At 38.7% G+C, this 266,083-nt stretch overlaps 3 protein-coding genes and 3 long non-coding RNA genes across 15 annotated transcripts; 3 read left to right on the top strand and 3 right to left on the bottom strand.

The window, feature by feature from the left end:
- Positions 1-9,763: 9,763 nt before the first annotated feature.
- Positions 9,764-24,190, bottom strand: DMRT3 (doublesex and mab-3 related transcription factor 3). The gene is made up of 2 exons (XM_034410301.3): positions 23,550-24,190; positions 9,764-11,425 (listed from the first exon to the last, which is right to left on the bottom strand). Exons 1-2 carry the CDS (start codon positions 24,055-24,057, stop codon positions 10,461-10,463), a joined length of 1,473 nt encoding a protein of 490 aa, XP_034266192.2. The 5' UTR covers positions 24,058-24,190; the 3' UTR covers positions 9,764-10,460.
- A 9,980-nt stretch (positions 24,191-34,170) lies between these two features.
- DMRT1 (doublesex and mab-3 related transcription factor 1) lies at positions 34,171-108,755 on the bottom strand. Its single transcript, XM_034410302.3, has 5 exons — positions 107,453-108,755; positions 100,980-101,163; positions 74,435-74,718; positions 67,206-67,368; positions 34,171-35,264 (listed from the first exon to the last, which is right to left on the bottom strand). Exons 1-5 carry the CDS (start codon positions 107,771-107,773, stop codon positions 35,110-35,112), a joined length of 1,107 nt encoding a protein of 368 aa, XP_034266193.1. The 5' UTR covers positions 107,774-108,755; the 3' UTR covers positions 34,171-35,109.
- On the top strand, positions 93,437-99,635 carry LOC117661476 (uncharacterized). The gene is made up of 2 exons (XR_015732250.1): positions 93,437-93,848; positions 98,530-99,635. It is a non-coding gene; the product is annotated as an uncharacterized LOC117661476 (long non-coding RNA).
- Positions 108,684-117,925, top strand: LOC148115146 (uncharacterized). Its single transcript, XR_015732249.1, has 3 exons — positions 108,684-108,785; positions 110,670-110,984; positions 111,673-117,925. It is a non-coding gene; the product is annotated as an uncharacterized LOC148115146 (long non-coding RNA).
- Positions 117,926-121,747: 3,822 nt separating this feature from the next.
- On the bottom strand, positions 121,748-247,697 carry KANK1 (KN motif and ankyrin repeat domains 1). Of its 10 annotated transcripts, none has more exons than XM_034410299.2 (12): positions 246,343-247,697; positions 178,426-178,537; positions 140,458-143,115; positions 136,497-136,655; positions 134,743-134,845; positions 133,404-133,619; positions 130,992-131,079; positions 128,207-128,426; positions 127,005-127,147; positions 125,633-125,833; positions 123,439-123,537; positions 121,748-122,854 (listed from the first exon to the last, which is right to left on the bottom strand). In XM_034410299.2, exons 2-12 carry the CDS (start codon positions 178,460-178,462, stop codon positions 122,789-122,791), a joined length of 3,990 nt encoding a protein of 1,329 aa, XP_034266190.2. In that variant the 5' UTR covers positions 178,463-178,537; positions 246,343-247,697; the 3' UTR covers positions 121,748-122,788. The 10 variants fall into 10 exon arrangements, with proteins under 10 accessions (XP_034266190.2, XP_087742300.1, XP_087742299.1 ...); XM_087886174.1 differs by lacking the exon at positions 246,343-247,697 and adding an exon at positions 193,579-193,627; XM_087886173.1 differs by lacking the exon at positions 246,343-247,697 and adding an exon at positions 190,845-190,932.
- LOC117661472 (uncharacterized) lies at positions 152,317-153,839 on the top strand. Its single transcript, XR_004590020.3, has 2 exons — positions 152,317-152,481; positions 153,211-153,839. It is a non-coding gene; the product is annotated as an uncharacterized LOC117661472 (long non-coding RNA).
- Positions 247,698-266,083: the final 18,386 nt, after the last annotated feature.

The raw sequence follows: 266,083 nt of genomic DNA, 5'->3' as shown, positions 1-266,083 counted from the left end.
TATTCAAAGAGAAAGATTTGGGAAAAATGAATTATTATTATTATTATTATTATTGAGATAAGAGTATCTAATAAATCCAACTGCTATATTTTACTTTCTATCTTATTGTAAACGATATAAGATATTGGACATAAACTCCATTTCCAGTAACTTGCAACTAACTCTGTATAGTTTAGAGTTGTTATTATCTGCATCAACCAGCAAGAATTATAAACAATGTATTGACATACAACTCAGGATAACACACACACACATGATATATAGCAGGAAGTAGTGATAAATGATTGATGATGGTGATGATATGTCAAGTTGGTGTTGACTCTTAGCAACTACATAAATAGGCAGACTTTCTTCATGATAATCTGTCTCTAAGATAGGAAGACCTGTCAGATCTTCCAATGGTGCACCCATCTCAATAATTGAATTCATTGATCTGGCTGCTGGTTGTCCTCTTCTTTTTCTTTCCACCTTTCCTAATAGTAGAGTCTTCTCTAAAGAGCCAGGTCATCACATCATGTGTCTCCAGTATGATGATATAATTTGTGCCTTGAGTAAGAAGTCTGGGTTGATTTTTCTGATGATCTATTTTTGTTCAACACTTTCGTTTTTCTGTCATGTTAAAAATTACAACTCAGCAGCAACTTTTTGAAGGAAGGATTCTGGGACTCACATCCCAAATTTTTAGGATTTGTTTTCACTTTTGAATCATCGGCATGCACATCTGCTTTCCACTGTGTAACCCTTCCTGTAGTATTCAGTGGCATTCACTCTCTATATTAATAACGGTTCTTAACATTGAGCTACCACAAGGTGTCAGAAGTGAAGAAACCCATTTAAATTGAAATAAGTTTATAAATTATATTAACTATTGCAATTTTAAAATTGCTGGGTAGATCTACACTCTTTTTCATAGAAAGCAGAGGGGATTCAGGTTTATCCTGTCTTTGAAAAAGCAACATGGAATTGCTTATGCATCTTCCTAGTTTGTTGCTAAAGTCTTTCCAACTCATCACTCTTGTCCATACCTATTCCAAAAGCTGGAATTAATTTTAGATGCATTTAACATGCATCTGTGATATTTATCTGTGAACAGTATTCATAGATAGATAGATAGATAGATAGATAGATAGATAGATAGATAGAGATATAGATATCTTTTCTTTTCTTTTTTTCTTTTCTTTTCTTTTCTTTTCGTAGGCCATTATGTGTATTTCTCTTTAGCCAGGTTCTTCCTACGTAAACCAAGATTTTTATGCAGCCCTACTTAGTCTCCCAACGGGCAGCAGGGTGCTTGCTGGCTGCCAGAAGAAAAAAAAAAGCCTAGAAACTAGTGGATTGGGATTTCACTGAACTAGGGCTGCATAAAAATCTTGGTTTACGTAGGAAGAACCTAGCTAAAGATATAAGATAGATAGATAGATAGATAGATAGATAGATAGATAGATAGATAGATAGATAGATAAAGTGTTTTTCTATCGAGGCACCTGGTCTACCCCAACATGTGGGAGGGAGCATACTGCATCCCTTTCGCCTTTCAGCTCCAATCCAGGAGCTCTCAAGCAGTCACACTGACGAAAATGTGTGTGTGTGTGTGTGTGTGTGTGTGTGTGTGTGTGTGTGTGTACCTGCTGTCTTAGATGCCACACTAATTCAAAGAGTAAAATTAACTCTGTAGTTGTCTTCATCTCTGATTTATTAGACTGTAGGATTTAGTTTCAGCATTATAAACAGTCTTGGCAAGCCCTGGCACATGTTGCTCCTGTTCCTGCACCACAATTAAAGTGTGTCATTGGGAGGAATTAGCATATTATGGGGGAAAGCAAAACGATGTTCAGTGACTCCATCAACCAACTTACAGGATTTAAATGTAACTCAGTAACTGACCCAGTCAAAGGAAACAGGAGGATTTAGTTTACTGGATTTGAAATGGTATTTCACTGCTTGTTTTTTGGTCTGGATGAAGGAATGAATGTTGCTGAGAAATGAGAGACTTTTACAGATAGAAGACCATGACATGAGGTTTGGATGGCATGGATATCTATAGCATGATAAATATAAACAAAAACAAAGCAAAATATATTTAGAAAAAACACTAAATACAGCCTTTTGAAGTGTGACTGTGCTTAGAGGTCCAGGGATACTGATTGATAATTGGAGGAGAAAAGAATCAGGAAATGGAAAAAGTGAAATGGAATTTTGTAAATAAGAGGGGGACCAGCTAAGCAGCTCAAAATTTGCTCTTTGTCTCCCTTATTAGATGTGCTTGTCTTCAAGCTCAAGCTGAATTCCTATTGGCTGCAAGGCACTAAATTGATGGCTGTTCTAAAACTCTTTGAATTTTTCTAGCTTAAGAAACTCTGAATTTCTCCAGGTATCTTGAACATGAAATTATTTAATATTTTTTTTCTTGATTTTCCAGAGGACTAATACATCATCCAAGTGGAGGAAAGAGAGAAAAGATGCAGTATTCAGAGACCTGAAAAGGAACCTCAAAAACCCAGAAGGAAAGCTAATATAACAATATAGCGATTATTTGAATATAAACCCCCACACACACGCACACACACCTTGCTTGCAGTATCATTTATGTGCAATATACTTTGAGAGAGGAACTGCCCAGTGTGATACAGTTGGCCATTAATTCTGCTCCAAGTTACAGAGATTGGGAGAATCTAATCTTATCAGAGAATTTTTCTGCTAATCAAAACCTCCTTTATATAAAGGCACACAAAGAACAGCAATATGCATTCTTCTGAATTCTAGGCAGGACTGGATGGGGTGGGGGAAACCAGGCCAAGCAGGTTATGTGAGGATTTAGCTGCAAAGGAGCCCAAGGTGATAAGGTAGAGGCTATCAGTCAGTACAGGCTTATTTGGGTTTAAGGTCAGGAAGACCAACAAAACTTCTGGCTTAGTGAGAATGCCTGTGATATTCAAGAATAATAAAGTACAATGGGTTTTTCTGTTAAAATCTTAAACAATCATGAAATAGAACTTGAGTTAAAAGATAAATATACCAGGTCTTCATAATTAGAACAATTTTCCTATCCATTTGGATAGTGGATGGGATCCTCTTGGTAGCAACAGCCTGGATGTTTAAGTCTCCAACTCAGCCTATTCCAACTTTGAGTATATTGGAATTTGCTACATCATGATTAATAGCAGAAAGTTGGGAGACTGGGAACCTTGAAAAGAAATATAAAATATTAAGCAGAACTAATCCGGGATGAAGCTAAAATGAATCTAGGGAGAATAACCTCTGAAGCAAACTACTGCCTAAGGAGCTACTGATACAGTTCTACAGAGTAATTATTGAGTCTGTCATTTGTATTTCTGTAACTGTCTGGTTTGGTACAGCAACCGAACAGGACAGGTGCAAACTTCAGTCGATAGTTAGGACTACAGAAAAAACAATTACAATCAGCCTGCCTTCCGTTGAGGACCTGTATACTTCACAGTTCAGAAAAATGGCTGAGAAAGTATCTACAGACCACTCACATCCTGGATATAAATTGTTTCAACCACTCCTCTCAAGACGCTGCTATAGGACATTGCATGCCAAAACAACTAGACACAAAGACAGGATTTTCCCCCATACCATCACTCTGCTAAACACCTAATTCCCACAGCACTGTCTTATGCCAAAGGATATTTACCCATGTAGTAGACCTGTATTACTATTATCCTTCTCACCTTTCCTATTACCTACTCCTATTGGTATCTTATGACTATCACTTTGTTGGCTGTATCTTATGATTTATGATTGTATCTTATGCTTTATGATTTATCACTTTGTTGCTTGTATGTATACTGAGAGCTTATGCACCAGAGACAAGTTCTTTGTGTGTCCTATCACTTGGCCAATAAATCCTATTGCATTGCATTGCATTGCATTGCATTGCATTGCATTGCATTGCATTGCATTGCATTGCATTGCATTGCATTGCATTGCATTGCATTGCATTCTACTCTACTCTACTCTACTCTACTCTACTCTACTCTACTCCACTCCACTCCACTCCACTCCACTCCACTCCACTCCACTCCACTCCACTCCATTCTATTCTTTCTTATTCCATTCCATTCCACTCTATTCCAGTTTGCAAATGCTTTATGTTAATGAAACAGTGCTTGGAAATTTAGAAGTTGCATCCTAGCTATCTAGAGGGACTACAATTAGGGAAAACTCAGTTGAGGTGAGTTTGGAATGCATTCTCTCTCTTTGTAGTCATTCTCCATCTGCATCTTGAAGGACTTTGGGATGGGAAGTCACAGAAGAATTTTCTTAGACAACACAGACCAGGGTGATTTTTAAAAAAGAGAAATGAAGTCATTTTCAGTGCTTTGGATCAGAGTGCTAATGCATAGAAAGCAAAAAACAGAAGCTTGCTTGGACTAATTTAGGATCTCTGGATTTTACCTGAACTCAGGACAATGAAAACTCAATAAATGTTCGTCTGCAGCTTTCAGGGATAGAATGTAGTAGTAGGATGTATGTAATTTTATGGGTCATAGTGTGAACTACTAACCATACACCACAAACTAACATTTAAAAGATAGAAATAGATGGTATCTGGTTAGAATTCTAATCCAATTGCTTTCTAGATTTTTTTTTTTAAATACAGATAGTCCTCAATTTATGACCACAACTGAGTCCAAGGCAAAGTGAGTTTTGCCCCATTTTTTTTTTTTTTTTTTTTTTTGCCACAGTAAAGCAAACCACCGCAGCTGTTAAATGAATCACGCGATTGTTAAGTAAATCGAGCTTCCCCCATTGACCTTGCTTGTCAGAAACTGGGCAAGAAGGTTACAAATGGTGATAACTTCACCCTAGAAGAGTGTAACTGTCATAAATACATGGTGTTTGACAAGCCCCTGTATTTTGATCACATGACCATGGGGATGCTGCAACAGTCATGTGAAAAATGGTCAAAAGTCACTTTTTTCAGTGCCTCTGTAACTTCAAACGCTCACTAAATGAATGGTTCAGTGAAATGAAGAGTGTGATTTTCTGCATTTTCTTTTCATTCCTGTGCAGTTGTACAATTGCCAAGTGGTTAAGGCTCCAATGCTTAAAGTTGAATGATGAGATCATGACTCAGTACATTATGCAAGGTCTTAGCTGGTGCTTTAAGCCACTTAACTGTTCCCAAATATAGAAAAAAAATGTCATCATTTAATCAGCCTACTAATGTCTTATAATGCTTACCAAAGAATTTCAATAATGTAATGAATGGGATGAATGGAGTTAAGAATGTAGTGCTTCTTATTGAAAAAAATTAACAAAAATTGAAAATTAAGGAAGCCATTCTAATTGATGAATTACGCATGTATGAATATCATAATTTGATCAGTGATCAAAACAGTTTACTCCTGCTACCAGTATCATCGAAGAGAGAAGGCATTTTCTTTTCAAGATTAGAAATAGAAGAATACAAAATAATTGTGAGAATAATGCATATAAATCAGCATACTGAAATGCTGACTTGTAGGATTGCAGATATGAATACCTAGCAATTTCAAAGGCTACCACCAGTTAATCTGGAGAATAAAGCAAAGGAAGAAGGATAGCTAGCAGAAGTAAATATTAAGAATTGCCTTACTACAAGGCTTCTAGAAACTGGAAAGCCAGAGAGAATCACTTGACTTGTTTTAGACTCTTTAATACTCTAGTATTAAGGACTTCCTTGAAGATCTGAATAATCCTTTGATTCTTGAGTGTACCAGGCATGGCAGAAGGTCAAGTCTGCTTTGACATGTCTTGGCTATTGACACAATTTGTTTCCAGTCCAAGTGCTAGCAATACATACTATATCTTCAGAAGTTGCCTAAATGCTTTATGACTGCCAACAATTAATGCCAACCTTCTCCATCCTGCTTTTGTCCATTTGGATTTTGGGGAACTACAACTTACAGAATTCTTTACCTAAAGTATTTGAATGATACCATTACATCAGGTTGGGAATACTGTTTATTGTAATATCAGTTATAATTATCTTGGATTAAGCATCTTACTATTAAGATGTAAGAAAAACAAAGCATTTACCAGTCAAAATCAAATATAAAATCTTCATGGCCAAGTAATAATAACGTTTGTGAACAGAACTTGTAACCATTGTATCTATTATGAAAACAGGTAACAGGCAGATCCATTGTTGGTGGCATCAGTGGTAGCTTGTAATACATGATGGCAGTTACATTGGCAGAGTTCACAATCGTTCAAACAGGTATTAATGTATTTGCTAAACCACAATATATTAAATCTGTTCAAAAAAGATATTAACAAATAACTTATAAGTTGTTTTCTCTATTGACCAAGAATCTTGAGATAGTATTAAAATTTTCCCATCAATGAATTCATTATAAGGAAAGGGCATATGATGTTTAGAATTATGCATCCATTAGAATTGGAATTTGGCATATCAATGCATTCGCAAACAATTTTCTCTCTAATGGCTATCCCCAGCATCCCATTAAAATTGAAGAATTGATCTCATTTTTCAAACCCCAATTGATTGCTTCAATTTAAAAATTAATATATTAATCTAGCATCAATCTTTTTTTTTCTCTTATGTCTGCCAAAGCACATAAAATAGGAATCATTGAAATGATATAATAGGATATAAGAATCAAGCTCATATTTTAGAATACTGAAGCAAATGTGAATCAAACCTGTTAGCTCATCAGATATTCTACAGCAAGGGTGTCCAAATTTTGCAACTTTAAGACTGTGGACTTCACCTTATGGAATTCCCATTACATCTAATTCAGCTTGTCCAGCCAGGTGTGATAGGGCCTGGCTTCTAGTTTCGGCTATAGTGTTTGGGAATTCTGAAGACTGCAGTTCTATATATCTGTCTGGTTGGAGGCCTGATTTATTGTGGCAGGCTAAAAGTCTCCTGAGATGGACAGAGATGTTTCTCCTCATCTGCTACCGTATCCTTTACAGTTGGAGACTTAGAAACTTAGATCTTCTCATATTATTAGTTTGTTTGTTATTCCACCTTTATTATATATATCAATGTCTAGGTGGCAAGCATATCCAACAAACCCTCCTCCTCCTATTTTCCCCACAACCACAGCCCTGTGAAATGGGCAGGACTGAGAAGGAGTGATTGGCCCAGTCCCCCAGCTGGCTTCCATGGCTGAAGTGAGACTTGAATTCACTGTCTCCTGTTTTCTAGCCTGGTGCCTTAATCATTGGGCCACACTGGCTCTCTTACATAGTAAAATGTCTGCAAGCCAGGGAAAAATAGCAACAACTTTTTGTTTCTTCCCCTTAGGGCAGGGGTCGGCAACCCGTGGCTCTGGAGCCACATGTGGCTCTTTCATCCCTCCGCTGCGGCTCCCTGTCGCTCAAAATATGTGTCATAACCACCAATGTGTGACACCTGCCGGCATGTAATTTATTGAGCTTTTCAACCCCCGGTCGGCCAACCATGGATAAATCCAAGAAAAGGTGACGTCTTACAGCCCCTGATGTGCAGACGCTATGCGCTGAGGTTCAGGAGTAAAAATCACATTAACCCGTCAGTACACACGATAAAAGGATGATGGCACACAGAAACAGATGGCATTTTTGGTTTGCTGCAGGTGGGTAATTTAAGTTCGGCTTTTTATTTCATAAATATGAGGAGGACTGAAATAGACAATTATTTTATTTGAGAGTAACCTTCAACCCAGCATCTTTTTTTTCGGAGTTCAAAATGTTTTTGTTGCATGCAGAAATAAAAAATTGTTTTCTTTGTAGCAGTTCATTGATTTCATAAATGCAACACACTATCATTTTTTTATACATAGCATAAAGGTTAAAAATGATATATGCAGTGTTATCTTCATTTTAGATGTCAAAAGGGTTTTGTGGCTTCCGGTGTTTTCTGTGAGAAACAGGCACAAATGGCTCTGAGTGTTTAAGGTTGCCGACCCCTGTCTTAGGATAAAAAGTCAGGACTATCTGTATAGGTCCTGTGAAGCCGGGAACTGGGAGAGAAGAATCAACTGCTAAAGAATAGGATTTGGTCCACTTGCATTTCAGAGATGGGAGAGACCCATTCAACCTGGGAACATTCAATTTGGGACCCTGTATTGTTTTTCTATCAAGAATTACCTTGCTTCCATGGATCACACAGGTGCAGTCTTTGTATCATTTCCACCAGCAGCAGAAAGTTGTGGATTGTAGTTTTAACTGACTTAAAAAAGAGTTTCAAAAATACAAAATAGAAAATCCTTATGGTTCTTCTTCTCTACTGTATTTTAAAAACACAATATGTTTTTATTAAGTTTAGCCTTTTTCCCCTTTGATCTTTATTTTAGTTTCTGCTATTAAATTGCTTTGTCAATAATTTTATTTTGGCTCCCACGAAGGTGAAATGCAACCAATTTTTTCAGAATCCATAGATGATCATTGATGACACAGGTGTTTCACTCTAGCAATTTCTTGCTGTCAGAGACTGTGAAGCAAAATGTGATATATTTGCTTTTTATAGCTTATCTTTCTACTCAATTTGAGCACTTAAAGCAGTGAGTATTCATTCTTTCTCACTGTATGTTGAATTATTATGAAATGGAATACGTTAATGATTCTAACCACGCTCTGTTACTGAAGCAAGAAACAGACCAAATTTTCAGCAATTTCCGTGCAGACATTAACTATGGCTTATGGTACACCGTCATTTATTTATACTCCAATTCCATTTGTAAGGTTAAAACCATGGAAAATAAATTATACTGTTTCAACTTTGTTAGAAGAGGTTATACTTTATAATCTGAATCACAACAATAATACGGCAGATAGCATCAACAGGAATTGCACTTATTTTTATCTGGAAAGTGTAGTCCAGAGATTACAGTGCCCATCACAGAAATATTGATTGATTTCAGGACAACAGTTCCAAATCATAATCATGTAGGGATATTATAAACTTTTAATGTAATAAGCTATCCTTCCCAAATCTGGTGATTTCTGGGTTGTTGAAACTACAAGTCCCAGGATTCTCATATTTTTAGGAGGTTTTTCACTACCTGCCTTTCTCAGCTTAATCCTCTTTCTCTTTTGACCCTGTGTAGTTTAGGTACTCACCATAATGGAAGAGAAAACACTGCAGGCTTTTTAGCAGTAGGTGGGCTTAAATAATTTAGTAATTAAAATTACTAAAATTAATTTTCTTTTGCGCATCACTAGCCTTTATACCTCCTGAAAAAAGTTGTATTCATAATTTCAATGTTTCTTTTTTCCCGAATCCTTTCTTCTCTATAAAGCTATCTGCTTCTCAACAGCTAGATGTGAGGTAGGGTGTCCCTTAGCTGAAAAATAAAAGAAGATAAAAGGCATGTTATAAATGTATGCATTGTTTCATCACACTGCAGCAACTACCTGAGTTTACTTCCTCCCAAACTTACCATTTGGCCATATTCTTTTTACATATTCATAGGAGACTCCAAATAGGAATTGGGATAGTTTCAGACAAATTTTTCCAAGAAAATCCAATGAATTTAGAGAAATGAAAAAGGTAAAAAGTTTTTGGAAAGCCCGAAAACAATAACTATCACCAACATATGTGACTGCATTTGTATAAATGTATTTCTTGTTTTAATGTAAATATACTTCCTCTGCTTATATTAGATTATATGTCTCAAACGTTACTTACCTCCATCAGTTATATTTACAACCTCATGTTCAGGGCAAGAGAACCTAAAATTCCATTCAGGACAACATATCTATAAAGCCAAGCTGACTTTCTCCAGATATAGATGACAGGTAAAAATCAAGATCAGCATAGAGTTTATTTTTCCCCAGAGTCCTTAGCATGCTACATTAATCTGACAATTTTAATTAATGTGTTCATTTTTTTCACAAGACAGTTTCATGCAACTTACAGCTGTATTTACTTTACATTGATGCTATAACATTGTTTCATCAAGCCATGTGAAAAGCATAGGATTTATGGTGCCTCCAAAAAGTATCTCAGCTAGAATCACATGTGGGCAGTTCATTCTTAGTCTTTTTATGACTCATGGGTATAACACCAAGATAGCGATGGCCATAAAGTCAGCAAGGTCACTGCTTAGTCCTCTTGCTATTTAATTATTTGCTTTTTAGTTGCTTATTTATCCTGAGGAGTCCTTTTGTTGAACACTGCATTCAAGACAATATCAACATTCCCAGTGGTGTAAAAGATAAGACATATTTGCTCTTCTTTAAATGTTTTACAATACCCCACAGTTTCTTACATGTGTGTTTAAATTTTTTTTCCAGTAGTAACATTCAGCACTAAAGCCATGTAATAGTAACTATTTGGCATTTTTCAGTGAAGTGCAAGAAATAAAATAAATTATGTCTTTATTGCTTACAATAGTAACAAGCAGAGTCACTTTTTTCCTGTAGATATATGACCCACTGTTTCTTTTGTCTGAAGTCCAGCATTTCTGTTACATTGAAAAATGTCATGGCAAATAAACATATTAGGAAGATGTGTTTAATATTCTAGAATCTGAGGAATCAGATCTTTCATCATAGTCATCTTCTGTATAAATGGGCTGCTTTGCTACAATTGGGCATCCGTCCTCTTGAAGTGAGATTCTGGGATCCTCTGATGGGCGTGTGGGAAGGACAGGAGAACTTCGGAAGACCGTGGCAGAATTAGCAGAGAAGGGGCTGACATACTGAGACCTCAGCTGATACTGCTGCTGAAGTGTCATGGTGTTCCACAAAGTAACATCATTGGGTAGAAATGGACTTGATTGGTTTCTTGCCAAAGTATTCCTCAACATCAGTGGATACCGAGGAGGTTGTGGGAAAGGATGCTGTAACGGAACAGCCAATGGATTTGGTACAACATTACTAGTATCTGCAGAAAACCTCAGTGTGTCTGGGACTCGAAAAGCAGACCCTACTGACCATTTTGAAGAGGAAATAGGATAGGAGCTCAGAGTGTGTTCAAAGAGGTGCCCGTTTGAAGGCAAAACCAGGCCTTCTGATTCTGCAGAAGTTCTGTCTCCTCCCGCTAGGGAGGATCTGCTTGACAGGAGGACCTCAACAGCACTCACCAGGTCACCCCCACAGCCTTTCAAGATTAATTCAAGCACAGCTGGCTTTTGGTTAGGGAATATTTTCTTTAACACTTCAAGGGGTGGCCGGTTGGCTTTTAAGCCAAACGGCAGAGAAACTGTCCCTGATGGACCTTCAATCAAGAAATGGTTCTGTTCCGGTTGATACTTAGGGCTCTCTGGTCTGCTGTCAATGCTCCCACTGTTTTTCTGGACTGCGTAACCACCCTCATCAACGGAAACTATTTCAGGGCTCTCAGGAGTGAAGCTGCTCTTGGTCTTGGTCACCTCTGGGGAACTCCTTTGGTCTGTATCTTTGTCACTGTAGGCCTCAGTACTGTCTCCTCCACTGACGTCACCCAGTCCTTCTTCTGTCATGTCTATAAAACAGAGGGCAGATTTGTTATGCCACTGAGAACAAAGACCTTATCATTTATGTGTACATTTTTTTAGTATTACAAGCACTGAATCGTTGAGATTATAAATAAATTGGCTCCAGCTACCAGCCCTGGACGACATCTTCAAATCTCGCTGTTTGAGGAAGTTGCATAACATTCTCAGAGACTCTTCCCATCCTGCTTACAATCTTTTTGGACTGTTGCCTTCTGGCAGAAGATACAGAACAATTAAAACTCAGACCCCACGTTTTCTGAATAGTTTTTATCCCAGAGCTCAACAATGAACTAAAGAGCCACCATCAGTGAGCTGTTGGACAGCATTACTTGGTCTGATGTGTGGATGTTTGGGTGGTTTAGGGGTGGGGAATTTGTGGTGGGTGGGTGTGGGTGTGGGGGTGTTTGGGGATTGTTATGTGTGTTGGACCTGGTCTTTGGGTGCTAAGTGAATTTCGTTGTATGGGTATACTGTGTATATACGTACAATGACAATAAAGTTATTATTATTATTATTGTTGTTGTTGTTGTTGTTATTATTATTATTATTATTATTATTATTATTATTATTATTCTAGATTACCAGCATTAAAAAGGCATTGATTTATAACAGAGACAGGATATTGGCTTATTTAATCCATTTATAATTACTTTGGCCCTTTTATTTATTTTCTAGCTATCACGCTTTGCTTGTACCACAGACCACAGTCACAAATGAATTGGAATTGAAAATAATGAAATCATGTCCCCATTTGCTACTTCCCATAACTCTTGTTGTAGATCACTTACCTATTACACCACTACAATATTGTATGTTCATACAATTATATAACTAAGAATAAACCAACTGTATCAGTGAACCATTTTTAGTTCATTTATGAAAAAGCACTGAGGCAGACTAGAATCTGTAATTCATAAACACCAAATGGCTTTCACAGGAATTATAGTTTTTCTTTTAGTCAAAGTCAACTGAGAAAAAAGTATTATTTATTTGTGGGTCCATGGCATCGCTGTGATAAAGTACTCTATTAATCAGCCATCACTAAATCCTGAAGAGAATCTTAAAACTTTGGTCACTGTTGTCAAAACATAGGTCAAAGGCCACCTTGAAGCATCCTGTCTGGAAAACATGTATGCTCTCATCTTTATTAATTTCCAAAATAATTGTTTCACATTTCTGAAACCTCATCATGGTTCACCAAAGGTGAAGGAAGGAGAAAAAGACAGCTAAAGTAAGATTTTTCCTTCCAGAAAGCTTGTCTGATGAAGAACTCTTAAATATTCAAAAGTTTCTGTATTGTTTAATACCAAATTGGTATTAGTAAGGGCTAGAGTTCTGTTGATTTATGATTGCCTTTTCTTGTCTGCTAGGATTAATTTTGAAATAGTGTTTTTTAAAAAACAATCTCCTTGACTATTTTGCAATTTCTTTTATCCTCAATTACATGACTTGGTGGTATAATAAATAATAAATAATAAAATAAAATAAAATAAAACCACAAAGCAAAACAAAAATCAGCCAGATAAATTAAGATTACACACTAATCCTGAACTTTGCCTGTATTTGATTTCTCTGTGCAGTTCACCAAGCCACACCTCTTTGTGAGAAAACCACAAACAACATGAATGGGTTCTGTTGAATGAAATGTCCTGTAGCATGTTTTCCTAGACACTCCTTCGTATTAGCCTATATTCTTGGACTCTTTTCTAAAATAAAGTAAGCAAGAAATAGCACAAAAGAAGTACGAGCTACCTGAAATACACCTGTTTTTACACACTAGACTGGGGTAGGCAACCCTTTTTGATCTGAATATTCAGTCTCATGTAGTTTGCTGAGGCTCCACTCACTTGTGGCAGGCACAAAAACTATCAGAACCCAGAAACTAATAAGCAAGGAAAAATACCTTGCTTATTAGGTATAATAAGAAAATACCCACCAGGATACAAATCTATTACATGAATGAATATAAATTATACACTTTATATCATAATCTTAACTACATGTAAATCCTGAAAGCGTTAATATATCAATTCCCCTTTCCCTCACCTGTAATCCCTTCAGGCAACTTATTCTAAACATTCTAGAGACTGCTTCTAAGTAGTTTACGATTTAAAATTTAATTTTATATAAAAATGATCTGGAGATTCAGTACATCTATCATTTTTACAAATAGATATCTTTTTAATTTATTTATTTAAAGTAAGTGGGAGGAGAAAGATAAGTAGAGAAGGTTGTAACCAAAATAGTTTTTGAAAAGTAAATAGGCATGCTTGTTCTAGCACATTTGTAACCAAGACAAAATAAATATTTCATCTGAATTGCCAATTTTTTTACAGCAGAGTGTATTAATGCTCATGTTTCAGTAGATAGAACCAAACCTAAATGGAATTCAAGAAGAAATATTTTATTACAGTTTTAAAATGCCAAATCTTTCAGGTGAAGATTTTGTGTGTCAGGATTCAATTAACATTGCTTTGAAAATATTCACATTTGTACATTATTTTGCTATCTGAACAACAGAATTTAACAAGAATTCCAGATCTGCTTATCAAATTGTATCCTATGTTGTTAAGCCTACATTACAATTAAAGTCATCCTAAGTGTTGGTTCAAATCTCAGATATGATCTCTTTTTTTCCTTCAAGAATCCATCTCGCCTGCTGGATCCACACATGCCTTTAATTCACATGTGAACTAGTTTAATTTTACATTGCTAAAACTGAGCAAGTGGATTCATATCAAGTTTCTTGAAATCCCCAAAAGTAGCTTGAAGCTTAGTCCATGTCCCCAGCAGTCTCCCACAGAGAACCAGATCATCCCTTTTCATTCAAACAGACTACCTGAAAAGATGTATACAATAAGTCACTCAAACATGGGCATTTGAATAATGCTAAATATTTACATCAATTTAAATTAATGAGGACTTTATCTGCTGTTTTAGGTAACTTAACTCAACAATTATTTTCCTTCTGAGAATGATTATTTATGTAGAATATATGCACAGATGATGTAACCAGGGTGTCCAATCTTGGCATCTTTAACACCCGTGGACTTTAATTCCTAGAATTCTATGGATTCTATTAATTCCCCAGCCAGCCAAATCCACAGGTTTTAAAAGTTTCCAAGCTTGGACAACCCTGATATAAACATATCTGTTGTTTATTTGATTTTGGCTTTATGTGTCATGTGAACCCAGCCATTGTGATTTATAATCCATGTTTCCAGTTTAATTTATTCTGTAAATCCAGCCTATTGTAGTTTATTCAATAATCCACATTTAGGCCTGCCATGGTTTAGCATGGTGTCTGAACCCGGTCAGAAATTCTTGCAAAACATGTAAAAGAACTTGGAGAAGCTGGATCTCTAGTTGGAGCCTGGCCAAAAGGACCATCCATCATCCCACAGCAGCAGCAGCAGTCTAGCCCCCTGGAGCATGCAGAGATCTTTGACGGATGGAGATGTCCTCCTCCCTTCTCCTAAGCCATTAAGCAGAAAAGTGCTGACTAGCTGGCAGGGAAGAATTTCTCATCAATGCGCTTTGATTGTATTTGGTAAAGAAAATGCCTGTTGCCTGGTAACATTTCACTTGAGCCTGACCTACTCCAAAAGTTATTGCTACCCGATTCGATTTACACTGTCCTCTGGTGATTACTGTAATCTTTTAAACTGGGAGGTTCATACATCAGTGGGGCAAAAATTGTGTGCTTCTTCCCCTCAGATTTATAAGCTTTGAAGAAGAGTCAGACAAGGCAGCCTGTTTCCTCAAGCAATAGAGAAATCAATGCAGCCCTCAAACCTCTCATGACCAGGAATGTTGCCCATACACATGTTAAGACCACAACCTCACACGATGTTTAGGTATCCACTAACAGAAACCATGGGAACCATCCAATGTATCAAGGAACACGGCCCTAGAGACAATCTTGCAAAGACAACAACCTAAGTGGAGGATGAGTACAGACAGAGATAACTTGGCAGGGAACTGAAAACTAACACGTCATACATATGTACCCATCAAAGCTATGAGCATTTAAATCTCATTGATTTCAACATGTGCTTACATTTCTCCCAGGGCAACAGGCTGGCCTCCAGCTGGCTATTAGCCAGAATGATTACAGTGGTAATCGACTTCCTTGGAACTGAGAAAGGAGAACTCTTAACTATTCCTAGGATTATGGAATTAATTTTCACCACTGCAATTGTAATAAATGTTCCATAGTATCATGGTACAGCTAGTAAAGCTTTGATCAAAGCAAATATTTTTATGTCATCTCACTAATTACTTTCTATTCATTCTAATTCTCTACAGATTCTGCTCTTTCAGATTCTCTGTCCTTAAGGATTGTGTCAGGGAATCTTCACCCATTCAATGAAATAAATTAAATCAATGAAATAAAAATAACCCATCCAAACGCTAAGGGAATTGTGTTACATACTTTTCTTTTTGAGTAAGGTTTGGTTCGAACTGAAGTATTTTGTGTAATCCGTCTTGTGTATGGCACGTATCATGGACGATGATAAGGTGATAAGATAAATATGGTCACTGATATCTATCAAACAAGAGCAGGAATAAACTAGGTTTTTAAACTGCCAATTTGTTCCAAATTATCCTCTTCCCATTTATATCTACTGGGAAAAGTAGAGACCTATTTCAAGAGAAATGCAGCTAAGAATTACATTATTACCTGGTTCTGAAGCAACAGTATAACAATATACCATCACCTGGAAAGTTTCCTAATATATTATTTCTCTTGATTTTAGCTAGGGAAAACCAGAAGAGAAATGCTAGCTACATTTGCTTTCTGGAAAAGGATGTCACTTCTAAGACTACAGAACTACTTTAATAGCTCCCTTCTTAACCTCCAGCAGTAGGACAGGATCTTCTTCACTACCCAGGTTACAACCTCTCCCTTAATGATGAGGGAAATCACTACATACACATAGCTGCCCAAACACTGTTTGCCATTAATTAAAATTCCTCCTTCCATTAAATTCAGTAAAAAGAAATCCCTCAGCAAATGCAAAAAGAAATATAAAGAAAGACCAGGTCTCCTCACCCAGAAAGTAAAAATAACAAGAATGGCAAATATTAAAAACCTTAGTGAAGGGTTTGGAGCTAAGAACGGAGAAACTATTTCTAGTAGGAAAAGATGATGTTTTAGAAGACGCTTCAATATGAAGCTGAAAATACAATGCCCAGAATTCTATCCACACTATTGCCCCAAAGAGCAAGGAAACATTTGATGGGAAAAGGTTGACATCCAGAAGAGTCTGATGCTGGCAAGGAGCAAGTCTTGCCCATTTGTGTGCAAACAGATATTGTGCAATTGTAAAATCCAAGTTCTTCCATTTTAATGAAAAAACCACCACCAAAGTCTATTGAAGTAAATATGCACCTTCAAATTATGGACATTTGCAACAGAATTTAAACTCCTAAAAATGTGCAGTGGGGTTGTTTGCTTGCTCAGGAAGTAGCCTAATCAAAATAAAGGAAACTGCAACAATTCTGTGCAGTTGGATTCAGTCTGTTGAATCCCATGAGACTGTTCCCAGGTAAAGCCCACAGCACTGCAATCTCTTTTCCCCCCATTGGTGTGCCCAGAATGGAGTTTTAGCTTACCATACACTTTTTATAAAATATTAAATGGAGACTCCAAACCAACTATGGCAACTTTACCACCTGTGGACTTCAACTCCCAGGAGTCTGGCTTAGGAATTCTGGGGGTTGAAGTCCTCAGGTCATAAAGGGGCCACAGTTGCTCATCCCTTTTCCAAATTCTTCTTTGGAAATGATGTGGGGGGAGAGAAAGGGAAAGGGGGGGAGGGAGAGAATCCCCCGAATATGTCACCTCTGAACTCCATATATTTTTTTCCCCAAAATGTCCTATTTTCTGCAATCAAAATGTTACACTGGCTAATTCGAAGGCCGCCCACAGTACCTAAATCCGTTTTTACTGGGGAGGTGGAGGAGGCAGAATATCAGAAAGGCATAAATGAAAGAATCAGATGTAGATACAGATTTTGGGTTAACAATTTGAGTTCTCGTATGCTCCAGTATTTACTTCAAATTTTGCACAGAAGTTCAAGTTACAGGAGTCTTCAAAAGACAACCGTTTTGCCTAGATTCCATAGTTTATTAAAGGGCGGGAGTGGGAATTACAATTGCTGGGATCTGTTCAGAGTTGGGGAGAAAAGAAACCTGGCAGGAATCATCATTCCCCAGAGTCTATATGGTGACTATTTAGAGATAAGGTGCAGTTTCTTTGGCTTGTCTGTCTAACGGACAGAGACGCGCGGCAGACCGATCCACAGCCCGGAACTGAAGATCAGGCTGGGCAGGATCGGAAAGCGGGAAAAGGAGGCGTTGGTCCAAATCTCCCTAATCCGGACAATTAGTTTACGCAGAAGCCCAACCTCGAACCGGACTGACTCGGAACAAATATTCTGGGGTAAAATAGAATTTGCACACACACAAATTATGGGGAAAATCGCCTTTTGGAGTTTTGATTTTCAAGGATGAAAACGACCGATCCGCAGCTCAATTTTTGGAAAAGGGACAGCAACATTTCCGAGGTCTCCCGGGACTGGTTCGGGGCGCGGGGGGAGCTCCTGCTTCGGACTTCTCCTCTCTACAGGAGGAGGAGGACAGGAGGAAGAGACGCTGGGAACACATTTAGGCTGCCACAGACAGCCTAAATGTGCTAAACTACCATGTGAAGAAGTGCCTTTCCGCGTTTTGTCCCCTACGAGAGCGAAAAAGAGAGCGAGTCTAGCGAGAGAGAGAGAGAATGAAAGAGAGTGGGGGGGGGGAGTCCAGCTACTCTTGCTTCCACCTTCCCTACCTTAATCTTTGTACAAAATTAAACACAGTAACGGCTTGCAAAGAGGTTTGCGGCAGAGAAAAGATTTCGAAATGGACTGCGAGGGAGAGGCGGCGTGTGGCTCGGGGTCCCAAATTTAAACTCCAGAAATCCGCAGCCCTCCAAACGCACCCACGAGTAAGGAAAGAGTACATGATGATGTTTAACCTGGTCAGTTAATCAATCTATTCTTTGAAATCATAAACTCACCAAAAGAGCTCCGTCAGCGCGCTAAGAAACCTTTCCCTGCCGCCCACCTCTGAACAAATGTAGCATTTTGTGTAAATGTAATAACTCGGTCTGCAAGTCACCGAGGCCAGAGCGCGGCGTAGATCCACCTGTATAAAATCGGAACGGGTCGCCAGCGACTTGGCAACGAGCCTGTAGCCTTCCATCTAAGTAGAACCATTAACTTGGTTCACTCATGAGCCCTACTTTCCTTAACCCTGGTTTACCGCGTTCCAAAATCGAGGGTGTTCATTCATATATTGCCCAAGCCAACGCTAGGCAACCACACGACGCCTGACTTTAAATACCACACCAAGACCAACTTAAGAGCGGTTCACTATTTCGCAGGTTGTGGGAACACGGACCAACATACTTCCGATTCCAGGAGAGGCGTGAATCTGGCCACCTACGGATTACCTTCTCCTTGCGCAGAAAGGGCCGCAATCAGAGGACTTTGGGGACGCTGCTGGGCAAAAGGGTGCCCCAGCTCCGAGTCTTCACCAGAAGCCAACAAACACCTTGAGGAAGGTCGCTTACACTCGGCAACGTGTGACTCCCGCCCAGTCCCATCGCCTCTTTCAGCTGCGACTCCAAACCCAACATTCCCAGCCCCGCTTTGTCTGAGGAACCTGGGAACGGAATCCTTGCCTCGACAAGTTCCACTCAGCGGCGGGAACGCTTCTCTTCAATGATGGGCTTTAGCCAAACGAAGAAGGTTGAGATCCCTGCCGGCTCCTCCTAAGGCTTGGGAGTCGGTTGGGATCGCTGGGGTCGGGTCTCGCCAAACCAGGCCGGGCAGGACTCGGTTGCACCGGCGGCTCAGACACAGGCTTTGCGCGCTCCCACTTTGCAGACGGTCATCTCGGGGTTAGCGCCGACTGAAACCACCGTCGTTCATCCACCAGACCCTGGTTAATAGATTAGGGCCTTGTGTAAATCCAGTCGGGGTCTCCTTCATCGCTTGATTGTCTCCCCAGAACGCGGACGAAAATATCCGGAAAGAATCTCAGGTCTTTGACATAGGCCCAGAATAATGGAAGTGGGATTTTTAAAAAGCACCTTCTGATAGCAGTCTCGACCTACTGCTTTCTTGAAAAACCTACCATAGTTTAACTGGTATGATTTAAAATTTGGGGTTTGGGAGGGGGTATTCCTTCCTCCGCAGTCCCAGTCCGACCTAGCAGTGGCATTAATCATATTCATAATCATAAGTTTATTTGTCAAGCATATATAACAGGTAAAAGTATAAACATAATTTGAATACATGAAAAGAGTAAGTAAAAAGGAATATTAGGACAGGGACGGTAGGCACCCTGGTGCACTTATGCACGCCCCTTACAGACCTCTTAGGAATGGGGTGAGGTCAACAGTAGACAGTTTAAGGCTTGGCACTTTTACAGCCCACTCTCTCCCTGTTACTTTCCCTCCAAAAAAACAAACAAACAAACAAACAAACCCAGATACAAAAGTGTGTTTCTGGACTAAGGGTGGGTTTCTCAAGTCAGCAAAAGAAGTTGCTGTGGAGTCCGAAAAAAATCCTTCCAGGTGGACACAGAGTTTGGGATGGTGGCACTAAATGAAGCGGGGGGGGGGACCTTCTTGTGGACCTGGTAGGACCTACTCTATGGCTACCGCTGGAAAAGCTTTTGAGGATCTAATACTTTCTCACTGCAATTATCTAGAGAAAAGGATGGTTTCAATCCTCACTTCTGAGTTGGCTATATTTCTCTATTATCTCTTGTTATTTAATCTTTTTTTTTCAAACTTTAGTCCTTGTTTATATTGATAAATAGAGCCTGAGCTCAATTTCATTTTTCTTTATTTAAATACATAAAATGAGGGATTAAACAGTAAATGCAATAATTAATTCAGATGTGTAATAATGAGAGGCTACCCTCAAAATTGCAATTAACTATTACAGCCTTATCCTGCTTCTTCTTTTCATCTATTTTCTCTTTCTTTTCTTGCCTACTTAATGTCAGCCAGCTCCACAGTGTCTACTCAAAAGATCCACTGAGATTAACAAACATTACTCCCAAGAAAGCATGAGAATAAAGTTGCAACTTAGATTCTTTTATATGCCTTCTATGCTTTCCTGAAAACATGGATGAGCCAGGATCAACGTTAGAAAGACAATAGGAAAAAGAACTAGAGTTGCTTTGCAATTAAAAGTTAGCATCAGGGTGACTTCATTGAAATATTCATTTTGGTTCATATATTCTTATAACACTCTAATCAGCAGAAAAAGATATTTATTTTCATGATTTTTTTCAAAAAAGAGAGAAATAAGAAGAGATTAGATGAAGCTAATGCTCAAAATTCCCGCTGTAGAAAACCTCTGTTGTCTATTCAAGTAATTATAGTGTATTTAATAGATAAGCAAATCATGTTTACATAAACCGTGGCTTACTGTATATGATATCAGAAGGAGCTGTTAAGGTAGGAAACAAGTTTACTAACCCATTGCAGGACCAAATGTAAAATATTTGGATTTTTCCAGGCTCATGAATATCAACTAACCGACTTTCCCACAGGATTTAGTAGGACTTGGCACATATCCGTTTCTTTTAGACTTTAATTTCTATATATCTTTTTTTAATTGTCCACGGACTGATTTTCTGTTTTCACCAAGTTTCTGCAATAGGAGAAGAAACTTTCTATTTTTTTTTTAAAGCTTTCTATAAATGCTATCTGTGAAGTGGATCCATTCTGATTTTTCCAGATATATGATGCAGCTAAATGGGACTGATTATTGTTGTCTGATAGTTTTAAGGGAACTTTCAAGTTCGAGGTTGATGAAAGAGGAAATGCCGTCATGAATATTGTTCTCAAGCAGATTTTCAAAGCACGACTTGCTTGGGAGTAAAGCTGTCTTTAAACCTACAGAGTAACTCCCCAAAGGGTCCAGGGGCTTCCACTCTATGTTTCCTTTCAGAGGTGACCTCAAAGATCACTCCAGTAAAAAAAAAACCACAGATCTGTGGAAAACCTGGTGTCTTCCTCAGAATCTTTTTAAAGATGGTTTTCATAGCTATTTAGGAGCCCAGGTTCAGAAAGAGAAGTCAAGAACCGCTCTTAATATTTAATACAAAGCAGGACATTGCAAAGCCTTTTTAAGAAGGGCTTATGGTCTGCCATGACAAAGTCACACTCCTATTTCTGAATCCCTCAACCTTTGACAGTGGAAAGTACTTCCGAAGGTTGAATGTCATCCCAAAATCCGATGGAAGTGAAAATAAAATAGAATATCTCTACATTGGTTGTTGACCAGAGTAATAAACAGCTTTATAGTAGGATTTACTGGACAGGGCTCAAGTGGAAATACATACTTTTTTTTATTATTAAACCCTGAATTACTCTCCTTAACTTAAAACAGGCTGCTGGCTGAGAGAAGCCAAGTGACATAAAGAGCATCCAAAAGGAGTCTGGATGACAGAGACCCAACAAACGAAGAGCTTCTGAGATGGCAAGGCTAATTTTTTTTTTCTCCATGCCCACTAGAAGCACTGAGGTTAGGTTCACACATTACACCAAGCCCCAAATTGTTTTAATGTACCTTGTGGAACCACCACAGTAATTCCACAGCTCGAACAACTCGGCCAAGTCACAAGCTGTCTTAAATTGGTTGGTGTCACAAGCCAGTCTAAGTCAAAACTAAGCAATAGAAATCAGGGCTTTGCCTGTTAGGTGAACCAGGCCAAAACCATCCAGTATACAAAAGGGGAGCTTTAATTCTTCCTTTTCAGACCCCTCTCAAGTTGCTTCTCACCTAGAAACCCCCGTGGGCTGATAATCTCCCGGTTTTACAAGAATAGCGTCAGGTAAAAGCTTTTTGGAAGCCAACTCAGAAGTAAACTTTTCCGATTCCATCTTCCGAGAGCGCTGTCCTTAACCTGCGATCTTGCCTTTAAGCCTGTAGCAATCGACAGGCTTCATCACACCCTGCTACACGGATCTGTTCCCTTTCTACCGTGGAAAGCGCCGCGGCTCTGAAGAAACGCTGAAGGGGCTTAAAATCTCCCAAGAGAAAGCCGAGAAGCTCCCCTGCAGAGCATGCCTTAAGTCTTGCAAACGATCCCGGCGTGTACAGAGCTAATCGCTGCTCTTCGGGGATGGATAGAGGCGCTGCCTAGTTCCTTTCCCCAGACAGGGGAGAAGACGGGGCCTCGCTCATTAGGCTTATTAGGCTGCCTCCAAGAGACCCTTTCTGGCCCAAGTCAAAGGGGAGATGCTCGTTCCCCGCTCAACCTTCCACCTGCTCTGCCTTCGTGGAGCTGGAATCGTCGACGGGACAAAAGCACGCATCGCCGGGCTGCCTGCCTCCGCGCGTGGAACCGGCTCTGGGCTCGGGCTGCTTTCATCCGCAAGGAAGCGAAGAGCAGAGGAGAAGACCGGGGCGCCCGCGGGAGACGAGCTTCCTAGGCTTCCCGATTTAGAAGGCTGCGCTCCAAGTCAGTTCGGAGGCGAAGGAAAACTCGGGCCCAGCCGCCCAGCCCGCGAACGAGCGAGAGCAGAAGATCGCCTCCCTGCCCTCCAAGCTCGGAGTCCTAAAAGACGCAGGGCTAATTCCCCTACACCTCGCTGGGGCCTCTTCGAGACCAAACATTTGTTCCTGTGTCCGCCCCCCCCCCCGCCCCCGTATCTTCCCGGACCGGAGAAAGGAGGAGCATCGGGGTAGCTCTTTGCCGGAGCCCTAATTGCGGAGTCCTCCGGGACTTCTCCCATCGTGCAGGGCCAGGCGCTCCACTGTCAAGCCTGACGTCGATTGATGAGTTGGGGGCGCCGATCCTTTCATTGCCCTGCCTCGTGGTCGGTTTCCTGGCTCCTTCCTTGGGCCCGCAGCAGTAGCACCCACTGGCCGCGCTCTGGGCTCCACCCCGGACTGGGGTTCTGCCTTCCGTTCAAGAGACCCCCGAGTTCTTTTAGGACACCCAACCGCCCCCTCGAGAAAACCGCCCGACTCTTGCTCCGCTCGAGGGATCCAATCCAGCGACAGCGATCCCGCCCACCCCATAAGCACCTACCTGGTTTGGGGAGCGGCGGCGGCGGCGGGAGGACGGCGGCGGGCTGCTCGGAAGCCCATCTCAGCGCGGCCGCGGCGGCCAATTCCATGGGGGGACGATGCGAGGCGCCGGCCGGGCCCTCCGCGGGGCCAGGGACGGTGGCGGCAGCGCCGGCGGCGGGCGTTGCTCCGGGGTGCCCGGGCGGCGTAGCAGAGGCGGGCGTAGGAGCGGCGGTGGCGGCGGCGGGCAGGGCGCGCAGCGTGTCGGGCAAGAGGCTCTCCAGGCTCTCGTTGGCCTGCTGGCGGCGCAGCGCCACCTGGGCGGCCATGACGCGCTGCCGCTCGATGATGAGGATGCACTTCTCGCAGGTGCAGTCCTTGAAGCGGCAGTAGCGCTTGTGGCCCTTCAGCCAGGAGAGAACGCCGTGGTTCCGGCAGCGCGCGCACTTGGGCGTCCGCTGCAGGGGCGCCCGGGCCGGCTGAGCCACCGGGCCGCCCATGTACAGGTACGGGGAGCCGTAGCCGTTCATGGCGCCCGGGGGTGGGGGTGGGCGCCTCAGCCCTCCACCGCAGTCGCTAAATCCGCCTCGCTCGCGCCGGGGCCATGCTCGGCCAAACCCGGGTCTGTTGGCGCCGAACCAGGCGCTGAAGTCGCCTCAGCTCAAGTGCAAGTTGGGTCGGCGGCTCCCTCGCCCCGCCAGCCTTCCCCGCCTCTCGGGCGAGGCTCCTCCCCACCACCACCCCCCGGCGAAGCAGCGGCGCTTCTGGCTCTCCCCCTTGCCAGCGCCAATTCCTCGCCCCGCCCCTCCTCGCTCTCACCCTCAAATCCCTCCCCCCCCACTTTTCTGGAGACAGGTGGACTCTCCCACTGCGCCGCTTTCCTCCACGACAGCTCGGGGGGAGGGGGGAAGGGAAAGCGCCTCTTCGAGGGGGGCGAGGTGTGGGGGGGGGAGAGAGAGCGAGTCTCCCAGCGCGTGCGCGCCTGTAGATGAAAGCCACGGATGTTGTACGTTGCTGGCGTTGTCCCTTCTGGAACAGAACAGCAAGTGGCACGAATCATTGGAATTGGACTGCGTACGTCATTCCCCCCCCCTCTCTGTCACACACGCACTCACCCCACAGGGATTTTTATTTTGCAAAAATAAAAAAACCCCGTGCATTCAAGACCGAGGCTGTGCGATCCACGGGCAAATCCCAAATAGGCTGCCGTGTGGCTCCAGCACCGTTTGACCTGCGATGGCTCCACGGCCCGACCAGGATGAGTTTGGCTTTGAGATAAGGAAGCAAAGCAAACGCTGATAAATCTGCCGAGTTCTCCGCTCCTGCTAGGCTTTTGGGGCCTGCAAAGCAACCGGGACCCCCCTTTCTGCAGAAGAGGGGCGGAGCGGTTGCTGAAGGTCCTGTATCCCAGCCCTCTAAAACTTTCAAGCGCCGGGATTGGCTAAAGGGTCCCTGCCAGGCATAACTCTTTCCCTTCCGGCGCGATTTCTTAACCAATCCGCTTGGACACTAAGTCGTTGCCTGACTCGCGGGGTGAATTTATAAGCATCATGTTAGAGGTTGCAGAACGGGAGATCAAAATGCATTCCCCCCCCCCGCCACTCTCAAACCGTCCCTCCCCTCACAATACATACGCAGGCATTGTTCCAGAAATCCTTATAGGTATTCATGGAGATGTAAATATCTGCTAATAGATTTCTCAAAGGAGGGGAGAGTAGAGCTTTGCAAAATATCAGTACAAGGGGCACGATGCGGGCATCCAGTCTAAAACAATAATTTTGGCTTTAGATTTTAAACCTCTTTTAGAAGAGGTCGTGCAGTATAATAAGTTATAGCCCATTTGAACCGTAGTTCTAATTCTGATCAACCGGGCGCCTAATGCAGAACATTTTGCTATATTTAGGGTGAAATAATCAGACTAAATAAAATAAAAAAGATAATGAAAGAAATGAAACCAAATATTCCTGCCTCTTTTGTAGTGTTTGTCCGTTGGATTTTACTATGGGATTGGTGCGAACCTCTGGAATTCCTCCCTGTCCTCCCCAGGCTAAATGTGGACGGTTAGGGAAGGGAATTTATTGTTCAATGAACAACAGCTCTTGTTAAACCTGAACCGGAGTGAGAAAATGGGTGCCCACTCGAAATCCATTTTCCCCAGGTCCTTCGGAATCCAGGTCATCCAAACCATCTGAGGGGAAGGATTTAAATACTGGGGAAGGAGATAAAAGAGGATGGGGAATCGGTCTTGGAAGAGAAATGGACAGAAATGTAAGAAGACGACAGGAAGATTTTTTTTTTCCGAACGAAAGATGCTCTCAATAATTCGTAAGGTGGAGAATATGAACTTTTGGAAGCACAGTTTATATAAATGATTTTAATGAAACCAGTCACTTTAAAAAAAAAAAGCGTGAGCTGCTTATTTTACGAATTAAAATTTAACCTTAACATTTTAAGAAAATGCAACAAAGAGAGCCATTGAACCCCGATGGTACTAAATGATTATATACCGATCAACCACAGGATCAACTCTGTGTTGAGCGGGGGAGGAAGCCGAGGGCAGTGGGGCCGGAGGTCAGGCAGGCGGGCAGGCCTCTTTTGGCCCTGGCAGGACCCAGGTTCTCTTCCAGGCAAACGCAGTCCGGCTTCCCGAAAGGAGCCGGGCCGAGGGAAGCCGCGACGTCGGCTGGCCGGCCTTCCTCGGCAGTCCCTCTTCCTAAGGAAGCGGGGATGGAGGTTTCCCCCCCGCGCGGTCATCGCAAGCCCCGGGCTTTTGAGCCGGGCCGCGGAGCCGCCTTCTCGCCTCTTTTACTGGGAATCGGACAAGCTCTCCGCCTACGCCCCCCCTTCTGCCACCCCCCGTATTTGACAACATCTCCCCACAGGTCCGGGTCGGCCTTTCTGTGAGCGCCACGTCCCCTGCCTAAGAGCCTATTGTAACTCAACACCTGACGAGAACCGGTCCCATTGCTCGGGGCAGAAAAGGTTTAGTCAAGCACATAATGGGATCCCAGCAGAAGGCTTTTCAGAAGCGGGGCCCAGGGTAAACTTCGCCACATGAACTCCGTTTCCAGGGCTGTTAAGCTTTTAATTGGGAAAGGAAAAGCGGCGTAATAAGAGAGGAGGCAATTTCAAGGTGACTCGAACGTGGTCGCCGTTTGCGCCCCGGAGAATAGCTTGAAAAGGGGATGAATGGGCCAAACATATGGTCCCAATCAGGTCGAGCGGCAGGGCGGGGCCCTCTGCCTTTGGGAGCGAGGGGAAACGGGGGTGGGGGAGACCCCAGCTCGTTTTCTACGAAAGCCAGCCGCCCAGGGAAGAACGGCAGGGGCAGCCCAAATCCGCCTTGACGCGAAAGGAGTAATGGAGTCCTTGAAGCTGGGGCTTAGAATCATCAAATCAGCGCCTCTTCATCTGGGTTTGATTCACAGGAAGGAGGGCTTAAATAAAATAGGAAGGCATTCTGAAAAAAGAGGAGCTAAATAGGATCCAGAGTGATGGGTACTTGAGTAGGAGTACTTGGTACTTGGGTAGGAGCTCACCAGAGTGTCTCGGGATTCTAAGGTAGGAAGTAAAAACCATCCCAGAAGAACCGAAGGGCAAACTATGTCGAGAATAGGCGGAGAAATATGTATTATCACCACTCTGGTTATTAAAGGTATGCAGGTGTTCAGGTCTATCAATCTATTCCAGTTAATATTCCATATTTTTATATATTGAAACGCTGGAAGAGGACTGGGGAGGCAGGACTTCATGTCTGAGGATCCCACTCAGCAGTAGGTTTCCGAAATACAGCAAGACTGCCTTGTTGTCCGTCAAAGTTGCTGAATTAAGTCTGATCCAAAGACAGGGACATAAGGACCATACACATCCAGAATGCCACCCCACCCGTTGTAATTTGTTATTGTAGGCCGCCTGAGGATTCTGACAGGACAGGCGGATTCATTTCGAATGAATGAATGAATGCAACGAACTGTCGTCTGCTCTGGATTAACTATCGTCGCTTCTTAATTAAAGCTCCATCGGAAGCGATCAAGGAAATTAAAAAGGTTTCCAGATCAGCAAAAGACTAGAAAGGATTTTTAGAAGAGGCGCCCCAGCGCGACCCTCGGAGCCTCAAAAATACCTCGGAGCAAAGTGGCAGGTGGGGGCCTGAAATTAAGACCAGTGGGATCGATCCAACTGTTTGTTCCTGGCTCACTAAAAACAGTGGGGCTCAAAGCGAACAAAGGTCGCCCTTAAGTAGAAGTGGCGTCTGTCTTTCGGCTAATACTTTACTGACCCGATCGAAAAAAAAAAACACCTGTGCCTTCGAAATGCTCGAGAAGGAAGGAAAGTAGCCATTCTGCCTCCTGTTTAAAAGAAAGTAAAATCCGCCTCTTTCCCCTTCCTCCATCACTGAACAGATTCGAAATCTGTTTCACCCCAAAACTTGCACTGCAGCACAGGTCAAACACTTCTTCTATCCCATCCTCCTCAAAAAGCAGGGCAAAAGTAGGGAAAATCTGAAGGAGTAAAAATGAAGTATAACCCCACTGTATTTAACGGAGCTTTAAATGGACCTCAACACCTCTGAGTTTGAGAGCAAAACACTGGGATCTGAGGATGTCAGAATGAACGAAAACGGGAACTTGGGGGGAAAAAACCCAGCGGGATCTCCTAAGAAAAGGCTTCAGAAGAACGGCGAACTAATATTAGATGGACTGGAAAAACCAATGCTGGAAGCTACCGCCGAACACTTCAAAAGGATCTGGCTTATTTTTCTATTGGTTTGACATTGGTTTTATTCGTTTGGGGAGGACATAAAATCATGGAAATTTTTTTTTTTTAAAAAAATCGACCATTGGTTCTGAAAAAGGCTCAACCGGGAAGGTAACATCCTTCTGATAAAACCTGAAGGCGAAGCCAAGGCAGGTAAGGCTTTCTTCCAGCGGCAACTTCCTATCCAGTTCGGAAAGAAGGGGGAGGGGAATAGACTCCAAAACACCCAGCAGGAGATCCAATCATTCCCGGGGAGAGGCGAAGGGATCAGATTGAAGCCCCCAGCCCCACCCGCGCGCTCTCAAGGAGCCCTTACATTTCAAGGTAAAGGATTTTGCTGGCCGCCGCCTTGTTCAAGCTCCCCTCCGCCTTCCTCCCAACCCCCCCAGCGGAGCTGGCACAATGGGGCGAAAGGACGAAACCCAGCTGCACGAGAAACAGCCGTGGAAACCTCGAGAAAATGAATAGAATTAATAAAGGTCACTGATCACCAGCCATTCATAAATATTTGGTGACACCTTTCTTGTTCAGGTTCTTACCGCTCCGCCCCTTTTGTGAGGGGGCGGAGACTCGGGAGGCTCCCGAGCCTCAAGGCTGGTCGGCATTCGGGGGAGAGAAGCAAAGGCGGGTGGTCTTTTTCCAAAAACCGCCGCGACGCGGTCGCAGATTCTCTTTTAAGCAGGGTGGCCGAAGGAGAGCAATGCAAACACCTCTAGGGCGGCCGTCCTCTTATGTCGGGGGAACCTCTGAATAAAGGCCTCGATTCTGGAGAGGCTCCTGGGGGTAGATGGCAAGAACCCATCTTAAGGGCTTCCGTTCGCCAGAACTCTCAACGGCAGCCCGTAAGATTTGGGACCCAAGGGAGGGCGCTAGCATTTTTCAGCCTGCCGGGAAGAAACGAGCTGAGGATTCGCCTAAATTTGCCTCTTCAAGGCGACCTTTCCCAAAGCCGGAGAGTCGTAAACTCCTCCTCGGCCGTGCTTCGGAGAGGAATCCGGCCCAAAATCTGACTTTTCCGCTCTTAAAAACAGTAGGAGCCGAGGATCCACTCGAGGGATTAGTTTTAGGAACCGAAAGAAACACACGGCCGGATCAGGAGTGAGGCCTTTCGCCGAGCTTCTTCCAACTGCCAAGTTAGGCGCCGGTTGGGGCCCTTGGGCGCAGGCGCAACGGCTACCAGAGTCGGACCGCTTCGTTCGCGCCCTTTCGCTTTCCACAGGCTCGGCTCCTCTAGGCCTGTAAAAGAAGCGCCCCCCACCCAATCCCAACGCGCTAAAGAGACAGCCGGGGAAGCTGCTTTCCTACGGCGGCTGCCTTGGCGAAGGAGACGCTGTTTGGGGCCTGGTCGCTCACCCGAAGCCGTCTGCCCGGAAACGGGGAGCGCGACTCGAGAGGTCTCCAGAGGCCCCGCCGCGGTCATTTCCACACTCAATGAGAGATCAAGGTCGGGAAGCGCCGACCGGCCTGGTAGTGTGAGGAGCCGTCCGGGCAGGCACTTTGGTTGGCGGCCCCAATAGTTCCGGCGGTGGGGAAAAGGAGGCCCCGATTTCCAGCCAGCCGCGATTAGTTGCCTTAGTCCAGCAGCTGCTTGGAGGCCGCCGCCCTGCAGCCTCCCCGGGGTGCAAAGGCCTTCCCGGCGTTGAAGCTTTGTGGCGAGCTGCGACGAAAAGCACAGGCGCTCTCTCGGCCCGGCTTCTCCGGCAAAGGCGAGGAAAAGTCGTTCAGCGGGGCTTCCGCAGCAATGCTGGAGTTGGTGCGGCGAGAAAGAAGCGGGCCCGGCTCGGCTGCCCTTTCACGCCCCGTCAAGCGCCGAGCAGTCCTGACTATGAATGCCTGAGAGTGTAAAACGCAGCTCCGGTCCCTCCAGCCGTCTCGACCTCAAATTTCGTAATTTCCAGAGAATGAGGCCGTTGGGTAGAGGGGGATTTTAATCTGTAGTTAGGAAAGGACGCCGTCGGCTAACCCTAACTCTTAAGAGCATTTTCTCTCGCGTAATTTTCCTCCCGCACATTGTACTTAATGCATTCGGAATAAAAACTAGTAACGCTTTGGGTTTTGTTGCGTGTGTTTGTCCTAGCTTCTCTGCAAGAATGTCATTTCCTTGAATTGGAAACCGACCACACTTGAGTGAATCAATTGGAATAATTTTCATTTTACCTATTGTTAAGTAAATGCAGTTGGTATCAGATCTTAATTCTGAAATTAGGAATGCGAAGTTAAATGAAACCAGCAAGATTTAACTCATCTAAGGAATGGGGGGGGGAGCCCTCTTAAATAGATTTATTTGCAAGGATTTTTTTTTTTTTGCCTGCTAGTTAACAAGAGGCAAGCCTGCTTGAATTGGTTCGGATTTCACATGTTTAAACTTCACTAAACGTAGGTCTTTGGACCTAGTTCCAAGGGTAAATTGTTACCTGTTTTTGGGAGGGAGGGGGAGGGCAGAATAGTTTATTCTCACACTGTGGTAAAGGATTATGCTTTTTCACCATTCCGTATGCTCTTAAAATGCATTGGCATAGATGCTCTTAAAAAGCACCTGCTTATTTCACTAGAATCTCTTGCCAAAATTTGTGCCCATTAATGGAGTAAATAGGCAATGATTAATTTCTGTAATTAACGTGATTGTGTTGACTTAGTTTCAGCTGGATAAGATCATGGTGTCACAAGTACATGAATGAAGAAACAAAAATATAAGGCACTACTTATAAAATAATGTAACACTTTAATATACCTGCTATAAGCATGGAACCTATACACTCTTACATTAAATTACTTATTAGATAGCCCTCATTTCTTCAAGCATTAGATTACACTTTGCATATGACCAAAAGCAATCTTAATACTGCTTAAATGTAAGCAGTGGTGTAAAAAAAGGAATTCAAGTTGTAAATTATTAATGAAATAGTGTGTCCACCAAAATAATTCTATAAAAAGGGTGTACATGGGAATAATGAACTGCAAATAGATTTAAAATCTTGCTATTTTTGGTTTTTAAGGTTTTACTGCCCTTTTGAAACCAGCAAAATGTAAAACAAAACACTCCAATATTTATTCTTAGGTGTTAGGGTTGCTTGTGCTATTGTCAATATTTGTTGTATACAGTACACACATACACACGCGTTAGATAGGAGTCTCAAAATTGTCAGTTTTATGTCTTTGGCTTTGCTCTAAACCTCAATTACGGGTATTAATCAGAAACGGAAGATAATGTTTGATTGAATTGCCTATATAGTACCAATTCTGCATGACACTGACACCATGATCTAAGCTAAGTTACTGCACATTTAATTAATATTGCAACTCGCTCCTAAGATATATATGCCTTTTCAATCAACCCTTGAAAAAAGGTTGAAGGGGAAACAATTATTTAACCGCAAGAAATGCTGATATAAGCTTCAGCAATTTTCTCAAAGGTGCAAATGCAAATGTGTTAGGTACAACATACAAATATGTAAATTTCAATCCTATAAAAATGAATATGGGGATTTTTCTCATTGGCTTCACTGTGGGTAATTTTTTTTTTTTTAATTTTGATTTATATGCCGCCCTTCTCCGAAGACTCAGGGCGGCTTACAATGTGGTCAGCAATAGCCTTCATCCTTTTTGTATATTTTGTTTATTTATACAAAGTCAGCTTATTGCCCCCACAACTGGGTCCTCAATTTACCTACCTTAGAAAGGATGGAAGGCTGAGTCAACCTTGAGCCTTGGCGAGATTCGAACCCTGCAGTAATTGCAGGCAGCTGGTCTTAATAACCAGCTTAATAACAGGGTGCCTTAAACCCCTGTACTACCAAGACTCTTGGTAATTTTACTTAGAATTGCACTGATAATGGCTGTAAACAGATTTTAAGTGTTGTGAATCTGAATTGGAATCTCTTATTTTTTGTTACTTGTTTCTTCTAATTAATACTCATTTCATTTTCCATTTTATTCTGCAGCTTTCCAGCTTTATAGCAAAATAGGTAGCTCTAGATTTTTAAGCTTCCCTGAATAACACAAGACCCTGGAGTTTAGTAGATACTATCTTCTCTTCTGGAATAGGGCAATGATTTTTCCATAGTTTCCTAAAAGATTTTAATAAAAGACAATTTTGTTAAAAACATTCACACATGGTGATAACAGTAAAGTACAACTCTCAAATTCATATATAAAAATGATCTAAGTGACACTTGAGGACACAATATTAAAAGGGTAATGGAATTTGCATCTGCTGTATGCAATTCTAGCTTTTCCCTTTGAGTGTGTAAAAATACCTGGTGTTATTGTGGTGCCTCTGATACATCCAGGAAAACAATTTGCTTTTTTGGCTCATTGTGTTGATACTTATAGATTGGGATAAATTGAAGTCATGACAATTGCCAATTCTTATTTCAAGCAGGTTTTTTCACCCAATAGATTGCATTCCAAACCCCCCCCCCACTTCCCAAAGGCAAGAAGATAGCAAAATCTGAATCTCATATTGAAAGCACCAAAGTACTGTCAGTTCCTATTCCATACCTTCGTTATTTTTGTCCTTCAAGGATATTTCCTGGTTGTTACATGAGGTCACTTATATTTTGGAAAGTGAGCAGCAGTTTGATCTCCAAAGGGAAGTTTAGACCAGGCTTCATTTAATTATTTTCACATATCTAGACTGTATTTGGGAAGCTATTATAATTGATAAAGATGGACAACTTTACCCAAATGGATTAAGAGTGAAATTCTTAATATTTCAACACTCAAGTAAAAAGAAATTACCGGTATATATATTTTGAAGAGCCCAATAGCAAACAAATAAACTTAATCAGATACATGGAGTAGCTAAGTGAGCTGTAGGCACTATCAGACTTATTTCTGATTTTTGGACTAACACAGATCTCCTGGCAAAATATATATTTGGAGGAAAGAGTAGAAGTATTCCATGCCAGCTTTGTTTGCTGATAGTTATCCTGTGAATTTCTTCTGATAATTCCAATTGAATTTGTTTTTAATAGCAAAGTGGTTCTAGATTACTTACATGGTTGGGCAACTTTTGGTAATGTATTCAAGAGCAGACCTAAAAGGGAAACTTGATATAGAATGTAATCTGACCCTTGGGTAGCGCCAGGGAGGTGAGGATGCTTCTAAATTCATCTTATCCTTGCCAGGGTTGGACTAGCACAGTGGCATTCTTTCATACAATCAACATCCACCTCTCCTCCATTGTTGCATGATGTTCTCCTTGGAAGATGGAGAGAGGAAAGAGACAACTGAGCTCAAGAGGGAAACTGAGCTCCACTAGGAAACCCCATATCTCAACAGTTTAGAAGGAAAGGGAACAGGGGGAGGCACTGTCTTGGCTGCAGTTGGCTGTTAGCAGCCCAGCTCAGCCTCCTCGTCCTTAGATTCTTTTCCTTGCCCTCTGCTCCAACTATGTGTCTGTCACAATGGCAACAGCAGCAGGCTGCAGGAGAAGGCACCCAACTGCAGTCGCAGGCTGACAAGTGTGATAAAATGATCTTCCTTAACTAAACTCGTAAAGCACCGGGCAATAAAACTCAATCTTCTGTAAAATCCAATTAAGTCATTATCTGACTGATTGTATCTTTAATTGAAAACAGAAGTGACAGTAAATTTCTGTGATATATCAGGATCAATCGATACCACTATACAATTCAGCCCCAAGAAGTGATTTATAATGTCAAACCCATATAGGTAACTCCACATTATTCTCTCTAAAACCACTGGTGGATGAAATTAAGAGTAAGTGCATTTAATAAAAAACAAGATGGTCAGGTTATTGATTACAACAGATGGGGGCGAAATCAAATAGATGTTTTCAAAGCACAGAGTGAAGAAAATACAAGTAATTTCTTTCCCCTCCCTGTTTAATACAGCTTACCAACTATGCACACACAAGAAAATTTGGTCATCAATAACATTTTTATTTCAGTACTACTGCAACTATAGAGAACAATGAATTCTTTTAAAGAGCAGTTTTATTTCTGGTTGGCTTCTGTAACTAAGAGAAAGTACATGGTAAGGCATTTTTAACAGAATATTGAAAAAAATCTATAATAACTTTAAAAGGCCATTTTTACTTGGAGCTAACATTGTAGCAAATAGCTTAACTTGTACAAACTTTTTTTTTACATTTTAGGCTAGCAATAGAGGCTATATCTGGTCAAAATATAGTGTCTTCCATTAAAACAGAACTAAGAAAAATCCATCACAGGCCTTTTACTAATTAAAAATATCATTCTTGCTTAAACTTTTATCTACTTTTATATATCATGAAAAGAGGAAAAAAGATCCTTGGGTCTGTAAAACATAGAATCTTCCATCTCAATCTTAACTCATGCAGTGCAGCTTAAAAAAGGAAGAACAATTCTGTTTCACAATAGGAAACTATTTCTCAAATTTTCATATTTGAAATATCTTGTTTTTGAACACCATTAAAGAATTAATCAAACTCTTATGTACTGGATACATCGATTATGAGCAAATCTAAGTATCTTTTGCATACACTGAACTTTGATTACATTTTATCTACAAAATAATCTTTAATTTTATTTATATACTGTTTATGTCAAAAAAATTTTTTTAAAAAAATTAGAGAATACCAATACATTTCTTTCAATATACTTAAGGGTAATGCTCTTGCAGCCCTTTACACTATACTATTCTCATTCTTATCTAAGACTGAAAATCACAAAGTGCAGAACAAATATAAAGGGAATAAGTGAACATTTTATCAACAGTTATTTCAGCATCTGTCATCACAAAACAGGCAAATCCAAATTAACACGAAGGCACTTCTTCAAGGGAATCCACCCCAAGACTTTTATTTTTTTCATCCCTGCTTATTCGCCATCTTCCATAACAGAATGAACTGGAAAGGTGTTGGAGTCAGAGGCTGACTCACACTCCAGCACAGCCTTGGTACTTTCATTGCTGATGGGAGAACTGCTGGAAAGGGAAACCAAGCCAGAATCTTGACTACTAGGTGGTGAAAATACTGAAGAAGCAATGGGATAAAGGGGAAGGAGAAAAAAAAAAGGAAATGCCACATTAAATGACATGGAATAATAATATTGCACAGCTAAATTACCTTACATACACACATGGACACATCAATATGCAATGAAGGTCCAGAACTTGTACTTAAGAACAGTCCTAGACATGTATAATATTTCAAGTTCAGAATAGAGCTGGATGGAACCTTGGAGGTCTTCCAGTCCAACCAGCTGCTCAAGTAGGTAACCCTGGCCTATACCATGTCAGTCAAGTGTCTGTCCAAATAAATGAATTGTGCAATATATATATATATATATTAAAAAAAACCCTCCAGTGATGAAACACCCACAACTTCTGAAGGCAAGCTGTTCCACTGGTTAATTGTTCTCACTGTTAGGAAGTTTCTCCTTAATTCCAGGGTGTTTCATTAATCAGTTTCCATCGTTTCTTGTCCTGTCCTTCGAAAATAAGTTGAACCCCTCTAATAAGATCAAAAATAAGTTTTATTTTCTTTGGAAAATATTTTTATTTTCTTTATTTTCTTTGGAAAATATTTTTATTTTCATTATTTTCTTTGGAAAATAAGTTGGCCTCCTCTAATAAAATAGTATTGCTGGAAGAGAAGAACCACAAAGTTGGTCCAAGATTGAAAGTTACAAAAGACTCAGGATATCACACTTGCCTTTTTCTAGGGATACCCAGATTCATTTATCTCACCCATTTTCCCAGGGAAGAGTGGAGAGGGAGAAGACGCTGCCCATGGTGAGTCATAAAGGTACTTCAAGGTACTGGTTCTCATCTTCAAAGCGCTCCATGGCTTAGGGCCCGGTTATTTACGAGACCACCTTCTGCCACCGATAACCTCCCACCGGCCAATATGCTCCCATAGAGAGGGTCTCCTCAGGGTGCCGTCGGTCAGGCAATGTCGACTGGCGACCCCCCCGGGGAAGAGCCTTCTCTATGGGGGCACCCGCCTTCTGGAATGAGCTACCCCCAGGGATACGACTGATCCCGGACCTCCGAACCTTTTGCCGGGCTCTGAAAACGTTCCTATTTCGGCAAGCCGGGCTGGCTTAAAATTTTTTATTGGTGAATTTTATGGGTGAGGGGTTTTAAATTGGGGAAAGCCATTAGGGATTTAATTTTGTTTTAAATGTATTTTAATGTTTATATTTTATGTTTTTTAATCTTGGCTGTTCACTGCCCCGAGTCCTTCAGGAGAGGGGGTGGTATAAAAATTTAAATAAATAAATAAATAAAACATTAACTTGAATCATGGGCTGGTCATTCATGGTACTAGATTGTTTGCACCTCAGATAAAACATACAGGCATAAATAGTCAAGATATATTTGTCCTTTCTAAACCCTTTGCAGGTCAATGCAAAAACTGGACAGCATCTCCTGCTCTCTATAAGATTCTCACAATTTTAAGAGCTGGATGATAGGGGAAATTCAGAAATTTGAAAAAACTTGTGCCACCAAAGCATCTCCAGAATGAAAAATGGCACACCTAGAAACTCTGTGCTTGACAATCTAAGCAGATATTTGTGTATTAACTAACCTCTTCTAATTCCAATGAAACAACTGAATGATGAATTGATTGTATTTTATGCAAAATAAAACAAAGACTCCTCCTTGAAGTTCTGGTAATACTTGAATTAGATTTATAAAGACCATGAGATTGTTTTATTAAAATCAAACAGATATAATCATATCTGCTTAAGGCTTGGAAGAATAGGAGTTTTCCTTAACATTTTAAAAAAAGTGGACTGTAGAAAAAGCACATGATAAAACCAAAATGCAGACATAAAACAATTGCATTACAGAACAGCAGTAGCATCAGTAAACAGAAATACCCACGACAAGACACACTGACTTAAAAATGACACACGCATCATATCATAACACAAATGAAATTATCTGATGTCATAAAGTCTTGCATAGGTACCAAATTTATAATGTTTGACATGACACGTAACATGGGACCTCCTTGCCTCCAGGCAGATGTCAGTGACCGTACGACTTAACCAATCAATACATTTCAGAAACATTAACATCAATTATGAGATGCATTTAGAAGCCAATTAGATGGCAGACGAATATTCCAGGATTATCTATTTTGCATTCAATTTGAGAAAAAGCTACCTAAGTTATCACCAACATACATACTAGCTTTTGCTGGTGGAAGAACTCCAGAGAAGGAAATCCGCATCTAAGATGTTCATACAAAAAGTATGAAAACGTATAGACAGTTCTTGATTTACAACCACAATTGAAAATTTCAATTGTTAAGCAAAGCAGTTAAGTGAGTCACATCCAATTTTATGACCTTTTTTGCCATGGTTGTTAAGCGAATTTCTTGAAGTTAATAACACAAATGAATCTGGCTTCCTCCATTGACTTTGTTGGTGCAGACGGACTGAAGTCACAAATGGCACTCACATGACCCTGGGGCACTGCAACTATCATAAATACATGCCCATTGCCAATCTGATCATGTGATTGTGGTGACGCTGCAACAAAGCAAGTACTGGTTGTACTTTTTCCAGTGCCTTTATAACTTTGAACAGTTGCTAAACAAATGGTTATAATTTGAGGACTACCTGTAATCTTCCCTCAATCAAGCTTAATTTTAGATGTTCAGATGACTATATGGACGCATCCATATTTTCTTGGCAACAATATGGAACTCGATGGAGAGGAATGCCTTTTCAATTTCCCAACAGAGCCTACAGTCCTGAGATTTCCTGATGGTCTTCAACCCATGTATCATCCATATTTAACACATTTGACAATGGGCTGCCTGTTGGTTGAGCAGAAAAGGGGCGTTGGTCCTACTTGACACGCTCCTTCTCGGGGTGCGGGGAAGATCTAATCCATTAGGGTCTTATTAAAAGGTACAGGGAGCTCACCTTGAAAAAAGGTAGCAATGCTGCCTCTTATGCGGCAGGAGTCAACTTGACTTCAGTTCCATTTGAACTGACACTGCTACTTATTTTTTAAAGGGCTCCAATAATAGGCACATCACAAAGAAAACTCAAGCAGTAACTCAGCAGCTGAATTCCTAGTTGCTTTTAAAGGCCCAGAAAAAGGTGGTAACTCAAATGGGAATCAGAGATGAGTTTCTTTTGCATTTTGCTAATATGGACTCTTTATGCAACTGAAGGAACAACTGCGTGCGCACACACACACAAAAAACCAGTTTGGACTACAGGATATAATTCAGGGAGAAGCCATGCTTATTCTACAGACATATGGCCCCCAATTCTAGAAAAGTGTAAGAAAAAGCATTAGCAATTATAACAAGATTGAAACCGGAAGTGTATTTTGCATGTTTGTGTGTGTGTGTGTGTGTGTGTGTGTGTGTGTGTGTGTGTGAGGGGGGGTGTTTGCTACTATGCAAGTACTCCCAGAAGTCCTAAATTCTAGTTGTCAGGGCAACTGTCTCTCCCCCAACTGAGTGACTGCCTCTTTCTTGGAAGCCGAACAGTAGTGCTATGCTTAATTTGCTTTTTAATTTCTCAGGAGTTTTTTTTCCATGCAAGGAACATTCTGGTTTTTTCTATCTTATTCTCAAAGTGCTTGGCAAAGGCTACAACTGCTGATCTTACTTTCTCTTGTCTTCCCACCACACTTCCTTTTCTGAAAAAGCCCATAAGGAGTTCTCTCTTGGTTATCTTCCCTTGAAATATAATGAAGTGTGGATGCCAAGGAGGTTACCAATTCCTTAATAGATGACTGCACTGTGAATGATAGGGGACACACCTGCCTTGGCTACCTTATAGATTCAGTAAAGTGCTCTTCTTTGAAAAGCAACTCAAAATTAAATTATTTTTTTTATCAAATTGAGAATTGTCAGGAAAAAAACCTTCTCTTTTCCTGCTTTTCTTTGTGGGAAGGATATGCCCTTGAATCAGTGCAGGTTGCCCATCTGTGCCCAGAGGAAGGTGTCCTGATTTCAGTGGCCCCATACAGAAGGGATGAAATAAATGTAGAAAGTGACATATACAGCAGGACCCAAATCACCAAAGAACTGATGTTATACCAAAGGAAGCGCCCAGGTTCCAGAACAATAAACAGCAAAAGATCAAAGCAAACTTTTAAACAGTTTAAAAGCTAATATAGTGGAAGAAATATTTGCAACATTTCAATCTCTGCTCGATACAAAACACAAAATGGAAGGGTCTCTGACCTCATTCACCTTTGATGAGTCAAGATTCACCCACAGCACTCCTTTCCCGCCTAGCCTGGATGTAATTAAGGAGAAGCTGCAGTGGTAATTTCTCTCCTCATTAACTTCCTGATTGGTTTGAGCCTCAGATTTCAACCAGGCCTCCCGTTTGTCTTCATCAAATACAAATGGCCAATCGTTAAGACTAATGTTTGTGTAACTAAGTGCCAACATCTGCCATGGCTTCTTGTACAACAATAATAGTGAAAGGGTAACATTGATGCTCCTGTGTTAATTCTGCATATATTCATCAATGGGGAAATCTATGATATAATTAGCAAAATGCTTTGGTAGACAAGTATGCTAGAGTCATTTGCAGAAGAAAATGTGTTGCAGTCATTCTATTTTGAATGGTTATAATTAAGTGGGGAACTATATCCAATGAATTTCTTTCAAGTAGACTATAGAGTCATTCTCCTTTCCTTGACTTCCTTGATTTAAATTTACTACTTTTATTGCTTTCAAGAAACAGAAAAATATACCAATGAAATTGTTTACAAGTAAACAAGCAAAATTATTAACTAATTGAAGGACATGATATTTTTATGATTCTAATTTTTTGAGAGTCAGCTTGATGTAATAATTAAGGTACCAGGCTAAAGACTGGGAGACTTGAAGTTCTAGTCCTGCTTTAGGCAGAAACCTAGCTAAGTGACCTTGGGCCAATCTCTTTCTCACAGCCCTAGGAAAGAGGCCATGGTAAACCACTTGAAATCTTATCAAGAAAAACTGCAGGGACTAGTCCAGGAAGTTGTCAGGAGTTGAAAACTGATTTGAACCGAACCAAACCATAGCAACAACAGAACTTCACACTTTTCTTAATAAATGCAATACTATATTCACCATTAACTTTATTATATTTTTATTGAAAGTAATGGACCCTTGTGCCTAGGCTAAGAATACCAATCCACATTCAAGAATCCACAGAACATCTTTAAGAAGAATTGATTTTTCTACTGTGGATACATGGACTCAACCATACTGAACTTACACAAATAAGGAAGTAACTCATGTCCTTACATGTTATCTAATTTCAACCAAGATCTAAATGAGGGAGAACAAACCGAAATTAAATCCAGAGGAAACAGAGATGATGTTGGGAAACAGAAAAGTAGAATCTGCCCAGAAAGAACAGATTCACAATTTGGCAGTGTTTCCTGACCCGGCTGTCAGTGGATTTGCAGGTGGTAATTGTGGTGAATTGTCAAAAAAGTATGTTTGCTCCCTCTTACCCAGGACTGAGAATAAAGGAAACATTTCTATTGCCAGGCTTTTGCCTCTTAATTATTGTGATGGTTTTATTGATGTTGATTTAATTTGTGATTTTAAATGTACTGATTTCTAAACTTTTAGATTTATAAAAGTTTTGCTACTTTTATAAATTGATGTGGACTACTTTGGTTGTTTTCACAATACTTGGTTAATTTAAGACTAAAATAAATGATCAAATAGATAAGAGTAACCTTACTTCACATAGAAGAAGGACCCACTTGAAAGAGAAGTAAGTGCCTGGAGTGCAGGAAGAGCTTTAGTCAGAGTTTTGATCTAATTTCTCACCAGAGTCCATATAAAAAAGCCTATAAATGTGGAATGGGGAGCTAATTTGAGCTGAGTGCAAAGAATTCATACGAAGGAATATTGTCCTAAAATACAGAGATGTCCTGTTGTCAAAGTCCAGCAAGGGGCTGGACTAGAAGACCTCCAAGGTCCCTTCCAGCTCTATTCTGATTCTGATTTAAGTCCATTGCTAGCCCTAATGTGATGGACAGAAGAAAATCATGTGTCAACTCTGAGCCATTTTCTTTCCAATTCTAGTTACACAAGATGAATAGATAGGAGGATTAGGTTTAAGAAGGTTGCTTAAATTAATCTCTTATGAAGCAGTGAAGAGTATGTTGAATAGCTACTAAGTGAAAGAACAAAATCTGGATTGAGTTCTTCCTGTCAGAAAAAGCAAAAATAGTCCTGTCTCTAAGTTGATCCAACCCAGAAAAAGATGTTCTTTCTTACTGATTACAAATACTGTATGAGGAAAGCCTCTTAATCCCCATTTCAAAAATCCTCTATAGACAAGAAATGTGGAACTTCCTCAGATGCAATTGGATTTTACCTTCCATCAACTTCAGACAGCCCTGCTAGTTGTCAGGGATGCTGTGGACCAAAATTTAACACAGCAATGTTTCAAATCACTCTGGTAGACCTGAGATTTGGCAGAACCAGAATGAAATCAAGAGGTCCCATAGGTTAATTAGGACAAGGCTGGTGAGGCACAATCTCCTCTTCTATAGGTAGTCTTCGATTTAACCACCATTTATTTAGTGACTATTCAAAAGTTATAGCAACACTGAAAAAAGTGACTTATGACCATTTTTCACACCACAGCAGCATCCCCACAGTCACGTGATCAGAATTTGGACACTGAGGAACTGGCATGTATTTATGAAGGCATGTATTTATGAAGTTTGCAACCTTTGGAAAAGCAAAGTCAACGGGAAGCCAGATTCACTTAACCTTGTGACTCACTTAACAGCTGCAGTGAGTCATTTAAACAAGTATGGCAAGAAAGGTTGTAAAATGGGGCAAAACTCATTTAACAAATTTTTGCAGCTTAGCAATGGAAATTGTGGGTTCAACTGTGGTCACAAGTTGAGGTCTACTGTATGTGACTTTCACGGCCTTCTCAATATCTTCCTTTTCCTATTTGTGTTTGGCTTCTGCTATCATTGAAGGTCTTGGTTTTAAGCATGCCATTTTCAACTGGCCTGCTTGAGTAACTTTCTCAGTGCCTACATTTCCCTACCTCCCCTTAACCATCCCACCAATGATGTCCATGGCTTCATGTGTGGCATTTCCACCAAGCTGCCTGCCTGATCTTCCCAATGCCTTACTTTCCCTTTTTCCCCTTAGCTGTTCTCCAAGCCAGCATCATGAGAAAAAAATGCTAGCGGAAAACTAACTTTTAGAATGAAATCATCAACACCATGCAAAGAACAGACTAACTGAGTGAACTGCTGTTAAGTCAATGGCCTGGAAAATATAATATGCTTCCAGAGATGTGAGAAACCACTAAGACAGTCATGCTTGAAAAGCAAAATGTTATTTGTATTTACATTTTAAGATCATTAGACTCTTAATGCGAAGCAATATTTTAAAGATTTAAGCTCCGAAAAGGTATAGTTCATTTGTTAAAGCTTTTTCACATTCTTATGTTTTTTCAGCTGAGAATCTACATTAAGGTTGCAAACTTATTTTCCCTTCCCTGTAAAGCCTTAATAAATCCAACAAAATTTGCTCCTAAATAAACATTTTACAAGCAAAATTGTGCTAAAAAGAAAATCCTTACCAGTCCAAACTAAGTAATATAATAAAGAGCAGTGATGGTAAGGATTTCTTTCCCAGGTAAAACATTTATACCATAGATCATACTTTGAGAGCAACCTTAGTGCAGGCACATACTGTACATGGAAAGGTATGTGAATTTAAAAACAAAAGTTCTTTTTAACTGGAATGCATAAAAGCCAGACAAACAATATTATCCCTCTAATGATTACTTGGGAGAGCTTCTGCATCTTGAGAGAAGAAGCCTAAGTTGATTAAACCAAGTTTTCATGAAAATAAAATAAAAATTAATTCAGTATATCCAGTGGTGGGATTCAAATTTTTTTACTACTGGTTCTGTGGGCGTGGCTTGGTGGGCGAGGCTTGGTGGGCGTGGCAGGGGAAGGATATTGTAAAATCTCCATTCCCTCCCCACTCAAGGAGAAGGATACTGCAAAATCCCCATTTCCTCTCGATCAGCCGGGACTCGGGAGGCAGAGAATAGATTGGGGCGGGGCCAGTCAGAGGTGGTATTTACCGGTTCTCCAAACTACTCAAAATTTCCATACCGATTCTCTAGAACTGGTCAGAACCTGCTGAATAACTCTGGGTATATCCAAAACTAAGTAGATAAAAAAAGAAGTCAGATTGCAGGAGGGCAAATGGGGTTTTTCGTATGGTCCCATGTTGGCAATTGGTCATGTAACAGAACTGATCAAGTGTAATTTCCAGTCCATGGCCAGCCTTAAATGGAAATTCTTGGAGTTCTAATTCTAACACAGAACTGGATTGTGAAGACTAATGGCTAATTTTCAGAATACCAGAAGTTTCTTTTTTTTTTTCCCTGCCGAAGATTAACCTGGCTGCTGGGTTGAAATTATAAGGGCTTTTAATTTTGGAATCTAAATCTCTGGAAAAAAGACTGTCTTTTGTTTAATCTTTTATAAATAATCTCTGTAAACTATCATGTTGTTAAAAAAAAAAAAAGACAAAACAGAAAAAAAAACGTTTTACACTTCTCTCTTCTGAAATTTGCATTAAGACTACCAGGAGCTAATTAAATGGAATCCAATTCCTTACAGAAAGATTGATGCATTTAATACACTAATAAGAAGGAAAATTAGATAAATTAATGAAAGGATATCATACATGCTGTGAGTTAGTACAGATTAACAAAAACAAATGTATTTATTTTTGTTTTTATTTGGATCCAAAAGAAAAGGACAGATATGTATTTAAGGGGACAGCGATGAATTTCAGAAAAGCGTAATAGGTTTGGGAAAGTGCTTCAGGTGTTTCTACATATTATCCTAGTTATTCCAAACCCAAATTTCTACTTTACTAAGATGATCATAGTGAAATAATGACTTCATTCAGTGCCATGTCTGGTTATGCTATTCCAATGTTTCAATGGTCAACATAGTCATATTCTACTTACTAAGATATGTATTATCTGTCAAAAAAGAAGACTTTTTGGAGAGAAAAGGCTGTTTTAATGAAGAGCAGAGAGCTGCTTTTGCTTCCATGTGATCCAAAGTACAACTTTCAAATCATTTTCAAAGTATGTAAATTACACCTGCAAATAGCATCCAGCTGTGAAAATACATAAATATGGATAGTCCTTGACTTAGAGCCCCAAATTTCTGTTGCTAAGTGAGACAAGTTATTAAGTGAACTTTGCCCCATTATACGTGTGGGCAAACAACTATGGCTTCTTGCCACAGTTGTTAAGTGAATCACTGCAGCTGTTAAGTTAGTAACACAGTTGTTAAGTGAATCTGGCTTCCCCATTGACTTGGACGGTCAGAAGATCGCAAAAACATTTCACATGACCCTGGGACACTGCAACCGGTATGAGTTAATTGCCAAGTGTCTGAATTTTGGTCATGTGACCATGGGGATGCTGCAATGGTCATGAATGTGAAAAATGGTCATAAGTGACTTTTTTCCCCAGTGCCATTGTAATTTTGAATGGTTACTAAATGAACTGTTGTAAGTTGAGGACTACCTGTATTGGCTGCTGCTAAAATAGTGGCCTAAGATCCAGTTTACTTCTCCTTCCACAATATGAAGTGTTCCTCTGTCTTGAAACCTCTATCCTTTTTATTCACACGTTACCAATCTCACTATAATTAGTAACTGGACATGGAATAGATATTTTCACTGCCCCTATTTGCCCTAACATGTCATTGTTTCCGTATCTAATACTTCATCGCATAGCTTTTTGATGCTTTTGACCACCAATTCTTTTCATTAACATCTAAACATCTAAAATAAGCACAACATGTCAGATTTCTGGCACAATTTCCAACAGTCCTTCATTCTTGCCGTTCAAAGCAATGTAAGAGATATAAATGGAGTGATTATAACATACATTTGCAGTTCACCCATTTATTTGTAGCTAGGGAGAAGATTAAGTTGTGTCAAAGCAACAAGTATAAATGAAAAGTGTAAACACATTTCATCTGATCTATCTTTTCCCCAAATTTCATTTTTTAAAAATGATTTACCTTTACAAAAAAAAAAAAAAAGGAGCGTGGAAGAAAAGAAGATTGGGTTCTGTATCTCTTCCACGCTCCCCTTTTAATAAGGAAATTGACTCAAAATTCCTATTGTGATTTTAAAAAACCCACCACACTAGAGATGTGAGCACAGGATTCCAACAAATTTGTCTGGAAATAAGTTCCAGTGAACACAGAATGTTTTTGCAGGGGGTGTAAATATAGATGTACTTATTCTATAAGAGCTACACCCAAGTATACATCCTTTCAGAATAAGTCCCTTTGAGCATAATAGATTTTATCTCTGAAAACATTAAATGTACATGTCAGAAACCCCCAGAGCTTTCTTTCCTGACCTCAGGGCTGACCTCAAACCATCAATGTAGTAGTTTAAGGGGCCTCTTAATTATGAGTGGCCTACTGGCTTGTTGGAGAACTTTGAGGCATTCTTAAAACCTAGTTAATGTCTTCCCTAATGAAAGGACTCACAAAGGACAAAATTTGGACTGTCTTTGTTCTCAAATAGGTACCTGAAGAAATGTCATGAAATTGGGCCCAATGAGGCCTACAAAACCATGGGAAAATGGGAATCTATAAACAGGGACATTAAGTCCTCTGAGGGTTTGTTTTTATTTTTGTTCCATGCTGAACACATAATTTTGGATGCTGGGTTTAGAATTCAGGCTCTAAATTTGTTAACCCTATCATGGTGCTTTTATTCAAATAAAATGTTATCTCTTGATTAGCCCAACCTTGGGCTTGTAATCTAGCACCACATATTCCAAAATTGCTTGGGCCTGATGGTGGCGCACAGCCATGGTGGCGCAGTGATTAGAATGCAGTACTGCAGGCTAACTCACTGCTTACTCCAGGAGTTCAATCCTGACTGGCTCAAGCTTGATTCAGCCTTCCATCCTTCCGAGGTTGGTAAAATGATGATTCAGACTGTTGGGCGCAATTTGCTGAACCGCTTAGAGAGGGCTGCAAAGCACTATGAAGCGGCATATACGCCTAAGTGTTATTGCTATTGCCTAGTCACCTCAGTTAAGGGAAAACATCATCAGATACAGATGAAACTACACTTCAGGTGAGTAATGGCATTTCTCCATTCAGATTGTATCTGCAAAGATGGATAAGGAGAGGAGATAGAAGGCTGGAGATCCAAGGCAGTATGTGATTATATGGACAGATCCATGTACATTACATGGTCATTTTCATCTTTTAATGGGATTTTTGTGGGTTCAAACCTTCTACATGGAAATGAATTCACAAATGAATTCTTCACTTTAGGTGACTATATTCAGCACATTGCCTTAAAAGATAAGGTCCTCCTCCTCAATGGTAAAAGGAAACGATATCTAGAAGCTCTCATATACAGTCTACCTTTCCTTAAACTCTCAGACCAGAAAGATGCAGATGTTATAGTGTCCTGCTCTCATGTGTAGCGTTTTCCATAACTTCCATGAGTGTGTGAGTTCAATTCCCAGTAGGGGGTTTGAACCCCATAGAACAGTATCTGACAGTGGTGAAATGTAAAATTTGTTACTACCGGTTCTGTAGGCATGGCTTGGTGGTGGTGGTAGGGTAATATGACTGAGTGGGCGTGGCCAACTTTTTTTAAAAAAAACTTTTAAAATCATTTTTTCTACAACCTCTTCGGCTGAAGAGGTTGTAAAAAAATGCTTTTAAAGCCTCTGACGATCCCAGTTGACTTGCCTGATCGGCAGAGGCTTTCTTTTTTTTTTAAAGCCTCTGATGATCCCAGCTGACTTGCCTGATTGGCAGAAGCTTTTTTTTTTTTAAAGCCTCTGACGATCCCAGCTGACTTGCCTGATTGGCAGAGGCTTTTTTTCCTTTTAAAAGCATTTTTTCTATAATCTCTTCGGCCGAAGAGGTTGTAGAAAAAATGCTTTTAAAAATAAAAAAAAAGCCTCTGATGATTGCGCAGCTCAGCTGGGTAATTGGGGGAGGGGCAGGGAATTTTGCTACCAGGTCTCCGAACCACCCGCCTCCATCGCTACCGGATCGGGCGATCCAGTTCGAACCGGGAGCATTTCACCCCTGGTATCTGGCTGGATGCATCTGAAGGGCTTCAATAAAGGATGAAGTCAGACACATGGTACCCCTCGGTAGTCAGTGTATCTATAAAACATCACACAGGATATAAACTGTGTGTAAGAATAAGGAAAGTTTCCCTCCCTCCCACCTTCAAAATCAATAGAAGTCATGGAAAATCCCATACATTGGAGCAAGACACAATATAATATCTGTATGTTTCTGCTCTGAGAGCTTACGGGAAGGTATATATACCATTCTGAAAGCTTCTTCTAAGAACTCAGAGAGAATGATTGGTCCAAAGTTGCCCAGTTGGGTTTGTGCCTATGGCAGGATTACAATCTCCCAGTTTCAAGCCTGTTGCCTTTAATCACTACACCAAACTTCTAGTTAGGCAGTGGAACAAGTGGAAATTGCTTCAGAAGTGGTTTGAGAATGACAAAGAGCAGTTTCTTCTCCATCACACAATGCTAGGCTAGCTTGAATGGTAGACTTATATTTGGAACAATGTATATTGTGTGCCTCTGGCTTTCCTAGTTTAAGTATCTCCAACCTGGACTGCTTTCAAAGTTTCGAGATTTTAGCAGGGCTATTTAGTGAGTGTCCCAGAAAAGCAAAGGAAGCCGTCTTAAAATCCTGCATTAAATAGAGGAGAAACAAAGATTGTCCATCTTCAATAAAACCAGATTCCAATGTCATTTTAGAACTTAGTAACTTGAGTACGGCTCAAGTAGTTTGTGATTCACAGAACTTTACATAGCAATAAATGTATTAAGTCTTTAAAGTGCCACAAGATTCTTCATGATTTTTGACACAAAACACTAAGGGCCCTCTCTGCAACTATAGGTATGTATACAGGTAATCCTTGACTTACAACAGTTCATTTAGTGATTGTTCAAAGTTACAACTGCACTAAAAAAAAGTGACTTATGACCATTTTTCACACGTGATCATTGCAGCATCCCCATGGTCACGTGACTTACATTTGGATGCTTGACAATGCTTGAGACCTTCTGACAAGCAAAGTCAATGGGGAAGCCAGATTCACTGTGTGACTAATTAAACAATTGCTGTTGTGGCTCCGTTATCTGAGCCTGTGTGATCGGCAGAAGAGGACTCCGAGAGTGAAGGAGAGGAGTTGGCAAGGCCTCCCTCTCCAGGACCCTCCTCTCTGGCAATGCCTTCGGTGTCCGCTGAAGGGCAAGAGATAGGGCCGGGGCCAAGCACGTCCACGCAGCCACAGATGGACAGTGATGAGGGTAATGAGTCTTGGCTGGATCCACGCCAGCGTCGCAGAGATAAGCGCGCGCAACAGAAGAAAAGGCGTGCCCGAGATTAGGCTGAGTCACTGGACCACACCCCACAGGATATAAAAGGGAGCGTGGTGGCCAGTCAAACCTTGTGACGAACAAAGCTGAAAGCTTCCACGCCATTCTGCATTGCCGGACTTTTGGCTATAAGACTTTTACTGGATTATCTCTGGACTTGATTTGACTCCGTAATTATTGAGCTGTTTCTTTTGATGTATCAGAAGTGGGGAGAAGTTATCTCTCCTCTTTGTAAATAATAAACTCTTGGCAGGCAGCCACTAGGTTGTTGCCAAGTTCCGTTATCATAAGGAAAAGGATTTTGCCGGCTGGTTTGGTCTTTAACTCTTGAACGTCTGTTGGTGTGTGTGCGTGGGGTTGGGGACAGAACAAATTGCAGTGGTTCACTTAACAAATGTGGGAAGTCATAAAATGGGGCAAAACTCACTTAACACATTTCTCACTTAGCACCATAAATTCTGGGCTCAATTGTGGTCGTAAGTCAAGGACGACCTCTACTCGAAACTATCTCCTCCATCAAAAATAAACACCATATTAGAGATAGGAAGAAGTACATATTTGGTTCATACTGGTGGAGCAATTTGATATATACATATTTTTAAAATGACACCTCTGCCTCGCAAAAATCAGATAATCTGAAGTAGATAGGCAGGGGGGAAAAAAGAAATACTGGCAAGATTTAGAAAATAGCAGCTTTGGCATTTGCATGCCTGATCTACTTCAACAGGTCTAGAGGGGAAAGAAATATAATTTATTATAGCTCATTTGGCTCAGCAACAATTGCTTTCTCCGAAAGGAAGAGAGAACAATATAATTGAACATAAGTGCCCTCTTGAGTGGTTAAGCCTCCGACCGCCTGAGGCGAGAGCTAGTACTGATGTACTACATGGCATTACAAGAGTGCTGGGTGCTATAGCTAGCAATTATCCTGGTATTTAACCAAATCTATCGCTCATCAGCAAAGCGTTTAGTGCAGTAGTCAGAGCGAGACAAGCTGACATGGAGCACAGTTACTTAACTGTCCCCTGCAGCGATTATGCTGTTCCTTTCCGCAGCTCAAGAGTCATGTCAAATTAAACAACACCACATTGACTTTTCACTTGTAGAAACATTACCAGGTGATTGACAGCTCTGGGATGCTATAAGGGAGGGGTTGTCTCCCATCACATCAAACAGAGGTTCCTTATTTGCCAGGCAGCTTTGCTCTCTTTTCACTCCCCCCACCCTAACTAGCTTATTTTCTCATGCATGGTTTTCACTCCCGCTTCAGTTTGCTTATCTCTGATGGGCTTTTTGTAATCAAGGGCTATTTTCTTGCTGAAGGAGGAACAAAAGTGAAAGTTTGAGTCCCAGAGGTGTCACTTTTCCTCGTCAATCCAAATGTACAATGGCCAAAAAAAATCAGTATTCAAAGCTGCAACCATTAAAGAAACAGAAAACTAGCAAAGTTAAATTATTAAGAGAGATATAACCATTAGTTTATTGTTCTTCGGTGTACTTTCCTACATAGATGTAATACAATGCTATCCACCCTTTGTTGATGGGCATTTTTCTGGTATTTATGTTAGACAACTTTCTACTTCCATGGTCACACAGACTTCAGCTATAGCAACGTTTCTTTACACAAAGTTTCCATAAACGCTAATGGATCACAAACTGTTTCCAAATCTCCAGCAAGTCTGAGAATTGCTGTTGGCAACAGTTGCTGAAGTGCCAAGCAAATAATTCACCTACTTTAATATAAATCTAATTTGTAGTAGCTTACCTGTAATTGCACTCTTAGTTGCTATCTGTTTTGTGAGGGTTGACACAAATTCTCTTCTCCCAATTTGGATTACTGTGGCAAATGGACTCTGACCTATCTAAAATGTACAGATAGTCTTCAACGTACAACCAGTTGCTTAGCGACTCTTCAGTTACAACCACCCCCAAAAAAGGATGACCCAAATTTTAAAGTTCCAATGGCGAACCCCCACCCCACCCCCAATCCCACAACCAGGACCACAATTTCTCTTGCTAATTAAAGTGAATTGCGCCCTGTCTTATGACTTTTTGTGCCACAGTTGTTAAGTGAATCACATAGTGGTTAATTGAAACCAGCTTCCCGCATTGACTTTGCTTGTTCGAATCCTGGTGGGAAAATCGCAAATGGCGATCATATGACCTTGGGATGCTGCAACCGTCATAAATAAATACCCGTTATCAAGTGCCTGATTTTGACCATGTGACCATGGAGATGCTGCAATGGTCCAAAGTGCAAGGCGCAGTAGTAAGTCATTTTTTCAGTGCCGTTGTAATTTTGGTCGTTAAATGTATATTTGTAAGTAAAGGATATAATCATCAATAATGACAATATAGTTATTATTGGCATCCGACTTATTTCTTAGAATACAAAAGCAGGAACCCAGTCAAATGTTCATCATTGGCATTCTCACGGGACCCAGGATTATGTAGGCATGTCAATAGTGCCAACACTTTTTTCTCATTATTTCCATACTTGGCTTAAAGAGAAAGGGGTCACAAATAGAGAGGTCTGGCCATAGCAACAATCATGAGTAGGGAGCGCTCAGAAAGGGAAGCCATTGCAACAATCGTGTGACATGAGTGAATTCGCTCAGCCACAGTGCTCTCATGCATAGGAGGTAATGGAACCGAGTACCTCTTTCCTGTGGCTTAAAATAAATCTGTGTTTGTTGATCTACTTTCTCCCACACTCACGGGTGAAAGCTGGAAATATTAGGAAATCTATCTTCTATATTGCTACTCTCCCTTGTTGTTCTCTTTTCCTTCCTCATACTTGGGTTGAGAAGACAAAGACAAAAAGTAAATTTCCACACGAAGAGCTGAGTTTGGCTTATGTGTCACTAATCTTTGGTTTCCTACCCCCTACTTAAAAAGTGTTCATTTAAAATATCATTGCTTAACAGTCTTACGGACAGTGCCAGGGAAATAAATCAGGTAAATAAGAAATGTATAGTTCTCCTAACGCTGCTGGACTACAACTTCCATTCGTCATCTCTTGTCATACCCCATAGCACACTTGAAGGCAAAGGTTGCTTATTTTTCTATTAGAAATTCAAGACTAAAACATAATTTCCAGTGTTGACAATTTTAGATAAAATTGCATAAATCCTTGCAACTTGCAATCAAGTATATTTTGTTAAAAAAAACAAGCTAGTAGTCTTATCAATGCTTTTAAAAGGATCTAAGAATGCTTCTAGACAGGTGGTTCCCAACATTCACAGTTTTAAAAAAAATGTGTAACTCTTCTGTTTTTCCCTCCATAAACAAGATGAGATAACTAAGTGTATAAATAATAACTGATAAAAGTTATAAACTAAAAGCCTCCATAGTCAAATTTCCCTGATTTTTTTCTTCTATAATGAAGAGGGTAATATGATTAAGCTCAATGCTTTGCTCAGCAAAGTATGACAATTCAACGAGTGAATTCTTTATCTGAACTTTGGTGCATAGACTATAAAGCTGGCATCCTAATGGAATGGCTACAATGATTGGAAAACAATATAAACCCCCATATTTAAAAGTAATATAATTGAAAATTTAAGTTCTGGCAAATGTTGTCACCTAGTTTTGTAATAACAGAGTTATAGCAGAATAGATGTTTTGGGTTGTAGAACATTATATTTTTGTTAATGGATTTTATAAGTTTATTTATGATTGCAGATAACAAGGCTTGCCAGTATTTGTTAAAGTATAATTAAACTAATGAATAATCAGCAATAAATATATAAGCAACAAAAAAAGTAGTGAACAGAATGAAGGAAGTATAGAAATTAATATTACCAACTACATATAAGTAACCGAAGGACTCGTAAATATGTATTTCTACCACTTAATTCATTCAATCATTCCTCCAACCATCCATTTATTTTTCCAGCTTTATGAATGAAAGCAAATTATATAGTATCAAAATACACACACACATATACACGTATACACATACACCTATGTACACTACAGTTTTATATGTATGTATGCATGTATGTGTATATATACATGTTTATTTACATATACATATATAGTATGTATATATAGTATATATGTATTGTGTTTGTGTATGTATGTATGTGTATATATATATATATATATATATATATATATATATAGAAAATAAAACTTTTCAGTCTTGAGAAAACAAAAGCTACCCTCATATAACAGCCAAATTCCTACATAACTCAATTTCGACATCTCATCTGGTGTGAACTGCACTCATTCCTAGTGTAAACCCCACCGCGCTGTGCAATGATATACTGTAATGTCACCTCGCAATCTGGATTTACTATAAAGGGCTTCTGACGAGTTTCAGAGCAGTAAACATTGCAGCGAGGTGTATTTCACACTGAGCTGGTTTTTATGAAGAACACTTCACCGCCCAGCCACAGCACCCAGATGATGAATGGTGAAAGATGCGTGACAAGCTTCATCATTGTTTGTAAATCTTAACTGTTCCCACTCACTAACTCTGCAGGCAATTTTCAAAGACAGCGGCCGACAGAAGGACAGCACAGCTCTCCTGAAGGTTATTCAACTTGTACTTGGCCTAAGCGCTGCCTCTGAGGAGGTCTGCACTGAAAAATAACTTTCTGGTTATCAAAACACCAACCCTGAAGATACATTAATGGGAGCCAACTGACAGATATCCAACTCCCAAACAAGCCTGCCATGGAGCAGTATTTCCAAGGGTAAGATCCAGAGCAAATGTGATTAAAAATTGTCAGCCCTACTAGATAGATCAGATCAAGAAACTGGCTCCACAGGAATATTAGAACTATACTTCATTGAGATAGATTATAACAGAATCTTGCAAGTAAGTCTTCCTGTGTGTTTGCCTTTCTCTCTTTTTTATAACACAGGGAATCAATGGGAATCAGTCTTTTTCTTTCCTTCCTCCTAGGTTTAACAAATGCTCCTTGGGAATGGGACAACTTGCCTCAGCCAACTCGCTAGGGCCAAATTGCCACGGTCAACTCACCATGGCTAACTCATCGTAGGACAACATGGCCAACTCGCCATGAGACAACTCACTGCAAGACAATTCAACAATTCAATTTAATTATTTAAAATATTTTTAAAATTGTTTTAATTTTTGCCATTCACATTTTCTTTTTCCTCTGGCATTCTTTCTTTTATGATTCTATTCCACTATTTATTTGATATTAGTGTAACTCTTATCCCGCAGTGAGTTGTTCTGTAGCAAGTTGGCCATGGCGAGTTATCATAGACCCTGATCCTGCACTTATTATCTTAAGATCTTTTGAATGGCTTCTCCGAACTCAGACTCCTACAAATGTTGAAGAGCGTCTCAGCTTTTTGGGGATCAAGGACAGGGGACAGGATTAAATTCTATGTGTATTTGGAGTAACTCTTATTGGGTTTAATGGCTCTTATTCCCCAGTAAGTGTGCATAGGATTGCCTGCAGCCCTAGAAGTAATCTTGCTCACAAGACTTTCCACAGTTACAGTAGGTAAACATAAGCAGCTGGTTCAAAATTCACAATCACTTTCCCCAATTACAGACTTCCAATTCATCCATCCACTTATGCATTTACAAGATAGACATTGTTCAGCCTTTAGATCAGTGGTTCTCAACCTTCCTAATGCCGCGACCCTTTAATACAGTTCCTCATGTTGTGGTGACCCCCAACCTGGGGTGGGTTCTAAATTTTTTTACTACCGGTTCTGTGGGCGTGGCTTATTTTGTGGGCGTGGCTTGGAGGTCATGTGACTGGGTGGGCGTGGCTAGCTTGTCAAGTGACCGGGTGGCCATGGCTATGTGTATAGGGACTACTCAGAGGGCTGAAAAAATTCATTTCTGACAGGTCCTCGCACTTTTGACTGGTCCTCACACTTATGACCATCCTCACATTTATGCCCGTGCAGCATTCTTAACAACCATGTCACTCATTTCACAACTGCTTCTTTTCACCATGGTGATAAATAGGGCAAAAAACGTAAAATGTGAGGATAGTCGTAAATTTGAGATCTGGTCAAAAGTGCGAGGACCAGTCAAAAATAACTTTTTCAGCCCTCTGAGTAGTCCATGTGCACAAAAGGACTACCCAAAGGGCTGAAAAAAGTGATTTCTGACAGGTCCTCGCACTTTTGATCGGTCTTCGCACTTATGACTGGTCATCATTTATGCCCATTGTAGCATTCTTAACAACCATGTCACTCATTTCACAACTGCTTCTCTTCACCATGGTGACAAGATAGGGCAAAAATGTAAAATGTGAGGACAGTCGTAAGTTCGAGGACTGGTCAAAAGTGCGAGGACCAGTCAGAAATAACTTTTTCAGCCCTCTGAGTAGTCCATATGCATAAAAGGATACAGCAATAGAAAGAGATGAAGGAAGGGAAGGGAAATTAGAGTAGGAGGGAGGGTAAGAGAGGGAGGAAGAGAGGAGGAGAAGGAAAAAGGAAGAGGAAGTAGGGAGGAGAAGAAGAGGGGGAGGAAGAGAAAGTAAGAAGGAAAGAAAAGAGAGAGGTGGTAGGTTTGAGGAGAAAGATTGCTGTACAATAAAAAAGATGAAAGGGAAGAAAGCCAACCCCAAACAAATATAAAGATATTAAGATAAAGAATGAATTGTTAAACTTTAAAGAATAAAAGAGAATAAATATGAATAAATAACAATAATTAGAAACACACATACAAACATACAATGTATTTTCTTTGAACAGAGTATTTGGCTGGTTCACAAATTTAAACAGTGTTTAGTCATTTCAATTAAATTTACAATTTCTATATTTCCTTTTTGCCATATTTATTCCTCATCTATTTTTGTAAAAAACCAATATTACCCTTCATCCTCATCTCTAATCTTAATCAAATTCAATTTTTCCCTTCTATTCTATATTATACCCCTTCCCATTGTCATCTATTTTTATATCCATCCTCACATTGGTTAATTATGTAATATTACAGTTGTTTAATATAAATTCAACATTTTAATATAAATCAATTAGTTATATAACTACCTTTTTTGTATATTAATCAATATGAACATGAATATTCCAATTATTTCCATGCAATCCAATTTCTTACAAATCAATTAATTATATTTACCAATAATAATAAACCAAATAATTTCCCCCATATATTCCTCCAAACCACAACTTAACCATTTCTGCTTTCAACACAATATACAATTAATAGTATCTCAATTATTACAATTCCCTAGTTAAACAGAGCTTTTTTTCTTTTGTGTTATAAAATCTTGAACTCTCCACTTTTTCCCTAAATTTCCCATTGTTTGCACTTACCTTTTTTGGTGAGGAAAAAGAAATCTGCCTGCCTAATTTTCCAACGTTGTAGCAACAGCAAAGCCAACAGCCTGCTTTACTTTCAGTTTCGTTTTTCAGCATAGCTAGGGGGAAAAAAATTGCTCCAGCACTCTTTGCAAACAAGCAGCAGAGCCCTGAGCAAAACAGCTGAGAGCAAATCAGCTGAGAGTCGGGATCTAATCCAGGGCTAATTAGCCTATGCTGAAGCTCCACGGGCCAATAAAATTACAAAAAAACACTGAACCATTTGTTAAAATTGCTGGCTCACCCACCACTATTTATTGGCAATAAATAGTGGTGCGGAGGGGCGGGGCAAGGGGCGGGGCGGAACCAGCAGAATCCCACCACTGGCTATAGGGCGGCCCTTTGAAGCCCCACGGCAAGAATTTAAAGTTTTTTTTCCTCTAGCCATCAGCTGGGACTCAGGAGGCAGCAATAGATTGGGGGTGGGCGGGGTAAGCGAACGGCCGGCGATCCAACAGAACAGAGAGTGAGGGTGAGGGTGAGTGAAGGCGGGGGAGGCGAGAGAGGGCTTTGGCGACCCCTGTGAAATGGCCGTTCGACCCCCAAAGGGGTCACGACCCCCAGGTTGAGAACCGCTGCTTTAGATCATCTAACACCTAACAAAAACAAGGCAGAACATTTAAAATGTGTTGAGAACAACCAAACTGGTTTAAGTAATCTTGAATATTAAGCGTTAAACTCCCAAACAAATAAGCAAAGTTGTCTCAAACGATTTCAGTGATCACTCTGGGCATTAGTTATTCTGGAAGGATCACTTTTAATCTTCTCTTAATGTTATCAGGATTACAAGATTGATTTGACTTTATTACCTTGAATCAACAACCTATTCAAAACATAGTAGAAATCTAGCGAGATTTTTTAGCCTTTCCTCTTTGCTTAGTGTCTTCCTAATAGAAACACTGGGCTTAACTAGCAACATATGACAAGGAAAAAAATAGGTGATTAGAAGAGTCTAACTTCCCACTACAGAACTCCATACTGGGAGAGTCAGCAGCATGCTTGAATTCTCAGATCTGTATTATTGTAGTAAGCAGAGTTCAAAAACCATAGTAAACATGTCATAACCTTGGGATCCTGCCATTGTTTTTACAAATAACTCAAAGTGGTGAACATATCAAACACACCTTCCTCCTCCTGTTTTCCCAACAAACCTGTGAGGTGAGTTGGGCTAAGTACTCTGAGTAGCTGGGTGATTGGTCCAAAGTCATGTAACTGGCTTTCATGGCTAAGCTGGAACTAGAATTCCCTATCTCCCACTTTCTAATCTGATGTTTTAATCACTAGACCAAACTGGCTGGTGGCCCCCATGATTGGGATGAAGGTGTTTGATGCGTATCCCACTACTATTTGAGATGGTAGAGTACATAATAAGCTACTATTGTAGCAGTGCCGTGGATATAGCTTTTCCCAGAAAATCTTCCTGGTTCTGTTATAATTTCTCTTCTGATGCTTACTGAAATCTTATTTTTGATAAACTTTAGATTTTGCCCCTTTTAAACATGGTCTGAACTGCATTTTAAATGCTGCTTCCTTTTTAGATGTATATAGGTACATTTTAGTTACTTTCAGGGTTCTATTTAAAGCTGAGGTAAGATAACCACTTCAATATTACAAGTCATTTGTACTTGTATTATTATTTTTTATCACTTAATAATAATAGAAAATTTAAAAATGAGAAGTCACCATATTAAGGATCAAGGCAGTAACCCTTTAAAAAAATGATCTTATCCACCAGAAAAATGCAGAGATTTTAAGCCAAAAAAATGTTTTGGGGCAGCTGCTTTTTCTGGGACTGCAAACTTCCCTTCCTAGCATAATCCTCAATACAATCCCACAAAAATAAGCACCTGGTTTAACTTGCAGGCAGATGCTTCCATATTGTAAGAGTACAAAATGCTACATAGCTCTAATACCCATGTTTCCTCTTTCAATCCTATTCACAAATTAATTACCAACAATAGTTAAGGATCCAGGAGTTAGCAGAATACAATGCATGGCTTATAAGGAAGTAGTGTAATCAGGAAGTGTCAACTAAATGACTTGCCAGCAAGCAAGACAGAACATGAGAACTCTGTATCACTTCTACACATGGCCTTCTTTCAGGATTGTTTCCATAGTATCAACTAAACAAATCCATAACTATCATTAAGTGTTGTACCTTATGATTCTTGACGAATGTCTCTTTTCTTTTATGTACTGCGAGAACGTATGCACCAAGACAAATTCCTTGTGTGTCCAATCACACTTGGCCAATAAAGAATTCTATTCTATTCTATTCTATTCTATTCTATTCTATTCTATTCTATTCTATTCTATTCTATTCTATTCTATTCTATTCTATTCTATTCTATTCTATTCCATTCCATTCCATTCCACTCCACTCCACTCCACTCCATCCCATCTATTATTACATTTATCTATGCCCCCGTTCAGAAATTGGAGGGAGGCGGGAGTAAAAGAAATAACTTATATCTACTCAAATTTGGAATTTTGCTTCAGTTGGGCCCAAACTGCCCAGAGTTCAGGGTCATAGCACTGAATTAAATTTCCTAACCCTAGTAGATAACCACAATCCCATGGTCCCCAAAGTTCTTGAAACCTCTCTGCAAAGCCTGCTCTTCCCTTGCCATCACACTGCTAGTTATCTGAGAGGAAGAAAGAGGAAGTGAGGGACAATTTCCAACTCTGTGGTTCTCAATCCTCCTAATGTTACAGAGCACAAGCTGAACTTTTCCATGGCCTTAGGAATTAAACAATTCCAGTCAGAAGCAGAGTAGGATAGCAAGGAATCCCTGAAAATAAATTGAGGATGTCTATCTTGTCTGCCAGTTGGGCCTGTTTGTGGATGAGTGGGCTCTTGCTCAAGATCACCAAAACCTTGGGCACCTCTTGTTTGGCCGTCTCCTGACTTGCAATGTGGGTGCTCAGCAGCATTTGCAGCATCCCAGTCATGTGACTGCATTTTGGGACAGTTTTGCTGAAAACCCAGCATTTAATTCCTGTTTCCAGCAAAATCAGCCCAGAGCAAAGGAAGGGTTTGCTTTACAACTGACGTTAAAAACGGTCATAATATTGGGGTTGGTGACCCTCTTTACAACCATCACAACTTTTGACTGTGATGGGCAGTTCCATTAGGGCTGTAAATTGAGGATTACCTGTAGTCAAATTTGACCAGCTGTTGCCATCACTGATGTATTGATAAGATTTTCATCTTGCTTTTACTCCAAGAATTCAAGACAGCATACAAAGCACTCCCTTCAGTTTTTCTCCATAACAACCCTGTGAGGTAGCTTAGGCTGAGGGTAAGTAGCCCAAGTGACCTTCTGTTATGAGAGTGGACTTCAACTTGTGTCTCCCCAGCTACACGTCTTTGATTGAGCTCAAGTTAAGAAGAGATAAACCGGATTAATACATAGCTGGGACACAACATCTTTTTGCTTTTAATGACATGCTGAACTAATCTGAAATTACACTTTAATCTGATTTGTTGCTCTAACGTAAGATATTTTAGAATGACTATCTAAGAGGGAAGCCAGGTGATGGGCAATGACTGAGAACAGAGACAGGATAGGAATCAGCAATAAGGAAAAACTTTCAAGCCATATAATTTTACGCTCCCTCAAGGATAGGGAGGAACAGAAAGGTCCTAAAAGAACTGCATAAAAAGGACCCATTCCCCAATGCTGTCATCCCTGGCTAGCAGTGAACACGCAAGAAAGCCACAAATTGTGTCAAGATTATTGTGCTTACAGACCCACTGGCTGATTTATCTAGGGCACTTCTGTATGATGGTAGATGTGGTGAGCAGAATCCTAGCAAAAGGCTGATACTAATTTTGGGCAGTTGAAATGAGCGTTGGTGGATTCTGGTGAGGATTCAAAACCGCTGCCAGGGGGACAACTGGGGCTATGGTGGATCTGAAGGTTTGGGAGAGGGAGAAATTAACACCCATCTCTATAACTTTAAGGACCAGAAAGCTGATTGAAATATTGAATTCTAGGATGCTATATTTTGTATTCAACACAATACTGCAATCTGTACTATTCAGAAGCAGCAATAAAACTGGCTATCAAGGTTGTGATCTATAGACACTATAAATATATGTTGTTTTCAAAGTTGTTTTCTCCTGCGTGAGCTGCACTGGCTTCCAGTGGTCTTCCGGGTACGCTTCAAAGTGTTGGTTATCACCTTTAAAGAGCTCCATGGCATAGGACCTAGATATCTTCGAGACCGCCTGCTGCTACCGACTGGTGACCCCCAGTGGGAGGGCCTTCTCTGCGGGGGCACCACTCTTTGGAACCAACTGCCCCCAGAGATAAGGAGAATCCAAGACCTCAGTGCCTTCCGCCATGCCCTTAAAACCTTTTCTTTTCAGCAAGCTGGGCTGGTCTAACTCTTTTAAATGTTTTAAATTGGTTTGTTATTGTTTTTAATTACGGGGCCAAATTTATATTTATCCTTTTAATACTATTTTAATGTTTGTAATTTATGTTTTTATTTGGCTGTACACCGCCCTGAGTCCTCAGGGAGAAGGGCGGTATATAAATTGGATATAAAATAAAAATAAAATAAATAAAAAGTGGTAACTACATGGATGTGTCCACCAATACCTTTTGGCAGCAATATGGAAGTGGTTCCTGTTCTACTTCTGTGCCAGACAAGTTTGCCAGGTGCTGCCACCTATTTAGAATAGAATAGAATAGAATAGAATAGAATAGAATAGAATAGAATAGAATAGAATAGAATGGAATGGAATGGAATGGAATGGAATGGAATGGAATGGAATGGAATGGAATAGGAATAGGAATAGGAATAGGAATAGGAATAGGAATAGGAATAGGAATAGGAATAGGAATAGAATATTTACGGGACCGCCTACTACCACAGCCTCCCACCGGCCGGTATGCTCTCATAGAGAGGGGCTCCTCCAGGTGCCGTCAGCCAAACAATGTCGATTGGTGGCCCCCAGAGGGAGGGCCTTCTCTGTGGGGGCACCTACTATCTGGAACGAGCCCCCCCCCCGGACATACGGAGGATCCCGGATCTGCGCACTTTCCGCCGTGCTCTTAAGACCCTCCTATTCCAGCAGGCCGGCCTGACCTAATTTTCTCCCCTTTCTTTTAAATTTTTTAAACTGAAATTTTAATTTGTTTTTAAATTATTGGGAATTTTAATTGTCTCGGGTGAAATTATTTAATATGTTTTTAACTTTTGTATTTATGTGTTTTATTCTGTGCCTGTTCACCGCCCTGAGTCCTTCGGGAGTAGGGCGGTATACAAATCTAATAAATGAATGAATGAATGAAAAATGAATGAATAGAATTCTTTATTGGCCAAGTGTGATTGGACACACAAGGAATTTGTCTTGGTGCATACGCCCTCAGTGTACATTTAATTTAATTTAATTTCCAATTTATATACATAAAAGAAAAGATATATTCGTTAAGAATCAAAAGGTACAACACTTAATGATAGTCATAGGGAACAAATAAGCAATCAAATCATATTAGGAAACAGTCAATATAAATCTTAAGGATACCAGCAACAAGGTTACAGTCATACAGTCAAAAGTGGGAGGAGATGGATGATAGGAACGATGAGAAGATTAATAGTAATGCAGACTTAATAACTAGTTTGACAGTGTTGAGGAAATTATTTGTTTAGCAGAGTAATGGCGTTCAGGAAAAAACTGTTCTTGTGTCTAATTGTTCTGGTATGCAGTGCTCTATAACGTCGTTTTGAGGGTAGGAGTTGAAACAGTTTATGTCCAGGATGTGAGGGGTCTGTAAATATTGAGATCTTTAAACTACAAATGTGTTAAAAGAATTTTAACATTCACATATGGGGCAGCAAATAAAGGGAGAATGAACAAGGGGTATCCTTCAAATCCTTATATTTTGATTTCAAAACATGTATGGTACATGGTTCCACTGTCTATCTTTTTTATTGCAATTACAGAGAAGATGGGAGACTTGGGCCTCGCGAAGACTTCCGGCTGGCTCTGGCGGGGAGAGGAGCGCCCCATGGCCTTGATGAGGGGCGCTAATGTGGCCGAGGACCATCTTTTCGAGCCAGGATAGACGAGGATTGGGTGTGTTATCGAGGGGGGGTCTCCGCTGGGGTGTTTTAGAGTGCCCTCGGGGACTGGGGGGGTTAAAGTGTAACCCCCCCTCTTTCCATCTCTCCCCCCTTGGAACACGCCCCTCTCGGACTTGCGCCCTCTTTTGGCTTCACCTCGCTGACATAAATAGCTCGCTTATTCCACCTGAGCCCTTCCCCTATTTGTTTGGAGGACTAATATCATCTGAACAGGAGCTGGTATATGACTCCATCCCACCAGCTGAGAGGACCAGCCAAGAGCCTAACCACTGTGAGAGAGTGACTTGGGCTCTGAGCCCCACGGGCTGAGCTGGGATGGCATTAGCTATTTGCACTTTGCACTTTGTACCTGCTGGCAGGGGAATGACCATCGGACAAACCGCTGTGAGAGGGCGGATTGGGGACTTATATCCTGGGTGCTGTACTGTCTCTGTTGTACCATCATTCGGCACCTGCACTTTACACTTACACTTTGCTGGCAGAGGGACGGATCATCGAATCCGCTGTGAGAGGGCGGATTTTGGACCTATATTATGGGTGCCAAGTGCGCAAGTTGAACCATTACTTCCATCTCACCAGTAAAGGGGGTAGACCATCGAGCCAAACCGCTGTGAGAGGGCGGTATGATTTATTCTTCCTCCCCCCTTGGACTGTGTCGACCTGGAGACGGACTTGGCCTCTGTTGTGAGAGAACAGTGGACTGGGTCTTGAATCCTTTTGTGGCTCCTGTCTTTTTTATGTTCTCCCTCGGACTTTTCTGTATGGACCCTTTAGGGGACGGTCACCCCATCCCTGTGGCAAGACGTACACAGCAGCGGAGCTTCTTGGTCTGCGAGATTCCCCCCTCTCGCAGGCTTGGCCCCCCACGTTATCGAGGGCCTACCTCGATGACGGATTTTGGAATCCCGAGAGGTGGCATGCCGAGAGGTGGCACGCAAAAAGGGGGCTGAGGGTTTTTTTAAAATTGTCTTTGTGTAAATTTTTAAGGGGTTTGGGGAGGGGGGTGGGGAGGGAGGCCAGTCTGGCTGTTAATGGTGCCATAGGGGGTACGGACTCTGGGGGAAAGGGGACTGTTAGAATGCCCTCTATTGAGGGCTTTTCCATCAATACGCTGAGTGGGAGGGGCAGGTATGGCGGGAGCAGGGGGCCGCATCATGTGGTGGGGGCACGCGCTCGCTATCTCCGAGCGATTGCGTGCCCCGGTCCCCTTAGCTCTTCCCGTTCCTCAGGCTGCTTAGAGTCTCAGGGCCCGAGTTTCCGGCTGATGTTGTGTAATGCCAGGTCCGTAGTAAATAAAGCCCCCCTCATTTGTGATCTTATTCAGGAGGGGGGAGCGGACCTGGCAGGTATTACGGAGACCTGGTTGGGCCATGAGGGGGGGGTTCCCCTCGTGGAGATGTGCCCATCAGGCTTCCGTGCATTTCATCAGCCGAGAGCTCAGGACAGGGGCGGGGGGGTGACGGTCATTATAAGAGAGGGTCTTGATCCGAGGGAGACCACTGTGCCTCAGATAGCCGGATGTGAGTCCCTTTTCGTGAAGTGGGGTCGTGGGGTGCAGATGGGTCTGTTGATCACGTACCTGGCTCCCTGCCACGTGGCGACGACCCTGCCCGAACTCCTCAATGTTATAGCCGAGGTGGCGGCTGATACCCCCAGACTTCTGGTCATGGGGGATTTCAACTTGCCATCCATTGGTGAAACTTCTGAGGTAGCTCGGGAGTTCATGGCTTCCATGACGGCCATGGACCTGACCCAAGTAATTCATGGCCCTACTCACATGGGGGGACACACTCTGGACTTAGTTTTTGCCTCTGGTCAGTGGTTGAGTGGCCTTGATATAGGGGATATAGATACTGAACCCTTGTCATGGTCTGACCACTCGCTCCTTCGACTTGACTTTCTGACCGCCGCACCCCGTCGCAGGGAGGCGGAGCCGACCAGGTGGTTCCGCCCCAGGCGCCTGATGGATCCTGATAGGTTCCAGATGGAGCTTGGGCCATTTCCTGAAACTCTAGCTCACGACTCGGCTGATGACCTGGTGGCCGCCTGGGATAGTGCGGCTGCCGGGGCTTTGGACCGGGTCGTGCCTTTGCGGCCTCTGACCCGGCACCGAACTCACTTAGCTCCTTGGTTCTCCGAGGAGCTGAGAGAGATGAAGCGCCGGAAAAGACGCCTAGAGAGCGGTTGGAGGGCCAGTCGTTCCGAATCCGACTTGACACTGGTAAGGTCTCATATTAAGACCTACCTAGTGGCGATAAAAGCGGCGAAATCTAGCTATTTTGCCGCTCTTATCGCGTCATCAGATAACCGCCCAGCCGCCCTGTTCAGGGTGACCCGCTCCCTTCTCCATCTGGGAGCGCGGGAGGACCCCTTGCAGGGCCGAGCTGAGGATTTTGTACAGTATCTGGATGATAAAATAACTCAGATTCGGGAAAACTTGGCCACTGACTGGGTTAGTTCAGACGAGATGACTGAGGCAGGCCTTGAGAATGTTATCTGGGAGGAGTTCGATCCTGTGGCTCCCGAGGACGTGGACAGGATCTTGGGACGGCTGAACGCCACCACATGTTTATTGGACCCGTGTCCCTCCTGGTTGGTGCTGGCTTCCCGGGAGGTTACACGAGGCTGGCTCCAGGGAATTATCAACGCTTCTTTGAGTGAGGGTGTCCTGCCGGCCGCCTTGAAAGAGGCGGTGGTGAGGCCTCTCCTCAAGAAGCCATCCCTGGATCCGGCTGTTTTGGCTAACTATCGTCCAGTCTCCAACCTTCGCTTTATTGCGAAGGTTGTTGAGAGTGTGGTGGCGCGACAGCTTCCACAGTACCTGGATGAAGCTGTCTATTTGGATCCGCTCCAGTCCGGTTTCAGACCTGGGTACAGCACGGAAACGGCATTGGTCGCGTTGGTGGATGATCTCTGGAGGGCTCGGGATAGGGGTTACTCCTCTATCCTGGTCCTGTTAGACCTCTCAGCGGCTTTTGATACCATCGACCATGGTATCATGTTGCGCCGGCTGGAGGGACTGGGAGTGGGGGGCACCGTTTTGTGGTGGTTCTCCTCCTATCTCTCCGACCGGTCGCAATCCGTGTTGACAGGGGGGCAGCGGTCGACCCCGAGGCGCCTTGTTTGTGGGGTGCCACAAGGGTCGGTCCTCTCGCCCCTCCTGTTCAACATTTATGTGAAGCCGCTGGGTGAGATCATCCGTGGTTTTGGGGTGGAGTTCCATCAGTACGCTGATGATACTCAGCTGTACATCTCCACCCCAGACCATCCCAACGATGCCTTGGAAGTGATGTCCCAGTGCCTGGAGGCCGTGCGGGTCTGGATGGGGAGAAACAGGCTCCGACTCAACCCTTCCAAGACCGAGTGGCTGTGGCTGCCGGCGTCCCGGTATAGCCAGCTGACGCCATCGCTGGTTATTGGGGGTGACTCATTGGCCCCCACGGAAAGGGCCCGCAACTTGGGCGTCCTCCTGGATGCACGGCTGTCCTTAGAAGGGCATCTGACGGCCGTGGCCAGGGGGGCTTTTTATCAGGTTCGCCTGATACGCCAGTTGCGCCCCTTTCTGGATCGGGACTCCCTACGCACAGTCACTCAAGCACTCGTCACTTCTCGTCTGGACTATTGTAACGCTCTCTACATGGGGCTCCCCTTGGGGTGCACCCGGAGGCTCCAACTGGTGCAGAATGCGGCCGCGCGGGGGATTATGGGAGCGACTGGGCGCTCCCATGTGACTCCTCTCCTGCGCGAGCTGCATTGGCTTCCGGTGGACTTCCGGGTGCGCTTCAAGGTGTTGGTGACCACCTTTAAAGCGCTCCATGGCTTAGGGCCGGGGTACTTACGGGACCGCCTTCTGCCACCAATTGCCTCCCACCGGCCAGTTCGCTCCCACAGAGAGGGCCTCCTCAGGGTGCCGTCGGCTAGACAATGCCGGCTGGCGACCCCCAGGAGGAGAGCCTTCTCTGTGGTGGCACCTACCCTTTGGAACAATCTACCCCGAGAGATACGAGTGATCTCCGACCTCCGGACCTTTCGTCGGGCCCTAAAAACTCATCTCTTTCAGTTAGCCGGTCTCTCTTGATTTTATGATTGGTTTTAAATTTTGATATGGATTTTAAATTGATAAATTTTAAACTATGGGCCAAATTTAATTATTTTAAATCTATTTTTAATCGTATTTATGTATAAATGTTTTTATTTTGGCTGTTCACCGCCCTGAGTCCGAAAGGAGAAGGGCGGTATAGAAATTCGAATAATAAATAAATAAATAAATAAATAAATAAAATAGAAACGTGTACCTGAAATGATCATTGTATCAGGAAGACGGAGGAACTATTAGAAGGATCACCCAAAAAGTATGCTGTGTGATTTTGTATTCACACCCTTCCTAAGCGTACCTGGGTTTCTCAGGCTGGCAGGTCACCCTGCTATGGAAAAATACTTTGTCACAGCTGAGAAAAGTCTGCTTGAGCTCAGTAAATTACATCTCCCTGCTTGTCTGTTGCTGATTGATGGATTAATTTAGGGAACAATATCATAATCTGGAATATTGCCTGGACAAGTAGTCAATAGTGATGGAAAACACTGAATTTTTTGCAATTTAAAAATGCACAAGGTATACAATTCTCCTCCTTCAAATTCCTACAAACAACTTTCACCAACTAGACTCCCTCTAGATTGGTTGGAGAACAGTCCCAGATTTGCCAGTCTGCTACATATGGAGGGCAAGGTGTTGAGGAGAAGGAGTAAAATACTGCTCCCCAACAATTTATATATCGCAAACTATTCAAGTTGAAGGATTTAGTGTTATGCCAACAGCTGCAGGCTGCGAAACCACACAGATTTTCAAGAAGTCCCTAAGCACCAACATAAACCAAAACTTGGAAATATTTATTCTCTTAAGGAAGGAATAATGGAGAAAAAAAATGATTACCATAAAGTGGAAGTAAGCAGCCATTTTAAGAGTCATCCAGAAAATTTTAATAAAATGTTATCCATCTCCAATGTTACCAGCCTCTACCCAGTTCAACCACTGGCTTTTCAGTAGACGCCCCGACACCTCCCATGAAGGTTGACAAGATGCTTACCATTTGCTTTTGTGTCAGAATAAGAAGGATTCTCCTCGAAAGTAAAAATTTGGGGAACACAGGCAGGGGCCCCAACACTCTGTCCCAAGTAAGAGCTGGAAGGATAGTAAGAATGCATCCTGTACTGGGAACTCAAACTGTGCCGACCTTCTGGGCTTTTCACCTGTTAAGAGAAACAGCAGAAAGAGCACATCATAGAAGCTTGTAAGGAGAGAAAACCTACATTGGATGGGGAGTTTTCCTCACCCTGTGCTATCCTCCCGTTGAATTTATCCCTGGAACTCTCTGCATGAGAATGTTAGGCCTGAAATGTTTGATTACTTCCATGTGGAAAATTTCAGTGTTATCGTTTCCATCCCTAGAAAGGCATTTTGAAAGCCTAAAGTAGTGCCCAGGTCTTATAAAGGCTACCCTGCCAACACTATTCATGTTTATCTTTATATAGTTTTTATTTTTTTATTATTGTAAGCTGCCCAGAGTTACTCTCTGAGGTAAGATGGGTGGCCAATAAATGTTATAAATAAATAAAATAGCTTGTGTTGCTACTGCTCAAGATTTTGTAGGTTTTGGATACTGCTTCAAATGCCTCCAGCCCTTTGATTAGTAATGATGAGGAGACCAAAGTGGTACGAGGGAAGAGATAAAGCTGGAGTGCTTTCAATTCTCTTCCAAGCAATCCAGTTTCCAACTTTCATATGTGGAGATCACTATAAAGAATTTGTTGTCTTCAGTAAAAAGGAAGTAAGGATATCATGACAGCATATTGCCCCGTACAATATTCAGTTTCTCAACTGATCAACACTTTATTGCAGGGCTGTCAAGCAGGCAAATTATTTATTCTCCGGCAAAGTCGTTTCAGTTCGCGAGAAAATATAAGCTATTTACAAATTTGACATAAGAAGCGTAAAAATGCCAAGCAAAGCTTTAATTTCGAAATGAGACATCTCGTTTCAAACCTCAATCTTCTTTTAGCCAAGAAGACATTCTGGTTGCAGGAAAGCAAAAGATTTGAACATCTCAGATGAATGTGTTACAGATCTTGTCCAAACCAGGAACATTAAAATTTTCATGCGTCAAAACTGCAGAGTGCAACTACAGAATATGAATTGCAGCAAAGTAAAATAGCATAAAATATACACAAAGAAAAAGTGTACATGGGGGAATTGTGTATTTCAATGGACATTCTTTATGTAGTAAGTTTTCAGGCTTCACATATATCCTTTCTGCTGAATTTTGTAAGAAAGACCAGGCAAAAGTCTCTCGCTCTTAGCCTAACCTATCTCACAGGGTCGTTGTTATGGGGAAAGTAGGAGGCAAGAGTATAAGGGTATTAGTCATAAATTGAGGACTACCTGTATAGGAGGTTACCAATTTACTAGAACTCTGAATCATGACCCTGGAAGTTATTTTTCAACCAGGAAGAAAATTGAGAAACACTTCTTAGGGCGACCTTTTTGTACAGGCTGTTTTTTCAAGCCTGCTGTTCACGATCTCCTTTTATTTTGCTGTGAAAAAAAAATCTGTATTTCCTTTTGGTTTTTTGTGCACCCTCTAAAAATAATAACTGCAAAAGGATAATATAATTTCAGAAGCAATAAATTGCACTACTACCCACTGGTGCTTAAAGGATTTCTACGTTGTTTACCTTATGTAGGCAATGACCTGTTTCCTTTTGAGCCTTCTTGTGTTTCTCCCATTTCTTACTCTTTAAAAAAGCCAACTAATTTCCCAGGATCCAATGAATTATTACAACTATTACTAGTAGTATATGCTCCTTGCCTAGAAAGACATGCTTTATAATCTTATTATCTGCACCAAGCCTGTGAACCACAGTACGACCGACAGATAGAGGTGAGCCAAGGCTCTGCAAACAATGTGTTGAATTAACCACTAGGAAAAACTAAAAAGCTTTCATTTTTATTTTATTAAAGTATTTAGAATATATAAAACACAGTAAATCTGAACCACAAGGTTTCCTTTTTATAGAGTTTAGTTACTCTATTTTATAATAACAATAATGAACTAGCCAAACATTAAAATGCTTGACTGTAGCATGATATTCATTAAACGGACTCAGATCATGCTGACAGTGAACTCTTTTAGTCTGACAATAAACACGTATGCTTCAATGTGTCATATATGTTTCAAAAATACATAATTAGGACTGGGGATAAGAGAAGGTGGCAATAAGATTTAAGAGAGAGGTACCTCAATCTTCCAATCTAGGAAATAAACACTTTTAAAGCAACTATACCAAATAAATTATGACTTTTGTAAACTTCCTCTTATCTATTCTTGTTTCAGAATCAAGGCAGATGAGATTCAGAAAAGCTGGCTTGTACATCTTACCAGTAGATATTACCAAATCCATCATTGGACACTTTATGATCGGATGCTATTTTTGCCAACTGTTGTTTGAACAAAGCCTCTCAAAGGAAATCAATCCAGATCTTTGTGCCTTTTGTTGAACTAAATATATTGTTAATAACTGGTCATATATTCCCATATTATCCTCTCCTATGGACTGACCGTAGTAATCACCTATGGAAACATTCTCTAATATGACATCATCCAGATATGTTGGAATGGTAAATACTAGCAAGCAAATTTGCTAGAATTTGGGGAGTTTCAATACATCTTAAATGTTGAGAAAGTTAAGAAAGGTTCCTTCTAGGGTATTCTATCCCAAACCGATGCTCTTGAATTCTGCAGATTTCAATTTCCAGAATCCAAAAACAATATGGCTGTTGGTGAGAGTCAAGAATTTGAAGACAATATATCAGGAGATTGCCCAAACTGCTCTGGAATTCAGAATTATATGGAATCATCATACAATAAGGATTATCATAAGTACTGAGCATCTTCATACCATAATTGCTTTAAAATTTTAATTCTAAAACCCCCAAGTGACTTTTTCCACCATTAAAAGATACACAGTGATGCTGTGCTTGCCTCCCATGGATTCTAAGTGGAAAAGGTAATTTTTATACAAAAGGACCATCTGTATCTGTCCCACCTTGACAGACAAACTCAATTAACCTTTGCTATTCTCTTCCAATCTACTCTTTTAGACAAAAGCAGTGATCCACAAACAATACGTTACCATCGGAATCTCAACCACTGTGACACCAAGAGATATAGTCCTATCAGCAGTATCGGAAAATAAACAACTTAGATTAGTTTCTCTAAGAAATATGGATTATATTCATGTCACACTTGAGCTGTCAGAAACATTAGGTTACTTTTAGCATAAATCTGCGTTGTACAGTGTACAATATGCTGTCTGAATGACAAACCAGAATGGATTCAAGTTGCTGACATAATTCAACTACATGTTAATATTAAATCCAATGTTTAAATTATAATTGGCTATTTTATAGATTAGTCATGACTAATTTAAAAACAATGCTGGCATTCAATTAGTAGAACATCTATGACAACATTCTATAGTTCTCTTTCATATGCGAATAAACAATCTACACAAGGCGTTTCAAGGCAGTTTTGAACCAGTTCAAACAACATTCAGCAGAAATGATCCAGCTGTCATGCCCTGCTTGATCATTCCTAGGTACCTTCTTCTCTCACATGGGAGAGTTAGAGAAATCAAGGACGTTCCTTCAGTGGCTTTTTTACCACTATGGTGAACAAATCAATATGAATCTTGGCTTGCGTTTTTCTCAATAAACCAGAACTATTTTTTTCTTCTTAGCTTATGACTATCATTTATAAGGGAAAACAATCCTGGTTTGGAAATAATGCTAAAGCAAACCATAGTTGGTTTAGCAATGTCAACTGACAAGAAAAACCAAGTAGGAACAACTAATTAGTGTATACCAGCAGATCTGCTCATTGGACCACTGGTTCCATCTATTTCTCTTATTTTGCATGTGATGTTTCTATCCTCTCCTTGACTGTAATCTTGGACCATGGTCTAGCACACTATTTTTATGAAATATTCTGTGTAAGCATTAGGTAAAGGACAAAGGCAGTGGGATAATTTTAATTTGATTGGAGGGATTTAGTACAAATTGTTCAAGGATCTGAACAACTGCTGCTTTTCAGGTTTACACTGAGATATGGAGCGAACTGTGGCTTTTAAGTTCCTTTGCTGAAATCCTTGGAACCCACCCCCAAAACACGATTGCTGAAAATGTAGTCACACACTGGTGTTAGTGCTACTTTCAAACAACATTCTTTGCTTCAGTGACTACAGTAAAGGTAGTCCTCAACTTACAACAGTTCATTTAATGACCAAAGTTACAAAGGCATTTTAAAAAGCGACTTATGACCGTTTTTCACACTTATGACCACTGCAGCATCCCTTGGTCACATGATCAAAATTCAGATGTTTGGCACCTGACTCATATTTGACAGTTGCATTGTCCCAGGGTCATACAACCACCTTTTGCAACCTTCTGACAAGCAAAATCAGAAAGCTGGATTCACTTAACAACCGTGTTACTAACTTAACAACTTCAGTGATTCACTTAACAATGGTGGCAAGAAAGGTTGTTAAGTGAATCACTGCAGTTGTTAAGATAGTAACATGGTTGTTAAGTGAATCTGGCCTTCCCCTTGACTTTGCTTGTCAGATGGTCGCAAAAGGTGATCATGTGACCCCGGGACACTGCAACTGCCAAAAATATGGGTCAGTTGCCAAGCGTCTGAAGTTTGATCACGTGACCATGGGGATGCTGTGTAATGGTTAAGTGTGAAAATGTCACTTTTCAGTGCTGTTGTAACGTCAAACGGTCATTAAATGAACTGTTGTAAATTGAGGACTACCTGTATTAATAACAGCAACTATGATACTTTGTTCAACAAACCGTGGTTTAAAATCTTGACTTTATATTTCTATATACACCTCTTAAGACTAGCCTTTCCCTATGTTGGGTCTGCAATTTTCAGAATTCACAAGATGATGGAAGACCCTGCTGAGGGAACAAGGGCTTCTAATCACTGGCCATTACATGGATTCTGTAGATTTTATAAAAGAGCTTTGGAACCAGCATCATCAGCCACTAGGAATGTGGGGCCCTGAAATAGGGCCTCTCGTGCAGTCAACTCCTTCAATGCGTTACTACCCTCATGTCTAGCACAGGCACCTCAATCATTTTAGGTGACTCCCACCTGAGGTGAGCTTTGAGGGTAGAGGTGATGGGAGTAACACCTTCTTAGCTGAGGTAGCAACTGCCTTCAGTTATCACATTCTAAAGAGCTTAAATGATGCCTGAGTTTTCTTAAATCCTTCACACACAAGTTGTTTAGGTCAACAAGCTCAACGCCTCTTGCAATTAATAATGTAATATACCGGTACCTGTTGGTACACCCAATTAATTTTTCCTTTTAGCTTTCCATGGCAATTACTTCATATTGCCTTCCCAATCACTGCCATGGGAAGGAAATAAGAACAGAGGCCCTCGAAAAGGAAACTGGTAATTTGGGACATTTTTTTTAAAAAAAATATAAAGTTTTAAAGACGTGCATAATTCATATACAGGCAGTATCATTGTCTGAAGCCTCCGAACAGCCTTTTCTTTTATCACTATCCTTGTCAAAGAAGGGGAAATGCTTACGGTATCTCCAACCTTTAAAAGGTCATCTGCCTAAGACTTGACTCTTGTTCCTGAGAATCAGGGGTGAAATGCTCCCGGTTCGGACCGGCTCGGGCGAGTAGGTAGCGATGGCAGCGGGCAGTTCGGAGAACCGGTAGCAAAAATCCCTGCCCCCGCCCCCCATGCCCAGCTGAGCCACGTGATCATCAGAGCCTTTTTTTTTTCTTTTAAATGGCTCTGACGATCCCAGCTCTGACGATTCCAGCTGAGTTGCCTGCCAATCAGGCAACTCAGCTTGGATCGCCAGAGCCATTTAAAAGAAAAAAAGTTTTGCTTTTAAATGGCTCTGACGATCCCAGCTGAGTTGGCTGCCAATCAGGCAACTCAGCTAGGATTGTCAGAGCCTTTTGAAAGCATTTTTTAACATGGTTTTACATGTAAAAAATGGTTTTAAAAGAAAAAAAAAATTGGCCACGCCCACCCACATTACCCCCACCCCCACCACCAAGCCACGCCCACAGAACCAGTAGTAACAAATTTTAGATTTCACCCCTGCTGAGAATCATCTTTTTGTAAAAAGTGTTACAATTTCTTTTTGGGTAGTTTTGAAAAATACCTCTTCCTAGTTGGATAGGTCTCTAACTGCATAAAGTGTAATCACTCCAAGGTTGCAGGCAAGTGATAGAACAGAGGATCTGCGGCCTGAAAGCCCAGGTTGTATCTCCAGGAAAAATTTCAGCCTGGAACGTTAAAGAGCCATTGCCGCTCATACTAGACAGAAGCATGATCTGCATCAGTATATCGTATTTTTTTTTATGCTTTTCAGGCTATTATCTTTTATTCAGTGGGGTTTTTATCAGTGCTGAGTTGCTACCAGTTCGCAGCGGATCAGGCAAACTGGTAGTGACGGCAGTGGGAGGCTCTGCCCACCCGCCCGGACCCTTCTGTGCATGCACAGAAGTGCCGCGCGTGCACGCACGAGCAAACCGGTAGCAATGGGATTTGGAACCCGCCCCTGGTTTATATCCAAGTACAGTTCCCACTGATGCAAGATAATGAAGTAATGTGGTAAGTCTTTATCCAGACCAATAGCAGGTTCTGTTATTTATTTATTCTGCACAAACACTATGATTTTTACCACCCCGTTTTTCTGCACACCAATTCCGTTGGATCTGGCAGGATGAGCAATAGTCAAAGGTGCTTCATGGCTAAGTGGGAATTTGAACCAATATCCTCAGTTCTGGTCAAACGCTCCATTCTAGTTACATTTATGTAAAAATACAAAACCAGTAACAACAAAGAGAATGACTCCCGACATGCTGATAAACACAGATTCCCAATAAATCTGAAGGCAGAATCTTAATTAACATATACCTATTTTGAGGAGGGAAGAATCTAAGAGTAAGTATCATAATTCTATGTTGGTCTTTTTTTTAACACATCTGCTCTTCCCTAGATATGGTGAACTACAATTTCCATCATCACTGAAAATTAGCAATAACAACTGGGAATAATGGCAGTTTTATCCCCAAACCCCCGGGGAATATCAAGTTAGGGAAGAGGTCATATGCTTTGAACCTGTAGAACCACAGCAATTCCAGTGATTCTCAAAGAAAACTCAGAATAATCTTAATTTATCAAACAAGGCCCTGCCTTTACTCATTTATACAGTACCTGCCATTGGTTTCCCGACTGGCTTGACATATAAGTTGTTGGGAGGCTTCGGAGGCTGCTCTTAACAGGTGACCCTGACAATGGGCTTCCCATATCACCAGAGGTGGTTTCGGTGGCCACAGCCATTTGGTACTGAGAATAGTTGTACAGGTTGTTGTAATAAGGATACAGGGATGGCTGGTATAAACTGCTGTAGTAGGTGGGGTCCATAACTAAGTCAGATGTGCTCTCCAGATGCCCTCTGCTGGCCAGGGAAGGAATGTCTTGAATCAGCATCCGTCCTTCTGCAGAAAGAGAAGTGGGAAGAAAAAAGAGAAAGAATAGAAGAAAGAACCAATTATTCAACAGCAGAAGCAACCTGAAAAACATTTTATCCCTCGGTGCATTTTGGATTACAGAATGCAATTCAAAGCAAAGAAACAACAAGGGAGCAGCAATTAAAAAGATGATGGAAATAATAGAAGAATGAGATCAAAATAAGTCTTTTTTCTACATTATCTCAGGTGCTACAAGGGGGGAAAAATCGTAACTGTCAATTCATCAAAAAGCATTTAGTATTTCCAGTCCTCCTGCATAGCTCAGTTCCATTGATACCTCTTCTCCTTTTTTCTTATTTGCCATTTTATGTCCTACTTTTCATTTTATGTCCTCCAACTAGAGTGGAGTCAATTCTAGTAAAATTTAGATGGATTAAGCAGATGGTTTGCCTTCACACCCAGATCCAAACTAGCAACACCCTCTATGGCACCTGGTTCCACATCACCAACAGTGGCAGAAATGGGAGGACATGTACATGTAGTTCTTGACTTACGACCATAATTGAGCCCAGAATTATAGTTGTAAATCATTAAGGTCTTAAGTCAAGTCTAGTGACCAGAAGAAAATTTCTGGCCATTTTTGTGGTAATTGTTAAGCAAACATCACAGTCATTAAGCAAACTCCATGGTTGTTAAGTGAACCTACCGAATGGGCAATTTTGTGGGAAACTAGCAAAAAACTTTGCAAATCACGGTGACGTGAGCATAGAATGTCATGATGGGATGTAAAGCCAAACCACCCAACGTGCGGCCATGTGATTGTGGAGGGAGGCAGTGAATCATTTACAATAGACCATAAAGCACCCATTCTGTAGCTGTCATAAATTCAAACAGTCATAAAACAGTCATTAAGCAAGGACTATCTGTAGGTCTTCTTCAGTCCTCAAATTGCACTTATACCATAGTAGAGAAGAAACACAGAAAGAACTTCTGTAAAACTTGTAAACATACCTCAAAGGACATGGCTGTGGATGATAGGAAGTTGTAGCCCAGCACATAAAGAAGGAAGCACTTACCTGCACAAAAAGGATTGTCTTGGATATTCCCCAAAAGTAGAGCAATGGAACTGAACCATTATACCTTGCTTTGCTTTCCCTAACATGTGAGAAATTTTGCCATTCTACACTCCATATCACAATAACAAGGAAGTATTCATGCGCATATTATCAAGTAATTCTGAGTCTGCACAGATATTATGTCTTCAATTAGATTTGGCTCAGTTAGTCACTGGAATATTTAAGATGAAATCAGTGGTGAAATGTAAAATTTGTTACTAGCGGTTCTGTGGGTGTGGCTTGGTGGGGGGTAATGTGACTGGGTGGGCGTGACCAACTTTTTTTTTTTTACTTTTAAAAGCATTTTTTCTACAACCTTAAGAGGTTGCAGAAAAAAAATGCTTTTACAAGCCTCTGAGGATCCTAGCTGAACCGCGCAATCATCAGAAGCTTTTTTTTTAAACTTTTAAAAGCATTTTTTTTGGCCGAAGAGCTTGTAGAAAAAATGCTTTTAAAAGTAAAAAAAGAAAAAGCCTCTGATGATCGCACAGCTCAGCTGGGCATGGAGGAGGGGGTAGGGATTTTTGCTGCCGGTTCTCTGAACCACCCGTTGCTATCATTACCGGATCGGGTGATCCGGTCCGAACTGGGAGCATTTCACCCCTGGATGCAATCATACTTACAGTTTGATTACTGGGGAAATGTAACTGCAGTATCTTCTAAACCAGGAAGAAGATATATGGATTATATCAAATAAAAAAACCATATTTACTATTAGGGCACAAAAAAGAAAAAAAAAGGATAAGGGTAATACTACTAATATTATCCAAAACATTCTTCTACCACTGAAATGAATTAAGCTCCAATTCTCAAGAGTGACACCATCTGACGGTAACTGAAAAAACCCACACAAGCCTTCGAAAGTAGTCATGTTTATGTTTATGTTTATGTTTATGTTTATGATTATTATGTTTATGTTTATTATATTTGTATACCGCCCTTCTCCCAAAGGACTCGGGGGCGTGAACAGCCAGCAGATAAAATACAGAGAATACAAAAATTAAAACAATATTAAAATCCAATTAAATTAATTTGGCCCACAGTTAAGACACCCCCATATTAAAACCCAAAATTTAACTATTTAAAATTAAAGCAATTTAAAGTTTGGTCAGGTCAGCCCGGCTTGATGAAACAAAAACGTCTTTAAGGCACGGCGGAAAGTGCGCAGATCCGGGATCCGCCGTATCTCCGGGGGCAACTCGTTCCAGAGGGTAGGTGCCCCCACCGAGAAGGCTCTCCCCCTGGGGGCCGCCAGTCGACATTGTTTGGCCGACGGCACCCTGAGGAGCCCCTCTCTGTGGGAGCGTACTGGTCGGTGGGAGGCTACTGGCGGCAGAAGGCGGTCATGGAAATTAGATTGACCAGTGCATTTAAATGGACAATTCTTTCTTGCCATTGTTTGCACTTTGAGGCAGCACACAACTAAGCTCTCACATGATTTATTATAATCTGAAAGCCAACTGAGAAAACAAGGTGAGAGCTACATCATCTTGCCACATGGCCTATCTTTGAATCAAGCTGTATTATCATATTAGCAATGTCATTCCTCATAAACTGTCAACAGTGAAAGCAATAATGATTTCGACAAAAAAATGCCACACTTGGAATTAAATGGCTTCTACAATCAATAAACAAATCATTCTAAGCAACTGGTGGCTAATTCACTGACTATAAATCAGAAAAGCACCCGATGTACACTGCAATATTGGAAAGGAAAGGAAAAAGGAAGGGAAGGGAAGGAAAGGAAAGGAAAGGAGGAAGGGAAGATTATTTGTTACAGAGATCAGCAATGGGGCAACTTCAAGACTGCAGCATAGACACAGTTTTTCCTTCAATTACAAAACCTAACAGGTAGAGTTGTATGTAAACAAAGAGAATTTATGTATGTATGTATGTATGTATATGTCACCCAGCTTCCTGATAAGACAACTCTGGATGGCTTACAGATCGTAAAAAGGTAAATAGAAAAGCAACTAAAATTTTAAAACTATGCAAATTAAAATTTTAAAACATGCAAAAAACCAGGAACCAAGAGACAGATGGTACAGGGAGGAGGTCTTTCCCTGTCAACCACCTCCAGCAGTGGTTGGGGGCCCAAGCCAATTAGTAAAACAAGTTTTAATACCCTTTCAGAAGGCCAATAGCACATGGGAGCAGTTCTCCCCTACGATGGTAGGGTGTTTCATAGGGTTGGGGCCACAGGGTAAAAGGCTTTTCCCTGACTTCGCCTGCCAGAATTCCTTAGCAAAATGGGGTTTGTAGCAGGCCTCGTCCAGTGATGGAGAATTAAGCTTAGAATTAAGGAACTGGACACTCTCAGCTTCCATATGAGCACTGAGGTCCCAGCGTTCATATCAAAATTATGTTGTTTTCTTGGTTATACTTTTAGCTGCCTGTTTTTGGGAAGGAGGGATGTGGAGTAGAGGATTGGTACTTGGAAACCCTTCCCAAGTTCCCGGTACTATCAAGGAGCCTTGATAGTACAGTGGTTTAGTGCACCCTGTCATTAACACAGCTGCCTGCAATTTCTGCTGGTTCGAATCTCTCCAAGGCTCAAGGTTGACTCAGCCTTCCATCCTTTCTAAGGTAGGTGAAATGAGGACCCAGTTTGTGGGGGCAATAAGCTGACTTTGTATAAAATATACAAAAGAATGAAGGCTATTGCTTAACGCAGTGGTCCCCAACCCCCGGTCTGCGGACCGGTGCCGGGCCGTGGAGTACCTGGCACTGGGCCGCGCAGCGGCCGGGGGACATGAACGCTGCAGCGCAAAGGCTCCTGGGCCGTGCGCAAAAGCTCCTGGGCCGTGCGCAAAAGCTCCTGGGCCGTGCGCAAAGGCTCCAGGGAAGAGAGCCCCGCGGAGGTATGCACGTGTGGCCCAAAGCCCCCACCCCTGCGCGCGCTCAGCGGGCCACGGTAAAATTATCAAAGGCTGATTGGTCCGCGGCGATAAAAAGGTTGGGGACCACTGGCTTAACGCATTGTAAGCCGCCCTGAGTCTCCGGAGAAGGGCGGCATATAAATCAAATTAAAAAAAAAAAAAAAGTTATCTGTTGGAGAGAGACCGGCTGAGCCAGGGGGAGGAGTCAAGCAAGTAATTGGTCTGGAATCCTTATACAGGCACAAGAGAGCAGATCTTACTCCCTTTGAATGCCACTGAATCTTATCTAGTTTGGTGCAAACTGCCAGTCTGGAAAGATTCCTGTGAAACAGGCATAAGCAATAAAGTACCGTGTTTCCCCCAAAATATGACCTACCCCGAAAGTAAGTCCTAGCTTAATTTTTACATGTGTGCCCAATATAAGACCTGCCCCCCCAAATAAACCCTAATTAAGACCCACCCATTCCAGGGTGCAAGGGTTGGAGTAAGGTGCACAGGTAAAAATTAAGCTAGGGTGGGGATGGGGGTGGTGGATCTGCCCTACTTACCAGGCCTCGCACACTCCGACACCTGCCTCGCCTTGCTGGTCCACTTCTTCTGCGGCCACTTGTGCGTGTCACCCCTGGCCTGTTTCGCTGTCAGAGGCCTTCAGGTAAGGCAGCTGAGAAACAGGCTCCGGATTGACGTGCATGCTGCCCCTGGCCTCCATTTCGCCGTCAGAGGCCCTTCCGGAAAGCCCTCTGCAGCTAATAACAGAGCTCCAGATCAATTCAGAGCCAGTTTCTCAGCTGCAGAGGCCTTTCCTGACGGCCTCTGACAGCGAAACAGTAGCAAGCGGGCGCATAAGAAGTGGGCTGTCAGTGGGCTTCTGCTGGGCAGGGCTGTCAGTGTTGCTGCTGCAAGGTGAGTCAGTATTAGACAACCACCCCCCCCAAAATAAGACCTGGTGTCTTTTTTTGATGAAAAAAAAAATATAGGACTGGGTCTTATTTTTGGGAAAACACGGAACTCTTCATACGTGTTCACACCTGACATTATCCCAAATCACTAAGAAATGTCTAGTAAATTGCCTGGAAATTTACTAGTAGATTCTATGTGCATATCTGATCTGAACAATCTTCTATTCAAAAAAAGAACAGGGGCAGGCCAAGGTATTTTGTTATATGAGGCTGATTGGGAAAATAAATAGTGCTGGGCCCATTTTTTTTTTTCAGTTTAGGAAAGCAACAGTTAATCAGCATAGCTACAAAAATATACCATGATATTGTAAATAATTCCAAGAAGATACATAAGAGAGAGAGAGAGAGAGAAAAGTATTTTTTCGATAAATCTAGTTATACTTCAAAATACTAGAAACTATGAATATTTAACGTAAGGTACTACTGTATAAAGGCTGCAACTGTGGAAAACCTAACAATTCAAAGGCAAAAGGGAATTTTAAATTGTACAAAAATGGATGTGGGGACTCTGCATTGGTTTTCATTTTTAAAAAGGTCAGTATAATATAGGATTCTATTTCCAATAGTCATGGGGATGATTTTTTTAAAAAAGTATCTGAATTGTTCTCCATGTTATAAAGTCCTTAGACAGCGTCTATCCTGTCCCATACTCTCAATGGGAAACGCACATCTTTTATGCCCAGATCAATATCTCATTTGATAAATATCCTTATTGATCTTTCACTTGGACAAAGGCATCAGGAAGATAGGATATTATGAGTTGTTAGCAATCATTCATTTTTGTAGAAGGTACAATACACAAACTTTAAAAGACAACACAGCTATGAAGTCAGCTATGTTGCAAAAGCAATTGCTCTTCCCGAAGGTACAAGATGTTCCCCAAAGGAAGTTACTGCACTTGACTAACAAAGTTTTTTCTTGGCAGCATTTAAAAACTGGGGGTTGCAAGTGAATTCAAGCCAGCCTTCCTCAATTTAGCAGCTTCCGGATGTGCTGCATCACAACTTCAAGAATTTCCAATCAGCATTTCTACATCTGGAGGGCACCAGGAAGGGGAAAACAACAGACATGTATCTGAACACATACACTGTGCTTTCTTTCCCTTCCAGCAATCAGGAGTCAGTCTCTCCCACATAATCAAGAGCTAATATGTCCTCATATTATTCCTCAAGTTATGAAGGCAATTAGGAGTAGGATTTCCATCGCTAAGTGATGAGGTCGTAAATTGTGATGTCAGTTAACCACATTGCTTAGCAACAGCAATCCAGGTCATTGTTGTAACTCCAAGACATGCAGCTCATTACATAGGAAGTGGAGGGAGTCCCAAGTAAAGTGTAGGGAGAGAGGGAGGGGGAGGGAGGGAGAGAGAGGGAGGGAGAGAGAGAGAGAGAATATTGCTCCCAACAATCTGGGTCCTCATTTTACTGACCTCGCAAGGAAGGAAAGCCAAGTCAACCTTGAGCCGGTGAAAATTGAACTCCTGGCAATTAGCAGAATTAGCCTGCAACACTGAGCTACCACAGCTCTTTATATCCCATTACAATCTGTCCATACTAGACTGTGATGTAGCTGCCATAGGTAACTGTTAGAAGCATGGTACCTGTTCATTGTAATAACGTTTGCAAGGTTCTTATTTTTTAGTACACATAATGTCACTATAATATCACAAGGCTAAAATATTAACTATCATTTTATGGATTTATATTATTTTATTATGTCACATTACAATAATAAGATTATAGTCACAATTTTAACAATGATTTAAAGTCATCACAAACACAAAGCCATGAATTACTATAAAGCTTATAGTTGAATGTTTAATTCAAATATAAGCTTTATAGTGTTTAATAGCTTTATTTTTTGACATATGACTGTATCAGAACTGTTTATTATAAGCAAAAGAAGAGAGAGAAAAAGACATACATGCACTATCTAAAAGTGTATTCTTCCCTTGGAAACTAAACTCCACTTCAGTATTAGAACTTTCTTTCATCTGACAAATGATGGACAAATGTATAGAAAATACAGAATGACAGCAATTCATCATATGGATGAGATATATGATCTTTTCCCATAAAAAGTAGAAGGTCCAAAACATTATTTCTACTCTAAGCCCTTCATGAGGAAACATCCAGGGAGAATTTAGAACAAAATACAGCATAGACTAGATAAAACCTACCAGCAAACCCATCAACCTTAATAAACCAATGATTGGATGATCTCTTATTTCTAGAAGAAATCAGGTCTATGCTTGGAAAGATGATCCCCAAAAATCTATGCTAGATTTTTCTAGCTGATTAATTTTCCTGCTAATATATTTTGATGTCCAAATATTTTCTCATTTGTGATCTATGGAAGAGTCAGTAAATCTCCTTTTGGGGAGGATTTTCTCTCTGGAAGTATACTGCAATAGAGAAGAAACAATTCACCATTAATTTAGAAGGTTCCATTTTAACAAAAGCCACACAAGAGAAATGAGGTCACTCTGACTCGAGTTGATAGTTAATAGTGGCAAAGTGTAGCTCATTTAAACTGACCATCTATTCAGCATTGGTCTACTGTTTGAGCTAATATGAGAACTGGTACGTCTTCTTCAGAGATGCCAAAGGGAATTTTTATGTGTACTGGAACAAGCCAGTTGATTCCATTATGTTTTCCCCTGGAAGTGTTCTTAACCACAATCTTTAAAGCAATTAGCAACTAGAATAATTCAAGTGAGTTAGCATGTGATCACAATTTTATTAAAGAGCTTTAAATAACACATTGCTCACTTATAACTGTGGTTCTTCAAATGATAAACTGTGTATTTACAGACACACACACAAATAACTTAAGGTGCGAACATAATACACCTTCCTCCTATTTTTTTTCCACAACAACAACCCTGTGAGATGGGTAGAGTGACTGGACCAAGATCATTCAGCTAGCTTTCATGACTAAGTCAGGACTAGAACTCCCAGTCTCCCGGTTTCTAGCTTGGTGCTTTAACTACAAGGTTAAGACAGGGCATTCTAATGCCTACATGGGTGTTTACTGATGTTCTGTCTTAATTTTGATGGGCCATGATAGACCTCTTCTTCCAATTTACATTCTTTGAAGTATTTTATTTGTTTAATCTCAGTTCCTTGAGATGAGAGTGATGCAGGACAACACAGACTATAGCCACTGTCTACACAGGAATGGAGAGAGAATTGCATGAATGCACTAATGATCATTTGAAGACGTAAGTAATGTGTTCTTCATTAATGTGATCCATTAGGTGACTAGCTAGCTAACATCTTAAGGTGATGGAGAAAAGGCAGTTGGCTAACCACAAAGACAGCACAATCCATCCAGGTGCAACATCTGATCAAGCCCTTGTGTCCAGTTAATGCTTTTACAAAGACACATGGTTCAAGAGGCAGCTTTACAAATGTCAGATAATGGAATGTGCTGAAGAGATGCATTGGATGCAGACTGAGCCCACAGCAGCAGTGGCAGAGGAAAGACTTGATACAACTAAAAATTTATCTCAACCCTAATCCAAGTTTTATATGCTGCAAGGAGACCCTAAGATGTTAGACAAAAAAGATATAAGCATTTGCAGTAGGTAAACAGAGGAGAAAACTATCTCCCTGGTTCTCCCAAGCATCACAAACTCATAATGTCAAATGTTTATGGACCACACAGTAAGTGGCAAAACCAGAAGTAGAGTTCAGCTTTTGGCTGAATGAACAAAGTCAACTGGTGAGTCATCACCATCATCATTACTAAATTCAATTTTGGTGGCTTGACTCCAGAAGTACTCTGGGCAGCACCAAAATTGAACAAATAAAATAAGCCTGAGGTATATGAGCGTAGTTACTGTGCTGAAGTCGATCTGCTGCTCAGTACAGAAAAACAGCATTTTATAGTGTTGCTCAACACAGAAAACAGAGTTAGAACATATCGAACAGATGATTCATTGTAGAGCCTTTACTGGAGGACCTCCAGTGAAGATCACACCCTCTCGCTAGATTACAACACTGTCAAACCCCTGCCAAAACCTACTATCCAGTAACTTCAATCTTGCCCTCTGGGGTAACAGAGAGTAAGTGTTTCTCCCTTTCATACTAACTGTGTCTACAGGGTCAAACATACTTACCGTAGTTTCCTTGAGTGGGGAACTGAAGGAAAGATGCTGCTGCACTAAAGGAGTCCTTGATGCCAAGGTTTGTCTTCTTCTTTGGTATATAGGTATTCCTCGACTTACAACCATTCATTTAGCAACTGTTCGAAGTTACAGCAGCACTGAGAAATGTGATTTACAACAACTGGGATTTACATCAAAGCATCCCGTGAACAAAATTAAGGCGCTTGGCAACCAACATGTATTTATGACAGGGTGGATTTGATTTAAATTGAGTTGATTTAAATCACAATTTAAATCATGATTTAAATCACTAGTGAAAAGGCTTGATTTAAATCAACTCAATTTAAATCATAATTTTTAAAGAGCAACTGTCATCTCTGCTACTCCTTTGACCCACTGTTGACTCACCAATAGTCCCAGTGTTGCAGAATATACAGCCTCATGCTACATTTCATGCTGAATAAACTAAATTATTTATGTATCTTAAATAGAAAACTATCTTACGATAGATTTTTACCCCAAAAGTTTTTTATTAAAATAAATTCGATAAAAATCAAAAAAGTCCGATTTAAATCAAAAAAATCCGATTTAAATAAAAAAAAATCAGATTTTTTTTGATTTTTTTAAAAAAAATCATTGATTTTTATCCACCCTGATTTATGATGATTGTTGTAGCCCAGCGTCATATGATTGCCATTTGCGACCTTCCCAGCTGGCTTCCAACAAGCAAATCCAATGGGGAAAGCCTGATTTCTTTAATAACTGCATGATTCACTTAACAACTGAGGTGAGTCGCTTAACAACCATGGCAAAAAGGTTGTAAAATCGGGTGCGACTCACTTAAGGACCATCTTGCTTAGCAATGGAAATTCTGGTCTCAATTGTGCGAGTAAAAAATTGAGGTCTCCTTGTATCTTAAGATAGAAATCCCAGAGTTTAGATCCCCATGTTGAATTTATTAGGCATCTAAATGTGCTAAAAAGTTTAAAAGTCTATTTACTGCACATTGGGGTTTATAGCTAATCTTTTTACAGTCTGCCTACACATTCTTAAAAGCACAATAAAAACTGTTTTTCAGGCAAAGCCACTGGCCATCTTTGATTTTTTTTTTTTATGTTGCGCTATCTCTTAACTGGAAGTAATTATTCACACATCCAAAACTTCTTTTCTGATCACAAAAGAAGTTTAGATCCCGACTCAGCAGTTTCCAGCCCACCCCTCCCCTCGGCTGAACGCATCCTCCCTTCCTCATTAACAGACCTGGCTTTAAGGCTGCGTTTGAGGTCGAACAAGAGCCTTGAATGAGAGTGGTGTGAAATCACTCCCTAAAGCCATAATCAGGAACCGGTGGAACAATATGTTTCTCCCACCAGACCTCTCATGACAAGAGCAATTTTTGCTGTCCCTTGTTGCTGGCCAGCTTTTCTCAGCTATCAAGGTTGTTTTTTGAATAGACTGAGAAAGAGCACAACAGAAGCCAAAAGTTTTACCTGGTTTGGTTTTTTTTAATGGCCTTAAAAAAAAAAAGATTCTCCTTGCAACTTGCATTGTTTCAGGGCTGAACTTGTAGCTTGCCATAAAGTTAATGTGCAATGCCCTATTCATTTCAGTTAGGGCTGTGAGATTTTTTTTTGCCACCCCCAAAAAGAGCCATTATCTGTAATTACCCATCACCAAGTATAATTATTTCTCCTCGGCTGCCTTACAGCCTCCAGGATTTGATGCAGTTACAGCTCACTGCGTTATGTGATGAAGGAAGGTTTCCTGACCTTTAGAGCTCTACTCTCCACATGCAGAGGCAGGGCACGCTGAGGTGTCCCCTCGGAGTATGTGCGTAGAAATGTTACTTGTACCCACTGTCAAACATTTAGCAATGGCACAGCATTGCCAGATCAAAAGGGGTTCATTGTTTCCAGGCTTGCTTTGCCCGTAGGATCCTTAAGGAGTATTTTTATTAGAGACACAGAGTATAAGAGATGGTTGAAATAAGAGTCCTTGACTTACAAACATTCATTTAGCAACTGATCGAAGTTACAAAACACTAAAAAAAAAAGTGACTTACAACTGGCCCTTGCACTTACAACCACTGTAGTATCACCATGGTAATATGATCAAAATTCAGGCCTTTGCAACTGGCATGAATTTACTATGGTTTGTGCTTCCCAGGGTGATGTGATCGACATCTGCAATCTTCTCGTCAAGCTTCCAATAAGCAGTCAATAATAGAAGCCAGGTTTGCTTAATAATTGCATGATTCACTTAGCAACCACAGCAATTCACTTAAAAACTGTGGCAAAAAAGGTCATAAAATCGGGCACAATTTACTTAACAAGCACCTTGCTTAACAATGGAAATTGTGGTCACAATTGTGGTTGTAAATCAAGGACTGTCTCGACTTACCATTTATAAAATATAGAAATGTGTTCTGCACAGGATTTTGCCCAGTGATAAATATATCTTCATCATTTTTAAAATGATAACATTTCACTTATTTATTGGATTTCTACAGCTGCCCATCTCAGCAAATGACTCTGTCACAATGTCACAAGCAGCCAGAGTAGCCTACCTTGTATCAAGGAAGGCAGCACTGAATGAGCCTATGCAATAAAAATACTGCTCTTGGCTAGAAAGTTCAGAAAAATTACATAATATATCTCTATAGAAAACAAAATGGCGACAAGTAAAACCAGTTCCACATCCATACACACACCATCTTGAATAAATGTTAAAAAGGTTTCTTTGGAGGAATATATCAGTGGGAAAAAAGTAGCTTTTTCTTTCCTCCTTCCTAGTTTTGTAGGAATTCACACTGGCCGTGCTAGCTGGGGATTATAGGCATTGTAATCCCCCTCATGAAAAGCAGGTCAACATGTTACTGAAGTCACTTCAGCTCTGGAAGCAATAAACTGGACATGGATTATTTATGATTGTTACTCAGGCTTCATTGGTTCTTTGTTCTCCTATGGCCCTGTCACAGAATTTACAGAATATGCGGTAAGATGGAGACATCTCTTTGAAGAGATAATGGGATTCTAAACTTTTTTCCATTTAACCATTCTCTTACAGGACAGTCTTACAATTCTGAACGCTTCCTACCATGCCCATCTTCTGGGGCAGGGATAGCTAACTATGGCCCTTTATGACCTGTGGACGTCAGCTCCCAGAATTCCTATCTTCTCCTTAACATCCAGGTAAACAGATATACCTAGCTGTTTGAAAAGTATAAACTAAAAATCCTGAATACAACATCAAAATGAAAAGAATAGAAAAAATTCTTTGCAAACAAAAAAAGCTAATTTCTTCTAAGGAAAAGGAGAATAGGGATAATTTTATAAAGATTTTGGAGGAAAATTGCTTCTTTCTTGGTTCTCTTACTTATGTTTTGCATTAAAATGTTTCTCTCAGCTTTAATGTTAGTAACAATTAAAGGTATTTACATAAACCGTAATAGAAAACTAAGGAAATTGAATCTTCTAGTATGACAATATCTATTCAAGAACGTTCTCATCTCTCAATCTTATGTCCTCTTATTTAACAGGAAATATACTACTAGAATTTTACACAGCTGTTTAGCAAGTCAACTTTCATGTCTTTTACTTATTTAGCTAATAAAAGCAAACACGTTTTTGAGAAGGAGCTCAAACACTTGGCACTTTTTGAGACACAATGATTTAAATAACTTAATAGTGTCTACCTGAACAAATTTATTTATAAAAAGGTAAATTAAAATATGTACTAATTCAGGAAGGTGTTGCTACAATAAAGTTCATTATAGGGATACTCACAAATAATCTCTATAATCTCTGAGTTTACTCTCTAGTAACTTTAAGAAATGAAATAAATTAAAGATTAAATTAATTAATATGCTTCTAATAATTGCATTGTTTTCATTAACTTACAATAAATGGAATGATATGTAGACTTGTCCTGTCTGCCAGAGTTGCATTTATATACCGGTAATTAGAATAATACATGTCAAATAATCTTAAACAAAGTTAAGGTAAATAATATCTAAAATATTATTAGATTTTTTTTCAAATTGTTTTGATCCTTGCCACAATGCATATAATTGGATCGCATGGCATTGTATTATGTGAAGCATAATTGGCAATTTTGTGGAAAAAAATAGAGTAGTTATATTGTAGCTGTGAAATAGAAACTGCCTGTAATAATAAAAAATAAATTATAAAAACTAAAAGTATACAGAAGGGAAAATTATGTTAGCAGTCATAGAGTCTAAACAGAAAGGGGCCCACTGAATCTACAAATAAACCAACTCCCATAGCCTCTTTCTTTTTGAACCATTGCCATCTGACTTGATTATTTTTTATAGGCTGTTACAGGTGCTTACATTTCCATGTTTTATTCTCCCTTGCCTATTCTTATAGACCAGGGGTGTCCAACCTTCGCAACTTTAAGACTTATGGACTTCACCTCCCACAATTCCCCAAGCAGCATGGAAGGGAATTCTGGGAGTTGATATCCACAAGCCAAGGTTGGACATCCCTGTTATAGACCACAAATCTAATGGCCCAAAATATGGAAATGTATTTTTAACTGAGCTCTAAACTTCTACCATATGGAAAAAAGGTAAGGGTTAGCACAATTCAGGCTGGATTATATTTATATTCTCTATTTCTCTGTAGGAGTACAGAGAAATACGGGGTACTTACAATTTTGCAATTTAATCATTTTCCTAGTGGAATTTTTTTTTTAAAAAGCTGTTCAATATTCCAAAGAGCAAATAAGTGATTGCTAACTGTATATAAATATTGCTTACTGTTGCTATTACACAGTGCATGGGCCTCATCCTATTGATGTCTATATTTAGCTGCATGCTCCTTACTTGTCATTTCTAACTCCGGCACTCTCGATCCCTCAAACAAAATGGTTACTGAGGCATTCTGATTCTGCTAAAACTATCCACTGAACTCTAGGATGTGTGCAAAAGACTTCAAATTGGAACAGTACAATTGTTGTAAATATTATCAAGCGTTCTTATAAGGCCTATCTGCACAAGAGAAGACAGCTCTGGGGGCAGGCAGGGGCTTTATCAGGAAAGACGTCAATGCCTAGTGTCATGTGATTCTCAAGGATGATTTTCTTTTTTCTCTTTTTTTTTGGTCAGAAAAGCACTTGGTTCTGTTTTAAATACAGTGATATTTTTCCACACCATTGAAAAGTTGGCACAGTTGCCAACAGCGGACATTAATACTAGAAATTGATCCACCCTATTACAATGTGCACAGTAGTGTACTATATTGATCAACTGCACTGATTTATATTCTTGTGGACAGGTTCTTCCATTTGTTATACAACCAGGCATTCCAGATTATTCATTGCATTAAAAATTACAGCAGGCAGTCGTTGAAAGCCATTCAACATTAACATTTAATTCACAGTTTGTGCACCGTTGCTCATGGTCTGATATACTGCTTCAAGGGGAAAAAATGTTATGTTTTTAAAAATGTAAAGAAGATTACAGCTAAGTGGCATTTCATAGGCATATTTCAGTTAGTATTAAATGATATTCAGTAAAATAACCAAACCCAATCCAAAATTAGATTTGTCCTAAGAAATAAGGCAGTGGCCACAGCTAAATGGCCATCTCCAGAGATGAGGAGGGGCCTCTACCCTGAACATTTTATTAATCTTAGCTTCACAGGAAAATGAGTACTCAAAGAAATTAAGAGCTTGAGAGCTATGTTAAGAACACATTCATGGTTTTAAACCCTTAAATTTAAACCCTTAAATTAGTGTTGGGCAATAATAATTCACATGGCTCCCATGTGAAGCTCAACTTCCATGGAATGTGTGAGGCTAATATTTCTTTAATTATTTGGTAATGTGGGAGCTAAGGGACATGGTGAGTTTTCATTCTTAGATGAAACTGGAATGGTTTTTCCTCTTTTCTGAGAGGCAGAATTTCGGATAAAAATAAATGCCTTAAAACTGAGGTTAAAGCTTCCAATTCAACACTAAAAATCCTGCAAAATGCAAAGAAATGTAAGCCAGATATTATGGATATCTAGTCTAATGAATTCATGAAAACATCAGCAACACCCCTTTCAATCCCTAGAGTCTATATATGAAGCATGGCTTTTTGTACTAAAAATGTTACAATTCTCTACATTAAAAATTACACAGCGTTAGGGAATTACATCTCTGCATTAGGCTGTACAGAGCTCATCTAGGCTCTTCCTATAATTTTAGTCAATAGTTAGGAACATCTAATATCTAATTAATGGTATCTAATCAATAATTAACAGGAATTTGGAGTAGTTGTTGAAATAGTTTACATCCAAGCCATAAAACTTATGAATTGAAAAGGAGGAAGTGTTCTCTGAGATTATGCTGGTACCGCTCTCACTTTATCTTGGGGACAAGTCAAGGGCAGCTTTTCATAGATCAACGTTTATAATCTGCCTGAAAAACATGGTTCTATTTAAGACAACAAATTTGACACAAGATGCAAAGCACACTCTGATCTGAACTTCTGCATTAATTTGGAAACAGAGGCGACAGTTTCTTGCAAGTGATGGCCAATAGACTTTGGGATTAATTCAGAAAGGAGTAATTCAGTGGTGGATTGCCCCTGGTTCGCAGGGGAAGTCGTGAGTGCATGTGCCCACACCCATAATTCAATGCGCCCCGCCCCCCCATGCATGCGTGCATGACCTCCCTGCACTCCCCCCGCTTTTGGCACACGATAGCATGGTTGGCCTGGTAGGCCCGTTTTTCACCCTCCCCAGGCTCCAGAGCCTTTCTAGGGGCCTGAGGAGAAAAACAGCCTTCCTCAACCCCCCGGAGGCCCTCCAGAGGCCGGAAACATCCGGTTTCCCGACTTCCAGTCCCACCGGAGCTGAGTAGGGCAACACTCGCATGCCCACTGATATGGCTCTGCGTGCCACCTGTGGCATGCGTGCCATAGGTTCGCCATCACGGCCCTATACCATTTCAGACAAATGGTTGTCCATTCTCTTCTTAAAAACCTCTGATGGAGCACCCACATCTTCTGAAGGCAAGCCATTCTAATGATTACGGTAATTGTTTTGTGAGTAAATTTCTCCTTATTTCTCAGTTAGTTTTCACCTTGACGTCTATGCTTCTTGTCCTGCCTTAAGGTGCTTTGGAGAATAGGTTGACACACACAGCCCTTCTTTGTGGCAGTCCCTTATATTTGAACATTGCTATCATGTCACCCCTTTTCCTTTTCATTAAACTAGACATACCCAATTCCTGCAACCATTCTTCATATGTTTTAGCCTCCAGTCCAGAGATGGGTTCTACTTACCTTTACTACCGGTTTGCAGCGGAAACGTGCGATTCTGCACATGCGCAGAAGTTTCTGTGCATGCGAAGATCACCCATGATGATGTCGTGGCTGGTGGGCGGAGCCTCCCACTGGTTTTACTACCGGTTGTATAAAAGCAGACAGAACCTGGAGCAACCCACCACTGCTCCAGTCCCTAATCAACTTTATTGCTCTTCTCTGCAGTCTTCCTAGAATCTCAACAACTTTTTTATATCATCGCAGCCAAAACTGGATGTAATATTCCAATACAGGCTTCAAAGCCCTTCTCAGTTTTTGATGACAATGAACAAGATATTTTTTTTCTTGAATAACTGTCCTCACAATTAAAATCTGAACCACGTGCATTTTTCTTCAGACGGAAAATGAATGTCCTATTCACCCCTCACATAATTTTTTCAATGTTTTCATGTTTAAAAAAATTGCCTATTGAAGAATTTTATATAGTTCACACATATTGAAACACATTACAATCATAATTTTTTGAATTAGATCGGTGGGTTCACACATAATGCCACACTTCACAAACCACACATGGTCATGATAAATCCAAATTAAATCAGTAAATTTATGGCTCAATGTGATGCCCACACTAGTCAGAGCTGAGGGATAGAGCTCACTGGATATGAAGCAAATGCTAACACAAAAACATTGAAAAATACTGTCTTAGAATAGATCATTTTGAGAGAGAAAAAGCTGAAAATCCAAGCATAAATAACTTCACTTACAATTCTGTAAAGTCTAATATTAGTATGGATGCCATCAGACTGTAATCGTTTCAATAACATATCAAAGACTAGGTTCTAGGGAGTAAAAGCCTTTTATGAATATCTAAAAGGGCAGACCTTGGAAAAGTAAGACTGGGATAAAATTATTATAAGCTCACTGTAAAAATAAACTTAGGGAGGTATATGCTGATAGGAATTCTCCACAGGCTACTTCAATAAAAGCTGCATTCTAGAATCCACAAAATGATAAAACACAAGGAAGATTTTGGCAGAGAAGCAGTCATTCAACTGTATGGTTCAGAAGTGCTACAAATAAAACAAAGCAACTACACTGCATCTCTCTTCTTCATTACCTTGTAGTAAATGCCTCTAAATTCAATGGCATGTCATTCTAAACAGAGTAACAAAGGTTGAACTATAAGTTATCCAAGTGCATTTTTGAGTAAGTAGACACACAAAGTCACAAATAAAAAGTTCAAATGTGTGTTTAGAAATTATAATAAAAATGGTCAAAATAAAATCAGCAATCAAGTCTTGTTTGTTATCTTCTAATTGTGGATTCTAGGATACAACTTCTATTGAAATAGCATGTGGTGAATACTGTTTCTTTACACAAGCTATTCAATACATATCATAGTAAATTAACTTTCCCGCTTACCGGATAGATTATCTGGATTTGTTTAATGTGCTGTGTAAATCCAGTCGATATTGTTTACAAACTTTTTTTATTACATAAAATTAGTTTAATACTTTTCATTACCTAACTAGCAAACAAGGAAACAAACAACCAGTTCAGACAGTACCAAGAATTCCACAGATCAATCCTGAGTTATAGATATTCTCTTCTATTAGTTTAATGTAGTATTAATCCTAATAATGTAATGAAGTACACAGTATAACAAATGAAACAAATCATTCTAAACTCAGTATGTTGTCTGAACCAAATTACTGATTCCTACATGTTAGTTTGAACAAAAGCTAATGGACAGAGAAAGAACATGTTCAAAGCTGAATACAATGAAAGCAACCAATTTTCCAAGCTGTGAAAACAGTGATAAAGTTATTGCCCAGAAGTCCAGCGGGTGAAGTATGCTAAAGAGAATTCCTACAATTTGCCAGCAGTGCCCATATATATATATACTGTATATGTGTTTGAGTGCAATGGGAAGTGTGGGATCTGCTCTAGATGTGCTATTCTGTGTTACATGACTGGAAGAGAAGAGACTTAATATAAAATAGTCACCAATATTCCAAGCTGTTGCCTGATTGCCTCACCTATAAGCAAATGTTTTCCACTTCACCTTGCAGCCTAATCTGGCTCACTTTTGAACTCAATCTTTCTTTTGCTTATACCAAATCAGGTCTGGTCCTTTTCAGTTTTTGGATTGATAGACAACTGGACAGAGTCCCACTGGTTAGAAAAATAAAAAAGAAATGACTTCTAGGTCCATCATGCTTGGGCTGCTGCCCAAGTCACTGGACATATTTGGAAGCAAAAGGAGCAATTAACAAGTATATTGATACAGATCCAATATATGAATACGTAAGAAAACAGACCATTCGAACGGCCAATCAGCAAGAGAACCAATCGAACCAATCAGCTGCTCAGAATTTAAATATAGCTCCAAATGAACAACCAATCACACAACCAACTGACCAAACTGCCACATAAGACATTTATAAGTTAAGGCGAATAGGACAAGAAAATCCTGCTGATATTACCTAGTCTAGTAACAAAACTTTCAGAAAGTAAATTGAAACAAGCATGGAAAGCAAACCACCGCCAAACTGTCAAACGCGAGCTACAAGTATTTTTTATTATTTCAAAACTATAACCTCTGCCGCCATCTGTAGCTGTTCAGTTTTTGCAACCAAATTATCCGCCTCTCTGTGTAATTAACTGGTCTAGTTTTGCTTTTTTTTCAACCACTGCAGGTGGCAAGAAGTCCTTTGCAGCTTTTTTGCATTCCAAGTCAGTCTTGTCTTCAGAGAAAGCTTCATGGGGCAACCCAGCTTGCATCCCTGTTCTATTATGAGCAACTGCTTGCAAATTGTGAGCCCAGCTGGAACAGCTGCCTAAGCACAAATATTTCCTTCTCTGGAAAAATGTCATAATTTTTAAAAAATGTCATTATGTATCTCCAGTCATCCTTTGCAATTTAAATAATTAACTAAAAATAAGATGGGAATTCTAGAAATATTGCTCCCCCAACATATCTGAAGGGCATCTAAATTGGGGAAGACTGCCATACATTTTTATATACATTTACGTACATTTTTAAGCGTGCACATATTTGCAAATGCAATTGCAAACTCTTGATGGGTTCATTGCTTTTGTTTTTATTTAATGTGAACTTAAGCCCATGCACCATATCTCATGCTATTGATGTGATCAGCAATAAGCTTCTGTGCTTTAAAAAACTAAAGAACAGATGCTGATGAGTCTCTGTATGTCTGAGGCACTGTCCTTGGGAACATGCTATCGATAAATCCTTCCCCCTCCTGGGAATAAATCCTTCCCTTCTCATGGGAGTAAATAGTAAGAGAAAACTACATCATTTACTGCTTAGTGACAACTTTTCTCCCTAATGTTAATGGCTGTATGCAAGTGGGGGAGGGGAGAGGAGTGAGGGAAATTTTCCATAGTATTGTGATTAGGGAGGGAAAATTGAATCCAATTTATCCCCCACACTGGTGTTTTGGAAATAACTCCACTGCATACTAAACATTATATATATATATTTAAATGCATACACAATATTATTGCTAGCCATGTCACAAATGCAACATGTTGCTAGGCTCTTCGCTATCTAATATAAATAACCTACCTGTACAGAGGTTAAGAATTGTCTCGAGAATAGTCCTAAGCAATTCTCTTAAATCCATCTGCCAATGATGCTTGAAGCATTGCCTTGTGTTCCAACGGTCTAATTGAACCTTTAGTTAAGAAAGGAAGCGTCTCCCAATTTAATTATTTCCCTTGTATTTTTTAGTTTCAAGCAATCACTCTTTGTTATGCTGCTGCAAGCATTGTAAATAATACCTCCCCTTCCTTCATATTATTACCTCTCAAATATTTATAGACTGTTATATTCACCCTCTCTCTTCCTACAAGATATACATCATTTCTGTCATCCAAGTCTTGATGTATTCAGGTTTATCCACGTCCCTGTTCATAATGAGATGCCATGCTCTAAAGCAAGGTTCCAACAAGAGAGAAGAAAGGCTGTTAGACTAACTTCCTGATTTCAGCACTTCCATATCATCATTTTCACCCTTCCCAATCTCACAAAAGTAATTCGAAGTTCAATTTCCCAGCAGAATGCAAAAACATCTTTCCATTTTAAAGCTCCATCTATTCCATGTTTTTAGTTCACGTTGTGTGCATCTGTACTGTGATTTGTAAAACCAACTTCTGCTATGAGAGAAACTCCCAAGTGGCCGAAGTACATGCCCTCTCTTGCATTTGAAGTCCTGGAGATGGTGGTATTTGGATAGTATTGGGTCAGCAACTGAAGCTCTATACAGCAGTGGTATCAAACTGGTGGCCCGTGGGCCAGATGCATCACATGCAGGCCACGCCCACCCTGGCTCCGCAAAGGCAAAAAAAACATTGCTACGTGTCATGTGATCTAGTTTGACACCCGAGCTCTACAAGAAGACAGGCTAAATAGCATCCAGGAGCTGGGAGGTGAGATAACAACAGTTATCATCAAATGGAAACTGGCTCATCCTTCTCCAAAACTTTTAACAAAACAGTTGCCTTCACTACTACTCCAGATACCATACAGCACCAACTTTTTTTATTGTTCAACTGCTGAACAGACATGATAGCATGAGATCACAGAATCCTTAATCTAGCCTGGAGAAGGACAAAGACCCCATATGGTACTGATATTCAAAGCTCATTACAGACTGTACCCTGGGAAAATTCCTAATAATTTTAAAACATAGGCCAGCCCTCTTCAATCTTACCAGGTGTTGTTGACTACATTTCCTGGACCTCCAGTTGCCAATATATGGGATAGAACAGGCTGATAAATGACTAACATTCACCTTGATCAACACTTCTAAGGATTTAGGAATGAGTGTTTCAATGAACTTACTGTTAATCAAGAATGGAATGGCATGGCTAAATTCAGCATCGATGCTGCATTTCTGTAACCAATACGGCCAAGAGACAAACAAATAAATACTGTATGCTAGATTTTTAATTTGTCAGAGAAAAGTCAATGTAGGAAATAATTAACAGTTATTAACTCTAGCCTCTTTCAAGCTATTTAAAGTTTTAACAAAATGAAAACCATCCAGCTGAATCTGAATTCAGAAATGATCATTTGGTAAGTGGCTAGCAATCATAAAATACTGAATACTCTACTCACCTTGCAAAACTGAGTAGTTGCACAGCATTCCAGCTGAACACTTCAAATCATGCAGCCTCCATGTACAATGGATTTCAATATACCAGTTTGAATATTTAACAGGGTATTCATAAATTTAGGACAGGTTTGCTTTTCCCCTCCTGTTCCAATTAGCCATTCATTGGGTTGGAATGAAGAAGCAAGTGAAGATTACAATATATCCTTTTCATACCCAATTCTGTTAGTATGAAGATCTAGGAAGCTCTTCATGGATACACTATAGGAGAATATATGGATTAACTGGAGATTAAAACAATTCCAGCAATCCCCAAATCTACACCAATGAGACAGGTTTTGCACATATATGCTAATTTGCACCACCAATTTACCTACTGACCATCTTCATTCTAGTAGCTTTTATCTCATAGATTTTTTTTGATGAAACAATAAACTACATGTAGGCAAATGAAAAGGGAAGAAATGTGGTATTTTGTTTTTTAACACCAGTATCTTTCAGATAGATTAAAATGAAACTTCCAAAATTCTTAGTCAAACCATCCAAATATTTGGAGTCGGCTAAATCTAAAAAATGGCTTTGCATGTAAAAATGGCTTTTGCACGTATTTGTAGAACTGTATTCATATAATAACAGACTGTTACCACCAAATGTGATTAATGTATTCAAAAGAAAAATTAGCAATACAACTACTTTTTTCTCCTCAAATCTAATAGAAGTTTAAGTATTAAATTCTGGTCTTGCTAGATAGTTCAATCTCTTAAAGAGAGATTATGAAAGCACATTTCTAAAATCCTGAGCATTTTGTGCTAGTATTTTATAAACATCTTAAAAATTATATTGTGATCACCTCTAATAATCTAAGTTTGACTAACAAATTAGTCATACCCCTATGTCCTTGATGGCGAACCAATGGCACGTGTGACAGAGGTGACACGCAGTGCCCTCTCTGGTGGCATGCAAGCCGCCGCCCCACTGTGCCTGAGCATGCGTTTCCCGCTGGCCAACTGGTCTTCGTGTCTCTGCCGTGCATGTGCGGGTTCCAGGGGGCATGCAGGGGGCTGTGAACGCATGCGCAGGGTGAATGCATGCAGGGGTGTGTGCACACATACACGGGGGTGGGGCGCATGCAGGGGGGCCGTGTGCACATTGCATTTTGGGGGTGCATTTTGGGGGTATTAAAGGCAGCTATGTTCCCATTTTGTACAACAGGAGGAGGAGATAACCCTTTTCTGGCCAGATTCCACCAATACATGGATGAGAAGGCAAAAGCTTGATAGAGTAGGCCTTAAATATGAGGAAAACTTGGATTTTACTTATTTCATGGAATTTTGGAGATTGTTCAAAAACTATATCAAGCCTTTTTAAAGGAAGGCTTTTTGACCCCAGCTGAAACTAGGGTTTTTTAATATGATGGATGGGTTCCAAAAGAATTGGATTGGGAGGCACAGATGGTCTGTTTTTGAGCTAAAATCAGGAATAAGCACCACTATATCTAAGAAATAATCATATGCATGAACCCCTTTACAAGCGGATGCCTTCTTACCAAATCATCATACCGTAATCTGCTCAATCAAGGTACAAGTGGTGGTAGAAGAGATGGGTCAACAGTCTTCATGCATGTTGGTCTTGCTCTTAAAAAGACAGACAATATAATTCTTCCCCCTTTTAAATTAGATGTGAGAATTTGTTTTTATTTTCTCTCAAGAGCAATGTGCTGCATTCTTCTTTCTTTCTTCTTGGCAACCAGGACACACATTGAATTCTTCAAGAGATAAAAAGTTATCTTTTGCAGAGGAATCGTACTGTATGTGCTTTATGTATGCCCATGCCATGTGGACCAAGTCACATTTCAAACACACATACAAACACAAGAGTCAGTGTCACACTTAAATTAAGATATGGTTCTGAATGGCCCAAGCTCAGGAGAAGGAGGAGGATTATGTTCTCTGTCCTAATGAGAAAAATACGTAAGTAACATAGGCACAATGAAAATACAAATCCTTCTTTTGCTTTTCTCACACAAGCACCAAGTTTCTAAAGGTTTAGCTATCAAAATACCTTCATTATTTCATTTTCTCATGTAACCCATCCAGTTTCCTCTACTTTATCATAGCTGAAGGTGATGTATTTAGGCTACAATCTTAAGCCTAGATCCTTTTCAGTAAGAAGTGCGGAATTTTCAGGCTCAAAACATCTGTTTCATGCTTCTTTTACGTTCTTTATCTTCATTAGCATAACCAGTTTTAAAAATAAACATACTGAAATACAATGACAAGATTTAGGAATGAAAATAATGGTAAGCCCTCTCCCTTTTTCCCCCCTTTTGTTCTGTCTTCTTACTTTTTCCCCCTCAGGAAGCATGGTGTGTCACCAGAGGCTTGAAAAATTGACTCTGGCCTCTCAATGTGCCATAATATTTCTGGCCTGCCAATAAAATGGATACAGCAAAAAAAAAAGACTTTTCTGGTACCTTGTATGATTTGTGTGGCTCCTTCACACCCTATCCCTCTCTCTGTAAACCATGTACAGTGTGATGAAGTTTGAAAGAAAAACTGCTATACCTCTAAGGAAGTGGGAGGGAGAGAAAACCTTCACAAGAAAGGAATGAACCCACTGCTTTCTGGAGTTGTCAAATGAAAAATCTGGTGTCATGGACTTGTGGACAATAATGGCGGCTGCTCAAACTGTCTCAACTGGGGAGAAGAATGAAACACAAATTATGAAACTGCCATCGACTTCTGTGACTTATTAGAGCTGTGCCTGGACATTTATTTCTTTTGCTGGTATCCAATTCTGCTCAAACTCAGAGGAACTTAAGTGTATAAATAAGAAATTATATATAACATTCTGCTGACTGTTCTTAACAGGACTTACTGGCTATATAATTTAGAATGCAGGAAGTTCTGCATAATCCATAGATTGAGAGGGAATGCAATTTTTCAAATAACCAAACTAAACTACAGACTGCAGTTAAAATTGCTTTTTTAAAGCCAATTGAGATCTGAGGGTTTTTCAGTGGTCACTGAACTATGATTTGCAGCATCCTTCATTGTGGTTCACATGGGTTTCTGGGTTTCAGCAAAAATGGAAGGCTTCAGGAGTCAACTCATTAACGTATCTCTGCCTCTTACTGCAACCACAACTTTCTTTAGGCTCATGCAACCTCAACTCCCTCCCCCCCCAAATAATGCCTCAATGAATACCAGAATTATGCCACACTTTATAAAGTCTAAAACATGGTTTAAAAAAAACCTTGGAGTTCTGAGAAAGACTAACAGTGAAAAAAAGTACGTGTAAATGCTGTCAATTTTTTATCACTTGCACTTTGCCTTTTTATTGTTATGTATGTATGTATGTATGTATGTATGTAATTATGAAATTTATTTGCCACCCATCTTGTAACCAAAGATTCTAGGCAGCTTACAACAAAAAACATTAAAGCATTAAAAGTAATAAAACTCAACAATCATAGAAATACAATGGATAATTGTATGAGCCTTGGTGGCGCAGCAGATTAAAGTGCTGTTAAATAGCACCAACTGCCTGCAATTACTGCAAGTGAGATTTGAACTCAAGGTTGACTCAGCCTTCCATCCTTTCGAGGTAGATAAAATGAGGACCTGGATTGTGGGGGCAATAAGATGACTTTGTATAAAAAAGAACACCGTTTAGGGGCCCCCCGAAAGCCCTACTAAGCAGGTATATACAAAAGTATGAAGGCTATTGCTTAACACATTGTAAGCCGCCCTGAGTTTCCAGAGAAGGGCGGCATATAAATCGAACCAATAAATAAATAATATCATTAACAAATAAAATCATTAATACCAGATGGGAAAGGAAAGACATACCAGGAGTGGGAGGGGGGAAGTGGGATTAAGTTTTAATTAGTCAACCAGCTCCAGTAAGAAGATCTCCCACTGGGTCCCCAAGCCATCTGGCAAAGCCAGATCTTAAGGCTTTTAGGAAACATCAGGAGGGTGGGAACCAATCTCACTTTGGGGGTAAGATATTCCAGAGGCAGGAGCCATGGCAGAGAAGGCACTTCTCCTGATCCCACCAGCCAAAATTCTTTGGCTGATGGGATCTGCAATATGCCCCCTCTGCCGGCATGGGTGGAGTGGGCCAGTCCCATTGAGGTGATATGGTTCCTCAAGTAGACTAGACCCATGTCATGCATTGCTTTAAAAGGTTATAACAAACACCTTGAATTGCACCTGGAAGCAAATGGGCAACCAATGCAGCTCACGAAGCAGTGATTGTAACCTGGGCCCTTTTGATCAGGGATCCCACAAATATTTTTTTTAACTAACAAATCTTCTGGCTGAAAAGTTCAAAATCCCTAGTCTAAAGCTTTTCTTCTGAATCACTGTCAAACCGAATAGAGTCTGAAAAAACAACAACATTGAATTTATGGACAAATAATTTAATCGGATTAAGGCAGGCTCTTCAACTTTAACCAAAATGATACCTTTAAAAGAATGTACGCTGTAAAGATGTAACATAAAACAGGATTACTGTACCAAAGGTACTTTTTTCAAGAGGCAACTGGACTTCTGGTTTTTCTTTGAAGACATTTTGCTTCTCATCCAAGAAGCTTCCTGAAAAAGCACCTTTGGGACAACCATGACCTGGATGACTGAGGATCTCCATAGGATTATTGTATGTGCTTTTATGCATTTATTCAGTAAATCCCCGATTTACTGAAATCAAATTAGATCTGTTAAGCATCCAAGAAACTCATGACAATGTATTTTTTTTTCAGATGTAAGACTTTGATGGGAGGTGCCTTTATCCAGGACATTACCTGTGGATGAGGTAGACACTACAGTTGCTGTGGTTGTCGACTGGGGTGGGCTGGTGCTTTCCAACAGGCAGGAACTGTTAGCATTGTTTTCTTTCTTCACATACATTTCTGTGGCGCTAGGCAATGGGATGGGGTGGCTAATCCCCAGCTCTTCCTCTTGGGCTTGTTGTCTTCTCAATGCAACCTGGAAAAGGGAAAGTTACACTGTATTTGCACAGTTATCTGAAAAACAACAGTAGCAAAATTGGGCGGAACACTGCAGTTTTCTTTATCTTAACACACATGAAGGTTTATGGATGTAAATAAAGACATAATTTTAAAGCTAAAAAATTAAAGAAAAGATAAAGAGAAAAAAGTTAAAGAAACCTAAAAGGTAAGCATCTACCAATAAGATTTCTAATGTGGCAGCTATCTAAACTTAGTTAAGTGTTATTTTTTAACCCTTTGCTTTAGTGAGTTTGGAAACCCCCTGAAATACAAACTGAGATCCTTGTAATATGAAGGATCAATTTCCACTGTAATTAAATGAACCCTTTTTACTGAAAATCAACAATGGAGATTCTTTGGGGATTCTTTTTATTCATGTCTTATAACAAAGGATGTAGTCAACTGGAGTGAGTAGGATTAACAGCATCTATCTTTCATAAACAACATAATTTTTCACATAATAATTTCATATGCATACCACATGAGTCTTTTGGGCACCTCAGGATGTAAGCCTTATTAAAGCAAAATAATACAAAGTACTTGATACAGAATTTCTGCAGCAAATGTGAGGTTTTCAAAGCACTATTCTGCTCTGGAAAAGAATTAAAATCACATTCCAAGTTCAGAGCACTCATTTTACAGAAATCTCACTGAAGCCAGTCCAGGCAGATCTTTCCTGAACATTTCCTGAACATATAAATTATCTTATGCTGTTGCAATGTAAGCAAAGTGAAACAAGACTATATATTCTGGGCCACTTAATTGCACATATGTAAAATATATACAGTATGTCTCTCATTCAGAGTTACCATTAAGAAATGGCATTTTTCCCTAGCACAGATCCTTTAACAGTTACATAATATTGAGCAAGACTGTGAAAAATGTTTCAAATCTGAACTGTTCTGAACTCAAAACATGCCTGTCTTAAATACAAAACAGATTATTTCAATTATTTGGAAAGTGTTCTTAGCAGAAACAAAATTGTTCAGAGCACAAAATGACTTTCAAAATGACTGGGAGGGGCTGTTTCACACTTGACATGTTCTAAACACACCAAATTTTGAGAACTAACTACCAGAAAAAATACTGTATGGCTGATTTTGAGACTGGTACAAAATGAAAAAGTAGGTTAACTGATAACAAAGAAGCAGAATGCAGAAACAGAGGCAGATGTAACACCATGGCTACAGGAAGCAAAAACAGGCATACGAATATCATTAAACCAAAACACATTTTAACATTTAATGCACCAGGAAGGAAAACATTAATAATCAAGTCAACTGATATTAATTCAGTGGAAATGTAGAACTTTTGCATCTTTTTAACAGATTAAGTTTGGATCTGCTGAAGAGATAAGTTTTTTTTTATCTAAGAAAGCAATTTTTTCAAGTCAAGACAGTTCAGATATGATGTGCTAGTAACTATAATTCCAACAGTGTTGTGGCTGGGGATGATGGGTGTTGAGGTTCAAGGCATCTGAGTCTGCAAGATTTGATCCTCACACTATCATACACCTAAGCAGTTACAACTTTATTGCAACCAACAGCTACAAAATTTTAGGTAACTGTTTTCAAATTAAACATTTCTTAAACATAAATATTCCATGGCAACTATGGTAGTGCTAGTGCTGGGCTTCAAAAAATTATTTTTCTCTTTGCCACCATCTAGTTGTCATTCAAATTTTTGCAGTCCAGACCTGGTAACCTTACTACAATTCCAGTTTTCAGACCCAGTGCTGCAGTTTGCAACATATCTAGCATCAGGCCAGTAAGATACAAGCTGTTTGCTTCCACACTGATATCACACAATTCTAACCAGCATGTATTTGCAAAGGTTGCAAGGTCCTGGGGTCATGTGATTGCCATTTGCAACCTTCCCAGGTAGCTTCCAACAATCAAAATTAATGGAGAAGCCAGATATACTTAAACTGTGTAGTTTGCTTAATGATCAGAGTGATTAACGACCACGGGAAAAAGTTTGTAAAATTGGGCATGACTTACTTAACAGCCGCATTGCTTAATGACAGAAGTTCTGGTCCCTACTGTAATCATAAATTGAGGACTATCTGTATGCCTTGGATTGCACAGGCTAAAATTCAATCCCATCTTCAAATACCAAATCTGATCATTCTTTGCCCAGACAGCTTTGTAGCAATATGGAAGAGATTTGCTACTGTCTTATTATTTCCCCCGCCACCCCAAGTTTAGCCTATAGCCTTCCAATTTCTGCTGAGCTCCCTTCCAAGTTATTAACCAGATCCATTTCAATTTAACCTGGAAGCGAAGTGACATATATACAGAATCATTCATTTAATATCGTCTCCCTGTTATCTTCATGCATGTAAAACTAAAATTCCCCAAAAGGCTTGTTTAAAATGACTGATGAAAGCTGTTTTCCATAACATTAAGACAGCATCACTTTGAGAAAGCCAAATTAGACAGCAATACTTTAGTTTTTACACTAAACTCTCATATTTAAGTAATGATACTAAATCTGAAATATAAATTGTCTGAATAATGAAAGCTATATTGCTTTACTACTATTATTACTTAATTGTTTTAGCAGTTTAGTAATGTTTTCTAACGTATGGTATTTAAATAGACAAAGTCTAGGCATTTCCACATTCTTTTTAAGAGATGACTAGAAACTTGGTAAGGTGCTGATATTCTACCTTTCTTCTGTGCAGTTAGCATGAAATTCAAAGGGCTGCTAAAGAAGGATATAGAGACTTCTTGTCCTCTGGGTAGATTGCAGTATCTGTCTGCATAGAGGTAGTCTTCGACTTACAACCATTCATTTAGTGACTGTTCGAAGTTATGACCACACTGAAAAAAGTGACTTATGACCAGTTTTCACACTTACAACGGTTGCAGCATCCCCATGATTAGAATTTGGGCATTTGATAGCTGGCATGTATTTCTGACAGTTGGATTGCCTCAGTGTCACATCATATATTCACCATTTGCAACCATCCCACCCAACCTATGACAAGAAAAATCAATGAGGGAAACTAGATTCACTTAACAACTGTGGCAAAAAAGATTGTAAACGCACAACGCACTTAACTGTCTTGCTTAGAAATGAAAATTTGGGGGTCCGTTGTTGTCGAGGTCTACTGTATTTAAATGAACATGCTTATCAAACAATAGAAGGTGGCAATAGCTAAAATATGAGATTATAATTCAGACATATATTATAAAACCCTACTCACAGGGTTTTTTTTTGTTTTTGTTTTCCAAATGATTTCTAACAGAACCAGAATGTATTTAGCAATCACTTCCTTTTTAGTGATGTAAACTGAACTGTCGAAGGACTTTCTAAAGCCCCGTCCCATTTGTAGTTTACAGCAACATCAGCATGTCTCTATTACCCAAATTTCTTCCCTGATCATCTGGTAGCCTCAGGCCATGATTTAAACAGCTGTATGCCATTATGTCCATGTATCTGTTAGCCAAAACCCAAGAATGACATGATTCATCTACACCGAGTTCTTTATTGTTTTCATACCTGTATAGATAAAATCTTGCCAGACTGAGGACTCTATTATTTGTATCTACAATATATTATGTAACTATTAGAGAGGGGCTGCCTTCACCCTCTTTCTCTCACATGTAATATCCAGACTGAGTTGGCTCTTACCCCTCTGGATTGCACTCCATTCTTCCTGGGGATCCTCCTGATTGCATTCCATCACAATACCAAAATGAGTTTTACCACTGTTGCATCATAGTATGAAGGGAGATTAAATCTGCAAATTCTGGCACCCATTCTTCATGGTACGGAGGTCAGGAGGTCAACTGCAGTGTATTTGGGGGTTCACTGTTTGTGTCCCTGCATGACCTCTTCACTCTGGTCACCAGTCTGCCTCTATGAGTGTCACTTCTTATCTGTCACTATGAAGCTGGCAGTGACCCTCTTAAAGTATTGAAAATATCTTATAATATAAAAACTATGAACAAAATCAAAAATTTTAAATTTTATAATGATTCTTAGAAGAACTGCAAATTATCACTATTGAATGGTAGCTCATTCAAACTCATAGCTAAAATCATTTCCTAATGGCAATGCATATTTTATTTACTTGTTACTTGCAAACGTTCTTAAGGAGATCACCATTACTTTTTTTACCTATTAAGTCTTTACAAATGAACAAAACTCCTTAAGAAATAGAGGGTCTTTTTATTACATCTTTACCTTCACTCTATTCTCCCTCTCTTTACAAGCAATTCCCATTTAAAAGATCCTCTTCCTAACCTTGCTGGAGTGACTCCTTGGGCCTTTGATTGCTTTTCTGTTATATTTGTAGAGAAAACGGTAATTTTATTTATTTATTAGATTTTTATCTCATCTTTATTATTTTGTAAGTAATTCAACATTCCTAATACTCATTCCTCTTCTTATTTTCTTCAGAACAACAATCCTGTGAGGTGAATTGGGCTGAGAGACTATGACTGGCCCAAAGTCACAATTGCACAACTGTATGTAATGGCATCGAAGTATATGCTTAGATAACTAGATATTATTCCAAGCCTTATAATGTTGAGACACCAATCAAAGGCTGAAGCAAGTGGTAAAGCAAAAAACATGGACAGCACTTTAGTCATAACAGACACTATGCAACAAGCTAAGGGCTGGTGATGCAATATTAGCTAATATTAAGTATTATTTTGTAGTGACATAAAGAAAGGTGAATAGATGCTGAACCATTGTTGGAACAAGCCTTTCCATCAGTAGGATCAATGTTATATTAATAATAAAAAATGCAGTTGTTTCCTTTGGAGTATTTGAAATGACTACTCTCTGCAGAATAAAGTATCTTTCTGAAAGACAAAGTTTGTTCATATTCACTTAAAGCAATCAACTATGGGAGCAATTTTAATGATAAAAGCAAAGCAGCACAAACCAGCATATTAATTACTGAGATTGTAGTACAGGAAATTTTGCCCTAGATAGTTGTGGTCTTATAAATCCCATATCAATTGGACATAACTCTAAATAAGTGCAAAACTAATATTTAACAATTGCCCTTGTGCAACAATCTATTGTAAGACAAGTGTAAATGTATGTTGCTTCTGTGCCAATTTCTTTTTTAAAAATTAACACCCGGATAAGCCAAATAATTGGGCGCTGGTAGAATGGCATTCTACTTTTGACTTGCCAAACTGGCATTCTTGAGATGTTTTGGACTACAATTCCCAGCACATCTGGAGATTGCTAGACTGGGGGAGGCTAAATTGAGAAAAAAAAACCTGTTGAAAGATTATGACAACACTCTTTCCAAAGTATTCAGAAATGGCCTACAGTTTTTTTTTTTAAGTTTACAATTATTTGTAAAACTTTAAAAATGTTGATATTTGAAAATTTCAGTATAATTTTTCTAATTCCTCATGATTCAAGTTAAACATTCTGAATGAAAAAAAATTAAAAATACATTAATGTACAGTTTTCTAACAGGAAGAATTTTTTTAATACAATGATTTTGCAATTCAAAATGCTCAATACATTATTTTGCAAACCTTGTAAATGAAAACAAAGACATAAATATGCTTGTGTACTAATATTAAAATTTGATGTCATAAAGTTTTCATTGATTAAAAACTAAACTAATGGTAAGAATCTTTCACTGACCTAGTTAGGATCTAGGACCTAGAACCTACCACTCTTCCATTACCTTATTTATTATTTTCACTATCAAAATCACTCTCATACTTACAAATGCTTTCAAATGCAACGATACAATTTGCACTATCCGTTGCAGGATTCCTTTCCATCGCATCTGATTTCTGTTTTTCCTTTTAGATACCGTACTCTACATATAACAAGCATTATTACTTGCAAAACAATCCTAGAGTATTAGGAAGCCCGACGCTATCTGAAACTAATGCTAAGAAAGGAGGAAAAATGTGAAAACAGAGAATAACGTTGAATTCCATAGTGGGTATTATTTGGACAATAAAAAGGTTATGCATACTTTTGCTGAAAGACAGAACAGTATCTTAGGCGGTGCGGGACATACTTTTCTCCCCCCAAATTTATCCTCAACTCCGGCAACGAAGTTAAGGGTTCCTGCAGAAAAAGCATCCGGGAGTTTGTTTTTTTTACACAGCAGGTCAAATCTACCCATTTCTCCCGAGCACAGTTTTAGGGGATGAACTTTACTTTCCAACCAGCATCACCGAGCGGCAAGTAAGGCCGCCCTGTGCTTTTTCTGCCCCAGAGCCGGTTCCCCGCCATTTCTTTCCTTGCTAAACCCTCCGGCTGCTCACCTGGGCGGCCATCACCCGTTGCCTCTCGGCGATCAAGCTGCATTTTTTACACTGGCAATCTCTCCACATGCAGAACCGCTTGTGGCCCTTCAGGGGCGAGGAGTAGCCGTGGTTCCTACAGCGGGCGCACTTGGGGAGCCGCGGGGACTTTTTCCCCGCGGCGGTGACGGCCCCAGCAGGGCCCTGGGTTAAACCCCCCGAGTTGCCGCCACCTCCGGCGGCCGCTAGCCCGGCAGCCTTCCCATAAGGGCCCGTTTTGGTCCCCTGGGCGTGATGCTCCGACGAAGCCGACGGCTTGCTGAAGGAGGTCTCGTTGGGCATGGCGCCTTTCCGAGCCGTTAAGTGCAAAGAATTGCTCGGCTTTGCAAGGAAGGGCTCGCTTTTTAAAGCCTGAAGCCTGAAAAGGACCGGCGAAGGTCCCCCCGGAGGAAGCAGCTCGCCTTGGCCTGCAAAAGCGGTTGCTTTTTGCTTGGGTGCGGGTGCAGCTTCTGGAAGAGCCGGCTGGCAGGTGGCAGCAAAAGCCGTGCAAAGTTAGCAGCCCACCTCGTCACTTTGCAAAGACGCGCGGGTCAAATGGGGAACTCGCTGAACTTTTTGCTATTTGTTCGAAGGTTTATTTCCAGAGCCCTGACCCGCTCCCGGGAGCTCTTGGCTCCACCCCCAAGGCCCTCCAGCGGCTTTATGCAAGCCTGACCCCCACCCCACCCCACCCCTGGCTAGGCCCGGTCTATAAGGTTCCTTGCAGAGAGATGCCTGCAATGCAACGGCCTTTGGCACGGAAGTTTCTCCTTAGGGTTACAGCCCACTTGCAAACGTCTATGGAGATTCTCAATCCTCCATCCAGGTCGTGATTGTCCCAAAGATGCTTTTTTCCAAAAGGCAACTGGACTTTCTATGTTTTTTTTTTCTTTGAAAACCTTCGCTTGGCATCCAAGAACTGAAGAAGCTTCTTGGATGAGAAGCAAACGTTTTCAAAGAAAAAAAAACACACACCCAAGAAAATCCAGTTGCCTTGTAGAAAAAGCAATATTGTCTGGATGCAGTATTTGCAGCCTGCCGAAACTTAGTGGCAGGGTTCACAAAATAACCCGGGTTGGTCTTGAAGGCGCCACCAAACTCTTCTCTGGTTTTGCTGGTGGGCCCGTTTCAATAGGAAACGTTTCCACCGCCCCGCTTAACGCGGTTGATTCCCAAAGATGGGTGCAAAGCGAGGCAGGTCGCCGGCGCGCGCAAATCCGAGCCGCGCTCGCGCGAGGGCAACGCCCTTGCAGCGCAAACTGCGTTTCTGCAACGCAACCCTGTCACGGCTACAAGGGACCCCACAAGTCGTTTTGTAAGCATGGGCGGCAAATGGAATGAGAGGCGTTTATAAGTTGTAATGGCGGGGGGGGGGGGAGGCTGAGACACAACCATGAAACGTTTTCAATAACGTTTTGGCCCTTTTCGCGGAACCTCGTTTGTCTTTGCAAGCCTTTTCTTGCGTTCGTTCCCGGAGAACTTTTTGAGGTTTGCAGCGTTGGCGAACGCGGGCGCGTATAATTGGAAATAAGTTTTCGTAGGGGACTTAATTTCGTCCTTGGGAAGGGTGGGGGGGGCATAGGATCAGCAGAAATATGTCTCGGGCCAGACGATTTATGGGGAACAGCTGCTTCCATACCTTTCTTCCACTTCATGAGGGGGGAAGAGAAGTGGGAGATTTCCGTCCAATTTCACATCTTTAGTCTGGCTGATTAACGGCTAAAACCCACCACCTCCCTGGAAAATTCAAGGTTTCTCTTCGGTCGGTATTCTGAGAAATAGTTCTGCAACGGCCGTAAATTTGAATAGTTATTCTTAAATATGTGGACGTTTCGTTCAAACGGTCTGAGGGACCAACACTTTTTCTCTCCAAAAAGAAGAGTTATCAGTTGTTGATTGGCAGTTTTGCTGTTAGAAGAAAATTTGTTAAGTACTTCTTCCCTCCCTCCCTAAAAGAGATTGAATATGATAGTGGAATGCAAACAAAAGTTTGCAAACAGTTCAACATATGATTCTGACGTTGTTATCCAAGCAGGAAATGCAAAATACAATTTAGGTAATACAATAAATATTTCATGTGAAACACCTGAACAGAAATAGGAATTTGTGAGTCTTGAGGGGAGGGGAGGTAGCTAGAGGTAACCCAGACTGTGATTGAAGAATAAAACATAACTCCCACCACAGAAGAAAGATTATTGCTGCTGTGATAACATTACAGGTACCTCAAGAATTTTTCTCCCCAAATTATCTATAACTTCAACAGCAAAACCTACTTTATCTAAATTGACAAAGAAACGAACCTGTGTATGTGCTGTCAATAGAAAAATGCTGCTTTCTCAATCTTTTTCCAGGTCATGTTGGCCAAATTGATTATGAAGACAACTCTACTATTGTTCATTAGCTTTTTTAAAAAAAAATACCTTTACGCTCAATTGCCAATGACAGGCTATGATGCAAACAATCAGATTGATTGTCCAAAGTGCGGCCAGAGGGAGAAATTTGGTCCCTAAAGAAACTGAGAGACCAGATTTAGAGGACAAAACATCTGTTAGCTCTTGATCTAAATTTTACATTAATTATTAGTTGTGTTTGCATGCCATGATAGCCCAAGGTAATGGATCAATAAGAAGGTATGTGCCACAGAAAAACATCTTGCAGAAATGGACACTGCGAAGGATATGTTTTATTAATCAGATTGAGATATATTGTGTTGTCTGAACTCCAGTTGTCTGAAACCCCTGGTTTAGAATTTGCAGGAACTAATAATCAAACCTCTCACCAGCCTTGTTTTCAGATTTTAATTTCTGTATAGATTTCTGTATATTCAGAACTTTAATTGCTCTGAACTGGGATAAAACAAAGGCCTGATTTTGTTGAGCCTTTCCTTAGCTTTGCGTAATATGGAACCAAACCTCTGTCAATGAACAGAATTAGCGGCCCTAAATTCATGTGCAATGACAAAGTATGCTGGCAACATATGAAAGGCTGCTGATGAGGCCTTAGTTTACTTAGTAAACTTAGTAAAAAAAACTAAGTAAGAGGCCTGTAGTGGCAAAGGGAACTTGTAGGAAGGGACGTTATGAAACATTATGGGAAAATGGGCTTCTGGTGTGTTATTAGCTGTCGAAATGGCTTTTGTAAACAAGATACTTCAATTGTGTTTTTTTCACTAAAAGAAATCATTTGGCTATATTTGTAGGAAACTGGAGGTTTTGCATGTCAAAGTGCCTACATGAACAGCCTCTTCCCTCTGTAAAGATGCACTGGGATGTGACTAGAGGGTTCCGTGACTGTCAGCTGTGCTATTCTTGGGAATGACCAGCAGGACCAGTGGTGCTATTCAGCTGGTTCTATCCGGTTCGGGCCAACCAGTAGCGGCGACTGCAGGAGGCTCCACCCACCCACCCACCCAATCATCATCACATGCCGTTTTTGACGCTCTGCGCATACACAGAAGATCCTGCGCATGTACAGAGGTGGCACGTGCGCTCCTATTTGTGAACCAATAGCGAAGGTAAGTGAATACCACCACTGAGCAGGACTTTATAGAGGGGATGACTCATACAGAGAACTACATGCAAAAATATGTCCTGAACAGGATGCGAGGCTGTTTCCACCTGATCCTAGAGAACACTGACATAACATTACTGAGAAGCAGAGGTGTCCACAGTTTCACATCATTTTCATGTTTATAATGCAAGTGACATGGTTGCAGACACAGCATGATGGTCTATAAATAGCCACCATAAGTTAACTGTCGTAGACATTCTTAGAGTAGTCCAGGAACTGAAACTAAATCCCTCATATAATTGCGGAAATCACTATTTCCTATAAGTCACAGAGATTGCTAAGAACAATTTTAAGTATACCTTTTGTAAGGATAAAGTCACTTAAGAGGCAAACAGCACCCGCAGTATACGCCTTACAATGCGGGAATTGACATATTTGAAGATAGGTTTATTCACATTTTATATGCAGAACCTGAGCAGTTTTGCTCTGCTAAAACATGTTTGTGGGCTGTGTGATGAACACCTAGTAGAGGATCATAAATGGCAGCACAGCTTTGGTGTGCAGAACTTTTACAACGTGCTTTTGATATCTGGAGATACCACACACCTGTTAAATATTAATATAATTTGATCATTTTATATGTAATTATGTATTCCACCAAAGTAACCAGAATAGACACTTCTATCTTACAGAAAAGTCATCCTCCAAAAATCAGAAGTTGATCAAACTGGGACTGGTAAGATAAGCAGAGAAAATAGGTTGAATCTAGCCAAGGTTGTGGGGAAATGCATTCCAGAAAATATCCCCAATGAATCTTACAAGATCAGAATTGTGCAAGTCTCAGTATTTCCTCTGACACTGTGGAACCAAAAGTTGGATATGGAGCAAGCAGAATGGGAAGATTATTGATGCTTTTGTATTTTAGCGTTGGAGAAGATGCCTGAGAACACACTACCAGAGACTGGCAAGAAAGCAAACCAATGGTTCATTGAATGAATCAACCCTGAGGCACAAATGTCCACAAATATGTTGTGCAAGTCTAGTCATACTAGTTTGTTGTGTATGTTTTATGGTTTATGACTTTGCAGATATGAAGACAGCCAACTCTTATTTATAAAAGGAATCAAGGTTACACACACCATAGTTTAATGCAATGTATGAGCCAGTGACTACAGTTCCTGGCCTACCCCAAATAGTTCAGTGACTCTGTTCAGACAGCAGGTGCCTCTCCCTCACAGATTAAGTACAGCAGTACATTAACAGTAGAAAACAGTAGAAAACAAGGAGAAACATTGAAAAAACAAGAAGCAAACCTTTCCTAAACATCAAGCATCTTCAAACATTAGGCCCTCCGCTCAAAGACCCCCCCCCCATTCCACCCTCACACACCATTATCCTTTCACAGTGCTGCATAACATTCTCTATAGGCACCCAATGTTGTGAATCTTTTCCCTGGAAAATTCATTTTTGAATGTTCTATTAAATTATGACCCAGTTAATCAACCTGATTAATTTATCGTGGCTTCAAAGCTTGGCTAAGTCTGATTTGTAAAAGGGACGGAGAGGGGCAGGCAAAAGCCACCCCTGTATTACTTGACACAGATCCTCCGATTCATTTTAGGGGCACTAAAAAAATTAATTGGACCAGTGACTTAGAACATTGAAGGGCTGCTGCATGACTCATTAAACTGACATTCAGAACATTTGTAATTCACAATGCAAGACGGATAGAATCCTATATGCACTCTATATGTTTGTGCTCTTTTATCACAGGCCAGCTCCAGTTCATAGGAGGCTTTCTGATTAGAATGTCACCATCAATTGAGAGAGAAGACAACCGTAATGGAGCTAGATTTGATAAACTGGCAGAGTGTGACGAAGGAAGCTTGGGACTCTTTAAAAGAGACTACACAATTAATTGCTACCTTTTTATTTATGATACTTAATTTCCTTTTGGATACAGCTAGTTTTCCCCTGTGGCAGAGAAGGTCAGAAATAAGTAGATTGTTTCAAGTGATTAAGCAAATGCTTTCCCCTCAATGCTATTTTTAATACTGCTCATCTAATGCTGAAACGTCTTGGCTAAAGGGCTTCAATCCATGTCTTAAACAAACAATTTCTTTTCTGGATGAAGAGCCTATTTCATTTATTCCCTCTTTACCCTGACAAATAATCATGCCAAGCTATGCTTTGTTTAATCCTAGCTTGCCAACTAAGTCACAAAAGCTGGGCTCACACTTAGTACTATGCTCTACATTTTCAGTCTGGCACAGAGTGGTGTCAGGGTGCCTATGGACACAACTCTTGGTATTTTGTCTTTTCTGCATATTTGTGAGTAAAAGCAGATAAAGAAGCCTATATATATACATCAGTGTCAAAGTAAACAATTCTGAAATGTGGAACAATATCTCTATCCAGCCATTGGGCATGTTCACACAATACATGAGTTAAACTGCTCTGGCTGCTTAATGCGAATACACATTTCTCCTGACCTGCATTGAGTATGGCTGCTTAACTATGGTCAGTGTGGTTTGGCACTGGATTCAAGCATTGGTACTTCTGCTATGAAGTTTCTCCGACGAAGACATCCACTGAAGGGCGCCATATTGTTAGTATTAGCCTTCCAGGATGATGTTCCTTTCATTTGTGTAGTCCCACCAAGTTTCAGTGATGCCTATGACATCATTATATCCTACCATATTAGGATTACAAGTTCTCCCTCTCTGCTTCCCATTCTTTCCCCACCAATGTAGAAACTTCTGAGATTGTGAGTGGTGCCCTCAGCTAGGCTTTCGTAGTGTAATTTCCCACTAATCATGTATTTCATCCACTAATTTTGGCCCCAGTCTTCGATAATATGGATGATTCTGGGATTTTGCCACACCACCTTGTATTTATTCAATTTAGTTATTTAGCTACAGTTAGAACAGGGATGGGCAACTACCTATGACCCTTTATGTCCTGTGGACTTCAACTCCCAGAATTCCTGAACCAGGTTGTAAAGGGGCTATAGTTACCCACCCCTGAGTTAGAATTATACTGGGAGTTGTTGCATTTTTTTATTTTAGCTTTTTGTATTTTATCTTCATTATATCTGTGTCTTGTGTGCAGTACCCTATCTTTTGGTACATTTAATAAAGTTGAATTTTATTGTGTGTGCATGCGTTGAGTGTGTGCATGTGTGTGTGTACCTTTTGCTATATATTCATAGTCAAAATCGAAGCAAAGCTTTCTTTCCTCTATTTTCCTTGGACGTAGAATGATTGTTAATGCTGTTCCCACTTCATTTCTTTGGCAAAAGAAATTAAGACTTAATTTAATTGCTACTCACTAAGACTACTATTTTGTGTAAAAAGGTAGGCAATAAATCCTTATTGATTTTCAATAATCGTTCCTTCCCATTTACTTTTCTATCTGTAAAATGGGTACAGTAGCAAACATCTAAACATTGTTCAAAAAAGAAAGAATCTAAGATTGATTTAATTGTAAATTGTATTAAATGAGCTCTAAGCAAAAAAAAAAAAGCAAAATTTCCTCATGGCTCAGGAACATTCTGAGTATATAAAAAGAGCCTTAAAAACACCAAATTGCATAGCTAGCATTCTTCACTGTGAAACTTGCTATCATTTAACAATCTGTATTTTTATGACTTGTGTGAATGAATAAGTAACATGTTATCATCTTTAGCATGACCATATTGAGAGAGAGGTGAACAGTATCTATTTTAACTACTGTATTTTTATCTTGTCCGTTCCCATTATAAGATAAATCTTACATGCAGGGAAAAATTTAATCAGAAAACAAGTCCTTTCTGAATACATATTAGACAGTGCCCCCCGTTCTACCATATTATTATCGTACACTAAAATAGAAAAGATTATAATCAGATATTCAATAGAGTCTATGTCAGTAAACAGGATTTTTAAACATAAAAAAAAATTGTATACTCTTTGCTGCCCTGAGCCTTGAGATCTAAGAAGACAGAGAAGCAAACAAACAAACGTCATTGTCACATCTTTCTTGTAAACTTTTGGAACAGATGCTGATGCTCTAAGCATATTTAACCTGCTTTTCAGATTAGCAATCCTATTGGATTATGCACCCTTAAATCGGTGTCAACTCTTAGCAACCACGCAAATAGATTTTCTCCAGGAATAGTAGTCTCTCTTATTTAAGTCTCTACCTGTCAGAGACCTATATAAAATGGAACACAAAAATTAATGCCTATGACATTTAAGAAACTGGCTTTGGATTTCACCCGGTGTGATTCACAAATCTGAAAATACGCAGACGGAAGCATATTGGGATAGGCAAATCCAGTTTTTTAAAGTTGGCAAATACAATAACTAACCCCATAAGATTCCCCATGTCAGTATGAGAAATCTCACATCCAGAATAAATTGAGAACCACCAGAGAGGCTCAGAGAAACATTTATGGATTTACAAATGATAATCTCTGTATACTTTAGACTATGGCTTCCTAAAGGCCCAAACAGCAAATATTGCCAATCTAGAAATGTAGATGTTAATTCACACATTATCAGAGAGACATGGGCACAATTATCTTTTGGCATAGCAGTTAGTAGGTCCTATCTAAATAAATAAAACAATGGTGACATGGAGGAAACATTCACAGGGATACAATTTCTTTTAACACCTCTTTCCCGATGTTCACCAGCAGGGGTCTCCCTTCTCCTTGGGGAAATGGCTGCTGTTTTGACAGTAATTTTCCCTTTGGAACAGATTAAGATTTAAGAGTGTTGAAATCTTGCTAAGAGAAAGTCATTTACTATCCTGCCAGTAGTCCAGATTTAGCAATCCTTTTGGGAAATCTTTTAGCAATTGTTTCCAGAAGGTCCTAACTGTATTTTAGATGCTCTAGTGCAGTTTTTCCATAAACTGTATTTTTTTTTTCAATTCTGTGATATATAACTACTAGGATTAGTTATTTTAATTATGGTTTCTGTCACATGTTCAAGAATTGAAAGATTCCATAGAGTTATACAAATATTTCCTAAATTCATCCTGATAAACCCTTTGTGAATTAAGACTGACTATGCAGTATGTGTTGTATAGATTACCAGATGATTGTGCAGTTATCTGGACGCTAAACCTTATCAGTGGGACCACCACAGCTGGTTTACGCCAAAATCTTTCAGTTTTGATTTTCAAATCTTGATACTTTGTGATCACCAATTCTTTGTCTTTTCTTCTGCTGTTGCCACATCAATTACCTTCACTTTCTTCTTTTCAACCATAATTAAATCTGTTGTGTTATGCGCCAAGACTTTTATCAGTCTGTATTCGGAAATCCCACATTTTAGCCTGCTCATTTTTTACTAATTTTTCAAGTCTATGTTCCCACCAATCTTTCATCACTGGGACATGTTCATTTTTACAGATGTTCTAGTGAATCATTTTGGCAATTGTGTTACGTTGTCGTTTATAATCAGATGGTGAATTTTCTTGCACAAACTTAGTATAAGGTCTACTATTTTTTCTGCTTCTTTAAACCATCTGTACTTTGAATCATTTGATGATTTTTCAATTCTGGGTTTGATTGCATTCATTTAAATGGTTTGCCCTTGTGTAGCCAAAATCAAGCCTTCAAGGTTTTTGTAAACCATTGCCAGATTTTTATTTTTATCCTTTTTTCCCCTTCCAGCTTTTGTAGAAACTGACCATGTAATGCTTTTCCTTGCTAGCATTCTGTTTGTGTTTTTATTACATTATTACAGTTTTCACTTTTTCTTTCCTGCACATTTAGTAAGTTCCAATTTTTAACTTGCATCAATGCTTGTTCTTGGCTGTCTTTTATATCAATCAATGAACGTTTTTCTTCTTCAACAGTTTATTTCACCCAAACTAAAGTTATGCCTCCATTTTTTCTGGCCAGTTCATTTAGTGACCATTCAAAGCTACAACAGCACTGAAAAAAGTGACTTATGACTGTTTTTCAAAGTTGCAACCTTTGCAGCATCCCCATAATCACATGATCAAAATTCAGACGCTTGGCAATTGGTTCATATTTATGACTGTTGCTGTGTCCCAAGGTCATGTCATCACCTTTTGTGACTTTCTGACAAGCAAAATCAAGGAGGAAGCCAGATTCATTTAACAACCACGATACTAACTTATAAACTGTAGTGATTCACTTAACAACTGAGGCAAGAAAGGTCATAAAACGGCAAAACTCACTTAACAAATTGTTAAGAAATTTTCGTCTCAATTGTGGTTGTAAGTCGAGATCTACCTGTAATCTATAAATATCACTATGGAGATGTAATGCATTTCAATAGGAATCAAGTTTTCTTATTTTTCGGTTCAATGTGTCCAGTTCAGCAGTGCATTATATCACAGATATGACCAAGGTATTGATGGCTTTGATGGTGTTGCCACCACTCAGTTTTGCCTTTTGTACTTTTCTCACACGATGGTTATATTCTTTACTAATCAGAGTTTAACTTGTCTGTGTGCAATGTTATCTAACTGTAAAAGGCCCAGATAATTGTAGGTTTCATCCTGATGTTTCTGATCGTTCGACTATTTTGCATTTCCGTTTCGTTGTGATTTTACCCAACGTACTGCCACTGTAGCGCATTTCTTTAAGCCAAATTCCATTGGTGTACCTGTGTTAAAATTCTTACAGTGTTTTTCAATGACTAGATTTCGATTTCTGATTTTCTATAGTTTTAAATCATTCATATAAAGCAAATGTGAGACTTTTTTTAGCATTTTTTGCTTTCTGATAGCCAATATTTGTTTTCTTTAAAATCACTGAAAGTGGGATCATGGCAATGACAAATAATAAAGGTGATAAATGAGTCACCCTGGAAAATGCCTGTGCTATGGTTGACAAACCCATATTTTTCACTTCTAACCACCAATTCTGTATTTCACTGCATCATTATTTTTTTAATAAATATTCTAATGTTTTTACTGACACCAGCTATTTCCAAACATTTAATGATTCAACTATGTAGTAATGAATCAAATGTCTTTTTGTAATCAATCCAAACTGTGTGTAAACTGTTTTTTCAGTTTTGGCAATTCTCCAGAATCATGTTATCTGAAGTTAATTTTTTATACATCTGCTTTTCCTTTTATTTTCTTTCTGTTCTTCTGGGATGATGTTGATCATTATCTATTTTCAATGACAAACATAATGGTAATAGCTGACATTTCATGATTCCCCACCATGCAGTTATTAAATATTTGCCCAGGCTTAAAAGTTGATTACATTATCAGAAAAAAATGTCTACTTCTGCAGACTACCATGCCATTCGATCTTGTCTAGAAGGAGGGTTAGCTTCAATGAAAATACGTTAGGTTTCAAAATGGCGAGTGGTTATATTTGTCCCAAATTTCAAGTAATTTGTGCCAAATAAATGCCCAATACCCATATTTTGATATTATTGTCTCTAGGTTATGTCCAAATTTCTCAGATGTGTCCTTCAGTTTTAGAAGAATTTCTTGGCAACTCTTGCAAGTTTATTTACTTTTCGTTACAGCACAATGCTGCTGTATGGTTGGTACGGTCTCTGGATTACACCCTTCAGCAACTGGGTCTTGAAAATTGCTGCTGTGCTTAAATAAGCAAACAGGCAACCTATGATTAGCCATTTCCTTCCTGAGGAAACTCGGCAGGGTGCTTCTGGCCACAAATCCATTCTAAATAAAGCTGCTCTTCACAGTTAAATGGCAAGCAGAAAAATGCTGCCGTTTTAAATGCTGCTATGTTTCTCATCTTTGTACCATATATAGGCACCTGCTTTGCTGGAGGGCAATCTGAACATTAGATCTTCAAATACCACTCTAGCGGTCCCAGAATCACCAAAAAGGTGTCTGCGTAATAAACAATTACTTAAAAGGGGATACAGTGGTTAAAAAGTGCAACTGATCATCATATAATAAGTTACTATAATATGCATATATTATATTTGCATATTATATTTGCATATAATATAGCCAAATAGGAAACCAGGTGAATATTTTCCTTATTTGTGGTTGGAAGAATCTTAGAACTTCCATCTTCTTTGGATCCCTTACTAGAAATGCACTCTGCATTATCAAGACACACAGAAAACAAATTTATTTTGTGTTTTACTACATAGGTAACTTGCATTATTAATTCCTCTATTGCTTTTAATGGAAAGAGAAACCAGCTAATTGTTTATTCTTTAGCAACTACTGTACAATGGTTTGGCTAAAAAAAAATAATAGTTTTTTAAATTAATTAATTAATTATTTATTTTATTTTATTTTTGCGATTTATATGCCGTCATTCTCCCGAAGGACTCAGGGCGGCTTACAACAACAATCAATAATACAAATTACAAAATAACAAAATAAGTTAAAAACCCATAAAAAACCGTATTTAAAATTATTACAGTTTGTGCAACCCCTAGCAGATCAAGTTATTTGACGGAAGAGCCACGTCTTCAGTTTGCGGCGAAAGGAGAGGAGGTCCAGGCTATCCTGAGCTCGGTGGGCAAATCATTCCAGAGGGTCGGTGCTCCGACATGCTCTCCCCCTGGGGGCCGCCAGTCGACATTGTTTGGCCGCCAGCACCCTGAGGCGGCCTGTTCTGTGGGAGCGCACGGGACGGTGGGAGGAAGGCAGAAGATGGTCCTGCAAGTACCCCAGGCCTAAGCCATGTAGGGCTTTATAGGTAAGCACCAGCACCTTGAAACGGACCCAGAGAGCAACCGGCAGCCAGTGCAGCTCACGCAGGAGAGGTGTTGCACGGGAGTAACAAGGAACTCCCGTAACTACCCACACGGCCGCATTCTGGACCAGCTGGAGCCTCCGGATGCATCCCAAGGGCAGCCCCATGTAGAGGGCATTGCAGTAATCCAACCGAGAAGTAACAAGGGCGTGGGTGACTGTGGCGAGGGCATCTCGGTCTAGGAAAGGGCGCAACTGGCGCACAAGACGTACTTGTGCGAAGGCCCCCCTGGTTATGGCCGTCAGATGGTCATCCATGAACAGCCGAGAATCCAGGAGGACACCCAGATTGCGAACCCTAGCGGAGGGGGTAAGAGTTATATGAGGTTTGGTTTCCCGACAGCATTGGCTGAATTTGTTCATGAAAAACATATGCATACCCAGTGTTTCTCAATCAGCTTTAAGATGTGTAGACTTCCAGAATTCCCCAGACAGCATGGGCAATTCTGGAAGTCCACACATCTAAAGGATGCTGAGGTTGAAACATTGGTATAACCTATATACAAATCTCAAAATTGTTTACAATATAATTCTACCAATTAAAATGTGACTTAAAACATTAATAAAACGACATTTTAAAAATCATACGATGAAGACCTTTTAATTGAGGACAGAGTTAGGCCAAAGTAATTGTATCTGTCCTTCCAAATACTATATATGTCCTAATTGTTTTTGGAAGGTTAGGTGTGAAATAGAAGTCTTTGGGTATATCTTTTTTCTGGTTCATCATTCCGATTCAATGTGTTTATACTGCAGTCATCAAACAAAACTTCTGTTTCACAGCAGTGAGAAACTAGCTGTAGCAAGCAATTGGCTTTTTAAATTGGGATTATTTTTCTTCCTAGGAATCCCGAAACTTCAAGTTCCAATGAAAAACAGTACTTGTATTTGACTGACATTGCCTTTCCATATTTGTACAATCACATATGAAACAATGGCATCTCTGCCAGGAAATCACTTTGATGTCATCTTAGGTAGGAAAAGTTATGGTGTTGAGAATTACTAAAATAAGGAAGAAACAGAATTATTTTATATTGCTTAATTTCCCATCTGAATAATTCCTGGTTACTGTAGTAAGGTTGCCCTTTGACTTGTTGGTAGTGAGAGTGTAGGATGGGACAACTTGCTGGAACCAACTCACTGTGGGACAACTCGTGGGACAATTCAACAAATACAAAAGTTAAATTAATTTCAATGGAACTGTAATAATAAAATAAAGTCAATATAGAAGTACAAGAGTTACAATAATTTTGATGAAAACGTGGTCACCAATAATAAAAGTACCTGAATGAAACTATTAATGCAGTGTTGAGTTGTCCCATGGCAAGTTGTCCTGTGACGAGTTGTCCTAGACCCATGATGGTGAGTGCTAAGTCAGTTCGCAATAAAAGCTATTCATTATGATTTAATTGTAGATGAAGGAAATAGGCTAATACACAACTAAAAGTTAGATGGGAAAAAGTAGATTTTCAGATGTGTCTTCCTGAGCACCTTGAGACCATCTAGACATGAGATTAGGGAAGGGGTATCACTGTAGACTATAATCTGTAAAATGTCTGGATATTTCTCTTCTGTGTTGTGTTCTGTAATTGGGATAATATTCTGGAATAATTTTCTGGTGCTCCACAGCTAAATTGGCTATTGCTGATTTCAAGTTTGATTTCTATTTTGCATTTGATTCAATACTTCCATTTCATACTGTGTCACATATTTCCCTGAACCAATGTTCTAGTGCTTCCCCTTTAGTTTTACTTTTGTCTGTTTTACATGATTCTATGAAAATTAAAAGAAATGTTAAAATGTCATTCATTTGGATTTTGGAAAATATTAATGAAAGACTTTTATTTTTATCTGTTAAAATATAGGACCCTGATTCATTCGAATTCCTTTTAAATTGTAGTTTCTAGCCTCAAATTTAATGTGTATTATTGATACAATGTAAACCAACCAGAAGTTTTAAAAAAAACTTTCCCAGTTTTCAAGTTCCATAGATTAAAAAAAAAAACCCAAAACAAACCAACAATAAAAAGCCCAAGGATATAATAAGCTAAAGAATTTTTTTATTTTGAAAATATGGCAAGAATCTAAGGCACTTCAAACATTAAAATGCATATGATGCAGAGAACAAGGCAGGAAAATAAGCATTCTAGGTGCCCAGAACTACATTTGCATTCACTAAAGAATAGCATTTTCCAACATCTTAGGGATCATGGAGTTAATAAAAATGTAATAATAATTATTATTATTATATGTAAATATTATTTTGGTTATGTTGGAATTCAAAGTGTCAAAAATACTGAGTCTGTTATAGAAAAGCTACACAAATCGGTAGCAACAATTTATTTAGCCAATTCAGGCCATAACACTCTATCTTCTATTGTTTAAGCCATAAAGCCACCAGCTGATATTCCAAAGGGCAAATTTAAGCAATTATCCCTTTTTAAATAAAAAAAGCATTCAAACAACAATCAGAATCATTTTGGAATGACGTGTATAATAAAAGAGTTCTTGCCAACATCCCAACAGTAGCAAATATAAATATATAGAGAGAACATACCTTTACAAAGTAATACAGTAGAGTCATAACCAAATAGCTAGCTTAAATAACTGTATGTAGGTAACAGCAAGATATATTCGGCAGCAAAGATAGGCTATTTTCTGGAAGCTGAAAATAGGAGCCAAAGGGGACTTTAGGGTTTTATATGAGCTATGATGCAGCAGAGAACCTTTCCTTTATGATAGCTGTTCCCATACAGCAAGTCATCCATCCAGCAAACTGTAATCGTATCAGATTCTTTCACCTTATTGGAAACCTAAAAAGTTTCTGCCGTATGGATGAGTTTGACCAATCCAAGTGGTGAGGATTGATCTGAAGTGATAGCCACATCACGTGTAAACTCTCTCTTATCCGCAAGAGTGCTTCTTCACTTCTTTCTTATAGAGGCTACCCTAGCTCTAAATATTGGCTTTCAATTTGCTGGTGAGTACAGGCACATGACGATTACATTCAATATCTGTCACTGTAAAACAGTAACCACTAGCAGCATAGAGGATGTGGCAGTTTTTACACATCTCTGTGCATTAGCAATCAAATGAGCTTCTGTGAGTAGGACCTGGGGAAGGCTTTCTTCCAAGCCTTGGAGTTCCCTGAAAAGAAAAGGGAAAAATGGTATTTTAGTAAGGTTAGAACACAAAGTCACAGAACCATTCAGTATGTTGAATTACTATGCTGGATCAGTCCTGCTCTGCTGAGTATACACTTAAAGCAAAAAGAGTTATACAGCACATGCTTTCAAAAAAGTGTGGCCATGGGAGTTGGTTTTGGAAAGATATAGTTCCAGAAATAGAAGATGGTGGAAAGAAAAATAGCAACAGAAAGGGAAAAGAACGGATTTCTGCTCCTTTTTGTAATCTGGATTGAAGAGCACATGACCCCCACCCTAGAGATAAGACTTATAAGCCTTAGCTCATTACTGCTTCTATTAGTTTCCTACAAGTCAACTGTATGACCTCTGATAATAGAACAGGTACATTGAAATAGTTCAAACATAAATAGCCATGACAGCAAAAAGAATAAGAACATCACCTAGCAGCTTCTAGCCTGAGGGTGGAAGACTAACTGGATCTTCTAAGAGTCAGAAATCCTTTCAACACTCAGCCATATATACTAGTTGTATTGATACTGGTTGCATCAATCGTAGAGTACATGGAATACAACTTATGCCACTCACCGGAGACTGAGTTTTTGAAAAGTTTACGTGAGCGTAGAGGAGAACAGCAATATCCTTGTGCCCAGCATCAAGGGCTATTGAAAGTGCTGTGCTGCCATCCTTAAGAAAAAGAAAATAAATGAGATAGAAATATCTGTCTTTTTAGATCATCACTTCCCCATAGTTCAAGAATGTCCCCTCAGGAATTTTCAGGGTACCTGGGATGATTTCACCACAGCCATACCAGAAGCAGTTAGATAGTTAGCTTCTTTAGATACTGAATTATAACATCTATCCCACTGAAAGCCTATGGCTCTTTCTTATCCTGAATTTATTATGGTTTTATCTTAATATATTATCTCCTATATTGTATTATATTGTGTGTATATGTGTGTGCTTTATTTAAACTAAATTTTTACATCAGTGATTGCATGAGCTCTTTTAGATGCCCTATACTTAATAAATAAATCGCTTTCCCCATCTGGCACTAAACCTACAACTCCCAGAATTCCCTGATATTATGACTAAAGGAGTTACAATACTAGCATATTCAGAAGAAAATGTGTATATTCTTTTTTTAAAATCCATACCAACCTTGATATATTAAAAGTTATTTTGGTTAATTTCCTGTAATATAAATCAGTCACAATAATAGTCCTTTAAAAAAAAACGCTTTCCCCATCTGGCACTAAACCTACAACTCCAGAATTCCCTGATATTATGACTAAAGGAGTTACAATGCTAGCATATTCAGAAGAAAATGTGTATATTCTTTTTTTAAAATCCATACCAACCTTGATATATTAAAAGTTATTTTGGTTAATTTCCTGTAATATAAATCAGTCACAATAATAGTCCTTTAAAAAAACCCACTTAATTTTAACTAAGATAAATGCTTGATTTTGTTTTATGAAGCAATTCAGCAGTCACCATGGGTTTCAAATTTCTTCCAACCAGGGTGCTGGATTATTACTATAAAAACCTTGCAAATAATTCTGAGACTGTTTCCAGACAAAAGAACAGGACAGTGAGAGCAACAAAAAAAAAATAGAAAACAAAATCTTAAATTAAAAAATGGAAACACTGACCTTGATAACACTCATTAAATGAAACCTGTGTTTAATTTCCAGTGTTTCTAAAGAGCTGTTTTTTATTTACATATATGACTATCATACTTATACTTTGAAGAGTACATGTACAGCCATGGTACATTGGAGTTGAATATAATTAAAGCCTCCACTGGGGGACATTGTTTTAATAGAGCACTTTTATTTCAGCTCTAACCTCCCTCTCTGTCATCTACCAATCCATCAAACAACTGTGACCTAACACATGATCTGAGCTTCATCTAAATTTAATAGAATATCTTTTAAAAAGATATGCTGATTAAAAAGCAGCAAAAAGAGGTATTGTGGTATGTGTTACTGAACACACTGAGCCAATATTCAAACTTGGGAAAAGTATATGAAGCCGTGGATATTTTTAAGGGAATAGGTTGAGTTAGATTTCCTATCAATAAAATGACAGGTATGACAGAGCTGAAAGGCACATTTCATATTTAAAAAAATGACAGTCAGAGTCTGCTCTTCATAACATGGGTTTCTGATGAATTATGCCGTTGTCAAAAGAGCTCTCTGCAAAAAAAATTTTTTAAAAAAAAAGAGCTATAATATCATTGTTAAAAATGCTAGTCTCTATTAATCCAGTCAGATAAATAGCATATGTTCAGAGAAAAGGCAACTTCACTGTAAGAGAAACAGTACAGAGAGGTTGCCTCTAGCAGATCCAAAGCATCTCTGTTTGCTTCAGATTCAAATGCCAGGTGCCTCTGCATGTAACTGGCAACCAAGCAAAATTCAAGTATTTTAATGACCGCTGACTTTCAAGCAAACACATCTGATGCATATTTTCAGTCTGCTTACTTCTACCCTAAAATAGTTTCAGCCATGATGACGTGGAATGTAATGAACTAATGGGAATGTATGGAGGCAACTGAAAGCCAGTGTGGTGTGGTTAAGACGCAGGACTAGCAAATGGAAGATCTCGAGTTCTATTTAATTCTCCCTTAATATGAAAACTGGCAGTCGTTCTTGCAACCCAACTCACCACACAAACTTTGTTGCTGTGCGAAAAGTAGGAGGTAAGGAGCATTTTGTACCCAGCCTTGAATTGTACAAAATAAGGGTGGAATGCAAATAATAAGCAAACAACTCACATTGTCTTCCAGGGTACCATTACATCCAGGCTGAGCTAGCAAAAGTTTGACTATCTCCACATGCCCATGTTCACTTGCGCACATCAAAGCAGTGGATCCCTCATCATCTTGGATGTTGACATCTGCACCACAAGCCAACAGTGCTTTCACCATATCTATTCGCCCGTGGCTCACAGCAAGCATCAGAGCAGTCTGACCAGCCTGTATGGCGGGCAGAAAAAACAAAACCAGAGGACAGCCCATCTCATTTTGCGAACAGAATTTCACAGAGAATTCTACTGAACAGAGAACACCAGCACCTATATTTCTGCACATCAGGGGTGGATTCTATTTACCTTTATTACCGGTTTGCAACAGAAGCTTCTGCACATGCGCAGAAGCATTTTGATGACGTCAGGGTCAGTGGGTGGAGCCTCCTGCCGGTTTTACTACTGGTTCTATAGAACCGATGCGAACCGGGGGCAACCCGCCATTACTGCACACCCAATTAAAGGATCATCATATTCTTAAATGTGGATCTGTCATACACACTTACAGAATACATGTAATATCAGGGTTTCATACAAACTACTCAGTTCTGAACAGGCAGCCATTTTCTCCCTCTAAGGCTTCCTATAAGGCAATTCATTCCTCAGCATTTTAAAGAGTTTACATTAATAATGTTCATGGGTCATTCATTTGGTTTCTTCCTACATGTACTTTTAAAGAAAAACTCAAAGTGAAGATAGAAGTTTTCTAGACAATATTAACCAAATTAATCATAAATACCAATCAGGATCTTGTACTTTAGACTTCAAATTGTACTATGGTTTGTGCAGTGTTAGGCCTCCAGTGAAAAAAGGTTTTCTGAACAGGACCTTATCTAAAATACATTACTTGGTCTTCCCCTTGAGAAATGTTTTAGATATCTCCAATAGTATAAATACAAACGTGTGAAGCACATCTCATTAAGCAATGATGGATTTGCATAGCTACAGTTTCACTAATTTTAGTTATTACATATCTTCTCTGAAAACAGTAAAGGGAAACTGGAAGTAAAGCCAAAAGCTCCCCCCCCCGTCGCCCCCCCCCAAAAAACAACTATAGTTGAAATGTATGATTTCTTTCAATGTTGGGCAACAAAATGCATAGGTTGGGAAATTACTCTAAATCTTTTCTTTTTTAAAGATATGATGGAATTATTGTATTTACAAGCAAGATGATTCTGTTTCTCTTGCAGCCTTCCTAAAGCAGGTATCATCCCAACTCCCACAATCCCCCTCCCAACTCCCCCCTCCCAGTGACCAGTGATGGCAAGATAGGGAAGCCTCTTATTTTTCTGGGGAGCATCTTCCAGCCTCTGAATGACTGAGATTGATAGCAGCAGACCAACCTGGCTAGCTTTTGCATTCACGTCTCCACAGGCAAAGAGATCTTCCACTATTTTCATGTCTTTTTCTGCCTCTACAGCTGCAAGGGCAGCCAGCATAATTGGTGTATAGCCAGCCTTGTTTTGATGATTTACATTACAGACATCTGCAAAAAGATTGATGAGAGAATCTCTTGAGAAAGTTGAAAGCTCAGAAGACACAATTGTGCAAAAGAACTGAATCAACTATTATCAGAGCAGTCTTTTCCAAGTGCAGCAATTGCTTATATAATGAAGATGATTCAGAAGAATTTGTAAAGGAGAAAAGAGAGACAGGAATGGTTCTTCAGCCAAGGAGAGAGAACAACTCTCTCTTTATAATTTGCCTGATAGGAGGGCTGGAAAGAGGGCACAAAGCCACAGTTTATGCAATGGCTACAGACAGTAAACTTAAAGGCAATTATTCTAAAATTCTATGAACTTCCACAAGTAACAGTTTCTGGCCAGAATTTCAGGTACACAGGGAAGTCTTATTTATTTATTTATTATTAATTAAGCTTATATGCCGCCCTCTCTCCGAAAAGGACTCAGGGGCGGCTCACAGCAATAAAATAGACAAATCAATATTAGATGTTAAAAACCATTAAAACTCCCCTTAAAAACCCCTTCAGTCCAATCCGGCCGGGTGAAATAACCATGTCTTAAGGTCACGGCAGAAAGAACGCAGGTCAGGGGCCACCCGGAGCTCCAGGAGGAGTTGATTCCATAAAGTAGGTGCGCCCACAGAGAAGTCTTAGTAGGGAAGATCTCATAAACAAATCAAGTTTAATGTAACTTTAAATTTAAAAAATCACTACACATTATTCTACTCCCTTACACAAATATTTTAGCAATGCTTTTCACATTTCTAAGCCTTCCTGAAATGACATGTTTGTATGTATTTAACTCAATGGCTTACAGGTGTCAAAGAATGGTGGTTTTTTTTGGAGGGCCTTATCACCATTAAAGAAGTATTGTAGTTAGGAACAGAATTCTTAGCAACTAAAGAAAGAATTTCCAAAAGGACAATAACTCAAATGCAAAATCAATTAAATTCATGTGAATATATGACAAATTAATTATTATTAAAACCACCTATATTTAGAGGCCAACTGAGCATAATATTCTGCTGGTTCTAGATACAACATATACAAGGAACCACCCAAAATTCAGACTAGCCAACTTACTTGCATCTAAAAGCAGTTTTACAATTTCAAAGTTAGAGTGGGAGACACTGTAATGAAGAGCCGTGTTGCCATTTCCATCTGCCATGTTGATGATTTGCCTAAGGACTGCAGGAGAAGCCTCTTCAAAAGTAGCAATGTAGTCCCCAACCATGGCAGCAATAGCTGATTTTTGACTTGATATACGAAACCACTCATGCTGGATGGTGTTTAAACAGAATCTCTGCAAAAATCAAACACAAAAAGCTTCAAAACAAAGCTCTATAAGTTATTTCATCCTCACAGAGAAAATAAAGTACATGAAAACCAGCATTCCCCCGCCCCCATTAAAAACAAATTATTCTCACCTAGGTGCCCAACTTTCTCCCCAAGAACAAGACACAGCCATGATGAATGATGCCGCCCAATGCTTTGTTTGTATTCCACTGGTGTTTTTTTGTTTGCTGACTACAACTATAGTTTTGTAAGAATATTTTGTAAGAAAATGGGCAAAAAAAAATGGGGATTCCTACTCTAAACTTCCATAGATTTTTGTATACTGAAGTTCTGTATTTAATTGTTTTTACTTGTTATAATTTCTGATGTTTGTTTAAAAATACTATAAATATATATAAAGTTACAGTCAGTATTGACTGATTGCTAGATTATATGCCCAGTTGGTGACAACATAATTAAGATTTTCTTCTGGAGGATCTACCCCTAAAAGACTAAATATAGTGAACGTAAAATATAAATACATTTTCTTAAAAAGTTATGGTTGCAACATATAAACCTTAAATTAGTGCACTAGTATCATCATGTATTCTAATATATTTTCTGTTGTATTTTCTCTTATTCTTATCAAGTTGCTCAATTTAATCCTTCCTGACATCTTCCAAATTCTATTTTTTCCAATTATATGACATCATAATAAAAGCTGCCATTATATACGCATAAAATAGTTCTGTACAACTAAGAATTGCATGCATGGATCTGATTTACCTGATTGAGGTAAATTATAGGGGTGAAACAGAAATATGAATGGTAGTTCCTATTAGCTTTGCTCTTTACTCTGTTATGTATTATCTTATTATCTCGTATTTTGGGTTCTTATATGGACTCCTGGCTAATCAATAAAGCATCATATTGTATTACGTGCATAATCATGAAATATTTTTTTTACTGGCTAGATTAGGCATCTTAAATTTGGTTCCTTCCAACTATATTGGAATTTCAGTTTAATAACTCCCAGACAACATGGCAAAGATTGTTTCTGCAGTGATTATATTGGATGGAATATACAAGGAAAAATCAAATGGAAAAAGAAGGATCTAACAGTTTATCCATGAAATTATCTCTTCTTCTTCCTACCTAGCCTTATTTCCATGCTATGGAATCTGTATGAAATGAAATTGAAATTATGAAATCATCTTTAAATGCTTAGAGTGCCCACAGGGTTCTTTGTACAGGTAGTTGTTGATTATAACCACAATTGAGCCCAAAATTGGTGTTGCAAAACAAGACAGTTTTTAAGTGAGTTTTAGCCCATTTTATGACCTTTCTTGCCACACTTGTTAAGTGAATCTGGCTTCTCCATTGACTTCGCTTGTCAGAAAGTTGCAAAAGATACATGACCCAGAGACACTGCAGCCATCATAAATATAAGTCAGTTGCCAAGCGTCTTAATTTTGATCAAGTGACCACAGGGCCGCTGCAACAGTCGTGTGATAAGTTGTCATAATCATTTTTTTCAGTGCTGTTGTAACTTTGAAAGGTCACTAAACGTGGCTGTAAGGAGAGGACTACCATAATTTGTTTTGGATATTGGTATCTAGATATATCATGGTCTGACTACTGCCAGTAATATTAAGTTGAACGAAATTTATTTTATAACTTGGGAGAAAGCCTTTGATTCCCATTTCCTTCATACTCAAATTCAAAACTATTAAACATATTTGTTTTGACCCGACGAATGGCCTTGAAACATCATTTTGGTTGTGCACATTGGACTTAACTCTATTTCTATATATAGAACAATTTCTCATTTAAAGGTATATAATCAGTTGAACGAAAACGGCTAATTTCGAATTCTTTGAAGACACAGAATGCAATAAATAGCTCTATTTGTTTGCATACCACAAACACACTTTCAAAAATGGAAAGATGTAAAGATTATGTATTTCTATTTTTGATAACACAGGAAGCACATTCCACATCAAAACAACAGATACACTTTCACAGTCAAGTGGAACGTTCACTTCCTACCCTAAGTATTTTTCTACACTTGTTAGCAGCATCCAGATCAAGAGCATGACTAAGTGGATTATACTGTTGCTTTTAAATGTTATGAGATTTTAGCCAAGTCTGTGCAATGCATTTTTAGTATATATTTTGGCTGTACCACCTACCAGCATAGCAAATTTGAGGAAGGCAAGTGGATTGAAGGCTAAAATTAGCACTGCAGAAACATGTCCACACTATGCTAATTGAAGGGATTAAATACCTTTATTTCAGCCTGTCTGCTTATTTTAGCACTGAAATATGCCGTACATTAGTCCATTATGGTTCAGGATTGATGGAGCAGTTAGTTTTTTTGCACAAACAAGCTTGAATAAAGCAGAACACATTTGCCACCTCCAGGAACACATGCCTTCTCCCCTACTCATGAATTATATGAGCCATTTAGGAATATAAAACTTGTAACATGAAAACTGAGGATTTTTATGTTGCTTTTTCACTGACATCTTTGATAAGTAGCAGCAACTTCTTCCTTTTGATTAATGAGAGTACAGAAAATACTCAGACTTACTATTTCTTTGCTGCTCATGGCTTTTGGATCATCAATGCTGTTTTTCAGAAAATGACATGCTGACAGCATCTTTTCACTCAGTTCATATCTGAAAAAAAAAGATGGCAAGAGACATGTTTAGATTTTATTTTATTTTTTTAAAATTTAGAGCAGCAGTCCCCAAACTTTTTGGCATGAGGGACTGGTTTCATGGAAGACAATTTTTCCACGGACCCGGGGATGGGGAAGAATGGTTTTGCATGCTACCTAGATGACGCACATCCACAGACGAACCTTCACTTGCTTGTACAGCCCGCTTCCTAACAGGCCACGGACCGGTAGAGGTCTGTGGCGCAGGGGTGGGACCCCTGATTTACAGAAAATGTAGCCTACCAAAATTCTTTACCAATTCCTAAAATGTGTAATCTACTTTGGCTATAGAGGTGTATGGGAACTTCTCTTGAAAGAAACAGTGAATTTTTACGGATTTTATTTCAAGAATACGACATGCATCTTATTGAGGAGTAGGTAAGGAGGCAGTCCATTTTCTAGGTATTAACTAGTGGTACTAAAGCATCTACCCCAAACTTTCAAACAATATAAAGCAATGTCACACAAAGTTTTCTTATTTTTAACCATCATTATATTGCCCTTTTTTTTTTTAAGCAATACAAAATTTTGCAGAAGATTTGTGAAGTTACATGGATTCAGGCATATTATGATATAAGGAAAAATGTACTTTCTTAACATATATATTACAAAAGTTATTTATCACAATGTAAACTTCTGGCAAGGCTTACCTCAGAACATTCAAACTGTAATTACATTAGTTTAGCATAAGCTAACTGGCAGGAGATGTTCATCTTTTGAAGATCATATTTTCAACAATACTGGATGAATTAGATATTTTTTCCAGCCCTTATGGTTGTATAAACTCTGGATAGAACACCTTTATAGCAGTGGTGAAATCCATTTTTTTTTACTACCGGTTCTGTGGGCGTGGCTTTGTGGGTGTGGTATGACTTTGTGGGCATGGCAGGGGAAGGATACTGCAAAATCTCCATTCCCACCCCACTCCAGGGAAAGGATACTGCAAAGGATACTATCATGACGCCACTGAGCAAAATCATTCATATATTTAAAGAGAATGGACACCAATTTATATTAAATTATTTCTCCTTTTCATCAAATCCACAAGTGGGAATTTAGGTTCTGAACCACCACCAGGCTGCATTAATAGACTGGTTAAGGGATCAATAAACTAAAATAAAATCTTAGCCTGTATAGCTCTGCAGACTAAGCACTGTAATTTAACACCAGCTGTCTGCAATTAAAATAAGTTCGAATCTTGCCAGGCTCAAGGTTGACTCAGCCTTCCATCCTTTCTAAGGTAGGTAAATTGAGGACCCAGATTGTGGGGGCAATAAGTTGACTTTGTATAAAAATATACAAAAGTATGAAGGCTATTGCTTAACGCACTGTAAGCCGCTCTGAGTCTCCGGAAAAGGGCGGCATATAAATCAAATTTAAAAAAAAAAAACAAAAAAAAAAAGCTTAGCTTTTTGGTAGGATGTCTGGGCAAGCCCAAGTTATGCTGATTACATATACATTAGTAAATGCATATACTAAACCTCAACATTGGCCTGATAAATATTGACTCTACAACAATACAAATTATTTCTATTTAAGAGAAGTAGTCAAGAATAACAATCTCAATTTTTTTTTGAGCTTTCACTGCTCTCAAATATTCCATATTCCTGTTAATGCAGTGGCTTCTATGTGCATTATGAGTGAAGTTAAACGATTACTGGCAGTTCTCAACTTTTTGAATTTTGTATTTTAAAAGAAATTTTGGTATCTATTTTTCTATTAAACATGAAGCAATTTGGAAGCTTAAACTTTTGTTTTGTGAATGCAGGCCTTAAATTGCATAGCCAAAAAAAGGTTAAAAATACAAGCCTATTGAGAACTACAGGTAGTCCTTGAATTACAATGGTTCATTTAGTGACCGTTCAGTTACAACAGCACTGAAAAAAGTGACTTATGACCATTTTTCACACTTATGACCTTTGTAGCATCCCCATGATCACGTGATCAAAATTCAGACGCTTGGCAACTGATTCATACTTATGACTGTTGCTGTGTCCCAAGGTCATGTGATCACCTTTTCAAACCTTTTGATAAGCAAAATCAATGGGGAAGCCAGATTCACTTGACAACTGTGTACCAACTTATGAAATGCAACAATTCACCTAACAACTGTGGCAAGAAAGATTGAACAATGGGCCAAAACTCACTTAACAAATGTCTTACTTAACTACAGAAATTTTAGGCTCAACTGTGGTCATAAATCGAGGATTACCTGTATTATGAGAAATTTTAGATAATCAAAACACGTACTAATTTCTGCATTATGCAGAAAATATACCATACCTCTCACGGATTTCTACATTCTCAGGTTCAGGCTCTTGAACATGCATTATTTCTTCTTCTTGAACAGGTTTAACATCTGTCCTGTTTAATCTATGTTCCCTTTCAATTATGCTGGAATTTTCAATCTGAACATAATCATTCCCGGCACATTCGTCATCGGATTCTGATGAGGAACTCTCTTCCGAACTAGAATCATCACTTGATGTGGTTTCATACCTAGGAAATAAAATGGTTTTTTATTAATGTACCATTACATAGATATTCAAAGTTAAAGCAACTAGTTTGCCACATCCCAGCTTTCTCCAATTTAGTGCCTTACAGATTATACTAGCCTTGGGAAGTGTCAGCATTTTGAGGTTGTCCAGATCAAGAAACAGTCTCCAAAAAAAGACTAGAAGTATGTTTTACCCATCCACCGATAGGCTATATTAATAGAATCTTGCAAGTGTGGCTGTCTTTTCTTCCTCTCTCTTTTCTATTTCAGTGCGTTAGGGAGGAGTTAAGTCTAAGTTTCTTCCTAAAACTACCGGTATTTCCTTCCCCAGGACTTGAGGACTGCCTCTGCCCCTTTCTGTTTTTATAACAGTTTCTAAATATTTCTCTTCCATGGTCTTTACAGAAAGGCTTTTAAAAATTATATTAATGGCAAAGTTCCTTCCTCAACAGGCAAAGCATCAAAATGATGTTAATAAGCTGACTGATAGAATACAATAGTTATGGAAGTGCAATCATTCATCAAATGAGTAATGAGAAACCTGATTTATGTTAAGAATTAAATAATCAGGCAAAGGTTTTTTTTTCCTGGGTGTGTAAAAAGCTGTCAAAGAAATTATAATCTCTATCTCTCAGTTGCTTCTATATATTGGAAGAAAATATTCGTTTGAGAAAATCAATTCTATTTTTAAAATTACAGGTTATCTGGTGGGAGATCTTGAAATGGTGGATAAAGAGAAGTATAATCTCATTTTAAGAAATTCTCCAAAACCTCGACTGAAAAAAAAACCTATGATTAAAACATTTTACTCCCAAAATATTGTTACTCAAGATCAGGAAAACTAAAACTGTGTAATTACTATGTTCATATAAAGATATCAAGGATCATCTCAACATGTCTTGAGGGGAGAAAATAGACTAAAAAGATACTGTTTTTGTATAACAGTAGCTTTTCAGTGTATTTTCTCCCCACAAGACATATTGAGAATTTCACTGAAATTATATGCCTTGGAGCAAATAATTTATATTATAGTTTTATGATCAAATATCAATTTATGACTATATTTTTACTTCTATAGACTTGGAAAAGAGAACAAAATCTAATTTCAGAACTGTGAGATCTTACCCTCCATTAATACCCACAAACTGCAAGTTCTTCTTTGTATTCTCATCTTTTTTCCCATCTTTTTTCTTCATGATGGACTTCAACATACCATCATTTGCGCACACTATCGACAAGAGTACAGAAATTATGTTAACAAAAATTTGGATCAACACTGTCAATATGCTGAAGTTAAGCTATTCTAGCCAATGACAAATTTAAAATGTGCAAGAAACTTATGTACAGAGAATTCAGACTTTCCACACACCGCAACTGGGCCATATGGTCAAACCTATCTCAGTTGTATTTCCACCTTATAGCATTGTTATATACATTATTCATGCAAGGGATAGAAATCCACATATGATAATATCATGGCCAAGCTTTTGAAAGTTTGGATGGTGCAAGCCTCCTCCCCACTCACATGTTCATTTAATATCTTTACAATGGCCTTTAAATTTTAGCAGGGTTTTCTTTGTGGGAGAAGAGCGTTCAAGTTGGTATTAACTCATGGTGACTGCCTTGGCTTGTTCCTGCAGTTTTCTTGGCAGGATTTATTTATTTAGTCATTCATTCCATTTCTATGGCCGCCCAACAGCACCAAGTGACTCTGGGCGGCTTACAATTCTAAAATTATAAAACAGTTTAAACTATTTAAAAACATTAAAACAATAAAATTATCCACAAAACAAATAAGTAGAAATAGCAGCTGGGCTGATTAATCAACTAATAGTAAAGCCAAGTAACTAGGCCCTTGACACATTCCCAGTCCCAGTCCCAGGTACACAGCAAGTTTGTAAAGCTTTGCAAAAAGCCAACAGGGCTGGGGCCATTCTAATCGCTCAGGGCAGAATATTCCATAAGGCAGGAGCTACTGCAGAAAAAAATTGTTTTCTAGTTCCTGCCAATTGACAGTCTGTGGATAATGGGATTTGCAGTATGCTCAATGTCAGAAGGGATTGCCACTGCTCCTCCCTAGGCTGAGAGTGAGTGACTGGCTAAAGTTACCCAGTGATTTTGTGCTTCAGGACTAGAACTCACTCTCCCGGTTTCTACTCTGCTACAACAAACTGACTCTCTGATCATTAGCAATAAACTAAACAATTTTTTCATAGGTGCATAGCCACCTATGGAATTTTTAAAAATTGAGCGTAGAGATTGAACGTGTTTCCAAGATTATTAGAATAATTCCTGAGTATAAATTACATATCCAACTTTCTGACCAATATGTCTTTTACAAAAAAGAATTCCTGAACCATATCATAAAAAGGCAATTAAATGCCAACTGAAATATGTGCACAGACCATACACAGGATAAGCAGGCAGATACAATACATCAAAAACAAAGGTGCAGGAAGCTATACATATACATAAAATATGCTTTCATTAACAAAATGCATACTAATTTCCCAGCCCACATCATAAATTATTGGGATGCATTAGACAAGATTGTATCCCATGTATGTATGTATGTATGTATGTATGTATGTATGTATGTTGTGTGTGTGTGTGTGTACACACACACAGACACACACACCCTTTTTTCAATATTATGACAAATTATAGTCAGCACATTTTACTTTGGGAACAGAGACCAAATATATTAAAACCACACAAGTATAAGCATAGTTGTCCACAGGCCAATTGCAATTTTTCCTCACGAGTTATCTAACTTTTGTACCATTTCACTTGAGAACTATACTATTAGAAAATTAGAAAATGACCAACCTATTTAAAAAAATAACATAACAGAGCAAACAATAGTATAACAGAATTACCATAAAGCCCAGAGGCAAGTTGGTCATCTGTAAGATTAATTGAAGATAATGTGCTATCCTGGGAAGTCAAAATCTTTTGGTCCTGTCTCATTCCAATTATTGCAGTCTTCTCCTCATTTATGGTCCCGGTTTCCTGCCCCAGCTTCAATTTTGAAGAGCCTGGAATTAGATGGGAATTACTGTGTCACCTTGTGGACCCAAATATCTTATATTGGCCAAAAAAAAGTCATTATTAAACTGTATTTTGCCAAATAAAAATGCTTTTGCTTAGCATTTCTTCTATACACAAATTCAAACAGTCCAATATTTGAGACATGGCTGGCTGAGGAATTCTGGGAGTTAAAGTCCACAGGTCTTAAAGTTGCCAAGGTTAGACATCCCTGGTGTACAGTATTCATTGAGTTTTTGTTTCTAATGAGGGACAAATGAATACATTTTTCATCTACAAATCTACAAATAACAATATAAATGCATCACATTTTTTCAGCCACTATAAAGGAGATATATTAATTTAAAATAATTTCAGATGGTAACATTTGAAACTTTATTAATTTGTTTTTAAAACTACATGTTTTTTTAAAACACAAATTCATTAAAAATGTGAAAATTTATTACAAGGGGCAGCTGTTTACATCTTTTCAATACAACCCACAGTACAGCTTGTTTACTTGAATGTTTATCATCAAGAAGCTACAGTAAGAGAACCAGAGTGGGTGGAAATAAATAATATGATTTAAAAAATAATTCAGTCAATCTTCTATCATAACATTCAACATTAACGAGATGTAATATTCCTTTATCATATTGATTATAATTATTTCTAGTTTGTTGTTGTAGATATATGTGTGGCACACCATAAAAGGCTACACTGGAAAGTAAATTAAAGGATTACAGCAAATAATATAGTGAAATGGAGCAAAATGCCAAGTCCTAGTTGTAGAACACTTCCTGGAAGATACTAAAAACAGCTGGAGAAGTTGAATTTATCTCGCATACTTTCTTTTCATCAATAAGTGGCAGAACCATTCATCAATTTTGTTTTGCTTTTTCATTTAGTTCAATGTCCTAAACAATTGCAGATGGATAACAAGAAGTTTCCACTGCAACTACTTCCTTACCAGGAAAAAGGAAAACATTTTCAGGATTATAGGAATGCAACTGCAAAACAGTCCCAGATTGCAAAAGATCTTGGATGCTTGTTTGACACATGAAACTACTGTTCTATAGCCTTTAATTTAAGTATGAGGTCTGTGCAAAAAAAAGAAGAAAAATACAGCTAGAGACAATGTTTTCAGTATTCAAGGAATTGTTTTGGGTACATTTGACCACAGCAAAGCAAGCCATTTTTTTCCTTGTTCAGATTTTAAAATAAAAAAACCTATGCAGCCCCTTAAACCCTGTTCTTAAAAACTGCTTTATAAAATAAAATCTTTAATAAACTACTGGCTTTCATCATCAAATTAAGTAAGGAACAGGAGAAACAAAAACAACAGAAGTCAAGTACTGAACAAATCAGTAAAGTGTTATTTTGGCTTAAATTAACCCATTGTTTATATAGTACTCCTGTACTAAAAGTGATAGCATTATATATAAGACAAAAATTTGCCTTTGTATTTTTGGAAAGCATGAGAAATTAAGAGAAATGGCCCAATAGCATCTGATCCATGTTTCAGCTCTATGGAGATAAAGTCTCAATAACCATACCTGGGTTGACAACAATCACAGCATGCTACCGGTAACACCTATTTATTACTTTTAAAGTGGGTCTTCTTGGAAAATTTTTCCTTGTGTATTAGCATTTTTGGGCAACCTCATGTATAAAATTACGTACAAGTTATTTATCATAATCTTTGTGCAGCATAAACAATTTATTATACATCGTTCTCCAATTAGGGCAAAGGGCACATAAACATACAAACTGAATTAAGTAACAGTGATTAAAATGAATTGCTTGTAAAAGAAAGTGTTCTTTTCATAAAGACTGATTTTCCATGAAGACATGTAGACACAAACCACTCTCAGGCACACAAGGCCTCTCTTTCATACAAAAGCACAAACATTCACATACATTATCCTCTCTTCTTTCAGCAAAAACCGCAAACGACTAGATTGTTGGATGAAGACAGAATAAGGGAAAAGAGCTAGAATACTGAGAGAAGAATGTGAAAAGGGAGAACAATATTAAATAGAAATATAGGTAGTCCTTGACTTACAACCATACATTTAGTGACTGCTTGAAGTTATAACGGCACTGAAAAAAATGACTTATGACCATTTTCACACTTACAACTATTGCAGGATCCCTGTGGTCACATCAACAAAATTTAGACCCTTGGTAACTGGCTCATATTTATGACGGTTGCAGTGTCTTGTGTCATGTGATCACTTTTGGCAACCTTCTCACAAGCAAAATCAATGGGAAAGCCAGATTCAGTTAACAACCATGTTACTAACTTAACTGCAGTGATTCACTTAACAACTGTGGCAGGAAAGGTCGTAAAATGGGGTGGAAATTCACTTAACAACTGTCTTGCCTAGTAACAGAACCTTTGGGCTCAATTGTGGTCATAAGTTGAGGACTAACTGTAAGATGAAATAAAAAAGTAATTGGAGATGGAAGAAAATAAAGCTTGTGGAATATGATTGTCTGCAGTGAGAAAGAGAAGGAAAAACCACTGCCATTTTTGGGGAGGACCAAGAGCAAGGACTTTAGAAAAATGCAGGTGAAGTCTAGAATGGAGAAGGCTCACACCAACCCGATCTTTCTAGAATCCTGATTCTCAGCAAGATAAATGACTTTTCTCTTTAAATCAGGGGTGTCCAATCTTAGCAACTTTTAAAACTTCTGGACTTCAACTCCCAGAATTCCACAAGTTCACAAGTCTTGCAAAGGTTGGAACCCTTGCTTTAGATACCGATAGCACCTGCCTCTATTCTGAGACTACAGATGTTCTCCCCATCTGAAAGCAATTATTTTAGGTGGGGGAAACCTCTCCTTTCCCTTTCTCTTGCATACTGTGGCTCATGTACCGAAGGTTGGCTCTAAGAAAAAACAGGCAGTGGTACAAAGATTCTTATAAAGGGGTTCTTATAAAGGAGGACGAGGCAATTATTAGTTGTCTCTGCTCAAATGAATCATACAAAAATCTAGACCACTTCTAATGTACAATATTTTGTGCAGACCTATATTATTAATTAGATACAAAAAAATTACAGACCATGACAAAGCCTGCATCTCTTATCTCTTACACAAATACTAACATTTGGCATTAACAGTTTGTATCCTTAGCAACACTTTGAAAACGGATAATTTTTTATAAACAGCAGTGTTTCAAATAAATTCATGCCATTATGGGAATTTGGAAAGCAAAAAAAAAAAAAAAAAAGGAAAAGGAAACAAATCTTGCTAATTCACAGAAGTGCACAGTGTAATCATTATTCATTCTATAAAATAAGTCTCATAATTTTGAGTTATAGCATGCTACATCATCTTCTAGATCTTCTTGAAATATTTTCTAAATAAAAGTGAAATTCTTTTTTTTTTTTTTTGCTAACTTAAATATCATGCATTGATGCCACTGGCAACTGGTTTATGTCATCTCTGTTATTAGGATATATGAGAGCTGTGATAATCTATGATAGCCAAAAATCATGAGGAGCCTGTAAATTCCTTCTCCGGCTAACCGATTTTATTAGAAGGCATAAAGTTAGTAATGGGTATCTGTAGCTCATAACATTTTATGCCTGTAAATAAAATTGGTTAGCTGGAAAAGGGCTATTAAACTCCTTCTTGTTCTCTTGAGAGAGAAATAAAGATATTTAGTGATCTTCTGAAGAATCAAACAATGACTTTCCTAATTCTCAGACACTATACGCTAAGGAGCTGCAAAGCCCCATGCAGAAGCTGCAGTTTAAGGCAAGACTGCTCTACAACAGCTTAGACTCAATACACTCTGCCTACCTGTAGCAGTAGGTTTGTCCATGCATTGTTTTGGTACCTCTAAGCTGCGCAGTTCCTCTGTGCTTGCATATTTCATGACGGTGTTGATAGATGATAGAGTGCTGATGAGCTGAGAATTGAGAGAGCCTATTTGTGAGTGAGGTTCTCCAAAAGCATCTGCTAGTTCAACATAATTTTCAGCAAGGAGCATCTGCTGTTCTTGAACAAGCTTTTGAACCCGTTCAATGTAATGGTCCAGGCCGGTCCTTATTTCGGGCAGAGGAAATGGACTATCAGTGTCGGGGTTCCCTGAATCATCCACAGAATCATCTCCAACACCAATGCTTCTCGTGCTGGGTGGCGCAAGAGAAACTGGTGGTGGACCACAGGCAATGTTTCTCATTTTTAATCCAACTAGATAGTTCTCATGAATACTGATCTGACCTACTCCGCAGTCTTTGGTCTTTGTTAGAGAAGATTTATCAAAGCTAGCAGTGGTAGAAAGCAAAGTTCCTATACCAATAGAACGAGTTTTAGCAGCAGCATTTACATCCTTGACCCTACCATCTCCAACAGCCACCGTCTTCAACTCCACAGCCACAGTGTTTGTCTGCTTATCAGAAGTGCTCAACAAAGTATTGGTGCTGGAATCTGTCAAAGTTGTCATTTCTGTGTTGGTGAATCCATCAGCCTGTTCTAATATTGTATTGGTTCCCTGGTTAATTGTACAAGGCACTGCCATGATTCCAGAGTTGGCTCTGCAAGCAGTCTCTGTGTTTGTGCTGCAAGTTGTGGTCTCTTTAGCTGGACACAATGTCAGATCCAAAGAGTCTCTATAACCAAGTGACCACACTTCCTTGATTTGTAGTTCTGTCTTATGCAGGCTTAGGCTGTCCACTAATTCCTCTGTATTGACCCCAGCTTCACAGAAGCTCATTTCTGTGCCCACACATTTATTGTGGGTCTCAACATAACTCCCAATACAACGATCACACATTTCATTCCTCTCTTTCACAATCCACCAATTCATGGGAACATCTGGCCCCACAGCTGAACTCTGCAACATAGGCCTACACAATACACCAATGCTACTCATCTGGGGACTGTTCCCTACACAAGAATCAACAATATCCACGTGGTTTCCCACCATTTGGTCTCTCGTTTGCATTTCTGTGCCTACTGCTTTGCTGAAGACAAGGGGCTGTGCCATTAATGCCTTGTCTGATTTTTTCCTAGATCCAGCTGCCTGAAGCTCATGCTTTAATTTGATCATCTCTCTGTCATAAGTGGCTTCCCTCAACTGAACCTCCAGCCGGTAGATTTTCTCTTTAAGGGATTCAATCATCTGATGCTGAAGTTCTATCTCTCTCTCAGCCTCAGTAGACAGACCAAGCATTTCTTCTGACACCCCAGCAATAAAATCTTTAGTCTTCACATCTGTTCCCACGGCTACATCCCTGTATGCCCTCAAAGCTCTGTTATATACCACAATATCGTTCATGCTTTCATCTGCACCGATAGCAATTGACCTATTCTCTTTTGCTACATTTGCTCGATTGCCTCGCACAGAGGAAATATCGTAACTGCTGTCCTGGATTTTCTTCTCCAGTGCTTGCACTTCAGCAGTCAACTGCCTAAATTCTTCTACCTGCTCTGTGCTATGCCCCACATTCCCCGTATCTTCTTCACAGTCTATGTAAAGCTCCCCCCCTCCTCTGACCGAAGACAGGTGCTTCCACTGCTCTGCATTTCCTGCACTGTAAGATCTCTTTCTGAAAGTGCCCGTGTCATTCTGATTGACCATTCTTTGGCTTTTGAGCTTTGCCACCAGCTGTCTTTTCTCCTCCTGAAGTACTGAGATCTTAACCTGGAGCACAGGGATGGTTTTGACTTGCTCCTCCAGTTCCTTGAGATGTTTGAGGGCAATAGCCATTTGTTCCCTGATGTGTTGCAGGTGCACTGGGCTCACGTTAGTCACAGGTGTTGATACTCCTGAACTCAAGGGGCTATGCCGAATAGAACTGCCCAAAGAGGAGGCCAGATAAAGGTTACAATCTCCATTGCCTTGATAGCCATTCTGAAATTGCTGGCACACCTGATTCTGGCTACTGGATCCTACAAAAGAAGGAAGAGAGCCAGTGGATCCCATGGCTCCAAAACTGGAAAGCCTAGGCCTCCGACTTTCTCCAGGGATAGGCTGCATTGCCATTTTCTCCTGCTCCAATCTCCTACGTGTTTCCATGAGAGTTTTTGTAACTCGAAGGTTGTGTCTAGGCAGCTGTGGTGAAGGAGGAAGTAATGGTTTGCTTTCAGGGATAGTTAGGAAGCTTGGAGAAGCTTCAAATGCCAAGGATGGCCTTGCAGAAGTTGTCCCTGCTAATTGGCTTTGGGCTGTAAAAAGTAAAGATGAATGTTTGTTTTCATCACTGTTGGATGAAGAAAGAGATTCATTTGATGTCCATCCACTGTACTGATTGGAAGCGATTTTGACAGGAGCAAAAGGTGGTGTCGCTTTCCGCTTCTTCTGAATGTTCAGTTTCTTAATAGTATTTCCCTTCTGTATATCTTCCACATACTTGAGAAAATCCAAATCAAGCTGATAGCCATAAGGCGTCTCCACAAAATAGGGATCCTTCTGAATTTTGTCATCTTCCCCATTTATGGCATTTTCTTCGTTTTCTAAAGAAAGAAAAAGAAACAATGCAAAATTTAAAAACTTACTGGAAGTTAAAAATATAGAGATGCTGTTCAAATACCAGAATCAGTATATCATACTCCCCTGGAGAATGCACTACATGTCTTGAATCAGTTTTTAGCATAGACTCACATTTCATGTTAAGATTGGATCATCTAATTATAAGATAAAAAATAAATGCATGCATTTGAGATGGGTTTGCATATAGCCATTTAAAAATATCACTGCTTATAATTAGTATCTGATAGTTCTGCATTGTTCTATAATGAAAGGTGAGATGGACCTGTGTTCTGTGGCAAACTGTGTTAACACACACACACACACACACACCATTCCTGAATTTATAAATGGTAAACAGCCAGCAGAGAAATTTAACTCAATGAACTCAAATATAAAAGCAAAACAATACATACACTGACTCTCTGTTTAGGAACAGTTTCGTGTAGGATTGTTCATGTTACCTCGTTCATATTCTTATAGCATGCACATCATTTACAAGACAGTCGAAAATATCTCCGCTGAAACAGAAACTGCCAGCTCAAATGTCAGGACAGGATAACTTCCTGCCGTCACAGGAGACACATGTTTCAGCAAAGCATTTTAAATTAAACTACAATCCAGCTACAGTGCGCCTTCAGAAAGAGCCTATGTGTGCAGTACGAGCTGCTCCTCACCCCCTCCGCCCCATTCCCCAGCCTAGACACACAGTAAAAGCCTGTAAGCACCGACGGCAGAATTTTCATTTAATTAATACTACCTTTCCATTTCTTTTTTTGAGTCTGCACATACTTCTGTCCAAAGTCTACCAGGCTTTGGAATATTTCCTGCAATCATAGTTCCATACGTCACAGAAACTCTTTGCCTGCAAAATCCCTATCTCTCAACTTGCTCATTCTTCATCCCATAAAGGGAAAAATGTTTCCAGCATGAGTATAAATAAACAGATCACGAACTTTCATAGGCTAAGCATTCACCAATGATTTTATATTATTTTCTGCACTAGGGAAGGCCCTCCTCTCCCCCATATTTCCTTTTTCCATTCCTTTTTGGTACATAGTTAGTTTTTTTAATGGCTCAGCCACTTTAAAAAAATCACAGTCCTATAGCTTTCATTATTTTTTATTAAAAATGATAATGTTAAGGATGACCTGTTTTGATTTGTCCTGAAAAGAGTTACTGCCTGAAAATTTTAAGGCAACCATACAAGCATTTAGAACATAGAGTGCAGAATAACAACATAGGAAGGGACCTTGGAGGTCTTCTAGTCCAACTCCCTGCTCAAGCAGGAGACCTTATATCATTCATTATGTTGTAAGTTTCCTATAAAAATAGATGTCTGAGCAATGGACTACTAGCCAATTGATTAATGAAAAAATGCAAATAATAAAGCTTATACTTGGCCTGGCCATTTACCTTCTTCTGGGGATTTTATCACCCAGCCTAGGGAAGGCTCAGAGAGAAGGATCAAAAAGACAAGCACACTCTGTGCCTCACCAAATCACATTTTCATTTAATAAATATTACCTTAGACCCCTTCTCTATCCAAGCCTTTAATAAGTGATTCAAAACACCATTTGCTATTCTTAGAGAACCAAATTTAAAAACAATGAAGTTGTTCCTGAAAGAAAACTCCCATATACTTATGTAGATGTTTCAAGTGACATTTCTCCAGCTTGTTATGTGGGAAAACCTCTACATGCAAAATTAAACTAAGTCAATGTTGTTAGTATTATAACCCATGTATTTTATAATACTTTACCTCTTTTTTAACATACAAAATCACAATTTATATTTTTTGAGAAGGCACCTTAATCACCAGGAAAATTTGCCATGAGGGAATCTTTACCTTAATTTCATCATTCAGCTTAAATTCTCAAGCAATAGAAATGTATCCCATAGCAGTAAAATATGAATTCACTTCTGTTAAAAATTCATAAAAAGCAAGAAAACGATTCATCAAACTCGACACAATTGAATTAAAATATTCAAATTTTTGAAAAACTCTAGGAATATGCATTTCCTGTTATGACAATCATATTGTCAAACTTGTTACAGTAATAATATATTTTGGATTACATATCATGTTTTGTTTATCTTAAATGTCTCATATTTTGCTCTGTGTCATAGTTTAATGAATTAATATCAGGATGAACTATATTGTTTTTCTTACGAAATTGCACAGAGTCATTTTTACTGAATCAAAAAATTCAAGCGCTAAAATTTCATTTCATTTGTTTATGTTAACATTACTCTAATGAATCTTCTCTTAATTCATTAGAAATTTAATGGCTAGGCAAAATAATTTGCTTTTAGAGAGTTTTGTTTTACTTGCATGAAGACTTTTTTTATAAATACTTCCTGCTTACTCATTTCTCCCTTTCTCAAATAAAAAAGGTTTACTGATGAAACTCAAATTGCTTATCTGTGTCACAAGCCACAAACAACTTCTATAGACTTTTGCTGCATGACATGATAGAATTAAATGGGAGATCAAGATTTAATTCTGAGCTTAAAAAGGACCAGGATTTTCTAAGTTTTATAATATATTTGAGTTGTATATTCTGTTCATTTCCTTCTATCCTTTTTCCATGCTGAAGAATTAAACAGAAAAGATCACACGTTAAACCAATACAGATTTTTATGTTGCTACTAAAAGTAGGGTGGAGGCTACTTTAGAAAAGCTATGTTTTAAAGCTTTTTTTGTTCTAAAAATTTTTATGAAGAAGCAAAAAGAAGAGTGGTCAAAACATCTGAGAAATTGGCTGAGATAACAATTGTATAAGCATAAACATTAATCTCAGTGGGAATTACCACGAAGGCAACCTACAATGTTTTCAAAATTCTGTGTTAGTAGAAATATGAGATCTGCCAACCCAGTACCATTTTATAGTTTTTCTAGTATTCAGGCTTATCCAACACCGCCCCAAATCTATTTTAATACACATTTATATTAACTATACAGAGTGATTAATGAGTGAAAATGTACTGTCCAAACAACAACACAGAACATTCCAACATATTATTGGTAGAGACCTGCATAACACACATGCTTAAAAAGTTAATTCAAGCATTCAAGTAGTTAAAAGTTAATTCAAGCATTCAAGCAGTGCTTAAAAAGTTAATTCAAGCATTTCCTCAAGGAAACAAATAACTAATAGAGCCATGGCAGTTGAATGCTCTTTCATGAAATTACAAGAATTTCTCCCTGATATACTTAAATAACCTCTAAAGATATTGTGGCTGGAATCCTAGCCTTCAATTTTGCACTGAGAAGATATATCTAAAAGTGGAAGAAATGATACAAGGTAAAAAGCATATGTATATGTATCAGAAAGAGTGCACATTTCATTACATCAATCAAATTACCAGCAATTTATAAAGAGAAGTACCTATTTTCCAGACAAAGGCCAAATACCAAAAAAGCTTACCTCAAATAGGAAAAATATGAAGAAAATTAATTCAATTAATTCTTCTATGCTTAAATAAATCAGTTAAACTTGATATTTACAGGGGGGGAAACATATTTAAAAGGTGTAAGCTTCAATACTTTGGAATGGAAATATTTCTATCCCTATGACTGCATTCCAGCATACAAAAAAACAAATTCTTTAGTGACAAACCTTGTTATATCTAAGTACAAATGCCACTCACACTTCTGTATATATTTTTTAAAAAAACCCTACTAGAATGAAATGCACTAATGTAACAGATATACATCCATACAAATACTGTGTGAATCAAGAAAGAAACTGGTTAAAACCAACGATGAGTTTGGCTAAAGCTGAAGTTAGTTATAAATGGGCATTTTTCTTTGGACTAACAGAGTTTTATTTGTATGGAAAAACAGTGCTATCTTTATGTTAAGAAATCACAGAGAGAAGCCTAGCTAGTCAATATAGGTATGAACTTCTCGTTCTCTTTTTGTATTTTAAACATGAAAACAAGCTATAAACAAAAAATTATCTTAAATCTAGCATCACATCCCCCTCATATCTGTTTGCTTTACTCACCATTCTGGGAAGAAGGGAATACTGCAATGTTTTCTTTGCAGGAACTTGGGTCTGGAGCCTTAAACAGAATATGTACTCCTGACACATAAGCAGGCAAATTGCCCAGGACTTGCTGCGGAGAATTTATTTATACTCATTTGGAATTTCCTGACAAAATTCTCTCCTCCTGCCCAGGCTCAGCTAATGGAGTTCCAATCCATTTTTTCTTCTTCACAACTTTCAACATGCAAATATTTGATGATTATAATTCAGAAGGTACAGACTTCTGGAGAAAATGTAATATGGCAGAATGCACACTGCATAAGTCACAAAAAGTAACTTTTCTGATTATATGAAACAAGCAAAATTGGGTAAGAATGAAAGAAGGTGCCCCAGACCTGAATAAGAATGAATCCCCCCACACCCCCAAACTGGCCTCATTCCTTACCCACTTGGCCCAACCTCCCAACAAGGGCAAAAAAGGCGGTACTGAAACACACTGTTCAGAAAAACTATCTCTCTTGTGATCATGTTATGTACAGCATTTGAATATTTTTGGTTTTCTATACCACAGGCAGTCTGTATTTTGCTCGTATTTGCCCAGCCTGGCTTATAATTTAAAAGCTAAAAATAAATACTTGACAAAAAGACTTCCTTAAGGATGTGGCTAAAGGGATGTGGCTAAGCATGGCGAACACATTTTATAAGACAAAAAGATATGACTGAAATAAAAGACGGGCCTTAATAAGCTCATCAACAATAAACCCTAACTACATGCATTTTTATCTTCTAAAAACTGTTACATTACATTTTTGACTTCAGGGAAAGAAATGGTGACCTAAGAGTGCAGCTGGTGAATAGATTTGTAATTCATCTCTGGACAAAGAAAGGACTTGATATTATTATTATTATTATTATTATTATTATTATTATTATTATTATTAATTGTTATTTTTACTAACTTTATTTGCTGCCCATCTCATTTTGAAATCACATACAAGTGCTCCAGACAGCCGCTTCTTGTAAGGAAATTGCAAGACAGTGGACTCTGGCAAGTTGAGAACATGGCACAGCCAACTTTTTGCTCAAAATTGGACTGATGCCTTCAAAAGGACAGTGGATTGGCATACTTCTTTTCCTAATAATTTTCTAACCTGCATTTATTATTTTTGATAAACAACTCAAAGTGGTGAACATATATAATACTTATTTCCCCCCCAACTTCAGTCCTACGAGGTGAGGTCCTACGAGGTCCATGTCTAAGCCAAAACTAGAACTCACAAAGTCTCCTGGTTTCTTGGCCAGCAATCAATACACCAAACTGGTTCTCAACGTCTTTAATGGACTTTTACTGATCAGGACTGAACAACGAGGCTTTAAGGATTTGTTTATAGATGAGAGATGGGTAAGGGAAGAAGACATCATTTGTTGTATTTTAAGAAGAGGTGATTAGCTATTAATATTGTTTACACCTGTGAGAAAGACAGGGAAGTCTTTTCTTCTTCTTCACTGTATTATATTTTTCCCTTTTCTGTTCGGCACTTTTTTATTCTTTTTAAGTTTGCATTAGTTTTTTGTTTTTTAAGTGTAATTTTAATAACATTATATAAAAAATAAATTCTGTTACATTTATAATTATATACCTAAAGTCATATAGCCTGTGTTCATAAGGCAGCAGTTACTGAAAACTGTTAATAAGGCAGGATAGAAATAAAACTAACCTACCCATTTTAGATTAGTAAATAATTGACAATTTAGGTTTGCTCTTATAGCAGAGTTCAAAGTCTAGGGAGTTCAAATGTTCTGCCCCACAATCTGGCAGCACGTTTTTAACAGCGTCGGTTTGAAAAGTATTGTCTTAATACTGTTTGTAAAGGACACCATATTCAATTAATTCTGCTTTTGAGAAGTACTTCAAGAATGGAATTCAAACAAAATCAAATCATAATTATTTCCCTCCAAAAATATTTCTATTTTCTCTCTCATATAGGATAACTCCCAGGTTATAGCACAGGTATGGTAAATTCATAGAAAATTCTTGATCTTTCCATTTTCTCCTATCTAGTCCATTAAACTAGTTTGTGTCTGTTGCATAAAGGAACTGGCATCGAAATGGTGGATAACAAATGTCTGCTTAGAGTATAGACACCCTTATTTAATAAGGATATTTGGTTGGGGATGCCAATGCAGCTTTCTTGGTAATAAGAGGCCACATGTAAGACACATCCCCTCCCACCTTTGAACAACATCCTCAAAACTATGCAGAGATAATTCTGCTAGGTATTACAGTGCGTTGTTGTGCAGATGATTGACTGAAAAACAAACCACCTTTGCATGATTTGCACACAGGAGCCAGGGTATTTGTATTGCTTTCTATCATATAAGCATAATAATTGTTGATCCCAAGGTGGATGTGTGGTTTTATATAGACTAAAAAAACCTAAAATGCAAATAGGCTTTGTCCAAATGACAGAATGATGTTCAAATAGAGTTCATGTATGCAGTCACAGTAAACTTGTTGCTTGACTCCATTAGATGTCAAAAGGTCAGTGAATCACCATATCAGCACAGCATAGATAACAGGAAGTATGTACAGGTACATTTTCATTTGTGCCAGCAGGAGAGGCTATTAATAAAAAGACAATCAACAGCCAGAAATATATAGAGCTCTCTCTCCACCAAGACGTGTCATATTCTGTTCTGTAGGGCCTAACACTTCTCAAGTTATTCTGTTGCTTGCTCTGAGGAGAGGGCTGCCTGTCTCTACTACTCATGGAGAGTTAACTGAACAATCTTCTCCCCCAACTTTTAAATGCAGGACTGAGTTTTCCAAGGCTAGGTAAGGGGGCACTTCAATTAATATTAGTTCCTCAAGATGCCCCGTAGTGCTACATGTTGCTACCACAAACAAGGAGATGTTGGGTTCTAGCTTTCATACACAGAACATGCAAATCTGCCCTCCTGGTGGGAGATTCTGGTTCTTGGCATAGGATGAGTAAGGACTCTGGGGAACCCATGATTTAGTTTAAAAACTGCCTCATCCAACAATCTCCATTCCATTCTGGACTGATGGGGTAGTATATTTTAATTTTTTTTAAATACTTTTTTGATATTTTTTATGTATATTGTTGTTTTTTTAACAGTCGCTTGGTCGATTGTTGTTGTGAGCCGCCCTGAGTCCTTGGAGATAGGGCGGCATACAAATTTTATAAAATAAATAAATAAAATAAATAAATTCACAATTTAAGAGACCTTTAAAATGTTTGAAGAACGCTGTAATTTCTCCTAAAAACCTATTTAGAGTTTAAAAGGTAAAATGCATGGAGCAAGTACCACCACCTTTTTTCTCCCCTAAAGCCAGCACTGGATTATTATTATTATTATTTTGCAAAGCAGAGGGTGAGATTGCTGATAAAAACTGAAATGCCAAGTACTCTTGGAGGCAGCACACAGCAGATAACCAATAGGGCACAACAGAGTAGAGCCAGGAAAGCAAAAATCATGCGTCCCCATTTCCTTCTCCAGCTATTACCTTGATCTCCTCAAGAGGAACAACCACCTTTTCCTAAGGAGCAGCTATAGGAAAAGAAATTTGAAAAATATTCGAAATTCACTTTTTTGAGGGGAAGCAAGCTTTAACCTGTCTTTCAAGTTCAATAGATCGGAAAAAGTATTGCTTCAGGACTCATGTTTCCAAGGAGCAAAAGTCCCCAAACCATAAGAAGGATAGGGAACTTTTCATTAGATTTTTTCCTGAAAACAAAACATTATGACTGGGATTTCTCCCCTGATGTTTCTTATGCAGAAATTTTGAGTTAAACCTGACTCCAGCAACTGATTGGATAAATCCCTGAAGTTTTCTTGGGAACATTTTCAGAAGTGGGTCGCCAGTGCCTTCTTCTTAACAATGAGAGGTAAGAACTGACCTAAAATCACCCAACTGGTTACAGAACTAGAACTCACAATTTTCCAGTTTCTAGCCTTTAATCCCAACACCAAACTACCTCTCCACCAAAAAAAAAGAAAAAAAAGTTTCTTTTTCTTTCATTGTCTCCAAGAGAAAGGAAAAGAAATTCAGTACAAATATTCGACACAATTTTCGAATAACTCATACAGTGACAAGAAGTTCCAAATGCACATACCTCATTAGATCTTAAATTTCATGAAGCAGAAACATGTCAAAGTTCATATTTTTCACTCTTTTGGCTAGAATGCCTTCACATGCATTATTAAGGACAAATCCAGACCAAAGTACAATAGATAATCAGATTTTGAGACGTAACATTTGACTTTAAACCCTCTGAATCACATTTCTTAACCTTTTCATCACTGACCATGATTGTAAAGCATAAACTTGCTTCTTGCCTCCTCTTCACATCCTGTCCAGACCATCTTTTGAATCCCTTCTAGAACACTTTTTTAAATCTCTTTTTTCTTTAATCTCGCCTTTCTTTTTTTCTTTCTTTCCTTCCTTCCTTCCTTCTTTCTGCTCCCATTTATAAGCAGTTATCATTAACTTTCTTACAAACAATGATATACATTACAAAAACCAAGCATTGTTGTGAGCGTGACAGCTGCCCTTACTCCATGTGCTCCACTCATCCCTTACAATAGTTTTTATAAATAGAAGGGCAGATTGGCCTTAGCATTAACTATAATATCCCTTAATGCTTCTCAAGCAGTCGTCTTTAACTGCTTCTCCTGGGCCTTTCTCTCATGAAGAGGGGATATCTCCCACTTTCCCTCAGCCACCTCTTTGCTCAATTTCCTTATAACACTTAGTAGGTAAGTTTTGTTATCTTTACTAAAAGAGTTTTTAAACAGAATTCTAATGGCAAAAACATTTGAATAAACAATTATAGTCCCTCATGCCCAAAATACCAGTCCACACAAATGCAACCAGGTTAAATTAGAGGCAAGAGAGAGTTCAAATCCTAAATGAGGTACTGGGTCAAACCAATGTAGTATAAGGGTCAAGGGTCACTACTTGAGCAGACAGGCTAAGAGTTGAGGACCACAGTGGAGAGCCATCACCAACTGACCTATGAGGCCCCTTATATAGGAGAGGCATGACCCACGTTTTTCCCTTTAGCAGGACAGGGTTGTTTCTGGCCAATAGTTTTGCTAAGTGCCTTTCTTTAGCCCTCCTCTCTTCAAGGCGGGCCCTTGCACTGAGGGAATTAACTTCACCCATCTGTCTTCTGAGACCAGTAATAACTGCCTCTGCTGGTTGCTAGGGAACACAGCTTTCCCTGCTTGTAACTCTTCCAGCTGAATCCCCCTCCGGCTGATGACCCTCCTGTAATTCCTCTTTGTCCCTGAAATTCTGGGAAGTGGCTAAGGTTGAGAAGCCCTGATCTAGTGAGTCTGAGTTGGCCATGACAGTTGTGTCAATAGCTCCTCCAATCTAGCTGAAGAAGCCTCCAACTCTGGCCATTCTTGCAGGGGTCCACAATGGCCCATGTGTCATGCTACAGTACCCACACTCCTGTAGATGGCCAGTCCAGTACTTGGCCCTGAGCATATTTTCCTCCTTTTTGCCTGGCTTCATCACTCTGTTGGTATCTTGTTGTGCCCATTGTTGCTGTTAGTTTGTGCATCAACACTTAATTTAGAAATTGCAGGATGGATACTAAAGAACAACAATACTAAGGGATATGCCAGGATGATAATAAATCTTGAAAAAAGTTTATTAAGAAATTGGCCTGATTATACTGAATATACTTGCAGCAACAGAAGATTCTACTTCAGAAGTCTCTTAAGTGTTAAACCACTGAACTATATACATTGCAGTTCATCAACAAAGAAATTTCCAGGTTTTGATTGGTTTACTCTACTCAGAAATTTCTGGCTCTCCAAATATGGACCGGAAAACATGAATGACTGTGAAAGGGAAGAAAGAGTTTTCCTGTACCTCTTTCCTACACTTATTAGTCACCTCCATTATTCTAAATAAATCTTTTTTCTCCAGTGCAGACTACATCTGACAGAGTTTAAAAATATCTTCTAAGTCTTGAGCATTTCAAATCTTATTCCTTGGCCCTTTCTATTTGCCCACCAATCCTGACTGCTTTTATGTCTGATTTACAGATTCACAGAGATACTGACTCATGGACAATGAACCAAAAGCAGCAGCAGCAACCAGACCACAATCTGCACTGAAAGAGACAGTGGAGCAATAATCACAGGTATCTTGCAAGACCCTGGAAGAGGAGACAGTTCTTTATCTTTTTGAGGACAGGTATTGTGTTTCTGTTGTCCTCTACATTTTTCAAACAGCAAGCTATACTATTCGTTAAAAAAAGGTGAAAAATGCAAATGGAAGAAATTGCCCCCTTTGGTAGCTCAAGTCCAAGATGTAAAGCCATTTTACATTACAAAAGACTATACTGCTGGAAATTCTAGATGTTGTATTACTCATACTGTTACTGGTTTTTTTTTTTTAAAGAAGCAACACAAAGGAGTCATCCTGTATGTTAAAAACATCAATAACTACTCAGAACTTCAAGTGAATTAGCTTCACAATCTTCCAAAGAACATCTGGGTTAAAAAAGTGGAAGAATAAATAAAAGCAACAGAGTTGCAGTTATTTATTGCTATCTATGCAACCAAGATGATGATGTCTTGGTGATCCTTTCCAAAACAAATGGTTGATCTTTGTAAATGGGAAATAAAAGTAATGGGGGACTTTGACTCTCCCACCATCTGCTAAGAAACAAGCTCTTGTCAAGACTGTTCCTTTAACCAAATTGCTCATTTGTTAGCTATTCTTAATTTGATAGTGGTCAATAGGGAATACTTAGCTGAAGATCTGGAAATACCGTAGCAGCAACATCAGAACAAAGCAAACATGAAATAATGAAATTCTTGATTGGGGGAGGGGTGGACAAAAGCAGACACATCCTTCAATCCAAAAAAAAAACAAAAAAAAACAGATTCAATATACTCAAATTATTAGAAGGAGCTTAAGTTGGTGACGGTCCTAAAAGAAGGAACGGTAAAAGCACAACTGCAAACATTCCAGAGGCAAAAATTGAAATCAGCTAAAAATAGCCAACATGGCTTCAAAAAAGCCTGGTGATCTGAAAACAAAAAAGGACAGATAATGGAATGACAAAGAAGGGTAAGTCATCAAGGTAAAGTACACTTCAGGGATAGCATAGAGCAGACCTGGGCATCTCACAGTCACCAGGCCACATCCAGCCCTTTCGCTGTCCCTGTCTGGCCCATGTGAGGTCAACCGGAAATTAGAAATCAAATATAAATAAGTGTATGCCATGCATGCAATACAACTCTATTACATTTATTTTGAAGGCGACTGCTATTCCCTCCCCTTCCCAATTTATTCATATGTGTGGGTGCCTACACACTTCATAGTAATGTTTTCGTCCTACTGGTTCAGCCTTCCACAACAGCCTCAGTTTCACATGTGGCCCGTTGGGAAAATTAATTAATTAATTAATTAATCACAGAATAGCAAAATAGTGGGTAACAAAGCAATAGCAGCAGCACTGGACTCGTATTTTGGCTCAGACATCTCCAAGACAGAGTACATCACTAGGCAATTGCAAAAAGCAAAAGCAGTGTTGAAACTTGAGACTGACAGAAACATGCTCAAGGAATGCCTATTTATTTTGAATGAATTTCAAATTCCAGAGCCAGATGCAGTAATTGCCAGGTCAGTGTGGATTTGTCCAAAAGATGTCTAGCCAGAATAATCTTAACTTGTATCTTAATTAGGTACCTTCCATAGTGGATTATAGAATTGCTGTAGATATAATTCCAGACAAGCATTTGATAATTTATCCCATGACGTCAGAGAAGCAAACCATTTTGGTATGGACAGCCTGACAATTAAGTAAATACATAATTGGGTTAAAAACCAAAGTTGCTAAAAATAACTTAGGGAGAGTGGAAACAAAGCTGTGCAATGAAGATCCATGACTTAATAGCCACTACTGAAACATTTTTGAAATAGTCGTTGATAAGACACTGAATGTGAATTGGTGGTATTAATGGCTGCAAAAATAGGGGGGGGGGAGGTTGCATCAACAGAGTTTTAGTTTCCAAATTTCAGAGAGCAAAAAATTAATTTCATTCTGTGGTGATAGCATACAATATTTGGCCAGAAAGACTGGAATAGGCTTAGAGAAAGGTAACTAGAAATATCAGACAATTACCGTATTTTTTGGAGTATAAGACGCACTTACCATTTTTGGTTTTTTTTTTTAAAAAAGTTTGTTTGTTTGTTTTAGACAAACACACATACAAACATACAATGTATTTTCTTTGAACAGAGTGTTTGGCCGGTTCACACATTTAAACAGTGTTTAGTCATTTCAATTAAATTTACAATTTCTATATTTCCTTTTTGCCATATTTATTCCTCATCTATTTTTTTAAAAAAACAATATTACCCTTCATTCTCATCTCTAATCTTAATCAAATTCATTTTTTCCCTTCTATACTATATTATACCCCTTCTACTGTCATCTATTTTTAAATCCATCCTCACATTGGTTAATTATTTAATATTACAGTTGTTTAGTACAAATTCAACATTTTTATATAAATCAATTAATTATATAACTATCTTTTTTGTATATTAATCAATATGAACATGAATATTCCAATTATTTCCATGCAATCCAGTTTCTTACAAATCAATTAATTATATTTACCAATAATAATAAACCAAATAATTTTCCCCATATATTCCTCCAAACCACAACTTAACCATTTCTGCTTTCAACACAATATACAATTAACAGTATCTCAATTATTACAATTCCCTAGTTAAATAGAGCTTTTTTTCTTTTGTGTTTTAAAATCTTGAACTCTCCTCTTTTGCCCTAAATTTCCCATTGTTTGCACCTACCTTTTTTGGTAAGAAAAAAGAAAAAGAAATCTCTCTCTACCTCATTTTGTCACATTGCAGCAAAGAGCCTGCTTTACTTTCAGTTTCGTTTTTTCAGCATAGCTAGGGGAAAAAAATCTGCTCCAGCACTTTTTGCAGCAAGCAGGAGAACCCTGCGCAAAACAACTGAGAGCAAATCAGCTGAGAGTCGGGAGGCCGATCTAATCAACTTGTGCTAATTAACCTATGCTGAAACTGAAAGGGGCTGTTTTCTCTTGCTGTTTCCTTGCAAGAAAGTAACTGCTGCGAGGCACAGGACAAAGGGTGGGGGCCAGTGGGTGGGCAGGGCTACATTCGGTGTATAAGACGCACCTAAATTTTCATCCCCTTTTGGAGGATAAAAAGGTGCATCTTATACTCTGAAAAATATGGTAAAAACTAAACCCTATAAAGATTGAAGGAGTTGGGTATATTTAGCCATTTGAAAATATAACTGAGGATGAATATGATAGGTAACACTTCTTTAAATACAAGAGACAGGAATGTCAGTAACAACTGTCTGTTGTTCCAGAGCTTAAGAAGCAAAATGTGCTTTCAGTTACAGAACGAGAGATTTTGATTTATGTCAGGAAAATGTTAGAAAAAAGCTTCCTAATAATAATTCAATAGCAGAACAAGGTACCTTGTTTTTACTGTAGGAATTCAACTAAAGGCTAGACAGACTTTGGGGAATACTTCAGTTTGGATTCCAACACCGATAAGGGGTTGGATTCAGTGGCTTAAAAAGCCCCTTCCAACTCTATTATCTTAGAAAGAGATTACACTGATTTTCAGAAACAGAAGATATTTAGCACCACAACATATATTTCTGCCAAACCCATAAAATCTAGGCAATATATTTTTGGAAGTTGCTTTTGAAATTATTCATGTTGAGAATGCTCTTGGTAAAGTTTCTTTTCTCTCCAAAAAAATCAGCTCAGTCATCTTGCTTTTTACTGATGTCATCAAAACCATATGAATACAGCAACCTGCATTTATTTTTCGCAAAGAATAGCTCTCTCTACTTCTTGAAGATCTAACTCTTCAGAAAGCATAATGAGTATAAGCGTCTGAGTGAGTGAGTAGCAGTCCACGAGGTTTACCAGCAGTAGTTATAGTTACACTTTTTATTAATTTCATTTTGTCTAGTTTATAGAGTTAACAGCGATACACATGCCCTTTAGCTTCAATTCTTATGAACACCTCCTGGAATTGGTTAGGCAGACAAAACATGGTTAGTGAGCAGTTCATTAGATTAGTATTTCTGGCCAGACGGTGGAGATTTTTACTGTGCAGTTCCAGTCTTTCTCTAGTTGTTACAAGACATTGGACTTTCTTCCCACTCTTTTTTTATACTGCTTTAAAGGAACCCAACACTTTTCCATCTAACTATGAATTCTTAACTACAACACCCAAGGCAAATATTAAAACAAGAATAGCAGAGGCCAGTAGTTCAGAGCAAATATAAGAACTAGGAAAAAGATTCTAGAACGACTCAACAGAACAGTACCCAAATTGTGCACCCAAGATCACAGATACAAACTTACATATTTCAAGAAAGGATAGCAAGTTAATCCTGAATTTGTTACCTGGCAAGAATGGTTAACAGCAAGTCAATTCACTTAACATGCAGATTCACACCAGCAAGTCAATTCACTTAACAGCACTCAATTCACATAACATGCAGATTCAAATGGGCACTGATTCCCACATTCAGTCTTCTTCTGTTGTACTGAATCCTTATAAAGAACTCTTGATACTCTTGACTTTGCAAACAAAAAAATTAAGGGACAGGAACCCCAGGACTGTCTATGGAGGGAGAAGTGAAACAAGGCAGGAAGCTAGAGAAGCGTTCTAAGGGAAAAGAAGTCCTCTTGTACCGTGGAAATTCAAGCAGCCATCAGGGTGCACTGCAGAAGTTTTCTCTGAATGTAACAAAGCAAGCAGAATTGAGGTCATACAGAAGTTGAAAATGAGTCACAAGAAAACAATGTGACAAGGGGAATGTTTGTGTTTACTTTACTCCAAGGTACAGAGACCAGATTTTGTTCTGTTTTCTTCTCTTCCAAAGAGTAACATCACATGGTGCAATACTTTCTGCAGTAAAGAAATGTCATGTCACGTGTTAGAAGGGACAAGAGAGAACAAAGAATCTTCCATTAGATGGCTTTGTCACAGCTTGGCCTTTTGCTAATAAACAAGACCCGTCTTTAGATCTATAGTTAAGCTGATTCTACAGTAATTTTAAACAAATACTAAAGTAACTTATTTAAGCCAAATAATTTAATTGTTCCTGATAACTTAAGCCTCTGCTTTGAATTAGCAGAAGGAATTGTTGACCGTTGACCATAAAAAGGAAGGAAAAAAGAAATAAGTTGAAGTAAACCTGAATGGATGGGTGGGTGGATGGATGGATGGATGGATGGAGGCCAGCAGTTTGCCACTTTTCCTAAAAGAATGTCCTTCCTACATTGAAGCAAAAGATAGGAAGCAGGGATGTGTAAAGGTTTTGGTGCCACCTTGGAGAAACAATATGAAGAGAACCCAGCGAAAGGGCAGCCTGCCAGAGGTGGGGTATAATGAGTTGAACGAAAGTGGAAGATCCAGTAAATCCAGCTGATTGTGAGGCCCTATCATTCTGGCAGTTAAAGAAGACAGATTTGAGCATTGAAAGAATTTGACTTGCAAGCTTGATAGGACTATTAAATAAATGAACCCAAGCCAGGCAGGTTTAGTCTTCCTAGTTTTTATTCAGTTTAATGTGATAAAATATGTACAATTCCATGTGGAAAGGAAAGAAAAACGAAAAGAAAAAAAGTCATAAAACAAGGCACTTGCAAATGAGAAACATTTGCCAATTACCATGAAAGGCATATATTCTGACTGAAGCCCTACTGTCTGATAATAATACAAGCAGGCAATCTGAGGCATTAACAAGAAAATTGTAATACATTTTCCATAAAAATCAAAATACTTTTAATTTTAAAAATTGCAGAAGCAAAGTATAAGTCAAACCTCTGAAGGCAGAAAATAATTTTAAAAATGGTCATTATTTTTCAGAATGTCAGAATAGTTGACATGTTTGCCATTTAAGTTATTAACTTTCAGTTCACTCACATACAGATTCAATAAAGAACTCAGTGTAGATTAGAAGAATCACAAGTCATTCTTGGGTTTTGGCTAACAGATACATGGAAATAATGGCATAAAGGTAAAGGTAAATGTTCCCCCTCGCACATATGTGCTAGTCATTCCCGACTCTAGGGGGCGGTGCACATCTCTGTTTCAAAGCCGAAGAGCCAGCGCTGTCTGAAGACGTCTCCGTGGTCATGTGGCCAGCATGACTAAACGCCAAAGGTGCACAAAAGGTGGTCCCTATTTTTCTACTTGCATTTTTTACGTGCTTTCGAACTGCTAGGTTGGCAGAAGCTGGGACAAGTAACAGGAGCTTACCCAGTTACGTGGCACTAGAGATTCGAATCACTGAATTGCCAACCTTTCAATCGACAAGCTCAGCGTCTTAGCCACTGAGCCACCGCATCCCAAAATAATGGGGCCAAATAATGGCATACAGCTGTTTAAATCATGGGCTGAGGCTACTAGATGATCAGGGAAGAAACTTGGGTAGTAGAGACATGCTGATGTTGCTGTAAACTACAAAGGGGATGGGGCTTTAGAAATTTCTTCAACAGTTCAGTTTACATCACTAAAAAAGAAGTGATTTATCCTATTTTTTGGAGTATAGGACGCTCCGGAGTATAAGACGCACATTAGTTTTTGGGGAGGAAAACAAGGAAAAAAATTTCTGCCTCTGCCTACCAGCATCCATTTTTGGCCGGTTCCAGGCGCAAGCAAAATAGGTACATACTTATAATTTGCAATTCTTAAGAAAGCGCATTCCATATTAGGTATGCTTCCTAATACCAAGAGTCCTCTTCTGCATGCAAGATATACGACTCGGTCACAGCAGGGACTTCTTCAAAAAAATTTCCTCTGAAGACACTAATATCCAAATACACTCAGCGTAGGAAAGAGGGTCCCTCAAGATATTTAGGCTCTAAGCATTTACACTTAAAAGACCATACCATGATTTTTTCCCCTTTAAATTCCAAGTCAAGACTGCAGCTTTCCATCTGTCAGGTGCAACACATGTAGAGTTCAGACAAGCTACTTTGTTGTTCAATTTCTATTTTACCAGAATCTCCCAAGACTAACAGTAGTCCTTGACTTACAACTATCTCTTTAGTGACCATTTGAAGTTACAATGGCACTGAAAAAAGCAACTTATAACCATTTTTTCACACTTACAACTGTTGCAGCATCCCCATGGTCATGTGATCAAAATTTGGATGCTTAGCAATTGGTTCATATTTATGATGGCTGCAGTGTCCCAGGGTCATGTGATCACTTTATGCCACCATCTGACAAGCAAAGTCAATAGGGAAGCCAGATTCACTTAACAACCATGTTACTAACTTTAACAACTGCAACGATTCACTTAACAACTGTAACCGGAAAGGTTGTAAAATGACATAAAACTCACTTAACAACTGTCTTGCTTAGTAACAGAAATTGTGAGCTCAATTGTGGTCATAAGTCGAGGATTGGGGGGGCAGACCTTGCTCTCTTGTGTTTACATAGTGAGTGCAGAGTAATTTCCCATTTAAGCCCTCTTTCAGAGGGGGGGTATAGTTCTCCAACACCATCCGAGCAGTGGTGGGTTGCCCCCGGTTCGCACCGGTTCTATAGAACCAGTAGTAAAACCGGTGGGAGGCTCCACCCACCGACCCCAACGTCATCAAAATGCTTCTGCGCATGCGCAAAAGAGTGTGCGGCCCCGCTGCGAACCGCTAGTAAAGGTAAGTAGAACCCACCCCTGCATCAAAGCAATTACAAGGTCCTACTCTGCTTAGTTTTTTGAGATCAACCAATGTGGGTTTAATGGTACAACATCAATATCTTAAATTGTGCCTAGTAAGCACCTGGCAACCAGCACAGAATTCTCAATACAAGCATTACACAATTGCCTACTATTGCAAGATTTAGTGCTTAGTGGCTGCATTTTGCACCAACTGCAACTTTTATACATTTTTCAAGTGCAGCAGGCAAAACAGGATGGAACCAAAACACGGGTAATTTTAATCAAATCCAGCTGGCTCAGGAGAGTTACAGCTGCACTAACCATAAATTGCGCAAACATGTTCCATGCCTCAGGTGCCCTTGAAGAATTATTCAGTGACAGATGAGGAGACTCTTAGTCTTCCAAACTGCTTCAAATTTGTCAGTCTACAGCTGCTAGTCTAAGTTACTTGCACCAGTTTTTCTCATTTTTCTCTCTTGTTCATATGCAATACGAAAACTCACATCTAGAAGAAAAATTTATGTGCCACAATTTTAAAAAAAGCCATTAGCACATATTTTGCAGCTTCCTACATCAAAAGAAAAGGAGAATTTTCTTGAAAATGATAGCAGCAGTGATATAAGAGAAAGGCTATCGTTTAAAATCCAGGTCTTCCTTTTTTCAAAACACAATTCCTTGTTACTACATTGCAGAATAAATTGTGAAAAGTCTTGTTCAGAAATCTAGAATGTTAAGAGCAAAAAAATATTCTTAGCATCATTTGAAAAATTCTAATATTCATCAAAATAACAAAGGATAAATGGAAAATGAGCCAACCATTTGAACTGCCTAAAATACCAGTAAGTGCAAACAAAAGTCTTTTTTCTTCATGCATCATGCACACATGAATTATTATTATTTAATATCAACAGCACAGGAATATTTTATGTTAAAGGTAAAGGTTTTATGTTAAAGGTAAAAAATCCTTTAGGCATTCTGAACTATTTTTTATTTTCACTAATCAGTAGCTGAGTTTACTTCGAGTAGTAGTTTAGCATAATTTAAAGAAACACAAATTCCTTGCTTGTGCCATTCTACAATCTTTCTGAATGTATAAATTAAGTCTTTCTAAGCAAATACCCAACAAATCTGGTAGATTTATATTTCACCACAATTTTTCATAAAATAGCCTGCAAACAGAAAAGCTGAAAATATTAAATTCTAAAGCTTAAGCCAAAAAGAACAAATCTGATTTTTTTTTAAAAAAATCTGGTTTATATCAAGAAAATCTGATTTAAATTTCTTTTGTGTCTGACTGTGACAGTCACTGTCGATAATCTCTCAAACAAGCTACATATGTCCCTTTATTCTTTACAGAAAGAAATCCACAAGTAAAATATCAAGATATCCACTCACCTTGCTTTGTAAAATGACACTGTTAAATTAATTAATACACCTACATACTTTTGGAATCCTTACAAACCAAAGGGTGTGTACTACATATTTGCAATTCGGCGCCTACTCCCAGGGTTATCATATAAACAGCAAGAAAATACAAAGGTCTATGAGGAGGACCAGCAGACTCCCCCCACAAAAGGGGAACAGAGAATAACTCATTTCACATCCAGGAATATGAAATTGTAAGAAATATTTTGATACCCTCAGTTTATCAATATTTGAAACCTATTCCCTAAAGAATTTTTTTTTTTATTTCATGCAAGCATAATCTCTTAAATTGGGACACTTTGTTTAGTAATTGAAAAAACACAGTTTGGCTAAAAGAAAATATTGCATATATATTTTTGTTTGAAATGAATTCAGTAATGTCACTGCGATTTTTCAGTATATCAGATACTTCAAATGGGATTTATGAAGTAACTTCTATATCCACTATGGCCCATTTGTCAGCTTGACATAAAAATGCACCAGAGGATAGTGAATGGACTTAAAATATAACTGGATATAAAATATAACATGCCTTAGATTTTACTACATGTCTCTTATAGCTTTGTTTTAGCATTTTAATGCTAGGGACAGCTCTTCACCACCATCATAAAAGTCTTTTATTTATTTATTCAGTTTAAACACCACTCATGTCACTGTCCAAATGACTCTTGGTGGTTTACAGATGCAAACAATAAAACCATAAAAAAAGAAATATAATTAAAAACAGAGTGAAAATAAAATAAGAGCAGAGTTAAGAAGACAAGTTAAGAAGTTTTTAAAAAAGCAGAGGGAACACCCACAAGCCATTAGCCATTCCTAGGATTGTGTGCCACTCTTCGACCACCAAAGGCCAAGATGGACAACCTCATCTCTGGGAGTAAGATATTCCATACGTGAGAGTAAGAGCAGAGCAGGCTCTTTTCCTAGATCCTGCCAATCAAAATTCTTTAACCGATGGAATCTGTAAGGTACATTTTCTGATTTTAACTGATAAGAGTCTGTAACATACCTTTCCTACTTTCCTGACGATTTGGTGTAATTGGGGCAAGACTGTTCCTTGGGTAATCTGATCTCATGCCATCAGGAGCTTTAAAGGTGATAACTACGGTAACTTCTTGAATTGGACCTAGAACTAGAATCCAATGTAGCTCAAGAAACAGAGGTGTTATATGCACAGTAATTGGAGCACCCAAGACTGAACCAGCTACATCTTCCAAATACTCTTCAAGGTTAGTCCCAGGTAGAGTGCAGTATGACTTAGGTACACTTTTAGGAATACAATATTTTTCTAGGTGCTTCTTCATGTGTTCATAACCTGCCTTCACTTGACCAAAGTTCAGAATGTTTTAGCCAGCAATTTTGCCAAATTCATATAGCCATCCCATGGAAAAAGGTAGTCATCTGAGGAAGCACTTCTCTTGATCTGTCCAATGAACCTCATGGTTAGAAAAGAAGCAACTAATTTACTTCCATCAGTGCTTTGCTTGCTGTCAGTAATTAAATGCCACATAATTAGCTTCAGGGATGTTATTATTGAGCAGTCTTTTAAATTTAATATATTGCTTTGTCTGCCTCTTTAAACTACAATAGGAATTCAGATAGCAGGAAACAATTTCAGGCATTTTCTGTGATTTTCAGGGACTCCAAGCTTATATTCTGGAAAAGTTCAAACTGTACTTTAGAGATTTTAAGAGCAATTTTATTTTATTTGCTTTATTGTTTTGGGGGGAGGAATTGCTTTTGAGGAAACATTGGTTAGAAAGTCATCCATAAAGTAATAAATATATAATATATGCATAGTTTAGCAGTTATAAATCCAGCAAAATGTTTATGTTTTATATGGGATAAAGTCTACTTCTATACATATATAGTACAGTATATCTTTAGCTAAATCAGCTTGTGAAAACAGTGAATTAACTAAACCCTAGGGGCTGTTTGATGTGTCAATTGTTGAATTTGTGGAGGAAACAGGTGAGCCATCTAAGTAGCACACAAAATGAAGCAAAAACTGTGAGGGAGATGGGCAGTTTGGAAATGGGAAATATAAATTAAAAAAAAATAAAAAACTGAATCAACCAAATATTTAGGGCAGTAAATTGTCTGAATGTTGAATGGCAATTTTAAAACATAAATATCTGGCCTTCACAATCTTAAACAGAGACGTATTTCTCAAACATAATGCTTAAGAACAGTCTGCATACATTTTCTTTGATGCCCATCAGTTTGATTCAAACAAACAAACAAACAAACAGCTACGTGCAATGCTACAAAGTAAAGTCAGCTATCAGCATCAACTTCTTTGCCAAAACTGCCCCTGGGATCCGCATAACCAGATCAACCTGTAAGGCTGTCAAGAATAAGGTGGGGAAAAACTAAGCATCTTCTAAAATAAGGATTGGGAAACACATAGCCCTCCAGATGTTGCTGTTGAACAACTTCCATCAACCTCACCAATGACAGTAGAAATACCTGAGATAAAAACTGCAGCCAAGCAAAATATAAAGGGCCCCAACCCCACACTACTTTAAATGAACATTCTCCTGAACGTATGCTTCTGCTATAAAACACATTTAATAGCAACAATGCAACATTTGAAATCAAAAGGAGAAGTTAATGAAAAGAAGGACGAGGGGTGATATGATAGCGGTGTTTCAATATCTAATGGGCTGCATAAAGAAGAGGGGGTCAACCTATTCTCCAAAGCATCTGAAGGCAGAACTGTAATGGATGGAAACCAATCAAGCAGAGAGCCAACCTAGAAATAAGGAGAAATTTCCTGACAGTTACAACAATTAATCAGTGGAATGGTTTGCTTTCAGAAGTTGTAGGTGCTCCATCACTGGAGGTTTTTAAGAAAAAATTGGACAACTATTTGTCTGAAAATGTATAGGGTCTCCTGCTTGAGCAGGGATTGGATTACAAGATCTCCAAGGTCCCTTCCAAGTCGGTTATCCTGTCAATTCTCGTAAATTCCAAAGTTTACCAAAACATATAGCCACTGTAATACCAGGTGGCAACATTATACTCAAAATCATATCTAAGGACACGCAAAGGAGCGGGCTGTTCCCTAACAGGAAAAATTAGTACCAACAAAGGAGTGAGACAAGGATGTATATTGGCTCCCATTTTGTTTAATCTGCATATTATCAATATAGCAATAGCAATGGGACTTACTTATATACCACTCCATAGTGTTTTACAGCACTCTGAACGGTTTACAAAGTCATCATATTGCCCCCCAAAATCTGGGTCCTTATTTTACCGACCTCGGAAGGCTAGAAGGCTGAGTCTACCTCAAGTCCCAAGGCCCGTCATGATCGAACCCTAGGCTGTGGGCAGAGTTAGCCTGGAACACTGCATTCTAACCACTGCACCAGGATTCCTAATATCCCAAAGTCCCTTCATTCTATGCTTATCCTAAAGTAAAAAATAAACATGTAAACATTCTGCTTTATGCAGACAACATGGTATTGGTTTTATACATCCAGGTAGGGATGATAAGACTACTACACAAGTTTAGTATGTGCTGCACATTCAACTACCCAAACAACAATAAGTCCAAATCTAAGGTAGTTGTTTTCAGGAAGAGGCAGACTAAATATAATTGGAGTCTGGATAGGGAACATATAAATCAAGTTAAATTCTATTTGTACTTGGGACTTGTTTTTATAGAAACAGGTTCTTGCCCACATTTTAAGAGGAGTTCTTTAAGCTATAGCCTGTGCCAACACCATAAGGCAGTTCACCAACCATAGCTACAAAGGTTCTCTAATTCCAATCATAAAGGTATGTTACAGCAAAATAATTCCAATGATCATATATGGCACAGAATTGTGGGGTTATATAACTGCCCCCTTATTGCAACAGATAGTCTACTATTTTGAAATGCATCTTGGGAAAGATAAGTCTACACTAGCCCCAGCAGTAAGGGCAAGGGTATACCCCTATACAAAGCCATTTAGTAATTAAAGTATTCAATTACTGGCTGAAGTTCCTATGCATGGACCCAGTTAGATTACCCAAGATGTGTTTCAAAGAGTAATTCCATAACACGCAACCTCACGCTGTGTTTTGAAGTGAGGTTCAACCTCACTCTTGGACTGTCCAATTTCAAATGTCATCTTGCAAATATGGATCTTCCATCCAATTCCCAGTTCAATCAGATCTAAAGGCCGAGGAAGCTTTCAAACAGTCATTGATGTGGCTGTCCAAGATTATATTGCAGCACTTCAATATGTTAAGTCTTTGAAGTGGCTGGCTCAAAACAAATCAGTGTGCCAATTAAAAAAATACTTAGCAACTTACATGCCTCAACATCTCAGAAGAACTTTTTCTAGAGATTGATTCGAACAACTGGACTCCACAGCAAGACATGGCAGTTCCATTTGAAGAAAGACTGGGCATTTTGCAGCACTAGCCATTAAATATTTAGGACATATCCTTTTTTATTGCAAATTGTACTCTGCAGAAAGGGCTGCTTACTTAGAATCTTACTTAAAAACTAAAATATATTGGGGGAGCTGGGAGAAAGTGTCTTCTTACTTTTTGCAGTGAACAAACCTGCATATGACTAATAAGACTGCATTCTTTATTTCAAAGGCAGTTTTAAAGAGGAAGGAATATTTAGATCAGATGGGGTGAACTGTGGGGGTGGCCGCTTAATATGAACATGTCCTATTGTTTTTATATCTATTTGTATACTTTTATATATTCGAGATGGTCAAATGAGTTAATCAAGTTTCTAGTAACTGTTACTATCTTCAAATCTCCTGTAATCTCCAGAAGATCACCATATTTTTCAGAGTATAAGACGCAGCTTAGTTTTTGGAGAGGAAAAGGGGGGGGGAAAATCTACTTACCAGGTATTCATCCTTAGTCTGGTCAGCTTCAGCACATTAGCTTGCTGGTTTTTATCCCCTGCTTGGGGATAAAAAACAGCTTCTAAAGCACAACTGATCTTTGGAGAGAGAAGCAATGAGAAAAGCAGGCAAACCACAGAGATCGCTTTACTCCCTAGCGCCTTGTTAGGGCTGAAAAAAAAACTTCACAGCTGAGAGTCAGAGGGAGCAGGCAAAGAGCTTCACTGCTAGCACCTCGTTAGGGTTGAAAAAAAGCTTCGAAAAAGCTACATTCGGAGAATAAGATGCACCCAAATTTTCAGCCTCTTTTAGGAGGGAAAAAAGTACGTCTTATATTTCGAAAAATACGGTAACTAACATAGCAAAGAAATTGACCACAATTCTCCACAATTTCTTCCAAGTAGCACAAGTATTCTCTACTATTACCAAACTTTCATAATGTCCATAATACTCAGCATCCAAAGACCCTATTCACACAAGCAAAAAGCTATATGCAGTGATGGCTAATCTTTTCTGAACCGAGTGCCTAAAGTGTGTGTGCCCATGCAATGCGCCCGCGGCCTCCGCGCATGCGCCCTGCCTCATGCATGTGCATGTGGTCCCCCTGCACACACCCTACCCCCGTGCATGTGCATATACCCCAGCATGTGCCCCACCCCTGTGCAGGTGCGCGTGACCCCCCCCACATGCACCCTGCCTCCCGCACATGGGCGGCAGACCCGAAGATCAGCTGAATGCATGCATGACAGAGCTGAATTGGGCCGATGGCTCGTGTGCCCACAGAGAGGACACTGCATGCCACTTCTGGCACACATGCCATAGTTTCGCCATCACGGCTATAGTGTAATTTAGTTTGCATTTGGGATATTATGTGAACCCAACAATTATATATCATGATATATGATTGAATGAAAAATCCACCCAATAACTTAATTCAAAAACCACAGTTAAATAATTGTGGCTTAGCATGACTGTGAGCAGAAGGTAAATGAAGCACAAAACAATGAACAATGAAATGAAACATTCTGGGATAGAGCAAATCAAATGGTAAAGCGTGTTGCTAAAATGAATACATTAGAATGAGAAAAGTAGCATGGCTTGTCAGTCTCTAACAATGCATATAGCATTGCCATACAAAACACCTGGAGCAATAATTTGGGTATAAATTTGCTAAGAAGGAAATGCAAGATTTCTAAAAAAAAATTTAAAGCTATACAAAGGACATTGGTAAGGCACTGCAAGAAATCCTGATTCCTGTCTAGTATCATAGTGATTGGGAGGAAGACAGGATGTTACATGGCAATGGGTGGTAGCTGAGAATTAAAATAAAGCCAAACAAGTTAAAGACACAGCCAACTGGTCAATACTGCTCACGTGAGGACTACTGTGAATAGCCCTGGATGAGATTCATGTAGTTGGTATATAACAGTCACTGATTCTCCTTTGGGGAAATATACTGATAAAGAGGAATTTTCTGGAGAAAGTCTGGGGAAATTTACCGCTTGAGCCAGAACAACATTAAGGGCCCTATTAACAGCATGTAACATCTAACATACAAGGTCAATTAAACTGAATTAACTGACAAATTGGAACTCTTGTGGCTCTTGCAATTGACTCTGTGCTGAATCAACAGTTGAGTGATTGAATGAGATCATGTTAAGTGGGATAGTTGCAGCTATGAAAGTAAATTATTTTATCCCACGGATTTGGGAGAACAGAGGGGAAAGGGAGACTAGTGGCTATAGCAAATGGCCCCTCATTCAGTATGAAATTTAAGTGATCACCGGCTGAGCGTGTTATAGCTGGCAGAAGCGGTTAGAATGCAGTATTGCAGGCAAACTCTGCCCACAGCCTGGAGTTTGTTCCTGACCGGCTCAAGGTTGACTCAGCCTTCCATCCTTCCAGGTTTGGTAAAATGAGGAGCCAGATTGTTGGGGGCAATATGCTGACTCTGTAAAGTGCTTAGAGGTGGCTGTAAAAGCAGTCTGAAGTGGTATATAAGTCTAAGTACTATTGCTAGTATATAATAAAGGTTAATTTATAAGCTAGTAATATCTGTAATTGACATTCTTGCCAAAAGAGACAAGATTCAAGTTATTATAATTTCTTTAAATGCTGAGAAAACCTGTAATGTGGTTTCTTGAACACTTCAGAAGGTAAATTTAATTTTCTTTGGCTGTCTTACATTTTGTTTGGGTATGATTTATTAGGTCTGTAAATAATGATTAATAATATGTTCTTTCCCTGATTAAATTAATATCAGAATATCAAGGTATGTGCCAAGAGTGACCCTTTTCTCCCTCTTTTTTAAATCGGCTTTAGAACTTTTGTTGTGTGATTAGAAATTCTAAAAACATTATTAAAATTAGAGTGGTGGGGCAAAGCATATAGTTTTAATCTATACTGATCGTATTTCATGTTAATGGCTGTGGCATATAGTATAGGTATCTGCAAGACTTCTTTTTTCAACCAGATTCTACTATTTGATATGCTTTTCAGTTTAAAGTTTTAATAAGAATTTTCTCTTCAAAATTATACAGGAATTTTTAAAATGTTATTATATTAAACCACTTCAATTAATTAACAAAACAAAAATATACCTACATCTATTGTATTGCAATATAATATCATTTCAGAACTAATAATTATGAGGATGATTTAAAAAGTGGGAAACATTTATCCCCGGAAAGAAATTGAAAACATTTAATTACAGGTATATAACATTGAAATATAAATACACTCTTCATACCTATAAAGTGGTTAACATGAAAGATGATTAGGTAACTGAATCAATAATTATTGAATAATTCATACAATATTGAAGAAGTTCAGAATTCACAATTATTTCAAACGCTCCCTATCTATTTGCTTTCTTTGGGAGATATAAGTCAGGAAGAATTTTTAAAAAATGATTTCAGAGAGAAGATAAGTTGGTGGCATAAAGTATTCAATAAATTCACTGAATTCAATGCCTGTTCTGTCTTCCTCTACTGTTTATCTAATTCATTTTCAAATGTTGGGCACAAGTTTTCCTCTTTCATAGAGCACCAATACACTTTTAAGCAATCAGCAAACTGACCTGGTTGGTTAGCAGATGTATACAGATAGTCCTCGTCTTGCAACCACAATTGAGCCCAAAATTTCTGTTGCTAAGCGAGACAGTTAAGTTTTGCCTCATTTTACTACCTTTATTGCCACAGTTGTTAAGTGAATCACTGTAGTTGTTAATTTAGTAACGTGGTTATTAAATGAATCTGGCGCCCCCATTAACTTTGCTTGTCAGAAGGTTGCAAACTATGATCACATGACCCCAGGGACCCTGCAACCATCATAAATACCAGTTGCCAAGCATTCAAATTTTGGTCACGTGACCATGGGGATGCTGCAATGGTTGAAAGTGTGAAAAATGGTCATAAGTCACTTTTTTCAGTGCCGTTGTAACTTCAATCACTAAATGAATGGTTGCAAGTCAAAGACTACCTGTACAAATAATTGCAGATAAACCAGTCACTACAATAATAATGTAGGGACGTGAGTAATGTAATAATGTAGGGATGTGGTGGCTCAGTGGCTAAGATGCTGAGCTTGTCGATCGAAAGGTCGGCAGTTCAGAGGTTCGAATCCCTAGTGCCACGTAACAGGGTGAGCTCCCGTTACTTGTCCCAGCTTCTGCCAATCTTGCAGTTCAAAAGCATGTAAAAATGCAAGTAGAAAAATAGGGACCACTTTTGGTGGGAAGGTAACAGCGTTCCGTGCGCCTTTGGTGTTTAGTCATGCCGGCCATATGACCACGGAGACGTCTTCAGACAGCGCTGGCTCTTCGGCTTTGAAACGGAGATGAGCACCGCCCCCTAGAGTTGGAACGACTAGCACATATGTGCGAGGGGAACCTTTAACTTTTTACAATAATAATCAATGTACTCATTAACTTAAAGAGTTTTTCAATTACCCTGTATACCATAAAAAGGAAACCGTAAGTTTTGCAGGCCAAATAGTGGTGCTAGGCAGCTTAAAAGAAAAACTAATTCACTCTCTTCCAGCATGACTGAACCAAGCGTGCATGATTTCTCTTCTGCCTCCATTCTCTCTCCATACCCCGAAAAGACACACTCAGACAGCAATGTCTCATTTTGTAGCACACTATCCCTGCTACCAGAAAGAGAAAGGCAGGAGGGACTTCAAGCTTTCCATAAAGCTCTAGAGGTGATGTGCCATTAAGTCCATCATCCGTGACCACTAGTCATGCTACCTGAAAATTACTAGAGTTACAGTTCAACACATTCAGAGATATCAGGTTGGGAAACAAAGGTCTAAATAGACAATTATCATAAAATCATAGAGTTGGAAGGGTCTCAGTGTTAATTTAGTCTAATTTCCTGTTCAGTGCAATAGTAGGAAGAATAAGGTGGCAGAAATAGACTCCGAGTAGTAGAAATAAAATCATAAGGCAGAAAATTTAACACAGTAAATGACGAACATTTTATGCAGAATTTTTAAAAATGTTATCTCACTTGCAATTAAAAGTTGTATATCAGAATTATATTATGTATATATTAGAATTTTCAACCAGTGCAATCCTACAACTTTCAGTGGTGTACAGAAAAAAAAAGTCCATAATATAATAACAAATGCAGTACAGATACAAAAATTAAAACCAGCAACCTAATTACAACAATAAACATTATTGTTCGCTGAACTAATTTAAAAAGCCCTTTAGAAAAGGGTTTGCTTAACTTGATTCCAGAAGGCCAGCAATATTGAGCTAATCTCATTGCAGGGAAAAGGTTGTTTCATAATTTGGGGGCTATAGAAAGAAACTATTCTTCCTAACCTTAACCCTGCTGCACCCCGCTGATAAAAAAAGTAATGGAGAACTATGGGGATTTTGGTGCCAAGCCATATACAACTTTACAAGTTAAAGCCAGCACTGGAAACCTACTGGCAGCCAATGCAAGGCTTGCAGTACAAAAATAATGCACTCATGGTATTTAGCGTAGGTTCCTAATGTTTTTGGGCAGTTCATGTAAAGCACATTCAGGGTAGTGATGAGAACCTACATTACTGTCCCTCCCACTGCATGTAAGGCTGCAACTGGTGCGCCAGCTGAAGCTGTATGTTCTCCTGACCACTGCATCTGTCCATCTAGTAGTAATGCAGAAAGTCTCCTGAATCTTGGGCCTGGTTTTCCAGGGACAGTGCCTGAGCAACACAGAACATTGCCATTTTAAAAGTAATTTTTATTAAATATTTTTCCAATAAAAGACACATATAAAAGAAAAAAATAAAAAGAGAATGTGCAAAAAAAAAAAACATGAAAAAAATGACTAAGAGAACAAAAGTAAGAAAAATAAGTGACCTCTAACTTCTTTGCAACAGAAATTAGCCAAATTATCAAACCTTCCTCCTTAATATGAAACAATTTCTTCACCCCCTTGTTTAGTTCTTTTTCAATCATCAAATCCATTAAGTCATTACTTTTCTCTTTTCAGCAAAAATGCGAGATAGAACTCCAATTTGCTTGATTTCAGCTACAGTCAGTTTCTTTCCACTCAGGTCACATGGATTCCAGCATTATTTCAACCTCACCATTGGACGAGCCAGTGTTGTAATATAGAATAGGGTCACTCCAAATTAACAGATGATCTTTCTCTAGTGGCAAGAAACATTTACTTTCTCAGATACATGTTTAAAAGTTATGAGAAGAGAATCAAGCCTTACTGCACCCAACCTATGAAAGGTTCCTGGTGTCTCTTCACTTCTAAGCACTGATTGAAATCACACACTAAGGAAGGAATGGAACCACTGGAGCACAGTGCCACCAACCCTTAATTCCCAAAGACTGTTGAGGATACCATGGTCTGAGAGGTTTAACAGGAGCAGAAGGAATGAACTTCTCTACCTAGATCCTGCCAGGCCTGAATCCCTCTTGAAAATGGTCCAAAAATCTGCCTTCTCTAAGATCAGGGATGGGTTCTAAATTTTTTTACTACCGGTTCTGTGGGCGTGGCTTATTTTGTGGGTGTGGCTTGGTGGGGGGTTAATGTGACTGGGTGGGTGTGGCCAACCTTTTTTTTTTTTTTTTTTTTTTTTACTTTTAAAAGCATTTTTTCTACAACCTTAAGAGGTTGCAGAAAACAATGCTTAGAAAAGCCTCTGCCGATCAGGCAACTCAGCTGGGATCGTCAGAGGGTTTTCAAAGCATTTTTTTTTTACCACCTCTTCGGCTGAAGAGGTTGTAGAGAAAATGCTTTGAAAAGCCTCTGACGTTCCCAGCTGAGCCGCGGGATCATCAGAGGCTTTTTTTTTTTTAATTTTAAAAGCAGTTTTTCGAAGAGGTTGCCTCTGATGAGGTGGGCGGGGTAAGTGACCGGTGACCGGGCCAGGGACTGGTTCGGGGGCATGGCCAGCCAATGTTATTACCGGTTCTTGGAACTACTACAAATTTTTACTACAGGTTCTTGCGAACCGGTGCGAACTGGGTGCAACCCACCACTGTCTAAGATGCTCTGAAATTGCCTTCCTACCATGACCTCAACAAGGAAAAGGGAAGGTCAGAGCAACACAAAAGTTATCTGATAGCACTGGATCAAATATCTCATCTGTCTTTCAGGATATACTGATGACTTTTAGAATCACACACTTGAAAGAAGTGATGAAATTCTGATCTGAACCCTTTCAGGTAAATCTACTCTGAACATTCTTCTGCCTGCTTCACTCTCCGCCCTTGATGTAAGACAGACACAGACCAAAAGTGAGAAGCACTTTTAAATATATTTGTGTTGGAAGCAGAAAACTGAAAAAGAAGGAATTCCAAAGAGGACTAAATTGCTTACAAAGTTGAAGTGATGGAAATATACCTCATTTTATGTTATAAAATCCAAAGTCGAACTAGAATTAGATTGTATATTCATTCAGAATTTAAATACTCAAGATAATAGAATTCTCTCATTTCTCTACTATTAGCAAGTGTCATTAAACTGAACTTCTGAATAGGTGATTCATTATGTTAATGACCTCACAGGTAACATGGACAAAGATTCCTTGATATTGCTTAAAACAGAGCCAAATCATTGTTTATAGAATTTATTAATCAATAGCTTTACAGAATACAAAAATATTTGCAGATTAACAGCAAAGCTGAAAAATGATATGGCCATTTTCAAATGTATTCAGATAACATTTGAAATCACTACAAACCTCATAAAACGTATATATAAAAAGCATCTTATTTTAGACTTTCTTGATCTATTACCCTTTTGATGCTTACACTATCTCAGAGGCATATGCTGTCTTATAGTGTTCAACAGACACATAACAAATATTTTATATTTCTACAGTGCTTTCACAGATAGGAAAAAACATACAGAACTGTTAACCGGAAGATTCCCATCATATTCCTTACAAACATGCACAAAAATAACAAATCCACTTCAAACATGCAATTAAAGATTCAGCACTCACCATTAGCAGCATAATATGGGAATGTTCCTTGAAAAAACTTATATCTGGATGTGTGTACTAAATTCTGAAATCAGCACGTATTCCAGCAATGAAATCGATAAGCAAACATTCTGGTCATTTTCTACTCCTTAATGGATTCTGAGGGAAGCCTTCAACTCTTTAGCTTGACTTTCCACTCCTTGATCACAAAGCAATTAAGAAACCTGTTTCAAAGTTCTCAACGCCCAATTATTATTACAAGACCAGACTCCTTTACCCGGCAGAGAGATATAATAACAGATGTGTAGGGAAACCAATGCTATTATGAAATGCTCAAGATTTAGACAAACAGGCATATGAAAACTAAGCTCAACACGTTAGAACTAAGGACTTAAGGGTGTACAGAATAAAACAAGTCTCAACAGTCCCCAAGCAAAGCATGATGTGAAACTTTTCATCTAGGAACTTTAAGATACTCCCAGTGAGTAATGGGCCAATCTGAATTATACACAGGCCTAGAAACTTGGACAGACCACTTAATTTCTTAGTTATAATATATCTGTCTATAGCAAAGCAGAGTTTCACAGGAGAAAGAAAAAAAAAGAAGCAAACTGTAACAGTGTTAAAATTTCTGCCTCCGTTTTACATAAATCAATCAGATTGAGAGAAACTAACTGTGGTGGAAATGCTAGATGAATCCTTAAATCATGATAGGCTATACATGTATTACTGTAAAGCAATATTTATATTAGCAGGTTTTTATAGAGCATTTACAGTATATCTGCATTTTAAAAACCTCTGATTGGACAAAGAAATTACATGATTATTGTGCAAAATGCAAGCACAAAATTTATGCATATATTGAAATAACATTTACCCCTTAAACAGTGGAATTTCCTTTTCTTACTAGTAGGTGAATGATTGCAAGAGAGTTTCTTTATTACTAGACAATAAAGAAACTCATTTTACACTACAAATTTATATCCGCACATTCCATGCATAATTTTACTCCCAAGAGAAAGACTGCCTCCCTAAAATTCTCATTCTTCTGAACAGAGTGCCAACACTTAAAGCAACTTCTATAATTATAAAACTTAAACATTTTTGAACAAAATTTGATTCCTGTGATCCTTCAAATTATTCTAACATCTTATACTTAAACCTTAAAGCAAATTATTTACCTAGCTTGTTGTTTATTTGATTTATAAATTGCTTTCTACCCAATGGCAAAGATCTTAGAATTCTTAAAGTTTTTATTTAGTTTTATATTTTTACTGAACCCTGATATTACATAGTTTAAGTCAATCCCAATGGTCAGTCTGTCTGTCTGTCTGTCTGTCTGTCTATCCATCCATCCATCCATCCATCCATCCATCCATCCATCCATCCATCCATCTATCTATCTATCTATCTATCTATCTATCTATCTATCTATCTATCTCATGGGTTTGAAATATGTCAGGAAAAAATATTAATGTATTGGATTTCCTGGATAAGGTTATATAGCACCAAAAACCATTATGTCCATTTCTGGATGATGTGTTAAATTCAAGGCCTCCTGTTTACATTTTCAAATAGTTTGAGGCCATGTTACCTGAAGACATTTCCTCCCTTTAATTAACTTACCAGGGACTCTGCCTAGATGCCCTTCCTATGAAGTAAGACTGGAGGCTTAAAACCACACAGTCATTTTCAAAGAGTGAAATAAAAGTACAGTATGTAAATGAAGTTTGATTACTGATACTTAGTAATTCCTCAACTTAGTAACAGGCATATCAGAACTGCAACTCCTATCATTAACTATTAAAAGGATTTATTATCAGATATGATGAAATGATATATGAATATGTAATTCTTAATAGATCAGCAAGATTCTGGGTTGGGCAGACATAAATTCTGTTTCCTGGCCTTCTAAAATATGCAAATATATCCCAAAGAGAATTGTAACTTCTTAAAAAATTGATGTCACCAATGGAAAGGAGAACAGAGTAACAAAAGGGTTTCTAACAACCCCGAATTGAACAGGGCTGGCAGAAATGTTATCCTTTGGGCAGAGAGAATAAAGTCAAAATGCTTTGTCCTTAATAGAATAGAATAAATAGAATAATTTTATTTCTATACCGCCCTTCTCCCGAAGGACTCAGGGCGGTGTACAGCCTATTAAAAGCACAAAACAAACATCAATTAAAATAATTTAAAATTATTAAATAATTCGGCTCAATTTAAAACCCCAGAAATTTAAAACACCCAATTTAAAATTATTATGTTGATAGCCCGGCCTGGCGGAACAACAGGGTCTTGAGTGCACAGCGAAATACCCGGAGGTCGGAGATCTTACGCACTAATGTTTTGGACAACTATGTAAATGTAATTGTACAGGCACAAGAGCTGGTGAAACAAGACAACACTGTCATTTTAAGTGTAATGTTCTATATAGCAGCATGCATAAAATGAATCAAAACAAGAATATGTTATGCCAACAACTGATTAGCACACTACTATAAGGAACATACGAGATCAACCTGTTTAAGCTAATGGTGTGTTTTAAGACATTCTGCTTTTCTGTAGAGAATGACCAGTCCTCTTTAACTGAAGAATTGAAATGCTGGCTGGTGGATTCTGGGAGTTGAAGTCCACACATCATAAAGTTGACAAGCTTAAAAAACATTGTTCTATGTACTAATCATTTCCTCATCTCTCATTTAAATCACATACTTTCTTGTTTTGCTTCCTCAAGATTTACATAGCCATAATTAACTATCAACTTGATGCTTAATGGTGGCCATTAAGGGTTCACTGGCCGCACCTAACCAATATAATTGTTTGTTACTTATAAACAGAGCCTAAAGGTTTTAGGGATTGTAAAACCAGATGCTACTGGGCTTGCCAGCAGTCCTCTGGTCTAAGGAAAAAGTAAACATAAAAAGGAGTAGAGAAAAAGAGAAGATAAGTATGTTTAGCTGTTAATTAAAAAAGGGATGCAAGAGTTATAATGGATAGGTGGAATGAAAGCAGTTGAGAAGAAAGCCAATACAGATGGTCTTACTGTAAGATCTACTCACCCTGATGAACATAAGTGAGAGCATCTTTGCAATTTAAGGAACATTCCAAAGGCACAATCCTTAGTTTGACTATGATTAACTTGTCTGTTATTCTTCAGTGAACAAGGCTATTTCCTTTAATTCTTTCAACTGTAGGACAAGTATCTATGGAGATTCTCAATCATCGTGGTCACAGTTGTCCCAAAGGTGCTATTCAAAAGGCAACAGAATTTTCTTGGGTTTTTTTTTTCCTTTGTTCTTTTCCTTGATGAGAAGGGAAATGTCTTCAAGACCAAAAGGAAGTCCAATTGACTTTTGAATAGCACCTTTGTAAAACAAGTAGAACATGGAAGAATAAAAGGCATTCCATTTTGCACATATACAAATATAGTTGTATAGGGTTATCTATTAGGGCAGCCTCCTCCAACCTAATGTCATGTATAGTATGTTGTATATTTCTAACTATAAATGTTCCCATAATGAAAATATAAGTTTCACATCTCTAAGGACTGAAATCTCTCCTCCCCCCCTATTTTTTCTGGAAAACTGCAGTCATCCAGAATGCATTTTGCACCCTGGATTAATACGAACCAGTTATCATGCAAGAGCCATCCAAGCACAGACATCATTAAAATGGGAATCGCAAGGTAGAGATTTTATGTTCACATTTCCATAACTGAAGGATGCCCACACAGGCTCAGATAAATTTATAGAATTTAGAAAATATTAGGCCCAGTTTCCCTTATAAAAGAAGGACTGCTTACAACTAAGACAAAACATTACCTGTAAAACTGCCATTAATATTCACTGAGTGGGCCATGTTTGCTCACTGGCAAATCCAGCACCTGATTGTTAGGAGTCATGCAAATCAAGCATCAAGTCCAAGGCATGCAACCTGAAATAAAGAAAGAGAAATCATTGTAACATTGTATTTAAAAAAAACATTTCTTAATAAAAGCCCCCCAAATACAGACTGCCATTCTATATTCAAACCTGAAAGGTTGTAAAGTAGAAACTCTAAGAACGGCAGGAGTTCCTTTATTTTAATATGCTACCATCATGCCATTTTGGGAATTAATATGATTCTTACAACGAACCATGAGCTGGACCACCACATGAAGAAGCTTAGACTGTCTGCATAAACACCTACTGTACATCAATACATATCCCACGTGCCTTTTAGTGAACAGAAGCAAACCTGCACCAGACATGCTAGGAGTCTACTCATCTTCTGTGCTTAATTGCACATGGTTACCTATATTAAAGAACCTCATTAAGTTAGCCGCACACAGATCACACTACTAGCCACGGGGTCTTCCCATAAATGATTGCAGAAGCCTGGTTTCCAAACTGTGCTTAAGTAGGTTAACTGAACTCATGAGACTGCTACTTCTAGTAGCTTAAAACTAAACCTTAACTAACCTACTGCAAACCACAGTCACTGGTTTCTGTCATTTTGAAATAACATGTATCTTTCATTTATTTGCTAAGTCAAGAATATTTTTGGTTACTCACTTATGGATTAACAGATCTGTGAGAGAATATTTATTTATTTAGATATCCTTCTTTTATCCTGCCTTTATTTCTTTATAAGTAACTCAAAGTGGCAAACATATCTAATACCACTTCCTTCTCCTATTTTCCACATAACAACAAGCCTGTGAGTTGAGTTGGGTTGGGCTGAGAGAGAGTGACTGGCTTAAAGTCACCCATCTGGCTTTCATGCCTAAGGCAGGACTATCCCAAAGGTGTTTTTTCAAGAGGCAACTGGAGTTTCTGGTTTTTCTGTGAAGATGTTTCGCTTTTCATCCAAGAAGCTTCTTTAGCTGAAGCAGAGCTGAAAAAGCTTCTTGGATGAGAAGCAAAACGTCTTCAAAGAAAAACCAGAAACTCCAGTTGCTTCTCGAAAAAGCACCTTTGGGACAACCATGACCTGGATGACTGAGAATCTCCATAGACATAAGGCAGGATTAGAATTCCCAGCCTCCTGGTTTCTAGATCAGCACCTTAACCACTACAGAGATCATTTACCATTCAAATTTTACTGTTAACTATTATTAACAATAAATTCAGTCCATGCTTTTCATTGAATACAAAATGAACAAGTCACTGAGTGTATGGAAGGAAGCCTTAACTGCACAAATTCTTTATGTTCTTTTAATCCGTGCAATGAGAATTTTTAATGGATTATCAAACCATTAAAGGAAAGAAAATAATAAAACAAATACATAGGACCGTAAAAGGAAATAAATAAAATTCAATTTACAAAAGTCATCATCTTATTCTTCCTTAGCAGTTTCTGTTATATTATTATACTAAAATGATGCAGTATCTTTTATTGGTTATTAACACTCTTTGGAGCTTGTTACAACACTAAGTCTAGCAGAAGATGGATGAAACTAAATATTGATTAAATTGTTAAAAAGAACAGAACTGCCAAAATACAATCCATATTATTTGTGGCAATGCTGAGGCTGGCATTCTATTCTTATCAGTCTTGAGTTTTAATTGAGTCACACCTTGAAATTACAGGGCTCTGGAAGACTTTTAGGCAAATGCAAGAACAGGTAAGGGCTGGCCAAGAGTGTAATTTCTTAATATAAACTGGTGTTGAGATGGGGAAAGCCTTCTTAATTCAGGTTTCAGATTTCTACACTCTGCAGAATGCTAGTCCTAAAGTTCTGTAAAATGCAGAATAGGAATGAAAATCAAAATAAGCAAGGAAATGGTAAGAGAATACCTATCCACTCTAGAACTCAAATCAAACCAGATGAATTACACCCTGGGGTTCTGAAGGAACTGGCAGACGTGATCTCTGAACCACTGAACCATATCTTTCAAACATCCTGGATACCGGGAATATATCAGATGATTGATAGGGCTGAGCAAGGGCTGAGCAAGTTCCCATCTTAAAAAAGGGAAAAACAATGGATTCAATAAACTACAGACCTATCAGCCTGACATCAATATCTGGGAAGATTCTGGAAAAGCAACAAATATGAGAACATCTAGAGATAAACCAAGTCATACAGAAGCCGATATGGGTTTGCCAAAAACATATGAGGCCAGACAAATCTTATTGTATTCTTTGACAATGTGACAAAATTAATGGACCAGAGAAATGCTGTGGATATAATTTTCTTGGACTTCAGTAAAGCATTTGCTAAAGTGGACCATAACCTACTATTTGATAAAATAGAAAAAATTCATCAAATTTTTAGGCTAGGCAGCATCACCATCAGATGGATTCGTAATTGGCTGACCAACCACATTCAATGTGTAATCTTAATGGAACTGCATCTATACTGAAGGAGGTATGCAGTGGGGTACCGCAAGGCTCTATCTTCGGCCAAGTATTCTTCAATATCTTCATCAATGATTTAGATGAGGAGATAGAAGGGGAACTCATCAAATTTGCAGATGACACAAAGCTGGAAGGAATAACCAACACTCCAGAAGATAGGCTCAAGATACAGAAGGATCTCAACAGACTTGAACACTGAGCCTTGTCTAACAAAATGAAATTCAGTGGTGGGAAAAGCAAGGTTCTACATTTAGGCAAGGAAGACCAAATGCACAGGTATAGAATAAGTGATACCTGATTCAATAGTAGTAACTGGGAGATGGATCTTGGAGTCCTAGTGGAGAATCACTTAAATATGAGCCAGCAGTGTGCTGCAGCTGCCAAAAAAGCCCACAAAGACCTAAGTTGCATTAACAGAAGGATAGAATCAAAATCACACCAAACATTAGTACCACTTTATAATGCCTTGGTAAGGCCACACTTGAAATATTACATACAGTTTTGGTTACCATAATGAAAAAAAAGATATTGAGACTCTTAAAAAGAATGCAGAGAAGAGCAACAAAGATGATTAGGGGGACTGGAGGATAAAACATATGAAAAATGGTTGCAGTAATTGGCTATGCTTAGTTTAATGAAAAAAAAGGTCTGGGGTGACATATAGTAATGTTCCAATATCTAAAGTACCTGAAGGCAGAAGAAGCAGCAATGGATGGAAACTAATCAAGGAGAAAACCAATCTAGAACTAAGGAAAAATTTCCTGACAGTACAATTAATCAATGGAACAACTTGCCTCCAGACATTATGGGTACTCCAACACTGGAGGTTTTTAAGAAAAGATTGGACAAATTGGTATAGGTTTTCCTGCTTGAGCAGGGGGTTGGACTAGAAGACCTCCAAGGACTCTTCCAATTCTTTTATTATGTTAAAATAGTTCATTTAAATTTAAGATTGGTAAAATAGTTCATTTTAATTTAAGTTTGATTAAGAGCTGTTCAACATGGGTGAGAACTTGGAATTTCTCTGAAAAACTGTATTTATTTTTATTTATGTCAAGATTTATAATGCTGCCCAACTCAGACTATGTGACTCTGGGTACAACCTAAATAGACAATAAATTTAAACACAACGTTTAAAATAAATAGACAGTATATAAACACAAAAGATAAAATGTAAAATAGTTACTAAGGACATAGCAAAACAACATAGGGTGGACTCCCCATTCAGTCAACCGCTAATGCCAGGGGAAAGGGCCAGGTCTTAAGGGCTTTCCTCAAATTAAAGATTCTCACAACCCAAGTTTTTACTGTTTATTGATTCATATTATGATATGAAGGACAATTTTTAATGAAACAGCCCATATCAAAACGGGATGCTACCTGTCATAGGCCGCATTTATATCAGGATGATTTCAGCTTAATTATAATATATAAGAGGCCCTTGGTGCTCTCTGACCTTGTTTTCTTGCAAACATTTCATTACCCAAGCTGGTAATATCATCAGTGCACTGATTATGTTACCTAGTTGGGTAATGAAACCTTTGCAAGAAAACAACGAAACTCAGACCCCTCATTTCAATACTGAGCTACAAATATTTTCTTTTTATTAGTATAATATTTAAATATGCAACAAGTAGTATCTACACCACAAATAGCTGAAGCTTTAAGTAAAACAGCCTTTGTTCCTGAATTCATGTTTTTAAACCTTAATAGATGAAACAAAGATTGCAGGATCCAATCTGGGTTGGTCACCGGGACCAGAGGTTTTGTCTTCTGAGCTTTTGGACTCATGCGAGAGCCCATCTTCAGGGAGCTTCTCTCTAGCCGGTAACCAACCCAATTTGGATCATGCAACATTATCCCGGGTCACGTATATTCACCTTCATTCATGAAACAAAGATTATTTCCACTGAAACAGCAAATAAAGTAGCTTATATCAGTGGTGAAATCCAATTTTTTTTACTATCGGTTCTGTGGGCGTGGCTTGGTAGGCGTGCAGGGGAAGGATACTGCAAAATCTCCATTCCCGCCAACACTCCAGGGGAAGGATACTACAAAATCTCCATTCCCACCCCACTCCAGGGGAAGGATACTACAAAATCCCCACTCCCTCGCCACTCCTGGGGGAAGGATATTGCAAAATTTCCATTCCTGACTCACTCTGGGGACAGCCAATGATGGTATTTGCCAGTTCTCTGAACTACTCAAAATTTCCGCTACCGGTTCTCTGAACTGCTCAAAATTTCTGCTCCAGTTCTCCAGAACCTGTCAGAACCTGTTGGATTTCACCCCTGGCTTATTTCTTCCAATATATTGTGATTGCAGTTGCCAACATATGTAGAGCAGAGGAGAACTGCTTTAGACAGTATACCAATATATATTTATTTTACATTTGACAATAGATATGGAAGTTCTCCAAATCTCTCTAAATTCTGTATCTTTTCAAAATCCCTGCAAATACATTTCCTCAGGCTTATTGCTTTATTAAACGAACATATAGACCAGTCCTGGACAACCTGTAGAGAAGAAATGACAATATTGATAAACTGCAACCCAGAAAGGAATAGCTAATGTGCCAACCAGCAATTCAATGGCTAGCAGAGTGCCAACAGTGATGGAGCTGGCAGTGTTGGTGAGGCCTGGAACTGTTGGAGGCACTCAGCAGCATGTATTTATTGGGGGCGGGTGGGGGGACAACTTCTTTTGGTAATGATAACATTTAAGAGCAGTGAATTTATTGAGCTTTTTAAAAATACTAGCAGGCTGTAAAGGGCACTAACTACCTAATCCAGCACTTGAGAGAAGAGCCAGATCTTTAAAGCTATCCAGAACACCATTGTACACAACACAATTTTATATCTAACTATAAAAGACTCTCTTGAAAATCTTTTAAATAAACAAGATCTAGCATCTAAATTTGATTAGCCAGTCTGGAAGTCTTTACAGAATAAAATTCCTTTCTAATCTATTCTGACAAGTTATCAGGAGTTGTCTATGAAAATAATTCATAATTGGTATTCCATTTCTTTAAAATAGTATTGAATATTTAAAATGTCATTAAGGATTACAAATGTACTTCTATAGACTTCCAATTTATCTATTCTTTTTTTTAAAAGAAACCTTCACAGTTTTTGAATTTGTTTTATCCTTTATTATGCTGCTTCTATTTTCTTATAAATTGATGCACTATTGAAAGCTGAGAATACACATTTCCTCCTCTCAGCCGTATGAAAGCTGTGCATGTTTTGTGCTTGAACTAAACACAGATACCAGGTGGCAGCCAAGCCCTTTCAGTCCCTAATCAAACTGTATTTTCATATGAACCTAATTCTGTTTTTATACAGTAATTCAGTTTCTAAATTATAAAACTGACTACGTATTTCCCTTCACCTAACACCCCCTGCCATTGTTTCATCCTGATAATTATATTGTTCAAAAAAAGACAATATAGATTCTTAAATTCTTTTTAAAAAATGAAGAAAAATTATAGTTATCCCTATTATAAACAATCTTAATAATTGCAGAGATAAAGTAAGCTTAACAGAAAAAAAAATGCTGTTGTGTATTTTATGGATAAGAGCCTACTGCATTGCAGAAAGTGAAGTCTAAACACTTTACGTTATTGAAAAAGGCTCTTGTCCACAAAAATTGTGCACCAACAATGTTGATGCTACAATAGATAACCCCCCTCTAGTAGATTTATTTCAAGAGTTAGACCGCTTGTCAAGTCTCTTATCTCAACCATTCAACAATTCACTGAAAAAAGCAACAGGCATCATTAAGAACATATCTTTCAGCAGGATTTCATTGTGCTACCTAGATAGTGTATTTCAAATCTGAAACACTGCAGTTTGATAATAAAAACAATAATAAAAGCTGCTTTCCTGGCAGAGAATGTCAGGTGCCACAGGAGGGAAACTGTCCAAAGGTAACTGTGATAGATATGCTAACACACATCAATTAACCCATATGATTATACTTAATTTGACATATTCAGAACAAATGCAAATATCCAAATTCACCAACCATGCCACCTTGTCTGATTGGTTAAACAACTGGCAAGTCGCTGTGGAAAGGTCAAACAAACAACCCCTGACCCACCAAAAAAAAACCACACACAGGAAGAACACACATTAATCCTAGGAAAGACCTAAACAACTGAGGCATTCACAGCACAACTGTTTCACTTGTCTAGGTTTTATTTGCTCCATTACTGTAAATCAACTTAAGAAAAGTAGCGTTGAACTGTGCTAAATAAATCTACAATTTAAATGCATCCTTTATTTATCTTGTATGTGATAGAAAGATTGTTAGTAAGAAGCTATCAACTCATTTAGTACCTTGCAGTTTTCCGTTTAAATAATATTTCTTTAGGAAAAAAATTATGTTGTTACACAAAATAGCCAACTGCATCACAGATGCATCTTAATTTTCTAACCACCCCATGTGGGTTTCCTTACCTGATTTTGAATTATGGTACCCTAAAAGCTCTTTATAAGATATTTCACTCAATTTTATAAACAGAATATATTCTATATTCTCTGTATATTTGTAGAAATATCACTATGTCCAATTCTTCATTCATATGTACAATTATTAAAAAGTTTGGAAGTTTAAGCCTTTTTCTGTTAAATTAAGCACAGCATATATACATGCATCATACTATACCTTTAAGCTATGGTAACCCAATTCCCCCAAACCCAATGTTTAAGTAGTTTATCGCTTGTGATGCTATCGGGATTCTCTGCAGCCCATTGAAAAAATGTAAGAGTTATTAAAAAAAACCTTAAATCTCCCTAAAATTATTAAATTGAGAACACTAAAAAAAAAAGGATTTGTCTACATGCATTGATAAAATAACTTCTTTCACACTAAAATAGTTATCAAATGTATCCACTTTGGTACTATAATTACACTGTTTGGATTTGGATTTATAAGATGAAACTCTTGGTAGCACAAGTTATGCTTACGGAATCAAAATCTCACTGACTCCAAAATCCACTTCTGCAACCGCAGACTTGCAGCTAATGACTGGATGTTGGAAAACTAACATAATCATCAATTTTTCGGCTTATATTTTCCTCAGACATTTTTGAAACTGGAATTCTCCTTCCACTTACACCTTTAAATTCAACCCAGGTTTTCCCAAGTGAAAGCAACAGCAGTTTTGAAGAAGAAAAAGGCAACAGCTGTCTTATTTTTCTGTCCAACTCTATTTTCTAAAGAATAACCAGATACTCACAGTAATCCATTAACCACAATTTTCAGTGAAAAGGGTACCTGGTATTTTTAGCAATACTTTCTTGAGTGATTTGCAATCCATTTACTTCAAAGCATAAAACCCTACTTACCATTTCACCAGATGTCATGGGGAAGCTTTCCAAAATATCTTAATCTATATGTTCTTCCTGTCACAAAACAGTTTTATCTGTGTGATCCTAAGTTCCCTAGAAATAATTCAACTACATAAAATGTGGAGAGTTGTATTACAAAAGTAGAATTAAATTAATCTGTAATTCTTGACCAGTAAATGCTAGAGATTATTCCTTCTAATAGGGAAACTGAATATTTGAATAGCAATTTACAAGCAAAATATAGCTATTAAATTGTAAGGGAAGCAAAAACATTAGATATTATTTCTGTTTAATCTACAAAAGCAACATACCCAGCCTTATAAAATGCTGAAGACACTTAAGGAGGGTTATACAGATGTTTGAAGGGACACATTCAGAAATCGGAAATAATCAGACCTACCGAAAGTCAAATCAGGCTAATAATAGTTTCTCATTCTGACATGCAGTTCAAGGAAGGAGAGTTCTGAGTTTCTATTATCTACCAGAGGAAAAAGCACATATTATGGTTATATGTTAATTTTAAAAACCCAATAAAATAAGAAGGAATTTGTTGGCTATTTAATTAATAAGTATGAAAACACATACTTTATTTTATTGTACACCACTCAGAGTTGGTCTATGAGTGAGATGGGCGGTCTTTAAATCTGACAGAAAGACAGACATCATAAAATGGGGGACAGGAATTTTCAAGTCCTTCTCCTTTTAGAAACGTTTTTCCAAGTACCTATTCTTTTGAGTACATTCTTAAGTATGCTACATTCTTGAGTAAGAATGTGATGAAATTGGCAGCAGGATGGTTATAAGAAACATCAATGTCATTTGAGACTCATAGATTGAGGGAACGTCATGGAAAAGGAAGGGTGGTAGCAAGAAAAAGGATGGTCCTTCTACATCCGAAGGGATATTTGTCAAAGATGAAAAGAAGTCACATTTCTTTTCTTATCTAAAGGTTAGAAAAATGGTAACCAATTTTGTAACAAAATGGTAAAATAAGGATCTCTTTTCCAGTTTCTAAATACCATTTCCAGAATGCTGGGCAACATATTATGACCTGACTAGGAAGTTATTAGAGTGATCAATGGCGGTCACTCAGAGTTGAGGACAGATCTGTTAATTGCTGAATTCAATCCCACTCTTATCACAATAGTTTTCACGAGTGGAAACCTTTTCTTCCTATTTTTGTCTATCTGCTTCATTGTTGCCATTAGGAGCTCAAATTTACGTGATAACTTTGCAATTTAGGACAGGACAAGTTTGTTTATAGCCATATCCATATTTACATGCTGGCCTGTTTATCTTGAACCAACTCTGGAATTCAGGTCTTGTCCTAGTTTGATATATAGTCTTACATTCAAAAAATATAAAGGATAAATCATCTAAAACAATCGGTCAGGTAATGAACTCCTAAGATCATTTCACGAAAATAATGTTGTACAGTCAACTGTAAAAACACCAGAATAAAAAAAAAATCTATAGACTCTATTTTGAAAACATTTCATTGTTATCATTTTATTAAACAGTCTTGACTAATTTTACAAAAATAAAAGAATCCGCTATCTTTAGTGATATCGATACCGTATTTTTTCTGCCACTTTTCTCTCTTTTAAAAGGAGGATGAAGAATGCAGACATTGAAGGTGGCACCCACAAACCATGCTCACCCCCATTTCCTATAATATTTGAGCCTGAAGGATCTATGCCTACTCAAGAACTCAAAGAAAGTTTAACTGATAGGCAGAGCCTCAAGCATGAGAGATTTCTTAATTTCTTGTAAGATGTTTCCCACAGAAGAAAGTGAGGGATGATTGCTCAGCTCACAAAATAAGGTGGAGGCTTAAAATCAAAAGTCTTCCTGGGAAGGAAACCTGAAGAACTGGAAGGAGATATATAGGCTAGCAATCTAAGATAGACTTAGGCAATGTTTGTTACTGAAGATTCCTTGTGGTTGGTTTTAGTTCAGGGCAGTGTTGCCTTGTGTTTCTAAGACAGATGGGACAATGTGCACTAATGAAGAATGTATTTATTTATTTAAAATACTTATATGCTATTCATTTCAAAAGTAGAACTCTGGGTAGCTCACAAACTCAATATAAACACAACAACATCTAGAAAATGAAAAATACCCCCCCCAAGTAAAATAATATATGGCACCACACCCACATTCCCTTGATGCAACTCACAACACTCCAACTTAACCCTATCCCAACACTTGGTGGAAAATCAAGCTCTTCAAGGCATTTCAGACTCCTGGATCTCAAAAAGAAGGGTGTTCCGTAGGGGTGGGGCAGCCACAGAAGACACATGCTTCCTAGGTCCCACTACATGGCAACAACTAGATGACAGCCTAGATAAAACTCTTGAAGTGTTTATGAATGTGGGATCTGAAGTTCCACTGAACAATTAGGGACCACTGTGTTCAAAACTCTCCGCACAGAGAACTATGGGAAAGGCAGAAGAGAGAAACGATCACATTCCACCAGCTAAAAAAGCTGCTGCCAGGCTGGAAAAAAAAATGCTTTCCAGACTAGAAAACGGGATACCGTGAGTTCTAGTTCCACTTTAGACATGAAAACCATCTGGGAGACTTTGGGCTAGTCATTCTTTCTCCATCCACCCATCTCACAGGGTTGTTGTGGGAAAATAGGAAGAGGAAGGTATGTCAGATATGTTCACCGCCTTGACTTATTTGTACAAAGGCAAAATACAAATAAATAAATAAATAAATAATGTATGTCCCAGTAGGACTTCTTCAAGTCATTCTAAAAATCAAATTGTGGCAGGTTATCAGCCAAGCAAAGAATGGAATCTAGTGGTACATTCTACATATAACTTGCTAAGGAAAGTGACAATTACTGAAAGTAAATAGTGTTTGATATCTTAATAACAGAGAAAAAAATGCACAAGAGATGTTTTGCCTTGTGTCTTACATCAAATCCTGTACACTCACAAAATCTTTTGACAATTTGGATGTCTTTTTTTTCTATAGCTTTTAATTCAGACTTTCTGCAAATTGTTAAGATTTCATGGGCATTGGGTTTCCCTTTCCATAATTTCATTTGGGAATTATGACAAGTGTGTGTGTGTGTGTGTGTGTGTGTGTGTGTGTATCTGTAAAACATTAGTTGAGGATGAATGCCTAGCTCCATTTTCAAATCATTGCTAAAATGTTTTGTCAGCTGTACTTAAAGAAAAAAAGATAATTATTCTTTACACTTTGACATGAAAATGCTTCTTGAACATTTTAAATCTTGTCATTATTAATGGTAATCATTTATCATTACCTTATGAAACATTGGTTTTAATTAGTGTTTGTGTATCCCAGTATTAAAACATCTTTTAGGGAAAACTGAATTTCTATAGCATTATAGTGTTACAGCATGATGTCACTTTTACTAACAAAACATTTTATCTGAAAAGACTTTTGGCTCTGAAAGAGCAATTAAGAATAAACAGGGTGATAAATAGCATCCACTAAAACAAGGATCATTATAGTGGGTGCTATTTAAAAAGTGCTGAGCATCAAATACCTGCTCAAGGGAACTGGAACTTGTGCATCCTCATCCTCCACAGATAAAGCACACCTATTATTGTGGTGTGATACCAGAAGCTATAAACTGAAAGGTGTTGTTATTTGTAATTTCATCTGTAACTTACACCCAAAGAGGTTGAACTGGTAGTCCTAAGAACCATCTAACTGGGAGTGGCTTAATTCTTTATCAGATTTACTTTACAAAATGCAGATGTTGTAGAACAAGAACTCTATGCTTTAAGCCTTGTTTGCAGTAAAAATAAAGTTAACAGCTATGACATTCTTCGTCCTATCTCCAAGATCAACTTGCAATCCAGACAGCAACTGCATAGCTGAAGTATGATGAGGTGGTCAGATTTAGTAATGATCAACTGCTGGCTTTGCTCCCTCTCCTACGCATACTCATTCTATGGGGAACAAATGTAGAGGATATAAATAACAAAATTGTTAGATCCTTACCTGAAAGCTACATGCTTGGTATATTCATATAGTATGCAAAAAAAAAGGGGGGGGGGCACAGATGGGAAGTTTCCTAGGTTCCAGCCAGAGTAATTAATGCCAAGGAGCTATGAGAGTTGTAGTCTAAAGTACATGGAGGCTAGCTGTCGCCCCAATGTATTTTCATTTGATTTGATTTAATTTATTCCTATACTATCATCCATGTTAAGCATCCTCTTGTATATTCATGTTACATATGTATTAACATTTATTATTGGCTCCTATGTATTATAATTTTTATTATTGTAATTGTTTTCATATTATTTTTAATTTCGTTAGCAGCCCAGTCACTTGTTGATATGAAGACTTGCAAATTGAATAAAAATAAAAGTAAATTAATAGGAATTAATTTAATCAGGAAAAAAGAAAATCAATTAATAATATCTATTTGATCAATGACTAACAAAAACTTGCCAAATTGATCAAATACTCTTTTGAATCAGCTTCTGTTTTAACCCTATATAACTGGATAATTGGAGATAATCAATATTTCATATTTTAATGCGGAATGCACTTACATCTAAGCACAGTATAGATATCCATACTTGAATTGCATTGTTTTCCAAAGAACATCTTTTTACAGGAAACCCAATTCTTCAAAAGACTCTTAAAATAAACAATAGGTAATTATCACTTCTAGGCAACATGTAATTACAAAGTATTATATATAAACAATTATATTCTAAAAATAATATCTTGAGTGCTTTATTTAAAAAGCTGCCCTGAGCACTTCAAAATGAGATGCCTAAAATTATTAATTGCAATGAATGGTAGTAAACAAGTACCTGAAAGTACATCATCAATTGATTAACATTTTTATTATTCCCCTATCTCAGGTTTGAATTTTCTATACAAGGAAGATAAAGTTATATATACAAAATATGAAAATACTGTTTTAAGAAACTACATTTCTACCACATTTGGAAATCAACATTTGCTGTGTCTGTGAAAACATAGAAATTCAATGTGATATGTGCGCAATGGTATTTTCACTCACTTCCCAAATCTCCTATCTGAAGGTTGCATGAATTAAATGGAGCAATAGGAGTTGAGGATACCCAGTTGCTTGATGACAAATCTGATGCTAGCAATAAGCTGCTGCTGAAGCTTCGCAAGCCAGGTGGCCAGGAGAATTTAAAGGAACTCTGGGAAAATCAGGATGGTGGACAGAATGCCAAGGAGCGGAATGGCTGCTAAAGTGCCAGAGGCACTGTTAATTTTATTTCTTGCCTAGGCTTGGAGGGATATCTAAGAAAACAAAGAAGGTCAAAAATCCTGAATGAGGAAGGCTTCTAGTTGTAAATGAAAGAAATAGCTGTGGAAAATCAAATAAGATTCTTTTTCTGTATCAGTCGCTAACACTGAGACTGAATTGAGGAGATGGGAGAAATGAAACAATGCTAAATAAGATTTGTCACCTGACAGGCTTGGATAAATTTTACCCAGGTTTTTGAAGTAAATTAAGACTTTGTGAAATCAAGCAAATTACATTTTCTTGCCTAAACGGTGGAGGTTCTGTTGATTCTTCCCATGGGAAAAATTATCCAAATTATCCATATTAAGGCAACCTTTTGAAGAGGCTGATTTAAAGTTGAAAAACATTCACAAACTTTGCACGTCTTTAGAACTGATTTTGATGTTTGATACTGAACACACCAGTACAAGAGAATATTTGTAGCTCAGGGTTGCACCATGGGGTTAGGTCTACAAGAAAACAGCCAAACGTAGAGAAAACCAAGAACCCCATTATATTGTACATGTTACTTAGGTTGCTAGCTGGCACCATTTTTTTACGTATCAAAAGCAAAATTGGTTCCTGAACATGACAATAAAATATAGTCAAATCACTGTCAGTCCCTACATGGGTAAAAGGCATAGTTTAAGCTGTAGCAAATTACATTCATGAAAACTATTTGAAACCAAGGCTCAAGTTCTATGCTGATATTAGCAAATATACTATTTCAGGCATGTTCCATATATTTGTGTACATTCCAAACTATAATAGATACTCATGCCTCACCAAACTTCAGTTCTAAAGGTCAGATTTATGACAACACTGGACAAGATAAAATCAGAAGATACTAATGGGAACATACACTGGCAGCAAACTTGGCAAATCAGAATACACTGCTACTTTCTACATTTATTAAAGATAAAAACATTTAAATAAATTTATTTTTAATCAAGTCATTAAAAGAAGATATGTTTTTATTCTCAGGTAAATTGATTCTTCCTGTTTATCAAGCTTCATCTCGTAGTCCTCAACTTATTAGTACAATTAAGCCCAACATTTCCACTGCTAAGCAAGTTAAGTGAGTTTTGCCCATTTTATGACCTTACTTGCCACAATTGTTAAGTGAATCACTACAGTTGTTAAGTTAGAAACATGGTTGTTAAGTAATTCTGGTTTCCCCATTGACTTTGCTTATCAGAAGTTCACAAAAGATGGTCACATGACCTTGGGATGGCCGGTATCTGTTGGGTAGTGTTGGGCTTTAGGACTGAGTGAACATGGTCTAGAGAACAGATTTCCTGATGTTTTACTGACAACTGTGGCTAACATCTTCAGAGACAAAGTGGTTTGCTATATACAGTAGACCACAGGCCTTTTGATAGCCAGGTGTCCTGACTTCTGATTGGCCTTTGGCTGAGCTGGTTTCTGATTGGTTCTTTGTGTCCGATGCTGACTGGTTGTTTTGATTATTTTGTTTTAGGATTGATTAGCTGTTCGTGCCAGTTTCTGTTTGTCCATTTTTGAATGCTAATTTCAGATTGTTTCTTGTTTTGTGCTGGATTCTGATTGGTTAGTCTGAGCAGCTGAGACCTGATTGGTCCCAGGCAAGTTTCTGGTTTTGCTTCTTTGGAAAACGGATTCTTGATTGATCCTTCTTTGGGACAGGATCTTGGTATAGTACAAGCTGGTAACCTGACTTCATTCATTTTCAGTTTTTCTTTTTTCTTTATTGAAGCTGTTAGGATGTTTGTGGATTTCAATAGGCTCTTTATGCAGGTGTATGTACTGTAACTATTTGATGTGCTGTTGTCTGCTCAGTTGCTTGTGGTCTACATAGCAGACCACTTTCCCTATGAAAATGCTATCCACAATTGCAAACAAAATGTCAGGAAATCTGTTCTCTAGACCATGGTCACTAATTTAAAACGTTTCCTTGTTCGGCACTATACACTGAAGGTAACTAATCCTTGAAATGTTAATATTATTTAGATTTGATCAGTTTTTACCAGGTTCCTTACCTGCTGCCATCACAATGGAACAAGTGTGAGGTGGGATAGGTGGTAGGGGTATTGCTACAGTAAGAGAAATACAGTAATTAATTAATCAAAATATAATTACTGAATGCTGAGAAAGTATTCAGATTTTTCTATGTATATTTGAAAGTTATTATATGATAACTAAAGCAAGCCACCTAACAACTTACCTACCAATTTTATTTTTATCTTGCCTTTGTAACTCAAGGCAGCAAATATACATAATATTCCTTCCTCCTCCTATTTTCTCTACAACAGCAACTCTATGAAGTATGTTGGGCTGAGAGGGAGTAAGTAGCTCAAAATCACCCAGCTGGCTTTCATCCCTAAGGACTAGAACTCCCAGTCTCCTGGTTTCTAGACCAACACCTTAACCACTATACCAAACGCATTTGCTATTGTCATAGGAGCTTCAGAATTCATTCCCCTTATGCAAAAAATTGTACTGAAAAACACCAGTGCTATTAAAATTAAAGCTATCCCTCACTCCATGCTTCAGTCATTCTAAAAAATTACTTAGAAAGCAATGAAATGCAAAAACTGAAGTTGTAGCTTCTCAAAAGAGCATCATTTAAACAAACTACAATTTTTACTTTTGTCAAGTTCAAAGCCTACTATTTTTACACCTAGCATGCAATTTATCTGAAAGCAAAGTCTAATCCAGGGTGTCAAACTCAAGGCCCATGGGCTGGATCTGGCCCGTGGAGTGCTTAGATCTGGCCTGCAGGGCCGCCCTGGAAACAGCAAAGGATCGGTCCACGGTGCCTCTGCCAGTGAAAACAGAGCTCGGGAGGACTGCAGGCGGCCCTCGCGAGCTCCTTTTCACTGGCAGAGGGTTGCAGGAGGCTGTCACAATCGAAAACAGAGCTTGGGAGCCCATTTTTGCTGGCAGAGCACTTGGACCACCATAGGTGCCCCTGACATGAGTTACATTGAGCTGGCCATGCCCACCCTGACCACGACCACCCCACCCCCCACCCCCAACCCCCCGAGGTCAAACACAATCCTGATGCGGCCTTCAATGAAATCAAGTTTGACATCCCTGGTCTAATCCATCTAGCACAATGCCCTACCATTCCATAATCAAAATAGGAAACTGGCACCTCAGCAAACTCTAAAACTGTAGTTTATGCCTATAGCATCAGCACAATGTTAAAAATAACAGTCCTACAAAATTCTGCAGCTGCTTATTTATACAACCTGTCATTCTTCTTTACATTTTTGAAAATGCAATGGATTTATAAGGTTTGTTAAAGAAATTTTAGGACTATTTGGAGCACACAATAGAAACGTTGTTCAAATGGACAAGAAGACAGAAATATACAAATGGTACTCATTGCAAAAATTTCTAAACTATATTTACCATTCAAAGTTAGATCATTTGAGGATCTTTCTGAAATATTCAAATATGATCAGTTTTAATATGCATGTATATGTTGCATATAAATTGATAGTGTTTGTTTACCAACTCTTAATTTTAATTGTGTAGTAGTTAGCATAAATTCATTATTCCCTAGAAAAGTCTGCATAAAAAGTGAATCTAAATAAATAATCAAATATACAATTACAATGTTGCTAGAATTGAGGCTTCTAGTAATTGCAGCTACACAATGAATAGAAAAGTTGTTTATACTAAATAACATCTCCTACACAGGCATTTCTAAGGTTTATTTATCAATATGACTCCAATCATGTGTGGTCACTTTCAGCTGTCTCTGAATTAATTTTTTTATTTTACATTATTCCACAATTCCATAATTTTAATCCAGTTTTTATTTTCAAGAACAGGATATTTAATTATATTATATTTATTTATTTTTTATTGAAAAACAGCATCTACGTTATAGCTATCCAATTTCTCACCTCTATGGCTTGGATTCTCCTTTGTCAGTCAAAATATTGTATCAAAAAGACAGCACTTTCCTAGTTCTGAGTTAAAGCTGAGTGGCAAATAGTCACCAGCAGTTCAAACGCTTACTCACAATTCAGAGACGTGATCATGTATCATGTTCCCTTAAAATTGTATAAGGAAAAATGGATCTATGCTGCACCATTACCAGCAGAGGACAGAACTCAAGCTTTTAGTACATTGCAACTCCATGGCAATTATTTCCACATTATCTGCCAATATTGTACCTCAAAAATACCAACCTTCTAACAGCCAAAGGCCCCTCCCTGAGAAATTGTTTATCAAGCTAGCTCTAGCATTTATTGGCTTCATTCCTGAATATCAGTTGCCAGCTAGAATAAAGTGTGTGTAAGGTCAGCAGTTCTGCATAGCCTGTCCTTCCACCATCTTCTCAGAACTGTTCAAACAGAGGAAAAGATAGATCTCATCAAATAGATTTTTTTCTTTCCCATCATCTACAATTCTGCTGACAAACACACACTTGCTGCAGAAACAAGTCCCCAAGGACACATACTGTAGAGAACTTGCAGAACTGGATACACATAAATCTCATTATTTTTAGCTGAACTTGGGATCGCTGTAGGGGAGATAAAGCCAATGGGTAAAATCTTCCTCTCTTTCAATTGCTGAGGCCCTAGTTTGCTATGGCAAACACATAGAAATCAAATCTCACCTTTTTATACATGAATGTATAATCAGTGGTTCCAGATCTTTATAGAGCACTGGCACCAAGCTATTTTCCAACCATCTTCTCTAGGTATTACTCAATGCTATCATTTTGGGAGAAGCTACTGGTTACTGTATTTTCATGAGATACAGAAAACGGAAGCCAGGAAATGTTTCTTTATCATGTCATCAACATTACACCCAGCTTCACTTTGGAAATCTGACTAGCGCCACCCCATCCCTCTTTGCTCTGGTGATTGCCTTCCACAAATTTGACCTTTGTCCCACAGCTTAAGCTACCTAGCCTGAAATTTTAAAATCTCCTATAGGATGACAAGAAAAATTACTCCAGGGATGCCCAACCTTGGCAAATTTAAGACTTGTGGATTTCAACTCCCAGAATCCCTCAGCCAGTTGAAGTCCACAAGTCTGAAAGTTGCCAAGGTTGGACATCCCTGAACTATTTCATTCCATGCACCTTCTTTAGTCAAATTCCAGCTGGCATCTGTTTTAAAATATAGGCCCGTGATGGCGAACCTATGGCACACATGCCTCAGGTGGCACACGCAGCCGTATCAGTAGGCATGTGAGCTCAGCTCTGGTGCTGATTTTCAGGCCTTCTGGGCCCACCAGAAGTAGGGAAACAGGCTGTTTCCTACCTCTGGAGGGCCTCGGGGGGTGTTGGGGAAGGCCCATTTTTTGCTGTCCCCAGCCTCCAGGACCTCTCTAGGAGTCTGGGGAGGGTGAAAACGGCCTCCCCCCCCGGAGACCGAAAATGGCTTGTTTGCCAACTTCTGGTCCCACCGGAAGTTGACAAACAGACCGTTTTCGGCCTCTGGAGGACCTCCGGGAGGGTGGGAAAGGACGTTTTCACCCTCCCCAGACTCCTAGAGAGGCTCTGGAGCCAGGTGAGAGAGAAAAACGGGCCTACCAGGCCATCATGTGCAAGGAGTGGGGGGGGGGGTTTGCACATGCATGCGCAGGGCACATAGAATTATGGATGTGGGCTGCGCTTGTGTGACCCCCCCCTTCCTGGCACGTGATGACAAAAAGGTTAGCCATCACTGATATAGGCAGAAAGAAGAGGATTAACCACATCCATGCCAATTATCACATTTCCAAAATAATTGCTGAGGCCCTAGTGCAGTGATGGCGAACCTTTTTGCCATCGCGTGCCAGGAGAGGGGGGCAGGGGAGGGTCACACGCGCACGTGCGCATGCGCACGCAACCCCACCCACCCCCGCTCCTGGCACATGATGGCCTGGTAGGCCCGTTTTTCTTTCTTACCTGGTTCCAGATCCTCTCTATGCATCTGGGAAGGGCAAAAACAGCCTTTCCCACTCCCTTGGAGGCCCTATGGAGGCTGAAAGGGCCCATTCCCCAACTCTCGGTGGGGCAGGAAGTGACATTTTTTGCTGTCCCCAGCTTCCAGAACCTCTCTAGGAGTGGGGACAGGAAAAAATGTCACTTCCTGTCCCACCGGGAGTCGGGAAATGGGCCCTTTCAGCCTCCGTAGGGTCTCCAGGGGGTGGGAAAGGCTGTTTTCGCCCTTCCCAGATGCATAGAAAGGATCTGGAGCCAGGTAAGAAAGAAAAACGGGCCTTCCCCACCCCCCCAGGCCCTCCAGAGGCAGGAAACAGACTGTTTCCCTACTTCTGGTGGGCCCAGAAGGCCCAAAAATCAGCTGGCTGGCGTGCGCATGCGCCCCAGAGCTGAGCTGGTGTGCCCACTAATATGTCTCCGTGTGCCACCTGTGGCATGCGTGCCATAGGTTCGCCATCGCGGCCCTAGTGATTCCTCCCTGAACAGCTGTCAGGGCTTCGCCAACTAAATTGCATAACATATAGTAAAAAGCACTTTATTTTTATTTTTCTATTTTGCCCATCTATGCAGGTAATCCTCGACTTACAACAGTTCATTTAATAACTGTTCAAAGTTAAAGCAGCACTGAAAAAGTGACTTACAACCATTTTTCACAGGTATGACCATTGCAATATCCCCATGGTCATGTGATCAAAATTCAGATGTTTGGAAACTGACTCATATTTATGACAGTTGCAGTGTCCCAGGGTCATGCAAATCATCTTTTGTGGCCTACTGACAAGCAAGATCAATGGGGAAGCCAAATACACTTATCAACCATACTACTAAATTAACAACTGCAGTGATTCACTTAACAATGGTGGCAAGAAAGATCGTAAAATGGAGCAAAATTCACTTAACTTAACTGTCTCATTTAGCAACCGAAATTTTGGGTTCAATTATGGTTGTAAGTCGAGAACTACCTATAACAAACTAACACATAAGTATCAATGAATACAGGAGTCTTGAATGTCTAAATTTTATTTAGCTAGGAACAGGTCATCCCAGAGTCTATGTGGTCACTAAAATCAACTTGGTGCCACCTAAACATTTAATCAATCAAGAAACAGTAAACTAAAAACTATAGTATTAGATTAAACTATCCACTATTCTCTGAATTCATGTTCTGCTTTTAAAGCCTTTTTTTCATATACTTTATTTTCATTAGACAATTGGGCCAGTGTAGAATTCTTACATGAACTTTCATGAAAGTGAATGGAAGAATAAAGTTAACTGATTGCTCCGTGATGATTTAACAGTTGCCTTGTTATTCCATAATTGGTTTGCCTTGACAACTTAAATAAATAGGGTTGTGATAAGCAGTGTGCAATTGGCAGAAAGCAGATGGCAACTGAATCACTCTGTTAAGCTACCAGTAAGAACATCCATCATCTCTCCAGTCATATTTCTTAGAGTTAGTTGCACTAAAGTTCTTTAAGAAATTATTGCTATAAACTTCAGGGTTGGTTGGCTAGGGCTACCTGATCTGGCCTGCAAAAATTTGGGCAACCACTACATAGCACCAAAGAGAATCTTATATATTTCTACTGCCTTCTAGTAGTAACTGAATTTGTGTTGCTAGATCTGGTAAACTTAGGCTTGGAAAGATATTAACTTTTTCCTAAATCCATGTTATATTCCTGGAGTGTATCACATTACATTATACTTTAGAACATTATATCTGAAAAATAACATTTGTTTATTGTGTATATATTCTACTGGATTAAAAATTACTCTTGGCAGTCTATAACATTTAAACCTATCTATATTTAAAATCCATACATGAATCAAGATGAAATCAGGTGGGACATGGAGATTAATGAGCCAAGAACATTTAACATGGGCACAGAGAAGTCTATCAGAGGCAGGCTTGAAAGTAGACTTATGGCCTTTTTCATTTTATTCTTAATATATTGTATGTGTGGATATGATAGTTAGCTTTAAATCTTTGAATGTCTTTTCATACTCTATTGAACACGATGTTATCAGCCAAAAAGTTCTGTGAACTTGTATCCAGTCTTTTTGCATCCTATAAGGCACCTTGGCAACCACATTCTGGCTTTGCTATACAGAAAACAAAGTTCCTAAATGGATGCCAGAGATGTAGAGACACGTCAAATGACTTGCTGAAGATGAAGTCTAAACCAGTTCTAGAAATCCAAAAATACAGTACCCACCCAAAGGAGGATATGGTTTCAGATGTCACCACACCTAAGGTACTTCTAACCCAGCAAAAGTTGAAAGAGTTCAAGACTCTACCTAACAATGGAACACCAATCCCAGGAAGTTGGTGTATTTGGACAAGAGGGACAAAGCAAGCTGATGAACAGGTATTTTCATTTCCTATTCAGAATAGGTTTTTAATCTCATTTTGTTTATTTAACATTTCTCTCACACTGCAATTGTGAGAGGCCCAACTTGCAGGGGGGAAATTATTAAAGGCATGAACTAAATTGACAAATTATTACAGAAATTATGTTAATTTATTTAAGAGAAGACTCCCCTGGGGCCTTTGGAGTCTTCCAAAAAGGAGTCTGCATCATTTAAACTGACTGGTAGAATAACAGATACAAGCTTTTGTCACTTTTCAACAATTCACTCTCTTTCTGAGCCCACCAAATATTATTCTGCCTATTTCCAGAAGATCCTCACCTTTCAGGAAAAGATTTTCAAGAACAACAGTTTCAAAGAAAAGGGGGAAAAAATTCTCTCAGGCTTCTGCTGTTCATTTGACTTACAAACCAGACTACTATGACAGCAATCGTTTAGATCAGTGTTTCTCAACCTTGGAAGCTTGATGATGGGTGGACTTCAACTCCCAGAATCCCCCAGCCAGCGTTGCTGGCTGGGGGATTCTGGGAGTTGAAGTCCACCCATCTTCAAGCTTCCAAGGTTGAGAAACACTGGTTTAGATCTAAACAAAATCTTTAGAGGTTCATCTGATCTGTCCCTGGGAGGCTTTCAAGGAATTGGTGCAATTGGAGGATGGTTCACATACTTCAACCCACTGAAAGCCCATTCTAGAATTACAATGAAGATTTGTTGGTGTAGGATAAAAAAAAAGATAACATTAAATTTGCTGACAACCTACATCATAAGTAACACAATTTAATGCAAAACTCCATGACTTTTCAGAGTAGAATAATGTTTTAAAAATATTGAAAGTGTTTAAAATTTAAACTCTCCTTCAAGTCAAGCTCAGTTCCTGTTGACTTCATAGACACATTTGCAGGATAGAATATGGGTTTCCTTGCCTTTATACAGGATTTGTTTTTTTCCCCTGTCTAGATTAGATTATCATTAAATCATTTGTAACCAGGCCAACCTTTGTTATTCTTCTGAGAGTAGTAAAGATCTTATTTTTTTAAAGAGAAAAATCTAACTGATATCTCTTTTAATTTTCCTTAAACATTTCTCTCAGAAAATTATGCAAGCATAACATGACATTCTGTATCATTTTAAATTTCAAAGACACTGAAATATTATAAACATGACCATCAACTGAATTTCAAGAGATTTTACTAATGGAGTACTCATGAAGCTACTTTTAAGATCTGCCTTAACAGTCCATTTGCTCAATCTCTATCCTGCCTGGGTTGAATTAGAAAGCTTTTTAAAAGACTTTTTTATTGAAGAAAATGTGATAATAAACCTCTTTTAAAACTTCCCAGTCAAAACTGAAAAACTGGGTAGAGGGTGCTATTAGAGTGGGGTTCACCACATTTTTATTGCTCATGGGATCATGGTAAACACTTGCCCAGTTGGGCAGCAATACATTCAAATAAATAATAAACATCTGACTCAATAGGTGGCGAACAATGCCAAATTCAACCTAAACACCTGGCTGGCTGTGCAATGAACAATAGTAACTGGAGAAAATTACAAAATACAAAAACCTGCAAATAGATGTAGAATGAACATGGCAGAAGAAAGCAAAGATAGCACCAACAGTAATAAACACTTTGCATGCAATCGCAAGACATTTGGAGCATCACTTGAACAGCAACGGCATTGATAAAATCACCATCAGTCAATTGCAAAAGGCAGCTGTGTATTGTTCAACATAGACATCCCTTTCTCTGACCCTGCTTCTGATTGAGTGATAAACTATGTGCACATACTCATATTTCTTTTGCAGTGTACTAACCATTGCAAATAACCTGGAAGAAATTAACAGCTCAGTAGGCATCAAAAGTATTCTCCTGAAATGAAATTGTATCTAACACCAAAATACCCATGTAACTCGTTTTGTATAAAGAAATACAAATAAAATTCTCCCCCAAAGCAGCAGGGAAACATGAAAATGTTAATGTCAAATACTAATGCAACAGGAATCTCTTTCAGAAACTACTTTTAATACCAATCAAATTCCGGATGTAGGAACATTCCAGTTTCCTCTGGCTTAACACTGAAAATGCTAACACCCAACACCTGCCAGTTGATAAGTAGTAGGCTGAGGAAATTATTTTTCTTTTTCAGCAACTGAGGACCCCCATAAAATTCAGCTGTTTATAGAGTTAAGTCTCCTCATCCCCCCATATCTTGTTATTTGAAGTACTGTATTTCCAAATATGGCAGTCATACTTTCTTCTGCGCTGTACCAAATATGTCTAAATGCATTTGGCTACAATATCAAGCTAAAGAATAAGACTCTTCACCAAATAAATTCCAGAATGTTAATTGATTTGCAGTGAGTGAAGTTCTAGAATTGCTTTTAAAATCAGCTTAACTGTGGGTGATTTATGTAGACAAATCCATGCAATGTTGAGGTCAGCCAATGGGAAACCAGAGATGGTGTCACCTGCTGTTTTCAAAAAAGCAATTTTACTTCCCATCATTCCTATGCATTCCTTTTTATTCCCAATTAATCTTTTATTCCAACAAGATGGATAAAATGGGTGTCTTTTTTCCTTATATTTTCTTCTTTCTATCTCTTTGAATTTCTCTTTTTCTTTTTATATATTTTTTAGCTTGTGGTAGCCTATTATCTTTGTATTTGTAAATGCTAATAAAATTATAGAGAGAGATAGGGAGAAAGAGGGGGGGAGAGAGAGACAGAGAGACAGAGAGACAGAGAGAAACAGATGGGGAAAGGGATTCTTTTTAAGTCAGTAAAGAAATTGATAGCATCTTCTTATCTAAGAACCAATCTTAGAGTCACTGAGATGAGCAGTATCGGAATTGCAAGAATATGAAGCCTAAAGATCTACAACTTGTTTGTAGATTGTTCTGTTCCAGGTTCTTTTTATTTTCCAAAGGTAAGATATATATTTGACCTTAGTGATGGCTTTAATTGAGATCCAAATTCTGATTATAGGTAAAAAATTACTGCAACAGCTCCAATCTAACTATTTATGCATGTAGCTTCTATGTTTGGAGTCATTTCAAATTAATTCTATTCCACTGAATACAACAGATCTGAACAAGGGAAGTAAGCAGAAGTGAAGGCATTATCATAAGCAATGGAATCATGCTCCTCTTTTTGTTCAAATATACACAAACACATGCATTAAAATGGTAAAATTATTTCTAATCCAAGCCATTTTATTTTAAAAGATTTGCCTTATACAAGCTTATTTCTTAATAGTCCACTTCCCCTTTTGGAAAGCTCCATAATACTGTAACTAATTACATACAAATTTTAAAAAGTTATCTTTTAAGTTTCTTTAGTTTGGAATGTGTTTTTTAAATCTTGGTTGAATGACAAGCTATTTTGAAAGAGGCCTTCTTGGCAGTCTCAATTTTTTCAGGTGAACATGCAGTAGCATGCAGGAAAAAATCAGGTTGCACCTGTAAAGCCAAATGGCAAAAATGTCAGGAGCTTATTTTTCCTCTATGCTAATTTTGAAAGGTCAACTTTAAAAAAAGATTAAGAAGGGATTTGGGTAACAGTCAATCTTCCACAGTTAAGAATTAGATGTTTAAGGACTTTAACATTTACTACTGCCAAAGCTATTAATTATGTCTTCTCTTTTTTAAATTATTGACTGATGGGCAACTATCAGCAGCAGTATCTGAGAAGAGGGGACAAGGGAAATCAGACTGACAAAAGCAGTATTGCAATATAAGTCCCTCCCATTTTCTATGAGCATTATGTGACATAATGTATTTCGAAAAGGCAATGATGCTGTTTTTGTCATAATGATGAAAGCAGCCTCATTATGTCCACACTGCTGATTATGAGAACTAATGATTCATCAGGAATGTTGGTTCAAATTAAAGCTTTTTTGCGTGTTTAAATAAAGCTAAAGCTTTTAAGCAACACCTTTGAGTGATGGAAGAAATGTCAACACCTATTTTTTAGGACATATCTTTTCAGGCCATGATTTACTGTATGTAAAAAGTCTCACTTCTCTTGTCACTGTCTCCAGTCTGCAATAAAGAAAAACCAAACTATAACTCAGTTGCCTGAAGGTTTTGCAATCAGGATAAGGACTTAATTCAACATCCAAAAGTGCACTATACTTCTAAGACCTCATATACAATCTCTACCTGAGATTGAGGTAGATAGAAAGGGAACTAATTATGGAGATAAGACCATCTGCCTACAGATAGTCCTTGATTTACAACCGCAATAGGACCAGAAAATTCATCATTAAGTAATGTGCTCGTTACGTAGGACATCACAGGAGAGCATCCAATTTTGCAACTTTTTTGCTATGGTTGTTAAGCGAATTACCAGCAGTCATTAAGTGAGATAATACATGATCATGACTTATCTCTTGTTCGCTTCCCCATTGATTTTGCTTGTCAAAAGCTGGCTGGGAAGGTCAGAAATGGCAATCACATGACTACAGGACACTGCAATTTTCATAAGTGTGAGCCAGTTGTCAAGCACCTGATTACAATCCTGCTGGTAATTCACTGAACAACCACAGCAAAAAGATTGCAAAATTGGGTGCTCTCATGATTCCTTTTCTCAGCAACTTCAAATGGTTGTTAAATGAATGATCCTAAATCAAGGACTACCTATACTTCAAAACAAAGTTAAGATCAGAGAAATTGTCTGTCCCAGGACAATAAAACTGCAAGCTATGCAAAAAAACCACATTCAAAATTATAAACTGTTAAAAACTACTGAACTAAAATGGAACCCTAAATATAAACACACATTCCTCCTTCTCCATGTTAAACTAGTTGGAAGAGTTCATAACTATAACTATAACTCTTATTAAAGTTCCTCATTTCTTTTCCCGATTTCCGGAGAAATTGCATCCGCTTCGAAGATATTCTGGTAGGACTTTGTAAAGACTGCTGAACTATGTTCACTCAACATAGGAGTTTTTAATGAAGCATCGTGTACTTATCAGTTTTGATCAAGCATCTATTCATTGAATTTGTATGTCTGCCCATCTCAACGAGTGACTCCGGGTGGCGAACAGAATTCAAATTGAATAAGAACAATAACAAACATTATAAAAATTAAAAATGTAAGGCAGTTTATAAAATAACCCATGAAAAACTTAAAGGAAGAAATATATGCCTATTCTGAGCTTCTTGATTCCAGAATGAACAAATGTGAAAACAAAACCTTAAAAGTAGGAATGTGGCAGTTCTCCAAACTATTTTCTATGAGATAAATAGAGAGGCGGGAATCTCCTTCCCATCTCACCTCAATGAAAAAGAGTAATTCTAAATTGATCTAATTCCCAATCTAATCTAATTTTAATGCAAGCGAGAAAAGGGGTTGGAGCTAGCATTTTTTTTACCAACAGAAAAGACACAGAATGTTTTATCAGTTTGGGGTCCAAATCAGACTTTTAAATACAGGTAGTCCTCAACTTACAACCACAATTGAGCCCAAAATTTATATTGTTAAGTGAGAAATTTGTTAAGTGAGTTTGCTCCATTTTACAACTTTTCTCACCTCATTTGTTAAGTGAATCACTGCAGCTCTTAAATTAGTAACATGGTTATTAAGTGAATCTGCTTTCCCCATTGACTTTGTTTGTCAGAAGATCACACAATTCCAGGACACTGCAATCATAAATGTAAGTTAGTTGTCAATCATCCGAATGTAAATCACATGACCTGCAAAGATCATAAGTGTGAAAAATTGTTGTTAAATCCCTTTTTCAGTAGCGTTAACTGTGAACTGTCACCAAATGAACTGTTGTAAGTCGAGGACTACCTGTATATTGGCTTTCTCTAAATATGCCCTCTATGTGCTTTTTAAAACTATTATTTAAGAAAAAGGGCTGGAGACAACCAGTCCCACTTCAGAACAGTCCAGTGTTTTAGGAGATCTACTTACAATATTTTTTGGAAGATGAGTCAATTTTCTGTTCATATATTTAAGATGCCTTTCAGTACCCCTACTGCCATCTAGTGAACATTTTTTAAAAGAAAAATAAAGAATAACTACAAGGCTGAACTATTCACAACATTTAAACAAACATGTCATATTTGTTTTCTTTCTTTCTTTCTCATTTCCTACTATTTTTTTACTTTTTCCACTAAGTAGCAAAAACTATAAATAGGTAGGTGAGGAAAAACAAAAGAACAATATTTTTATCTTAAAAAAACAACAAAAATGCCCTTTTACAAGCACCAATTAAAACCCAAAAGGTGTGTCTGGGAACAGAATGTAATTCTTCCAATGCAAGTACACCAAAAGCAAAACTATGCAGCCTCACCCACATGGGAAGCTCCAGCTACTAAACAGGTATTGCATCAGTAATTATGATTAATTGGAATACCAAATAGCTCTAACCGAGATAGTTCTAAGATAAAATAAATATGATCAGGTGTAGACAGTTATTTTAAAAAATGCAGAGAAAAAAAGTTGCACAGCTAACTGTGTCTCTTTTTGAGACATTTGCCTCAAACATTCAATTGTGTCAATTGTAATTTAGAAAGAAAATCATATTTTGATAGTTCCAGGTGTACAAACAAGGTCTAGTGTAATTTTTTATAGTAGGAAAAATATGTTTTGCTTATCAGTGCACATATAATTTTAAATGTAAATGACCATATTTATTATTACTGGCTCTCTCCCATTAAATGGAGGCCTGACTCTGCTTAGGTTCTGATTGTGATCTATCAACAATCAGATGTAATCTGGACAAACAGTAATAAGCATAAATTCACATATAATGATTGCACTAACTGATTTGCATAATCCAGTTGGTCAATTCATTACCATGACCAGTGAAGATGACACAAAAGAACATGAAATCTTTCAAAGAATTCTTCTGTCAAAGAATTAAAAGAATTCTTCTTTACCATAGTCTCATGTGATATTTGATTATATTTTTATATACCTATTTACCTTTAAAATTATATACCTTATTTTGTACTTCATGCTTTTAGCTAGTAGATATAAAAAGTTAACAGGCATGAAGTTGCAGTGACAGAGATAGAATATGTATATTATATATTTATTTCTATTCTGATTCTGAGGTGGTGTTCATAAAATAGTAAAACTTTTCTCCACACTCCATCAAAACTTTCAAGCGCAATGTAATCCCAATATTATTAGTATCCTCAAAAGAACAGATAAAGAATAGACAACAATAAAACGGTATTTGTTACAGTACATGGAAACTGTAAGAATGCTGTCTTCAACTGCAAAACTGACATCACTCCCACAAACTTTAGAAACAATTTCTTCATAGTGTCAATAAAGGTCAGCAAAGATAAGCAGAAAGGAGTTCTCAGTGGTGTCCTTGGGGGCTTTAAAATTTATATCCAATCCTGGGAAGCTCCTAGAACAGGAGGGTGGTTTTACTTTTGCTAAAAGTCAAGGATGGAGTTAATCCAGAAGCTATTTTAGTCGATAATTTGGTATTTTGTTAGCATATTGCAAAGATAAAACAGATCATCAGTAAATTGGATCAAAGGATAATTAGTAGAATTGTAAATACTAATTTCTGCTAATTTTGTGTAAGATTATATTGAGTGATAATAACTACATTCTAACAACACATATCATGCTTTTACAAGCTCTTATGCCAGGAGATTAACTTTTGATTGATTTGTTTTTCTCTTATGAAACGCTCCAACATTTAAGGGATAAAAAGTTCTTTCATGAGTAAAGAACACTTTCCTTCTGCATGCCGAAAGGCATCTCTAATACAAATAGTACTCAATTTATGACGAAATTAGGACCAGATCTTCCATCACTAAGCAATGCAGTTGTTAAATGAGTCATCATATGACTACACCCAATTTTATGACCTTTTTTGCTGCAATCGGTAAGCAAATCCGGCTTTCTCTGATGACTTTGGTTGTTGGAAACCATGCAGGAGTGTCACAAATGGCAATCATGTGACTCACAATGCTACAACCATTATAAATACATGCCAGTTGACAAGCACCCAAATTGCAATCATGTGATTGTGGGGGGTGCTGTGACGGTCTTCAGTGCAAGTAACTTTTTTCAACGCCATTGTACTTTTGAACACTCAGTAAATGAACGGTCATATGTTGAGGACTAGCTGTACAAGCAATTAATAGAGATCCTCAATATGGATGGTGGGGGGAATAGGAATTATCTACTGAACAGAACACACAAAAATTGAATTAAGGGTGTGTTATGGTTTTATACAAAATATATTTTAATTATATAAATAAGATTCACCATTGTTTGCTATTATAGTTCCAAGGAAAATCTAACTAATTGCTATATGATACTTTCTTAAGAACAGTATCACAATGTACTCATTTACACACAAGAATTCCTTTGTGTTAATATTCCTTTTCAACATGGCAAAAATGATTGACCGTTTTCTCCGGATACTGATCTTTGCCAAGTCATAGAGGAGACTGACTTTCTGTTTCTAAGGCATTGTGTTATAAAGTAATTGTTTTTGTAGATATTTGGTAAGATGCTAGTTTTTCCAAAAAAATCTATGGCTCCAAAAGTCCCATCTTAGCTGGACAATTGTAATAATTAGTGACTGCATGTTAGGAGTGGAAAATCTGTATCTAATGATTTAGCCCTGGCCTAAACAAAGATCTGCTGGAGTTTAGCAGTTTAAACCTAACAAGTTTCTCTATCTTTGCCACTTCGTTCCCTGGTTTTATTATAATTCTGATTTAAGTTTACTAGATTTAAAATGTTCATCTAAATCTCCTTGTAATTAAAAACATATGGAATCCCCCATTTTTAAAAAAACTGCAGAGAATTAGCATTACACTATACAGGGAATCACATATTAAAATTGGAAATCATAAAAGTAAAAAATGCATTTTAAAGTAATCAGGTCTTAATTAAGGCAATTCATCTTCATGGATTACTGCAACGGGTTCTGTAAACAATAGTCCTTGACTTACAATCACAATTGAGCACAGAATTTATGTTGCTAAATGAGAAATATGAGTTTCACCCCATTTTATGACTTTTCTTGCCAAATTTGTTAAGTGAATCACTGCAGTTGTTAAATTAGTAACATTGTTGTTAAGTGAATCTGACTTGCACATTTACTTTCTTTATCACAAGGTCACATGTGAACACATGACCCTGGGACACTGCAACTGACATAAATACGAACTAGTTGTCAAGCATCCAAACGTAAAACATGTGACCATAGGATGCTGCAACGGTCATAAGTGTGAAAAATGGTCATGTCACTTTTTTCAGTGTTGTTGTAGCTCTGAATGATCACTAAATGAACTGTTGTAAGTCGAAAACTACCTGTATTAGGGTTCTACACATATAGGGCCTCCTAATCCCTGCTCAAAATTTTAAGGTGAAAATATCTCTGGGGGATTCAGCATTCAGAGAAACTCCTTGGAGAGAAGAAGCGGCCGCAATGCTGCAAACAACAGAGCTATATACCACTTTGTAAAACGTTCCTCCAGTGGATGAACATCATAAGAAAAGACTGTGTAAAAGAATTTCAGAAAAAAAATTGTTTGGAAAAACTATGTTAATCCAATTCAGAACATTATTTTCTACGGACAAACCAGGATTTCACACTCAATAATTTCAGTTTAGGTAAAGAATGTCACTGTTTAGTCTAAGATGCCAATATTCTCTCTCAAGAGTTCATGACCTAATTTTGCAAACTACACTTAAAATCTCAATTTATTTTGGGTGATTTCTACTGCACGACTAAATGTTAGAAGTTGTTTGTAATTTTTAATAGTTACTGCTACTTTATTTAATTTTAATTAATCTATAATAGTATTTAAATTACTATTATGATAAAGCTTTTTGTTTCAATTGAATTTTAAAGGCATACACACATATGCTTTAAAATAAATTAAATAATTAATTTGTAAATACTGTTAACTGTAAGGGAATTGTCTCAGGAGGAAATCCTTGGAAATGAGGACCAGGTATGTATAGGATTCTACCATATGCTGCTTATAGCATGTTGACAGCTTAATATCAAACATGTATCGAATTTTAAAATAACTCCCGTACATTAAGCTCTCAGCTAGAAATATATGTTCCACTTATGCCCTCTTGTGGATATAATGCTTTAAATAAGCAACACAATCACACAATATATACCAGCTCTGCACAAAGCACACATTATCACTCTCAGAAACTTTTTAAAATGCAATGGATGTTTATATTCCTCATATACAATTTAATCCATAATGGAATACAGACATATATCTATGTCCGATGCTGTAAGGATATATAGCAAGACAAAGCTCAGCCTGAGGAGAATTTCTGCATCTGGTCCCCCCACCCACCCCCAAAATGAGACATACCATACACATTTTGAAAAATATTGAACAAGACCTTAATTATGAAGCAGGAATTCTGTGCATGCACTTTACAAAACAAGGGGTTAGGGAAAAGATTCATTACCTTTTATTGGAATGACTATATGAATATAGCATTGTAACAGGGAAAAAAGGTATTACTCAATAGTTATAAACCAAATGAAGAGAACATTGGGGATCTTACGAAAAAGCCAGTTTCTATTCTAACTCTGGCTTCTCAGTGTGCTATTTTTGCAGGAAAATTCTGGAAGATGCAGCCCATTGCATTTGGAAAGCTGTTCTACCCTTTTTTACTGGAGAACAAGGAAAAATACCACAGCCTTTTGTACTGTTAAATATTAAATCAAATCTTGAAAGAAAGAAAGAAAAAAACCCCACAGAGGACAGATTTAAAAACATCAGCCAAGAATGTTTGGTTTTTTTATGCCCGGCAGCCAAGCACAGTAGCCAAAATGAGAAAACAAGTGTATAGGCAAACAGAATGGGACTTAAAAACTTTTTGGTGTCCATTCTGATTTTCCCCTTAGAACAATTAATTCATGTTCCAATCATAGATCTGTACAAGTACATAATGCTAGCCCTGCACATCAACACAAAATCAATTAACTTGAAAGCAAAATCTGTAGTTTTCAATGAAACTTGAAATATAATATTGTAGTCTTAAAATCCAAGAACAGAAGAGTTCGTGCAATTTCACAGCTTACTTTAAAAATAAACACTGCAATTTTGTACTTGTATGGAACAGTTTATGACTCCATGGATTTTATGGCCAAATGACTCTTCACCCAACAGACATTTTGGGGTGGATGCTATAATAAATTATGGCAAGAAAATTAAAGTATACATAGAATCACCTTAGGAAATATTCACTAATTAGCTTTAGTGGGTGTAATAGCCTGCATAAAGACTCAAATACCTATCCATATGCAACAAAATAGGCAAACACATGTATATTCATCTAACTGATGACTCAAAGGATAGGCTTCTTAATTGATATATCTAAAGTAATTTCCAGTGAACAAACTATTATTCCAAAAACAAACATATGCAAATTAACTCAGGAATCATAATTCTGATCAGAAATGTTTTTTGGAATTGCAAGTTATACATCAAGTTTCAAGTCAGCATAAATACAAATGTTAGTAATACTGGCAACTGATTTTAGAGACAATATATAAGGTTACATTGTAAAATAAAGTAGTAGTTCTATGTTAAAAACAAATGTACAGTTAGTCCTCGACCTATGACCACAATTGGGACCAGAATTTATTTTGCTAAGTTAAGTCAATCACACTAGATTTTATCACCTTTTTTTTTGCCACGGTTATTAAGGAAATCACTGAAGTTGTTAAATTAATCACACAGTCATTAACCAAAAACAGCTTCCCCCTGTTGACTTTGCTGGTCAGAAGCTGGCTGGAAAGGTCATGACCACATGACCCCAGGATGATACAACTGTGATAAATACATGCCAGAGGTCAAGTGCACAATGGTTATAAGTGCAAGGGCCAGTCGTAAGTCATTTTTTTAAAGCACAGTTGTAAACTTTGAACATCACTAAAAATGTTATAGGTTAAAGACTACCTGTAAAGTTATAATGTATGTAACTCTACTGTGCCAAGTAATTATTTTTTAATGTAATAAATTCCTTCATTTGCCAGAGTAAAATCTTAATATGTTCAGAGTATACAGAATATAGTCCTAAATTTCCCAGGTACAAGACTGCAGTTATTAAAATGAAGAAAGTGAATCCAGTTAGTAGAGCTATTATTTGAAGGACAAACAAATCTTGCATAGGCATCACAAAAATATAATACTGTTCAGATGCAAAAATCCTTAACTTGCTAAATTTATAGACATCTAAATCTAAAATATTTTACCAAGTACTGTCATAAATCACAATTTCTCAAATGAAAGCAGGACACAACGCTGAAAAATTTGTGATTGCTGCACAATATTTTTCTAAGATGTCCTACTCGCTGACTAAATCATAGTGCGTGTAATATGTTACATCACAACGGCAGCCATTTTCTGCATGGCCAATCTTTTCTAGCAGCCATTTTGATCATACACAGTATATTTTCCAATTTTCAGACATGCCCAACAGCCCAAAAATGTTATAAACCTTAGCTTAGCGCAACATTAAAACATAACTGTAGTTACCCTACATACTGTAGGAAAAATCAATTGATTTAGACAACAGTATAGGTAGTCGTTGACTTACCATCATAATTGAGCCCAAAATTTCTGTTGCTAAGTGAGACATTTGTTAAGTGAATTTTTCCGCATTTTACAACCTTTCTTGCCACACTTATATATATTTCCAACACCATACGGAAGACAAATTATAGCTATTTGCAGGTGACATTCTCTCTTAACACTAAGAAGATTTATCTTGAAAACTACAAGAGGTGCTTATACAGGTAGTCCTCAACCTTTGATCACAATTGAGCTCAAAATTTGCTTTGCAAAGCGAGATGGTTGTTAAGTGAGTTTTGCTCTATTTAACAACCTTTTCTTACTAAGCTGTTAAATGAAGCTGGCTCCCCCACTGACTTTGCTTGTCAGAAGGTGATCCCATGACACCGAGACACTGCAACCATCATAAATATGAGTCAGTTTCCAAGTGTCCAAATTTTGATCATGTGACCATGGGAATGCTGCAATAATTGGAAGTGTGAAAAATTGTCATAAATCACTTTTTTCAGTGTTGTTGTATCTTCGATCACTGAAAGAACTGTTGTAAGTCGAGGACTACCTGTATTCCAATTTTTCAGCTATTAACTAAAAACATCTTAACAAGCTGTGTAAAGAAGTTGTGGACACAAATGACATGAAAAAAATCATTAAGTAGCCAATATTTGGCTATTTTGTTATTTAAATGACTTGGCCAAATAGAAACAAATACAAAAGGAATTGTTTTACAGAACTTAAAAAGCCAAAATGTTAATCCATAGCAAATTTAGAATAGCAACAAGTCAATTATTAAGTTTTTTCCATGCCATTTGTGTCCACAACCTCTTTACCCAGCTTGTTAAGATCTTAAGATCCTTCTCCTTGTCTCTAAGAAGAGTCTTCTCTAGGACTCAGCATTTGGTTCAGCAAAATCATCCTCCATGTTGCCTTTTCATTTCTGCTTTCCTTCATCTATTTTCAGTATACCAACAGACATTTCAGGCAGTGGTGAAATGTAAAATTTGTTACTACCAGTTCTGTGGGCGTGGCTTGGTGGTGGGAGTAATGTGACTGGTGGGCATGGTCAACTTTTTTTTAACTTTTAAAAGCATTTTTTCTACAACCTCTTCAGCTGAAGAGGTTGTAAAAAAAATGCTTTTAAAAGGCTCTGACGATCCCAGCTGAGTTGCCTGATCGTCAGAGGCTTTTGTTTTCTTTTAAAAGCAATTTTTTTGCTTTTTTTAAAAAGCATTTTTGTAAAAAAAATGCTTTAAAAAGGCTCTGACGCGATCATCAGAGGCTTTTTTTTACTTTTAAAAGCATTTTTTCGGCCGAAGAAAAAATGCTTTTAAAAGTAAAAAAAAAAAAAGCCTCCGATGATCGCATGGCTCAGCTGGGCATGGGGGGGGGCACGGATTTTTGCTACCGGTTCTCCAAACCTCCACCCGCCATCGCTACGGGATCAGGTGATCCGGTTCGAACCGGGAGCATTTCACCCGATTTCAAGGTTTTTTTGCTTTTTAAATTTTAAGATATTTTTGCTTGCTTCATTTTTAAATTGTAATTTACAGCCCAGAAATCTTTAGGTAACCTATCCATCAAATATAATTAAATCTATTACTTACCTCCACTGCATAATCATATGTAATACTACTGAAGACCTACCTTGTTGGTCTCATTATTTTATTGTCTTTAAGTTGTTATTTCATTTTATTTCCAGATAAATAAAACACCAATGCAATTAAAATTCTAATTTAATTTTAACTTGTTAGTCTTAATTGTACTTTTAACTGTTAAATTATGAGATTTGGATTTAATTTTTTAACTTAGATGTTTCTTAACTGTTGTGAGTCGCCCTGAGACCGGCTGAAGATAGGGCACCATATAAATCTTATTAATAAATAAATAAATAAATAAATAATAAAATATAACATCAGGAGACAGCTTCTCATTATTGTTTCAAGATAATTTTTTCCTGTATTTTAAATTTTGTATTGGTGTTTAAGTTGTACAGTAGGTTTGCGATCCAAACTACAGTCAATGCTAGAGCTTTCTTACTAAAATGGAACAGAGCTTTTGTATCTTTACTTGCAAAATATGTAGTCAATGTAATTTTGGTGTTCTCAATGTGTCGGGTCATCTTTTATGTCATTGAAAAATTGTAGTCAAAACTCTTAGTCTGTGCACCGGGCCAAATTTCTCCATCATTCTGGATACTATTTTACTCTCAGCTTTAAAATTCCACTCTGTAATTAATTCGGCATCTTTCTTTTGGTCATGTATTAACAAATTACTTTAAGTTACCACAGACTTTTCCAACTTTTGCCTCCTTTATTGAAGCATAGACTTCAACCACAATAATACTCTTTCTATACATTTTTGTAACAAAATATCTGGTATCCTGAATAACTTCATCATTTTATATTATGAATTTTAACTGACTTTTTCATCTGTTTCCTGTATGATTCTATTGCTCATTTTAATATCAGTAAACCACCTAGAGCTCTTGTATATACAGGGAAAGAAAATGTATTGAATAAAATGTTACTTTGCAATCAAAAGCCAGTTTCCAGACAGATATTCCTACTCTCTTGAAAGTCACTTTCCAGATAAATATTTCTACTGTGCACAGACATATTATACAAATTAATGGTGTGCATGTCTACTTTTGAATAAGTGACCTGAGTAAAAGAGTTAAATGTAAGAAATAAAAAGTGGAAACTAAAACATTACCATCAAGTATATGCTCATTTAAGGAATTTTATTCTACTGAAAAACTCTATTAACAAATAATGTAAGAATATGTTGTGGCTCACGACTATATCCTAAACAGGAATCATAATAATCTGAACTGTCTATATATTTTGTATTCCATTTATTAATCTGCAGTTCAATTCATTGGAGATCCCTATTTTCTACACAATTAAACTGTGCTTCAAAGTATATTATCTTACTGCTGTTTTGCTATATTGCTTCAAACTCTAAAACAATTTTAAAAATTAAATAGAAATATCCACATTGTGGCAGAAATAGGCAAACTTTAGAATCCCACATTTGTTTAGACCTGAGCTTCTATCTCCCATTGTGAATAATGACAAAGGAATTCATTTGAAGAAAATCAGATTATTAACCCTTGCAATACATTTATTTATAACATTTTTTCACTTTGTTTCATGCTTTATCACAGACATCTTAAAAACGTTCACCTGAGAATGAAAAAGATTGGAAGAAGTTACAAGTCAGGCTGATAGGACTCTTCCTACTTTTCCCCCACTCCAGCTTTGATTAATACCAAATCTGTTTCATATTATATGATTTAAATCATTAATTGCATGCTTGGCTTTTTGCACTGCTGACTTTTTCTTGGTATTATCTTAAGAAAAAGGTTTTAAACTAAGAAGCCCTGCACATTTGGTTCAGCAGTCAATGCTTGCAAGATTATAACCTGTACCCGAAGTCCTAAATCATAAGGACACATTTATTATTCTTTATAAAGTAATGTGAGGGAAGTTTTAGATACTTTAGAATGTGCAATCTATCAAGAGAAACTATTGGGAACAAAAAGCAAAATCACTTTGTATTTTAGGCAAACACGTTAAAATTATTTTTTGTTGACTATTCCTTCACCCTTATAGAAAACACATACAAACTTTCTTTTGAAACTCTCAGACTTGAGCTGGAGTGCCTAACTATAGATTTAAATATGAAAAATCCATGTTCAAACCTGCATGCAAGCCTGTAGCTTATTTTGTTGCCTAAGGCAAAACATTCTCTCAAGTATAGCTTCATAAGACTGAAATGCCAATCTTGAAGCACTTTGAGCTTCTCCTGAGGAATATAACATGTGGCCTTGCTGGAAAAGACAAAAGGTCCATGAAACGCAGAATTCCGTTTCTAAGCAGCTTACAAGCAGGGCATGAAAATGAAACCACCTCCTATTGTTTGTCACCAACTCACACTTATTACAACATTTAATGCTCAGTGCTGTACATTGAATATGAAGGCCCATTAACAACTCCTGCAGGGGTCGGTTCTACTTACCTTTACTACCAGTTCGCAACAGGGCCACGCATGCGCAGAAGCATCCTGATGACATCGGGGTCTGTGGGCGGAGCCTCCCACCGGTTTTACTACCGGTTCTATAGAACCGGTCTGAACCGGGAGCAACCCACCACTGAACTCCTGGGATAAAAGTTTTAAAACCTATCCTTCATGACTCAATCCAAATGTTACAGGTAGTCCTAAATTTAAGACTCGTCTTACAACAAGCTTCAAAAAGCTACTTACGACCCATCCTGAAAGTCACAACTGCTGCCCTCACTGGAGTCCTGTGATCACATTTTGGATACTTGGCAACTGATTCACATTTACAACAGGCTGTAATGTTCCCCAGTCGTGTGTCAGCAACTTACAATGTTTTTCACTGGTTCCTGGTGTTTTTTTCTTGTAAGAAACGTGCCCTTGGGAGGTGAATGGATTCATTTAATGACCAATCACCTAACAACTATAGTTATGCATTTTACAACTGTTAAAATGACTATAAAATAGAGTGTAGTAATTGACAGCCTCAACTTACAACCACAAAAACGTATGGCTAAAATTATGGGCTTCATATGGTCAGAAGTGAAGGACTACCTGTATTCAGAAGCCTTTCCCCATTCCTTCTTTCAGTTTTCTTTCCCTTGCTATGTAATCATTGGGCATTTATTTAGAAAATTGAGGCATCATTAGTAACTAAATGAAAAGGTTTGGACTAAATAATTAAATATGTATCAAGGTGTCAATATATATCAATATGTATCAAAATTCTCTTAAGCATTTGTTTTAAAATTAGTTTTTACTTAAATGTACTAACCACATTTAGTATTTTACTTAGGCCACCTTCATATTTTACAAAGAGAACAATTCAGGCAAGGGTAAACTTGCTTAGAGACTTACAAAGTAAATAAGAAATCATAACTTCTGTATTTTAATCACATGTAGTCACTATATTTGATTTACTTTTATCACTCCCAGTAGAAAATGAAAAAAGTGCTCTGAAGAATGAGGTTATTCTTAATGTAAATCTTGAGGAAGCCTCTGTCAATCATATTAGCTAACTGAGGAAATAGCTGTTCTTGACAGAAACTACACAGCCAGGTTAATTGCTTTGTGACTTATATTAAAAGTCAGCAAGTTATGGAACACTAAAAAATGAACACTTCATCCCAGGGCAATTGTCCTAGGCAATGCAAAAACAAAGCCATCCCACAAATGTATACATTTCAGCTGCTTTTATTCTAATAAAATAACCTGACGATACAAATTCCAGTTTCCAGAGAATGTTTTAAGTACTAGGAAATTGTTTTGCCTATAAAAAAGGTTTAGAGACTGCTACAGAAGTGAGTTAAGATTATGAATAACTAATTAAATTTTGGAATCTGTAAGAAATCTTGTACAAAATTATCCAGTTTTTAATAAATTAGCCTGGCAGGAAAACATAATACAGGTAGTCCTCAATTTATGACAGCATTTGGGACTGGGATTTCTGCTGCTAAATGATCCTATCATAAAGTCTCAGTTACTATTACCTGACTCCCTGTTATTAGGAGGCGCAACTTCCACCTGGCTTCCTACAACTAAGATCAATGGGAAAACTGGCAGAAGATATAAATACCAGTCCATAGGCAGGTAACTGGCTGTTTCTGGGTGAGGGAGTGAACCAAGGGGTTCATAAGTGTGTTCATAATGGGGTTGAGGAGGGTGTGCAGGGATGCCCAGATGCTGGGTGGATCAAAAGGAAGTACAAGTATTTTAGAGAATATGTGAGAGGCAGTTAGAATTGGGGAGAGTGTACGAAGGTGCAGGGGGTATGTGAGAGGCATGGTACAGGTTGGGAAGGGAAAGGACTGGAGTGCACAAGGCTATGAGGGAGTGCATGACAAGCACAATAAGAGTCAAAGAGGGCTGGTGAGGGTGCATGAGAGGTGCCATGTAGGTCAGGGAGGGGGTGCAAAGATGCATGAGTGGCACAGTTCAGATTGAGAAAGGCACAAGGGAATGCACAACAGGCACTGCACGAGGTGTGAAGAGTACGCAAGGGACACCTTGTGGGTCACAGATGGGGTGCATGGCTGCAGCACGAGTCAGGTGTGTCAGGATGCAAGGGGTGCAAAAAAGGAGGAGCAAATATGGGGACAGTGCAGAAGTAGCTAGTGCAGTACAAATGCAGAGGGGCTATGGAGGATATATAAGCTGTGACCTTTCCTCTTGACTTTCTAGGGAAGCTATCAGGGAAGGGTGCAAATGGCGACCGTGTGACTATAGGGGCCTGGCAACCAGTTGTAAGTACAAACGAATTGCCAAGAACATAGATCACAATCACACAACCACAGGGTTACTGGGACAGCTAGAACTCAGAGGACCAACTGTAACCACCATTTCTTCAGCGATATCATAACTTGGACCAACCACTGACAAAACAGTCATAGGTTGAGGTCTACCTGTAGAAAACAAAGGTTGACAATAACATTTACTTGCTCGTTATTTAAAGTTAGATGTCAGCTGAAAAATGACCAACTCTGACTCTCTATCTTTGTTGTACAGGTTGTCCTTGACTAACTGTGGTAATTGGGAACTGGCAATTCTGTTGCTAAGCATAGCAGTTGTAAAGAGGAACCTAAGTGCTGTGGCAGTTCAGGTTGCATCGAATTTGCTTGTTGCAAGCTGACAGTTACAAATGCTGATCATGTGACCATGGGATGGTGCAACTGTCATAATTGTGAGCCAGTTGCCAAATGCCTGAATTGCGATCACATGATTGCCAGGTATGCTGCAATGGCTGCAACTATGAGGACTGGTCATTAAATCTCCTCATTCAGTGCCCTTGTAACTCTGAAGAGTTGCTTAATGAGCGGTCATTAAACAAGCACTACCTGTATAGTTTCTTGAATATACAGTGAATTTTTACGTGATTAAACTCACTTATTGAATTAAGCAGTTTGGGCATTGCACAATGCAAACATGAACAATTCAAATGGACTGCTTGCACAAACACACTGCCCTACAGTCCTAAAAGGGATTAAAGCTAATGAAGTTTTGTACATGTGCAAATGCAGCCTCTAGCTTTTTTACTGGTTAAGCATATTGTATATATACGCCAAACAATACATTATGGGAGAAAGTTGCCAACCATATTGTATACTTAGCGCATCTAAGAGTCTTACCATGTCCCATTTCAACTGCATAAGAATATTATATCAGAGTTATTATTCTTAGGTCACAATATTCAGAATAAATGTAACTACAAGATAACAATTTGTCCATCCTTGATGAAGATATACTAATACGGTGATTCAAAATGCAAGATGCTTTCCAAGCATCATCTGTAATAAGCAGAGCTATATCCTAGAGAAGAGATTAAGGATACACATTGCTTAGTAGCTTCTGAAACTGGGGAAAACCTTCTTCAGCTTCTGTATCAGTGCTGAAATTATGATTTTATTTTATATCTGAAATATTTGATATCAAAGGGAGAAGATCATGAGGCAATAGCAACATTTTATACTATTTATTAAAAAAAAACCCCACAGACAAGCATCCAACTGCTTTTTTATTCCCCAAATTGCATGGGTCAATTTTTTAAAACTGAGATTAGATGAATCCTTGCTAATTTTTCAGTATAATACAGGTAGTCCTCGATTTAGAGCAATTTGTTTAGGATCATTCAAAGTTACAATGGCCCTGAAAATGTGACTTACAATCAGTCCTCATACTTATGACCGTTGCAGCATCCCCAGTCATGTGATAAAAATTTAGCGCTTGGTAAACAATGTCATAAAATTGGACATAACAATCACTTTGATTAGCAATGGAATTTCTAGTACTACGGTAATTCTAGTTGTAAATTGAGGACCAACTCTATAAAAAGTGCTGTCCAAAGCTTGTAAGAGGTTATCCAGTCTTAAATAGTAACATCTCTGAAAGCATAAGGAAAGTTTTCATTTGTGTTCAAATCTCTGCTTTAGAGAAGTATAAACGATGTTTATCTTGTCTGAGAAAAGGCAAAATTAAAATAGGTTAGACTTTAAAAAAAACCCTGAAATAGTACTGTCAGTTTTATTGTTTAAGGTATGAGGAATTTCCTTAACTGCTTTTGCAAAGTTTGTTGTGTGGCAATTAGTTGTTGAACAGTCTGGAGCAACATTCAAAATTAGTGTCAACTTTAAAACCTTCAAATTAAATAATGGGGGAAGAACATAAAATAAAGCAAGTTTAACTTAGCTGTTGTGCTGACATGAAATGAAGAAACTGTGGGGTTTTATTCTAACCCTTTATCAATAATGCATGAGTGCACACAGACAATTTATAGCTGTTTTCCATCACTGAGTACTGTGCAGTACTAAATTAAGTCTACAAAATTCAAGGACAATCCACCCACATAGCTAATGTTAACTGGATCTAGCACTTTGAATTAACATTTTAAAGGCCTTTTTAGTTTTATTAGCAACATGGGACATGCAGCTAATTGGCTATGTGTTTCTGTCTTTATGAAGAACATTTAGTCTTCTTTACTACTGAAAAGAGAAAAACAGAAAATTCTATTTTCCTTCCTTTTCTCAGTATTAAGAACTGACAAGTACCATCCACGTGTCACTATAGATAAAATGTAAATAATATTATTCCAAACCCTGCTGAAATGTTTTTGCAAAACTATGTAAATGAGCCATGGTGGTGCAGTGGTTAGAATGCAGCATTGCAGGCTAATTCTGATGACTGCTGATGGCCAACAGTTCGGCAGCTCAATTCTCACTGGCTCAGGGTTGATTCAGCTTTCCATCCTTCCGAGGTCGGTAAAATAAGGACCCAGATTGGGGGCAATATGCTGACTCTTAGAGAGAACTATAAAGCACTGTGAAGCAGTATATAAGTCTAAGTGCTATTGCTATAGCTAAATAATAATTAGGAGAATATTCAACTTTCAGTAATCATTGTCTATCTGAAGAACCACCCAAACGATGTGGAGGAAATCACATGGAAAAAGCTGCTGTCCTTAAAATCCTTTTGCAATAATTCAGATGAAAGTGTGTCCTTGCATCTGAACTCCTTTGCCCTAGGAATAAATATTTTTTTTCCAACTCATAACTCATGGTAAACTCAGTAGAGACATTATCAGAGCTAAGTTTTTTAAACATAATTATATTTTTACAAAATTATAAAATTGGTAGTCAGAAATAATTTTCATATATATGTTCATGAGTAGGAAACATATGATCTACATTCACTATGGGGGAATTTGGATTGCCTGCTTATTGGACAGACACGAAACAACAAAGTGTGTTGCTTAACAGTTAGTCCTCAATTAACGACCATTTGTTCAGTGACTATTTTAAATTGCAATGGTACTAAATGGAGTTACAACTCACGGTTATGGCCATTGCACTGTTCCAAGTCACATGATAAAAATTTAGGTTATGGCAGCACACTCCCCCTTATTGACTGTAGGGTGCTTGAATTTCCCACACCGCCTATCTGCCCCCATCTAGACCATCCTGCATAGCAACACTTGGCCACAGCACAAGGTCAGAGTCTGAAGTAGAGGACTGGGACCTTCAGCAGTCAGCTGCACAATATAGTATATTGTGGAGATATAGTATATCTCCAAAATTAATTATAGGCAAACTTTTCAGTGCTATTAAGTGACAGAATAAAAAGTATTTCAGTTCCTTAATGAAGAATGCTTACATGCCTAGTAACTCCTATAGATTTTGTTATAAAAAATAGTCCAAATACCAAATACTGATTTTCTGAAATCAGACCACTTGACATTTTTTTCTTGATCTGCAACATACACATTTCATCTCTGAGAATGCTAAATTCCATTTTAGAAAAAAGTACATTTCATCAAACTGGTAACATTATGCTTGCTTGGAAAAAAACAACAACTGAGTCATGATAAACAGAACTGCACAATTGCCTTACTTTTTAGACTAATTCTTCATCTTTCTTCACAATGCAAACATGGTCGGGGTACAATTTATTGAAGATAGTTCTACACTTATTTTAGAGTTAAATAAGAAAGTAACCTCGGCTCATTAAACAATGGTCGCTTTATCGAAAGTTTACCCTATAATTTTCCTAGTTCGGTGCATCCATGAATTTAGAGGGGCACGTTAAACTGTAGACTCTCTGTTTTAGCAATTTCACCCAAGGGAATGAGTAATTGTTTTGCTAAATGTTATTCTTCTGATAAATCAAGTGTCTATCCTTAACACAAAAGACACTGTTTTACAATATCACCCTGGTATGGTAACATGAGAAGATGGATGATATTTTACACCGAAATACTAGAAAGCCAATGCCTAATGAGTTGACATTTTCCCTAAAAAAATAAAAAACTTCAACAAAATGTATTGAATGTCTCAGTAGAAAAAAATTCTCATACTTAAGCTGTGAATTGAGAATGCAAATAAATACTAATGGATTCAAAAATAGTTCATAAATTGTACATGTTTAAAATCCTTTAAGAAAGTAATCAATATTGAGATTAAAAAAAACAATTACATCAGAGGATATTTCTTCTATTCTTTGTCCATGAGATGAAATAGTAGTTGTTTAAAAAAGAGAAAAAGAACACATTTGGAGAAATTAATGATGGAGTTTTGACATTTTTATTTGTTTGCAAGATAAGAAGCGTTGGTCCTACCTGAACGCTCTTTCTCATGGCACTGGTAGAGGGAATCCAGGAATGGGGCTCTCTCTCTTTTGCCTGGAGACTGAGCTTGTCATCATTTTTGGTGATGCCTCCCTTGCCTGGTGACTTCCCAGTTCAGCGAATGCGTAGCAATGATGAGGCTTGTAACCTGTGAAAACAGTAGTCGTCCCCCCCCGGACTATGGACCAGAGAGCTGCAGGGTGGGGCTGGATTCCCTCTACCAGTGCCTTAAGAAAGAGCGTTCAGGTAGGGCCAACACCTCTTCTCCATGGCGCTGGATAAAGGGAATCCAGTAGTGGGACTTACCAAAGTCGGTGCACGCTAAGGGCAGGAAGCAGCCTGGTCCCCAGTCACCCCTTCAGTGTGGACTCTCTGAAGGACTTGCCGTCCAAAGGCCTCTTCCGCCGAAGCGAAGGTGTCCAACTTGTAATGATGTATGAAGGGGATGGAGAAGACCAAGTTGCCGCTCAACAGACCTCCCCTATGGAAGCTTGCATTGCCCATGCCGCTGTTATGGCCGCGCTCCTGATGGAATGAGCCATCACATTCCGAGGCACTGGTAAAGTCTGAAGCTCGTATGCCTTGGCAATGCATGCCCAAAACCACTGCCCCAGTGTCAAAAGCTGGAAAGAAACAAACAAGGACTCTGTCCTCCTCCGTTTGATGTAAATGTGGAGGGCCCTCCTCACATCCAAGGTGTGCCATTTCTTCTCTAGGGCGTGTTTTGGCCCTGGACAGAAGTTAGGCAGGATCAATTCCTGGGCCCTATGGAACCAGGAATTCACCTTGGGAATGAAGGAGGGGTCCAACTGCAAAACCACTCTGTCAGGATAGAATATACATAAGTCTTTCCTCACAGAAAGGGCTGCCAGTTCCAAAATTCGTCTGGCCGATGTGATGGCCACAAGGAAGGCCACCTTACATGTGAGGAAGTGCAGGCTAGCTGATCTAAGCAGCTGGAAGGGACCCCCGGTGACGGCGTTCATCACCTTTGTCAGGTCCCAGGTAGAGTACCTGTGGATCACAGGGGGTCACAAGTTTGTAGCACCCCTGAGAAACCTGCCCACAGTAGGATGTCTCGTGAGAGACTGTAGACTTTCACATGACAAGACTGAAGACAGTGTTGCCACCTGTCTCTGGATAGTATTAGGTGTCAAACCCTTGTCCAAACCTTCCTGGAGGAACTCTAGGATTTGAGCCATGGACCCCGAAGAAGAACTAGTATTTGTCCTGGAGCACCAGGTGCAAAAGGCCTTCCAGGTAGCATCATATACTCTGACTGTGGCTGGCCTTCTAAAGGCCTGTATGATTTGGATGAACCTGGAGGAAAGATTGTCCTGACTCAGGACCCTCCGCTCAATCACCAGATGGTCAGTTGGAGCCACTGTGGATCCAGATGGATCAGGGCCCCCTGGCTGAGGAAAATATCTGTCCCGAGGTATCCTCCAGGGTCTGACCACCAACAGATTGATCAGGTCAGCAAACCATGGTCTCCTGGGCCAATAGTAATATTTCCCCCTTTTCCGTCAATACCTTCCTGATCACCGCTGAGATCAGTGAGATCAGAGGAAAGGCGTACAAAAGCCCCCGGGGCCATGGAGTGCAGAGGGCATCGACACCCCACCCCCAGCCCCCAGTGATGCAAACCTACTGAAGAACCTTAGTAGTTGTTTGTTGCAAGGGGTTGCAAATAGGTCTAGGCCTGGAATGCCGAAGCGATCTATCAGTTCCTGAAACAAGGAAGGGTGCAGATGCCACTCTGAATGGTCCACTGTCACTCTGCTGAGGTAATCTGCCTACACATTCTGCACCACCGATATATGTTCTGCCCATATGGACAGAAGAGGCCAGATGTTCGGCCTCTTCCATGAGGGACCCGGAATAGGTACCCCCTTGGCGGTTGATGTGGGCCTTGGTGGCCACATTGTCTGTCAAAATCAGTACGTGTTGTCCGGTCACAGTACTGTGGAATTGCCTGAGAGCCAGGTGTGCTGCCCTGAGCTCCAGCCAATTGATATTGTGGGTCAGGTCCATCTGAGTCCACCTGCCCTGGGCTATCAATGACTGGAGATGGGCCCCCCAACTGAATAAGCTGGCGTCCATCGTGATGGTCAGATGGTTGGGCTCTTTGAACAGGCACCCCCTGTCGATGACCTGTGACAACCACCACTGGAAGGACTGCCATACCTTCAGTGGAACTCAGACCCTGAGTGGCGAGTTGCTCCTGCATGATCTTTCGTAAAGCAGGAGAAACCATTGTAGGGTCCTGGGATGAAGACGTGTCCATGGTACAATGGAAATACAGGGCACCATCTTGCCCAGGAGTTGTGACAGGAGGGCCAGAGATACTGTACCTTCAGTCTGGATGTACCTGGCTAAGGTCCACAAACTGTCTTGTCGCTCCGGTGAAAGGGAGACCATGCACCGAGAAATGTCTATTTATTATTTATTATTTAAATTTTTATACCACCCTTCTCCCGAAGGACTCAGGGCGGTGCACAGCCAACACCAAAACACACATATACAAAATTTAAAAGCAATTTTAAAATATATTAAATAATTTGGCCCCAATATTATTAAAAAACTAAAACAACCATTAAAATTCATGTTTAGGCCAGCCCAGCTTGTTGGAACAATAACGTCTTGAGGGCACGGCGAAAGGCGTGTAGGTCAGGGATCATCCGTATCTCCAGGGGCAATTCATTCCAGAGGGCAGGTGCCCCCCCAGAGAAGGCTCTCCCCCTTGGGGTCGCCAGATGACATTATTTGACCGACGGCACCCTGAGGAGTCCCTCTCTGTGAGAACGTATTGGCCAGTGGGAGGTAGCAGAAGGCGATCTCATAAGAGATCGCCTTCTGCTACCGATCGCCCCCAAATGAAGCAATCTGGTGGCCGCAGAAAAATGGCTTTTCTTGATGTTAATCATCACCTTTAAAGCGCTCCATGGCATAGGGCCTAGCTATCTTCGAGACCGCCTGCTGCTACCGACGACCTCCCATCGACCCGTGCGCTCCCACAGAGAGGGCCTCCTCAGGGTGCCATCAGCCAAACAATGTAGGCTGGTGACCACCAGGGGGAGGGCCTTCTCTGTGGGGGCACCTACCCTCTGGAATCAGTTGCCCCCAGAGATAAGGAGAATCCAAGACCTCAGTGCCTTCCGTCGTGCCCTTAAAACCCACTTTTTCCAGCAAGCCGGGCTGGCTTAAGAAGAAATTTTTAAATGTTTTAATTGGTTTGTGATTTTTAATTTTGGGGCCAAATTTATATATATTTTAATTGTTTTTTAATATTTGTATTTCATGTTCTTAATTCTGGCTGTACACCGCCCTGAGTCCTCAGGGAGAAGGGCGGTATATAAATTGGAAATAAAATAAAAATAAAAAAGCCATGGTCCTGGGGTACCTACCTCCATAGGTCCTTCTCTGCTTGAAGCTTGGAAGAGGACTGGACCAAAATATCATCCAGATAACACTGGACCCTGATTGGTAGGGCAGGCTGAAGGGCAAAGCCTTGTATTGGTAGTGTTTGTCTGCGTAAGAGAATCAGAGGTCCTGCCTGTGAGCAGGCAGAATAGGTACATGTAAGTACGCTTCCGTCAAATCTATGGAGGTAAGGAAGGCGCCCCCGCAGATACTCTCCAGTATTGACTGGAGGGACTGCATTTTGAAGTGTTTGTAGGTGAGGTATTTGTTCAGGCATTTCAGATCTAGAATTGCTCTCAAATCCCCCCCCCCCCGAGTTCTTCGAGACCAGGAATAAGATTGAATAAAATCCCAGCCACCATTGGACCAGTTGAATGGTCTGGATCTCCAGCAGATGCTGAATGGCTGTTTCCATCAGGCCTCTTTTTGCTGTGACAGAGGACAACGTATAAAGAACTCTGAGGGTATGGAGAGGAATTCTAGTGCCAACCCTAACCTTACCATGTTGAGGACCCAGTTGTCCGACGTTGTAGCCTCCCATTGATGGACATAGAGGCTGAGTCGGCCGCCGATGGGTGGGTCGGCCTTGCAGTCACTTGGGAGTACCTGTAAGGACGACTTCCTGCCCCATGAAAGGGTCGCTTGTTCGGAAATGGTTGACGGTTTCGAAAGCCAGACCTGTCTGGCAGTCTGTCCTGCCTACCAGGATATGGTATCCGGGACTGATGGTACTCGAGTCCTGCATCAAGACCCCGGAAGGGCTGTCTCTGGAGATAGGGAGATGGACGTCGGGTCCCCCGCCTGAACATGGTAGGCATGGCCTTGCCTCTGTCCTTGGTGTCAATAAGGATGGGCTCTAGGGCCTCCCTGAACAACTTGCTGCCAGCTTCTATTTGTTCTTATTGTCAGCTTGCCAATGGCGGAGCCACAGCAAGCGACAGGCTGTTACAGCAGAAGCAATAGACCTAGATGCAAACTTTGCTGCATTCAAGGCGGCGTCAGCTGAGAATTCAGCAGCAGCCACCAACTTATTAATGTCTTGGTGGAATCTGACATCGTCTGGGGGAACCCTCACTTGCAGCCGGCGAAGCCAGAGCAAGGAGGCAAAAATTCCTTCAAAGATCTGCAACTTGTATGATTGCCGATGTTTCAATTAAATCCCAGGAAAAAGGAAACTTTTCAAAAGTAACAGTATCATCACTAGCATGGGGAAACACAACCTTAGAGAAACTGACGGATAATGTTTCTTTCTCCCGGAAAAATTTGAGAAATTATTCATCCAGTGAAGAATTCCCAAAAGTAGTTTATTTCCAATAAACTACTAAACAGAAAATCTAGTTTTTATCATATTGAAATGAATATAGAGTAAGGCCAATCACTTGTATGGCTTCAAAGCGCTGTTGCGGGAAAGCATATCAATCTTGAAAAAAATAAAATTGATCTATAGTACAAAAATACATTTCAATTTTGAGGAAAGAATTAAAAGTAATACTGTACAGAATTACTGTACAGTGGTTCTCAAGCTGTGGTCTGTGCATCCCTGGAGGCAGTGGTGGAATTCAAAAATTTTTATTACTGGTTCTGTGGTCGTGGCTTGGTGGGCATGGTGTGGGTTGGTGGGCGTGGCAGGGGAAGGATACTGCAAAATCTCCATTCCCTCCCCACTCCTGAGGGAAGGATATTGCAAAATCTCCATTCCCTCCCCACTCTGGGGCCAGCCAGAGGTGGTATTTACCGGTTCTTCACGCTACTCAAAATTTCCGCTACCAGTTCTCCAGAACCTGTCAGAGCCTGCTGAATAGCACCCCTGCCTGGAGAGGCCAGGCAATGTTGTCACAGGGGGGCCGTGAAGGCTTGAAGAAATTTTAAATCTTTAGTTAAGACTTGGGGATCTATGGCCATAAAAGATATTTAAAAGAGGTCAATGGTGAAGAAAAGGTTGAGAACCACTACTGTATAGTATGTCAGCTTTCCAGAAAAACGTTTAAACTTATTTTTTGCTGATTTTTCATAGCAAAACATCAGAAAACCGATGTTTATCACTTGTGGGTGGAAAGCACAATGAGGCGCACAGTAGGAGGGTTGAGGATATGTTGCCATTCTGTTCTCCACTGATCAAAATTCACATTTGCATATATACATATACATACACAGGGCAGAACTTTGTTAGAAATTCCCCCTAAAATTAATGAACATGTACTTTTCCTAATAAAATTATTAATAATGTTTCATAATGAAAGCAAAATCCCTATCATTCCTCACATTATCTTCAGACTTACTCAGCTGGATCCTACCTCCAGAACAAAATAAAACCAAAACAGGACGATGTCTGTGGACAATAGCAAAGCATCCAAAATATGTTTAATTTTGTACAAAATGTGCACTAAACAAAACAACATGAGCAAAAGCAAACAGTAATAAAGTATCTTCCTTCTGCACCATATTTATATTAGGAATAGAGCTGAATTCTTAACGATAGAAAATTGGGTATAATGGCTTACTCGTATTACCTTGTAAAGAATGGATAAGAATTGAAAACTAAGTAGGGATGGGATTATAGGATTTACTTTTTTTATTAGAACCTTAAGATTCACCAGTGAGAGATTATTGGATACAAAAGAGAAGTATATACAATTAAAACATGCTAAGCTCAGTGAGTTGTCCTGAATAACAGAACTAAACAGATTTTATCATCTTTCTTCTGTATAAAAATTTTCTTTTGTTCAGCCAAAGTTCTTCTTCCCACTTTTTAGTTAAAATGCAAGCTTGGACCATGGTTGCCTTAATATAAAACAAGGAATGCTAAAATTCTTAGCTACTGAATGGAATTCTTCTCTTCTTTTTTTTTTTTTTTTTTGGTTCAGAAAAACACCTCAAGCTTTCATTGAATGAGCCTTAGGGCTCGTAGAAATATTTTGTACTCCACAGCAAGCCTAGGCAATGTCACAATAACATCTGACATACATTGAAAAATTATGAGTTATTATACTCCAAGACACTGTTTCATAATCTAATTACCTGATAGGTGGTACAGACACAAGCCAAAACATGTGGCACCACTCTTGCTGTAACAGCCAGTGCTACAATTAAGTTACTCAATTCCGTAAACATGCTCAGAATGCAAATTAATTTTAGTATCTCAATATTAATATTTTATATATTGAGTTTTCCATAATGTTTGAGTAATATTTATTAATAATATACAAGCCTTCTAGGCACAATTTGATTTTTTTCAAATACAAAGATTAAAAACATACCTTAAACTTTTCCCAAAAGAAAGGAGGTGTAGGAGAGCCCTAGATCAAAATACTGGACTATTCACCAGACAGTTACCGTATTAAAAGTATAGTCAAAAGTCAATGGAATGATTTATCACTTGGAGCAATTTTGCACTTGAAAGGCAACAAGTATGTTAAAACATCTTTTAAAACATCTGTGATTTTAATAATTTGCCTTAGCCTTATTAAAGGACTGATATTGCAGTGTTAAAATACAGAACATGATGGTATATTCTGAAGCCATGGAACAATCCAAAAAAATAAAAGAGAAAAAAGAAAACAGATGCTTGAACTGCAGCAAAACTGAAAGCACATAATTCTGTGTACTTTATTTTTATTTATTTAATAAAGCAGAATACATCTAGTTTCTAAGTTATTGTGAATACTATCCTGCAGCTTCTAAGCCTGTGGATAAGAGTTGGGTTTTGGTATGTAAGCAAAAAGAAAACTTCCTATCTCTCCACAAATATCTTGCCTTCCTGGAGAGGAAAAATGCTAATTATTCCAAAATGAAAAGCAGAAGTTGCTGATCAAGGTGGGGGGGATGTGTAAGATTTTCTACCTTCCCACAGACTCGGCTTTAATTGGAAATTCCAAAGAAATAGAAAATCTAGGTACAAGGGAAATAAAAGAAATTCCTGTTTCAAAGCCTTCTTTATTTCTATAGAATTAAGTAAACTTTTGAATCAAGTGTCTGGATTAGAACTTTTATTTATTTTGCTTGTATTTTATAAACCTTCGTATTCTTATTTATATTTTTCTGCCCATATAGGTCATTCTGTAATATTTTAGACCATGTTAAACTAATTCCTTGGGAGCTGATAAATCTTGAAAGCCATCTTGAAAAAGAGATAGCTTGCAAGATTTATCAGTTCCAACTTAAATCACTAACTATACTATGGTAGTTTGCTGAGAACACTGCTTATATTCTTCTAAATATCATATGTTTAAATGAAGTTTTATTTTGTTTACTCCTGTTTTATCTCCAAAAGAAGGAAGGAAAAGTCTAATGACACCAGGGGTGGGGAATTTTTGGTGGGTGGGGGTACGTCTGGAGATTGTCATGTGTGTTGGGCTTGGTCTCTGGGTTTTATGTGAATTTCGTTGTATGGGTATACTGTGTATAAACGTACAATGACAATAAACTATATTAAAAAAAAGGCCAAAAAGTTGAATTATAGAAATTGTTTCATTTTTTCCATGAAAAATGCTCTCATTTGTCAAAGGCCACAAAGGCTGTGGGAATATCTCCTTCATAAACTGGTGCTTGGGAGAGGATGCCAGGTGAAGTGCCCCTGGAAAATAGGCAGTGCCAGCAGAAATTACTAAGCAGCTATACTATAGGAGAAGGAAAGGCCAGAGTGTATAGTGGTCTCCAATCTTTCACACCTTACAGTCCCAGGAATGGGAGTGCACAATTGATGGACTTGTCATGCTTGCAAGTTTGAGATACCTATTTATTTTTATCATTTTATCTTATCTGAAACAAGACTACTACAGCACTTGCAGAATATTTTCCAGTGTCTTATTTTTCCATGGAAATACTTTGTAGTTCATGCATATTTTTGTAGGCAAGTTAAGCTAATTTGTGCATAGTAATTAAACACTAGAAAATGTTCCACTGCAATGCAAATTATCCTAATTTCCAAATAATCTGCATTGAGACCTCCTAAAGATTATAGGCAGTAACGTAACTTCCATTTTTTTAATAAATAAGGAGAAATTATATAATTTTATGCACATAACGAGGTCATTCTAATATGATACAATATGATATTCCTATTCATGTACTTGACAAATGTATTAATGAGTGCTGTTATAGTGTTAAAGTGAATCCATATTTGTAATATGATAGAATACACTGTAATATTAACATTTCAGAAATTTTATTTATTTATCAAATTTATGGCTACCCATCTCTCACAACAAGTGATTCTGGGCAGCATACAACATATAATAATTGCAGTTAGTCAAATTAACATCAAAGGGAGTATCCTAAGTGTGAATCAGTACACTGCATATACATAAAGATGCATACAACTTTGGGGAATCCAAGCGAATAAAGACTCTTATCAGAAATCTCCAATAAAGGATGGAAGTATAATAATATTCCCACAGTGGAGGCCTGGACTGTGAAACTGTCACAATTTACAGGAATGGCACAGCTGACCTGTTTGGTCAGAGAACAAAGAAAAAATATTGATGATTTATGAATTTGAAGATTTAGAAAGGCACAGATTAAATGAGGGGTAGAGCTTGCAAAATATTTTAAGAAAGAGGAAAGAATGTAAGATTGTAATTATCTATTGATAGGATGGTCAGACGTTATTTACACATTTCTTTATTTACACATTTACACATTTTTCTTTTCTCACTCTTTCTCTTTTTTTCTTTCTTTTGATTTGTCTTTTACTATATCAAGATATTTTAATAAACATAAAAGAAACCTTCAAGTAAGGAACTTTCGTGGCTACTTTTACTGTACGGTCATATACAGTATATGTAATCTATTTTTTCTTGTTATTTAACTTGATATAATAAAATGTTTACCCAAAGATACATGTAGACATTAGCATCGTGATAGCTTCCTGTTAGCCCTTTAACTCAGAAAACAGGCTCAGCAAGGATTACTGGAACTCAACTTTATTGGATATAACCATCTTGAAAACCTGACAGGGATTCTCTCACAACCCTCTTATATCAAAGAGAATTAAGTCTGGGCAATCTAGAGCTTCTTTCTTATTCTCTATTCCTTTTCAAAGCTAAACTTCAAGAAGAGCCTGGTGGCGCAGCAGACTAAAGCACTGTTATTAACATCAGCTGCCTGCAATTACTGCAAGTTCAAATCTCACCAGGCTCAAGGTTGACTCAGCCTTCCATCCTTTCTAAGGTAGGTAAAATGAGAACCCGGATTGTGGGAGCAATAAGCTGACTTTGTATAAATATACAAAAGTATGAAGGCTTTACGCACGCCCTGAGTCTCCGGAGAAGGGCGTCATATAAATCAAACCAACAACAAACAAACAACAAAAACTTGTGTTGTCTTATGGCTGTTTAAAACATTCTTCAAGGCCATTTCTACACCTTTCTGCAGAGTCCTTCTGAGATTATCTCAAAGAAATTTAACAGTATCTTAAAAATTCCCAAGAGCAATATGACAACTTTTAGAATCGTGTTCAATTCATTGCTTCTTAAACTAAGAGTAGTCTATCACCATAGTTTATTTTCTCAAATATAATTTTGTTAGTCTATATGGACATTTGATATGAAATTAGACATGTTAGATCTCTAAGAAAGCCAAAAATCATTCAAGAGCATTGCTATATCTCATAAATATGTCAAACAATATTTACAACTGAAGCCAAATTTGCGGTTTAGTTGATGAGTTCATTCACCCCACCAGAGCTTTGATCTGACAAATCATTTCCTGTTACAAGTTTAAACAGTGAAGGACTTTGGACACTAACCAGCTGTCATGGTTGCCCTGCAATTTGGCATTCAGCTCCATAAGGGGGGGGGGGAGGAGAAAAAAGACCAATAAAGAAAAGGAAAGATGGGCCACAAAGCAGGAATGATACTCCTTGAACAAATCAGTTATTTCCATTCAAAACAGATAACTCATGCCTTCCTTATCCTTTTACATTCAGCCATTCCCAAGGGGAAAAGATAATACTTTTCCTCCCAGAGGCAAAAGTCCAGATGGAAATACTGTTTTCTTTAACTTTTCTTTAACTTATTTTACATCCTCTTCCCTACTGTTCTACTTACTGCAACTGTATCTTGTTTCCCTAACCATTTTTGTTCTTGGTAGAAAAGGCCTGTAATTGCAATGATGAATACAGAAACTTGTAGCTAGGGAAAGCAGATAAGCCTATGAAACTGTTCCAGAACAATAAATTATTATTTAAAAAGTATGTAGCCTTGATCACAGCTGTCAAAAATGGTTGCCATGGTTTTAAAGACTGTTGTGATCTAGAAGTACTGAATGTGTTTATTGCCTGTTTTGCTAAAAAATAAAATAAATGACTTTAAATTTAATGAGTCATTAAATTTGTGAACTTCATACAAGCAAGGCATTTATTCACAGTATTTTCCTGAACTCTCGTTTGTAGGTGGCAGAGAAAAACATTCCTTACTCCCACCAAGAATACATTTGTTTCATAGAAACATAGAAAATATGAAAGAAAAAGTTCTAGTGATCCATTGAGTCTGCTCTTTGAGTTTATTTGTTTCCATCTTTTCTTGTTGTTAAGTCATTAAGTCGTGTCCAACTTTTTGCGACCCCGTGAAACACAGCACACCAGTCTTCCACTATTGCCCAGAGTTTGCCCAAATTCATGTTCATTGCGTCGATGACATTATCTAACTATCTCTTCCTCTGCTGTCCCCTTCTTTTACCTTCAATCTTTCCCAACATCAAGGTCTTTTCCAATGAGTTCTCTCTTTTCATTTGGTGGCCAAAGTATTTCAGCTTCCATCTGGTCATTTCTAATTAAAGAGAACTGTAGGGGTTTTTTAGTGTTACACACTTACTTTTTTGTGGACACATTGACAGAGGTTATGGAAGACAAAAAGTAATTCGAAGAATAAACCAACAATTGGACTGCCAATTTTTACATAGGGAGTATAATAAGTAACAATAATGAGATCTTATTAACAGCCTATCATAAAAAAAGCCATCCACATCTATCTAAAATCTGGACACTATGCATTATCTGAGCCACATATACTAAAACATACTTTGTTGGCTGGGGAATTATGGAAGTTGAAGTCCACGCTTCTTAAACTTGCCAAGTTTGAGAAGCACTGGACTAGAAGTTTCCTTTAATACAACAGATATTCTAAATTCATATATACACAAAGATTATGGGCTGTTGGTCTGAGCTCCGAGCTTGGCAATTTGTTTGCATGCAACCAAACTGCCAAGCTCGGAGCTCAGACCAACAGCCTAATTACCAACCCGAGTACTAACATTCAAATACATTTCAAACACAAAGATTATTTCTACTTTCCTGTAAAAGTAATATGCTTTAATATGCCTTGAAGGAAAAATATCACACCACAATTTTCCTCAAATATCACTTTTGCTTAAAGCAGTTTCTGCCAAGCACATTTTATTGGGAGGTAAGAAGGCACTCAGCACTGTCTCCACCAAATATTTTTTTAACAATACTTTAAACACTATTTTGAACATCAACACAGATATTAAATATCATGTGTTGTGTTTTCTGCTTAATGCAGATGCAAATTTATTTGTGCATTTCATTTCTAAATTTCTCTGCCTTCTTTACATTTTCAGCATAAACAAGAGTTTATTACCTAGCAGTACGTATAATTAAGCTATACTGACCTTAATCAGTTGCTCATTTTAATAGGCTTGCACAACCTCATGCTGTGTTCATGTGCGCTCACTGTATCACTGCTCCACAGGAGACAGGTAAACTCTTCTAGATTCATGTGACAAATGCCATTTTCAATTTCCGGAACATGGACATTTCACTTTTACTTGATGGCTACACCAGTTATCCCCATTCCTATTACTATCACCACCGTCATTTCATCTTCCACTACTGAAAACGCCTCCATTTCCACAATCTCCCCGTACACAAAAGCCAAAGACATTTTAATTGGGGGGACAATAACCGTGAAAACTGAGAGTAAAACAATCAAATATTGCTTTTTTTCCAAGGGGAAGGGAAGGGTTTCTAATGACATCACTAATTATCCCCAAAGTAAGTGGCTATTCCAGATAGGACCTGCTAGAAAAGCACATATGGTTCTACAACTCTCAATTCTATACTTTTTTTTGCAGTGTCAAGTATTTTATTCCTTTAAAATTTTTAATGCTTAGTACAGGACTTTCATGCTCAATAAAGTAAAATCAACCAATCTTTCAGGCTTTCCTTTGCACAGACATTGATAAAATCACTTTCTTTTTGTGATGGAAAGCATCTGAACTATTTATCAGTTCAGTTATTCCAAGATATTCTTTTTATTATCAGAGAAAGGCAGCAAAAGCTGCCAATATTTAAATCTTTTGATATGAAGCCACAGTTCTTTATTGTTTCCTTATTCTTTTAAAGTAAACTGAGGAATTTTGCTGTCTAGACATGGTTTAGAATTGTTCCTAGCAATCAATGGTATAGTAAAGCAGTGAAAGAATTTAAAAAATGGCTCATCATATGGGAGGATATACTTAGATTACATATGAACTGTCCTAAAAACATAAGATTAGATTTATTAGAAGCAGGATAAACTGCAGCATTTCTAATTAAGATACTTAATGACTGTTCAGAAGACAGGAGAAACTTTGAACATACAAGCTTCAGGCAGAACTCCAAAAGAGTTTCATATGAAATCTCAGTTCAATCAAGCTGTACCCCATTTCAACACAGTAACAGTCTCTGAAGGTTTAAACTAGGAATTAAGATGGGTGGCCCTCCAGATGATGCTGAAATACAGTCACCAACATCCCACACTACTGATCATGCTGACTGAAGCTACTGGGAAATATAATTTCAGTAACATTCTAGAGACTTCAAGTGTCTTACTCCGTGATCATTTTTAAAACACCCGAATACAGATAGTTCTTGAGTTACAAAGATAATTAGGACAGAATTTATATTTTAAGCTTTGCGGTTGTAAAGCACAGTATTGTGTGACTGCATTGCTTAGCAACAGCACTGCCCGTCATTAACCAAATCCCACCAGTCATTAGGTGAGGAGCCACCCCAACCTAAGCTACAACTGACTTGGTTCCTCCCAGCCCTGAGCCTTGGTAAAGTAAGGGAATGCCACCTCTTCAACTCCACCCTCCACTTATCTCCCCCCATCTCTACCCTTTCAACTCCGCCAGCCTTGCTGTCCTGCACTCCACTCACCGTGTCACCCTACCAGGCTGTCCTCACGATGCTTCAGAAAGTCTCCAAGGCCTTCCAAAGCATCGCAAGAGCCAGATCAGGCCTTAATTCTTCTCCACCTTCTATTTTTGGTAACATCCCACTTGATGATGAGTCGAGTGGAAAACAAAAGCTTTCATGCCTTTTTGTGTTATTTTGTTCAGATCATTAAAGAAGTAATCCAATTAGAGTTACATAACTGTGACTGATGTTATTTGCCTAAAGACCTCTGTTCCCACACTTTTACTGAATCTTGCTGCTCCTCAAGTAGAGGAAGTGGTTGTAAATCACTTTATAGCTAATGAGTGATTGTCTGGGACCAAACTGCAATTTGGTTGTAGGTCATTCTGGCCCTGTGCATTTCAGACACAAAGTAATTGTATAAACAATACACAAGTTACTCACATCCAGATTCCCTCCCCAGAAGGATGAGTTTTATTTTGCTCTGATACTATATGGCGCTATAGAGGTAAAGATAGTGATGTTATTTGTGCGGTAGAAAGACAGACAGAAACTTTATTTCACCGACCAATAAAAGCACATTCAATAAAACAAACAATGCAAAACTATCTCCTAACAACAATAACTATTGGCAACCATGTGTGGGTGAAGCTTGCACCTAATGTAGCAACATTTTGCTCCTTTTAGAAAAATAAATTTATCTTGATTGTTTAACAGATAAAAGTTATCAAAATGCTCTGGAAATTTAAATAAAAGAGAGTTAATGAAAATCAAAGAGGGTGGCGAATGTTCCATTAATCCAACCATGGTTGTTTAAACAAATTGTTCACTATGGGATGGTTTTGACAAAAACAGGAAGTAAATGTCTTTTTTTCCCCAGCAAAAACATTGTAAAATGCAGCTACATTTATTTTGTTTGTTTGTTTGTTTGTTTATAAAATTTATATAGCCACCTGCTCACTCACAGTGACTATAGGTGGCTTACAAGCAATAAAAACAAAGTATAGAAAAAAATTAAAAAAAACCTATCCACCTCTCTCGGAGACAACACAGAGTCAAATGAGTCGTTTGATGGGCTCCATCCGGGGTGAAATGCTCCCGGTTCGGACCGGCTCGGGCAAGTAGGTAGCGATGGCGGCGGGCAGTTCAGAGAACTGGTAGCAAAAATCGCTGCCCCCGCCCCCCATGCCCAGCTGAGCTCCGCAATCATCAGAGCCTTTTTTTCCTTTTAAATGGCTCTGACCAGCCAAGCTCTGACGATCCCAGCTGAGTTGCCTGCTGATCAGGCAATTCAGCTTGGATCGCCAGAGTCATGTAAAAGAAAAAAAGAAACTCCCCCCGCCCCCAGCTTGCTTACCTTAGCTGCTGATCACATGACGATATCAATCCCTGCATCAGCAAGCAACTGAATCTCCCTGCCTGCAATCAAGCTCATCGGTGAGCAGCTCTTTCTGCCTGCCTGCCTGCCTAGACCTGTGGACTTCAACTCCCAACAAAGCTGGCTGAGGAATTCTGGGAGTTGAAGTCCACAAGTCTTAAAGTTGCCAAGGTTGGAGACCCCTGTTCTATTGGGTAAGTTTTTTTCCCCTTTGGGAGCTTTAAAAAAAATAGTTAATTGGGGTTTTTTTTAGTTGTTCTTTTTTTAGACCTAGCCATTTAAAGTTTAGGAAGTTTTAAATTTAGCTGCTTTTATATAAAAATAAAAATAAAATAAAATAAAATAATATTTGTGCAGCTTTCTGAGATTTAGTGTGTTTCTGTAGTGTTTCACCCTAACTACACAAATACACAAAATCTCACAAAGCTGTATGTGGAATTTTGTGTGTGTAAAGTGTGAAAGTTGGTTTTTTGGGCTTTTTGTGCCTGTGTGAGGTTCCTGCTTGTTGCGGGGCCATTTTGGGTCTAGCACAGCTGCTTTTACATTGTGGGTGAGCCAGTTGTATTGTGTTGTGTTTTGTAGGTTAAAAAAGGGCAAAGAAGTGACATTGACTTGGCCACGCCCACCCACCTTACCACTAAGCCCCGCCCACTAATTAAGCCACACCCACAGAACCTGTAGCAAAAAAAATTAGATTTCACCCCTGGCTCCATCCTACTTTGGGTTCCCCAGGCCCGCTGGCAAAACCAAGTCTTCAGAGACTTACGAAAGAGTGTTAAAATGGGGGACAGTCTAATTTCTAAAGGGAAGATATTCAAAAGGGAGGGAGCCATCACAGAGAAGGCCCTTCTTCTGGGTCCCACCAGATGTACCTCCTTAGGGGATGGGACCCCAAACATTCCTTGCTTCCCCACTCTGATGGGTCAGGTGGATGTGATCAGTAAGAGATGGTCTCTCAGATAACAAATGACAGTGAGACCCTTCAAATAGCCATAAATGCAGGCCATCTGCCGAACACCCAAAATGTGGGTGTTACTCCTAGGGAGATCTGTCATAAGTGACCAGTTGTAAGTCAAGGACTATATGTACTCTTGATGGTTGGAAGAACTACTAGGAGCAACTGTAGGGGTTCAAAAATAACTAAGGGAGGAAATGAAGAGAATAACGTAAGAGAATTTCCATTTACATGAGAAAGGATTTTATTTAATATCCTCCACCATACAGCTGAGCAGAGATCTGTGCCAACAGTTAGAAGAAACTTTTCATAACCCACTTAGCTTTTTTATTATTCTATTCTATTATTAAAAACAAGATACATACTGCCATATACATGAACATATAATTTTAATGGTCAGAGCTAAAATAAGGTTACCCACACTTTTTCATTAACTTTACTTAACAATCTCATATTCCTTTAATTTATTCCTTTAATTAAAAAAATACAGCATATAAGAATGGTTAATATCAACGTATATGTACAACTTTTTTAAAACTACATTATTTAATTCAATTAAACAAATGATTAATGAACTCTAATAAGTGCTACTGATACCTTAAATTTATAACTGCTCTCAATTAACTGATTGGTTTATACAAACAAAGAAACTAACTGCTGCCCATTTCTGATAGCATTATCTCTACTGCTGTATAAGCAGTCACAAAGGGAAAAAAGCTTGCATCAGTTACCAAGCAAATTCTTCATTAGAGAGTTTTCATTTCAGTTCCTACATCTATTATTTAAGGCAGGCCACACAGAGGAAATATAGAAGGCAACAGATACAACTATTCAGAAAAAGAAAAGCTGATGCTAATGATTTCTTTCATTTATTCATAAAAACAGGCATGTTTTTAGTTTCTATCTAAGATGCCTGAATGGGCACTGAGTGCCAGGTTTATGAGAAGATCTGGACTACTAACCAAACAAAATATTTATCTTAAAAGATGCAGAAGTAATGAATTATTATATAGCCATGGAAATGAAATAATGAGCTGGTTTTTTCAGTTCTCAGAGACTGCCTGTACAAGTGCCTGCAGTTTTCTTGGCTAGGTTTTTCAGAAGTGGTTTGCCATTACCCCTTTCCTAGGGCTAAGAAAAAGTGATGTTGACTTCATGTCCAAGGCAGAATTAGAAAGTCTTCTTGTATCCTAAAGAAATATTCTGATTTGCCTACTGCAGTACACATATATACATAGCATTGTTCAACCATCAATTTATAGCATTGAATAAACAATTGGCTGCATCAATTATAGTATACAACCCACAATGATTATGTTCATACAGCACATTAAGATAGTATATACCTTATTCCTTTCCAACCAAAATAATTGGATAGGTAATCAGCACCAACGCCTAACCTGAAAAGAGCATTAATTATTCTGATTAAATAGAGGCATGCAGGGAAATCATCAAACCTAATTTAATATCTGGTGGATTTGATATGACCTCCCAGAGAATCCCTAGGAATAGGTGGTGTTATCTTACAACAAATTTTACTTACATCTCTCAGAAGATTATTCTGGAAGGCTTCTGTTCTTCCCAACAGAATTTACCTTGCATCTACATAAAGTCACCAGATTCAGTTCATCTGCATGTTGAAGAACCTTTTTCACCACTATCCCTGAAAGGGTTATCCAGAAGCTAACTGAACCAGAATGATAAATTATGGCTCAATCCAGGCAACATACAGATATTAGTGTTGGACAAATGCAAAATCAAAACGTAAAGGGATATCTTTTTCTAAAACACTATGTTCTCTAAGGATTTTAATTATGACAGATATTTTTTGCTGTTTCAACCAACACAATCTTTAGCTTCCAAAAGCTTTTTAACAGAACAGTAATTTTAAAAAGCATCACACATCCCAAATACATTTTTCATCAATTTTCAGTCCCTGAAGATCTGTCTAAATACCCAGGTCTGAACCAGTTTTATGAATGTTAATAGTGAATAAGCCTATTTTATTTCTGGGGGAAAGAATTTCAACAGAATTTTTCCCCTCCCACTGCACCTTGTGAAAAGTGGGAACTACCAATGCATAATCACTTTGTAGGTGCTTCTGATATGACTTGAGACAGACTGCTGGCCTACCTTGGGCAGGCAGATTGTAGCTGCAACAAAAGGCTTCACAGACACTCATGTCCCAAACAGTGTAAGTTACTAGCATTGTAGAACATCACTACTTGAACTGCACCAAGAAATGAACTCAGAACCAATGCAGCTCCCATAGTACTGGCATTATATGACAATATTGGGCTGTTTCTGTTAGTAACACTATAGCTGCATTTTGTAGCATGTAGTTTCCAGGTGGTCTTCAAGGGCAGCCCCACGTAAACCAAATTGCCTATGCTTCCGATGAGCCATATGTGATCCATCTCTTAATAGCTGGGTAAAAGCAAAGACCACAGATCCACCCGCTGTTTCAGCAGGAGCTATGAGTTCAACATCTTCTGTATCTTCTTGTATCTTCTTTGGATTAAGTTTCTTAGCATCCAGATTTTGCAGCCTGAGTCATCAGATCACAATTTTTCCTGTATCTCTTATTTGGTCTGGGATACAGACAGTATTATATCCAAATTCTTCTCCAAATGATTTCATGTAAATGTGAAAGATGATAGGGAAATAATCAAGTCCTGAGTTACACCATGTAACAGCAGAATGGTGTCCCACAACCCTCACTTTCTGTAGATGGAAGAAGAATGGCATTGAAGGACATGAGGAAGAATTGATACCAAGGAACAGCCTGGTAAAAGACCTGAGTCCTGGTCAAGAATGCTTTCACAGAACTCTACTTATCTCTCTGCTTATTATTTATTCCTTTGCCTTCCAAATGTTTTATAGTTGACAGTGCAGTTTTCCAAGAAAAATGTTTTTGTAATGTAGTTGCCAATTTGATACCATATAGCTGAGCTAGTATTCTTGCCTTTTTTTTTTTTGCCTGGGAAGATGTAATTGGGGTAATAAGTTTTAGCCTGGCCCTGCAAAAGTTCCTACAGTTTCCATCCCAAACTCAGGCCTGGAGTTTATGGATGTGATGGAATATAGGCAGGCTGAATCCATAAGAAAAAGAGGCTACAGTCCAGAGGAATAAAAGGCAGTTCCATCCAGATACAGGAAGTCCTTGACCTACAGCCTTTTGTTTAGTGATCATTCATACTCACTATAAATATTCATAAATCTTGGTCACATGACCAGGCAGATGCAGAAATGGTCTCAAGTGTGAAAAATGGTCATAAGACACTTTTCTCAGTGTTGTTGTAACATTGAAGGTCATTAAACAAATGGTTATAAGCCAAGGATTATTGTGCTAAGCTAGACAGGTTGCCAATTCACTAGAAACGAGCTGCTATTTATACTCCATATTAAGTATATAGGTAGAAACATAAGACTACAGTCCTCTTTCCTCATACACTGTATCAAAGTGACCAAGTACAGCCCCAGTTCAAAAGGAAAAGCCCATTGTGAAATACACATGCAGAAAGGATGTGTAAGTGTATACTGTATCTATATACAACTGTATCGAGTTATGACAATGAAGAAAGTGACTTATAACCCGGTCCTCACACTTACAATTTTTGCAGCATCCCCATGATCACAAGATCAAAATTTGGGCACTTGGCAACTGGCATCTATTTATGATGATTGCAGCATCCTGGGTTCGGATGATCACCATTTGTAGCCTTCCTAGCCAGCTTCCAGCTAACAAATGGAATTGGAATTTCCTCAATGGGGGAAGCCAGTTTTGTTTAACTACCATGTGATTCACTTAACAACTGCATTGATTCGCTAGTAGTTGTGGAAAAAATTATAAAATCGGGCACAACTTACTATCTTGCTTAGCAACAAAAATTCTAGTTCCAATGTGATCGTAAATTGAGGATTACCACCACAGAGTTCAAAATAAACACATTCGTCTTGTTTAGCTATCATTAGGTTCAACTACAAAATTCTCTTATTCATATAAACAGTCTATTTCTTACACAATCCCACTAGTCATGCAGCTTCATACAATGTATGGACTTTAATTAATAAATGGTTATACAATAAACTACTCAGATAAATCATTTATATGGCCTAGGTTAATTTTTAGCCTTCCCTGTGCAATCACATCCAAAAAATACAGAATTGCATTGCATTGGCTAAAATCCACCCAAACTGCTAGAGCAGCAAGGTGAAAAAACAGCAGATCCCTGACTAGAAAGAACAGATATACAAATATAATTCAGCTCCTTAATGGTACAACGCAAACTGCCAAGTATCCTTAACTCATAAAAACAAGAAAGAAACAAGAAGTTTACATTCCTGCATGTGCCTACAGAGCTCCATACTGCTGCCACGGGCATCTTGGAAAAGCTGAGCTGCTTTATGGAGCTGCAGACAAAGCTCACACCCCTGGGCACTCTGAAGTACTGTACAACCTAAATAGTTAGCACCGTGCTAGAAGCCACTTCAAACAAACCAATTCCATAATCAGTGCAACAATAATAATATGAAATAAAGTTTTTGAGGGAGCTGTTTCAAAAATCTGATTTATACCACAGAAAAACGAAGAACAACTATAGTTAGGATCCCTAAAAGCTGCAAAAAGGAAATACTTAGGAAAAAACAGGATAATCAGCATTCTTAATACAAGGTAAAATAGCAGGGTGAAGTACAGCTTTTCTCCTATACAAAGAGTTTTAATTTAAAGAGAAAGTGCTTCAGAGTAAAATATTTTAAATGTAATTTGACTGAACTGGAAATTATAACTTGTGACCCATTGGGTCATAATTCCACAGACATTTCCTTGCCTAAACAGATAAACAGAATGACCACAGGTGGGCAAAAAAGCAGTGGGAGCGGGAATGACTCTTGACTTTCTGCTGGCCTCCCCATTGATTTTCCTTGTGGGAAGATGGCAGGGAGCATTGGAACTGACAATCAAGTGACATAGCAGCACAGCAGAGGCCACAACTTTGTTAAATTAAAATTCCACAGGTCCTGGATTTTGGACACTGTAATAGAATCTGTAGATGACCTTGGAAAATGAGGGGAAGAGATGCTGCCTAGGAAACAAAGAAAGGCAGAAGCTCCCAGGGGTTTTGCTGTCAAAGAAACTCAGAAAGGACATGCCATAATGGACCAAGCAGTTAAAAGTAGCAGAAATTTGTACTTTCAGACTTTCTGTTAATGTGGCTTTACAATAAAGTAACATTAGTTTCTCTAGTCATTTTTTCTGTCTGGTTTTATGTAAGCTACCAGCCTCCTGCTATTCTCTACCATCACAGCTAGCAAAAGGAGTTCTACCTTTAGCGAAGGCTAGCTTCTGCCACAGAACTGTTTTATTTGGCAAATGGCAAAACAAATGGAAACAAACAATATGAACTGGTGAGATAGTTTCTACTATCTTTTGGATAAGAGTACAGAAGTTATTTTGTTATTTCAGGAGCAGTGACAATTGAGGGGGCTGGGATACTGTTTGAATCCCATTGTGTGAATTCTAATGGTCAGCCGTCCTCTAGGGGGCAGCACCTAACCAATCATGACTGGCTTCCAAAAGTTACTTGAATGGAAGACTACCAGGAAATCCCAAGGCTGTAAACTAGACTAGGAAGTCCCCAAAAAGTCTTGAAATATACCCTAGTAATGGCAAACCATTTCCACATTATGAAAATGACATAGATATGAATTCTACTTGAGGGAGTATTTTTTTTTTTATTTTGCTTTTACTCATCAGCTAGAATTGATTGGCTTGTGGTGCATCCTGCCAGTTCTCAGGATTTGTTGTACAGAACAAGACAATTGAAGGTCAGTCACAAATCAATTTATGAAGAATGGGTGCAGATGCAACTTGAATGAAAATGATTTGGAAATGCCCATAATGATCACATTTTCCCTCATATAAAAGTTGTGAGTTGGTTTTGCAGAAATGATCAAAAGCCTAGATTATGATTGTTCTCCTTAAATGCATTTACTGTACTTTGAAAGGGCTAAATTTAAACATTTTTACTTTCAAGCAGGGATAAGTTAAGTACCTTCTATACCTTATGAAGTCTGTTAAGTGGACTAAGATACATTCTTTCATAAAACCATGAAGGTCCATTTTCACCATTTTTCCCAGAAGTACCCAAACTGACACAAAAATGGCCTAAACCTATGGACAATTCTCAAAAGTATGTTTTCTTTAGCTGCATGAATAAGACACCTGTTTCCAGAGTTGCATAGCAACATGGCTTTTAACATGGCAAAGGAGGGAATCTTGAGTCTTTAGCTTTGAAAGTTAAACTTAAAAACAACTATGGGCAAGTGTTACCCTTTCCAAACACTGGCAGCAGGCAGTTCAAGATAGATACCTGGGTTCAATAATAACTCTTAAGCAGATCAATCTGCTCCCAGCCATGTCTGTATAATAAGCTGCTTCATTAATTAGGTAAATCACTGTACACAAGCAGCCAGGAAGGAGGGAGGGAAAGAAAGTTTCATTCTTTTTTTTCTCATTCAGGAAAAAGCGGGGTGAGGTGAAAGGTGGGGGGGGGAGCCGCCAAGCCAGCGCTGACAGGCAATGAAACACTAAAAGAAATTTTGCCTTCAAAATTATGTCTTCTCTCACCTCCCCTCCCCCCAGTCCCTTTGATGTTTCCCAAACAAAAGCCTCCCTCAGCCCAAGAACAGAGGGAGGTGGTGAGCCAACAAAAGGGATTTTTTTTTGGAGAGGGGAGAAAAGAAAAAGCGCCTGGGGGGGGGGGGAAATCACCCACTCCCGGGCCGCTCAGGGCCCTGCCGGTTGCAATGTCAACTGAAGGGGAACCCGGAGCAAGAACCGGGACGGGGATGGTGGGGGGGGGGAAGAAACGTGCAGAGAGAGTCCCTTTTCGGGCAGCCACCTGACCAAAGCAAGAGCCCGGCTTTTACCCCAGAGGGGACAACGCATGGAAAGAGGAGACGAGTCAGGAACGGGCAGATTTAGCGCCCGCAGGAGGAGTGGGAGGAGAAGGGGAAAGAGCCGAGTTGGGGGAAATTCCCCCAATCCGTCCAAAAGTTTCTTTATACTTGGGTGTTCCCCGCCCCCCCCCTCCCCCGCCCTTCAGCTCAGGTTTTCCAAGGAAAAGGAGAAAAAAAACCGAAGCGGGGAGAGAGAGAGAGCGATTAAACCCGGTGCGCCGCCTCCTAGCCGAGTTCGTACCAAAGGATCCCCGGGCGATCCAACTCGGTCGCCTCGATCCAGGCGGCTCGCAGCGCTCCTTCTTTCCCGCTTCCCTCCGGTGTGTGCGTGTATGTGCCCAAAACAACTCCCGGCGGACCCTTCCACCCCCCACTCCCCGCGGAGAAAAGGTTCAAACTCACCTCGCGGCGCTTTAACCTGTGAGGACAGAAGGGGGGGAGGCAGCAGCAGCGGCGGCGGCGCCGTGCCAGTCCCGAGACGAGGGCAGCGCGGGGGAGGGGGGGTCCTGGAGCAAGCGGCTCCTCCGGGAGGGAGGGAGGGAGGGACAGACGTGCCAGGCACCGGTTGTTTCCACCGCCAAAGCCCACCCGAGCGGAGGGGAGAGGAGGAGGAGGAGGAGGAGGGAAAGCGAGACCGAGAGATCGCCGCCCGCGACAGCAGCTGACGCTGCCTCGGAGTTGAGCCTGCAAACTCCGCTCGCGCTTCTTTTGTAGCACTTCGTGCTCGCTCGCTCCACGCTCGCGCACACACCGGCTGGCCCGCACTGCGGCTGCGCGCTCCGGCCCCAACCCCACAAGGCGCGCTGGCTCTCCCGCCTCCTTCGCCAGCAGGGATTCCATGGAGCAGGAATCTCCGATCACGTGGCGATTTAGCCCGCGGGGGGGGGGAAGTGGGGGAGGGAGGACACCGGGTCAGGGAACGGCAAAGTTGTTTGGACGAGAGGATCGTCGGCGTCCTTCACAGAGTCGATGGTTCAAGCCAGGGCAAAAGTTCCCACTAATAATAATAAGCAAGAAAATGACGGCCGGCCGGATGAAAAGTTCTGCACCATTCAAAACCTGGAGTGCACTTGGCTTTAATACGTTCCTGGGTAGCAATCTAATGAATTGTAAGGAGATCGATTTTTCTTTTTTTGTCCTTAAGTGTCCTGGATGCTGAAACGGAGAAATGAGTCCTATGATACATTTCAATAGGTTTCATGGAAGTATTGGAAAGTATCTGACTTTACACACATGATTGGAAAAAATGACAGAGAGACATATTGACTTTAAACCAGAGACATTTTTATAAGGGATCTTACCAGAGACATTTAGTAAAGAATTGCAATATTTAATTGTGAATGTTTTAACAGCAGCTAGAATTGTACTTGCGAAAAATTGGAAAGGAGAGAAGATACCTAATGATGAAGAAATTATTAAGAAAATGTTGGGACTGTGCTGGAATGAGGAAATTGACGTTTGAAATAAGAGAAGAGGAAGATAAACAATATTATTTGATATGGGATTTATTTTATCAATGGATAGATAATAAAACATGGAAATGAAATATGATATATGAAATGAAATTAAGATAAAATGTGTAAAAATTTGTTTTTCTCTTAGTGGAAAAGAAACGTGTGTCATATATTGATATTTTGAAGAGTTTGTGAGCACGAAAAGATTTTAACCGACCGAAACACTGTAATTGTTTGAAAGGATGATGCTTTTATGTTGTTTTTTGTTTGAAAAATTAAAAGAAAACTTTGGCGAAAAAAAAAAAGAAAGTATCTGACTGTAGGATATACAAGTATTGGTGCTGCTTTAATGTGGCTGGTTCAGGGCTATGTTTGCATGGCTGTGTATTGTTTAGAATCCAAAAATCTGCACAGCTTTATTATCCAGCCACCCTGGAGTCAGCACAAAACAATCCCTGCATAAAACTTGCTGCCCCTGTTGCCAATTCCTCTCCTGCTTCTTCTGAAGGTGTTCCAAGTCATTGCTGAATGGTGTTGCTTGGAGTGTGCCAATTATTGTAGGCAAGGTTATTGGTTTTCTCCTCTGGCTTTACACAGCCAGCACCTTTCAGGAGATTGGCAGCCGGTAGCAAAAGCATCCCCTGAACAGACAACTGCAAGGGAAGAAGGTAGATCTCCCTTCAGGACTCTGCTCCCTAAACTGTTTTATCTGCCCTTCCTCCTGAGCAGGTAGTCCTCAATTTACAACTATTCGTTTAGTGACTGAAGTTACAGCGGCACTGAAAAAAAATGACTTAACAACCGGTTTTCACACTTACGACTCTTGCAGAATCCCTGTGGTCAAAATTCGGGTGCTTGTTAACTGGCATGTATTTTATGATCGTTGCATTATTCCGGGGTCACGTGATCCCCATTTGTGATCTTCCAGACAGCTTCCAACCAGCAAAGTCAATGGGAGAAGCCAGATCCACTTAATGATCACATGATTCACTTAACAACTTCAGTGATTCTCTTAACAACTGTGGCCAAAAAAGAAAACAACCATAAAAAGGAGCAAAACTCACTTAACAACTGCCTTGCTTAGCAATGGTAATTTTGGGCTCAGTTGTGGTGGTAAATCAGCAATTACCTGTAAAGAAGCACATTTGAAGACAGCAGGGCAGAAATATTGCCAGAAGGGGAGCAGACTGACTATTTGTGTAATGGTCTAAGGATGACTGAAATTGACTGTTGACTGTGTAGACAGGTCCTTCATTCTGGTTTGGGGCATGATTGAAACTGGAAAATCTAAAGGAAACTGGCCATTCATGAACAAAAGCCCAGTTCAACACTCTCAATGAGGAAAATGCAGAGCTGCTCCTTATAAAAATGAAAATACATTCCAGATTCCTGTTAAAGCAGAATAGTTAAGCTTTCGTCAGTAAACAAACAGAGGAGATATAATAATAATATTGGAATACAGTACTCTTAAAGCAGAAGGGCGCTAGTTAAAAACCTTTTTCCTCAAATGAAATAATGAAATTGTTCCCTCCTCCCTTCTGCTTGGTTGGAAAGTAGAGAAGTTGGGGTCAAAAGTTGATGGGAGGTGACATCTCTGAAAGGAGCTCAGGCAATCAAGGGCTTAAGTGGGGTCAAAGGATGTGGGGGAGGTTGGCCGAGGCCAGGTGTTGTCCACACCTCCCAACCCACCTCTAATCAGCTGAATTCGGTCCAAGACAATGAGTGACAAAGAGTTATAGAAATGACATACCCTAAAGCTAGGTGGGGTTGGTGCTAGCTTAAGAGGGAAAATATTGCTTTAAAAATCAGTACAAGTAGTCCTCAACTTACTATCACAATTGAGCCCAAAATTTCTGTTGATAAATGAGACATTGGTTAAGTGAATTTTGCCCCATTTTACAACCTTTCTGGTCACACTTGTTAAGTGAATCATTGCAATTGTGAATACGGTTGTTAAGTGAATCTGGCTTCCCCATTGACTTTGCTTGCCAGAAAGTTGCAAAAGGTGATCAGAAGACTCAGGGTCACTGCAACCATATAAATATGAGTCGGTTGCCAAGCATCTGAATTTTGATCATGTGACCATGGGGATGCTGCAATGGTCATAAGTGTGAAAAATGGTCATAAGTCACTTTTTTCAGTGCCATTGTAACTTTGAATGGTCACTAAACAAACTGTAGTAAGTTGAGGACTACCTGTATACTTAAATGGCGATTTAAAGGTGTCCCATTCATTTCTGTGGCCAAGAAGGAAAATTGATGGGGACAAAGCATGATGGTGCCAAGGTTAAATATAAACCGAGTCAAGGTCTATGACTCAGGATACCTTAAAACAGTGTTTCTCATCCTGGGCAAATTGAAAATATGTGGACTTCAACTTCCAGAATTCCACAGCCAGGTTTGTTGGCTGGGGAATTCTGGGAGTTGAAGTCCACATAACTTCAAGTTGCCAAGGTTGAGAAATACTGCCTTAAAAGGTAGACAAATTACTGCAATATATTACATGGATTAGAAGTTAGAACCATGTTTGTCAAATGCTTTATGGAGTCTTTATGGTCTTTATGGAGTCGCTCTTCCCCGCTGATACATTATTGAAAACTTATTTGCATCCATTTAGCAAATCTCTGTTTATTAAGTGTATTGGTTTACTGAGCCTGGCATTAAACTATAAGTATTCTTAGCTGTTCTTATACTGCAGGAAGAACACTTAAACTTCTTCATATTTTAATTAAAAGAGACCTTTTGTTCCTTTTGTTAAGGAAGCACATCTGTTCTCACTGGTCACTGGACAGGCCCTCTCTCCTTCATGTATCCTCTTTCCAGTGTCCCTGAGCAGCAATGACCTTGATGGAAAACTACTGTGTTTCTGTGACAACATCGACTCCACGTCCTTGTTTCCATTGGTGTCAACAGATGTCCGTGTTTTCCAGCAGCCTGTATAATTAATGAACTTGAGCAATAATGTATCTTTGGCTGTTGCTTCCTGATACTTGCAAAGAAACAGGACAGGTTCAGATTATCAGTCATGGTAATAATTGGCCTCCACTACATTTTAGTAAACTAAAGGACGGTGTTTACCTCTGATGCTAATCCTTCCTTCCTTCCTTCCTTTCTTCCTTCCTTCCTTCCCTCCCTCCCTCCCTCCCTCTTTCCTTCCTTCCTTCCTACCTTCCCTCCCTCCCTCCCTCCCTCTTTCCTTCCTTCCTTCCCTCCTTTCTTTTTCTTTCTTTCTTTCTTTCTTTCTTCTTTCTTTCTTCTCTCTTTCTCTCTTTCTCTCTTTCTCTTTCTCTTTCTCTTTCTCTTTCCTTCCTTCCTTCCTTCCTTCCTTCCTTCCTTCCTTCCTTCCTTCCTTCCTTCCTATTAAGTGATAGAGACCTTTAGGATTGAAATACTATTAAACAGAACAAAACCACCTCATTTTTAGACCAATTTGCACAAGGTATGGAATGCTGGATACTGAATGTGAGATTAATCCTAGGCGGGAATATTTTACAGGTTACCTACATCTAGCATGGTAACTATCTTCTCTTTGCCCGATAATGCTGGTTTGACATGTATTATTTCCCTTGATTCTTCAATTCTACAATTGGCTGTTTGACCAGATGCCAATTTGCTTAACACTCTCTGAAATCTTAACTTGATATCAGTTTTGGAAGTGGGCAGAGACTATACAACTATGGAAAACTTCAATTCTGAAAAAGCCTTCTGAAGCTTCCCACAGTTAGGCTGTGTTCTGTGCTGCTTAGAACTCAAGGGGGGTGATTTCAGGGTGAAGTATGAAGAAAATAAAGGAAATTACTCATGCTGAAAAATATGCCCCACTGAGTTTAACAGATTAACAGAGTTGGAAGGGATCTTGTAGGTCATCTACAAGACCCCCACCCAACACCCCCACCCAAGCAGGAGACCCTACCTCATTTCTGTCCAGTCTCTTCTTGAAAGTCTTCAGGGATGAAGCTCCCAGAACGTCTGAAGGCAAGCTGTTCCATTGGTTGATTGCTCTCACTGTCAGAAACTTTCTCCTTATTTCCAAGTTGATTCTCTCCTTGTTCAGTTTCTATTCATTAGTCCTTGTCTGGCCTTCAGGTGCTTTGAAAAATAGCTTAACCCCTCCATTCTGTGGCAGCCCCTCAAATATTGGAAATTAAAGTTCTAAGTGGGTAAGTTTGTAAAGTCATTTCTTTATCAGGTTAAGTGTTCAAAGTGTATTTATTGGAATGAAGCATAGCTATAAGGATGGGTTTTTTAAAAAAAAACAAAATTGGGATCAACTCATTAGAAAAGTTAGTTAGTCCCTGATTCCTAATCATGATGCTATACCAACTTCTAAATTTCTTCGCTTTCTAAATATCCTGAGTTCAGAGAGTGTAGGCAAAATGGCTGGAAGAGCTGACTTATCCCTTCTGCTCCTGCAACCCCTTGTGTAGCAGCATTAGGAAGTAGTGAATTCATAGGCCTCTAACAAGAAGCTCACAAAGGGCTTGACAAATACTTGCAGTGTGAGGAAGTTTGTCTTTCATTGCTGGTTGATCAGGCAAATCACATTATTCCACTACTTACAAAGCCTCAACTGTTATATTCAAGGTCTCTCACATTTCCCTGCTTTCTTTCCGTCTCCCTGTCAGGCATCTTGTGACCTTTTCTCCCTGTAAGCCTTTCTCAAAGTTTGTTCTTTTGCAGAGGAAGCTTCTCTTGTAGTTGACAATGTCACTCTTCAACTTTTTAAGTACCTGCCACAGCTAACAACTTCTCTCCACCCCCATTCCCATGTAAACAGGGTTGGCATATGCAAATACGTATCATTATTATTATTTTTTAAAAGGCATTCACTTGCTACTGAAAATGTAAAGTTTCCTATCATTGTCAAGAGTGAAAGATGACATATCTTGACTGCCTAACACAATTTTACACCAAGCAATTATGATGATAACTAAAGAGATGCAATTGAAGTGTCCATAAACCCTTAGACACAAAATGCATGTCCTTTAAAAATGTTACAGGAAAACTATGTACACATTTTAATTGAGGGCTTATATTTTTAGAAAGCATATCTAGGCTCCAGCAATGGGTGCTTTTTTGTAACACTTGCCTACAGCATCATTATAAGCACTTAATGTAATATATTTAAACTCAAACTGATTTAATATTTTATGCATACATTTTCAATGGCTAGAAAATAAAGCAGAATCCTTTGTATGAATGCATTCAATTTATAAATATACTTAGGTGTGTCTCACAATTCAACTAATATATGGGCTGAACAGAAATCTACCGCTCAATCCTAATATTTTCTTTTGATTTCTAATAATGCTTACTTTGAAGGAGTAATGACCCTTAAATCTTACTGTTGAAAGTACAAATTACTTGGAACTGGTTCATTTATTTGAACAGAGGTGACAAAATTACAATATCATTCTAATTACAATATGACATCCCTGAGGATGACAGAATCATATCAGAACTTCAGTAAAACACTAAGCAATAAACATTATTAGCTCAGAATATGATGTTAGCAAAACTGTTTAAACATTTATTAATCATTTTCCTTTTTTTTTTCATTTTCATCCATGTTTATGGGAAAATACACAAAGCAGAAATCAAGAACCCTGATTTTAAAATCCATCAAGAATTGTGAGGTTAGTGATCCCAGCCTTCCAAAATCCTTGCCACATTCACAAGGGAAGGTACTGTTAAGTCAGCTTCTGTGTTGACAGATGGGTGTGAATTTCTCTCCTGTTCATTTTGCCCAGCTGGCTGGTCAATAGGATGTAAGTTTGATAATGATTCAATGTCTGTGTACTCCAAATGAGCAGTAAGACTATTCGATGTTACAAAAGATGTTTCCCCAACCCAATTCCAGCATTTCTGTCCCCCAGCATTCAAACGTATGAAGATAACTAATCAGTCCTCATTGTCCAGCTGTCAGCCTTATCTGGTAGACTAGACAGGAAACATGACCAGATGAGCTAATTCTACATTATTGTAAAGCTAAATTAACAGACTCTTGCAAGTCTGAAACTACAATTCTCCTGCCATCTCCTTTACAGTCTGAGAATTTGGGGAGGGTTCCTTCTGATGCACCGCCCACTATGCAGCTGTGTGTTAGGCTCTCCCTTATCTGACCATTCCTTGGGCAGCATCTCTGCGCCCTGTCTCCCAAGGTCTGGTGCTGTTGCACCAGCTGACCAATAGAATAGGGGAAACGTTATCCAGTGTCTCACTCTCTAACATACTATAATTGAATTGCAAAAATGCTCCTACCTCCAGTCCATACAAAACAACAACAACAACAACAAATTGCTTTCCCTCCCATGTTTTTCAAGTATGTTTGGCTAGTAATTAATAAAACTCTAGAGACTGCTAGGAGTAAAATCTATGACAGGGAAGTTCAGTGGAAGAAACAGTAACCGTAACCAAGCATTGAATTCTCCCCAAAATTTCTAAAGTATTTATCTCTTATGTTTAAAATTCCCTAGAATTGTGTAGGTGAAATACTGGCAAACAGGCAAGTTTACACTAAGGGATTTCCCCCCACTAATTTCACCCATGCATGATTCCTGTGATATCTGGGTCAGAGAGCTGGGAAGAGGAAGATTGCCAGATCTGGGTTGTAAAAATTGGAACAACCACTGGATGGCAACAAAGATTTCTCTGTATTCCTTTACTGCCATCTACTGGTCATTCAGAATATTGCAGCCCAGATACCTTAAACCTAGAAGGAAGCGGGGTATCAAACTGAATAGATTAAGGAGATTTAAACTTCCATTAATAGACTGAGAAGTAAGTGAAGAAAATCAGTATAGGTAGACCTTGACATAGAAGCACAGTTGAGCACAATTTTGATCATCTGATTGAGGGAATGCTGTAACGTCATAAGTTTGAAACCTGGTCATAAGTCACTTTTTCAGTGCTGTTGTAACTTCAAACAGTTACTAAATATATGGTCATAAATCAAGGACTACCTGTATTGCATTTCCATAGGTGCTTCTTCCTTCCAAAAAATATGGGACAATCTGATTAACTGTAAGTGAACATTTTGTCTAAATCCAAGGCTGATGTTACTCAAAGCATAGAAAACCAGAATATCTTGGCAATGATGTACATTTTATGTATATTCTGTGTGCGCATTTAGGTGAAGTTGTAAACATATCCTTGATGGGTAGAAGAAAAGTCAACAGTTATTTAATTAATGCCTGGTCAGCTTTATTGCTCAGCATGTCACCTAAGAACAAGTTTTTAATTCTCTGGAAATCATTGTGAAACTAGAATTAATACTTCACTGAATCCAAACTATTTTAATAGGCCTGAGTGCAACTTAGTCTGAAACTGGCTGCTGAACATTGCCTCTTATTTTCAGACAATTTATTCCAGGTAATATCCCTGTGCTCCAACAGGGAAATTGAAATATGGTTATTCTGCTCGTGCACTTTGAAGCCACCGAATTCCATCTCATTTCAAAATCCGTGGGTGATTTTAGCAAAAACAAACTTGCCCTGAATATGTGGCAGAATTGGATGCAGCGTGAAATGGAAAGACATCAAGAGAAGCATTAGTGCAAATACTCCAACTAAAGATGAGCCAGTTTTCCCTAGCATCAACAGGCAGATGCCCTGATTATTATCCCTTTTATTGTCTAGCTTGATTTTTGGTTGCTGATTGTCTTATAGCAACAGATCTAGTTCTCTGTCATCTTAAAGCAGGGGTGTCCAAACTTGGCCACGTTAAGACTTGTGGACTTCCAACTCCCAGCATTCCCCAGCCAACATAGCTGGGAGTTGAAATCCACAAGTCTTAAAAGTGGCCAAGTTTGGACACCCCCGATCGAGAGCAACAGAGGTGCATGCAAATGCAGCAACAGCAGAAGCAGTATTATCAGCATCTTACGGTGAGTCCGCAGATTGAAGAAGAATCATCATCATCGGAGGCCTCTGCAGGTCATGGTGAGTTAGGGGATGCCTCGACCGGACACTGAGGCCCCATGGCTCTTAATTGGTCCACCAAAATGAAGATCGTGCTTTTAATTAAGAGGCCATAGGAAAACGATCCAATCCTATTCTTGTATCTGACAGAGGGGAAGAGCCACAGCCTTTTCCTAGAATGCCTAGTTACATTTTCCAGAAATGGAAAGCCTGAGGATTTTTCTGTGTTAACTTTCCCATTCCTTTGCTGTATCTCTTTCTGCCTTCCTTTGGAGACAGGAGGTGTCTGAGAAAACCATTAACTATCTAAACAGCACCATGCAGGGCCAACTGGTAAATTATTCTGTAGGGTTTGTGTTACTGTATAGAAATGGAATAGACTATGTGGTATTTCACAAACGCTAACGATCACGCTGCATTCCCATTCGCAATTTCATTTTCAGCATTTCACTTAAAAAGACAGAAAGGGTCTGCCTGCCATCAGGTATAATGAAGTGGAATGAAGCACCAGACATCTGACTTTTCACTATTTATTTTTCACGGCTTGCAGGTGGTGGGTGTTGTGGAGTTGCTGCTACAGGCTAGATCTTATCCGAGGCCTCCCAACTGGGTCTGTGACTCACAATATCCTTGATATGTGCATGAATGCACAAGAATGCCATTCCAGAAATAATTTACTTAACAGTGTGCAACTCCTTTCTTACTCTAACAGAATCTTGACAAGACTTTCTGTCCCCTGGGATATGGTCTGTCTTGCAATAATTAAAATTAGGAATTACTACAGCCAGAGTGCAACTTGGCATAAATGATGGAATGCACATAATATTACTGACCTATAAAATATTACAGAGAAAGGAATACAGACTAACAGAGTTGGAAAGGATCTTGGAGATCTACTAGTCCAACCACCTGCTTAGGCAGGAAACCCTATACCATTTCAGACAAGTGGTTGTCCAATCTCTTCTTCAAAACTTCCAGTGTTGGAGCATCCACAACTTCTGGAGGGAAATTGTTCAAACTGTCAGTAAATTTCTCCTTAGTTCTAGCTTGCTTCTCTCCTTGATTAGCTTCCATAGCAGTGTTCCGATATCTCAGGGGTTGCCACAAAGAAGAGGGAGTCAACCTATTCTCCAAAGCACCTGAAGGCAGGACAAGAAGCAATGGATGGAAGCTAATCAAGGAGAGAACCAACCTAGAACTAAGGAGAAATTTACTGACAATTAGAACAATTAATTAGTGGAACAACTTGCTTCCAGAAGTTGTAAATGCTCCACATTGGAAGTTTTTAAGAAGAGATTAGATAACCATTTGTCTGAAGTGTGTAGGGTTTCCTGCCTAAGCAGGGGGTTGGACTAGAAGCTCTCCAAGTTTCCTTCCAACTCTGTTATTCTATTTGATTTGATTTGATTCAATTCAATTTCCTTCCAGAAGTTGTGGATGCTCCAACATTGAAAGTTTTTAAGAAGAGATTGGACAACCACTTGTCTGAAACAGTATACGGTTTCCTGCCTGAACAGGGGGTTACTATCCCAAGATAGTAAGACAAGGCCATCACATCTGAGGTCATTTACCTACTTTACACTTTCAACATAGTAAATTTGTCAACTTCTTTAAGGTGTGTTAGATTCCATACTTCCATAGCTTTATTCTCCCCGTGAGAATCCTGCTTGTTCATAATTAATACAAAAACATAGATATCCTCACATATGACGTCCAGAAGCACCTCTCATCTTGAGATGCACTTATTAATTTCAAGGAGATCTAACTTTTCCAGAGGTTTCTCACCACACGAGAACCAGGATGAAAGAGTCAAGGAAAATCCAGATTAAAGGGCCACTGCAAGAAAACACTCACACTAAAAACATAAAGGGGAATGTGTTCCTAAAAATAAGCAATGTGGGAATTCATAGTCTTGCAAAAACAACAACCTGATTAATTTTTCTGTTTAATAAAAATTGTTCTTGCTAAGGAAACTTAAGGAGAATGAAATGAAAATATTTGGTTTAATACAATATGAGGGCAATGTTACGAGGGCACTTCTTGATGTTTTTCTAACAAAGTTTGTAATTTTATGTCATTCTTTAAAAACTTCATGTTTTTTTTTGCAGCTAATGATACGAATTGTAATCCACAAATATGCTGTTTCAGTCAAAATTCTTATATGTTTTTTCACTCAAATATTTATAGCATTTAGTAATACTTGTATTGTGTAAATTAATCTAGGGGATTTTAGGATCCTTGCTGTGCTCAGTTGATTTACTTGACAAGTTTGTATTTCTATATTGTGATGTTTTTATCCTATTATTACATATGTAAACATAACCTATTTCATCTCTGAGCTTTTAAGAATCGTATTTGGATTCATAAAGGCCAACTTACAAGTTTATTTTCTATGTATATATTGCAGAAAACAAAGACCAAGATAAATTCTTTTCTATTTTTTCCCTCTTCCAGGTGTACATTCCAGTATCCAAGGTAGGAACTCAGGAAGCTGAATTCTTTAAGAGAATTTGCTTTAAGGCAAACTAGATAGTGGAGTTATCTAAGAGGAATATATTCCTTTTCTTAAAAAGTACAGAGGGAAATACGTTCCTTTTCTCAAGCATGTTTTTTTTTCTTTAAGAACCCGTGATGTGTGCCAAAGTAAAGGTGGAAGAATCTAAAACAAACTTTTATGTTTATTTTCACAAGCACTCAAAGCCTCAAGCACTTTAGAGACACCCGATGGAGAGTTCTCTGCAACCTATAATTTATCTTCTTCAGTGTTCTTAATACCTGAAACTGAAAAAGAACTTTAAAAAAAAAGCTTTCAAATACTTGGCTGTAGCTTCCAGGAAATATGAAAAAAAATGTTTTTTAGAAGTTTCAGAAGCAGTAGAATAAAGTAGTAATATATAATCTAAACTTTTTTCTTTTACATAGAAATATATGCTAGCCATTTCTATAATAATAAACCTACCTTATCAGCAAAACCCAGAATCAAAGTTTCATTTTTGTTTTCATCTCAAGCACAAAGTCCAGAAGCGGTTTCCAAGTAAAAACAAAGTTGTATATAACTATATAAAAAGAAAAAATTGAGGTTGTATGTTATTGCCTTACTCTGCTGCGTTAAAATGCTTTTCTTTTTCTTTCCCTTTTTAGTCTACACTTTTTCCTCCTCACTTTTTCCTCCCCTATTTTCCCATTATTATCATTTTTCTTCATATTATATATTTTGGTAAACTAATAAAACTTGTAAAAGTTTATTTTTTCCAGGAGTGATTTTTACATTTAAAACATTCCCCTTAAGCACTATTTTATCACACTTGCAATTCACCCTGTGGCTCCTGTGATTAATTGATAGATTAAGTGCTGTCAAGTCTGTGTCAGCCATGTAGATAGATTTTTCTCTAAGAGGATATGTCTTTAGTTTAGTCCTTCAAGTTTTCTAACAGTCTAGCTCTTGTTCAAATGCTAAATCTGCAGAGCCCATTGAACCATCAAGTAGATGACCAGCCTGTTGTACATATGTGGTTTCATATGTTTCAGTGTTATCCCAGTTTAAGTAAGCCTTTCCCTAAAGCAGCTTGCTTATGTATAAACTTATTTCCTCCAAAGATCATCCATATATTCCCTTAAATCAGGGGTGTCAAACTCAAGGCCCGCAGGCTAAATGCGGCCTGAGATGTGGTCGGATCTGGCCCATGGGGCCATCCTGGAAAATGTAAGTGGCTTTCCTGCATCACTTCGGTCTGGTCTCCCCATGTCACTTCGGCCGGGTCTCCCTGCGTCACTTCGGCCTGGTCTACCCAATGCAAAGAGGAAACATGCCAGCAGTTTGGGGAGTGGCATCAAGCTGGCCACACCCACCCAGTCAGCCATGAACCCTGGTCCCCTGAGGTCAACCCCAGCCCTGATGCGGCCGTCCATGAAATTAAGTTTGACACCTCTGCCTTAAATGGATTCTGTGCCTGCACAAAGCGTTATTATGAGTAGTTTTAGCTGGTTTTTAGACAAGACAAATGCCCTTGTCCATTCTGCATGCCGAAGGAGATGCCTTCTACCCTCAGATCCTCTCTGCTTCAAATAGTGACAGCACTTCCACGACTGCCTTCTAAATGAATGCCTAAAGGTTGACTCAGCCTTCCATCCTTCTGAGATGGGTAAAATGAAGACCCAGATTGTTGGGGGCAATATGCTGACTCTGTAAACCACTTAGAGAGGGCTGTAAAGCATCGTGAAGTGGTATATAATTTAAGTGCTATTGCTATTGCTAAAGCTCCTTTGAATTGTGCATTTCTCAATTTCTTTTATGTTCAATTCATATTTATTTTGTTCCCTTTCCAGAATTGCTACCTGTTGCATCAATATGTGAAATGAGAGCAAATAACTGCCTTCTAAGTTCTAAGAGTTTGAACCTGTGCCTGATGCATTTGAGAGAAAAGCAAACTGTTAACTGGTGATTTGCCCAGGCAGATCTTTTTAAAAAAAAAAAAAAGCTGACACAAAAGAATCTTATCATTTGAAACCAAGAAAAATATGTATGGCTATATAGACCCAAATAAGGATTATGAGACAGGGTACCAGAGGTACTAACCTACCTAAGTACTTTATAAAATAATCAGGAATATCTCGTATGGAAACAAATTTGATGCTACACTTACATAAAGCTAACACATAATGCTATGCTATGAGTTGTTTAACAATCCTGGGTTGAATATGCTGCATTTGGCTAGATTCTCTTGTAATACACATCCATATGATCTTGGTTTATTTTCCAAAGAAATGTTCTTGAAGTTAATGGTAGATATTTTTTCACTCGGTGCTTTGCTGTAGCCATTGCGGCTCTTGTCAAGGCCTCTGAGCTCTTGTAAATAGCTGCATGGTTTTATTTTTCTTTTGAATAACTTGCTTGTTTATAGCTAATATAGAAATGAGCACAGCATCACTTTTTATATTCTATTACACGGCTCTGTTTTTTCCCCCCTGATTGGGTTATCAGTCTGAGCCAATTATTACAAAGCTCTTAATTTTTCCTCCCCTCTAAGTGATCGGGTTATCAGTCTGAGCCAATTATTATACTGAAAGTACCATAATATTCATCATTTAGTAGCTCAACCACCTCCACTAAAATTCTGGCAGATACGAAATGATCAGGACTTTTTCATGTTTATGGCAAACAATTATATATTTATTTAGTACAGCAGCCTTATATATTGGATTTCTATTCTCATAAATCCCAGCCTGATTATCTTGGAAATTATGGGACCACAGATAGAAGAATGTTTTATATTTTGATTTCGACTGGTGCTTCTTCAATTTTATTTTTGTTTGTAGCCAGTTCTTCTGTCTAATATCTCTCCACACACTAGTTTTCAATGACTGAGACAAAAAATGCATGGCAACACAAATCACTGTTTACACATTACAATGGCTTGATCAGCGGTGGGATTCAGCCAGTTCGCACCACTTCGGGAGAACCGGTTGTTAACTTTCTGAGCAGTTTGGTGAACTGGTTGTTGGAAGAAATCATTAGGGCAGAGAACCAGTTGTTAAATTGCTTAAATCCCACCACTGGGCTTGATTCACAGAATATCAAGCTAAAGCCATACCAGCTTCCAACATACAAGCCAATGCTATGAGACTCAATGTAGCATCATGGTTAAAGAGTGGGAGATTCAGGTTCTAGTCGGTTCTCGGCCATGGAAGCTTATTGGGTAACCTTGGATCAATCACTCTCAGTCAAATCCACTCACAGGGAAGCTGTTGTGGAGAAGCCATTTGCCTGATTAGTGTTATAGATTATCAATATAAAACAAGTATTTCTTACATTTTTTCTCAAGGCTATTTGAAAGGGGTCCCAAAAAGTCTGCAACTAAAATTCACCACTTAGTGATCAGCTTCCAATTTGTCACATATCAGCCTTGATAGTTTTGGAATTTTAGTGAATGTTTCATCCATAAATTGCCTCAAGAGTCTTTCAAACTGTCAACATTTGAAATGTTTCCTCATCTGCATTCTCAAAACCTCTTCTTTCTTCATCTCCGGCTTGAGGACACAGTAGAGGCTTTCTCTTTTATCCACTCCGTTTGCAATTAAACATGATTTAAGTCCTTGTTTCACCCTTTCCGTTTTTCCTCAGGCCAACACTTTTCGTTAATCCTTATTTTTGTTTACTGTTTTTTTTTTATAAAAATCATACCATTATAAGATATAGCTTTCAACAAGAGTTATTTCTTTCTTTATTCAGCCCCTGTTCAGTATAACTCTAATCATAATTACTCTGTTTTGTAAGCATGGAATAAAGAAAATAAAAAAACAAATCCTTTTCATCTTTTCCATTTTGCTTTTGAACTTATTTTTTTTCTCATTTTCTAAAATGACAGTTGAGTAATTTTAAAATTTGCTCATAAATGGATTTTAAATTAATATAATGGACAGGGTCTTTCACGTTTTTTATTCTTATTACAACTTTGATTACAGTATTGCAAATCTTCATGAATTGATCTTGGCAGATGAAAAATTACAACTGCAACTATAACCCTAAATATTCTTGATTATCAGTTTGATTAATTGATTGATTAAATTCTCTCATTTTTCCATTAAGAGCTTTTATTGATGTTTACTCAAACATAAATAACTGTCTCTGATCTATATATATAAAAGTGAAATACCACTCATGCATCATCACAAAATCTCCAGAACAGTAAAGCCTACAAACTTTGCCTCATATGTTCCTCTTGGCTTCTAGGTGCTCACTAAGAAAGGATTTTTCGAAATGACCATCAGAGCATTAATATTTCCTATATTATTATTAACACACTCTGATGCTAAGGAGTTCTACTCCCCCTCCCCATCTGAAAAGAAATCTGTTCCAAATGCAAAACACAAGCAGAGGAGGGGAGTTTCAGTTTCAGTTTTACTTTCCCAGCAGCAAGCAGCTTTACTACAGAATAGTTGAGCTAAGCCATGGCCAAGCTCCTTCCTGTCTCCTTCTTGCTCACACAGCAAATACTGTTTCACTTTCCAAACAGCCCTTTGGTGCTAAGGAGTTCTATTCCCCCTCCCCCTGAAAAGAAATCTGTTCCAAATGCAAAACACAAGCAGAGGACAGGAGTTTCAGTTCAGTGGTGAAATGTAAAATTTGTTACTACCGGTTCTGTGGGCGTGGCTTGATGGGGGGGTAATGTGACTGGGTGGGTGTGGCCAACTTTTTTTTTTTTTACTTTTAAAACCATTTTTTCTACAACCTCTTCGGCCAAAGAGGTTGTAGAAAAAATGCTTTTAAAAGCCTCTGACGATCTCAGCTGAGTTGCCTGATTGACAGAGGCTTTTTTTCTTTTAAAAACATTTTTTCTACAACCTCTTCAGCCGAAAAAAAAAATGCTTTTAAAAGCCTCTGACAAACCAGCTGAGCCACGCAATCATCAGAGGCTTTTTTTTTTTTTACTTTTAAAAGCATTTTTTCGGCCGAAGAGGTTGTAGAAAAAGTGCTTTTAATTTTTTTTTAAAAAAGCCTCTGATGATTGCACGGCTCAGCCAGGCATGTGGGGTGGCAGGGATGTTTGCTACCAGTTCTCTGAAACACCCGTCACCATCGCTACTGGATCAGGCGATCCAGTCCGAACCGGGAGCATTTCACCCCTGTTTTAGTTTCAGTTTTACTTTCACAGCAGCAAGCAGGGGATAGGATAGGGGAGGCTTCTGTGGGGCAAGCCTGAGGGAGAGAAAGGGATGGGATAGGGGAGGCTTCTGTGGGGCAAGGCTGAGGGGGAGAAGGGGATAGGATAGGGGAGGCTTCTGGGTGGCAAGATGAGGGAGAGAAGGGGATACGATAGGAGAGGATTCTGTGGAGCAAGACCGAGGGGGAGAAGGGGATAGGATAGGGAAGGCTTCTGTGGGGCAAGGCCGAGGGAGAGATAAGCCGATTGCAATTACTCATTAATTTTCAAGCTATAAGTGTCAATTTATCAAGCGATCACATAGTTTTGTAGCAGAGCACAGGTATTCAGCTAGTTATTAATAATTCTGATAAGTTTATGTACTCAGCAAACCTAAAGAAGACTAGACGGGATGGAAAAATTGGATGGCTGTTGTCTTCCCAACCCCCACCCCACCCCAAAATCCTCGTTACTGTATTTTCATTTTTGTACATTCTTAATGTAATAACAGAATATCCTGAAATCTAGAATATATTTTAAAATCTTACAACTCCTGGGTCAACCATACGAACTCAAAACATACACTGATCCAGCTTTCTGTTTTCTGCTGATGTTTCCCTGGACTTATTCCTCATGTGTACAATCTAAGGTAGGGAAGACTAAAAAAATACAAGCGAACTACTCAAATGGTTTGCTTCCATTACTATGAGTTTACATGGGATAGAAAGGATAGAATGGGATAATTCACAGTGGCCAGGGAGCGTGGCTGGGTGGTGGCTGACTAGGTAGGTGTGGCTGGGTAGGCGTGGCCAGCCATGCCCACCCAGCCACACCCACCTGGTCACTGAGTCATCAGATCCTAGAAAGGAAGAGCAAGGCTTTAAGCAAAGAACAGGACTTTGAAGAGGTCTGAAAAGAGACAGATGGAATGGAAGGCCAGACTAGACCATCTTGACTAAAAGCAGCTGTCTGAAGCTGAGAGATTATGTACAATTAGTTTACACAAGACACTAGGAACCTTTATCAGATTATGCCCCCCCCCCATACACATACAAATGATAAATGAATCTGTGTACTTTCCTTCCCATAAATAAAGCTGATAAATTCTCGGGGGTTGAAGTTGGACAAGTAATATCCAACTTTCTAAAAGAAGTGTAACTTTCATCACATTTTCTTGACTGAGGCTTAACATTTCATTTACCTCCCAGTTTAGGCTAATATCATAAAATAGTGGCTAAAAATACTGAACTTCACTAGCATGTACATTTGTTCACGAAACATTCAAAGGCAGATTATGCTACTTTATCACAATGCAGGTTCTGGTCATTACTTAGCAATTGGTGCCTGGAGCTTGATACCCCAGAGGATATGGCTTCTAATACACAATCATACCATTTTATAGTTTGGATGGATCTATGATTGATTGGTAAGGAGAAAGATGATAAATAATGATAGATGATGGATGGATGGATGGATGGATGGATAGATAGATAGATAGATAGATAGATAGATAGATAGACAGACAGACAGACAGACAGACAGACATAGATCATAGAGAGATAAGAGAGAATGAGATGATAAAGAGTTTTGACAAGTGGTTAACCCTACCGTCTCTCTTCTAATCCTCTCTCAAAATTTCCTCCAGGTTTTGCTCTACTTTGTGCAAATCACTGCAAGTTGCCCAAGAAAAGTAGGCCTGAATTTAACAGTACTCATTTTGCCTATTAAAAAAAAACTTCCCTGGAGAATGGTTGTGACCTGCAGTTTGAGAAGCCATGCACAAAGTTATAATGTGGTTTGTCTAGTTTTAGCTTAACTGGGAAAGGTATTCTAGGAGCTGAAAGATGATAGAGGTCCATTTCATACAACATATTAAAGTATACAGCAATCTGTTTGGTTTCAGCTTAGCATGTTGGTAAACTAAACCACAACTATGGTGGTTTTTAAACGGCTTCTGGCTCATAGCTTGATGGTTTAACTCTTTCCCCCCCTGGGAAATCTCTTGCATTTGAAAGGCCTGCTAGCCAACGTTGCAAATAATTACTCCAGTGGCATTTTGCCTTGGTGCAGATTTGATAATGATGCCCTCAGAATCAGGTGGAGACAGATAGTAGTTGGCATAAAAGCTTGCTTATTTATTTCTGTTGTTAGATGTTAAGTGCTTGACTCAAAATTACTCTGGGTGACTCACATTATCAAACAGAAATAAAGAAGAACACAATAAACTATAAATAACCGAAATGGAACTCAGAACATTTGCAAAAACTTATCCGACAAGACTAAACATGTCTTCAAGGCCTTCTGGAATGGCATTAGGCAGAGAGCCACACAGATCTCAAAGTGTATCTTATTCCAGAGGGTATATTCTTGAACCAGCAGGGGTATGTGTCTTTCTGAGGTTATATCAAAACAGCTTCCTTCGCTCTATTTGATTCTTCTTCAGAGTCCTCCATTTCATCTTGCAACTTTGAGTTGGGCCAAATTTGAAATGGCTTGTACGCATCTAATTTCCATTCCTATTTTATTCAACAGTCCTCAAGGGCAAAAAGAATAAATATCAAAAGTATGCCCCATAAAAATACCCCACAGAGCTAAGTGGCAAATAACAATGAGAGAGTAAACTTGGTATAGTGATTAAGCATCAGGGTAGTAACCGGGAGACTGTGAGTTTTAGTTCCACCTTAGGCACAAAGCTAGTTGGGTAATTAGGTCAATCACTTTCTCCCAGTCCCAAGAAGAAGGCAATGGCAAGCAATTTCTGAAAAACCTTGGCAAGAAAATTGCAAGGACTTATCCAGGAAATCTCAAAGCAGACATAAATGAATAGAAGACAAAAATCTAATTATGTATCTTCCCAATAACTATAAGACTTAATTGCAAATCTGGAAGGCCAGGAGAACATGGTGTGTGAAATCTACAGCCTTGCTACTGATACTATCACTCTATAGCAGGGATGGGCAACTATGGCAACTTTATGGCCTATAGACTTCAACTCCCAGAATTCCTGAGGCAGCAGAGTGGCTTGGGAATTCTGGGAGTTGAACTCTGAGAGTTGAAGTTCATAGGTTGAATTATGGGAGTTGAAGTCCATAGGTCATAAGTTGCCATTGTTGTCCACCTTTGGTAAGAGT

The sequence above is a fragment of the Pantherophis guttatus genome, chromosome 2, assembly GCF_059756535.1.
Source record: "Pantherophis guttatus breed Tessera chromosome 2, ASM5975653v1, whole genome shotgun sequence".
Taxonomy (NCBI): Eukaryota; Metazoa; Chordata; class Lepidosauria; order Squamata; family Colubridae; genus Pantherophis; species Pantherophis guttatus.
The sequence above is the reverse complement of the archived record's forward strand: the minus strand, read 5'-3'. Positions and strand labels throughout refer to the sequence as shown.

Bases quoted from the DNA above. Each gene is read 5' to 3' on its own strand.
- KANK1 (XM_034410299.2), bottom strand. From the start codon at position 178,462: ATGGCCCACTCAGTGAATATTAATGGCAGTTTTACAG. The intron at 136,656-140,457 runs GTAGGCAGAGTG...ATCTAATTCCAG, and splicing joins GGACAAACCTACTGCTACAG to GCTCTTCAAAATTGAAGCTG. The intron at 123,538-125,632 runs GTGAGTTGTTTG...CTTTTTCTTAAG, and splicing joins ATGGTACCCTGGAAGACAAT to GATGGCAGCACAGCACTTTC.
- DMRT3 (XM_034410301.3), bottom strand. From the start codon at position 24,057: ATGAACGGCTACGGCTCCCCGTACCTGTACATGGGCGGCCCGGTGGCT. The intron at 11,426-23,549 runs GTAGGTGCTTAT...TCTGTTTTATAG, and splicing joins GCCGCCGCTCCCCAAACCAG to ACATGACAGAAGAAGGACTG.
- DMRT1 (XM_034410302.3), bottom strand. From the start codon at position 107,773: ATGCCCAACGAGACCTCCTTCAGCAAGCCGTCGGCTTCGTCGGAGCAT. The intron at 74,719-100,979 runs GTAATGTCCTGG...CTCTTTCTGCAG, and splicing joins AGTGTCTACCTCATCCACAG to AAGGACGGATGCTGATTCAA. The intron at 67,369-74,434 runs GTACTGTATAAA...TTCTCTTAACAG, and splicing joins AGTCGGGAAACCAATGGCAG to GTGAAAAGCCCAGAAGGTCG.